Source organism: Larus michahellis, chromosome 1, assembly GCF_964199755.1.
Source record: "Larus michahellis chromosome 1, bLarMic1.1, whole genome shotgun sequence".
NCBI classification, from domain to species: domain Eukaryota; kingdom Metazoa; phylum Chordata; class Aves; order Charadriiformes; family Laridae; genus Larus; species Larus michahellis.
In genome coordinates this window covers 17905848-18194205 of record NC_133896.1, presented here as the reverse complement: position 1 = coordinate 18194205, position 288358 = coordinate 17905848, and the positions used below count along the sequence as shown (strand labels likewise).

Genomic DNA, 288358 nt, shown 5'->3' with positions numbered 1-288358 from the left:
TGCTGTAATATGCTAAAATTTCTAGTGACAGCTGGAATGTGGGTTTAGACAGCCTTTGCACTGTAAAGTTCATTTTTGCAACAGGGAATAGGAGAAATTGTTTTCCCCCACTCTGGAGCAGAAAGTTTTAAACCAGAACAGTGAAGAAAATCAGATTTGATGAAATCTAGTGGGGTGAAAAGAGGAGTTCTTTTTACAGCTTTCATCCTTCCTATCATCATAGTGAAAAGTCTGTTAATCAAGACTATACATAAGTTGATAGTCTTTGCCTGTCATTTTGGAGATCTTTGACAAATCTGAAGAACAAGAGGTCAGAATTATTTCCTATTGCATTCACAACTTCATGGTATTCTGTGGGGGAACTTTATGAAAAGCATCAGGAATACTGTGAATCGTAATTTCTCATTGTGGTATCACCACACCCTTGCAATACATGACACACAGAGATGAGATCTGGAAATAATGGTTTAATTATTAGCAATGCTGCTGGCTAGCTGTGGACCTCTGATGAACAGACAGTGGATGGTATTCAACACACCATCTGAGGTATTTCACAGAAGGTTTGTGGGTTTTTTTTCTTCTTGCCAAATACCTACTAGACTTTGTTTTTAAATGTGTTGACTGTTTCAAGTATATTTGAGTTGCAACAAATATTTCTCTAGCTCTTTCAGATCCACATCATCTCTGCCAATGCAAATCACAAGTTGTATAGTCCAATTGTTAGATCTTACTTTATGCAAGAGGGATTTTTGTTTGTTTTTTGGATTTGAGGCTCAAAGCAGTGCAAAAGGCAGGTGTCATAGACAAGTACTGTACAATTTTCTCTTCTCAGCTTTGTCAACAAATTTCATGATTAATCTGGCCTCCATGGGATCCTTGTTCAAGGCTTCCTAGGAACAAAGGCTTACCATTGAGAAATACTGATTACATTGTATTCTCTTTCCTCACTTTGTGCCTCAGAAACAAAGGTAAAGCTCCCATTTCATGTGTCATCCCTTGCCTATGTAATCCTATAGTGAGGTGGGGAGTACCAATGTGACGAAAGATGAAGGTTATCACGAAGCAGAAAGTCCATAGAAAATGGTTACAGAATTATAAAATTAAGGAATGTATATGACTTGTTTGTTTCTGCTCTCAACAGTAACTTTTATTTTCTTAAATGGAATTTAAACATACTCTTTAAAATAGGCAAGATGATTACCTTATTTAAGAACAAAGAATGGGAGAAATCAGCCAACTCATAGAGTCCAGTTTCTAAAATTTCAGGCAGCTATGAAACAGCTGCCTGGTTTGAAAGGGGTCCAAAAACATCTGTACCATGCGCTAAGGGATAAAAATATCTTCCCAACATTGTACCAGAAAGCCAAGCCTGAACCACGACCCAGGTAAAAGGAGGAAGAATCTTGCTAATATCACAGGTCCCTACGCTTTGGTTGCTAAATAAAACTCAGAGAGAGTCCTAAAAGAGTCACGTACTTATACTGCAAGACTGCTGCTAATTTAAATTCAGGAAATAATTTCCTCCTGAGCTCATACCTGGCAACTGGTTTTACACTGACTGTGTGATCAGGGCACATCAACCAGACATCTGAAGATGTAATACCATTAAAGGTACAATGTCACGCCATCTATGTCTACTTTTTCACCTCCAAGGCTTCAGAGGACAGTAAATGCAGACCCTAGAAGCCAAATTACAGACCAAGATACGAAACTGATAGCTGATTTCTAACCAGTGATGAATAGAAACTCAGCAACATGGACAAGATCGTATAATTTTCTGGCAATAGCATTTCTAAGGGACTCTTTGGGAATACTGACACCCCATGTGTCTGAAAACTGTCAGACTTATGCCCTGGGACAAAATGACTTCCCAGGATCCTATGACAAATCTCACTCTGTGAAATCTCCTACTTAATTATGTGATCTCTTTCCAAAGCATATCACATTATTTTTAAAACTGTTTAAATTACTCAATCCCCGCTCCCTTTGTCAGACCGTTCCAGAAACCTACTTCTTAGACGGTTAAGGAGCCTTCTTCCAATTTCCCCTCTAGATTTATTCATGACCAATATATAATCATTTGATCTTATGCCAATACCATCCTTTAACTTAAATAATAATTCTTCTTCCTTGATATTTACCTCCATAGTATGTCATTCATTCATTTAATTCGTTCTGTTTAAAATAATCTTAATAAATGTGAAAATGTTGTAGCTATAAAATGAAAATGCACTATGATGACCTTTACTAGAGTCTGGCACTAACCTGATTTTATTAAGTATCAGAAATGTTATAACAGATATTAAAGTGTAGTGACATTCCCACGTTATGCAAATCTATCTGGACTCATTTAAATTCTTTTTGTTGTTCCTCCTCCACCTTTTTCTATACTGTTTAATTTCACAAATGAAGAAGTGTTAATATTAAGCTCAGACTTGTAGAAAAGCATTTACATAGTTGTGTTTCCAAATAAAAGATAGGAAAAGATATGTTCAGAAAGTTCAGTGGCTTATGTGACTGATCAGCTATTTCTGTAGTCTCTCTTTCAGGTAAGTAATTATCACAGTTGTCTGTACAAATTAGTTACTTAAAGGTACACACATTTGGCACCTACGCAGAAGAAACGTGGAAATCTGCACCATGCAATTAATAAGTCTGCACAAATCTGACAATGTTATTAATATGTTCAGAAGACTAAATACTCAGCAGCAAACTACTTACTTTCGCTTTTGGTTTCCTGTGGTTAGTGCACCCACACTGAAAAATTTTGCATCACCTATACAGTGAGTTCAGTGTATCACATCTCTGACCTGTGCTTTTTGAAACATCGGTATTGTCAAGTTTGCCTATAACAGTGTATGGGAATAATACCAGTAACACAGGTTAGTGAAAAGATCTGTTCCTCTGTCTCAGAAGATAAGAAAACCTGTATTTTATGAGGGTATGAACTGATGAGAAAGATTAAGATGAAGTCCTTAAGGCCATTGTTTGGCCTTGGAGTCAGAACAGAAACATGCATTGCCAAGAAATTCTGACCATATCACAGCCTTTGACTGTAATATTGCTCCTTGTACTAAGAGCAGAATGATGTGTATATTAAGACACAAAACCTCTTTCATCAACATACATGACTTCTAGGACATCTTCAGAGTCACAGAGACATGGAATGGCTGCAGTTGGAAAGGACCTCTGGAGATGGTCTGGTCCAACCTCCACCTCAAGCAGGGCCATCTAGAGCAGGTTACCCAGGGCCAAGTCCAGACGACTTTTTAATATGTCCGAGGATGGAGACTCCACAACCTCCCTGGGAAATCTGTGCCAGTGCTTGCCCACCCTCAGAGTAAAAAAATGTTTCCTGTGTTTCGATTTGTGCCCATTGCTTCTTGTCCTGATTTTCAACTTCTTGGGCCAAAGCATCCTCTTTGCAGCCTTGTGATCTGTAGCTGGTGTGAGGAACAGAAGCTTGAAATTCTTTCGACTGCTGGTAAAAGGCATGCTGTTCTCCATATGCAAGTTTTCAACTTTCTCCATAGCCATGTTTCTCCAAGCTACAGGTGTGAGGCTGAATATGACACTGCACTACCCAGCAGCGCTGCTGAACACATACCCTTGGGGTTCTATTGAATTATGTTCATTGTGTCTAGCAAACATTTTATTTTCTTCCTATGTAGAATTATTGCTAGACCATAAACTGTACTCACAAATGGACCTTGCCACCTTTTAGTGTCAGAGAACATTCATGGAGTAAAAAATAAGGTGTGTTTTGAAATGGAAGAGTTTCACGTAAAGGACAAAAGATTAGCCCTCTAATCCATGTGATCCTCTAGCAAAGGAATTATTATTTACTCTAAGTGGCCAAATGGTTAGGCATGTAACATGGTAACGGTGACATAGGAAATTGCTCTGGCATCAGCTGAGTTTTCTGCTTATACATCCCATAGTTTCTCTTCAATAACAGAGAAGAAGCACGTAACATGCATTTCAGCACAGAGATCACCCATGTAGTACTGTACTTCCAACAAATCTTTTTATAGACAGTCTAAGCCATTACTATTACTCTATTGCAACATGATATTTTCAGCTATGAAATGTCAAACTGCAACTTCACAAACAGAAATAAGTTATTTTAATTATCAGGTTTTGTTCATAAGTGAGACTATTTACAAAAAGACAAATTATTTATAAATAAATCTGTACGTATTGAGATGGAAGAGTATTATGTGACTTAATAAAAATAACTCAACTGATTTCCACAAAAGCCTTGGAAATAAAGGCTGTTACACCCTTAACTCCCACAACAGCAAGCCCTTCTGAACTTTAGGAATGCTACAGAATAGCCTAATTACTCTTGTCTTTGTCCTCAACTGCAAACAAATAATCAGCTCACAGCCCTGAGATTTGTGCGATGTATTGTAGTTGCTGTGTGTAGACATTCATCCATCCACACTTGGTAACATTCAAAGCACTGTGCAGTATGTTAAAAATTATCTATATTGAATTCCCCTCATTACTCAAGCCATGAGGCGTTCAAGATTTCCAAGATTTCCTGCAAAACAGTGTTGTACTTGTAGCTGTACCATCCTACAGGGATTTTACCATCATTTGTCTGCATTTACAGTTTATTATTTCTGCACATAAAAATATTGTCCTCAATTGTCCTGAGAACTGATGAGATATGCAGTGTAGTTCTTTATTCTGGGTAATCCTAAAGTGTTTAATGCATTTCTGTATGTTCTCTGTAACATAATGCTTTATTTAGACATCAAATGGCATTGTGGCTTCCCGTGCTTTCCTTCAAGTGCAATAATTCACAACTTTTTCAATAATCATGACGTCCTTTCTGAAATCCCTTCTCCTCTTCTAACTTCTCAGGTTCTTATTTGCCAGGTGGGAAATGGAGGATATTTTTCAGCCCACGACACCAGCCTTGGAGGAAGCCTGGCCGCACTCTGACAGCTACTCTCTATGAATATCTCAGGACACTTTCCCAATAAGCATTTGTGTAATTGCTCCAGGAGACCATATTATTTATTATTTTCAAAAAATAAAATGTCAGTTATAATCATCCAGAATATTATCAAGCTGTCATGTTTGCAACATGTAGTGAAAATAAATATTTTCATATTACTATCCCTTGGTATTTGAGTGAAGTAATAATGCTATCATTTTCTTTGAAATCTCCACAGTATTTATTCTGTTTTGTTATGATTCAGATAAAACATATTACATATAAATTAAACACTTATGTATATTGTTTAAGGGGCTAATATTACCTTTTGGTTTATCTGGCAAACAAAATCTTTTTTGTTGTAGCTTGATAATTCCTTTCTTCAGATGATTCTCTCACATGGGAAGGATGCTTAAAACCTCACCAAGTTTTGAAAATGGACAAAGGAAATACTCTTACTGGTTTTGAGGCAGAAAGAGAAGAGGCATCATAAAACAAACTGTCTACGCTCTGGAAACATTTTCAGAGCACAGTGAGGCACTCAGAACAAAAAAAAGATCCTGATTATAGACCCTTTCCTCGCCACCAAATCTTTTATGGAGGAAAACCCAACTAAATAAAAGAGGCCCCAGTCTATCCTCTACCTATGTTAATTTTCTTTTTGCTTCCTTTAGTTTTGCTAGGTCCAAGACGTTTTTGTTCAATGTAACTATTCTGTTTATTTCCACCCTTTAACACTTTGTTCCAGGTACCCAGCAGTGCACTTACTTTGGCAGGTACTGGCTCTGCCTTTATGAGAAATCCTTCAGCTTTCACATCTGTACGGAAAAATTGAAATAACATTTGAGTTGGACATTTACAGTTTGATCTTTATATGGTAGATTTCCACTAACCAAATCTCCCTCTAACATGAGCAATCAGTGCAACTGCTGCTGTACCAGTTCATAATTTCAATTTCCTTTTGGATATCCTCATTGGTATGTACCCTTTTGGCAGGGTACACAAATTAATTCAGCTTTTAAAGTCTTTTGCATTGTAATGGAATGCTTGAGCAGGGATATGCTGGATTCTCATCAGATTGCTTTTCATAACTAATGTTATCTTGCTTGAGATGCTAGACAGCCTTTTGGTTTTTGACAGCATGTCAACAAAATGTGAAATGTCTAGTGCATTGTTGTAGTGCCTTTAGCTGTCCAAGTTTTCTCATAACAAAGTTAGTGGCAAATCTGAACAAGGAAATTATGTCTTCCTCACTTCTATGTCCACAGTCTTGATGATAATGGCTGCAGTTAATGCATTTCCAACTGTTGTCAACTGCAGTTTTGGCCCTCGAACAATGCCCAGGAGCAGCTCCATCTTTGCTTCCAAATATACCAGAACTAGCCCTAAGAATATAGCACTGATTCCTTTGCATTTCTTCAGCTGAACCTGAAAGACAAAGTCTAATACTGAAAACTGAGTGACATATGCTGTGCTATTAGAACAGTGCTTTAAAAAAAAAAAAAAAAAAAAAACAACAAAAAAACCCAACCCAACAAAAAAAACATAGAAATAAGAGCTAGGACTAAAATTGGCCATAGTATGCTATTGTCAATGTCTTTTTCTCATTAGAAATTCTCATTCTATATTTCTACATATTTTAACTCCAGGTTTCTTTATGGCATATGCAAGGTTAAAAATAATGCTACTTTGGCTTTCTCAGTGGTGCTTTAACATACTGCTGAATTTCAACTGTTATTCTGACCCTTCTATGGGGAAAAAAACCAAAAAGCAGAAATATTGTTTTGAAGAGAAAGCCTGAAATGTTTGCTCTTTGCTTTATTTTAAAATTTATTTTGTCTTAAAGCATAAGAATAACCTCATGCACCAGTATGGGTCTGACTGGGTGCAAAGCAGCTTTGCATGAAGGGACCTGGGAGTCCTCATGGAAAGGAGGTTGAACATGGACCAGTGACATGCCGTTGCGGAGAAGGCGGCCAGCAGACTCCTGGGCTGCATTAAGTAGAGCATTGCCAGCAGCTAGAGGGAGGTAATCCTTCTCCTCTACTCATCACTGGTGAGAAACACCTGGATATTATATCCAATGGTGGGCTGCTCAGTACAAGATAGACACGGATGCACAGGAGTGCATTCAACACAGGGACACGAAGGTGATTAGGGGAGTGGACCATCTCTCATACAAGACAAGGCCAAGAGAGCTGGGACAGTTCATCTGGGAGAAGGCTTAGGGGGATCTTATCAGTGTATATAAACACCTGATGGGAGGGTGTAAAGAAGACAGAGACAGGCTCTTAGTGGTGCCCAGTCACAGGACCAGGGTAATGGCCACAAATGAAAATACAGAAAAGTCCATCTAAACATATAAAAGAGCTTTTTATTGTCAGGTTGATGAAACATCAGAACAGGTTGCCTAGAGATGTTTTGGAGTCTCACCACTTGGTGAGACAGGTGTCTCACCAGGTGTCTAAGGACACCTGGACGTGGCTCTGAGAAACCCTCTGTAGCTAACCCCGCTTTGAGCACAGGGGTTGGACTAGAAGATATTCAGAGGTCCCTGCTGACTTCAGCCATCCTGTGATTCTGTAGCTTACAGCATGCTGAGTATAATACCCATTAACTCACTGACTCCTAATGAATACTGATTTGCTGTTTGCAATATGAGGGTGTGGTGGAGGGCGTGGGGGTAGCAAGAGGGGGAAACCAATTTGCCGTTTTCTTCTTGAAACTTATGAAACTATTAGTTTAAAGAAAATTCTTATTAAAGTATCTTTTGTACAACACTACATTTTTCTAATTGACAGAGAGTATATAGCGCCAAGTTTGAATAAATTAAGAGAGTAATAAATCTGAATTAAAAAGTCTGGCTTACAACCCTACACAAAGATGTGCATTGCATATATGCGCCACCACTGAACATTTTATCTTGTTTTTCTTGTGGAACCATCTTCTGTTTTCTTATGGATATCTTCACCTGGCTATTTCTTTGAAGTGGCTCTAGAATTGCCATAGTGTACCAAATACCCACAGTGCAAATTGAACAAGGACTTGCAAATAGGCACAGGGATAAAAGCAGGATACAATTTAGTATAATATAGAACTGTACTGTGAAATAAAGGATCTAATTTAGCAGAAAGGACAAATTCTAGTCTGGGTACACCAGTGTAACTCTGTGTTAACAACATACTTTCTTCAAATGTCTAGATATGTAAAAAAAAAATTCTCAAATATTTAATCCTAGTTTTCCACCTTCAACTGTGTATTCTAGTCTTCATCTCAGCTTCAGCTACATAAGTTAAGGGTTTGGGTGCAAGGGTGAGAATTATTTGACATTTTTTGTGTGAAAGAGGGCTAGAGAGCAATGAAGCTGTAAGGACAACCTAAACAGGAGAGAAAACAATGTTGGCTTGCTTTGATAAACTTGCTTTATGCACTCCCACTATAGATGTAATTACAGTGCATTAGTACACATTACCTTGATTTCTATGGGAAGTTTTATGTTAGATTAAAAGAAAGGTCAAAAAATATTCTGCTGCTAATGAGCAAACTTTTTGCCCAGCTCAGTTCCTTGGTCTTCATAAACAAAAATGGCTACTGATTTTCTCCTCCCTAATAATATATCTCTTATTAATACCTTTGTAATTTGTTCTATTCGATCTAGTTTTACAAATACATTACTTTAACAGCACATTATTCATCATGGAAATATCTTTTTATGTTATGCGTTGTAGTGGAACATATCATGACATGGCTTTAGCTCAGGGGGTTTTATTCTGATTCCTTCTACGTTCCACCAGTTTTTACCCTGTGGATGCCATTGTGGTCTGAAAGTCTGTCAGTGGCAAGGGGAATGAAACATAATAGTACCAGAGGCTGGATGGGCTACAGCAAGACCGGTACCATGACTCCAATGAAATGAAGTATCTTGAAATTTTGCTGCTTCTTTTTGTAAGGTTTCAACAGCAAACAGTGTATCCTTTTCATATCTCTCTCTTCTCATGCACTAAGAGACACCATGGTGATTTCTTCATATGTCTATATTAAGACAATGTTTTTGCGCTGTAGAGGACTATTAACTACATTTCATAATAATCTTTTCCTAAGCACCATTAATGTAATTAACAGCCTGTTAACCAAGGCATTAGACCTTCAGCATCACATAATAAATTGTAAGTCCACAGTAGGTAGGAGACCCTTTCAAGGGAAACACTGCTCAGGAATACAACAGCCAGAACTGTGAAAATCTGTTTGTTCAGTGGTGGAGAACGTCTAGTGTCCATTAGAGAAGAACAAATGTCTGATTTAAATTGCTCCAAAAAGGTACTTAAATAAATATCATGCTAAGGACCTGCACTTCCACCGGCTAGAGCTCCATCAAAATTGGTTAACTATTCTTTTAAAGACTACTTCCTTAAAAGATATAATTTTGCTACAATAGCTATATATTGGGTCATTAACTAGCCTTCAGCAACAATTATTTGATATCATGGTGAAGTATTCAGAGAAACTTTAAAGCAGAGAGCAAAGATCGTGTTGGGCACTAGGAAGCAGGTAAGGCAAAAGCTATCATGTGCATCCGTCTTGAGATACATTCTTTTGAGTAAATAAAATGCTAATAGCCAGTATCCTACAAGGCTTTTCAATATTGTTAGCGTGCAATAGCCAACAGCTATAATTCTCATGCCAGGTTTGCCTTACAAGTCTTAAGTTTATGAATTTTAATTTCCCTCCCCCTCTACCCCATTTTAAAACACTACCACGCTGCCATAACGTAGCAGCATTAAAGGAACGTAGCTCAAGACTCTTTTTCACATACACCAGTGCCTTTTCTTATTTGTCTGGGGAACCAGCTGCTGTTAGACCGAATTAACTCACATGGTGTGACATACCTCACTCAGCCTTTGCCACAAGAGCTGCCACAACTGAAAAATTTGCGGTGCCCTACTTAGGAAATCAGCACAGAAACAAGCAGCATAATGGCACCATTATGGAAACATTAATAAACTGACGATCACTTAGACCATTTTAAAAAAGTCTAGGGGCTACGTGGCTGCCAAAATGATTCCCGCTATGTTGTTACAATGCACTAGAGCAAGACAAACAATCAATGTAGCTTTGTAAATTTGAGATGAAGAACTCCACTGTCCATCCTGAGATTTCCAGTAGACTCAGATCCTAAGACTTCTCCACAAGATGTAAGTTGAAGAAATTATATGTATCAAAAAATACGTAATTTGCCTTTAACCATCCTTTACTTTCCCACTCATTAAAACAATCAATTCCTGTGTCAATCCAAAAGTGAACTGTTTTACATGAAAACTTTTTCTGTTCCTCTCCTGCGCTGTCATGTTTCCCTGTTGTATGCCTTTCATTTTTTTAGCCTGGTTAAGCAGTAAGCAAGCAAGCAAGCAAAATAACTAGATTTTCTAGGGCTTGTTTGGTGGATTTTTTTGCAGCCACTCAGTGTGTGAGGAACCAAAGGATGAATGCAGAGAAGAGCAACAAAATGAAGGTGGAAAAATATAAAATGATGCTTTGCTCTTTTAGTTGCTGATTTTTCTTAGGCAGTCACACGCTTGGTAGCTGAATGCTATCATTTTGCTAAAATGAACAAAAGGAACAAGAGCATCTTCTGCTTCTAACCTCAGCACAGGCCCCCTTACCCACATCCTGCACTCCCACTGCTGCTTCCATGGGCTATTTACACATCCACTTTGCCTCCAGAAGCTTTCACCCTTTCTTAATTGCTCAGTAAGGAACAAAGCTTTAGGTTCAAACCTGCAAGTCCCTCCTAAAGACTCCCTTCTGTAACTATTATAGGCTTTGCAGGTATGACAGCATCTGGCACAGCTGAGAAAAATCCTGATCACAGCATCCAGCACCATCACGACAGCAAACCTAACACATCCATGAACTAAGAACTACAACCCAGAAAGCACATACAGCCAAGACAATACTGTAATTTACCTCTGATTTGCTCTCCAGTATTTAAAAAAAAAAAAAAAAAAAAAAAAAGTCAAGAGAGGTACAGATAAACAGCCATCACATTTGAGATGGGGTCAGAGCACAACAAGGTTCCCAACAGGCTGCAGAGCAAGGAGCACTTCATATTGCTAGGATCGTGGAGTTGCTAACATCTTTAAGGAAATCATGCAGATCCTTGCTGTACAGCTCCCTGATGGCTGCAAGCTCATATAAACCTGCATCTTTCTGAGTTAAGCTTCTGCAGTCTCCACGCTCTTAAAAAGCAAGGAGAGATTTTAATATTTAAAGGGAATCAAGGAAGTAAAATTGTCATCCCCTGTTTCCAAGTTTCTTAGTCTGAAAGTCCCAAACATTTGCTACGCTTTCAGAAACCCTGCTTCAGGAAAGGAATAGAGGATGTGAAGGAATAAAATGTGTAAGAACAGACAATTTTTCTGCTCAAACAACCTGACACCAGATACTGAAACCCCAAGGGGCTGGACCTACTCTCAAGTTTGCTCACGTGAACACTACTCAGTTCAACACCAGATACCATAATGAGGTGATCCGAGGCACGTTTCCTGAGAATCAAGGCTATGGAGCAGAAAAGCCTAATGAAGAAGGGAAAACTTAAGATGAAACTTACATTTCGTGGGGTTTTGTGAGAATTTCTTCTTCCATCCATCTTCCTTTTATGCAATTGTAAGTGTTAGAATTAATACATGCTCCATTCTGTCTCTGTGTATAAAAGCCAAACACATTTAGCCTATATTTTTAGTACAACATAATGCACACAGAGTTCTCCAATATCTGCCTTGTAAATAACCACAAAAGCAGTCATTTTTCAGATTTTCATCACAAATATTATTGTGTCACTTCAGTCCACCCATCTTCCCTGAAGACAAATAATTTCATCTAACAGGGAAAAGAATTTGAAGATAAACCAGAGTTCATGCACACAGGGGAAATCACTACAGAAAACAAAATTATGATCACAGTATTGCAAACAAATAGCTCTTTGATACATGCTATAGAATGAAATAAATATATTGGCCAGTTTGTTAACACTTACTGCACAGGTAAATATAACATATGTTAAAAAACTCAATTACTGAGGACAAAATACGATTTGCCATTAACGCTCAGCAAATCTGTTGAAGCTACATTAAAAGATTCTTATACATCTTGACCTATAGTGATCTGTCAAAGTGGTCTATAAATCTTTATTTCTTGATCATGATACTATGGCTAGATCTTCCATTTCACTGATGTTATCAGTGGCTGAGATTGGGGTCAGCTCCAGAGCAGAAGACTCTCACTGAAAACAATTCCCAGCTGAACTGGGTAATGCACAAAGACAGTGATAGGCTTTAATGATCAAAACCAACATTCTGAGCTGCACTTTGAAGAGGCATCAGGTCATTTAGGGTCTGATATATGAAGAGTAGATGCTGACTGTGCCAAATAACGTAATCTCCGGGCAGGCCCATCCATTGAGATGACAGAGGCTGTCACTCTGTTTCGCCAGGACTGGGCTAACATGGAGAAGGATGACCAACTCACTCACCCCTGGGGACCACACAGTTCCCCAGCAGCAATGTACTGTTCCCACAGCCCTGTGCTGCCCTTCTTCGGTCTCTCTTCTGAGCAGGAAAGGAGAGAATCGATGTCAACTTTGCTCTAAGGGGAAGCCACAAGTGCTTTCTCTAGGCACCTTCAAGGCCAGTTTGGATGGGGTTTTGAGTAACCTGGAGTAGTGGAAGGTGTCCCTGCCCATGGCAGGGGAGTTGCTACTAGATCTTTAAGGTCCCTTACAACTCAAACCATTCTATGATTCGATAATTCTCTGCTGAGGGAGTGGGCAGGGGTTTAACCCCCTCCTTGTCCCCCATGGAGATCCCAAAGCAAAGCCTGGCAGCAGCACTGATTTGGGACCACAGCTTGGACATGCACTGCTCTGGCATCACCATGGACCCCCTCAAACTCTCTGGAAAGTCCTGGAAGAAGGGGTTCACTCTGTCCCTGGGAATTCATGCAGTAATGTGAAAATTCGTCTTTATCATGACAAGAAAAAAAAAAAAACAACCAACCAACAGAATGTTAACTTGGTATCCTTTATGCTTGTACGGTTCAAATATCATCGGAAGGCAAAACCGTAGAATTCAATTTTCAAGTGCTTTAACATAGAGTGACTTGGGGAGCACAGCTCAGGTTTTTCAACATTTGGGTGTGCACAAGGTAGACAACAGGGCACTGTCTTGGAGTTTGCCGCAGAGAAATTTGTGCTGATATTACTGAAACAGAAAATTCATTTGTGCGGAGGCGGTGCTGGGATGCTGTTAAAAGAAGCCGGGGGCTCTGACAGACCAGTAAGTGTGGCTGAGGGCATTATCACCCCATCTGTCCACCCTCCTTTTCTCTCCGAAGTCAGCATTCCCATAGCAGAGGCATCAGAGGCAAATGTACCTGCTGCTCAGCAGAGATCGCACTCTCAGCTCATCAGCGCTTCAAGCTGCAAAGCCACCTGACAGCTGCAGCGACGGAGCGGATCACGGTGGCTTCTGTCACCCTGCTCCAGGGTAGCAGCTCCCAGCAGCACAGGGCAGAGGAGAGCTGAGGGTGGTAACACCTTGGATCGCGGCTGCTCAGTCTGACAGAGCCCATCTGTCAAAACCCAAAGTGAGAAAGAGAGATAGATTACACAGGAACTGTGGTTGTATTAAGGGGATATGTAAAGCCACGCTTTCCTGGGAAAAATTATGTAATTAAGTCAGTTACCGTGCTTGGTATTTGTGCACAGTATCTGTAGCAGCACATTCAATTAAAATTAAATAATAGAAAATAAATCTCAGCTGGAGCACTGCCTGGATAAGTGCCCAAGCAGGAAGTAGAGTTGTATTGTCTGAACTATTTATGTTTACGAGCAATTCATGAAACAGATTTTTCTGTTGATTCTGCACTTTTCACTGATAATTATGGAACATTTTGGGGGTGAGGAGCTGCCACTCTAATTGAAACAAATTTTCCACTCCAAACAAACAGGAGGTAAAAATAACCCTGTATCTTATCAAACTTTTAAGGAGAGCAGAGTGTTTAAAAATTCATTGTCTGTTTCTCATCTATTCTGAGGTTTCTTTTGGTATTATAAATATAATTTATAATACTTTAAAGTGCACATACTTTGAAGACCCTACCCATTGTCAGAACAGATGAAAGAGACCCTTGCATAAAGCACAGCTTTGACTGCCAGTGCACAGTTTTAAACAATAGTGGTCTCTGTAACACAGAGCCTGGCACGCGCTTTCCAGTCTTTCTACCAGATTTTTACATAAACCTAGGCAAGTCACATCACCTCTCAGTGCTTTTTCTGGAAGAGTAGGGAGGTGTGGAAAGTCAATATAGTCCTACTTTACTGACAGGAGAAACTATAGAGAGTGGGCACATCTTTACATATGATTATGTCTGTAGTAGTAAATTAAAAAAGGCCAAGACACAGGCCAAGTGCTGGTCTGCAGCCCTCCATTCAGTTAAGCTGTTACTGGTGCCTAACACTAGTTTTGGCTTTGCTGCCTTAGACATTGCCCAGGAACGGCTCAGGGGTAGTAAAGGGCAGGGATCTCTCTCCACTGGCAGCTTGGGCATCGCAGTCCTGTTTTATGGGAGAAGTGGAGCAGGTTCTGGTTGGACCACACAGCCTTGACACTGGAGACCCGCCCCCTGCCTGTTTTATTTACTAGTATAGACATAGCCTGTAAAAACCTCTGATAAAGGGACACAGCTTCTGCTTACAGACAATATAAAACTAGATTAATGGCAAGAGTCAAGCACATACTGTTCTTTGTCAATTTGACCTGCAATTAGATCCACACAGACAGTTTCTTGGCTGAAGTCTTCAGGACGTGAACAATGTTTCGCAAGTACAGCCATAGCCTTTGCAGGGTCTGATTTTGTTGATATAGGCTTTTCAAATGATTTTCTGTAAAGACTAGTCTCAGGGTCAATGACCCAAATCTCAATAGCATGACTTCCATCTCTCTAGCAACGTATGTGCTGCTACAAGGACCTCTCCTATTTGTACATTGGTGTGAGTCAGGCAAGCCAGACTACCAAGAGGTCCTGCAGAGTTCCAATCCAAACACGTTGGACTGGGAAGCAGAGCGACTGGGAAACCACTTCTCTAGCAAACGCCCAAGAAACAGGCTGTTGGAAGAACTTCTGGTGAAAAATACGGTTGTGTAACAAAGCACTCCCCAAAGAGAGGAAGAGCAAAACTAGTTTAAAAAATTCCTGATGGAAAATTCTGTCCTACTTAAATCAAAGCATTTTTGCCAGAATGTTTCCATCTGTAAATTTTACAAAAATAGTCCACTCATTCCTTTTCGATATAGCTGAAACATTTCATTTTGAGAAATCCAGAGCATTCTTCTTCAATGCTAGTGATACTGTGTTTTATTGCAGAGTCTCTCAGAACTGACAGGCTGGGAGTTGCCTGAAGACAGCAACTGACTGTCCATTCCTCTGCTTTTTAGGTACAATCAACTTAAATACAGCATCCCTGGCAGAGCTTTGTCTAATCTAGCCTCACAAGGCTTTTTTTCATGAGTTTCATCCTACTTACCAGTCAAAAAGTTATTCTTAATATCTAACAAAAATTTACGTCATCATTTTTGAAATATTATAGAAAAATATCATCAGTCCCCCCCCTCCACCTGAGCACGTATAATACAGTAGGACGAATAGCATCAAATCAAAGAACCTATGTGTTATTAAAAAAAAAAAAACACAAACAAAAAAAACCAACCAAACAAGATTTTGTCATTTTTCTACTCCCTAAACAATTTTTCAGAATGTTTCCCACAAGCAGGACCATAGTCATTTGTTCCATTCAGTTTGACACTCATGGATAATCAGAATTTCCTGCAGAATGGCCGCCCTCACTTCCAGCTCTGTGTTTTCTCTTTGTGATTAAATGTGCAGGACTACCTTAGTGCACATCTGCAAATGTAAGCAGAGGCCATAGGGTGTTTCTTCAGCTTTGTCTCAGCTGAAGACATCCTTAGGTGAGTTCTCAAGTACAGCACAGGCTGAGTGAAGAAGTGAGATCAGGAGGGACCACAAGAAAAGAATGTTGCAGAAAATTATTGAAGTATTCTTAAATCATGAAGATCTTATTACCATACCAAAAGCTGGGGCAGTGAGAACAGCGGGGAGCTCTCTGCAAATAGACCTGAATCTTGGCATGGGGAGATTTACTATTTACGTGCTTGCAATATAGGACATAGCTGCCTTTTCCTTTTTGAGTATCCACTGGGAGTGCTACATTTCACAAATTAATGAAAATCAAGAGTTAAGTTAAATGACATAATAAATTCCAGACATTGATTTTTATGTTAGGAGTCATCTTTATGCAAAGCGTAATGTATCATCCCAAATGTCACTCATTCAGTAATACTATTATAATGCTATTCCTTGGTGATGGCCAGGAAAAAGTTGTCCAGGGCATTCATCAACACTGTCACTATTTCATTTTTCTGTCTACTGCGAAACTTGACTGTAAGAGATCTCAGATATTGGTTGAGAGAAAAATTGGGAGGCAGTTGCTACCAGAGCAGGTTCAGTTGTGTGTGCTCCGTTTCTCTGCTCTTCTGTGTGCACAGGTACAGTTCACCTCTCACAATCACATAACGGCAAATGGGGAGCTTTGGGGCCAGAATACTTTGGGGCCAGAGTACTTTGGGGCCAGTTTCGTAACTGGCACCTCTAAACAGCACTGATGGAGCACGGGGTGTACCGCCACTAGCTCCCAGAGGTGCCTTATGAAACAGAGCATCAAGGGTTTGCAAACGGGGCTTGCAAGGAGGCTGGTCGGGGCTGAGCTTCCCCGAGGAGCAATGTGTCTTTCCCAGCTCCGCCCCAGCTCAGCCCAGGCAGGGACCAAGCAGACTCTGGGGGAAGACTGCCATCTACTGAACCACAGCCCTTCTCTGGGCTGCCCTCCCAAACACGACTCTCAGCCGGGCAGTCCCGTGTGTTCCCACCTGCAGTCTGCCCTGCCCACGGGAGATGGCCTTGACCCTCTCCGGCCTTCCTTAAACACAATGCCAGCAGTCAAAGTCTATAGAAATACCATCAAGCCACAGAAACAGAAATCAAATCCCTCTTGTAATCCCTGTTTTATAAATTCCTTATTTATGTAGCAAGAAAAATAACAGCTAAGCATACCTGTAGTGGTTGGATTGTTCTGGGGGTGATTAACTCAAAGATATAGACGTCCACATCTCTCAGCCACGCTGCAAAGGAATCATCCTTCTTCATAAAGAATAAGAAATTGATCTATCCTCTTCTAAGACTAGAAAGCATTACATCTGCTGAGCAACGTCCCTATTCATCAGAACAGTAACCTGCTGCTACATTATCTGGACCGCAAGGGTGCTACAGTATTTTTTCATTTCATTACAATAAATTAGCTGCTTGGCTATTAACATGCTTCATGTTTAAGAAAGATAGTCACCAGCTCCTAAAGAATCAGAGCCAGGCTGTTACGTAAACTGTCCCAGAGTTCATTTAATTACTGCAGTGCCCAAGTGTTTAAATGAAACTTCCTCCTTCAGATATGCCCCATCAACACAGAGTGGAATCAATAAGGCTCATTTGAAGCAATTTACCCACCGTCATCTATATTCCAGGTAGCGCTTGCATTCATCTGGGTAGTATTAGTTTATCATATGTCTCTGAAGTATTTTCCTGTCGAACTTTCTCGTTCCGTGCTCATACAGATGAATGGACAGTGTCAAAACAATTTCAACTTGTTTTATCTTTGACGGAATTTCAGAGGTGGGGGTGGGAGGTGAGGGTGATTATCTTGGTCCGCGAGGGCCATGGAACAAGGACAGCATCCTTTCTGATTGCCGTGGACATACTTTAGTTGCTGCTCAGCCTTCAGCCAGATTACCCTAAATAAGAGAAAATGGCAATTTACTGTATCATTCCAACAGCCTCTGTGGTCCTTTGCTCAGCCAAGGCAGTTGCCTCCTCAGAGTCTTTGTGCCACCTGAATGATATACAAAAAAACATATTCCCTTTTGCCTCACTACTTCAAATAACAGTGAAGAATTTGGGAAATGTAGTTGTAACTTGCCTGGGTATCAGTTTGTTATTGTTCAGTTGCTTCAGCTCATTCCTTTATTCAGCAACTACAAAATATGCAGAGGATCGGGCAGCTGAAATCATGTTTATCAGGAGTTTTAATCTGAAAGAAAGGGGTATTGGGTAATAAAAGAGACAAACTGAAGTTTCTTAGCAGTCTGCTTGACTCACAGAGATCAGAGTGAAGGAGACATCTGTTCCCAAGTGACTATTTAAGAATTAACCTTTAAAGAGGGCATTTGCTAGATTGAAAAGAAATGAGAATCCATTACTTACAAAGATGTGGCCCAGACTTGTTCCTATTCTCCTGGCGAGGCACCGCTCCCTTGAAGAGGCTTCCTTTGACTTTCAGATGATTAGCTATCATTCAGTAATACCAATAAGCTCAAACACACATTTGCTAACAAGAGTTGTCTCCTGCCTCCAATCCCAGCATCACGGGCTGTCCTACAGACTTAATACAACTCCAGCTGAGCAAAAAGCTCATCTGAATTTCAGCAGCCTGTGGCCACATCAAGGAACGAGCAATTTCAGGTTTCCAGGAATTTCTGGACAAGAAGCATGATACAGCTGTATAATTATGGAATAGCAATATGTAAAATATGCAACTCACTGAGTATTTTAAATGGTGCTTGTAACTCAAACTGATGCATCTGCTTCATATACAGCTTGATTGTCAAGACTTGTATCAATAAGATGGAGTGGAGCAGACAAGAAGATAGCTGCTCCTGTCTATAATAAGAAAAAAAGTACAGAAGAATTATTTCAGTGCCACAGAGACATTGCCAAGTTGGTCTCTTTCCATTGCACTAATGTGCATAATAATTATAGAGAGGTTTTTCACTTGTTCCAGCTGTAGAATGCAATGGGATACTTCTGCTCACGCCGTGGTGTTCATGTCTATTGCGGAGGGTAAAGGCTTTTTGGAAAGAACCCTCAAATTCAGCTAGGAGAAAATCCTGCCTTCATATCTCAAGTAAGCATCTGCATTGTGTGGTATAAGGTTACAGTAATCTGATTTTTTTTTTTCTTTTAAATTTCAAATGAAAAATCTACAGTGTTATTTTAGACTGCTTTTCATGCCCTGCTTTTTTTTTTTTTCTTTTTACTATGAAAATAGCTTCTTGTTTCTTGAACTGCTTCATAAACCCAAACACGGAAAGGGTTGAATATTGTTTTTGATCAGAACGCAGTCAATAGTAGACCCTGGTCTTGCAAGGAGATCAGTGCAAAAACGTCCTTGTGGTTGAGGCAAAACCAGGAACCTCATTCAGGGAGAAGATTAGCTAAATCTTCTTCTCCTTTGTTTTAGAGCACTGGCTCTTTTTGGACTAGGAAACAAAAACGAATAAATCCATTTCCAGGACCTTGACTTCCTTGCAACTTTGTATGGAAGAGGGCAGTGCACCTAGTTTGTGAGATTGTCCTCAGTCCGTAACAATGAGATGTTTTGTAGGCAAAAATCTTCACCCCACAAAAGGCCTGCTTGATTGAGATATTTAGGGGTAAGAAGACGACCCTTCCAGTTCCTGTGTTGGAGCTGTGAAGCCCAGAAATTCCCACAAACCAAACAGCTATGGGCAAGACAAGCAAGGAAACCTAATTACTTGTTCCGATGACAAAAAAGCTAAAAGTGAATGAAAAGGAAGCAAAGGCAAAGTTCATCCTGTGGGATTCTGAATGCCCTTCTCTCTACTCAGTTCCCTGGGAGATAAGGACGCTCAGTTGCTCGTATGTTTCTTGGGTTTTGCTATAGTTCATGTGTGGAATATTTTAAAAAAGAACACAACCTTTGCATGCCAGTGGTATCAGCCCAGAACCTTTCCTGAGAATGAGATTCACTTTGAAAAATCACAAAACACCCACTGTTCAACAGTCCCTTTACACAGTGGGGTAGATTGAGTACAGCATGTCAGCTTTAATTTTAAATGTGTCTGATTTTCAGTTTTTGTATCATATTTTCCTGGCTATTTATGTATTTATTTTATTTTTCTTGTGCCAATGCCCTGATTTTTAATTTCTTTAATTCTCATTAGGGTACATGAGAGTTGATACAGTCACACCATAATGTCAAGCATTTGCAAATAAATAAGTATTTATGGACTTCAAAAAATTAAATTATGCAAATTTAGTTCAATAAATTGTGAAAAGATATATTACTCTTCACACTGCATTGTGTGCACCATCTTTAAAAAAATTCTTTTCAACTGATATTATGAGCTTGATGGAGGATAACACTTCCACTGGAACTGTCACAGTTTAATTAGGTGGCACCATATGTATTCCCAGTATTTCTGAAACAGGTAGAATTTGCAATGGAAATGCATATCAAAACAGCTACGTGACCTGTGAAATAGCCAGTTTTCAGACCTATATGGTAATCCCATCCAGAAAACATCAAAATATTTAAAAAAAAAAAAAACGGAGACACCATTTGTGCACGTTACTCTGAAAGAAAAGGGCCCAGCACACACAGGACCAAACGTCATCTGCCCACAGTCCCCGTTATTCTGAAAGGACTGGGTTGCCTGCAGCCTTTATTGCGTCGAGTACCATAAGAAGATCACAGTTTTTACAGGGCAAGAGGATTTTCAACCAGCAGGAATGTGGATTTTAAAAATAGGGGCATTTCAGAAAGAAGTCTGTACTGATTTCAAAACAGCTCGTCTTCAAGGTACAGGTACGTAACAGCAATGTCAACTCATATCTAGATGGAATGAATTTGGGAAACATTCTGAGTAAAGCACGCTTTTTAAATTAGAGAAACCAGTAAAACCAAGACTACAAAAGGTGGGGGTTTTTTGGCTAGAAATCTATGCACCCTGACCATCCTTCAAAAGATATGGCCACCGACATCTTTTAAACCAAGGCATGTGCCTGACTTCAACCTTAAACTGGGTCTGTTTTCAGAAGAAATCTGGACACTCAGTTTTACCAATTTCATCAAAGAAGCTGAGAATAACAAAGTAACCTATTACTCTGAAAAATGCAGGCCATTAGACATCTCCTTTAAAAATTTAATTATATAGAAAAAGATCTCAGCTAATCAAAGCCATACAGGAAGTCTGAGCAGGGTGACTCATGCCTTCCTCTGCATTGTGCTGGCAGAAAAGGGAGCTGGTGGAGGCAGTGCCTTCCCTCTCTCAGTGGCAGCTGCGATGGACTCTGGCCACTCCGAATTCTGGCAGGGGAACAGGCAGGGTGTGCCAGGACGTCACTTTGTACAAGCCAGAAAGTGACAGTAGAAGTACCACGCAGCAAGAAGCAGTTATGATTTTCTACAGGGCACGGATCCTGCTACCTACCTCTCTTCTCTTGGTACCCACTAGAGGTTTTTCCCGGCAGAAGCTGAATAACTCATATAGCCATGTCCATTCTGACACAGCTTCTAATAGGCATACATTAGACCTGAATCTATAATGGATTAAAAATAAAAAAAAAGAGACCTTCATAATCACAGTGTTCATTTATACAACCGTATATAAAATAGCTAATGCTCCAAGAAGTAACATTTTTCAACATTAAATTAAGGTTTCTAAAAATAAAGTATACTTCCTGAAACTTCATTCTATATGTCAGAAGACTAATGCTGTATTTATAGCAAAGATGATACTTCTATTAAATCTTTCAATCAAGTAGGGACTGAGAGAATTGGTAAAATTCTTTTAACTGTTATTTAGTTTTCTGGCTTTTACCCACAGTTAAATTTTATAACAGTCTTTCTCCCTCCATCCTTCTTTTATTTGATGTTATTATATCAGTTAATCTTGAAGAGAAAGATGCACGGAGAATTAAAATTTAATGTTTGTCTGATCATTCTGAACCTTGACATGGTGGCAAGTATGAAAAACTGCGGAAGGCATCTAAGAAAGAAAACATTACAGTTGTGGCAGATGGAAGACGAGGTATCTGTTAAATCGCACCATGGCAGGTTACTGACCTGTAGTGGTTTGTTACCCTCACTGCACCAAAGACTTTTCCATCTACCAGTTCGTAGAAGAAAACACATCCCCATGGCACAGGCACTCAATGTAAGGTCAGCTGTCGATGGAGGAGATGCAGAACTATGCACGGACATTACCTGGAGAAGCAGCACGTTTTGTCCCTGCCAGCTGTGCCCAGGAGCAGTGGCTGATAAAGAGGTAAAGCAGAAGGTTGAAGCTTGTGGTAGGAGGCTTACCAGGATTTTTTTGGCCCTCATGCCTTATTTGCAGTGGAACTCATAGCAGTGTTACGGCCCGTTTCTTGAGAAATACCTTGCAGAATAAAGGCTTTGGATAGGCTTTTAAAAGGGTACAAAGGTACAAAAGTGGGTGCATGAATTTTCACTGATTCTTTTTCTGGGCTATTGAACCTCCTGAAATGCAGCTGTTTGATCAGCTGTTTTATTTTGTACATTTCTGGAAATAACATGGGAAAGCATTTTACATTTGCACATAGCAATGATTGTAGGAGAAAACGTTTACCTTGTTCCTCCAAAATGATATGCAGAATGGGATTCATCTCACCTGGTTTTAGCCATCTCAAATTTAGGCATTTACTTTAAGTAAGGTATAGGTTCACCCTATAACCAACAGAAAGACCAAAGAAACTCCAGACAGAGATTCTCTCATCCTAAAATAATTGGCAAAGATGACTAGTGCAGAGTGAGGTGATTTTCCCTATTAGGAGCACAAGTGGGAGGTAGGAGGATTTATATTCTATTTTAATGTTTTCATAAGGTACAAATCTTCACCATAAGAACTATTAAGAGAGGCCAGCTGGAAGCATTCCCACTTAATATTTTAATATGGATTTCCCCAAGAGGAAATGTTTCACTGCCGCTTAAGAAATTTGAAAAAAGCTTGTTTGAAAAGAAACATCATGAGGAAAAAAATTATTTTGCAATGCATTCCAATAATACAATTGTTAAGTAATTGGCTAAAAATCTTGACTGCCACACACAGAAGAGCACAGGGGCACATCGGTACGAAAGGGACCTCAAATTACACACTGCTCCACTTCATCCCAGGTGCATCCCAGCCATCAGCCCATCAAAGGCCCATCTCCACACCCATGAAGGAGCACAGGGGCTCAAGGCAGGTGGAGGAACCCCAATAACCCCGTTAGAGAAATGTCCCCTGCCTGGCTCCTCCAGGACTGCCCCAGGAGGGGCTTGGCACCATGGGCTGGGGACACCCATCACCATGAAGCAGTGGGAGCTGCTCTCCAGGTCACCTTCCCCACAGGGGAAGGCCACTGCCTAGGTGAATGGGATGCACTGTGGGATGTGGGGGAAGATCATTTCAGGATTGTACACAACTGATTATGGGATGTTTGGGGCCAGAACCAGAGGTGTGGAAAAGGAAGGATCAAGGTAATTTGGGGAAGAACACGCATAGGGAGACAGAGGAGTAAGGGGATAAAGGGATCGGTCATGTATGAACAAGTGCTGGTCAGTACGCAGGTGTGGCCATGTCCTGCGCCTGATCAGTGCACTCTGTCCTGTCTTCCTGCCAACCATCTTTCTAACTCTTTTCCTGGGTGAGGGTCTCTCTGCGTGGGTGGGTGCGTGGGTGTCCGAATGTGTGCGTGTCTCTGGGAGTGGGGTGGGAGACATGGGAGAGGGATGATCCAGGCCAGCTCCTGCATGGACTGTGTGACTAAGCTGAATTACAGGAGGGAGGCACAGTGCGCGTGTGTGTGTGCAAGAGGGTCTGCACCAGAAGCTGGAGTGATGCGCCAGCCTTGGGGGCTCGTACGTGCAAGTGCCAGAAACTGGGGATAACTGGGACCCAGGGGTATCAGACCCCAGCTGCTGGGGAGATCCACATTGTACAAATGTATATATTTCTATCATCAGACCTCTGTCCTGCTCAGACAGAGGAGGGAGCAGGATGAGGAAACAGAATTAACATTTTCAATTTTGTTCAAACAAGATATTTCAACTGACTCAAACAAACTGTGGAATTTTGCTTTAAAAAATATCTTCACACTGTTTTAAATGGTTTTTTCCTCCTGTTTTGAAGCACAGTATTCCCTATGATACCAGAGATCTACTTCTATTTATTGCCTTTAGAAAAACTTACTGGTACAGATTCTAAAAGTATTCACATCAAGAGCAGAAAATGTCTGAATGCCTTTCTGAAACTACAAGTTTGGGGAGTAATTCAGAAATCACACAGGGGAAATTTTATGTCCTCAGTAACGCAGTAGGACAGGTTAAATGATCATGATGTTCCCTTCTGGCCTTAAAATTTATTAACTTCCTCCCATTTTTCCTGTTGATAGGTTCAGTGATACTTTCCAACTGCACAGCTCTCTGTGGATATTATATGGTAGCTGCATATAATTACTTCCATCTTAGAGCAGGAAAAACTGAGATTCAGAGGAGTTAAGTGACACAATCACCATGCAAGAGTGCACTAGAACCCACATTAGACCTTAGATTTACTGACTGGCCATCCTACGTGTAGTCCATCAGCCTCCTAGTCTCTGACAAGTTAGTTAAGTCCAGTGTTCCTTTTTCTCCCTTTTAATAAAATAAGGGCAATAACACCTTCTTATTTCAATTTACCTATAAACTGCTGGCAAAGGTGATTTCATCTCATGTGGAACTCCTTCAGCTCTTTCTAAGCAAGCTACCTTGGGCAACGTTAGCTGTGTAGCTGCAGTAGCATGGAGCTTATTCCAAAATAATCACCTTAGCATTGAAAAAACATATTTTCAACCTCTGCTGCCATACCTGGTACAATGGCATGAAAACTATACTAAGTACCTGTACCAGGGTGGCTAATTGAAAGCTAGAAGAGACATTCAGAGTGGATTTGAGCTAAGACTACACACTGTTACAATGTACAAGTACCCCAAGGGCAGCTGTGAAGATCCACTGCATGATTTATTTTTTTTTTATGTCATGTGCACCTGACATCTGTACGCAAAAGTTCATGGATTCTTCAGGAGGTGGAATCATAACTTGCATATGCACCAGTCTTATCTGATTGTCATTCTGGGTAAAAGTATTTACATTTTAAATGATGCATTTAATACACATAACAAATAATTAGGACAAACACTCTTCCTAATAAATACTACAGAGCAAAAACTCCTTAGAATTTGCAGTTTGAGATATAAATTGGATTTTAATACTTAATTAAGTTGTTAAAAATTGAAGAACACTTTTTACAGCACATTTAAAAAATATATTTCATGTGTAATCTCTCAGAAGCAACTTAAAAAAACATGGAATGGAAACACCCTGCAGTGTCCCAGGTTTCTCCTCTCCAGCTGAATTCAAGAGCTGATTACAATGAGCTGTTTTCCACATCAGCTCTGCCCTTTTCTCCATTTTACTCAGTGTCTACAGAAGTTTTAGGAAGAGATGATAGGATAATGTATGCAGAACTGACAGCACTGTGCAGGTGACAACGAGTACCGTGAGCAGTTCTTTCAATCAACTCTCCCAGCAGCAGCCTGTAAGCAATGCCTGAGCAGAGACGGGGAAATCAAAAGAACTGAGAAAATACACTAAAGAACTGGCCTCCTTCGTAGCAATACCAAATACGAAGGTATTTGGGCATCCACCCACAGAAAATGCATTCATCATACACACAGCCCCGAACTGTGTGACCAGCAGCACAGCTGTAAAAATGTCTTCCCGCCCTCCAGAGACGTGATTGCCATCACTGCTTTGTACATAAACCCGGGGTGCTTTTGGTCTGCCCCTGTCCTACCAGGCATCTTAAGTCCTGCTAAGCCCCAGACGGCAAGCCTTCCTAACAACCTTCATATTAGCTATGCGTGCTCAGCAGTGCCTTTTGAGGGGAAACAAGCATCTGTAACCTAACTGGGAACTCATCTGTAGGTGAACAGGCCCTTGGCTTCTGTCTAAATCCCCCAGAGAACCCAAATGGTTAGAGGTGGTCAGAGATGTGACTGACTTTATATCACATCCTTGTGACCACTTCCTGACTAATGATCTACACATAACAGCAACGTTTACCATATCCTTCCTCAGGTGTCTCTTTCCCAAGGTCGAAAATGCTAGCTTACTGATCTCTTCTTATATAGAAATCATTCTCTACCTCTAATTAGTTTTTCTGAGGGGTTTGGGGAATGTTTTTTTTTACATACTTCAAATTATGTATTCCGCTAATGTTTATCACGAGTTCTTTTTTACTATATACTTGTAGATTTTCTATAGACAGAAAAAGGTCCTCATCCTTTGCTTTTAGTTTTGTTCTCTTACTTTGATTTCTCTCTTTTTTTTTTTTCTAATTTGTTTTTCTTTTCGGTCCACAACCATTACCTTCTACAGAAGTGTGCTGTCTGTAAGGGGGATATGTTTTGCAGTTCTCAGATACAATTCTTATGCCAGAAGAGACAGAGTACAAAATACACCTGCCTGACTTAAGTTTCTCTGGGAAAAATACTTTCATACACATCCTGTTACATTAATCTAGTTATTGGTCTTACAAAACGTGGAAAGAAAAAGCATGAGATTTGCTATTATTTCCATTTTTAAGTATATCATGTGCTGAATTTATGGAGACATGGCATGCAGATAAATGAGAGAAGAAGGAGGAAAACCCAGGCTGGCGGAAGAGGAGGAAAGAGGATTCTGGGTTGTTAATAAAGTGTTTAAAGATCATTTATATATTGAGGTTTTTTTCCTTTCAATGAAGCAAGCTTGGGCTTTGCAAATTAATGATTCTGTGAAGGACTTCACAAGGAGAGATAATTAACGTGGAAGAATTTTGCCTTTAAACGAGGGTCTTGTTACCTGTACCAACAAATGAGTTGATGGCAAATTAGACCAAAGATCTGCATAGAAGTTATTCTGAGGAAGCGGGGAGAGGAATGGCACAAAGGATTTTGGCAAGTCCTAGTTGCTTGGGAAGACATAAAGCATACCCATCTGACAGAATTAGCACATGTATCTTAGCATAGAAACTTCAGTTGCCTTTTGTGGCCAGGATTTTTGCCAGTTGTCTCCTCCTTTACCCACAGGAGGGGAAAAAATCTTCAGTATTAACATATTTGTTGAATGAGGCACATAATTCTGTCTTCCACTGTACTCCGTCTCTCATAAGGCACATAAGCTATTCTCAGAGTTCCCAGCTGAATGCAGCTCTGAGCTTGTGGAAAGGATTACAGAATTTTATTTGAATAAAAGCTAGTAGTTGCTTTTTGTGCCTGGTACGATTACTGAAATCACAATGTGCTCCTTTTTATGTATGGAGTAGATTTATACCAGCGTGTATGGTAAAGGATTTCTCTGCCATTGGCAGCAAAGAATATCAGCTGGAGCATCTCCTAAGGCCACACAGTTAAGTACACCTGTTATTACATGCTGTAGTCTTCCTCCACAGCCATAAAACACGAGGTCTACACTTTTGCATATGCATAAACTAATGATAGATGACTCATATTCCAAATTACTGCTGTGGAAGCCAAGCCCCAGGCACCAATCCATTTTCATGCAAGCATGCCAAAATGAAATTATATCCTTGAGCCAAAATGGGATAAAAAGACCCTTAAAAACACTAATAATTCTGACTTAATCAATGATTATTGCTGTTTTAAATGGAGTTTAAAATCTGTGCAGCAACTTTGATTTTTCAGTTTTTGTTAGATAAAGCACTGTTTTTGCCAGTATGGAAAATCTGCCACTTTGCACTAACTCTTCAGGTGCATAAGTACAGTTTAAAAACTGGGCTTAAGTGTAGCTTTAACGTGGGAATGGGAACTAATTGTTCTTTTGCTGTAATACCTAGGGAAGCTGAAGGCAATTAATATTTTTGTGTGCCATCATAATAGTTTCAACCAAACCAATCATCCTTCTAGCTTTTTTTTCAAGGCTATATGAAACCCCTGAGTGTGACATCAGCCCAGCAGAATCCAGGTGAAGATGGTACTGAAAGAAGAAATTCATGGAAGAATCATTTATTTGAGAAATTATAGTTTGCTAGGCTGGATTTAACGCAACAGGACATTCCACAAGAAGGCATTTCTGTAGAAACCTCTATCTTTCTCTTGCCATGCCTTTTAATTAAGTCGAAGCCTTGGATGGCTGTAATCAATGTACGCAAAATAAGAAGCAGGCAGCTGCAAATACAGCTGAGGGAAAGAAAGGATGTCATGGGTTTCTAAACAAAGATGTGACAGATTTACTGGAGGGAGAAGAAAATAGAAAGAGCAGAAAGAAAGATTACAACCCAACAGGATTCTCTGATTTTACATTCTTCTTCTCTTCCATTTTCATTCCACTAGAACGTGGGATGGATGCCAGAGATGCATCAAACTGTCCAAGTATAATTTAAGTAGTCAGGGAACAGATGTTCACAACAGTTTCTGGTCAGTGCGGGGATTTTATTACCTGCCCACAAGCTTCTACCCACTGTGAAAACTGTATTTCTTGAAGATGTGCTATATCAGATTATATCAAATTACGTGTGTTCTATAAGGTTGAATGACCCTAATCAACTAGCAATGTAATACAATATCTCCTCCCTTCCTCTTATCCTCCCTTTCTCCAAGACTGGATAAAAGTTACTTACACTGGCCAGTATTATAACGCAGGCTTCAAATGCTCAAATACTTTAGGAATTTGACTTTGAATGTTAGCGACTTCCTACAGCGTGAACAGGTGGGAGAATGCTGGAAACTGAAGGTTAGCAACAGTTCTCCTTCCCTTCTCCCTTGTACGTGCAGCAAAGGTCACTATTCTAATCCACCTCTTACACTCTTTCAAAGGAAGAAGACAGTGTGCCAGCTCCAGAAATCTCCAAAACTTTTTTCCTTTTTTTATTTTTTCCACAAAAAGGAAAAAAATGGTAATTTCTCTAAGTTGATCATCCATGTATATTGGATCTTTTAATTTAAGAAGAAAAGGTAACCAAACGTATTGATGGGATTTGAACATATGAGAATTTACATACAGAACCCCATATAATGACATGAGTGGAACTGGTAACAGAAAAAGAAATCACTGAAACCGAGAAAAAGGTGCCTGGAAAAATGCCAGTCAGTGAATCAAGTATATGACTTCAGCAGCATAAAACGTTTACTGTGCATCAGGGATAAGCTTACACAGCAACAATTGTAGCCACATACATACACACACTTTTGCTAGCTTTACGTAGGTCAGCACCAGCGGAATAGCTGCCGCTTAGTGGAATTTTGTATCTGAAGTTTTTCCCATCTTCCCTGGAGCCCACACCACGAATGTGCTACCATGGCAGCACTGCCAGCAGATTCCAAGAAAGGCAATTTTAAGATAGCTGGTGTTCGTCTTAACGTGCTGCAGTGTAACTGTAGCTTCAGCCTTTATTGCAGATGGGAGAACTCAAGTCTCCATCACCATAACACAGTTGGGGTGTTTGGGGGTATATTTAACTTGTTTGTTTTCAACAGTTTCTTTAAGAAGGAAAGTGTTTCTGGACTAGGTCAGGCAGAACATATGGAAGAAGACAAAAGATTGCACACATCCTTGGAGAGATTTTGTGCATATTTGGGAAGAAAGGGCTCAAGACATCACACGCTATGATGCATGAAGGAATCACAGCACAGAGAAACCACAGAGCCATGGAAAGGAATTTCCTATGACCAAAGGGAACTCAGCAGCTTTTTATAAGCTAGCATTACAGTGTTAACTGCAGTAAAGCTTAGAAGCAAGAACTCATTGGCTCGGACACAATGGACAGGGTAAGAGCTGTACGGAAAAGTATCATTTTTCTTGGTTATGACTTCCAGTCTGTGTTCCCTATTTGCTTAGAGCTTTACTTTAAAAAGTGAAGTTCCGTTCAAATAAAACCAAACTTTACTGATTTTGAAAACTTCCTGGTTTCTTTGGAGAGCTGACTTGGAGCCAGTCTGAGTATACTGACCTCACAGCTGTGGCCTGTTTGTGGCACCATCTCAGCTATCCAAGAAAAAACAAACAAGTTAAGACTAATGGCCCACCCAGGCAAATAACACTTCTATGTAGAGTGGCCAGGAACATTTACTGTTTTCAAGCTATGAAAAAACAAAAAATGTATTAGAAAACTTTGCAATTTTTATATATCCTTCACTGTAGTAGAGAGACAGTTTGTACACTTGTTCCTTAAATGCTTATCAAGTTGTATATGAGTGGAAGATCTCTTTTGTAAGTCCGCTTTTTTTAACAGAAGGACAATATAATGCTGCTTTATGTCATGAGGATCCATGTGGTACATATGTTCACTGATGTCTAAGAGGTCTCTTAAAATAGTCCTGAAGCAAGTGTTCTAGTTGTGTCTCCAAGCCAAGTCATATCATGCTACACCTCTGTGAAGAAACAAAATAAGCATGGTAAACAACATTTTCTATTTTTCTGCTGTCGTAAAAGCAACAATGAGAAACTCTGTTCTTTCTTTACTTAAAACAAAGTTCCTGAAGTGTCTTGGGAATACACTAAATAGGCATTTTTTTTTTTCCTGTTCATGTTCTTCAGTTTTGCTGGCTAGGTGTTAAGAATTAAAATATTTTAAAAGGGAAAAAAAAAAAAAGAGAGAGAAAGAAACAAAACACTGAGCAGGATCCTTCTTTCCCTGCTTAAAATGCACTAACACTCAGATGTTGTGTAAATGGTTCCACACCATCTGGCAGCTATAAAAAGAAAAACAAAACATCATTTGCAGGTACTGTACTTCTCACATTTTGAATAATGTACCACAGAGTACTAATTGTCATAACATGCAGCACAATATACAAAGAATTTAAAGTACAGTATGTTCCCTCTCATTCATATTTATGCTACACAGTTCAGGAATGCACTTACATTGTGTGCAGTTATTATTCTGTGTATTGCCTGGCTGTATAGATTACATGTGATATACGAGAGAGAGAGAGAGTAGATCATACAGAAATGTCATACTTTCCACAACGCAGCCTTGCACGGCTGGAAATTTACCATGGATGATAATCACAGAAACTCTTTCTTCTTCCATGAAGACACAGGGAGCCTGTCACCACCTCCTAGATGCTCCAGCACTCTCACAGGCTGCAGTCTATCCTGCAACCATTTCCACCGAATCCCTACAGATCTGCACAGACATCGGCAAGAGCCAGCTTCTTCAGCACTTGGTCAAAACCCAAGTTTAGTAAGAATCACCAGATCAGGTTAGGATGTGCTGTTCTCTCCCTGAGAGAGTTCTGCATCCATTCACCCACTATAGTGATGCTGAACACAGCCCCAGTACACCTACACCTGTATTGTGCTCCATTTAGACACAGGGAGATGTGTTTCTCTAGTTGCCTTGAGTATGGTGGTGGCTGGAAGCACCGGTGTCTGTGGGAATGAGCCAGGAAGGAAGAAATGACAGTCTTTGTAGTAGCTCATGCAGGGTCTCAAGCTGCACCTCCCTGGGTTGCTGTTTTTGAAGCCAGCCAGAATGGTAGCATGGCCCTCTGTATCTTTGGAAATACATGCCTGATCTTACACAATTCCACTTACAAGAATTTAAAGCTGGAAAGTAAAGGACATTGATCATCATCCGTAAATGGTGATGAACAGGACCTTTCCAAGACTTGGTCCTGTCAAAGTCTTAGGACCTAGATGGTAGCAAATTATTCCTCACAAACTCTTTAAGCAGCTCTCACATTTTTGTAAATTGCAGTCTTTATCAAATGTAGTTAATTTAGGGAGAAACTCCTGAAGATTTCTGTCTTCCTGGTTGGCTTCCAGTAGACCTCCTTTTTCCTAAGGAAGGCATCATTAAAACTTACACAGCCAGACAAGTTAGCATGTGTCAGCCAGTCTGGGATAGCTTTCCATACATATTGTCTCAGCCCACACCAAGGCAAATAGTTATTTTAACCTTCTTTCTCTGAAAGTTTTACATTATGGAAATGTCTTGCTCTATCAATTGGAGAAATGCATACGGTAGCATCTTCCCCAGCAGACTCTAACACCTTCTGTCATCACAGTTTTTCTCTCATCTTTCTCTCCTCCACCACATCCAAACTTCATGCCTACTGCCGCTCTTTCCTCACCCGCTATCCATCCTACGCAGCTATGCCCCCTCCTTCAGTTCAGTAGGGTTTTTCCTTCATTAAGTGTGCATGCTACCAGGCAGACTCAGCCACAGACTGAAGCTGGCATCTTACAAGGTCCTGCCTCTGCCTTCTGTATGTCTTCATTATATTGAGAAATAAATTATCTTGTTAGCTACATTATTACATTTTAAGTTGACAAGTAAATCTTATTATAAAAGTATAATGATACAATAAGATATTTTATTCATGCATTTAGCCCTCTCTCTCTGACACTTAATTATATCTGCTGCTGCGTGGTGATCTGAAACTTTAATTTGGCAAATCAACTAAAATCCTCCATAATAGACTGATTTCCTGCCCTTCTCTTAAGGTTCTAGTTTACTATATACTGAAATTACTTTAAACATGTGTCCAGTGAACCTTTGAAGAGCAAAAGGGCTTGATGGGAGTGAAAAAAAAAAAAAAAAAGGAAAGCTGTAAAGAGAAAAAGAAAAGCTGTAAAGAGAATATTTCATTAAGAACTGTGGAGAGAATCAAATCTGAACTTGTGTATAGGATGAGAAAAGAAGTTTTGCGAAGTCAGAAATGGGATCTTCCCTACCATGAGCAACACAGTATCTGTGTATCTGCTCCACCACAGTACAGCGACCACATAACCAGAGTACTGTGCTACAGCACAGGGCAACTGAGGCTGTTCCTCAGCTTTTAATGGACCTTTGGCCCAGGGAACCTTCATTCACATGCAGACGTGAACACTACTGTGCACATGCATCCACGCGCTGGCCAGGAAAGTTGTGGTGTGAGCTACACGCTCCACACCATGGAGCCCTGAGGACCCTCAGGATCCAGCATATGACATCCAGATTTTTCCTTTCACGTAACCAGCATTTAGCCTGTGTTCAGGCTCCCTACAATTCCCTGTCACCTTAGTGTGGATAGCACCAGAGCCTTCTTGGGTCTTGAAAGGAAAAGCCATAGGTTACTCTTTCTGTTATCTAACTGTAAACCCGTCATCTCATTGTAGGAGTAGAAGGGGTAGACAGGGACTGCACAGAGAGCCAGGGCCAGATATCCTGCAGGTAATTCAGACCAATAACAGACCCATATAATGTTTCCCAAGAACTCTAGCAGGTCGACTTCAGCATAACCCTGAAGGTATTCCAGCATGCACAGGTTGATATTGTCCCTGCCCAGGGCAGGGGGTTTGGAACTGGATGATCTTTAAGGTCCCTTCCAACCTGAACCATTCTGTGATTCTGTGGTATTTTTATTGGAGCACTGGCTTAGGGGCCATTCAAAAGAGAGCAATGCCAAGGCTCTACATCTTCCAGTAGAAGCATGTAAAACATGCAAAGCCCCATCTCACAGCTCTTCTCCTACCTTTCCCTTGGCTGAACCATCCCAGTCTGTATCCTGAAAGAGCCCAGAAGTGCTTAAAGCTGTAGGAGGGCTACAGAGACAAGCCTGCATGGAGTTAGAGCTCAAAGGAGGAGAGAAGTCAATTTGATCTGCAAACCTTAATTTTAAAAAACGTCTGAAATTGAGCAAAAAGAATTATAGTTCCCAAGCTACCTATAAATTGTGTTGATGACACTGAGACGACCTCAAAGCAAATAATCTCTCACGCTGAAAACAAGCCTGACCCTGGTAATGCATACTTTAAGTAAGGAACTCACAGACAATATAACAGGGACATTTCATTTCCATAATGTGAACAAAACAAAGCACACAATTGCATCTCATAAACATGAAAGACGTCCACCTTCTTTAACTAATAAAGCTGACAAATTTTCCCACCTAGTGTAAAGGAAAGTGGACAAAAAAACAGGCCGAGCCTTTCCCTGTGGTGATAAATAAGGCTAAGGGCATTCCAGTAGAGTCACTGCACAAAATGTATAAGGGAGCTTAAGGGACCCAGCTTTTGCTGAGCATCAGCTGGAGGGGGACGACTCACTCTCCTGCACTCCTTTGAAAATCCTTCTGAAAACTATACTCACTTCATCACCTCAGTAAAATTTTGTCTTCTGCTTGCATATCACATATCCCATCAAACTTGGGACTTTTGTAGCCTGACTCCAGCATGACTCTATTCATCAGTAATAAACTCCGAGCATAAATCTTATTTACTGCTGTACTTCTCTGTGTGTTAGAAATTCACGTACAGATTTGGTGTAAGCAAGTCCAACTTCCTCTGGAAGTTTAGGAGGCAAACTCTGCAATGACAGAACATTGTAACTTATATGCGACTATAAAAACATTCAAGTGACAAAATATACCTATTTGTTATTCAGGGAGAGTATCAAGACAGAAATTCATGCTGTGCTTTTCACAACAACTAAACCTCTATAGCCGGGACAAAACATTCAAAAAGTTTTAGATCTCACTAAGACACTGAAGGAAGTGAGTAGATTTTAATAGGAAGTCAGTCCACAAGTTGTCTACTAGGAGCTCAACATTTTCTTAAAGTCCAACTCCAATTGTGACCAACTCCACTGAAAATTAAAAAAATTAGCTCACAAACTCTTTTATAGGTCTATTGCTTAAGGACAGCATGATAGGAAGACATAAAGACTTTTAATTATACCTCTATTAGCTGTTTTTCATACTTCATCTCTTTTTTCTTTCCTACTATCACTTCTGTCCTTACAAATTTAAGTCCTTTCCTGTACTCCACATGCAAAAGCATGTAAGCCACCATTTCACCCCAATTTCTGGAAAAGATGATAGAGAGAGAAAAGCAGTCCAAATTCATGACTTGACCTGTGTGTGCACACTGCTTAACCATAAGCTTGGGTGCAAGCTTACCATATGGTACTTAGGCTATCTGCAGAAGACACGTACTCTAAATCACAGCTGTTTCCTTCAGTACGTAATAGTTAGGGAAAACGCCTAAAAGTGGTGCTGCAATGCCATGGGTGGCTTAGGTTCCCCTTAAACTCAGAGGTTCTCTGAAAATCAGCCTGCTGGCCAGGAACAGGTGTAAATTTGTCTCATCATATAGGAATTAATAATTGGTTTTTAATATGGTCTTCCTCCACTGATTGTCCAGTAACTTGTCCCTTGTGGTCAAAAAGGCCAATGGCATCCTGGGGTGCATCAAGAAGAGTGTGGCCAGCAGGTCGAGGGAGGTCATCCTCCCCCTCTACTCTGCCTTGGTGAGGCCGCGCCTGGAGTACTGTGTGAAGTTCTGGGCTCCTCGGTTCAAGAAGGACAGGGAACTGCTGGAGAGGATGCAGCAGAGAGCTACCAAGATGATTAGGGGACTGGAACACCTCTCTTATGAAGAAAGGCTGAGGGATTTGGGTCTTTTCAGTCTGGAAAAAAGACGGCTGAGGGGGAACCTTATCAACACTTATAAATGCCTAAGGGGTGGGTGTCAGGAGGATGGGACCAGGATCTTTTCAGTGGTGCCTGGGGACAGGACAAGAGGTAATGAGCACAAACTTAAACATAGGAAGTTCCATCTCAACCTGAGGAGGAACTTCTTTACTTTGAGGGTGACAGAGCCCTGGCACAGGCTGCCCAGAGAGGTGGTGGAGTCTCCATCTCTGGAGACATTCAAAACCTGCCTGAACGCGTTCCTGTGCAACCTGCTCTAGGTGACCCTGCTCTGGCTGGGGGGGTTGGACTAGATGATCTCCAGAGGTCCCTTACAACCCTATGGTTCTATGATTCTATGATTCTATGAACTAGTGATTCTTTCTTCTTTAGTGTTGCTTTTAGAAGTATCTTCAATTAAGGAGTAAAGGACACCTTCTGAACTTGATATTTCAACTTGACAAAAATAACTAGTTCAGTTCCTGGTAGTCGAACTATCAACTTAAGCAATTATTAAGGACCAATTACTTGCAATACAGTTCTGAAAGAAGTCCTTAAAAACATATATATGAATAGAACGTAAATTCTACCACTAATAAGTGGAAAAAAATTATACAGTAATCATGATTCTATTTTTAGAGAATTATACAAAACAAGCTTGTTCTTGAATCTGACACGTTTAAACAACGTATGTATGAAAAACACATTTTTTGTTTAGTAAACAAGAAACATCATTCAAGAATAACGCAACAGCTCTGAAATATACACCATTATCCTCAGTAATTGGCAAAAACAATACTTTACTGCGTGAGCTACAGTGTCTGTTCCTGGGGGAACAATAAATTGAATCTACTTGGGAACAGTGGTGAACAGCACCCTAAACTTTCCTAGAACTCCATTTGTCATGTATGATTTACCACTATTTTTTCATTTCGTGATACTAGTGCCGCTTGTTGGTCTCATCTTCCTGTAGAAAGCAAATTGTTTTGATGAAGGCCGACTGTATGGGTTGAGAAAAAAAGGCAGACTGGTCATGATAGTTCAATTAAATGGAAAACCATCCTACATGAATGCCATGAACAGTATCCTTCCTGATCGCAGAGTATTGCAGAGTCCTGATGCAGTGACCCCAGAAGTGAAACACTCTCATCTCTGAGATTTACCTTAAGGATATTAAAATGTAAGTCACAGTGGAGAAAACTGAATACAAAACACATTTCAGCCCTCCTTGCACAGAGAAATAAACTCTAAAAAAGATAATTTTTTATTTGTATTGCCAATTATATTATTATGATAACACCTAGAATTTTCCCTTCCCTTTAACCCTGTCTTACCCCATTAAGAACTTGTTTTAAATACTGGAGAAATTGACAGATAGAAGCACTCAGGAACTACAGTTGAATTGAAGCAAAATGCAGTGAGAAGGAATGGCGTAAGAAGGTTGGAAAAAAATCCCCCAGTTTTTACCTTAGACTATTGAACATTGCAGAATTTGTTGTTTGTAGGTAAGATATGAGGAAAGGGCAACGGATACATGACCTAGCGTTGGGAACCTCTTCTATATAGGATCGATGACATGGAACAAGGAGCATCATTGGCTGCAGAAGTGCTCAGACAAGTAGTGGAAATTGATGCTGTTGTCAAGAATGAGGGGCATTCACAAGAGAAAGTATAAAGGATCAGGTATGACATCCCTTCAGGACAAGAACCTGTGATGTACCTTGACTGGGGTTTAAGTTTCAGTTTTCTGGATACTGAAATTACAAGCTTCTTTAAAAGAGAACAAACAATACAATCTCTCCTCCAAATTTCTAGGTTTTGTAAGTAAGGAAAGAAATGTGAATGCTTCCTAAGAAAGAAATGCAATGGAATCTGTTTGCTTTTGCAGACAGCTCAAAGAGATGTGAACCACCCTACAAGTATCACACATTTCCTCAAAATTCTGTTGCGTAGCACTAGCTTTAGGAAATACTCTGTCCTGGGTGAAGCTAGCTCAGATCCATTTTATTCACATAAATTCTCTATGTAGAGCTGCCACGTGTGATGTTAATCATTACATTTAATAAGAAGTCTAAAAAGCCCTGGTCCCTGTCAGCCCCAAAATTCTCTTGAATGGAAAAATTAGATGTTCCCCAAAATGTCAACCTGTTGAGTTAGTATAATATTAAATCAATATCTCTCTTTAATACCTCTTTAATACTCGATTTTTCTTGGTTTTGGTTTTTTTTTCCTGTTTTCCTATGTAAGTAATTGTTTTATTAAACAGATTTGATCACCATAAAGCAATCTCTGTCTGAGGTTGAACCACTATTCAACCACAGATCTTTGGACCTTTCAAGTCCTTTAAAAGTGAGCTAAGATGTCTCATCAGAACAAACAGCGTTCATGTCAAAAGAGGTAGCAGTAAAATGGAGGAGTGGTGCCTATAAAAAAGGTTGAAGCAGCTACTGTTTTATATTTTAGTTCAATACTTAAATCTCTTCTGTACTGAAAGCTGTTAAATCTTTTCCCTTGATCGTGATTTGTGAAAGTTTCACTTACCAGTTGCACAGATATTTTTCATAATTCCAGAGGAAACAGAACTGTCCATATGCTGTGGTCATGCTGCAGTCTTCCAAGCTGCAATTTATGGGTTTTTTATATCCAAGATATCCTTATGTGTAACTGCCAGGAAGCAGCGAGGGGCAGGGGACCTGGCCAGGGGGTACAGGTGGGGTCCTAGGTGAGGTCAGGGCTATGTGGGGCCCGGACACTAATAATTTGAAAGGCTTTTGTCTCCTCAGGAGCAGCATATTTACCTGCCACAAGAATGCATGTGAAACTTGCTCTGTGTACTTGAGTCATCTTTCATCCTAAAGGACATTGTTTCCTGGTCACTCTCTGGGAAAATTAAAATTCATGAAGCTGTCTAAGGCATTCTGTTAATGGTTTTGGTCTTTCTCTTTTCCTTTCTCATTTCCTTTCTCATTTCTTTTCTCTTGTTTTCCTCCCGACACACACCTCCCAGACATGGAATATTCTGATGAGCTTGGTAGAAGCTGAAATATTAAATTCACTCTGAACTATTCAAAGAAACAGGAAAGATTAAAACCACTTACGCCTTCAGGTCAACTGCTCAACCCGTGTTTGCAAAAGGGAAGAGGAGATGGTGCTGTGAGAGGCACAATGGTGCGTGGAGCCACAGTGACCCATTTCAGCCTTCAGGCAACCACTTGCGTCCGGGTTTCAGTGATGGCTGCGGTGGGAAAGAGAGGAGAGGAAGAGCACAGCATAAATCGCTAAGTGATGCGACAAGCCTGTTTGGAAACAAGCAGTTAGTGACTGGCTGGCAGAATTAGCAAGAATCAATCATGCAGTGAGTTCATCGGAAAAAGAAAATGAGAGTAACAAGGGATGAGCTAAACAGTAGCTAAATAAGATGGAGAGGCAGAGTCTCAACAGGCTGGTGAGAAGCAGTGGATGGAGGGTATTACAGCCACTGAGGCAGAATTTTAGCAAGTGTTTAAGCACAGGGGCATTGTCAGAAGATGGGTCTGAGCTGGGAAAACGCCTCCGCTTGAGTGTGGGGATGGCTCTGCTCAGTGCTCCTTCCAGCAGAGCACAACAAGGGGTTGATCATAGCCCTCTCGATGCAAGAAGAAACCTGATTAACCCCTGGATGGATAGATTTATATTTTTTAACTACTGTGTCATGTACGCACCCACTGCCTTACAGTAGAACATAGGTTAATAGAGCTTACAACCTTCAAGGGCAGAAGGACGTTCATATCCATATTTCTGTGGCTTGACATGAAAACTTATTTTTACCTGCCCAGTACAAGATAATTACATGATCTTATGTCGATGTTTAGCCCAGTTATTTCATCCATAATAGTCTCATCTGGTTTAAGAGACAGTAATCATAAAACTCTTAAAAGTACGTATCCAAAGGATAACTTAGTCCCTTTATTAGTAAGAAAAGAAAATGAAGATAGCATATATCCTAATGGCAAAAATACAGACTGAAACTTCTGTTTACTTGCATTAAAATGTTTAATTGTTTTAATAACAAGCTCACTGGCAAACTTCTAATTTGGATCTATTATCTTCCTCATTAGAATTCCAGTGGCAGGGTGAGCACACAGGCTGCTTATTATACAGGAGTTCATTATCAAAATCTACCATAGATTGATTATCAATAAATGTTTTTCATTTCCTTAGAACCCTCACCACAGAGCTCTTTTATTTATTATCCTTCCCCTCTCTTTTCTTTATCTAATCAGCCTGTGTTGAATCAGCTGCTAAGCATTCAAGAGCAAATGGCTTCTTCAGCCTTGTAACCATTAAAAGTCCGTAGGAGCTATCATTCAGACGAAACGTGTTATTGTTCCTCTAAAGATCCAGCGCTCCTTTCATTTTTAAATACCAATGCGTCAAAAGTGTAACGATACCGAATGATGACCAAACGCTTTTTCAGACAGATATAGGAAACATGCTTCAAATACAGAGAAGGGTTTATCCTTCTGATCTAGGAAGTGGGAGCGCATACAGGCACATTGGCACCCCGCTCCTCAGCAGCCCCGGAGAACAAGTACTGCCCGTGCCGAATTGCTGCTGGGAGAGAGCAGGGCCCAAGGAGCGACCCAGGCAAGCTGGAACACACTAACTAGATGGCCGAGGTTCAGTTGCATGCAGCTGGTCTCTCTGGGTGCCTCTCTGATTAACAAGGTTGTGTTAGAAAACAACACATGGCATCTGAAGTTCCTGCTCATTTGCCATCAGTGAAACCGAATTACTCAAACCTCCTCCGGGGCTGTGATTGGTAGGAAGCAAGGGAAAAACATGGGTAATGTTTAAGCACCATCTTTTGTACATGAAAGTTGTCAAAGTTCATATAAATAAATCGTTGAAAGAGGCAGCTCTGGGCACTCTTTTCAGTGGAAAAGAGGGAAAATAATTCTGGAGGTTTAAAGGAAGACCACAGAGCATCCTGTGCTACTAAACACAGCAAACGCTACATGCATCACCTATTTGGGCTGAACATACCAGAGAGAACTGAGATGACTGAAAAATTTGACTAGCTCTGACAAAGTTCATTTATATGACAAGCCAGTTACATCCTTGGAGTCTTAGTACTAGTAGGTAGAGATAAAATAATAAGAGTTATATACTTCCTGCTATAATCTAAAGGGGGAAAAATCTAATTTCTATGATTTCCATCCCAGCTATTTTTAAGAGTGACAAGAGTCACATATAAACATAAAAACAGAGAGAGAAAAGATCCTGTTTCAGAGTAGGTACATAAAATGATTATTATTTTTTTCAGTTGTTTTGTTTATATTTAGGTAAACCAGGGAGTTTTTGTATAAGCAGATGTTTTCTCAGCATTGAATAAGGCTTCTCATATAATATGCAAATAACCTACACAATATTTCTTAGACAAAATTTTGTAAAATTTAACCAGTATTAGACACACCTGCACAAAAAGACTGGTAGTTTATACTAGCTGAAATAAGAACTGTAAACTATATAATCTAAAGCCCGAGGCCTCAAACTGATCAATGCTGGAAGCCAAGGAGGATTTATATCCCCTTCCATAATACTGTATTCCTGTCTAGGTATTCTCTGAGCTTTTTCTGCCCTCTTTGACAAGCCAGTAGGCTTGAAGAATCATTGTTTGTTTTCTGATTTGGCAATTCCCATGTTCTTATAAAGAAAATAACATATGACAAGGTCAAGAACATGAACACAATTATAAAAGAAGCTTGACAGATCAGATAAAACTTCTGGAGTATAAAGGGAAAAAGTAAATAAGGAATTTGAGAATGGACATTAGTGTGGATGGTAGGAACACAAGCAGAAATAGACAGTTCCAGTCCTGGAAAGGCACAGCAGCCAGTTATTTGTCGACAACAGAAAAAAAGAGGGGAGACGTAGGCATCATTAGCTGGTAGCAATCTAAGCCATGAACAGTAAGGCATAAGATGTTTTTTTTTTTTAAAAAAAAAAAAAGCCAAATGTAAATGAAAGAAAAAAAAAGAGGAACCAAATTCTGAGCTGGCATAAATGAAAATAAATCAACATCGATGTCAGCCCACCTACAGGGCGTGCTCCCTGCAAGGATCCGGTCTGGATACACCTCAATCAGTGCTCAAAACTGTGTTCAAGCCAAGGGCACAGGGTTTGTCAGGAAGAGAAAAACTGGGACAAATATATTCAGAATGCAGAAAAATAATCAGAAACAGTGTACCAGTTTCAAGTAAGCAAAGAAAGAATAGTCTTCTTGAATGAAAAGTAGTTTACAAGTGAGAAGAAGAAAAAAATAAGATTATTTGAGGAACATCAAGTCTTTGGAACAAGAGGGGAAAAGTTCAATAAAAATTAAATGCTTTTGATATAAATTACAGAAAATATAGAAGGATTTGGTCTGACAGGGAGAGATGGACATACAGGAACAAGATGTAGAACAGAGAGAAGAGCCGAGGTGGAAAGAGATGGTATTGTAATGCAGGTACTGGGGTGGGACTGTGATGAATAACATCTGTTTAATTTGCTGTTTTGCAGCTAGTGTTTTTTATGTTCCTTTGAAAAATCAATGGCTGGGCAGCAGGTAGGAAGACTGCTTGTTTGCCTTGCCTTGACCACCGGGCTTTGGCAAAAGAGGAATATTTTACAGTCGGGGCGGTTGCTCCTTTTCTGACAGCAACTGAACTTGCTCAGCGGGAAAAAGGTGGAGGAGAGCAGAGCTGGGCAGCTGGGAAGGGACAGACTTGGCAGGCAGGGAGCCGCTAAGGTGCTGAAACAGGCGGAGGGGAGCAGAAAACAAACACGTAATCAGCCCAGAGCTAAAGAAAAGAGAATTTTAAGAGGTACCTGGTGGGATGGTGACAGCTGAGGCCGAGAACAGGGCTGGAGAGAAAATCCTGCCCAGCCCAGTATAGCAGGTAGGCGGTTTACGGTCTTTTATTTCCAGCTCTTTTTGAGCTTCTCACTTTAAAAAAATACTTTTATAATCTATTCTAATAAAAAAATAGCGTTAGAAGTTCAATGTAATCTGGTATTTTTTGCAGCAGCTGCTTTAAGAAAAGTAAGCAGGCAGCATCTTCTCTTCTTTCTGCCAGATTCTGGCCACAAAGATCACAGGGTGAGGACATTTTCAGTTCAATTTTTAGTGCCAGCACAGACTTTCTAGGTGATTTTGTGGAATGGCCTTTTCATTTTTGCTTCAGTCCCAAGTTTCTGATATATAGATGATTTGTAGCCAGTATATGACAATAAATCCTTGCTTAATTCTGGAAGTTGTACGTATCCAGATAAGTACTAAGAAACTACCCTTGCGTGTCCCTCTAGAATTTTTCCAGTTTGTCTCATTTGACACTGCTGCAAAAGCTTTTCCAGGACAAAGATGTCCTAGCATTTAGGTGTAGTATGGTGCAATCTTAGTACTACTGTAGGTATGCAAAATAGAAAAGATTAAATACATTTTAAAAAAAGGAAAGGAGGATATCAGCGGTTTAGTAAACCTAATAGTTTAGGCAGCTGTAGTTAATACGTATGTTTGTACCCCACAGTAACAACGTGAGGAACATCACATGGCTGCGACTCTTTGGTTAGAGTCACAATCCTGAATTCACTCCGAAACACGGCAATAAGCTTTTGTAACACAACACCACCAGAAATCTGGAAACCTCCAGGGAGGTTTTCAGATCAGTCAGAAGACTTCATCCTTGACCAGAACCGGGATCTAACCCTTAGCTAGGCAGTCTCTACTGAGTCTTACCTCAGCGACCGCAGAGCTGCTTTGCAGCATTGCCTTTATCTATGTTTTCTCTAAAGAATAACAGCCTATTTTTCCACAGTTTATTCAGATGAGTTGTCCCACTGATTTCATCAGGAATGCATGGGAAAATTAAGTGCCTCAGAGACTAGGATTAAATTTTAAGAAGAGGAAGGGAGCACTGGACATGGAGTGGCTGTAGCTATGTTGTTTCTGCCAGTTGGAAGCAGTGATTCCTGCAGGTAAAAGACCCTGGAAGCAGTGAAAGCAGAGGGGAAACAATATCTGTCATGAGCTTACCATGGCCTTGTGTCCTTCCCATTCTGAAATCCAAAGGAAGATCTGCTGCTTTCTTCAGACTCCTGCATAAGAATACCACTGAGCTTTGCTCTGAGCTGTCAGTTATCTGGGCATTTCATTCCCTTTAGCTGAAAGAGAGAGAAAAAAAAGGTTAATTCCTAATCCCTCTAAATGAGAGCTACCGCCAGCATTCACGTCTTATGGACCTGTTGCACCTCACACCGAGGGTGGGGGCTTGTCTGTGAGAATGACTCTCCGGACAAACACAAAGGGTACGTGACGGAATTATGATGCGGTTGTATTATTATAGACTGAACTACGAAACTTAAACTTCATTTGCGGGAGCACTGCTAAGTAATGCACTTTCTCAAAAGTCAACATATATACTCACGAGGTAGTGATCACAACAGTGATACCTACGGTTAAGCTGATGACTGGTACTGAGGCGAGCAAAACCGCAGGATGCTGAAACATCATGGTGTGACTTAGCGAACCGTGAAGGTGAAACAACTAGAGGTTGTTTTGTGTGTTGAAACACAGTGTGGAACACAGTGTGGACACCACTTAACTTATATCCTTGTAGTAGTATTCAGCCTGTTTAGTAAGAAAACCATTTGAGGAAGGAAAGCTGCTGTTTATTTCATGAGATCCTCATGTAATGCCATTGCTTGGATGCCTCCAGCTCTGTTTTGGTGTGGATGTTGTTTAGGAAAGAATTCCGGAAAGCAGGCTGAAGAAATGCAGCCGATTAGTAGGTTAAGAAAACTGGCATATTAAATTATGGGTACGTTGCATTAACAGACACTGTCTTTTTATTACCAGGCAGCGCCATGTCTGTTTTGTGATTTTTTTAGTTGAGCCGTTATAAACACAGGGAGTAAAATTTTTAAAAGGTGCACCTGTATTGCACCAATAAAACAGCAATTTTGTGCCTAACAGGCCATACAAATGCACTCTCATGCTCTTGAGGATTTCCTGAGCACAAACATTATTATGGACCTAACTGAGATTGAAGTAACAAATGGTGCAGCCTGAAGCCATGGTTATCTATTTATAATAATAATCTTTCTCCCTTGAAAGCTGTATCCAACCTGTGACATGATTTCAAGGTAAAATTAAAGAAATGTGTTCTTCAAATGGAGTTTGGGTCGATGCAGTCGGAGTCAGCTGGCTGAAGGCTAGGCTAAATCCCTTTGCTGCAGTCTAAATTTCCAGGGAAACACCGTACTTTGAACCCAAGACCTGTACAGCTGGAGAATGGAATAAAGAGGCTATAATAAATTGTGTTACTCCATTAAGAGCTCAGAATCTATCAAGAAGCTGCAGCAAATGCCTTACTTTTAATTATGTAAGATACCATCGTTAAACATAGAGAAAAACTTTGTTCATGACTTGTCCTTCTGCCATAAAAACGTGCAGTATCGCTGAATTTCCAAGGCACATTATTCTTAATGACCCATTTCAGGCCACAAGTTCACAAGTGTTTTAAGCTGGCATTTGCCAGCATTGCCACCAAGAAAAACGTCCTGCTGGCTTCCTCCATTTCTCCTGCCAGCCATTGTGCTTCTCCACCCCAGCACAAAGCTACACACAGCTGAGTGGCAGACTGGGACAAGGAACAGATACAAGCTACATCTGACCTGGGAGCGGGAGAGAGGACAAAAAGCTCACTGCACTATTGCATGAGAAATTTAAGCACAAGGGTGGAGGCAATGAACTAGCAAGGTCCGGTAGAAGCTGCTGGGAAAGGGTGTACTGCAAGGCTGCTGCTTTGAGCACCAGTGCCAGCTCATGCCATTACAGCATGCAATTATACTGTTCTCGCCAAGAGACATTCAGCATCCTCCGACATTCAGCACCCTCCTCCTTCCCTTCACACCCGAGAAATCTTCAAACGCTGAGAGAAGCAGGCTGGACATAGCCCTAACCATGTAAATGTGTGCCTCAAGCATTTCTTAAATCATTTATGGGTACTCCCAAAACCACAAAGAAACCGTAATATACGTTCTCCGGAGTTTTCTTTTGCACACTGAAAACAAGCCTGTTTGCTTTAGAGCTGCCCAAGCAAAACTTCAGTTTGGTGGTAGATTCACGTTAACTCTGTTCTACGAACTTTTTTTCTGCTCTCTTGCAACAGCAGTTGGGAAATTGTAATACAACTTTGGTCTGGTCTGAGAGCTGTGTGCAGTGTGGGCATGGCCTATGTTGTATCCTACGTTTCCATAGCAAAAGCACTTCTCTGCATGCTGAATTACAATCTGTTCACGTGAATGTATCATCACGTGAATGCTCTGTGGGCAATATTCATCAGTTTGTCTCCCATCCCAGCACATCAGAGCAACAGCTCTGCTACGGAATTGTATATCTAAGGAGGCAATGCAGGATTTCTGATTACCGTTTTGACAAAGGTTCTATTTTACATGACTTTTTAATGGAGATGAGTGCAGAAAAGAGCATCTCATTCTTCTACAAGATGAAGTAGGACTGGGAGGAAATATTCATCAAAAGCTGATAGGTGATGACATGCCTGTTTTGGAGTGGGCATTACCTAAGGAGAAAGGCCTTTGTTTCTCTAGGCGGGAAGGGGAAAAAATGTTCAGTGAAATAGAAAACCTGCATGATGATTTCATTATGTCAGGTCAGTGATCCAGTTAGATGGACTAGGACAGTTAGTGCCAGCAAATCTTCCGGCTAAACATGTAAAGGAGGAGGTTGCTCACCCTTCTGGGCCTTTTAAAAATGACTGCAGGCATTGTGGATCCTTTTAAGCACAGTTAAAGCGGGCAGATGTCCTTGCTGGTGACATATAGTTAGGCAACTTGTTGCCTGGAAACACATCCCGGTGGTTTAAGCACTATAACGAGTCAATTAAAAAGCTGTCTTTGTTCCAAATTTTAAGTATTCTCTTGTTTTCATCTTTTGCCTTCCTTAAGGCAACCGTTCTATATTTTGTAAATTAGCCATAAATAGACGTTAAACTGATGAAATCCCTTAATGCGTCTCTTAGTAAAAGTAAACAATGGTAGGAATAGGTACTTGAAACAGCCAGCTAACTCAGCAGAGATGTAAAGGAGTGAGCATCCTTTTGTTCATCCCATCTTGATTGACTGAGTAGCAGAAAGACGTGGGATAAAGGAAAGATCACTTTAAAGTGCCCAAGAGGTAAAAGCGAGGAAAATAAAAAACAGTGGAAAGCTATTAAGGGATCTGGCTGCAGGCAGCGCACTTGTGTTTGCATAAGGGCTGTCCTTCAGACAGCATTGTCAGCGTGCTTGGCCCTTTATAGAACATCAGAGACTCCGAGGCTCAATTTAAAATAAAACCTGATCAAACACTGTATGTAATCTATGCCTACCCTGAAGTGAAGGGAAGTACTCCTGAGGAATGAGCTATATGCTGCTTCTGAATTACAAACACCTCAGCCCAGATCACAAAGAGACAAGGTGCTCAGGCTCACAGTCCCGTTTTTAGGAACTTGGCTCCCTATCTGAAGACATGCCTCAGGAAAGGAACACAAAATAAACCTGCCAAAGGGGAAGATGTTTATCTAGCCAAGAGGAGACAGAACAGGTTTTTCCTTTGCTCTCCCTGTTCTCCTTCCTTTCCATCTCCCCCCATCTGGAGGATCCTGCCTGAGGTAGTCATCACCCAGGGGCAAATCTTTCTTCCCAGAAAGCAGCAGGCTTCATACAGTCCTTTCATGCAGTTGCTTAGTGTTTAGCTCACCTAGGATGCGGGCCATTTCATTCCCTTCATCTCTGCAAGGTTTGAAACACTGCAATTTCACAACTACTCCCCCCCCACCCAGCCCCAGAGGAGACTGGACTGTTGGCCAGGCTGAGGACAGTCTGTCCCACGCGTTGAAGATGGGTCATGGTGCCACCATGGTGACAAAACTAACCAAGGCACAAAGAAAGCTCACAGCAGTGAACCTGGATTGCTACCTGCCCCGCAAGGGAACGTGTCAGGGAGGGGACTGCATTTCAGATCCCACTGTAAGCATTTTATGACCCAGTGAGCATTTTACTCAGATACTGCAAAATGTATCAACGGTCCTCAGAAAAAGGATGGAACTCAGGATTTTCCTTTCCCCTGTTTCAAGGGAGGATCCCGGCTTCTGATCCGGGCACTAGGCTGAGAGCGTGTCTAACGCACCAAACACCCGCGCTGAGACAGATGGCACAGCAGCCACTTTGTGAAACCTGAAAGCACTCAGGTGTAACACAGGTGCCAAAATGCTCGATATTGTCAAATATAAGGCGTCTGTGAGCGTGCACAGAGGTGAAGTTTCCTGTTCCTACAGTACATAGGGTTATGCAGCAGCTGAGCAAAATGCTTTGGGATTTAGGCATCAAATTATAATTACGTCCTTCGGAGGGATATAGGATTTGATCTTCAAACCCGTGAGTGGGATTATTCTTTGATACTTTGTCACTGTCCCATCTGGAGCCTGCCATTATGGCTCCCTCCGGGAACTCCCACTTTTAACATGTGGAATCTGCCGCTATAAAAAAATTAAGCTCATTTAATTTGCAGGATTAGAAAACAGTCACACAGGACAGCAGTTTGTAGGGAACGGGTAGGTGTAATACAGCTTCCAAAGTAATAGAAAAGCCTACAAACTAGTTGCAATATAGGAAAAATTAATTAGTAGCTTTTAACTTATTATCTGGCTTATTACTCACTCCAGATGGATTTAGGTATTCCCTCAGTCAGTACTGCCACATTTTATGCTCCAGGCATGGACTCCTTGTGAACACAGGACAGGAGGAAATGGTTATCTCGGGCTGGAACTGCCGCAGCAGCGCTGGGAGTGGTGGGGACAGGTCAGCCAGCGAGCCAAAAAGGGATGCTGAAGTGTAACCTGTATCTGCAGTCTCTCGTGCATGGAGGTACAACTGCCAAAGGGGGCTCCAGCATCCGAAAATTTTTCTTAGGGTTAGGTACTTACATCAGTCTTGATACACTGACAATTGTTTCACCTGTGGGGGTTTCGTTTGTTTGTATTTAATAGGATAAATTCAGGTGAGAAGGGACCTCAAGAGCTCTCTAGACCAACCTCCTGCTCAAAGCAGGACCAGCTCTTAGGTCAGACCAGGTTACTCAGGGCTTTATCATGTTGGGTCTTGAAAACTCAGATGGATGAAGACTGCATAAACTGGGCAACCTACCCCACTGCTTCACTGTCCTCATGGGGAAAAACATTTCCCTCCTATCCCACCTGAACCCCTCTTGTTTCAGTTTATGCCTGTTGTCTGTTATCCTCCTTCTATAACCTCACTGTGCAGGGACTGGCTCCACCTCCTCGATGCCTCCCTGTAGGCACCTGGGGTGGCTGTTTAGCCCACCAGAATTTATCCCTGCTCCAGGCTGGACATCCCCAGCTCTCTCTGTCTCTCCTCACAGGGCAATCGCCGCAGTGGCCCTCAGCTGAATTCCCTCACAGTTTTGAGTCTCTGCCTGGGAATGGGGAACCAAAACTGCCTCCCCTCTTTTCTACAATACCCCCACCGGGTGATGCAAATACCCAGGAAATGGAAAACTCCTCTCCAGTGCCTTCTTTCCTTTGTGGAGCCAGCTCCCAAGCCACATCTCAGCGCTCCTGAAAGGGTTTCAACATACCGGCGCAGTAGGATGGGAAGGTGTGTGCTCTGCAGTGACACCTGGCCCATGCAGCTGGGCATGGGAGGTTAATTGAGCCACTGTGCCTGATTTTTATCTCCCAGACATTTGGGAAAGGGGGAAGAAGGCTGTGTTTTTTCCTGCTGTATTTCTTTGTTTTAGTTTGAACAGCTGCTTCATTCAGCTGAGCTTTATCATTTCTCATGCAGTATGATTTTGAAAGTCACAGCTTCTCCGGCTGTTTTGCATGGCTCTAAGCCTTAAGTTTCCCTGTTAAGATGAATTCCATTTTCCAACTATTGATCTTACCTTCTAAATTTTTCATTCCCTCTTTGAAGTTGCAGCCAAATAGAAATGTTCCTGCCACTGACTGTGATTTTCTCGCATGAAAATTAAGCTCAGTGTATACTGGTATGTAAAGGTAATGAAATCAGATCATCATCTGAGAAAAATCAAAGCCTTTACCAAGTAACTTTTATGAAATTATTCTCTGTTTTCCTGTACAATGGAGGGCCAAAATCTGTATTCCTGGCCTAGGGGTGGCATTACTCAGATGATAAACGTATTCTGATTCCACGTAACTTCTTAATGATTTTGTTTACTTTCATAGATTCACTTTTAGCAGATTAATGATAGTTTTCTTTCTAGAGAAGATGATTCAGTAATAATCCTTTTGGGTCAGAAAGAAAAACTTACTGGATAGAATTGCAAATGTTTAGGTGAAATATTGCACAGGACAGAATTAAAAATTAATGCCACATAGACATATCTGAAATGCCTAAAATTCAGCTGAGAGAGTTGTTTGCACATTTACTCTGCTGTGAACATAGGGAAACTATTTAGAGTCAGGTGATGGTCATTAGTCAACTATTAGATTAAGAGGTAGGAAATGTTGACTTCGTGGACCCGTAGGACTTTGTAATTAAATTTTCTCCTATTTTTAATCAGTGTAACTCTAATTATAAATTCATAAACAAGCTTACTGACCAAACTACTCCATGCAAATTGTTTCTGTGCACAGTGATTCAGTTGCAGGGAGGGTGTTTGCCATAGAATTGAAGGGATGAGCAAGAGTAAAATATTTTCTAGAAAAGATATTTTTCAGAGTTCTATTTTATTGTAGTTAGGACAACTCTAGCTTCCTTCAGAAGAGTCACGGTCAGCCAGACTTTCTAGGTGTCTAGTCTAAGCTCTGCATCCTGATCCAGCACCTCCTGGATCTATCCTGAGGTGGATGTTTCGGTGTCCCATAGTCAGTGGGAAGCCCTAGAGACCCCAAAACCCCACCCAGAGAGCAGATGAGGCCAAAAGCAGCCCAAAGGTAGTGAAGGGTCTAGGTACAATAAATGGGATGCCACCTGGTGCCTGACAATATCAGAGCATGGGCATAGTGGTGTCTGAGGAGTACCTGGCTGCAGGATACACTCAGCACGTGTAGAGGCTGGTCCACAGTTGTGTGTGGATGAGTAGTCACCTTGTGTGTCTGGAGCTCGGGAAGCAGGAGGTGGCTGCCAGACCAGCCAGATGTCAGAGGGGTGACAATTCTGTTCCCGCTCCCCTGCTGGGAGTCCCCTCCTGAGCCAGCCGCCGGGAAAGGAAGGGGCAGGCACTAGTACAGTGAGAGCCTGCAGCTGGGCTGAGCAGCTCAGGGGCCACGGAGGAGAATAAATCAGGCTCTGGTCTCCAAAGTCTGATGGGTGCATGAGCCATATGGTTGGCACCGAATAAAATTTCCCTGTGCACTCCCAACTAGCAGGACTTTGCAGCAGGAATGCTGGCTACCCTCTAGCGCCCAGCAGATTTCAGTTTTCAGATGTCGGTTTTGCATGGAAGGCACTCGGATTCCCCAGGGATGGAAAACAGTATAAAACAAACAAACAAACAATTATACATCACCTTCATCCAGTCCTAAGCACGTTAATCACTGCAACTAATACAGCTGTTAATCCTCCATTTAATAATGAAAATGCTCGTCTCAAAACCTGACTTCTTTCTGTAAGCTGTGATACTACAATGCTCTGGCCATCCTTTGATCTTAGACACAATGGGACTTTGAAAAGCAGCAGACTGTCCATTCGAGCTTTGGAAATCTCCTCTCTGATCACAGTGTTTCTGTCTGAACAACCCCACTTCTATGCTGCACTTGCAAACAAAGGTCCTGCCTTCTTTCCTCGCCTCTTCACATCTTTTGTGACCTATTTCCCAACAAAACTTTGTTCTTTTCAGAATAGTAACGAAGAAAAATTTGCAATTTTCCTTCATTTCCTTTTTTTTTTTCTTTCCCTTTTGATGCCATTGTGGAGACACGTTGAACTCGGGACTCTGCTCTCAGCACTCCCTTTCTCCCTCCGGCTCAGTTCGTGCCACCCCTCCCCACCTTCCTGCATTCCCTCCTCTTTTTGCTATTTGGTTTATGATCTCCATGAATATAACTGTTCTGTTTAGGGAAAAAAGATCACTTTTTCTTTTGATCCACTTCCAGTGCTCATTGTAGCCCCTCTTATTTCATTCCTTCTACAAAAGTCATTGTTAAGGCCCTTTTTTCCAAAGTATATGCTCTTTTTTGATTCAAAAATCACTACTTGAGTGCCTTTTCTTGAGAACTCTTTTATCAGTAACGGTATCTTTTGTCAACTCCCACTGCATTTTCAATCTCCCTTTCCCTCAGTATGATCCCTGAAGAGGCATGTTTTATTTTTCTTACCTCTCTTCTCCTCAGTGCTCATTTCAATCAGGTTCCCAAGTTACAAACAGTGCATTTGCTGTAATCCTTCATATTTTTGGACAAACTACACGTTGTGCTTTCTGAACATTAGCACATTGAAATTTGTTTCATGTCTGCCATTCCAATTCATAAATGACATGATTTTTTGCTCTGCAGAAATGAGTGATCCTGCAAGTAGCTACACTCACCCTCCACTAATCTGTGGACATAGTTTACAGTTTTCCTCTTTTTAAAAATGCCCGTGTTGAGATTTTCCTCATATTTTCAAGGTATTTCATTCCCAGACTGAAGACTCAACATCTTTTTGACCGATAACTTATTTTTGTGCCATTATCCTGAGCCATTTAGAGCTCAGCTTTGCAGGACACTAAACATAACGCAGCATCAGAGCACTTAAACTTCGACTTCCTGTTCAGCACGTGCCGTCCGCTCCAGCTGTAAGCACCTGTTCACATATTTAAATTTAAGTATGAAATTAAGTTCTCAGGTGGAGCAGCGTTCATGGGCTCAGACGCAGAGCTCAGCCTTATGTTTTCCTCTGGTGTCCAGAGGTGCTGCTCGGCACAGAACGGTGTCCGTGGGGCACTGAGCCCTCCAGAGCCGGATCTGAAGCATCTGAAGTTACGACATCTTTTGTAGCACCAGTATGTTGGGACTCCATGCCCTGAAGTGCTGACATTTAATTTCAGTAAAACCAAAGATAATACTGGCAGAAACACCCACGCAGCAATCAGCACTTTAAAAAGTAACTGTCTATAGATGTATCACGCCACTTTACTAGTCTTCTGTTGAATAATTCCCCCATGCTATTCAACCACCAACCTAGATACTCCCCAAATTAAACCAGATTTCCCACACTATTATAACAATAATTTTCACATACATCCTAGATTGCATTTCAGTACAATGGTCTGTTCCTTGTAACACAGGAGGAAATACAGTCCGAAATATAACTTTGGAAATGAATAGAGTCCAAGTAATTATAAAACCTGATATTGGAATATATTACAGTTATGAAAAGCATACCAGAGAAATTGGAATAAATTGAAAACTGGAAGGAGAGAGGATATTAATAGGACATGGAAAAGTACAGTGCAGGGATCAAATTTACTAATTTGAATATCTGAACAAACTCAAAAGTGGTATTGCTACATATACTAAATGTTTAAGAGAATTTTATGAGGAAATAAAAATAATTGTGTGTCTCCTACAAAGCTGTCTCATTTTCTGTTTACAAAAGCAGATGATTAGTGTCCCTTGAATATCAACTTTTTGCCATGCATATTTGACAAGGAGTGATTGAGTTTCAGTAAGTTATCCCTAAACCAGGCTTTCTTGCACATTTATCTTGTCTAATTGCATTTGCTATCTAGACTTTTTCTGCAAATTTCATAAGAACTTTATATTTTTACTCTGGGTCAAGATATTAATTTAAGCTTTCTAAAGCATGTTCCCTTACTGAAAATGTAAAATAAAAAAGAGAACCACACAAATTCTAAACCCACTTATTCTCTCTATCTTCTAAATAATCCACTATCTTGCAAAGACTAAGTACCAAAAGCTAAATCTAAGCTTCAGAAATATGTGCTCAGTTTTACAGCACTTCCAAAACACCAAAGCAACCGAAGATTAAATAATACATTTAAACAAAGACAGTATTCTGGAAACTGCTTAAGAGCAGGTTTTGGCTGGCATTATTTTTAATCCTTTATCATCTCCTAAAAGAAATGGAAGGTGAAGCACGTATTGCAGATTTAAATAATTAAGACACAGATAGACTAAAGGACTGGATTACTGACCATTTGTCATTGAAACACCCATGTTAAAATAACCCCTACTGCTACGCACAGTTGCCCTTGACTCTGGAGTTACTGAAGTAAGCTGTCCAAGCACCTCATGGTTTTGTAAATCAGGAATTTCGACATCTGATTTAAGCACCTAACTCCAAGACAATAAGGAAAAACTTCAGTGTTGCGAGCGTCTGTGTTGGCTCCCTCCAGAATCAGTCCCAAGCGGCAGAAAGAGCTGTGGCTGTGAGCTTTTTTAAAGGTTTCTTAAAATTACGTTGAGAGCTTGGACACAGAGCTCACTGCTGAGTTAGGAGTGAGAAGGGCCTGAAAGTCTCTTTTGTGGACTTTCCGGACATGCTCCCAATGCACGTGGCTTCAGTAAGGCTCTCAAGTTTAAAGCTAAACAGATGGTGAGAAATCCGTGGGCCCAGGGCCTGCAACAATCTTTCGGAAAGAGCTGGGGAAGTTCAATCAAACAGCAGCGGTGGCCCAGCCCACCCACCCGGCCGCAGAGACTGCAAGGCAAGCTGAAGAATCTTGTTAAGAAATGCTTCAAGCAAAACTAAACAGAGAAAATAATTGTAAAGGAGGAAAGGGGAACACTTCAAACGCAGCCTAAAATGATTATTCTGCAAATAAGCGCTGCCTTCAATCTCAGTAAAAATACCTGTTTGCATAAAGCCAGATGCCAAAAAGAGCAGTGCATACTTTAACGTGTAAAGCAAGGGGAGAGAAACCTTTGGAGTCACACGCTGGAGAAGCACAGCACAGCCTGGGAGGAAACTGCTTCTCTGCTCCATTTCCCCTGTGCCTTAGAATCACAGAATGGTTGGTGTTGGAAGGGACCTTAAAGATCCTCTAGTTCCACCCCCCTGCCATGGGCAGGGACACCTCCCACTAGACCAGGCTGCTCAAAGCCCCATCCAGCCTGGCTTTGGACACTTCCAGGGATGGGGCATCCACAAGTTCTCTGGGCAACCTGTTCCAGTGTCTCACCACCCTCACAGTAAAGAATTTCTTCCTGATATCTAATCTAAATCTACCCTCTTTCAGTTTGAAACATTTACCCCTTGTCCTATCATGACACTCCCTGATAAAGAGTCCCTCCCCATCTTTCCTGTAGGCCCTCTGTAAGTATTGGCAGGCTGCTATAAGGTCTCCCAGAGCCTTCTCTTCTCCAGGCTGAACAACCCCAACTCTCTCATCTTGTCTTCACAGGAGAGGTGCTCCAGCCCTGTGATCATCTTCACGGCCCTCTTATGGCCCATTCCAAAAGGTCCATGTCCTTCTTATATTGGGTGCCATCCTCATGAAAGCCTTCCTCTGCAGCTTCAGGCAACAGCTCAACCTCACCGGGACTAGTTTTGGAGAGAAGAGCGCTCCATCTGCCCCTGTGGGCTGGGCTTCCCCTTGCCCTCATCCCCAGGTTGCTGCCAGGGCTTTCAGCAGACCTGCCAGCCTCATGGGGCAGCCACTGTCACAGCAGGCACAGGAGCCCTGACTGACATCCCTCCCTGGCCATAGTTACCTTCCTCAGCACCCAATTTCAGCAACAAAAATGGGAACTCGGTTGTTCACAACAGAGAGCAGTTTAGGGAATATTTTGCCAAGTTTCTTTGAAAATAAAACATAGTTGAAAGAATGATGTAAATGGAGACCAGTTGGCCTGGATGATATTCCTTCTTCCCTTACAGCCACTCTCGTTCCACAGTTCACGGTGCAGCAGGACTTGAAAACAGCCAGGAGTCCTCTGAAGGGAGCAAGGCTTTGGGTTTTGCAGCGTCTTTGAACACTGCGTTGTCTCCAGCTCCTCCCTGCTGTCTCCTCTGGAAACCCAGGAGTGGAGGAGGCAATGGTCCTTCTCTACTGTGCAGGTGATGCTACCACGGGCTGCTGCAAGGCTGGAACCCACCAGGCGTGGGCTCCGTCACCCTGGCTGGTCTCGGTGACTGGTCTTGTCCAAAGGAAGGGGGCTCAGGCCTGGGAGCCTTCCCCCAGGGGCTGTGGTGCTTCAAGCCCGCCATCACAAAGCAGCTCGCTCTTCTCCTGAGTACTGACCACCGAGGAAAGAGTTTTAGCACATACTCACCACTCTATTATGAAGCTGTGATTGTATTTACTCTCCTTGGATGGTCTCATTTGTGAAACTGCCAGGAACAGAGACAGTTCATTACGAGTTGCCGAATCCTGTAGCCTGGTAGGGGCGAGGCTGACACCTCTCCCTGTTCCCAGGGCCATCCCAAAGGGACCAGGAGGCCCTCCAGGAACCATTTACACCAGACCTCCCGGTCCCTCCAGTAGCCAGCTCTCAGACCCACTGGACTGTCCAATGCCCATTCCAGACTGGGGGGGCTGTTTCCCTTACTGGGCTACTGGGACTCTCTCTCCTGCCTTCCCTTGTGCCCCCATGCTCTTTCATGCATATGTGGAGATGGGCTTTTATTTCCATAGTTTAAAAACTTAAGTTAGTATCTGCACTTTGTGCTGAAATGAGAATTTTGACTATGGAAACTATAATATTGGTGGGTATTTAAATTTAACTGGTATTCATGTAACCAGTAAAAATATGTACCTTTTAGGAATGTCTTCATATTTACGCACTGTAGTCATAACTTGCTTCAGATGGACTGAGATTTATCAGAAAGGATTAAGGAAAACATCATGCTGTTTCTACAGCTGTTGCCTTATGTCTCTGTTTTCTCCGATGCCTGGCTATGTATCCCCCAAATTAGAAAGAGCTTCTCTTTTAGACCAATTGAAAATCTTGGGAGTGAGGTATATAAAGATACAGTGCACCTAGTTTTATATTTGAGACATTTCCAGCTGATTTTTCTATTTCCATTTAGAAGGTCACTTACAAAAGAAAAGAACTTAAATTATTAATGGAAGACAATAGGTCTCTTTTTTTTTCTTTTTTTTTCCCAAATCACCCCCACTGGGCTCTGATCAGTGGAGTTACACCAGAGATGAACTGTACCCCAAGCAGGGTTTTTTACAGTCTACTTTGTACTAATCAAAATGCATAAGCAAAATGTTAATCAAATTAGTTCAGAAGTTGCATCCTAGTGTTCAGTGGTTGTTCTAGCTCATTACTGCAAGGTCAGAATCAACTTTCAGGCTCTTGTCTTTCTTGCCATTCTGAAAGTATATATAATTCTACAACACAAAGGAAAAAAATAATGTTCATGTATTCACAGTAGAGATTTTGTGTCATCAAGTGTTATCTGTTCCTCCTGACATATGCTATTGTTCTTAAATAATCATACCTTCAAATTGTATCAGAAAAAGCATTACCATGATTATTGGAAAAACATTTTTTGGAGCTAAAAATCCACTCAGAAATACAAAACTACCTACTGGTATCTCTCAACTTACTGAACTCAATGGGAGTTAACACAGGTCCAGTAAAGCCAGAAAGAAAATTTCTGGCAAATCCAGGGGAAAAAGGATCTGTCCTTTTGATATCACACGTCTCCTTTTCCTTTTCATCTAGATAGTTGAAAATACTGAGTTTGTTTCCAATTATCTTTTATTAAGCTTATATAATAAATTGGGCTTTTAATTACTGAAATAGAAATATGAAAAGCAATTTGAATGACAGAATGATTCTGTCTGCCAACAGAGGTGGAAGATAATTACTACCAGAGTAAAGTTTTATTTGTAAAAGACACCAGGAGAGAAAGAGCTTTTCAGAGTCACAAGTGGCAATTACACACTAACCTCTCCAGGAATCTCCATGGCCACTAAACACTATCGGTGCTTGTGTGAAAAATCCCCTTGTTAAGGTATTTCAGCATCTCTCGTTAGCACTAAGGTAGGTTATAACCTATTTTTCAAAATAAAACACTAGAACAACACTGGCAATCCTGCATATGCAACAGTTGACATCCAGGGCTTAGTGAAAGCCTAACGACTAAAAAAACCCACCACTGCTGTTGCCAGGTGAGCAGTGAAGGAAGCATGTCTGTAGACAAGTTTTAATTGACTGTTATGTGGCCTCTTCTATGGACTTTGTTGTGTGCCGAAGCCAATAACTGTACGTATAATCCTAAGTGTGTGCTTGGAGTCATGTCTTCCACTACTGCCTTTGGTGGAAGAAGATGATACTGGCAATGGGAAGTGGCAGTAAAAAACACCTTGCTGTAGAAACGAATTTTAGATGCTACTCAGTGGGAAGCCATGTGTGGTTCAGAACTGCAGAGATACATTAGATTACAAGAGTTAGTGCAGGCTAAGTAATGAAAAACACGCAGAAGCACATTCTGCAGTTATGAATCATTTTTCTATCCCAACTATCATTTTTATTAGCTACAATACTAATTGAGTTGCTTTGCAGTTACTTCAGTTCACCTCCTTATTAGCAGAAAACATTAAATTGTGAATCAGAGCCTGTGGTGATCTCATGAAGGTAGGTTCATAATGAAGGACTAAGGGTGCCCTTTTCTACAGCTATGTTTCATGGAGTTGCAGAGAGAATTTACTGGGCTCTGGCTAGAGATCTTCAGCTTCTGAAGCTGGCAGGTAAATGTTCACATGCTACAGGAAAATTAAGAAGGGTGGGAAGAAATACGATGTATAGGAACATGGTATGGTTCCCATACTTCCATGAGCTTTTTAGACCCTTCTTAGGCAGGAGCTGGTGGATGGCCAGGCAGGAGCAGTGCCACAGCCCACGCAGCTGCCTTCTGTGATTTAAAGCCATGCTGGCTGGTGGCATCCTCTGCCTGCAGAGTTCCCTGCAAACCTGGCGTCACCCCCCAAAGATGGTTCAGATCCTGAGCTCAGTCGGAATAACAGGTCAGCATCAGTTTTTCTTTCCCACATAGCACAGGGGAAGAGCTGCACATGAATTCTGAGCAAAACAGTCTCCAAAACAAAAATTGTCTCCAAATTATGGTTTTTTTCCACACGAAAACCGGTCCGGCAAATATGCCTTGTGCCATGTCAGAGGGTGAATTGGCAAATTGACCAGTTTGCAAATAACAACAAGTCAGGTGCATCAAAGTTCTGTAATAATGATCTGGACTCTTTACTGTAAAATATGTTGTATGCGTTTGTATATATTTAGTTATTATATTTCAAATTTTAAAAGGTTATTGGGAAGTGCTGTTAGTAATTGACTTCGGGGCTAGAAAGCAGGAGGAGACATGAAATGTTAACGCTGGAATATCCCCTGCTCTCTGGAAGGCCTTTGCATGCAGTGAGCTGCAACGTTTGGTGTGTCTGATCGCCAGCCTCAAGGTTACCTGCTTGCAGGGCTGTCCCGTGTGGACACAGCCAGGGTATTCATGAGCTTGGTTTATGCAGGTGAGGAGAAAAAAGGGATTATAAAATCCAGTAGCACAAAGTGTTGAAGGAACCAAAGAAGATGACTTAGAACCAAAGAGGTGAACTGAAGAAGGAACCAAAGAGATGGAAAACGTCATTGTTGCTACCAGGTGGGCTGAACCGCCGGGCTGACAGGGAGAGGCTGGGCACTAACAATTTTGTAAGCAGCAGGGGAGCGAGAGACTGGCAATGAGTTAGTTCAGGAACAGGATAGTCTTTGTAGGTGAAGCAAACAGCCAGAATCAATGAATCAAATGCATTCAGAAGAGGAGGAGAAAGTCCATGCACTTGCCTGTAAGCCTTTGATTTTTTACCTGTGTTTTTCTTCCTGCAGAGCCATATGCTCTGTGTTTTGTTGTAGGATATGTTCTTAGACCTCAAAGTCACAACAGACCTTACCTCCTTCAGTCTGTGAAATTTCACCTAACATCTATTTGCATGGAGCAATAACTGCTTTGGGCTAAAACTGTGTCTTCTAGGTAAGTACTACGAGCTGAAACATTCAGTGCTCTCTTTGATAGTTTGCTGTAAGAAATAATCCCACTGTTGAAGCTCTGAGCTCTGTTCCCTGTCTGAACTTCTGCAGTTTTGGTTCAAGGCAGTGGTTGCTCACCATCTTCCTCTGCTACTTCAGAGAGCTCTTAGGTACCAAGTGTATTTTTCCCGGGAGGTACTTACACACTGTAAGCAAGTCATCTCTCTGTCCTTTTTGATCAAGCTAACCATAGCAATCTCTTTAAACTTGATATTATTAGGCCTGTTTTCCAGCTTCTAATCATATTTGAAGTTCTTTTAGGCAGCCATTTCAATTTTTCAGTGTTTGTTGTTTGTTCAGCGCTTGCCCTAGGACTAGTCATATTTATTTGATGAATTTACAGAGAGAAAAACCCTTCTCAGCTTCCCTTCTGCTAGATTAAAGAAGCTGAGCTCCAGTCTTCTAAAGCAGACTTTCCACTCCTCCATCCTACTAGCTCTTTTTCTGCACCCAGTCAACATGGAAATCCCCTTTCTTGAACAGGAGTGACTAGAAATACACACACACATTTTATTCATCATCTTCCCCCATGACAATGATTTTTTTCTTATGCCTGCCTCAGAAGTCTCAGGGTTTTTTCAGGAGTTATTAAATACTAACATTTGTGCCTCTGGGCCACATAATTTTTTCCCAGGCTGAACTTTATAGTTTTTCCTCTGTCTTTGGCAGTAAATAAGTTCTGGAATATTCAAGGACTGTCATTTTCAGTCATTCCCTTGTTGTCCATATCTGCTACCTGGTATCCAGTGATAACCGGCAATCCAAGCGTGCTGCCCGTGCCAGCAAACCCTGCTGGCACTTCAGACAGATGTGCTCGAGAATGAACGGGACAGACCAGGGTTCTGTAGGGACTTCAGAAACCCCGCTTCAGTTGTCATTTGTAGCTAAATCGAAACACATCCCTACCTCCAAAAGAATACCTGATAGTCATATTTATTCTCTCCCTTAGAAACCATAAACTAATTCTTGCTGTTTAGCTCTAGTTATTCACTGAAAGAGGGATCATTTGTTCAAGGACTGAAAACCTTGAGTCACTTCAGAAGTCTAGAGATCTGAGCCTCACGCTCCTCACAGGCACAAAGAAACCCTTTAAGAAAAGGAGTCAGCAATGGCACCTAATAGTCAAAAGACTGAAAAATACACAGGAAGTTTACTCCTTCCAGTAGCTTTTTTTCCAGCCCTCTGTACTTGAAGGTGGTCAACTTGTTATTCAGGGAATTAGTGTCGTGGGATATGGCTGTTGGATAGCCAAGGTAATTTTGAAATGTGTGTGTCACCAACAGTGGCACACTCAAGCATCCATGGTGCAAAGTTGAGATTATTTAGCGTGACTTCCCAGAGTGCACACCTTAAGGAACCAATTTGGCTTTTGTCCTCCCTGCATTTAACTGACTGGTAGCTATTTACACAAACAATAAGAGCATCTGCCATCAAAACAATTGCTGGGTTCAACGATACTTCATTGGAGTGAAATTCAAAGTCCTGCCAAAAAAAGGGGAGGGACAAGAAGATCTTGTTTTACCATTTCTGTTGACCATCTTCTTCTAAACAAAGCGAATAAAATATAATTAATGTAATTAATCAGTTTTTCGAGTGAACACCCCTCTAAGTATTAAAAGTAAAAGGACTGTCAGAAGAATAAAATCTTTTTAAAGAAATGAGAAGGTGACATATGACTCAAAGTCTCAGACTCTTGTTGCAAATGAATTCCTGGAGTCATGCTCAGCAAGTAAAAGGGCACACTCCTGAACCTGTATTTTCTAATATGCTATAGTATGACTTTGAAAGAACCCCTGCTGTGTAACATCCAGAGTCAGTGCAACACCAGCCACTGAGATCAATACAGACACTCAGAACCCTGCAATACTGATAGGCCATTACAACAATTCTAAAATCAATGGACTATTTAATAAGGTGTTAATGTAACTACATTGAGACCAAGATAGTAAGCCTCTCCTGCATAACATGCTTGTGGTAGATTTTTTCAGAAGTGTTTTCAATTTCTGTGTATTTTTGAGAAAAGTAAGGATACTCCTGATGACTGATAGTGGGTTGTGCATGGCATCCTAAATAACAAACATCCCCCGTCCTCAGTCTGCCTCCACTTAGCACCTGACAAAGCAATAAACCCAGAACCCGGTGTTGTACTAATGCTGTCCTGCTAGAACCAGCCCAACTGCTACACCAGTCCTATCTAGCCGTGGTTCAGCAAGGCAGCTGTGCCTACCCCAGCATCCAAAGCTGTTGTTCTACTACACTGACATGAGCTGTACCACAGCTAAAGAAAGCAATGCTCAGAGCAACCTCATCAGCTGCAGCCAATTTTTTTCTTATTATCGTTATTATAGAATCATAGAATCTTCATGGTTGTAAGGGACCTTTGAGATCATCGAGTCCAACCATACACACACAAAAAATCCCCTACAATCTCTGCCACTAGAGCATGCCCTGAAGTGCCAAATCTACCAAATCTAGAGGTTTCTTAAATACCTCTAGGGATGGTGACTCAGCCACCTCCCTGGGCAGGCTGTTCCAGTGCCTGACCACTCTTTCAGTAAAGTAATTCTTCCTAATATCTAACCTGAACCTCCCCTGCCCCAGCTTCAGACCATTTCCTCTGGTCCTGTCATTATTCACCTGGGAGAAGAGGCCAACACCCACCTCTCAACAACCTCCTTTCAAGTAGTTGTAGAGGGCAATGAGGTCTCCCCTCAGCCTCCTCTTCTCCAAGCTAAACATGCCCAGCTCCCTCAGCCTCTCCTCATATGACCTGGTCTCCAGACCCCTCACCAGCCTGGTAGCTCTCCTCCGGACACGCTCCAGCACCTCAATGTCCCTCTTGTACAGAGGGGCCCAGAACTGAACACAGCACTCGAGGTGAGGCCTCACCAGTGCCGAGTACAGAGGCACCATCACTTCCCTGCTCCTGCTGGCCACGCTATTCCTGATACAAGCCAGAATGCTGTTGGCCTTCTTGGCCACCTGGGCATGCTGCTGGCTCATGTTAAGCTGGCCGTCCACCAGCATCCCCAGGTCCTTTTCTGCTGGGCAGCTTTCCAGCCACTCTTCCCCAAGCCTGTAGCATTGCTTGGGGTTGTTGTGACCAAAATGCAGGACCCAGCACTTGGCCTTATTAAACCTCATACAGTTGGCCTTGGCCCATCGATCCAGCCTGTCCAGGTCCCTCTGTAGAGCCTTCCTACCCTCAAGCAGATCAACACTCCCACCTAGTTTGGTGTCACCTGCAAACTTACTGAGGGTGCATTTAAACTCCCGTAGAGCGAGCTATATAAGATATTCCTCAAAGGTCACTTCTAACTTAATGTAGGCCAGTAAATTACCCCCTCTTAACATCCAGTACACAGAGCAGAGGCCATGGCAGCAACATTGATGGAAAATTCTTTCTCCACATGGAAATGTGTGACCAGAAACCGCTAGTTTTTGATCCCAAAGTGAGAAAGGGGATGAACTGGAATGACATTGCTGTAATCATTCACCTCGGTCATCCAGTCTCAGGCAGTGACTAGATGCCAGTTCTCCACAACAGAGGCAGTAGAAGAAGTTGCCATCCTGTCCATCCTCCCCCACTTGCAATTTCTTGCACCTGACACTTGTACGAGCATCTGTTGGGAAAATAATCAACTGGACCAGCAAAAGAGTCTGTGTTTTTAAAAACAACAACAACCCCCACCCCCTTCCAATAACTAGCACTCAAAAATAATTAACCTTGATTCTATTGCACAAGTGGTTTAGATCACCGCCAACAAGCAATTGCATTAGTGAGATTGAGGGTGCCCTAAGCTGCAGGGTGGGTGTGGAAAGTCTTGCACCCCAAAATAAAATCTGCATGGAAATATACCCTGAAAACACGTGTGATGATCATCCTCTTAGCTGACAGAGCCCTTGCTTCTGGAGGGCTCAGCAATGCGTCCTCCCTTCCGCCCTGGTCAGCTACTATAAGAAGTTGTTGGAGGATGCCCCTACAGTAGAAATTAAGATGCCAGCAGTATACTGATGGACTGGGGAAACCTTCGGTTCACATGCAGGAAAAGCAGGATCTTTATTAAGTTGCCTAACCTATGGAAACTGTTGCTCCAAAGTTTGTCCATGATGTGGGATTTTTACACAGGAATTAGACACTGCAGAGAGAAAAGGGAGAAGAAAGACAGATTTTTAAAAAAGCAAAATTAGGAAGTCACTCAAAAAGGTAGATGCATCTTGCAATGGTTACTTCATGCTTTTTATGTCAAGAACTGACAGTAAAGCAGACAAGTAAAAGGATAAAGGGGCTCCATATCCCCCTTCCAATCAATATCTGAAGCTGTGGAATTGCACACGGCTCGCCAAGAGGAGATGATTTCCTTCTTTTTCAGTCATCCATCTTGCTTTCCTCCTTTCCTTTCTCCCTGACCCTAGCCACTTCTATCTGTTCCCTGCATTCTGCCAGCTTTCATTTGAGATGTTTTAAATTCACCAATCCAGTAGTTTTTAAAATTTTGGGGGGGTTTACTTTTCTCCTGGGTACGTTTAATTGGATCACAGGTTGGTCTGGTGAATGCTAGATCCAGTACAAAGTAAGCAGTGCATAGCTAGGGAGCAGAGAAGTGGTGGTGGATTCCATCACATTTAAACCACTTTGTTTGGCTCATGATGCTGCATGAAACCATACGCGGGGCACCTAAACTCAGGATCTTTTCAGGTGATGTTCTCGAGCTCTTTTCAATGGGATACAATGCTGCAGTCAGTAATCATTCAAGGTAATATTGAATTGTGATCAAATTCTTTGGGTCTTGATTTCAAGAATCTGGAATTATCTGCTGCTTGGCAATAATTAGAGACGATTCTGTAAAACAAGCTTTTTTTTTGCCTGGCTGCTAGTATTAAATATCAGCATATTCTTAAAGCTTGGCATAAAGTATTTCCTTAAGACTGTTTTTAATAAAACATATCCATCTGCAATTATAAATCAAATAGCTTTATAATTAAAAGACATACTTGGCCTTTTTTATCCTGTGAAGGTTTGCGTGAAATTGGAGCCTTGCTGTGGGGTTTTTTTTACATAATTGAACCTTTTCACAAATGACTTCTTCATACCTCTTAATTAAAATGTATAACAGCTTTTTATTTAAAGAGCACAAATTCATCAAAACAAATAACAGCCCAAATTGTCTCTGTGTTTCCTTGTCACCTAGTTAGAGATCTGGGAAGTAATGCAGAGGTGTAGATGACAGTTCATTCTTCTTCACTGGCGTCACTTCAGACTCCTAGCTCTCTTCCACCTATTCTCCTCCAGGACAGCAGAAACAGCAATTCCTTTGGAGCATTAGTGCTGTTTGCAGCTCACTGGTAACATTTTTCTACTAAACTATTGTTTTACCTGCTCTTCACCGTGTCTACATTAATACACCCCTTCTCTTCTCCAGAGCCCTAAGAATCAACTCTCAAAGGCGTTTCTACTCAAATGGAAGAACACATAATCCTCTTCCTTTGACAATGTGTTAGTTTAAGTTATCTTTATCTCTCCTATCACAGTGCTACTTAATTTCAAGTTATCTTTATCTCTCCTGTCATAGTACTGCTTCATTTCAGAGAAAATTCATTTTCATTCTGTCATAGTCTCCAAGCTTCTCGTAGTATGTCTGCACCATAACATGTTGCACTAAGTCTTCAACAAAACATGAATTTATTTTTTGCGGCTGCAGGAAAAATCATGTGTTTTGTAGGCTGCAGTAATTGGGTGATCCTATTGGGACACCCTCATTGTCACTGCAGGATTTGAAGTGGCAGGTGTTTAGGCGTGATGCAGATTCATCCTTTCATGCCTGCACTGACTAACGGCATGAAGGAAAATCCAAAGCTTCCAAAAGCCTGTAAAACTCTGATAATCCTGCTAAGATTTACTGTAACTGTTCAAGAAAGAGATATGAGCAAGTCCTGTGATTAGATAAAAAAGAAACATTTTTTTTTAAAGATAAGCAAGTCCACTCGGAAGGAAGAAAGACTGTAATTCACCTTAAGTACTATCCAAGGTGAAACTAATTCCTTTCAGATGCAGGGTCAAGTTTTATGTGGAGCCATCTTGACCTGTAGTCAGTTTGGCTATGAATAAACATATGTGCTCTGAGGAACCATGGAGGGAAGATAAAATATGATCACAAACACATCTAGTCCAACTCTCTTGGAGGTCTGTCGAAAGGCTGCCATTGATTTCAGGGGGATTTGGATGTAATTCTGTCATTCAGCACAGGTGCTTTTATTCAGGACATTTCAGTTCTCTCAGTGTCAGAACAAACGCAGCCCACATTATCATCAGAAGAAATCAGAAAAGCATGGTATTTCTGAAAACTAAGCTGGCTAATCTTTTAGAAAGAAGATGTGTTACCTCCAAATGAGTCCTTCTCTACTGGTGATGAACACCAGTTCAAGTGCTAGCTCAAATGGGAAAAAGGTTTTCAGCGCAGCTGGACAAAGCAGGCAGAGATTTTGCGAAGCTGGAGACTGCTACTTTTCTCCATCCATGAGTGGCACTTTGTTTAACATACAAATTCTGGGGTACTCATTGATGACAGCCATCGCTAACCAGTGGGTCCACTTTCCTAAAGCGAAGAGAATAAAAATACACAATTCCAGTTTGTAATTGTCAGCGCATTAAGCAAGGAGTTCACTATTTCAGTGATTTCTATAGCTAAAAACATAATGTCACAAATAGCTGTTTCTCAGACACATCAGCTATAAAACTGAATTCTTTTCACAGTGCTGAGATCCATGGGCTAAGTTCTTCCTGGTGCATGACAAACAGGGTCATAAAAAATTTAAAATCATGCTTCTGTTTGCTATAGCGATAGAAAAGAAGAAAACAAAGAAGAAAATATTGTTTTCCACAACCTGAAGTATTTGAATTTCAACTTCTGACTGGACAAGAAGTTACATGAAAGTTGTAGGGCCTTTGAGGTGAGGCTAGAAGCACCTGTTCAAAGCAGATCAAATGAGACAGTCGTGCTGATCCACTCTGACCATAACATCATTGGACAGTAGATCAATGGTTGAGCATAACTTCGGCACTCTGTATAGCCCGTTGATAATTTTCCGTCACAAAAAATTTGTAGCAGAAAACATACAGAAAATGAAAGCACAATTCATTGTGGAAACAAGTCAATATCAATGACTTTTTCCACTGAGCAGAAGTAAGGACCCCACAGACACTTGTCAGTCAGACTGGATTTCCACTGCAGTATTTGTGGTTTTCAGCCAGCTTATCCTCGGCGTCCAGCAGGACGGACTCCTCAGGGCTGTACTCCATCCACTGGTCCCTACACACCATTTAAAGCTCACCACCTGAGGTGGCAGAAGTGATGGGGGGCAGCCCGGGTGTCAGATCCCACCTGGGCCTCCCAGGACAGTCTGTCAGCTCAGTGCAATGGCAGTTCCTAGTGGCACCGACACCCCTTGTTCCTTCATCCTGTTTGATTTCCCATTGCATGCCAGACATTTTTCCTGACTAGTGTTGGCCACTTTCTTCTCTCGGACCTCTGCGCTTCACTGCTGGGAATAACTGAGGGGGTTTCAGCCAGCTGGGGAGGAGCCTGCTCTCCTGTCCTTAGGATCACCACCCAAAAATGATGGAGCCCTGCAGTTTTGCCCGTTACTCTGAAACTACTCTTAATAAAGGGTAGGAAAAGCCAAAAGCAAATCCGTACACCAAATTCATGCAGAGCAACTCTGCTGTCTGTAGGAACAGTTGGACAGAACTGAAGGGAAACGAAGCATGCATCGCACGTGGCTGCTCCAACGGCATGGTCCAGCTGAGAAGTTGCCAGCCACTCCCAGCCCTTCTGCTGAGAACAATCATCCAACCTCATGTCCTCCATTTGTACTCTTGGAAGAGGTGGGGATTTAGGGAGTCCTGGTTTCTTTTACAACCCAGCTCCACCTTTGGGTGTAACTCAGATTCAGAACTCCCCCTGATTTATTACCTCAAGCAGAAATAGCTCTGCCTCCCTTACGCAAAATCATTTCCCACTACAAATACTTTGCAAAGGTAAAGCCTAGTGCGGCTCTCAGCTGGCTGTTGCTGACCAGAAGCAACCCTGCCTGGCTAAGTCTTAATAAAGTGTTAATTTATCATAATAACTTTTCCAGGGATGTTATGCAAAGGCAGGAGTAAACTTTTTCACCTGTAAACTTCAAGGTCTACGTATACATCCAACTTGTTACTCATATTTAATTGGATGTTACAACCAGACTGATACATGCAGTTCATTACATGGTCAGTTTAGAGAGACAGAATAATAACCACCTCCGAGATGACAATGAATTTGGGGATCCTCATATCATCCTCTCTCCTACAAGCTTGACTTTAAAGGTTGACTTTGAAGAGAATCAAGTGGAGCTGTTGCAGATAACCAGGAACACTTTGATTTGAAAGCCACGTGCTTTCACATTGCTGGAATGAAACACTGGAATAGTTTAGTGACACATTTTTAACATTTTCACTTGCTTTTGTCACAGTTCTAAATACAGTTTTTCAAAATATCAAAAAATGATAGCAGGATGACAGTTAAATTTCCTGGAATCTGAAAGCAGATACTCAAAGGTTGGGTTTTCTAGGAATCATCTTTCAAACCACGCATGGGTAAAAGTGATGCAGCTAACTCAAGGCATGGAAGACAATAAATCTGTAGCCAAGCCACCTGAAGTAGTTGAGAGGAGAAAAACTTTCAGTCACCCACACCAGGAAATTATAGCGTCTGGTTTTCGCAAGGTACAGAGGCACCTGCATTGTTGGCTACTGAAAAATGATATTTGCAGTCTGCTTGGGTGAAAAAAATTACTTTAATTCATGAAAATTAGAAGAAATGAAGCATTACTTTTTAAATGGCATTATCTGTTACCTGAAAGTTTTTCTTCAGAGTACAAGACACAGAAGTAAATGTAGTCTGTCTCCAGAGCCTGAAAGCTAAAGTGGCAGTGCTGACATACGAAATAGTGAATAATACAATGAAAGTAGTCTGCTCTTCTTCTAATATGAGCTCGGAGATGTCAGTGCTGGTGCTCTTCAGAGTAATAACATTGTGCATTATTAAAGACAAGATCTCAACAGCTGCTTAATGTTAATATAAGACCCCGGAACATATTCTGAGAGGCTCCATGTCAGTCCAATATAGGCATTGCAATTTTAACTTACAGCATAATTACCGCCTTCTCTTATGCTTTGAGAGTTTATTTCCTGTTTTGTCAGGCAATCATCAATCTCTTATCTTTAAAAAAAAAAATAAAATAACTGAATGTTCAGAAATAACTCCTAAAAGCTACCTGCAGTTCTCCATATCCTTATTTGAAGAAAAAGAGAGTTATTTTACAGTCAGCTGAATCTCTGTCCCTTTCATAGAGTCTGGGCATTCATGCCCCTAGTTTTCACTTTTCCTCCAGTAGAATTCCACTTTTCCAAGAGTGAGCGCTACTGGCAGCAGCTGTGGGTAGATCCATGAAGAGTCCCATGCAGGATCCGAGTTTAAATTCTAGCTGTTCACACACTGCGTGCTAGCATATGTTATAAGCAACTATAAATTGTGTGCAGATGTGTGCTGGAATTCCAGTGTAGTCAAGCTAACAACACTGAATAACATCTCGTGCGCTTTGTAATTATACGTAATGAATGTGCTGTCGTGTAACAGGGTCCATGTGTGCGGCAGGATTTATCCACTGACTTTGCAAGCAAGGACTAAGAATTCTGGTGTGAATTTTGAAACAAGGTTTTTAATACAAGATATGCAAAAAGAGGAGACTTCTGGGGAACGTTTTATGTAAGAGGCTCTGCTTAAATGAGCACACAAGCCAGGACTTGAAAAAAGATTCGTTTAGAACGTGTTTTCAAAGTCTAAAGACAGAAACATTTACATATAAGTAAAAAAGAGAAAGCATGCAAGCATTGTCCTAGTTGGAAAAGCAAAGTGCCAACAAAGAGGAAATAGAGGGAGGCACAGTAGAGGTGATGGGGGAAGCAGGCAGAGAAAGGCCACTCTAAAGACCTAAAGGGTCACTCACTCTAAAGGGCGAGGGGAGATGAGCGTCCTTAGAGTACCTTGTAAATAATCTCTGCTGTCCTCTTGTGCAGAACTGGTGATTTTCCTCAAGAGAAGATTCATATGTTGCTCTTCGTAAATTAGAGTTTGAAGAATAAATGCTGGGAATATCGACGACCTTTGTTGTCTGCTGCACGGAGAGGGCAGAGCCTCATTGCCCACGTGCCAGCTGTGCCCTTTCCATGGTCCACCAGAGCAGCAGCACGGCTTTTCTTCTCTTCTGACCAGTGGCAAACACCAAGCAGAAAAAGACAGCCTGCCTAGAAGAAATAACGCTTTTCTTTAAGCTGTGTGAACAAAGCAGCAAAGGAAAAGGCCTGAACACACCCTCAAAATGTGAGCATGGGTTAGCTAGCAGCTGGCAGAAGATCAGATGTCTGCGGTCTCTCCCACTCGGAGGCCTCAGGAGAGGGCTCTCAGCATGTGTTTAAGCTAATCTAAATCAAGGTTGCTCTGGTCCCACTATCCTGCCCATTTCCAGCTTTTTACGCCCTCCTCCTCTGCGAGCAGCACAGGCACTCATTTGATTGCAAGGTGAAATGGTTCAGGGAGCTGGAAAAACTGAAAACTTACCATGAAATAAAATAATTAGCTTTCAGCCAGGTTAGTTCCCAGAACGGGATCTGCGTGAAGTCAGAGAGATGCCAGGGCTAACGCAAGAGAGGGGACGGAGGGGTGCAGCATTGGTCCGCGGGGAAAGCGCAGGTTACAGTTTCCTAGTCCTCGATTGCCTTAGGCTGCCGTGGAAACACACCCCGATGCCTCTCTGCAGGTATCACAAGCTGCTTTGCAACCCCATAGGTACACGTTTCCCCCCCCTTAGAGCGAGAGAATTTTTTTTAAAAAAAAACTAAGATGTTTTGTATTTCCTCTTCCCCAGGTTGCCATCCTGATCGAAAGAGGACTTGTAAGCTTAATGAGAGCACTCTCCAACAGACAGTAGCAGCAAATCATTAGTGAGCAGCATCAGCTCTGACAGAGATACAGCTTTCAAGATTCATCCTGCATTTGAAGGTGATTTGCTACATCAAAGCTGAGAAAATATATTAATAAGAGAAAGGAAAAAAAAGTCCATTACAGTTTGATTATATCTTGCACTTTCTCTTATTCAGCTTACCTTTTGGTGTAGATCTTCTGCTTGTATTACACATTCCAGTGCACTTCACCCTACACATAGTATTTGCATCATTTGGCAGAGGACATGCAAACCTAAATGACGATCAGAATTTCCTGACTGTGCTGGAAAGAGTCTGTTAACAGAAAACAGCAGTTAAATCACATCATATTAAATCAGCAACATTCTTAACCCTGAAGCATGGCATCTTATTATTTATTGACTGTTTACTCTTGACTCTTTGGACTCCTCGTATCTCACAAGACTGATTAGCTCCATATCTGATGGTTATGTTTTCTTCTCTCTTAACATCCTTGGCTTAATCTGTGCAGGTCATTTTGCTTGACCCACTTTGTCCAAACTTGTGATACTGCTCGGTACCCTCAGAGTCTACCTTACAACGTTGATACGGCTTAACACTGGCTGGTCTCCAGCCTTTCTCTGCCGCTAACAAAAAGCTGAATACTCCCATCCCTTATCTGGGAGGGACAGCTGCAGCTGTACTTCCTAGCTCAATTTTAACTGTATATTTCTGAAAGATTAAGTGCTATATACAAATTCAAAGTGAATCTTTTGGAAAAAAAAATATATCTATGGAAAACATGTAAAAGCACAGAAGAACTAACAATAGGAAGGGCTGTTGCTCAAAAATCCCAGGTAACATTAGCTTGTCTGCCTACAGACTGTACCTGTCAACGAGCAACATAGTTTTCTGCTATTTTATTGTCTCACTGCCTTTTTTTTTGCATCGGATGCTACGCTATTTCTTTGAGACTTCTCATAAGGCAGGCTATATTTGACCCCGTTATGTAGCAACGTTTCCTGATTTTCTGGAAGAACTGGTCTGAATTACTTGACATTATGCCATATAATGATGGTAAGAGGCAGCAAACTCTGCTACCACTTAAGCAATTTCTAGGCCAGGATAAACTGCAGCAGAGGAAAAGGCCTCAGTGATAAGTTATGACTGGCGGAATTTTTGCCAGGGACAGTCGTTCATCTGAGTGTCTTAAACTTCACCTGAAGGGAGTGTTGTTGTGTTGGGCAGCTGAGGAGTCCAGCCGCAGTGTGGAGGAGCTCACAAAGAGCCTGTCATCATCTTTCAGACCAGCGTCATTGTAGTAGACCTGATACCAAGTACACAGCATACAGGGTAACTTGGCAAGAAAGTAAAATATGAAGATAGTGTGTCATACATACAGAATAATCCTGGCCTCAACAACAAAGAATCAGCTATTATTACTGCATTTGGACATTTTAATATTTTTTAGAGAAAAACAATGTAAGAGGAATTGCTCCGTCCCAAAGGATATGTTTTGCTACACCAAAGCACGACTAACTACATTGTTAGGACTTGAGCTGTAAGACTTACCATGCTCCACTGCGTTCCCAACCGGCATTCCCTACTTAACAGATAAGGAATTAGTTTGGTGATTAAATTACTTCCACCAAATGCTCCCCTCTTTCAGCTATGCTGGTTGTCCTTTTGTTGTTTTATTGACCTCCATTTTCCAGGCCATTGCACTTCCAAACAGTAGTCTTCAGAAGCATTATCCCGTTAAGGAAACAATTAGTTTGCAGATTTTAACATATCTGGGGCTCTACCCGTATCTGGTTGCATTTCTTCATCTGTCAGTTTGTTTCAGGAGGTTTTGCATGCCCTTGCTGCAATTTTAATTGATTGCTCTGGTTTATTAGGAGAAGTGCTGCCGTAGTCACTAGGAGCAATGGCCAAGTAGTAGACCACATTGTGCTGATACGTGATAATTCAGCTACAGAGCTCCCCAGATTTCAGAGGCTGAGAGAGAACCGCTTGGAGAGTTTTGCTACGGGACATGATTGTCTTGCCAAATGAAAAGTGAGTTCAAACTCAAAAAGGTGACATAAGCGCCACGATTGAACTTTTAGGGGCTGGTCGTGGCTCTGTAAGGACTTTGGGGTTGTCTCCCCACTGCAGCAGGGAGACAGTGTCGCCTTGTGCAAAAAATGAGGCAGGAGCGTGTCTGTGTGACTTTGCTTTTCTCCTTCACCATTGGCCAATATCTGTCTTTGTAACCAAGAAACCAGAGAAACTTTAATTGGGATTCATCCCTACACTATGCATGTGCTCTTTTTGCCTCCTTCCGTTTCAATATTTAACCAAGTTGCAGAGAGGAAATCTGGCCCTGTGGTATTACTCAAGGTGAACAGCTGAAGGATTCAGATAGTCCCTCTCTGAATGAGCTTGCAGAGGCTAAGTAGCTAGATTAGGGGAGTACAGGTGGGGAAGCGATAAATCCCACGATCAGAGGCATTTACAACAAGCCATGAGACTCTGCTTTGTGCTGTTTGTTGCTTTAGGCTGGGATTTTTAAATCCCAGTCTTTGTTGTTTTCCCAGCTTTGTTTGCTCAAGGCAAAGTGATTGTCGAATACCTCACACAGAGGCCCCTCGTTCTGACGGGGACATCCAGTAACATACAACTTAAATGAGGCACGGTACTAGTAGGCAGAATGATGTCATTCTGGTCTTGCTGCTGCTGTTATTTCGCTAATTTTACCATATGGTGGATGTTTTCAGTATGCTATTTTCCCATTCAGGGTTTCAGCCCATATGCCAAAGCGTAGCATGATGTACACTAAAGGCCACGTTTTGCCAGCTTTGCTGCCCTGCAGTTGTGTCGTGTGAGACCTGACCAGTCCCCAAACAGCAACAGAAATGATGCTGGATTTTCCTGGTTCTGAAAACAGCATCATGGCAGGTTAAGCAAATTTCTTTCTACTTTCTCCGATACTGAAGGAAAGTGAGTAATTTCTGAAGATTGGCTTGTAATGTAACTCTCCCTGTATGGCATAAGGTTTTGGACTGCGGTTATTTCTACCATCCTTATGTTATAGCTAGAGACTCGATTGCTAAAGTCTTCTTTTGTACGCTCAGAAATAAAGGGTTACTGCTCAGGAGCTGATTGCTGAGAGTGCGGCTTCTGGCTCTTTGCAATTGTAGGATAGATGCGCCCTCCCGTGTACCAGCTCCGAAGTGTTTTTACAGCCAGAGCATTTGGAGACCAGAGACACCTCTCTAGAGATTTGGAGATTTTTTTATTTTTTTTTTTTAACAAAATTTTGTCAAATAGCAACTCTGCCAAAACTCTCTTTCAATCATCCAGAATTCATTGATGAAATTTTTAATTTTGGAAGAAATAGAGAAGCTTAGGCTTGCAAAACAGATTGAAATAAAAATAGTGGGGCTGGCTCCCCCCACCTGGCTTTTCTTCTTGTGGAATGAACCCAAGTCAGAAGAAACAAATAAGTACATTTCCCAAGAGTTTTTGCTACTCCCAAGGATGGTCTGATAAGATTTTGTACACCCACCTTTCATAAAAGCAGCAAAATTCCTGTCAAATAGAGCCGGGTAAAGGAAGGAATGTTTCAAGGTAACAGTCACTTTGCATAAACTTCTTTGAAGGAGTGTAGCACCAGATGGACATTTTAATTTCAGGGAACCACTAAGAGTGTCTTTGTTGACAAGGAAAAGCTCCTGGAGATAATTCTAGTTCAAATGGCAGGAGAGTTATGCCAGCTATTTCTTTTCTATATATATTTTCCCTCAGAAACGGGCCAGGGAGGTATTCCTATGGCCCATTTTCCCGTAGCTGACCGGCCCGTCTCAGCTCTTAGCGCGTCTCTGCCCCAGAGCGACTGGGGGCAGGACATAGGTTAGAGGCTGTCAACTGCCTCCGTATCTTTGTCTCTCCGTGGTCCCTGCAAGTGACCTAAAGAGATCAGCTGAGTAATGTAGGCAGCACGCTAGCTGCTTAAAACTGGCTACTGTGAATAACACCTTTCTGGGTGACAACATATCTGCCTCAAAATACGCTTTGCCTTCCCTCTTTCTTTGTACTGCTATCCAAGGCAGTACGAATGATGCTAGAATCTTTATTTGGGCTAGAGATGTATCGGACTGCTTTCCTTTCAACGGATTATCCAGTCAGATTAATTTATGTCTTTTCTTCTTTTCCTTTTTTCTTCTTCCTCTTCAAAAAAGAGCAGCATTTTTGTCTTTGGGTGGTTTTCAGGCTATTCCTCTTCATCTCCTATTGTAGGTTGGGAAATTTCAGATGTATTTTATTTCCATTGATCTATTTTGCCCAGTCACCATAAATTTCAATCTTCTTCCTCTGCTGCATTTATTCCATCAGTTGTCTTAACTGGCAGTTTCTTTAATAGTCCTTGTTCACATATGAGATTTTCATAGCTTTGAGCTACTTCATTTCTCCAGAGAGCAAAATAATTTGCACTTTAAACATAAGCAACACTTAGTCTCCGTTCAGACACTGGCAGCTCTTATGCTGTGGGCTGCCTCAGATCTATCAGGGTTTGGTTTTTTTACCGCAATTTGTTTCTTTCCTTTAATAAAAAAGAATGTCGGTACTGGAACCTGATTTCAGATCCTGAAATTACACTTCCTTTCACTCAGGCCGACCAAGAAAGAAACCCACCAATTACTTCTGAAGTTAAAATCACTTGCTTTTCAATAAGCCAGAAGCTGATGCTGTATCACTTCTTCGTTCTGCAGCTCCTGTCAGTATGCCTTAAAAGCCAGAAGGAAAAAAAAAAGAGACTACAAAAGCAGAGATTGAAGTCTGTGCTATTACTAAATGCTCAAATATATTTACTGTATACTATATAAAATTACCATGTAACATGACAGACCAGGAAGATGCTTTTACAGTTTTAACACGTAAGGTCCAAAAATGGATTTGACAAAGAATCCAAAAGTACACAAAAATGTTTCCCAGAGGTTTTTTTTAAACTGAGTTTAAAATGTAGCTGGTAGTATTTGTTTGTCACCTAGAGATTGTCCAAGATACGTATTCTTATATATACTGGGCATCAGGATCCCAAAATTATGCTACTTGAAACCAAACTTCTATTTATTGTCGCAGTATTAGTCCATTCTGTATTGATACCTGCTAGGTACCTTGGGCGAGTTCTGTTACGGTGCCTATTCCCTCTAACCATCATCTTCCATTTCTGATATCTCCAAAGTTAGATGAACACTGGGGTTGTCCTGCCTATCAGAGTCTAACAGGGTCTACAAGAAGAGCTGAGAGCAGTCTAATGAACTGAAAGCAACAATTCAGAATGAAAAGACACATCTTCACAATACTCCTGCTCAAAAAACCTTGATGGAGTTTCCCCTAGATCTACTCGGTAATTTGAAATTGAGAGAGTACCACTGCTGTCTCCCAGAAACTTTCTACATCAATACTTCACAAGGACGTTGTATAAAATACAGTCAATACATGCAAGTAGCAAGACAACAGATTATTAATTTACGTGAGGAACAATGACTTAAAGTGAGCTAGTTGGTCTCTTTGGTACAGCGATGACTCTAGCTAACTAACTAAAGAAAGAGGGGACGACATGGAGACCTGGCCTTTCTGAAGCCTTAGGTTCCAAAGTTTGCCATTTCTCCTGACATGGAGAAACAACACAACCCTGTTCATAAAGATGAATGCAAGATTTTAAAAAACTTTGAGAACTAGTCTAACGTCTGATACGCAAACACTGCATGTCACCTCCTGTCATATGCAAATACTTTTCAGGCCACTGTTGGACTCACTCAACTTAAGCAATGGCCTCCGATTTTTCAGTTGCTAATATTGTCACTTGATACTGGTATTCTTCAACAGTTTAGTTTCACAACAATGAAGTTATTCTGTTTATCCCATGGATTGATAATATGTTACTGGTGGGTTACTAATTTCTGTGGGGTCTTTGCTGATTTTTTTTTAAAGAACACATTCAGTCAGGACACAATCAGCCATTTTGCTCCTGACATACTGTTTCTGTCTTCAAGAGAAATATGCAGGTATATGAAGTGAACCACTAATTTGTGGCTTGGGAATCTGTTCGGCTGAGCAGGATCTCCTTTGGACATTTCTCAAGTCCTCACCCCCTGTCGGATGTTGCCGTCCCAGCCAACACTTCCCAGTAGTGTTCAGCAGTTTCACCCAGGACACCGACAAATGCACCGGCCGGTCTGTGAGGTAAGATCTTTATCTTCCTCACCGTCTGGAAAACAGATTATATAGTTTGGATGCTACTTAAATAGGAAGAGTAAACCCTACCATTATATTACTTTTGGTTAGACAGAATGGGATATTGTGTCCTATACATTTTACTTAGTGGCCTATAATATTTACTGACATAACAAGTGGTGGGAAGGAGATCCTAGTGCAAAGATCCCATTTTAAAATGAAGTAATTTGTCAACATTTCTTTTTCCACTCGTTTCAATTTGCATGCAAGGATACTAAGTTTTATCTCTGGCTGTGCTACAGGGCTATAGTTTATTCACAGCAGGAAAGACAGCAAATACGAACAGCAAGCTAATGGGCTGAACCGCTCTCTAGCCCGAGCTAAAGCACGGCTAAGTAAGGTTGATGTTACAGTACAGTAGCTGCAACAAACAAGTCAATGTGTCCTTCAGATTATAGCTTATTTGGGCCATGTGTAACATAAAATTTGAACTTCAAGTGTGCATTTTAAAACCGCATCTGAGAGAATTTATGATTCTTTCTAATGTATGTACAGTAATGCTGCTTCAAATTACAATTGCTAGCAGCCACTTGAAAATATGAAAACAACAACGCTGACACCTCGCTACGGGCTCATCCCCCAGGTTCCTTTAGTGCCAGTGGAGAGACAGAGGAACTTTTCGGGTGTCAATCACTTGTCACAGTTCAGAGGTCTTCTCAGAGGCAGGGGCGATGGCACCTGGAAGGGCACGTTTCCCTCCATCGACTGCAAAAGGAGCGTGTGCCGAGCTCAGATGTAGATGTCTGCATTTCTGACATACTGTAAAACTGGGAAGATAATAACTTGCATAAATACAACAAAGTGACAACTTAGCCAATAGTAACTCTTATGTTGCCCACAGACATCCCTGTCGGGCCAACGTTTTTGTGCTTACTGCTTTTCTTTTGGAGTGCTTGTTGGATTTGGGTATCCTTTGCTGGCTACAATTGCTTTTAACTTGAATTGATCTGGCAGCATATTTGATGCTACCTTCAGAGTATTTCCATAACGAATACAAGTTTCCACATACAAACAGGTGTCCTTGGATGGGGAAAGATGGACTTTTTTCTTCTTGTGGTTTTGTGGATAACAGAAATAGTATTAGCCAGCATGACGTGACTCATCACAGTTTTACATCGCAGAGGATGACTGTGCGCATTCAACAACAGGCTGGCCCTTACCATCGAAACATTCACATGCAGTTTCCTGAGTCGCCCCTGTACTGAGAATGTAGTGGCTGTTTCACCGGAACGTGAAGATCTCCGCTGCCCAGTATTTTGATGACAGCAATGGAAAGAAATATATCCCTTTTTCAAGCTTACATAAAATTTTCCACTGATGCAATAATGGTAAAATAGCTGGGAAAGAATAAAACAACAAAACCTTTTCTTTACAGATACGCCAAGCTTATTCATTCCTGCACACAAAAGCTGAATTATTTATTTGCATGAGATAATATATTTTATAAGTTGCAGCAAATACTCGTTGATGTCTTAGGATAAATTTTTACTTGACCGGGTAGGCATAGGACTAAATTTTTTTCCCCAGATATATAGCCTATTGTTAACTACAGTCTAAAAGTGCTTCTACGAGCACTGCTTTGAGCTGGAGTTACTGACTTATTGTTAGACCAAAAGTGATGAAAAATTGCCAAGTCTGTTGAGTTGCCTTAGTTGTTAAAATGACATTTTATGAGTGAGATAGCCATCTAACTATTGATAAGCCTGGGCATCTTGTTACCTCCTGTGAGCTGTCATGACAGCTACGTATTTTGTATTTCTGCTGCTGCTAAAAGAGTGAACGGAATTGATCAAACGTGCTGGTAGCAGGAACTGCTCACTGGAAATCTCAGTTCTTTCTGTAGGAAGATGGAAATACATGAATATAAATAACCTGGATTTCAAAAATCTCTATGTCAGAGTCTGCATCCTGAGCTTGAGGATGAAGTTGTCCAAATACCCCAAGAGGTGCATTGTCTTCATCCTTTCAGGAAATTGGAAATTAACGGCAATAAAACTCTTCTATTTGGTTTGGTTTTTTTTCTTCTATTGCTCTGAAATTCAGAATGGTCTTCCCATGAGGAGGATCTCTGAGTAGGCACAGGTAAGTGACAGTTGGAGAAGAAATTTCTGGAATAAAGTGGATTTGGCCCCAAAATCCAGATCTCACAGAAATGAAATCTCTGTTGTGAAGGACACGTAACAGGAGAATCAAAGCAAATGTGCACACTAAATCTTGATTACTGCGATAACAAAGGCAGGGCAATAGACACTGCAGTAGACTTCTGCTAGAAATATTGTCCCTTTCTGACTTACGTTTCTAGATAATTCTGTATTAGGAACAAAATTAATACCTGTACTGTAGTTCAGACTTTTAAGTTTGTGCCTGGAGCATAAATTTCTCAGGATCTCCGTACGTACCGGTGGCAAATTCAGACTTTGATTTTCTGTGTTGAGGAAGCTTGATCGCAAGCGTAAATGTGGAAGTGCAGTTCAAACAACTGTGCTTTACTGCCCGTGCACGTTAATTCGCATTTGGAAGCTTGTAGGAAATTCTCATGGCCAAAAATCCTAAATTTCAGAGCACCTGTCTCCAAGACGCTTTTTGTAGTATCACACCTCTCTCAGCCTTTCATTTCTGGCACATATCTTGACTCAGACGTGGGATACATACAGAAGACTTTGAAGTGTTAAAAGGTTCTTTGATATGGTGCCATAGCAATTAAATTATTTACTCCAGTCCTGCCTCCGCTACACTAAGCTTAAGGAATTAGATGGGATGCAAGATTTTAGCTTTAACTTATAAAAATGCAAATGATCTGGAATTAAATTGCTCAGGAACTTCACTCTGCCTCTTACAGTGATTAGAAGAACTTGAGCTGGAGTTCCTTCCCATGGCACAGCACCCTGCCTGAGCGGTTGCCAGACTGGGAGCTTTTCCACCTCGCCTCCTTTTCCCACCTCCAAAGAATTTAAAGCACTACAAAGCACTTTGCTTCCTCCCCACTCTGTTTTCAAGGAGGAAGTGACCTGAAGCGCAGATCAGATTTCTGGAAAGCCCTTTCTGTTGCGCTTCACATATTTACATTTGCGGGATATCTGCCCTGGGCATAAGAGAGATACCCAGGACTGCTTTTGTACAAGAAAAATCAACAGCAGTTTTCAGCTATTCCTTGTGAGACCTCGCAACCTTTACCCCACCTCCTTGATGTCTTCTGCTTTTGAAAAAGTAATTTGAAAAATCTCCCCTTGCTGATTTTCTGCAGGATCTTCAGAAGATTATAGCAGATGAAGAAACACAAATTTCCTTCAAGGTGGGAAACCAGCGTGATTACAATTCATTGTCACTCAAGCACGTAACGGAAAGATTGCCCACTGCATCTCTTATGTTTCTTCTTTCCTGAATGCTGCGTGGAGTTCTAAACAGAAAAGTTATTAACTTTGCCTTCCGTATAACCAGGCTAGTACATTTTCTCATCAGACTCAGCTGGATTATTGGAAGTCTCCCACTAGCTTCCTTGACATAAGGGACTTGGGCTTCCTATATGCACAGGATGTCTCTCTTTGCTTGTTAATTTACTCAAATCATCTTTAAGTTTCCAGATCTTACTGACCCTTCCACTGTCTTTTACTGCTCCCCCCATGGAGCTGAAGCTTCCTCTCCTTCCTCGCCTCCAGAGACGTAGGGAATTCTGTACCTCTGTTTGCTGTGCCCCGATTTGCTCCACTTGCCCCCCCAGTTTAACTCTGCTGTGGCGTCAAATTTATCTTCATCTGCTTTTCTGAAAATGCTCAGTACCTTGTACATACACGGTATATGCAGAGACAGACCTCTGGAAGCTGACTGTCTTATTAACTTGCAAAACCCACAAGATCGAAGGGTAGCGAGTTGCAGAGACGGAACTGAGAACAGAGGTTTTGCTTCTGCATTTGCTCTTGCAATACAGGGTTTCAAGACCGTAAAACATAAACACACCAAACCCATGCTTTGATGTAGTATGCAACGTGCTTGATGAAAACAATAAAAAAAGGTTTCCGCTCTATATAGCACTTCATAAATATGCATTTATTTCCTCATCTTTCATCAGTTTTACAGTTTTAACCAGTGCCTCAGTGTTAATATTTGTCAGAAGCATACAATGGAACTTCAGATACTTCTATTTTGTAGTTCTGAAGTTAAAAACAAATTAATGGGCTTTTCCATAAGGAATTGAGCCAAAAAAAAATGAAACTAATTCCTTATAACATATTACAGAGTTACATAAGATTTCAACTTACATTTCTATCCTACTCCATGTACTGTATTTACAGTTAACTAATTTGTTTATTATTTACATTTTTCAAATACTGTTGTCATAAATCTTTTTATATTGTACATTCTTGTTTAAATTTTTATTACAGAAATTCTTTAACACACGTTTTAGAGACTACAATTTCAATATTTCACATGAGTTCTAGGAAATTACTGCCTGGTTTCACTAGTGATGTGTCAAGATGTCTCCTTCATAAGAAAATACATATTACAAAGGAATTTTATAATATTCAGAATCTTGAATTTTGAAAAAAATAAGTACATGGGATATAATAATGATAACGTTATTTCCTTCTCTATGTAATATTTTGTTTGGAATGACATTTTACCTGAGATGTAGAATTGTTAAATGTATGGTGGTTTGTTTTTTGTTTTTTTTTAAATGAAATATTTTATGTAAATCTTGAAGTATTGAAAATTTGAAATTTTACATAAATGTTGGCCTTCTATTTACTGAAGATATACAGATAGGAACTACTATTCCTATCTGTATAGATATATAACTTCAATTTATATATCTAGATCATATTTTCCAGAAAAGTCTACACCTACATAAATAAGCATTGTTATTATATTAGGAAACTTCCCACTATCCTTAAAAAGCAATGTGCTCAAGTACAATATTCAACTTCTGACACAGACACAATAGTAAATGTGACCTCTAATGGTAATATTTTCTTCCCAGGGAAGCAAGAGGTACCTGTTGAATTTGGAAGACATGGCAGACAACTTATGTGGACCCGATGAAGTACATTTTATATATCCAGTCCCATAAATGTTATGCAGGAGCATCTGACACAGCAGACAACTTTGGGTCAACTCTCCGTGTTACATGTAACTACCTAAATAACATCGTAATAGAAAAAAGTTAATTATAGAAAACCCTTACAACATTGCACATTTAATGCTGTGTGTCTTTTCTCGTTACAATAATATGCATCTCTATTAACAAATGACTGTAGATACTAAAGTTAAAGCAAATGGTCATAAATTTCAGGTTTCTTTTATTCTGTTATTGGTAGATATTCTGTTAGGCACAATATGACATTCTTTGTAAACATAAAGATAAGTTTTGATACATTAGATGACGAACTGAAGCTACAGAAAACAGTATATGGGCATTTAAGAAACACCATCCACTACACACTCTAGGCACAAACGCAGCAAACTCAGAGGCCTGAACTTGTATCCAACGCAACTGAAAACCGCAGCTGACACCAGTGGAACAGAAATGCATCCTAGTCACCAGACACTCCCGCTTCTCAACTAATTCAGTTTTGTCTCTTCTAACAAAGGTTTCATATAAATTTAAAGTACGGATCTCATAATCACACGTTGGTAAAAACGTATTTTATTCTATTTACCCTGAAACACCTCATTATTATAAAGTCCGTGTCAAGAACGAAGGCCCCTAAAACAAGTAATGTAACTGACACATCTAGAAAGCTTTCTTTAAAATATGTATCTACGTATTTTTAAGAACTTGAAAATAATCTTCCAATAACAAGTCATAAGAGAAAACCTCTCGAGGATCTTTTACTTCTCAAACTTAAAAGTGCACTGCACTTTTTGTGCAACTCAAGAACTGAACTGAGGAATAGCAATTCTGAGCTTCCGGTATATTGCTTATTGCAACTCTCACCCTTAATAACCTGTACGCGTAGGGTAGGCACAAATTAATATGAGTTATTTACATCCAATAAAGCAACAGCAGAATTCTTAGCTGAAAAGATTTCTTGAAAATAAATAGGGCACTTAAATGATGTAAGTTTTAAGAAATTATTCGGTAACCCATGATTAGATGGTGAAACATTAATTTAATTCTATAAAGTCATAGAGGATTTTTATTCTGCTAATGACGCAAGAGTGATCTGAGTATATAGTTACTGTTATTGTTATTGGGAATTATCTTCTCGCTTCCTCTGAATAATCAGGAAAAAGGTATTAATTTTTTTAACGAAAAAGCTTTGGAAAGATGTATTAATTTTCCTTTTCTAACATGCTAGAAATGGAGAATAAGGCAACAACTGAGATAAAAATATATCTTGCTTTGTAAATCAAGCTTCATAATATGTTTCTTAAAAGTGAACTTTCATGCTGAAAAATTGAAAGGTCTTGAAAGAAAAGCTTTAATTACTTTGACAAGACCATGTCTTCTATTTCATTCGATATTTTAAAGACACTCCAAAATGTATAGAGAGGGATTTATTTTAGTGCTATAAATGAGTCTTCGTCTTTAAGTAACTCATTTGTATGGCTAAAAGCTTCTACAGCTCCCTGCAAGACTGAGTAATGTTTAGAAAACGCCAGCAATTTCCATTGCAACCTTCTATATTCTTAAATTATGGAAGTATTCTAACCTAATTCCATGGAAAAACAACAGATGGTGTGCGAATATCTGTGTCTTCTGAGTTATAACCGGACCTCAAAACACAGGCCTTGCTGTCTCATATGGTCTTTACGACTATGAAGAGTCTTTTTTCCTACTCAAAGTAAATAACTTTTACTAACCAAAACTGGCTGATAAAGTCACGGCAGGTGACAACTGAAGTAATGACAAAATCGTTCCATAAGTAGTTTTAAGTCTTAGGTACATACAAAAAATTGCTTGACATAAATCAGACAGAGTGCAATGCTCTTAATTAGAGAAGCAGAAAGAAGAAGAGAATTATGCGATAGACTTCTGAACCCACTTTTCATGCTGAGCAAAAAAGTTCACTTTTAAGTTCATTCAACACTTGATATCCCGCTTTGTTCATTTCTTTGGTATTCTGTTCTCATCCTTCAAATTCTAACAGAATTTTAATGGTCATCTTAATTCAAATGAAAGAGCAGTGAGCTGAAAGCACGACCAGAACAACAGATGCCATAATACTGCAGAACACGTTGGTCGTAATGATTTCTGGCTCTTTATATTCATTTCTTGTAATGATTGGGGGCATCCGCGAATGCAAACTTCAGTCTGTAGGCCTCTGCTAGGAGAACACTAATTTCTTCATTTCCCCAGTGTACTGTGGGCAAATTTTGTAAAAATATCAGCAATTCCTAGATGGAGAGAAAAAAAATAAAGTGTTTTAAAACACCAGTGTGATAACAATGTATTACTTATACAATGATTATTTATAAGCAATAAGTCACGTAGCACCTCAGTCTCCCAAGCAAACCTGAGATCCCATTAGGTTTAGTGATTTTCCTGTAGCTTGTATAGAAATACTTGCTATTCAGTCTTTCAGTTCAGAAATCAGCTATTAATTGTAGCTGGCTTGTATTAAATGGTTATTTTCTAGTGTTCAGGAAAAGAAAATAATTTTAAAAAAGGACATGAACTCACTGTGTGTACTATGAGTGAAAGAATGCATCCCTGCCCAAATGAGAGGTGGGTAAATTCTATGTACCCGCACCTGCCCTTGTATGATTATAGCACTACTGGTGCCCCCGATCACGGATGGAGACCCCTTGTCATACTCAGACAAACAACGAGTCACATGCAATGTATCAGAACCATTCCATTAGACTTCTAAGAGGTAAATAGCGTTACCACATCCGTTTTCTAGCCGGCAATCGAGATACAACGTTCACGGGTGTTGCAGTCACTTGAAAGTATAGAAATTCAATTTTGAGCTCTGTAAGTCCAAACCAGTTTAACATAAGACCCAGTCTTCTTTTAGATTTGCCATATTTCCTACATTATTTTAGCACCCTGATACTTCTTACACCCTTGCCAATTCCAACGAAGCTCTTGAAGTTTCCACGTATCGTTTTGCATATAGTTCTTTAAAAATCCCACGGGTATCTTCCACATTTAAGATCTTCAACCTACTTTCAGTTTCTAACATCTGTTGCCCAGATCGCTTCAATATCTCTATGCTAGGTATGAACAAGAGGAATACCTACACTTCCTCTTTAAGGAGCTATAAAATATTCATTTAATTTTTAATACCTTAAATGTTTTTATAACCTCTTTACGAGGTGGGTAAGAGGCAGACACCTACAGATAAAGCAAAGTTGCTGACTACATTGCAGAAGTGCTAAAATTCTCTTCCCTAATCAGTCTTTCTACACGCAAACATGAAGAACATCTGACTACTGGTGCTGCTGCTTTCCAGGTATGCATTGTATATAGTACAGCAAACAACCGTTACATTTCTTTCAACATTAATTATGTAACAATACAGATAAAATTAATCAATAAAAGTAATTTCAAATGATAATTTGAGTTTAATTTGAAAAAGTTCTAAAATGTCAATTCCAGCTTTTGTAGGGTACATGTGTTATTGTAGCAACATGGTATCAGCAAATATGCCCAATCTCCTGTGGGCCAAAACCCCAGGACTCTAGCTCTATGCTGAACTGTGATACACAGGATCAAATCCCACTGACTGCACTTGGAAGGATCCTTCAAAAGAGTTACTTGAAAAATGTTTGCTTCCTATCCCATCACCAAACGGTCCAAAGGGCATTATATCCATCTGTGTTGTTGCCTGCCCAAAGTGCCATTCTGTTTCAGGGCACAACTGGATACAGGCTCAAAATTATGGCTGATTGCCAAGTCTGAGACTTTTGACAAAAACTTCCCAGTCACTTCAGATGTTTTCCTCTTCCTGATATTCTGGGAAGAAGTCTCTGACACTGATGCAAAAAGAAGCTACTTTTCTATTTATACACAAAAAAATTATAAACCAAGTTATTATTTCAGTCAGTTGCAGTCAAGTCCCACCTCAATTCTTAGCCCCGCTTTCCCACTCTTTTCTGGCTTCTTGTCCCAAAATATTTTTCTGCGGGTCAGTTTTTCCTCTCTCTTGTGTTAGGTTTAGGCAATACGGAGGTAATAAGGAGCTCACTGGGACAGGGCCTGTATGTTCAGTTCTGATGACAGCACCAAAATCCAACGTGACCCACAGCAGCACAAAGCTTCAAATCCTCATCTGTACCCTGAAACTTGCCAGCTGTGAGAGGACACTCCGGAAGATCAACTACCACACGTTCTCTCTCCTGAGTTCATGCAAATGACAATTTTATAAGGCTTGTAGTTTGACCAAACTCGGAAAGTTAGTTTGTTTTTTTTAAATAAATGGTGACCCAAAAGGTCACAAACCCTCCAACGTGATGCAAAAGACACCCTAGGCCAAATATGAAGTCCACGTTTTAAACTTTCCAAAGAAAAAAATCACCTGGAGATCCTCTGTCTCATGCTTTTAATTGCTTTGACAATCATGTTCCTTAAAATTTAAGCTGTGGCAAAGCAGCAGAAGGGCAGTTTTCGCATGAGTTACATCCCAACAAACTAAATGTGGAATTTTATGCTGGGAGTTACACGGCAATCTTAGGAATGAGTGCAGTTGTTAAGCCTGCTTGTATCTCCTAGGTGCTCTATTTTTGCAGAAAAAATGCAGACAATTTGTGCACACTTATATATGTGCATATATTTGTGAGCATGTGCATATGTATATTTTTGCATGAATGTGTTTGTTAAGATGTATTCTAAAGAGCAGGAATAAGTAAGCAGGAATGCAATTAAACCCACAACCATTATCCTGCTATAAATCAGAATCCTGCAATATCACGTCTAAGTACAGAGTGAAATTCTTCTTCATAAGGGTCTTATTTTCCTTGTCCCACCTTCTCCTTCCTCTGCACCTGCTTTCGTGAAAGATGGTTGTAAAAGCCCTTAGCAAGGATTCTGTGATTTCAGGAAACAGTGAGGAGCAGAAATGAACATAAAATGATTTTGTGTGTGTGTGTGTGTGTGAGAGAGAGAGAGAGAGAGAATTATTTTGGCTACATCTATTTCATGGTCTTGCTATACTGGTTCTTGTAATATGAAACAAGAAAGGACAGAAGTTGAGCAGTACTATATATTTAATTACAAATAAGTAGTAATACAACAGAGTTAGCATGAGAATGTCTCTATTACACTTGAGAGAGCACATTTTTAACAAAGTGTTATACAGCTGCCAAAATCCCACCTTTTTTTTTTAAATTTCTACATACTTATTTGACAGTTATGCTGATAAATGTGATTAATAAATTAGCAGTGCAGAGCAGGAAGGTTGTGTGGAAGGATGATAAATGCCTACCTCCATGACTTTTTTTTTTTTTCCTCCTTGTACAAAAGTAACTTTCAATCAACTCTAAGTCATAGCATTTAATTCAGTGAGTTTTGTGAAATTAGCTCTTTTACTGTTTGCAGTGCCAAGACTTTGCTGGGTCAGACTTCTGGTGCAAAGTGGTACAAACGATTCATACTGATAAAGCAGAAACCACTAGAATCCATGCACAAATAAGGCATCCATGCTAACTGCTTGAATTCATTCTCCTATCCACATTCAGAATTAAAATATGAAACACTTTGAAATATGATGAATCATGAAACTGATTTAATATTTACCAAAAAACCCACATCGGTGATAAACTGCCTAGTATATTTCAGAACAGGAGTCTGAAAATTCTGAAAACCGAGTCTGAAAAGCAGTATTTGTAAAATATTCCTGCAAGAATTTTATTTTCTGCTTAATTTAAATGGTATTGTGATGCCACCTGGCTGAGGAATCAGGGCAGCCAGTAGATCATCAGCAGAGCTGGGGTTTCCAAAATCCCAGTCCAATGTTTGTTTATATATTGGCTGCACCTACAACAAATATACTCAAAATTACACCCTTTGCATTAGGCAAACAGAGTGCCCTGGTTGCACTGGACTCTTACAGCGCTGAATAGCCATATTCATCCCTTCAACCAAGGCCTCGCGCACGGCCCAGCCTGCCAGCACAGCTTCAGGTTGGTCTATACGTGGCGTTTGCCCTCTCATGCTACCCTGTGGAAAGGCGTTTGCCAACCTCCCTCCTCCTTGCCATTCAGGCAGTGGCAGGTTTCTTCCTGCAAAGAATCACAGGTATCTGAGGGACCTACAACCAGCAGTTAATTCCTCATCTATGGAATAACTTTGTTAAATTAAAAACAAAAAACACAAAACCACAATAACCTCCCCCCCCCCGCCCCAAATTAATCCCTGCTTACTTTCACCTCTGTTTAAAATTAAAGAAGAGTATTTTCTAGAGTGGTAAACCCCTGAACATTGTAGGGAATGAAATAACAGTCTGATTTCTTTCTTGCCTCAGTCTCGACCGACGAAATCCGCTCTGAGAAATCACAAGTCTCCACGTTGAGGAGCAACAGCTGGGGGAAAGAGGTACTACCCATAGCAGAGGAGGATCAAGGTACTACTTAGATTTGCTCTTCTCCCCACCAAGTACAAGAAAAAGTGAAGACATTTTAGCACAGGGCCACTTAAATGGTATGGGGGCTGCGGCAGATGTTGTAGCAGGAGAGCGTGAGGAAACAAAGGGATTTTTTAGTTGGGAGAAGAGCAGTCTAAGGAAGGATCTCCCTTCCACACTGAAATTTTTCATTATTTTATTTTTTTAAAGGACATGGGCTTAATTAGAAAAGAAATACAAAAGATCAACAAAAAAACTGCTAAATATATTCACTCGTTTGGTCCATTTATGGAAACAATAAAGGTGTGTTTCCTAACAAGTAGAAGGATGTATTTTTTTATTTGGAATGAAAGGATATAGGGGACTGGTATAGCAGCGTTACTGGGTCATACCGTGAATAAATTAAAAATCTATATATAAAACTGATTTCTTAGTATAAAAAAGATCTAAGCATGAAGTATTTAATATCTTTGTAAGAGATTTCTAGTTTACGTTGATGTATTTAATCCACAAGTCTGAACTAATTCTTCAGGACATTTGAAATTCAACATTTTTGTTACCAAAAATTTTCTTTTATACAATTTCACTCGTGTTTCCTCTACTTTAGCTGCATTTGGATTTACATGATACTTTACATACGTGTTTTTGTGACATGTTAAAATATGCTAAAAGACTTTATATAGCACATTCAACTATGCTACAAGATATATGTTTAAACACTTAACGATCAGCCGTATAGAATGTACTTTTAAAGTACGTGTACTTTCAAAATGACATTTTCCTTAGATAAATGAACATGTATTCAAGAACTATCCTATTCACCATGTAATCAAGACAAGACAGCGGTAAACTTGCTGCTAGTGCTGTGGTATAAAAGTACCTTTAGAAGCATGCAAAGTACAAGTATGAGGTCTATCTTTTAAATGCTACAGCAATAAGATCTGGGAGTAACACTGTCTGTTAAGCAATGGCTGTTGTCAGATACGAGATTATTCTTGAGGGAAAAAAAAAATCTTATCACACAAGATCCAATACAAGTATCTAAAAGAAAATACCAGACTGCCAGATAGATATCTCAAAAAGAAGATGATTTCCAAAGCCCTTATTGTTCAGTGCATTCCCCAGTTTCCTCTAAAATCAAAACGGTCAGGGTGTGCTCCTTGTAAACTAAATCAAAACTGAATACTAACAAAACTTCACAAAACACATTTTAATAATTATTACGAAGTCGTCATTCTCTTTTTCTGCACTGAGATTGTAACCCAATGAAATCCCAGCCCATTAGAACAATCCTTAAAAAAAACCAGAACCCAGATGCAAAAGAAAGCAAATTCTATCATGTTTTGAAATCCGGTTCAGTGGCAAGTCCCCTTATAGTATGAAATCCACTATAATCCCTCTAATTAGTACAATTTTTAGCATAAGATGTGGCTATAACACTGGTTATTTGGTAATGGCTATCTATAGTTGTTATGCTATTTATTGTCACCCCAACTCTGACTCCATACATGGATCTTAAAGGAAGGAACATCAAAACCAATTGTAGAACAAATAACTTGATAGTTAATAAAACATTAAAATGTTATTCTAATGAGTAGGGCACAAAGGTCTCTTCTGTGACAATCAAATAAATTTATTTACTTTGAAAATTCAGTTCAGACTTTTTTGTCTGTGTGAATTATTGACAAAGTTCAACTGCAGGGTTTTTTTTTAACAGAAGAAACTTAACAGAACATAAAAACCAGTAATAAAATAGTGCTTTTATTTCTAGCTAACATAAAAATGGCAATAACTAAAGTTAAAATCAAACTTGAACATACTGAGGAAATTAATAGAGTTGGTTTTGAATGTCAAAACTGGCAACCGGTCTATTAATTTAACAAATAAAGGCAGTCCTAAAATACAGTGTTTTTCTACGAGAGCTGTTAATCCTTCCTGCTGCTAACTGCAATGTAATTATGGTCTGAGTACTTCTGGTCTACCACAGCTCCGTTTCGTCCTAATAGGCAGAACCTGCAATCCTACTCTACATTCAATCATGAACTTTTCAGTATTATACTTTAGGACTGCATATAACTAAATGTAAGGTATATTAACTTTATATATAATCTTTCATTATTTAACAAGGAATTGCTAACAGCTGTATTTTGAACAAGAGCTGTATCTATTACACATTATGCACACATATAAAACACTGCAAAATTTATGCCAGCAATTTGATTAAACGGCTTCTTTATGAGAGTTATTTGTACTTTCAAAAGTTGTGCTTGAAATTTTAGAACACAGCATTTACTTTTAAAGAACTAATGAAGTGCAATACTACTAAAATTTATTTAGAGGAACTACTGAGACAAGCTGAGGAGGAAACCAATTATTGCCAGAAAAATGCCCATTTATCTTTTTAGATATTATAAACCAGAAATAAACCATATGCATACATACAAAGAATTCTAAATGTTTCTATGACTTTACGGGAAATTGTATAATGTGGTGCCGGAGATAGCCAGAACTGGACAATGATTCAAAAATTTTTTTCCAAACAGATGTAATGATCATACAGGCAAAAGAAACACAGGAATCATTTAATTCCTATTTCCTTTACAACATTCTTTTTCACTTGCTTGTATTTGGGATTGTCACGTGTGAAAGGAAAGGGTGGCACGGATGGCCAGCACCGAGCGAGCAGCCCGTCCGTGGACTCGGTCCCTCTGCAGAAGCAGACAGATGATGTGCTGGAGCTCCTGCCTGGCTGAGACCCTACAATAGCTGCCGTGGTCAGGTCGGTAAAGTGCTGTACGATGCCAACTTCTAATCCTCTTCCCAGATACTTAGGATGAAGTATACCCGCTGCTTTGGGACTCAGCCAAGCTCAGTCCAAACCCTCCCCCTTCAGCCTGCTATCAAAGCAGTAACAAACGCACCAGCTGGTAACATGAAAGCCCAGGTCCAGCACACACCGGCGAGCCCAGCTGACCTTGTTCACTTGCCTTAGAGCTACTTTTCCCTTCTCTCTGCCCCTCACTGCGGGTATGTAACGCACCAAATAAGTAGGGCTCTAGCTCTGAGACAAGTTCTCTTTGCTTTCTTGCGTAGTGTTTTTCCTCTTTCAATGCACTTAGCAATATTCCCTACGCTGCTGCCACTTCTTATTTCTCCAGCTGTCCTAACCTGCTACATGGAGTTGCAAATAATGAGCTGTATTTCTGGAGTGCTGTGCATCTTATTAATTACCTATGTCTCCGAGTCAGAGAAAGCATTTCTTTCCTATTGGGCACAGCTGGAACTGAGAAAACTAAGATTTCAAAATCTAATATTAAAGAGATAGCAGGAAGAGGTCATCTATTGCAGCTTAAGAAATATTTGTTGCAGGTACAGGTTAAGAGGCATAAGAGGACCTGGCTCCTTCAGTGGTACAGCTGACCACCTGCGCTGCCTCCTGAGCATGGAAAGCTGCACACCACAGCGCACACGCAGTGCCAGCAGCGATGGCTGAGATAGCACAAAACAGGCCGGTTTGGATATTGGATGCAATAAGGCTCTCCTTGTTCTCGTCATTTCAAAGATTATGGGTGAACTTAAACTTTGATAAGCAGAAGATGGGGAAACACTGGTTCGTCTCTATGGTAGATAAGTGGTAGGAGCACGTTAGCCTGCACTAGACACAGTTTGAAGCATTTAGGAGAGATATGTTCTTGGCAAGTCATAAATCAGTGTAACTCAAGAACTCCCACTGTGAATGTGGAAGGTCACATCCTGTCCTGTGACAGTTTAGAGGAAAAAAACAAACAAACAAAAAACCCCAACCCAATATCTGCTGAAATAGTGAACATTCAATTTCACAAATTCAATGCTAAATTTGATTTTTTTTCCATGTACATTTCTTTATTGCTTGTTACCTAAATTATGCATCTAGAATTTAAGGAAAGAGTTATTAATTCTTTCCAAACAACTGCCTATTAAACAATCCTTCTTATTTATCTTAATTTTGACCTTTCTTTCAGACACCATGGCATCTTCACCAATAGACCACAGCACACAGAACAATATGAAGCTAACTACAGAAAAAAAAGGGTTATTCAGAGCTCTAACTAAACTTGTTGCATCTTAAAATGGATACTTTTAAAAAAATATCTGAATAGGTTAAAGGTTAATTTCTCCTGCTATCAGCTTACATTCAGCAACTCAGGTGCACAGTGATTCTCAACAAGTATATATTTTTTAATTCTTTGATTCAAATATATAATATATATATTCTTTAATTCAAATATACATTTTTTTATTCTTCATTTCAACTGAACAATCTCCCATTAATCTTCTGAAAACATAGAGAAGTATGCTATTCTTATAATTGATTTCATATTCCTAATAAGTACTTCATAGAAACACACCTTAACGTTCTGAAAATGAAAGCTTATGAAAAGTTGATGGTCTTATCATTTCCCTTTCATGTTTTTCTTTTCATGACTACTGAAAAGGATTCCTGGACTCAGCATATTAAAAACACTAAAACAGCAATTAAAGCCCTGTTTCATCCGGTATGGATCTCTTACACAAGTCATTAGCAACCTTAATTGCTAATCATAAAATATGTGGTTCTAAAGAACTATGTCAGAGAAGCTGTTCTCATGTAGCTGGAGAGATTTGCATCTTCATTTACACGTGTACGAAAATATATAAATTAATATGGTAAAAAAGTACATTGAAGGACCACATCATAGCTGAGCTTATAGGTAGCGTTATGTCCTTGCTATCGAATGAAAACAAAAAACAAAACCAGAAGTAACCCCCATCCCTAAATCTTGAAACAGGAAACAAATTTGCATGTTAGATCTTTTTCTTAAAGAAACTTACTATCTACATGTTGTTATCTGTAAGTTTATAAGACAAAGCTAAGGACACAGACGTAAAAACAAAGCAAGCATTGCCACAGAACCTACAAAGATGTTAAACTCTGTAAATAAACATCTTATTTTTGTAATACCTTTTTATTCTGAAGTGCCTCAAAATGCTTCAAAATTATATGCACGTGAAATATAAAGTAGTTAAGGTACTAATACAGAATATTCAATATTCAAGAAAGAAGAGGAAGTCATCTTACTCAAACACTGATGTAAATGTCAAACAAAAACAGTCTTGGCCTCTTCCTTACTTTTAGATTAGAGAAGACAGAACTTCCATTTTAAAAATCTCATATAACAATTGAGCACCACGTCCAGGAAGATTTCTCAGTGCTCCAATTGCTACAACACGGAGTAGAATGGTCCTGAACCACTCTGATTATGCTTTTTGCCATATTGTCTTATGAATTCTTGCCATATTGCTGGTATTTGGAGATATGTGTACTTCTTATGCACCAAAATAAATATCATAGCAAACAAATAAAAATAAAAAAGCTCAAGTATATCACTTGTCGCTAGCTCCATGTAAAAAGCAGTGAATAAAGGAAAACAGATACAACTATCCAGAGCACAGAGAGTCATGAAAATCAGAAGTCATTCTATTAAAAAAACAACCAAACGAACACCAACATAGAACCTGTTGCACCAATTAAGACTGCAGCAGTTATGGCAGAATTTCCTTTTTGAAACAAATTGCCAACGAGTAAGTTACTGCATTCTATCATTTTCTTCTGTAGTCAAGCAAGATCAAAATATTTGTGCAGCAGATTCCAACAGAAAACTTAAAATTCTGTCTCTCTATAAAGTCCATATGCCACCTACTCTTCTTGGTTTGAAGATCATGATTTGGCAATGCATTTTAAAGTGGAACAGTTTGTACAGCTCCAAGTTCACACATATTCCCCTCTCTACAGTGACTTAAATTTTAACACTGTAGTATGAACAGCTAAAAGCTCAGCAAAAAAGAAGAAAGAAAATCGTAACATACCAATTGAATATAATGAACCACAGGGATAAGAGTGTACCAAAATTTTATATATTTCAGACTTAAAGCAATTAGTATGTTTTGACAAAATGGTATTTCACACCGTAAATTGTTCTGAGTAAAATATCATCTTGTTCTAGAATAAAACATATATTAAGGATTGCTGATGTAAAATTTGCCTGTACATATAACTTAAGTACTACTGTCTGAGATATATAATTTTTACATCCATTAAATATGCCATAATGCAGTGGCTACTTAAACTAGTATATTTTTAGGACTGAAAAAAAATAATTTCCTAAACATAATTCAAATGGAATATTGTCAGTATCCTAGGGATGTAAGACTGAAAGAGGCAATTTCCATTACATTGTTCAATCACCCACACTACATGAAGCCACAGATAGGTGTTTCGCTCTGAATAATAAATAAACGCTCCCCACTTGCCATGTCAAAACCCACAAAGCATTTGTGCACTTCTAACAGACTTAAGGACATCAACACAGAGAATCAATGACTTGGCGGTGGAAGAGAAGAACCAAATCACCTTCATGAAGATATCGCAGTTACAGGAAACGAGAGATAAAGAATCTGGCCAAAGTTGTATGTCTCTACATTGGTAGAGAATCATGGTAACTGAAGGTTTCCAAGTTAACCTGACAAGGCTCACAAAAATCAATAGCAAATAACGCAAAAGTCCCTTCAGCTCTCAGGAGAACACCGCTGTTCACGTTAAGAAATCGTTTAAGCTTCCTTGTTGAGCAAAGCACGCAGGCACGAGACAGGAGAACATCCAAGTTGCACAGGTTCTCTCAACGTACAAAACCAACAACACCTCCCCCAAATCTCTATCATTCCTTCATGCCTTAAAAGAAACATATATGAAATGGCATTTCCTTTGTACCTCTTACAAGAAATGATGCTTCAGTTGGAGAGAAGTTCCAAAAGTCCTTCCATTGACAATCAGACTGAAGCATTAATTCAAATTAACCCAATAGAATGCAACTGTACACTATATGCTAAAAAATAAAAATATTCTAAACCGGTATAAATACTATGCAAGAAATGTGATTAACAACTGTGCTTGTCAAGACATCTTTCAGTCTGTTTGGGGACAACAAGAAACCCAAACCAGGATTAATCTTACCGTATCGCACAGTAATATAAATTTATCAAGCTTTGTCAGAAAATATATACTGCTCTTTACCTCCTGATATTTTACATAGAAGGTGCTTCACTTTATCTAATGGTTCAGAAAGCGAAGTGGAACAGGGTGATCAGGCCCAGTCAGCATGGGTTTGTGAAGGGCAGGTCATGCCTATCAAACCTCATATCCTTCTATGATAAGGTGACCCACTTAGTGGATGAGGGAAAAGCTGTGGATGTTATCTACTTGGATTTTTGCAAAGCTTTTGACCCTGTTTCCCACAGCATTCTCCTGGAGAAACTGGCTGCCCATGGCCTGGACAGGTGTACTCTTCGCTGGGTAAAAAACTGGCTGGATGGCTGTGCCCAGAGAGTGGTGGTAAATGGAGTTCAATCCAGTTGGTGTCCAGTCACAAGTGGTGTCCCCCAGGGTTCGGTGCTGGGGCCGGTTCTCTTTAATATCTTTATCAATGATCTGGATGAAGGGATCGAATGCACCCTCAGTAAGTTCGCAGATGACACTAAACTGGGCGGACGTGTTGATCTGCTTGAGGGTAGGTTGGCTCTGCAGAGGGATCTGGACAGGCTGGACCGATGGGCTGAGACCAATGGTATGAGGTTCAACAAGGCCAAGTGCCGGGTCCTGCACTTGGGTCACAACAACCCCATGCAGCGCTACAGGATTGGGGCAGAGTGGCTCGAAAGCAGCCCGGCAGAAAAGGGCCTGGGGGTGTTGGTTGACAGCCGGCTGAATATGAGCCAGCAGTGTGCCCAGGTGGCCAAGAAGGCCAACAGCATCCTAGCCTGTATCAGGAATAGTGTGGTGAGCCGGACTAGGGAAGTGATCATCCCCCTGTACTCGGCACTGGTGAGGCCCCACCTCGAGTACTGCGTTCGGTTTTGGGCCCCTCGCTACAAGAGGGACATTGAGGTGTTGGAACGTGTCCAGAGAAGGGCTACAAAGCTGGTGAGGGGTCTGGAGGACAAACCTTATGAAGAACGACTGAGGGAGCTGGGGTTGTTTAGCCTGGAGAAGAGGAGGCTGAGGGGAGACCTTATCACCCTCTACAACTACCTGAAAGGAGGTTGTAGAGAGACGGGGGCTGACCTCTTCTCCCTGGTGACAAGTGATAGGATGAGAGGAAACGGGTTCAAGTTACGTCAGGGGAGGTTTAGATTGGATATTAGGAAACATTTTTTCACTGAAAGGGTTATTAAACATTGGAATAGGCTGCCCAGGGAGGTGGTGGATTCACCATCCCTGGAGGTGTTTAAAAAAAGGGTAGATGGGGCACTTAGGGACATGGTTTAGAAGTGGCTTTTGTCAGGGTAGGTTAATGGTTGGACTTGATGATCTTAAAGGTCCCTTCCAACCTCAGCAATTCTATGATTCTAATTTATATAGTTTTGAACTTTCACCAAAATTATGTTATGACTTAATTCTTCATCCCCATTACGAAGCAATCCAAACACATTCTGGAAAATAATCATATTCCCTCTCAAGCTTTGTTTTACAAAATTAAATAAGCTACATTCTTTTAATACTCTGCTAGGGCCAGTTCTTCATTACCTAATCTATTGTTGCTGTTAAACATAATTCTGAAGAGATTACATAAAACCCAAACACACAATTCTCATGGAAGACCCAGAGAGATGCAATTTTTCAAAAGCACACAGACAGAGAATATATTATTGGGACCACAGAAAAATAATAATTCTAAATAGAGTACATGTCCCTAAGCCCTAGGGTTCTAAGAGAATTAAAATACTAGCACATTTTATTTATATAATATTTAGTTGCCTTTCTTACATATCACTATATTGATAAAAATATAAATCTGTAACTTCAGCTTTGGCCAACCAAAATTTGAGATCAAATTTCTATATAAGACAATGAACACCTCAACATCCATGGAAAATACAAGTTTGCAAACCAACAGCTGAATATAGGATTCATTCTTTTCTTATCTACAAAGGAACAGCCTCCAGACACAAACACGAGAAAACAACTGAACGTCTTTTCAGTACAGTGGGTGACAACGGGCTGGGGTTAATCTTTTCCGACTGCTGATTTTTAAGATTTCCAAGATTAAAGCCCTAAAAGCATTTAGGCCATGAGTACCTCTTCTTGTTAATTCTAGTCCACACATGTAAGGAGATAAACAAGTTTACACTCTAAAACTTCGCAAAAATCTGCACATTGAAAGCAATGGCCCCTCCCTATCATGATATCGATACCCAACAGAGCGCTTTGACAGGAGCACTCTGACAGTTGCAAAGCAGCTCCAGATCAGTCATTAAAAATCAAGTCAAAGTCCTTACATTTCCGCTATGTGAGGGCAAATCTTATTAAAATCATGGAAAATCAATATAAATAGAGAAATACTGTTTTCATAACAATTATTTTCGCATGTAACAGATGCTAGTATTACATATACTAAATATTAATAATAGCTTGCAGTATTTCTCCCAGGCTTAGTGTTCTCACACCCATGTGGTTTTGTAAAAATTCAAATTACATTAAGAAAAGGTTTGTGGCCTTGTGGCCTTCAGAGATTCAGAGAAAAGCCTTGAAAAATCTGCCTGAAGTGATTACCTAAAGATTCAAACCAACACATAAATCTAATAGGTTTCAAGGAAAACATTATACCCAAATTGATTTTCTTTGGAGAATTGGGCTTTTGACAAAATTATTTCTTTTATAAAACCATACCGTGTGAATAAAATGCCATTTTGTTTAAATAAATGAACATGACCAAAAGGTGTTTAAGGGTTTGGTGAAAAATGTAATAACATTTCTAGTGGAAAAATAATGCAGCGGTGCATTATGTGGTGTAATGTAAGTGTTTGACAGGCTGCTTTGCCCACAGTGACTACATCTCTCATCTGGTCCTTAGCAGGCAGATGAGAGGAGGAATTCCTGTATTTATCACCATAATCTCCAAGAGAGGAAACTATAGCACAGCTTGGAAGATGTGGCCTTTTCTCACAGAAGAGAATAAAGACACCAACTCCACGAAATATAACTTTCAGAGGTATATTACTGCTGGCAATTTCGGTTTGCTTTAATAGGCTTGCCTGCGAGCTGGCAATTCAGAGGCAGCTCCGTGCTACGCTCTGTCATCTTTTCTCGAGGGCAGCAATCTTTAAGAAAGGACGTGGTAGAGAACAACAGCTATTAAGCATTTCAGACCCCTGTTTAACCTGTTGTCCTATGCAGATCAGCACCAGAAACTAAGCACGTGCTTAAGAATTGGGATGAAAAAAAAAAAATTAACACAAAGCTTTAGCGAATCAGCTCCTGAGGACTGGATGCAACCACTGCTATTCACTCAGCTAACTGCAAGCAAATGCTGCTGTTCAGAAAAAGAATTAGCCTATGGGATAAATGGGAGCTCTTACTATATTTGCAAAGTGACGTATAATGCAAAAAATGCTAGAGAGAGCAAACGAGTTGTCATGTGTAAAGATCTCGATCTTTATGGCAGCTGAAAGAGCTAACTAGGAGGCTACGATGGCAATAGTAAATCTGCTATAATGGCATTTCTGGAAGAATTTTAAATCCAATTTGTTTACAAGTAGATGACAAAACAATAGGCATTTTAATTCTTGTTATTTTTACTGTCTTGCAATTGCAATGAGACAATTTTGTTGTAAGACAGCAAATTCTACATGCACCAGCATTTAGGAAACCATTGGAGAGAACAGAAGATTGAAAGAAAGAAAATTAATCCTCCTCCATCTGCTTGTCTCAAAGAAAGGCATATGTCACTTCATCCTATTATTCAGCTCATACTCCAAAAAGCTTTTAGTTTCCCTTTGTTCTCTTATCAGTAGTTTTGATTGAGTTTGGTAGTCAAGTGTACAGGCTCCTGTGATTTTAGTCTTCTCCAGGGTTACACACTGATAAGGCCAATAATTGACATTGTTATGCAGCAGTTTCTGCTGAAGAAATAAACATGGAAAGAAAACAGTTTTCTTTGTAGAGAGATGTCTCCAGTGACAGCTGAGAATTACTAACTAAATGGAAGCCCTGCCAGTGCATTTAGTTTAGCAGGTCACTTAAATTGCTCAGGAGGAGCAAGAGTTTTTTCTTTGCTCATGAAAATCCTTTTTATATTGAAATGGAGAAAACACAGAGATCCCTTTGTTGTATTTACTGAAAATAAATAAAAACATTGGTTGATGAGAGAAAAATACCTTATAGTAGTCAGAAAGTGCTTTTTCTGGAAACTTACAGGACAATAAAATCAGATTTTCATTGTGTGGAAGATTTGATTTAAAACTTGGATATTAGCAGCATCTCTGTAAAATACAAGCCATAAAGCAAGGCTTACAGGAAGTCTCTCCAGATTACACACACCCTGCATCACATCCTTCCCTTCCTTTAGCAGGAGTCAGACCAAACACAACTCTCGACAACACGTGCAGGTGAGAGGGGACCCCGATTTCGCAAGGGGTTCCTCCCAGCCTGCAAAACGCATTGCTGGACCTGTGTGGGGTCTGGTCTCAGCATCCTTAGAAGAGAAAACATACGTGTATTTCCTGTTACTTCAGGCTTCTGAGATAAGGAAGGACACAATTTACTGGCAGAACAAAATGAACCCATTTCTTGAGTTCAATTATATTATTGGACGTGGTGACAAAAATTAAAAAATAGTAATGAAAAAAAGCAGTGATTACTCAACAACTATCAAAGCCTTTTTAAACAAAATAGTGCTTTCTCTCTGCAAGTAGGCTTTACAGAGATTCACAATTTTAAGATTTGTATTTTACAATGGCAATGTGGTTCTAACACTGTGTACATCTTCGTAAGGATAAGTAAAAACTACTAGATATCAAAATGTTTAAGACGTAATTGCGTGAAGGCAGAAACATTACACATGTTTTAGAAATTACAACTGCTGTTTCAAAATTGTCCTCTAAGGCCAATTCATTGCTTAATCATTTCAACAACTGTGAGAACTTCAGATGTTTTCTGTATCTATACATGATAGCAACTGTATACACCAGTGTGAGTATTAATTATCAAATACACAACAGAAATTTTGGGCTGATTCCTATAGTTGTAGTCGTTAAAGCCACAAAAGATCATTACTTATCTTGGTCTGACCTCTTGTGTAGATAACAGGAACTAAACCCAAACCTGTTTTTCTTTTAGGAAAAACACTAATTTGCTGCAGAAATGCATTACTTATTTTGTTAGTGTCTTAGGATTTTTTTCCTATCAAATTTCTCATATATTAATCAATTCACCTATTGGTTTTCTTTCTGACAAACTAAATATGTCCAGCACTTTAGTCATCCTCTCTGACCCATATCTATGTCTTTGACTTCAGACATCAGAACTGGATGCAGCATTACCAAAAAAAAACCCCCAAGAAACAACCCACCAAAAGGCAAAACAAGCTCTTGTGTTCGTTAATTTAAGGATCCAATTACTTCCACGTGAGATAGCTGTCCGTAATGCCCCCTAGGAGCTCTTCAGAAGCCACGCATCCCAAGATACAGTCTCTCACTCCAGAGACATGACCAATTCTACTTCTCCTGTATTTGCAAAAATTTTTCATTTGACTATATCAATACAGCCTGCTTGAAGAGGTCAACTAAACCAGTGATCAGGATTGGTTTATGTAACTGCTCTGTTCTCTTTACTTTGTCAGAACAGTAAATCTGTGTCATCCACAGATTTTTATTATCCCTGTTTTATTAGTGCTGAATAGCATCACGCCAATTACTGTCTCCTCCAGAAGCTCACTACACAAACCTCCTCTTGAACATGAATATTTTTTTAGTCCTCCTGGTAGGATGTCATATTATGTTTTTGTTGATACTGTTAAATGCTACTTAAAATTTTAGAAAAAAGGAAAAAAGACCACAACATGAAATCACTATCTTGCATACTTATATCTATCAACTAAATAGATAATATAACTAAAGAATAAAATCCAGTTTCATTGTCTTGTCTATTATCTAATGTAGATTCACTTTTCAGGAATAAAGACAGAAACGAAGCTGTTAGGAATGACACAGTGGAAAAAAAAAAGTTTCCTATTTTCCTCTTAACTGATAGTAAAAATACTGGATATGTAACTACATAAATAATATCATTAGAAAAATACTGGCTAAGCAAAGCTGATAGAATTGAATACTTATAATTAAAACTATATTACCTTCACAAACATAACAATATTATTTTCTTACCACAGAGTCTTCTGAGATAGATAAAAATTATCAAAGACCAGGAAGAACTTACGTGTTACAAGTTTGTCATGAAAATCCATGAAAGAAAATAAAGCCATTTTTGCAGACAATATTAATAACTCTTATTATTATTGTTAGCTGGACACACTGTGGCCACTAGACAACTGCAGTTTCTTTACAGTATTATCCTCTGATACCTGGGAGCTTCCCTATTTAGAGTCTTCCTGAAAATTAAGAAAGGCCTTTGGATAGCACTCTCAAGTGTACAATGATGCCTACCCATGAAGAGAACAAACCCATCACTAAGAAGAGTTCTGATAAGCTTTAAGTGGTAGATACATTAACAAAAAGTAATTGAGTATTTAAAGTCTTCATGGAAGCAAAAATAAATATCTAAGACTATCCAAATAGCTAAAAATATCTAAAATCATTTTAACTGGAATGGATTTCTTTCTGAAAAGTAAACCTAAATAAAGTTAATCAAATGTCAAATTCTTTCATTATAATTCCTCATTCATGACCTACACTGCATCGCTTATTGGTAAGTGATCATGCCGCCACAAGGGAAATGATAACACGCTCAGCAAGACTGAAATAGGAGGAGACGGCATCCTTGCAGCCCCAGCGAACCATGAAGTCAGTCTACTGATGATGACTGGAACCACTCCAACCCTACTGCTACCTCATTTACTTTCTAACATTCTGTTGAGATAGCGAAGTTGCAGCACAGATTTGGAAAGCCACAACAGTCCACTGCTGATTCATGCTGTTAAATCATGCTGTTATTACATTATATTTATGCTGCTATCACACTACTTTATGATGGGAGACTTCATTACGGTCAGAGCCAGAGCAGATGATGAACTACATGTCAAGAAGAAACAACACTTGCTTGCCTGCATTAAAATATATACAGTCTATACATCAGGTGAAATTAATTCTAGTGATAAAGAAGCATTACAAGTTTCAGATATAGTCACACAGAACTCTATTTCAACGATTATACAAACATACAGGCATGTTGTGCCAAGTGAAAGATTTAGCTGTTAATCACGAGGACGGCAGTTGAGACTACCAAGAGTTCTTATTTTTCTTTGATCCAAAGAGTCTCTATTCAGCTGTGTATGCTGTTTATATCTTCAGGAATTCTGTGGTTTGGATTTTTCTAGTGCTTCTTACAGTGCATCTTCAGCAACTCAATTTAGCAACTATAATCAAATGATTCAAAAACGATTCCTAGGAAGCTGAACAGCGGGAAAAGATAATTAATCATTCCCTTCTATAATTTCACCCTCCGGATTACTGACAAGATTTTAACTAAAAAGCCAAAAGCTGGAAGCCTTTAGATTTTAATACCTGATCTGATGTCAAACGGGTGGATTGGAACATTTCTAAAGAAAATACATTCGTGGATGTCATCTACATAAGACATAGGTGATATAACGTATAACTTGAAAGACTAAAAAAAAAAATGTTAAAAGTATAAAACATTTCAAAACTGGTACATCTTAGTATAGTACCCAATTTGACTTCTAGCAAAGCATCAAAATGCTTAACTTGGGAATGATTATGCTTTTAATTCAGAGTGAATGGGCCAAAAAAGAAGACCCATTGAAGCTCATCAGAGCATCAGCTGCAAGTATGACCCATCTGCAGTTCAGATACATGGCTACAGCTACTTTTAGCTAGTAACTAACTAGCAGCTGCTCTTTCCCTGATTTTGACAATTAGTCTGTCCCTCCTCCTCTGTCCCCTCCTTGCATCCGGGGTAAAAATGCGCTTATCACACACTAAGAAAAATTACTATAAAATTTAGTATAAATTCCAGAAATATTACCAATACATACAAGTGAATATAGCAGTAATACAGAATGCTTTGTCATAGTGTCACTGCTTTTATGTAAAACAGACTGAAACATGCATCCTTTAGCTAAGTATATGTGTGAAAATCACGCAAGTAATGTAAATCTTATTTTTGCACTAAATTTTATCATTTTAGTTAAAGGACTGCACAGACAGCTAGCAGAAAACTCTCTTACACTCACAACGTAAGTGAATTTAAGTAACCAACTGTGCACTAAAACATACCCAATGAAAGCAAGCCCAAACACTATGGACTGGTTTTTTAAAAAATTTCTCATACTTTAGGTTTCACAGATATAAGCTAGTTAAGAGATGGAAGACACACTGTGTTCAGCATAGAGTCTGACTAGTATCTTTGGAATCCCTTAAACTCTTAAAGTAGGTTTTTAATGGAGTAAGTGATGTCAGTAATAAGAAAGCTCAAAATTAAATTGATTTCTTAGATATTTTGAGTCAGATGAACTTTTTATCTTCTGTGAAAATAATGATCGCCTATATGCAATCATCTGAATAAAAAGGTGTCATTAACATGTGGTCACCTTTCAAAACAGAACTGAACCTTAGAGATTTGCCCATAAAAATATTGTGAATTAGAATAAAAGCTCAGATCTCACTTTCCAGTTGGTCCTTACTCCAACCACTAAACAATACTGTGCATTGATCACCTGAAGAAACCTCCTATCAAAAACTTTATATTTGAATTTCTGATTTCGATGAAATCTTCAAATAAATTCAGTGACTTCGTTAGAGAGTATAATTTTGGATACTGAATTTCTTTTGCTGATTATCTGGACATTAGTTGCTCTGAAATAACCTGGGGTATTTTCCAATCTGTTCAATTTTGTGATGTCCATTGAATTACTTAATCTATTTTTAGATCATGTAGTTTTTCCTTAAGTTAAACCTATATTTATTCTGTGTCTAATTCTCTCCCCATTAAGTCTGTGGAAATGGGCATTACAAAATAAATGTTAAAACACCTTCCAACTTCATGTTTCCAGCATTAGTCATTTTCTCTTGGTCAACCTTCTCAATTCCATTGGTATTCACCACATCACTTTTAGCTGAATTAGTTTCAGTATAATTTGTTGACACACTGATAGTCTGGCATTGCTTTTCTACAGTAAGTGTCCTCCATTATGTAGATATTTTTATCCTAAGGCTCAAATTGTTAAGACAGGCAACTTTACTGAAGACAAAATATGATAATTCTCCAATTAAGGCAAACTCAATGTTTACTCTCAGAAAGAAATAATTATGATGAAACCATTCAAGATACAGCACAATCATAATGTAGCAAAAATGAAATGTGGACTGATAAGAACATCCAATGGAATTTGCAAGAATCAAAAATCCCCTCCAGTTCCAAGAAGTGTACTGTTCTGTTAAACAGGTGATAATTCAAATGTCACGGAAATTTAGGCACTATGTGCTGTTTCAATGCACAAATCATAGTTGGGAGGTATATAGATGAACATATTAAAAAGCACCATTGTTTTTGTTATCAAATAAGTAGCACAGACAGCCTTTTCTGCTTTGGATGTTTTTGGTGGGATTTTTTTTTTTTTTTTTGGTTGGTTAGTTTCTTAACATGAACTGGGAGATTCAATACCTTTGAAGTTTTGCTAGTCCTAAAATTTCTGGTTGTAAGTTCATTTTCTGTTGGTAGTAAATCTTATTTGGTTTTGGTACTCACTTAAGATCAGCTAAGAACAGGATATCGAGAATGAATCACCACTTTTTAAAAACAGGGATGATACCAGAATATGGATGTAAAAACCTCAGCTCAGCTTTTTCATCTCATTTTCTGTCAGGACCTTATTATGCAGTATGAACAATGATACATGCTAGTCTCAACTATAAAGTGGAAAGAGCAAAACCTTCACATTTTGGTAAAACGCTCTGCAAATTATACTTGAATTGCTCTGCATATTTGCAAAATATTTTTGGTTTTGCAGCCTGTTTATTGAACTTATATTTTATTGATTTTTAATGTGCCCATGTGAATATGCTTTGAAAACAAGCATGACTGTATTTATGTAACAGCAGCATTCCTCTGGATCCCTGAGGTCCTACTCAAATTATTCAAAAGACTATGCCTTTTTTTCTCTCTGTGTTCAATTTAACTCTTTGACAATAGCATTTACTAAAAATGCTGAGTTGAACTTGTCAAATACCTCAGCTGAAGCCAAAACTGAATTATTATTCCGGTTCGCCTAAAGCCATCTAAAGACCTGGAGGATTATCAAGAAACTACTTTATAGATAAATGAACAAAAGTCAGTCCTTATTCTTGCATCTTCCACAAAGGCTTATGAGACAAATTATATTCACATTCAATGTGATTTTTAGATGTAATCAGAACTACTTAATCATTTCAGATTCTACTTAAATGTAATTACAAAATTGTGCCAAAACATAATTTTAAAAGTCTAACAAAAGTTATTTAAATAAACTTATTGACACAATGACTAGGTTTTTTAGAGACCGTCAAGAGTCCTCTGTCCCTAAACAGCTTTTTTTTTCCTCTTCGTGTGCTTACCTCGAAGATTTGAGGGGGGGGAAAAAAAGCTTCCTACCAACTTGATTTTGATTAAGCAAGTGATTTATGAGTTCTAGGACAATATTATATTTTCATAAATTTGGATTCATTGTGCTGTTTGCACACTAGTAGCATTAATGATATGTGTTTTTCTGAACACTACAGATTTGCTAAAGCATTTCACCCTGTATGGTCTTTAGTTGAACATAATAGAACTGTGGATCCTCTGTATCTTGGAAAAACCTTTATTATTTTTTGGATTGTTTAAAAAAAAAAATAAATCTATCATCACTCTGTGTGATATCCTGGTAATGGGGAGCAACATAAAATACATATGGGTGCTGACAGTTGTAAAAATTAAAAAAAAAAAAAAACTAACCAACAATAAAACTTGTAACCCACATTGGAAACAGCACTGTAAAATTATTTTCTGACAGCAAGTTACTTGCAATGCCTATTACACTGTTATAAAATAACTATTATAGAATTTCATCTTACTTTTTGTAATCACTTGCGAGTCTTTTGTTGAGAAGTATAATTCAGTAAAGATTAAAGTTAGACATAGTGACCAAGACAGAAACTTATAGAGTTTCTCACTGTAGATACTGATAAAGTCACTGGAGAAATCACTTTATATGATTGCCAGAGGCCCAATGAGTGACACTTGGATCCTGTCTGCTTTGTAGTTTACTCCAACAACAGCAGCACAAGATGCTACAAAATCCAGCATCAGTTAACCACAGCCACATTTTGTCCTTTCTAGAGTTTCAAAATACACAGATCTGGAAAAAAAATGTCCAAGTACTGCCCTTCACCTCAGGAAAATGTTGTTATCCATCATGAAATATCTTACGTGTGAATGCTTTAGGGACTTAGGCGATATGAACCCAAAAACTAGAGTTTATATGACGAAGTTCATAAAGAAACCTCCTTTAAAACAACAATGATTACACTACATTCCAGTCAGGCCAGCCTCATTTACTCCAAAAGTTGCATTTGCTATTCATTTTTGTTGCTACATCTGGGCCTATTTATTTGGTGTCAGTTCATTCTGCAAGGATGACCTTCAACAAAACAATCAACTAAGGGACATAAAGCCGTATTAAGCATTTTCCTGCAATTAAAACAACAACATTAATGAAAACAATAGAGAAAAAAAGCACTTCATCTAGCACAAATTTCACCGAGCAATTTCCATTAAAAAAATTGAGAATTAATTCCTGGGGCAAATAGGAAAAGCTGACCAATGGCACTGTAAGGTTAATGGGATCAATCTAATCACATTCGAAATATGCAATTTTCAGGGAGTATAATGAAATAAAGATTTTGGTAAACTGCAGATATGTAACACCAGGTAGTTAGCTTTACAAAATTAAAGTGTTAGGATCCTACAGTTTTTATGGTACCCAGAGTTTGAGAAAGAAATTATTACTATGCCATTGTTACTGGAATGATTTCTAAAGTTCTACTTTCAGGTAACTCTCCACACCCTCTGTTTTTTGTAATCCTTTATATTTCCTTCTTTAAGAAACTCTGATTCTGAAGAGACTATTATGGTAGATAGTGAGGGACCAAGTGCTATGTTGGTAATACCCATTTTTAGGTTTCTCTGCTAATTAGTCACTATACGAAATGGGCAGTAATGGAAAGGTTTAAAACGTACGAATAAAATACAGGAAACCAATTATTGGCAAGAGTTTACAGAACATATAGTATGATTTTACAGAATAACTATAAGTAAAATAAAAATGCACTCTAGGGTTCACTCAGTTACAGTAAAGGGATAAAATTCATTACTAAACAAGAGTTAAAATTAGCATGTTCAGAAGTAGAAACTAGACATTTTATAGTTTGTTCCTTTGAAAATCAGCTATTACTGATCCTATTACTACCACATTGATGTGTTTTCAACGAAAACCATACTGTGTTCAGAGCTATAGTACCAAATTCCTTAAACTCAAATAACAATAATAAAAAAATAGAGCTGCACACAAAGGGGGAGGGCTTGGGACTCTCATAGTCACGTAACTGCCCCTAAGAATGAATACATGCTAAAAAAAACATATACCTTTTCTTTCCCAGAAAAATGTTCAGAATTTAAAGGTAACTTTCAAGCAATACAAATTGTATAAACACTACGCTCCACAGTTTTTCCCCACACAACAGCATGTTTTACAGGTGGAATTATATTCAGTATCTCTTTCCCTCTATTCAGCAGCCTCCACTGGATTTGCTCCTGGATGCTTAAGAGCTTCCCCCCCTCCTCCTGACGGGCATCATCTCTGGTAACAGTCAGTACAGGAAACGATATTTGGGCGTGCAAAGAGACAGTCAAATCTTCAAGGAAGTCCTCAAAGAATCTTCAATATTCATGCCACTAAACGTAGGTATTTAACATATTAATTCTAATTTCTGCCAATTCCATGATCCTTTGTAATTAATTGAGTGAAATAAACATTTGCAGAGGGTAGGGCGAGATCAAAAGTGACTGACTCATGCTCATGTCTTTCCACTGACTACAAATGTAATTTAAAGTTACTTTATTTCTAATTTAGACCTGGCTTACAGGATTGCCTTTATTTCATTAAACCTTAAGCCTAACTACATAATGTAACCCATTTTCAATCTAACTGGTCTCTGTAACATGAATCATATCTACACATAATATTTATACTGAACCATGCACCTGGTTAACATCTTTTTTTGTTACTTAAAAGATTAATATTTGAAAAATAAGGAAGACAAATATTAGCTAATGTCGCATATAATTGATTTAGCAAGTACAAAGGACTGCTAATTTTGTCATATAGTTGCTTTGTTCTTTTTGAAGAACACAGAAAAACATTACAGTTAAAACTTGGTCCTACTAGTATATGGTATTACAACCTCAGCTGTCAAATTGCACTAAATCTGTTGTCTAAGATTTTGTTCTGCATGACAGAAGGGGTAGCAGTTAATGAATTACTGTATATTGTACATGAAATGCAAGCACAAAATTGCACTTTAAGTGTTCATGTTCGAACTTTTTGATTTGATGCGTAATCTAAAATTGCAACATATTCCCTGTCTATCACAAAAGTACAGTATTGAAATAGTAACTTAATTTGGAACCAACTGAAGAAAAATATTGTCTAAATGCCATTTTTCCAATGGAAGAAAAAAAAAAGGCTATTCAGGGTTACAAATTATTATATTCTTTCTTAAGGTTTTTTTTTCATAGTAAACAAAAGCAAAAGTATTACACACTCAGAGTTGTTTGTCATGAGTCAAGATACGTCTCTAAATTGTTATGATGAGTGACGTAAGATTTCTTAAGACCCTTGCTCTTCAAGCATACTCCCCCACCCACTTGCAAGACAAGGTAGCTGGAGTCACTGGAAAACAATTCTCTGCATTCTTCTTACCTCTTATACATTTCCTCCAGAAACAGCCACTGCAGCTTTTACAGTGATGTACCTTGTCCCCTTTTAGATGTTTTCAACTAATGTGCTGGGGAAGAAGGCACTTCTTACAATGTCCCAGTACTTTAATTTTCAGATTATCAAACTCCTGAGTAATAAATGGCTTGATAAAAGCCACGAGTCTTGAAATTACACTTGAAACAGGTTAGGGTAAAAATGAAAATAAAGTTACTAAATCTCAACACTCATAATAAAGAGTACAGTTACAATTATTTATAAAAGTTGAAAAAAATTAAGAAAATATATTTATTCTACTTATATCAGTATCAAAACCTGAAGACCCTTGCCATGTTTCTTATCACCAAGGTTTCACTTCTCTGCTTTTCATGCTGCGTTCCCAAGATGAGAAGCCCTAATGATACAGTACGCTGGCCTTGTAGAACTAGCCTCCTTCAGCAGGGATTTTGAAAATTTCTTTTTGGCAATCTATTTCAGTATAAATGATATTTTTTTTTTTTTCAAAACAATATTCTCTAGAGTGGAAGACAGACCTATTAAAAACTAGACAAATCTCCCAAGGTAAGTCATGCCTGCAGCAATTAGGTATTCACCTCTTTCCTTAAGCAGCTAAATCTACTACCCAAGGACTTCTGGTTTTGCTCAATTGCTTTGGAGAGAGCAAGGCTTAGTTATCACTGACCCCTGTGATTTATCTGATATTAGACCAGTTCATAGCACAGAGTAACTTCTGAGTTTCAGCAACAAATATATATATATATTCAAGCTACTTGCAATTCAATATCATTGTACTATAACTTCCCATGTTACTATGCACAACTGTTCCAAATATCTTGAAAAGTCACTACGACTTCTGAGAGAGGGAGGTAGATGGAAAGAGGGCAACAGAAACAGATGTGCAGATTTAAAATTCAGACACAGAACCCAAAACTTATCTGTACGGCTGGAGCTAAGTTAAATATTATTTTTAAAAAGCCAGACATGAGTAATGTATTATTACTATGAACTTTTGGCCTACAAACTCAAGCAAAAGAAAGATAAAGGTGTGAATTTAGGTATAAAAATATGCACATTGCTAGCTGAATAAAATATAAATCAAAAGTGGGGGTTTTTTTGTTTCTTTGTTTGTTGGGTATTTTTATGATTTCTATTCTAAGCTTTGCACATTTAATGCCAAGCTTTTGAGGACGAACAACGCATAAAATAGGAAAAATAGGCCTGCAGTCTCATCAGAAGAAAAAGGATCACAGAAAGCCACACTGAAGTTTCAGAGATAAGAAAGGGTAGCGTAAGAAGTTTTATTCACTTTTTCATGCTGCTTACACCATTTTCAGTGGACTATATAAACTGGTTAGAACCTTCCAGTAACTTTCTAGACAAAGGGCAACTCCTCCTCCCAGTACAAGGCAAGGACCACTAGTTTCTCAAAGTTAAAAAAAGGATAACATACAGTCTATCCATTATATTTTAGTTTAATATTAAATAATTTCTGGGGGACAAAACTTGTGTTTCTACTGTATTTAGATATAACTTTTATTAAGCACTTCCTTCTCTGTTGCAAAAATGTCAGTAATTTTATTATTTTAAGTTGGCTCTTCTGAACATAAACGATTCAACAGTGCTAACTCCCAGCAGTTGGATTTTTGTACTTGGAGATTAAGGAGCAACCTCTCTAGATCACTAGCCATGATGTTCAAAGTCTAAAACAGCAGAGCTTCCAGTTTCTTGCAACACGTGACAACATATCGAATGTCTTCCAAAAGTGCTCGCATCAGGGAATAAAATCACAGCAATGTTTAAAGTTAGAAAGATTTCCACATTCCCAGTCCTTAACTTTTTACAGGTTTTGGTACATTCACAGAAAAGACCCTGTTAGTTTCCATACATGGAAGAGGGAGCGTGCAAGATCCAGAACCACAGAACCATCTAATCATAGAGCTTTCAGAGGGAGAAACACTCCTCTGTTCAGAAAACTAATCCATTCAGAAACATTACGTCTTTTTTTTTTTTTTAATTGAAAAACATTTATTTTTACTGCAGTAGCAATGGGAACTAAATTTCTAGCACAGTACTCACCAAGAAGCTAAATTAAAAATACATTTATCAGTTATGCCTCATATGATACGAAGTGAGAAGTCCTGTACTTTAACACAGAAAAAGTAACCACTTAAAAACTCACATCATAAAGTAGGAACAAGATCACAAAAGGTTAGGGAAACCCATATTACTATAGGTGAGCAAAAAAACTTGGTATAAAATCATGTTTCTGATTTTCTATAGTAGATAATCACTAGGAAGGATATTCATATTAAACTTTTTGTACTAAAGCTTGTTACTCATGCAGACAGCAGTATGAATTAAATTTATCTTCCAAGTATCTTGTTATGCAGTTGCCTCTGTAACCATCTACTAATCCCATTTTTAGGGTGCAGAGTTACATTACTTAACTTGTGTAGCTGTAGCAAATACACACTCTGACAAGTGTATAGAATCAGAGTTGTCTTTCTTTAAATCCTTCTCTTTCAAGTAATTTTAGCTCACATACAAGAATATACTTAATAGAAGTGTAAGTTCACATGACATGTGAAATAAAAAATATACCTGTAATAAACGTAACAGTCCAAATGCTAGTAAATGCAGGCTACAGACTCCTTTGTGATCGTACACAGTGTTTAATACTGTAATGAAGAAAACTGGCAGACAAGTCCAAGAATGAAAGAAGGAGACAATATGCTTATCACCTACTTGTTCTTAGAAAGCATTCCTAGGGAAGAAAACCAAGCATTTTTAATAGCTCAATATTTTTAAACTGTTATGATTATTTCAGTCTTTTGTGTTGAATATTAATATCATTTAATATAGGCGTCAAATCCTCTGCAAGAGAGATAATGTGCCCCCCCCCTTTTTTCTGTTTAATTTGACATTAGGCCTGAAGTAATACAATCCAGTAGCCTTTACTTGTCAAGGGTTCATTCATAAAAATAGAGCATTATTCCTATATTTCAGGGAATAACATGAAGCTTCAAGAACTTTGGAATCTAACAGGCAGAAAACAGACCACAGATAAAACCAATGGCTTTCACACCCCAAAACTGATGACAAATGTGAGTAAAAAGACTAAAAGGGCAAGATTATGTGCTAAATGAGACTTGAAATATCAGTAATGTATTCTTACCATAAATCAGAAGATATTAACCTGGGCCTTCTCTACTCTTACGTGAAATAAGGGAGCAAAGTATCCAAGTGAGCTGAGATTTCAGAATAGTGGTAGGTAGTAGTGAACCTTCTAACCCTGCACTGATTCTAATAGTAATTATTGAAGAGGGAAGGAAAGGCAAACCGAACCAAAGATGTTGACAGTGCTCACTCCATCCCTAAGCTAAAGATGCACTTCAAAGTCATCCTGCATCTGACTTCCATTCAAATGCGGGATCTGTGAAATGTTTCACTATCCTCTGAAACAGACATCCATCTTAAAACTAACATATACAAAACCTAAGATTTAATCTAAGGATAAACCTAACAACTCCATAAGGCATAAACATTTACACAAGTAACAACATAACCTTAATTACATTAAAATTTTATTGGTCATATGATGTAGGAAGATGGGTGGTTCACATTATCATTTGAACTAATATTAGCTTGTAATACTGTCACCATAACGAAACATCTGAAAAAAGTCAAGAGCATTTACCTAAATTTTAATAAGATAAATCATGCACACATTCGTTCTGGTCATGAGGTCAATGAGACTTTCTCCTTAGTACTTATACGAAATAATGATTAAAGAATCATTATTTTAAAGATCATCTAAATCAGAATAAAGGACAGTCACTACGCACAAGATATTATGTCTCAAATATAAAACAAGGGACAACACATTCACAGAAAAGTAAAAAAGAAGCAACACAAAGCTAGTGAATGTGACTGTAAGTGCCATGAACAGACTCAAGCCTACCTGTCAAATCTATTCCGGGTACTGCCGAAAAACAGATCTTACGTAAGGATTTAGAGGAAAGTAACTGAGGATCTGCATTAGGTGCTCCACTTAAGTAAGACGGTCAACCTGGGAGATAGCACAGATACTTTCTTGCGAGCTCAAGCGCGTGATGAGGCTGTCATCACTGGCTGATAAACTGGCAGTCAGCATCTCAACACTGAATACGAGATGACATGTAAGGTGTTGGTATTAGTCCATTAAAGGCCTTGAAAGAGAAAGTGTCTAAGTTTTCCTTGGTGCTATAAAGGAAAGGGAGCTAAAGAAGAAGCAAAGCAAGAAAAAATGATGGACTGAAAAATGATCTTTACAGCTTCTTTGCAGTCTGGGTGAATATAAATGAAGCAAAAATGCATTTGCCAAAGCCAAAGAAAAGGACATTGCAGTAATAAAGATGTGAGTTGATGACAGCATGGGAGAAAATGTCTGTTAGACAGACAGAAATGCCTGTATCTTAGAATCACAAAGAAAAAACCTGCAAGACAGATTCCTTACCACAACATATTGAACATATTTTTATAGCTCAGCTATGTCAACAAAATGATAACTTACTTAAACTGAAAATTTGGACTAAATCTGTAATATCTAACAGTTAAACCAGTATCAGTCCAACATTACTATTAGCTTATATTCAGTTTGACGCTGAATCTAGTCCCCGAAGTCCTGTTTCCTTACAAATCTTTCAGATATCCTGTACACAACACCATTAAACTCAACAGCCGTATTTTCTATTAATGTTTTAATTATAAATATACTCAAAATCATGCTTGAATATTTTATCACCTAACAGCACCAACCACTCACTTCTGTCAAGAATTCAGGAGAATTCTGGAATTATGGCTGTAGTTAGGAAAATGAATAACAAGTCCAAGTCTAAGACATGCCGATGAATAGAAAGGCTAAACTTGCGTCCTTAATTACTTAGGCTTTAGTAGAAATCAAATAAATTTCACATTTTGCATTCACATTGCAAGTCATAGTTTATCACATTAAAAAAACACTGTATTTTTATCTATATTAAACTTAATGCTTTTTTTCTTTTTTTAATCTGACACTAGTATGGAACCAGTGAATTAACACAGAACATTTATACCATCAATAGAAATATCATAAGCCATGAACGTCCCGTTCAATCCTATAAAACATCACATCTGTTACAAAGGCAAATCTGAGCCAGGACTAAAAGGTCTTCCATTTACTGTCTGCCCATTGTGCTCTCTGTTCCCCGACATGTGAAGTAAAAACTGCTAATCCGTAACACGAATAGAGCTACAGAGCTACCCAAACTAGCTTTCTCTACCTGGGTTTGTGGAGCACCCCATGTACATAAAGCGGACTCTCTCTCTGTCCAGAAGTGAGAGCCATGAGAGAATAACAAGCTCTAACTATAACTAAACTACTATCATTCTTTTCAATAATATTAATCTTTGTATTATACATGGGCGTGAAATATTTAAAATGTCTACCTGAAAACATAGCGGTATAGTTTCACTGCTATCAAACTTGTTCAAGTAGATTAAAATGAAGACAACTTCCATCATGACCTGATTATCATCTTACAGTGAGAAAATTATTTTCTTACGTTCTATCAAACATGAAAAATATGGGATTAGCATCAACCCAGTTTTATACGCTTGTGTTACAAGTTTATGTGTACATGTTCATATGCATGTATACCTACAATATATACATATAATATATACACATGATTATTTGAACATTTGGAGGCCTGCGCTGAAACATTTATTTCTTCCTCTATTTCCCTCATCAAAAATTATTTTGATTGATACCATAATATTTAATTCTACAGGTGTCAACCAAATACGAAGTAGTTTTCAGGTTGTATCACTCTGTAGCATCAGTCCAGCCAGCCTAACTCCTTTCATTGCAGAATTTCTTTCTCTGCTACACAACACCACACAAAAAAACCCCCAAAAAACAAAAACCAAAAAACAAGAACTACACACACACACGCTGTCTGTAATAAGGAAGTATTATCATGGAGGGCTGAACACTTGGTATATAAGTCTATTAACTAATCTGTTCATGTGAGGAAGAATAAACATCATACTTTTACTGACTGCTTGGGTTGCAGCAAGACATACTGAAGAGAATGGAAACAGGTATCTTAAGAGCAAAGATTATGTTCTACCATTATCCTGTCTGTAACGTTACTGATAATATTCTTCATCAAATAATAAGAAAAAAGTAATGCATAACCAAGTCCTTTAAAACTGGTCTTGGATTCAAAACCTGCTCGGTGTCTCATCTGGCATATCACCACACCTGACGCTCCGGGGAAATTATTCTGCCTGAAAATTCCTGTAAGGTTTTTAATGCTACTGAAAGAGGTCAAACAGACATGTAAAAGAGCATGAGTTTTCACAGCTAGTACTAAAGGACCAGGCCCTCTGACTGATGATTAGGAGAGACTTCCCTTAACTCTGTCACATGCGAAAAAACGAAAACAACACACACTACGTGCAGGAGAAATGACTGGATTCATGTTCTGATGATTCTTGCTACAGCTTACGGAACAAAAAAACTTCAGTACAAAATGTACTATCGCTATGACTTCTCAATAATGTGAATTCAATGCAATAAGAGTACTCCAACAGCACGTACCGAACTCCCCAATTATCCAATGTAGTTTAAATGCCTATTACTTGAGCTCCTACTTTGAAGACCAGACAATGGTCTACAGCTATTATTAACAAAGCAGAAGAATAACGGATTTTATTCTTGCCTGTGGGAGAGGAGTATCATTTGGAAAATTGATAACACTTTAGTTTAGTCATTTTAAAAGGTCATGTTACACAATAAAGAAGGCCAAGCCTCTTAGTGATAACATATGATAGTGGTAAAGCTAGCACTAGTCTACAGATCCTCAAAATTACTAATTGCTTTTCTATGTTGTAAGCAAGCTAAAGCAATTTGATAAATCTGTTCCAGTATATTCCTGATTTATGTACTTTATAGTCTAGTTTACATAGCCTATAAGTAAATTAAACCATAAAAACCACCTTAATTATTAAATATGTAAACAGATCTGCATATATAATGAGGAGAACAGAACAAATCTTCATACTACTATACCTTGGGCTTATTATTTACTTTAAACATAGTTGTAATAGATTCAGTAGAAAGGGGAAAATTATGAACTAAGGTGCAGGAAATCAACAGGAAAAATTTAATAGGAAGGATTAACAGTGACCAATTGTAGTTGTGAGGCACGGCTGCCAACATTAAAGTTGATTTTGACAAAATACCATAAACTGAGAAAACCTAACAGCGTTAGCAGGTAGTATAAATTAAAGTTGTTATGTTGTGCCCTTAGGCATTTATTTATTGCAAAGACAGGCAATGACAGTTAAAGTGCTCCAAATAAATCATTGTATGAAGAAGAATAAAATAGATTTAAGTGATACACAAATTTACACAATGGTTCATTTGTACAGGGCAACAGAGTTCAGTCAGATGGAGAGAAAATAAGCTGGTAACGGGCCATTTCCCCAGGGCAGGCAACGGCAGGGGCTTTGCAGCATGGTTTGTTTACAGTCAGCCTGTAAACAAGACTTTAAGGCCTTTCAGGCACTGCATGCGTATCATAGGGTAAAATTCAATGTAAAATGTTTCTATGAAAGTGAACTGTCACCAGTTCACAAACGTAACCAAACTTCCACAGGGGCATGCAAATGATTCACCTATTTACCATATTCAAATCCCATTCCAAACAACTCTCTGATACGCTCTTTGCTGGAAAAATGTAAAGTTTTGAAATGTAGGGACCTGAAGTAAATATTCTTGCAGGCCTTTTATTTCCTACTGAAAAACAGGGTCCTTATTTTAAAAGGCTGCTTGCCTAGCTTTTTTGAAAGAATGAACATCAACATGTTGGAGTGTGCTGTTATAGAGATAAAATTATAAATAGATAACTCCAGTGAAGCATTTAAGATTGAAAAAAAATAATCCAGTTACCTTTTCAGAAAATCTCGTTGTGAAATACCAAGGCTCTACTTGTAATAGCATCTCCAGAAATCATCTTCTCAAAGTCTGTCTCAGTTAAAACAGCATTTATTTTTCCAGCGTGGACAAAGGAGATACATCTTGTACTGCTTATAGTCCATTACTTCAGGTCTAACAGTTTTGGAGCAACTCTAACAAACAGTCGGGCACCATCAGTCTTGCTGTAACTGCTACTGTTTTGTCATAAATTCATCCCCAAGTAACACTAGGAAGCTAAATTTAATAAAGACCACCCTGTGCTTGAAAAATATCCCCTTCACTTACTTGAAAATCTTTCTCTTCCAGGATCTCTTTCCTCCACCTGACAAGGAAGGCAGCACAGACGTACAAGTGGAAGTGAGAAAAACCCTCTGGTTCAGACTAGAAAAAATAAAAATATATCATCCTTTCAATACACAAAGAATAATTTTGATCACCATATGCCCCAAGTGTATTTTTATGGCATTGATTACTAACTACAAATGCCAGCTAAATCTCTCTCTCTGCAACATGAATGTTTGCATTTCATGTACGCCAAACCTTTTCATGGCTATTATCTGTAATGGAAATTAAGATGAGGTATTTCTCATATTTAAATTCATTCTTCACAGGTGTGTTTTCCATTTCTGATGTTATCCATTACCTTATATCTGGCATGAAATACTGTACTGCTCAGTTCAACACTGTGACAAGAACATATGCTTCATCTCCATTATTAAGAACAAACTCTACTACGACTAGAAGCTTTTTCATTATAAATTCTGCTATAGGACATTATTAAGCATTTTAAAAATTTACAACTTGGTCTATATTTGACTGAATTAGAGGTGTTTACTAAAGGAAAATAAAATCTACTCATTGTAACACAAAACATTTACAACTCATATTTGTATTCAGACCTGCAGCTTTCTGTTCTAGTTCGAGTCAGCAGATTCAGTCACTTTATAAAACTCCCCCTAGAAATTAAGATTTTACAAGTATACCTTAGAGTTCAGAAAAATTTGTGATCCTACTTTTAAAAGGCTTCACTAAGTTTTCTTGTATTAGCAAATTAATCTCAGATTTTATTTTCTATACCACCGAGAACTGAAAAAATAATTATGATATTTAATTATCAATGTGATGACGGTGAACTAATGCTATGTAAAATCTCATTAAAATAACATTTAAAAATAATAATTATAAAATTAAGCTACATAATCTCACAAATGTATGGATACTTAAATGAGGATATCGAAATAATTTATAAGATCTAATTGTAGCACTTCAGAAGTATAGCAATTTTTTTTTTCATATTACAGAATCACAGAATGATAGGGGTTGGAAGGGACCTCTGGAGATCATCTAGTCCAACCCCCCTGCCAGAGCAGGGTCACCTAGAGCAGGATGCACAGGAACGCGTCCAGGCAGGTTTTGAATGTCTCCAGAGATGGAGACTCCACCACCTCTCTGGGCAGCCTGTGCCAGGGCTCTGCCACCCTCAGGGTAAAGAAGTTCCTCCTCAGGTTGAGATGGAACTTCCTATGTTCAAGTTTGTGCCCATTACCTCTGGTCCCGTCACTGGGCACCACTGAAAAGAGCCTGGCCCCTCCTGACACCCACCCCTTAAGCATTTATAAGTGCTGATAAGGTTCCCCCTGAGCCGTCTTTTTTCCAGACTGAAAAGACCCAAATCCCTCAGCCTTTCTTCATAAGAGAGGTGTTCGAGTCCCCTAATCATCTTGGTAGCCCTTTGCTGTACCCTCTCCAGCAGTTCCCTGTCCTTCTTGGACCGGGGAGCCCAGAACTGGACACAGCACTCCAGGCACGGCCTCACCAAGGCAGAGTAGAGGGGGAGGATGACCTCCCTCGACCTGCTGGCCACACTCTTCTTGATGCACCCCAGGATGCCATTGGCCTTCTTGGCCACAAGGGCACATTGCTGGCTCATGGTCGTCCTGTTGTCCACCAGGACTCCCAGGTCTCTTTCAGCTGAGCTGCTCTCCAGCAGGTCAGCCCCCAACCTGTCCTGGCGCATGGGGTTATTCCTCCCCAGGTGCAGCACCCTACACTTGCCATTATTGAATTTCGTATGGTTCCTCTCTGCCCAACTGTCCAGCCTGTCCAGGTCTCTCTGTATGGCGGCACAGCCTTCCGGTGCGCCAGCCACCCCCCCACAGCTTTGTGTCATCAGCGAACTTGCTGAGGGTGCACTCTAGCCCCTCATCCAGGTCACTGATATTGAACAGGACTGGACCCAGTACTGACCCCTGGGGAACACCACCACAGACCTCCAACTAGATTCTGTGCCCCTAATCACAACCCTCTGAGCTCTATCATTCAACCAGATTTCAGTCACCCCACTGCCCATTCATCTAACCCACTCTTCCTAAGCTTCCCTATGAGGATGCTGTGTTAGACGGTGTCGAAAGCCTTGCTGAAGTCAAGGTATACAATATCCACTGCCCTCCCCTCATCTATCCATCCAGTCATGCCATTGGAGAAGGCTATCAGATTAGTCAGATATTATTTCCCCTTGCTGAATCCATGTTTACTTCTGATAGCTTTCTTCTCCACGTGCCTTGAGATGACGCCCAGACAAAGCTCTGTTCTCTATTGGTCGTTTCAAAACTACAGTTTACTCTTTAGAAAAATACAGTGTTCTGCTCAAGCAAAGTGAACTGAAACAACTTCTTATGTAAAACATAACATGACAAACAACATCTATTTTATTGCTATATAACCTAGAAGGGCATGGTATTTAAAAAATTCCACAGAACAATTGTAAACAGTGTAATAAAATAACCTCACTGCTCTCACAACTGAAGAAGGAAAAATATTTTCCTCCTCCTACTTTTCCTTTTCCTCCCTGACTGACAGAAGTGCAGAAGGCACTACAAGGGGTTGGCACAAAGACCATGGTAGCAGCTAATCGGTAAGAGTCGAGAAAAGAAATAACTCCAATTATTTCCAGGGAAGTTTTAAGTCTGAAAGCATAGTTGGAACTGAAAATAGGAATTAGTTAATTTTGTAACCAGAAAAGGAAGATTCTGATTATAAAATCCTGTGATATTTTTCCTACTCTAGGAAAACACTCTACTTGAATAACATGACTTTACAATGAATAACATTGTGAAATCCCAGGACAGACAAAGCATATGGTAATTTTAACTAGACTTCTCTCTAGAGTTTGCCTTAATCAGAAAAATTCAAGTCCAATTTACAATATTAAAGTTACATTTTTACAGAATCATGTACTCACTACCATCCTCCTGAAAAATCCATGTCTTTTACTTTACTGTTGGCATTTCTCTTGGGATGGGAAGTTAACATATATAAAAGCATAAAATGGTATCTCAAGAAGACACTTGTAAGGAAAGTGCTGCTAACGCTTATCATATCAGATACTATTGTGGCAATATTCAAATAATCAAATGCAACTCTAAAAAATGCAGAAAGCCAATTCTAAGAAAACGACCCTCTTCCTACTTTATTGTGTAAATAAATTCACAGAACATGCAGTATTTTTTAAAATTCAGCCTTTGATAATCTTCTATAACATTTTCATCTCTAAAGTAAGAAAAATATTTTACATTTTTAAAAATTAAGTACAGAAATAGTACTTGTGGTCTATTTTTTCTCAGCACTGAACTGCAACCAATTTCTCATTTTTCATATGAATTTTAAAAATGTCCTTTCAAGTAGCAGCCCTTAATCATACTTGAGAAGATTGTATTATTTTGGAATATACAACATAACCTCATAAAAGTGACAAACATCTTCAAATTTGGAAGGCAAACAAGGTAGTAATGTCCAATGAAAACAGACTGTGTTTAAGACTAAGTCAACAGCCCATACATGAAAACATCAACATGTTTTCCAGAATCCCACTCTGAAGTATGTGCTGTCACTGGTGAAGACTTTCTGGCATAGTAAGAACCAGCTCAGTTCACCATTACCTGGTGAACTATGATCCGTGTTTCCATCTACTTCAAAGAACGGATAATCGAAGAGCACGGCCGCAGCCTGAGCATTTGCAATCAAGCGGGAAAGGAGGGAAGAAGAAAAATGATGGTTATGGGACGGAGGCAAATAAAGCTGGATTGAGATTGCAGAACGGATAAAGAAAAGAAAGATAAGAAAAAGGAAGACTCTTTTTGCCGATGAAGAAGAAGGAAGACTGAATAGTCTGTAGGCAGGAAAATTTAATTTAAAATAATATTTATTAATCAGGATATTTTATGTACTGGATTATTTGTTTCCTACCTGAGTATAATAAAAGCTTACATTTCTTTAATTGCATGACATCAGCAACAAAGGGGGCATTGAAAGAAACTAATTCTCGTCTCTCCTCCTCACTCCACCAACATTATGTTTTTCTTGAAAAGTATAGGGGAGAAGGGGGCTGGATTAAAGAAATCTGTCTGAAAGCAGCATTTTAACTTCCAAAGTCAATTTGCAGTAGCTATTGGCAAAGTTGTTTATTTTGCCCTCTCTTACATTGACTTACAAAACAATATTACCCAGGTAGTCAAATTCAACCATCACGGTATTCTTTTTTTCTGATGATAATCTAAGCTCCCGATTTTAAGCCCAAGAATTCATTCTATTATCACATAATAAAGGAAATTCTTCCTGAGCCAGAAAGTCAAGATAAGTGGCTTTAAAAAAAAATTAAAATTAAAAAAAAAAACCAAACCCAAAACCCAAGAACTGCCATACTGGAAACTGAAAATGTTTTTGAGGAATTGCAGGTAAAAATATCCAGAAGTATACACGAACCTGAACTTCTTGAGATTTTTCTGTTCAACCTTTTTTTTCCCCCCAATACAATTTTCTTCAGCTCTTTTAAATGAAACCAAATGGGTTTAAATATGCAATTCATTAGAGAAAAAAATGCATATCCCCCTATAGATTTAAAAATTCATCATGCTTCAGAGATAAGTCTAGGCTACAAAGTATTTCCAATGGATAGTTTTAGACAGTTTTGGAAATTGAGTAAAACAGCTAATGCATAATTGCCTTTTCTAACACCTGCTACCTATTATACTTTTCCATTTGTAGCTTTTGAAGTTACAAACAGTTTGATCTCTAAATGTACAAAAATGCAGACTACCAGCTAAAAGCTATTTAAAATCAAATATAAACAATGACCTTGATTTAAATATTTTAGCAAAAGATCTCAAGACAGATGTACAACCTTCCAGAAGACTTATTCTGAACATATTACAGACAACTCAGAGCACATTATCTAAGAACCATCTGTCATTATCAATAAAAATCATTTAGATTGTTAACATCACAAATATCTCATTGCCCTGCAAATGCTGGATCTCCTCTGCAGCTGAAATGAAAGGCATTCTTTATACCGCACTCCCCAAACTTCTTGAATTAGACCGTCACTGAAAGAATGCAAATTTTGTTGTACGACTACACTGATTATCGTCTAGTCAACGATTAGTCTAACCTGCCTCCCTTACCCTGGACACTTCAGCATTTAGGGAGGGTAATATCTCATGGTATTTGTTGATAGAGTAAATACAATACGTGATTACTTTTGAAGTACTCAAAATGATTAAAGCTATGAAATTGTGCCAGGGTTAGGTATTAAACCACCATATTTCACACGCAAACAATGGCTCAGACACAAGGACTTCCAAACACTTTATGATCACGGATGAATAAAGCAACTTTAAGCGTCTCCATTTTTATTACATTACAAAGAGCACATAGTTTAGCTGCAGAGAGGTTTAAGTAATTTTTCCCAAATCATCCAAGCAACCTATGGCAGAAAAAGAGAAAGAAGCCAGTGCAGGATCATCATGGAAAGGGCAATGTGTTGGCTGCTCCTCCAAGATTTGCCTTTTCCATTCGCCAGGAGCTCTGACTTCCTAGGCACAGACTCAATCCACTGTCAAAACTGAGACACAGAGTTCCAGTCTGAGAAGGAACACAGCACAAGGACACCACGGAGAGGTCCACCAGGGTATGTATCCTGCCACTAGGAACGACCGACAGCAGATAACTATAAGAATGCAAGTGTATAGAAGTACCTCCCCAGAACACTCTTCCAACTTTCAATGATCTTGTGCTCAGAGATGTCCTTATACAAGCTGTAGAATATGTCCATTTAATAGTTGTTAATGGATTTGTCTTTATTTATCTGCCCAAAGCTTTCTGCAACTGTAAGCTTTTTAGGTAATCACAAAGTCCTGTGGCAACAAATTCCAAAACCTAAGTGGATGCTGTATAGCCTGTCTGTTTTAAACCCCATACCCACTAGTTTCTTTCAAACTAGTTCAGTTATTGCATTGAAAGAGTATGAACAATCACTTCTTATTCACTTTCTTCAGTCCTTTCATCTTTCCTTCTCTTTTGCAGACTAGAATTTTTTTTCTCTTCCACTGTTCCTCATATATCAGTTCCACCATCTTTGCTCAGCCTTCTTAAGCATCCTTTCTTGTACTTTTCTCATTTTGAAATAAGGTCCGAACTGTATACAGCATATAAGATGCAGAAAGAACATAATTCTCACCACTGCACAATGGTATTTTGTTCTCTTTCCCAGCAATTCTTAGCTTTCGATTTTTTTTCCTTTTTCTTCCTTGACTGCTACGGAGCTCATCTTTTCCTCTTGTGCGTGAGTGTAGAAAGCTCACTTGAAGCCCACAGTTATACCGGTAAAGGTAGGATTGTTCCAAACAACACACACAATATCACTTTATATTTGTCCACGCAGAATTTTACCTGTTATTTACTGCCTGGTTGTTTACAGCAAGATGAAGTCCTGCAACTCCTTGCTGTCAACTTCTCACCTTTACTACTCTCAGTAACATGGTGTTTGTTGTCAGCAAACTTTGCTGTCTGGCTCCTTTATCTGTTTACCAATCACTTCAGCAGAAACAGCTAAAGCCTTATCACAAATTTAAAAGAATTACATGTGATCTCCTTTAATTTTGAAACCTGCCTGCGTATTCCTACCATCTGTTTTCTATCTTTCAAACAGTTATTATCCATACAAGGGCATTCCCTTTAATTCCACAGCTGTGTTTTTTCTTTAGTAACCTTTAGTGAAGAACCTTCTTCGCTGTCTTCAGCATTCTCAACAGGCTGCATCATGCCGGTGCCTATGTTCACGGGCTCTTAACGCTTTGCAAGGTGTAATTTCTCACTACAAAAATCATGACAACACTTTCTTAAAATGTCATATTTATTTATGGTGAAAGCATATTGTGATTAAGTTTGGAGAACACTGTATTGAAGTCACCTAAATCTTGCCATTCTAAAGGATACTGGAATACTTCAACAATTGCAACTATTTTCATTATATTTCATCACAGCAGCCTACCAACTCATGCAGGATCATAACCTTCTCCTGCCTGTCAGTCTTACAGTCAGTTATAAAATGAAATTTTGATCATTCTGGGGTGCTAAGAACTTAAATTTTCGTCATGGTACATGTTAATAACATATTATACAGTTACACATAAAAATACCTATTAAAAACTTTCATTTTTGTTGAATTAGCACATTTTGGATTGTCTTCTATCATTTTTTTTGTTTCACTGTCACTGTTCCCAAGGGGATGATCCTAAAAGCAGTAAGTGACCCAGAGTACTTGTCTAAGCTGAACCTAATCTAACAATAAACCCAGCAACAAAGTTGGATCATTTATGCCTAAAAAAAACCCAACCCAAACCAAAAAGCAACCTTATGTAAAGGTAAGGCTTGTAAGTATCTTTTTCTAAAGCAAATATCCATCCATTAACATGAAAATTCATGTTTTGGTTTGATCTTTGCATTAAAAACAAATCTGATCCAAACGCATTTCACAGCACTTTAAAATCCGTAATGGAAACTAACATTTTCAGGTCATAACAGCAAGGTAGAACTATCTAGCACAGCCAAAACACCATGCAAAAACTATCCTCTCAACCCTTAGTGGTCACTGTATGTCCCCTATAGAAGAGCTATTTTAAAAAAACTTCACAAGAACCATGTTTACATTTCCTATTTCTGCTAGGAATGCTAAAAAAAATTCTTTATCTTACAGTGTTCCATTAGATTTGGCAGATTTATGCTGAAACCTAGGTGAAGATCACCTTTATAACAATTTAGTAGCTGGCCTCTCTAATCCAGTCAACTACTTGGCAACAGTTCCCTAAAGATGACTTGATGCTGCGAAATCCCAGCCACAAGGGGAACAGACCAATTGCTGCAATTTTTTTGGATCAGCGTCTTGAATTGTTAGAATGCTCCGTATGGCCTGCAAAATTCATGGTAAGACTATTAATCAATATCAAATATAAACGGATGCTATTGATAATTACTATTTACTTGATTTATCTAGTGTCCCAGTAATCATTTAGTTTTAAGAAGCATCTTTCACGTAACTTTCCACTTTAGCTTGTGTTTTGAGAACAGAGTTTAAATTACTGCCCTCTTCACTTGCTAGTATGTTCAATTCAAATAGAATAAAAAAATAACTAACTTCAACTATATGACTTTTTTCTCCTAGCTTTTCCAGAATAAACTGTGGTGAAAAAATTCAGTGTTTCTCATTTGGTTCATTTAAAGAGTTCATCATGAAGTTCTTTTAAGAGTTCATCATGACTAGGATGTCAAGTGGATTCTCCCCCAAGGAGGTACCTTCACATCCAATACTGAAATGTGTTTCTCTTTTACAGTTATTTTTGTCCTCATGGGTTGTGGTTTATTACCTTCACATACAGGGAGGTTGCTAAATCTTAGCAAAGGATTGGAGCTTTTCATGCAATTCCCTTACAGTCCTTTCTTGCTGAACTGGGTATTTACAGAAGAAACGTGAAGTAAGAAAGTCTTCTTGGAGAATGCCTTTGACACAAATGCAAGGTAATGCTGAACTCTACACAGGGAGAACAATTACATTTTGCAACATTCATTTCCAACAAAGAACCACATCTAGGTTCTTTGAAAAGAACCTAGATATACATAGAAGAATTATGCATAGTGAAACTATCAGAGACCTTATTGATTTCTTTTCTGTAATTTCCCATGTTAATAAGCCTCTTCTCATCTGCAGTGTGAAGAGTGACCATTAGTTGTTCTTTGTACTGACTGCAGAAAATATTACTTAATTTGCTCCTTTGAATTTCTACAAAGCAGGAGGCAAACAACTTCCATTTCACCTACTAGTTATGGCTAGGCAGAACACGGCAAGAACAGTGACGTGGCAACGTGAGCGTGAATTCTACCCGTGATAATCACTGTGATTTTAGCTAACAGCGAACAATATAATGGTGAGGAATGAGATATAAAACCCCAATATAATATACATATTTATGGCTCCTCTAGTAGAAAAAAAACACCACACTTTCTACACGTTTTTCTTCCATTAAGTATTTAAGATCAAAAACTCATAACTTGTCTGGAGATGAGAACAGCAGAACCAAGAGCGAGAACTAATGGAACTTCTCCAGGCTGGTTTCAGTGCATTAACAAATAACAGCAACATAATATTATAAGTCCTCATCAGTAACAGTGGATAATTTATACTGTTTAGGTTTTAGAAAGTGATTGATTACTTATAGCTATATTTTCTTTCATTCCCCATAGTTAATGTATTAAAGAACAAAGTATTTTGGTTAGAGCCATTAATATAGTTCCTCATTATCTTACCAAGCCATGGCGCAGTGTAGTGACTTTAAAGCAGAGAATCTCTATGTAATTAACACTGAGCATCCCTATGTCCTTTACTTCCTCTAAGAGCATGAAACATAAGCACACAATGTATTTTGTTTCTTGCATGAGTATAAAGCTGAAGCCTATGCTTCCCTACACCCCTTAGTCCTGAGTATTTTCTCAAGACAAGGCTTAGGCAGTCAGATCACACAAGCTGTAAGAGGATATAAGAAGATGACACTACCAACAGTCTTCTCAAAAATGTAAGCACGCTTGAGAAGTCTAACTCTCTAGCTATTTCCCAGAAAATTAATTTTGCATCTTTAATTTACTCAGATGTGCCCTACTGTAACTTAAAATCCCTCTTGCATGAGAGAAGTTATGGAAGAGCTGAGTGAGTTGTTACGGAAAGGCTGAGGAGCAGTAAGAGGATAAACCCCAAAGCAACAGCCTAGTTGCATCCCCCCAGCACAGGTGAAGTTGAAGAAAACACCGTCTAGAAGTTGCAAGCTATTTCTTTTTTAATAGGTTACATGGCAGATTTGAGTGAAAACCTCCAGACAAAATATTTTCAAAGGCATGCACATTTGGGATACCACAATTAAATCTCTTCTTTGTTTAATCTGCATTCAAAGACAGAAAGAACATTTATTGCAAAGACTTCTTTTATTTTAAGCTAGGCTTAAAGTTGGGCTTTAACTTTTCAGACATGGTTGTCCAGCTGGAAAGAAATTTGTTTTGAAGTTTCCTTCTAATTAAGACCCTATTCATTCTATCTGAAATCACTAATTTAGTGTGAACTTAAACATAGAAGTTCCTTCTCAGTTAGTGACTTGACACCAATTAGTTGGCCAAAAATGCGGTGGAAAAAAGCAAAGCTATGTCACACCAGAACCACTTTTATTCACAGAATTCTACTTAAAGATATGATTTACCTTACAAAGCATAAACTAAATCCAGATAATTAGTAAAAATACACTGCAACTGATTTAATTCTGAAGAAATTTGCTGTAAGACAAAATACTTTTACATAAATGTTAATCTGCTTATAGCAGACTATTGATTTGAAAGCAAGGACAGGCACCATTGATTAGGAAAGAATATGGCAACTTTTCCACCCGTGAGCAGAACTTTAGCACATCATGTGAATCAAAACCAGATCATACTTCCTCAATAACCTGCTTTTAAAAGGCAAATGAGCACAAATAAGCAGTGTGACTAATATTTACTAAACAAATTCCCTACTTCACCTTTTGAATTTCTAAACTATTTATCTCATGTATGATTTTAATTATTTTTGCAGTTCATTCCCAGAGAACCTTGATGCTGGGAAATTAATTAATGGACACAATAGAAGAACTGTCAGCATTGTTTAAACACAATTTCAGCACTGGCCTCATTTACATGTATCCCTTTATTTTAAACAATGGGACTGCTGAATTTTTTGTATAAAATTGTTAGTTCATTAAAAAGAGCACAATGATATCCTTTTCTGCAGATATTCATCAGTTATCACATTTTGCTGAAATACATAACCCACGCTCAAGACACCCACTAGAGCTTTTAGCCTCCGGCTTCAAAGATACTGAAACAGTTACATAATAGTTGTATAATTGTTTGATAAATTTGCTTTAGCTTATCATATTATTAGCTTTAATAAAAGTTATTTAATTAATTATTCAAAGCAGACCTATTAAAAGTAAAATGTTAGCTTAACACTTCACAACTGAAAAAAATCATTTGAATGATTGTACATATACGTACCGCATGTATACTAAAAGACAAAACCAACATCTAAATAACAGTATTAAACGTCAGTATTTCTTATTTCATCTTCTCAGCAAGTATCAAGAATATGCTTATTGACACACTGCCAACATGTAATTCAAAGACGTCCTCTCATTGAGTATGTTTTAGGCCACATATGTCACTTCCAGATACGGAGGCCTACCTGTGTGCCTTTTTGGACAAAAGTTGGTATTTTGATTGCAATGAACACTTAAGTGAAATATTACTGGTCATTTGAGCAAAGCATATTAAGTAAGGCAACTGCCCTGGTTTGAAGACCAACGACAAATGATAATAATGTCTTTCATTACTCAATTCTTGTCCAGCGAACAGAAACTCTACGATCTTCAAATTCACACATCTGTAAAGTGAAAGGATGATTACACCAATGTAATATGCAAATGTTTTGTGAAGATTCTTATTAGATTCTGAACATAAAATGACATTTATACCAAAACCTTGTGTGGTCTAAGAAAGACCTATTTTCTTCTTAATAATGACAACTAAATTTTCAAGCCAACTATTCCAATGACTTTTTCTTTCTTTCAAGGAACATACCATAAGAACTGAGAATGAACAAATAAGTGTGTCGCATTCAGTCACATGTTTTCTAATAGGCGGTCTTGTTGACTAAGAAAAGTAGATAGGATAGCGCAAAAAGAAATACCAAAAAGGTATTTAGTAACAAGCATGAGCTATCGCCTTCCTTTCCTGTTTTCCAGGCTTAGTCATGACAGAATCAAGTCACGACACAGAATCAAGAACACCACACAACCATTATAAAGATACTCAAGATACACCACTAGCTTTTGTCATCCCCTCTCTCTTCATTAAACCACATTACATTCTACAAATTAGCAACAAAACCCTTAATTTCTGATCACCAGTATTCCTCTAGAGACTAGGAAGTAGCTGGAACCAGTATTTTCCTCCACTTGATGGCCTGCAAATCTTAACACTTATTCATGAAAATACTGCTTTCTTGCAGAACAACACTATCGGAATCAGTCTCTACCCAGGAATGGCAATTTGGCTGAATAGTCAATCTTGTCTCGTGATGATAATCCCGTGATGATGGTTAGGTAATTGCACCAAGCTTTTTTGTGACCATATGACTGCTAACAACATTCCTTGGCCTGCATGCTTTCCATTTCGTTCAGCTTCAATAAAAAATAACATACTAATAATACCACAGAAATTAAAGTGGGCAGCTGCTGAATGCAGCAGCATCTTCACTGATTAAAGAGAAGAAAAAGCACAATATCTGAAAACATTATTCAGCTGCTGCTCTGCTACGTCCAGCACACAGGCTTTATAGTCACGATTCTGCAAAACTGCAGGTTTATAAAAGGGCTGATGTCAAAAGCAACTGAAAATCCAACACCATTATTCATTCCAAGCATCTGAAAATTGCTAGTCGCTCAGTATCACAGCTGGAAATGTTAATAATACATATATTTTAATTAAATTCATTAGATACTTGATAGATATTGCCAGGAGCTTGATCTTGTCTGGATGAATAAGATAAGCTGCTTCTTACCTAAACAGTTAATACAAAAGACTTGCCAAGCTAATCCAAAAATACTCTTCAGACCATGTCTATTCCCATCCACCAGCTCTTTAGCACAGAAGTAGAATAGCAGTGATGAACAGGTGCAGCTTTGTTAACTCTGATCAGAATGAGAAACTAAATCCACAAAATATAATTTACTTTATTAGCTTTAGCAAAAATATTTCCCGTGAGCACTATTGTTCTGAAGATGCTAACGTCTCAATGGATGCCAGATCCTGCTCAGTACCTAAGTATGTCTCAGGACATTGAATCAAGGTAAGCTCTTTGCTTTGAATCTTCTCAAAATGCTGAAAAACAAAACCAGCAGAACAATCAAGTCAAAGTCTGCACTAATAATCAGTCTTCACGCCAGATGACTGATTGAAGACAGCAGCATGAAACAGAAGACTTATATGGGAACGGCAACACCTGTAGAGTAGTCACAATCTGCTTTACCAAGGTCCTCTGGAGGTTAACTCTGGCGGTACTACTCTTATCTCTGCGAAATGAAAGATCTGTCTTGACCCTGAAGAGCCCTGAGCAATTACAAGACAGTAACACTCTCATATTTCTCTCCAGCTCGGGTGTATCATACACTAACCATCAATGCTTTCCTAAGTGTATACACTGCAACTGCTTTGTTGAGAAAGCTTCTATGAGAATATGCTATAGCGGTGCAAATGAAGAAACGAGTGGCAGAAACTGAGGCAAATTTTAAGATATTATCAACGGCATACAACTTTATTAATTCTAACATTAGCAATAACACTTTTTTTTTTTCCTGGACAACCTTACTCCATAGAGCACAGCTGTGTAGCTTGAAAAGCCCTTGCTCTGCAACAGCTTCTTACTGAGGCGACCAGTGCAGCTTCATGTTTTTCCCATTTGACATGAGATCAGAGTTTGAAGTTTAAGTTATTCAAATCTCTTATTGCTGTCAATAAACATGGCTTGCTTTTTTCTTTCCACCAGCTTTTGTGAGCATCTCTCCACTAATCCACGCTGACATTTAAAGGTCTGAGTCTTCAGTCCCAGTATCTTGAGATGCTTCCAACAGATGACAAAGCTGCAAGAGTGCCCTAATTGCCACCTCCACAGCCTTAAGCAGCTCAAAATGGGAGGACAGGTTTGATCCAAATAAAAGCTTTCTGGCTGGATTTTTTGGCTGAACACAGAATCTTCAGCTGAAATTTGCAGTTACCATCTAGCACGGTACTTCTGCAATTTCCTTAATCAGGAACTATTGAGCAAATAATTTAAAAGCACAATACTAGCCCTACCAAAACCACCTGGGTGCTGCATACCGCATTAGATTCCTAAACATTGCTCCAAATTTTCAGAAGCATTTTATAATTTATTTTATTCAAGCCTTCAAGAGAGTGCCTACTGAGGTTCCATATAATTTTCTTCACATCTCTTTTATTAAGTTGTGACAAGCAACAATAAGACAATCATAAAAAAATCATGCTGCCAGGCTTCAGGATGAATTTTATCTAGAAAACAAACATGAAAGGGACAAATATTTAGCAAAATAACAATTCAGCCTCTAGAAAATTATAACAGAAACCAAACAAAATATTATCTACCCAATTTGTGAACTAAAATAATAGATATACCTATTAATAGATGTATCATCAAAATGTAATTTTTTACTGCATCTGTCCTTCAGCTTTATAAATATATTTTTCAAATTAAACAGATTTTTCCCACATGATTTTGCTTATAGCAATGAAGACTGAAGGCTCTGAACTTTTAGGCTTTAAAATCTGACCAGAATATACCCCAAAATGTTGGAAAGAAGGATGTCAAGCTGTCAGCGTCAATGTTTTAATATCTCAGATATTACTTAAGCTGAAAATACAGCTTCATTTGGTATGTAGCTACAAGATTTTTGATACAGCTTACTCATCCCCAGTTACTTTGCGTACACTGCTATTCCTCAATTCACAAACACCCAAATTAATACCAAAACAGTAAAGAATGTAGAAAAAAATTAAATAGAAAATAAAACAGATTTACTGCAATTAGATTTTCTATACCTTAAAAAAAATGTATGCAGAGATTTTATGATGGCAAATACTGATCATCTAATACCATTTTGGAAAACTGTTTTCTGTACACATGATTTTTCAGGGTAGTATTAACAACTCTACCAGTATAATTTCCCTGCTATCATGGAATGGCTCTGTGGAAAGATGAAGGTCACCATATACTGACAATGTCTGTAGCTCATTCCAGTCAAAATGGTAGCACCACAGTGCCATTAGTTGGAAGAAACATGCTCTAACCGACCAACGTGCATTGCAAAATGAGCTGCAACACAACTTCAGCTCGCACAAAGTTCTACTGAAGATTTACACACTGAAAAGACTCCCAGAGCCACGCAGAAACTGCTTGTCTAGGCACAGGGATAGAAATAGTGGTGTCAAACAACTAACCAATTCCAGGACTTTTACAAATCTCAGGACTAGCAATAAACTACTGAAGATGGATCCTGGACACCTTTCAAGAATCTGCATTTCCCACCTTGAGTGCTGTGTCCAGTTTTGGGCCCCTCACTACAAGAAAGACATGGAGGTGCTGGAGCGGGTCCAGAGAAGGGCAACGAAGCTGGTGAGGGGTCTGGAGCACAAGTCTTATGAGGAACAGCTGAGGGAGCTGGGGGTGTTTAGCCTGGAGAAAAGGAGGCTGAGGGGAGACCTTATTGCTCTCTACAACCTCCTTTCAGGTGGGGGTTGGTCTCTTCTCCCCAGTACCAAGTGATAGGACAAGAGGAAATGGCCTCAAGTTGCGCCAGGGGAGGTTTAGCTTGGATGTTAGGAAAAATTTCTTCACCGAAAGGGTTATCAAACACTGGAACAGGCTGCCCAGGGAAGTGGTGGAATTGCCATCCCTGGTGGTATTTAAAAGACGGGTAGATGTGGCACTTCGGGACATGGCTTAGTGGTGGACTTGGCAGTGTTAGGTTGATGGTTGGAGTCGATAATCTTAAAGGTCCCTTCCAACCTAAATGATTCTATGATTCTATGAACATTTCTAGGGCTGTTTATTTTTCATGTTACCTCAATAAAGCGTGGCTAGTCTTAGAAGGCTGCGAAAAGACTCTGCATCCCTGGGGTCTTAAACTATAAACCAAATTAATACTCATTTCGGAAAAACGACAAGGTGCTGCTACTATGGAAACAGGAGGGAAGCAAAGGTTGTCACGCGCTGCTCACTGAGAGCCTACAGGGATCCAGACTGCAGAGTTCTGTTTCCATAAAGGGTACAGGACCAGAGACAAACAGAATTTAAAACAAAAAGGAAAAAACAACCCAGAAGTCATAGCCTAGTTAGAATAAAAGAAACGAAGAATGCATGTGTTATGAAACAGGACTCAACACCACAAGGGAAGGGAATCTACAAGTCAGAAGACTGAACACCTCTTTACCACATCCTTAATTTACATAGCAGGTATTCAGAGATGATATTAATAAATACATTTAAAACAAAAAATAAATACCACAATCATACAAGTGTTTAGTTGGCACTTAAATATTTAACTTCAGAGAGTGATACAGTATCATGCAACAAAATGTATTTCAAACTGTATTTTATGGAAATCTCCACAAAATCAAAGTTTTTAATTATGAAAATGTTTTATCAAAAAGCAGGTATTGGATTATTTTAAAGTACAACAGCAGCACATCACCCTCTTAAAAGCCTGAAATATTAAAATGAAATTGCAACATACCTAAGAGACAACTTTATTCTACCTGCGATCTAAGCTTTAAAAAACGTATCATTAATAGAAGTTGTTTATACCTTTCAGAAAGGACAGATTGATTTGTTTTCCCACTAACACGCTACTTTTCTACAGGTTTGATAAATTACTACAAACAAACAAAGAATCTAGTTAGAAAGAAGAAAAACCTGTTTATTAACAAACAGGAAGAGTCTTAAAACTAAAGCCTCAATCACGAAAATGCTACTGTTAATTTTGTGGAAAAGTATTTGAGCACAATATATAAGCATTTTTTTCAGCTACGTGAGTATTTATTAAAGGATAATCAGAAGATACTTTTTTTGTTGAGCTGATTTATATTGAATAATTTATACAAAACTTTCAAAACTTCTGTTCTCCATTTATGGAAAGAAAAGAAAACGGTAGACTTGACATTATCTGGAAATTTTCATCCATAACTTTTTGCAAAAAGAAAAAAAAGGACTGACAGTATTTAAATGAAAGAGCAAAAAAGCACAGGTATTTCAACTGTTGTCTCTATTGCCCTATCTACTAGACCATGTTTCCCCTTCAAAATAAACTATTTCTGCCTAGGATGCAAAAAAACCCTGCTGCATAGCTTTTTATATCTATTTAGCTTATTCAAGGTATATTATTACTATTTTTGAAGTCAACACACAAAACTTGCATTTTCAATACTATTTATTGTGTTTCATAAAAGTTCCATTAGAAACAAATTCAGAGCAAATATAAGTTGGAGGCATCATTTCCATTTATTACTTTTCATAATACCTTTTTCATTCCGTGGTATCAACACAATCTACAGAATTATTGCCATTGTTCTCAAAGACAGATAAAGGACAAAAAAATCACAGCATACTGTCTAATTATCGTCATCTCTCAAAAACGATGGAATATATATTAAAACTTACACAATACAGCATACAGTAATCATATGGATATTTATGAGGATCCAACGGAAGACTATGGTGAAAGACTATCAGTTTGATACACATTTTCAGTTTCTGTGGGTTGTATTCCTTTTCACAAACCGACACCAGGAGGTCAGGGTGATGCCTCCGGAGGAAAAGTGAGATCCCTTAAGAGCTTCCCTTCAAAGCAACTGAGGACACCTCAAAAGAAAAGTTCCAGTGACCACAGTGAAGCCCAGAAGAAAAATTACAGCAAAGAATGGGGGACCTGCACCAACCACAGCTGGAGAGACGGATGAGAGGACCGGGAAGCAAACAGAGTTTGATGAAAGAAATCTTGTAGAGGCCAGAGAGGGCTCCAAGGAGCTTGCTAGGATTCAGAAAGTCATTAAGGGCACAGCTACTGCAGTGCTTTGGGTTGGATTGCAAGCGTTCTTTTGAAATACATTCTCCTGTACATTTAGGTACTGAATCACAGCTTGCATTGTAGAGGTTTTCTCTTCACAGCTCCACTCCTATTGCATTGCACTATTTCCCAATGCACACACTCAAAGCTGGAAATCAAACTTGGAAGCAAACCTGCCCCACAAAGATGTACTGAATAGATGCAGAGTTGCCTACAAGCTCCTTTTAATTCTGCTCTCTCATAAGTAGAAAGAATTTTGTGACCAGTAAAGAAAATAATCATTCTATTTAATAAAAACCAGCCTTTAAACAATTCAAAAAGCCTTTCTGGAATGCTTTCAAGAGAAAGAGGAGGAGCTGTGTTAACCTACCTCCAAGCTCAGGACAACCTGAGGTTTTACTGAGTATCCAGGGTCCTGTCAGGGGTAGTACAGGTAGTTAAGAACTATCCTCTTGCAAATGAAAGACTTCCTGCAAAGTTTTTGTATCTTCTATTTCCATCATCATTTACAAGCATAACAAAAAAAAAAAAAAAGAGTCAGACAGTGAATCTGATGTAATCTTTCCCCATATACTCTCCCTCTGCAAGAAAAGACAATCAGACCCAAAGTATTTTAGTTTCAAAAACGTTCAGCCAAACTAAACCACAGAAGAGTCTGAGATTTTATCTCAGCCATCTGCTTCATTTATAAGCAAAGAATGTTCAATATACTGCAATAAATTCAAAGCCTTCAATCTGTCTCCTGTCACAAGAAAAACGAGAATGTTGCAGTGCAAAAGATGGGAAAAAAGGTATATTTCCATTAATTCCTGAAGTGGCAAAACACCTTTTGACTCCAGGCTAAAACAGAATATCATGCCCTATTTCCTTTATTCTGATATTCAGAACTAGAGAAATAATACAACCACAGCCCCAATCACTATTTAAAATGAAGATTTCTGAGAACCTGGTAAACATTTATCACATAACTCTTAGCACTCTAAAGTCAAATGGACACCACCATCTTCCCTCTAGAAAAGGAAAGCATAGCTATTTCATAATTATTAACACACGCTCTCTTTCATTATTCACTCTCTATAAGAAAGCATGGACATGCACAATTGCTAGTCCAACCTCCAGCAGTAATGGTATTCATCAGTAATCTTCTTGTGAGCCTTTACAATGGCCCTACTACTTGACTTCAATCAGCTGTAAAGCTCCTTTATTCTGTTATCACATCAGTGCGAGGGAATGAATGCCAAGGATTGAATGCCCTCCTAAAGGAGCAGAGTCATGCTGTTAGAATAGCAATGAGCTCCATCTGACACCGCTCAGCACATTCTTTCCCACTCCCTCACTCTTGCAGAGGAATGCATGCGCGACAAAAATAAATATCTGTTGAGCGGGAATGCTAAGAAACAGATCTACAGAATAATACACTAAATAGAGCACATCGCAGTTTAATAGAAAGAGCTCGAAGTTGATATAAAGGATGCAATTAATAACCGGCAGCAGTTGTGTTCCATTTGTCAGAAGAAAGCGATGGGTGGAATAATTATGCTACTAGTGAGAAAGAAATTCAGAATTTCAGTACAGAATGTTTCATCTATTAATACTCAATTATTCTTAAGCTTTTTTCTTTTTTTTTTTTTCTGATGCAAGAACCTAGACATAGACTTGTTTTTTCTTATTATAACAAAAAGAAGAAAACAAGAGATCCAGATCCAAAAATGGATGACTGTAAATATTTTAAGTAGAATCTTTTGGTAGCTCAGCCTGTCTCCTCCCTGTACTGTTGACTCTTGTGGACATTGCTTTACACAAACCAAGGGGGTTTGGCCTGATATGAAATCTCTACTAGTAACACCCCCAGAATCTAGACTACCATAACAACAAAGTTATCAGACACCTCAGGCAGGAAACTGAATTCATAATTTAATATTGCTTTTAAGGACTGACTTAGAGGTTTTTTGCTTTTGGTTTTGTAATTTGAAATACATCAGCAGCACTCCACCATGAAAACAAGCCGTGCTTTAGCAGGAAGAACAAAAGTGTATTTTTCTAGCTCAAGTATATTGGTGGATTTTCAGTTAAAAATATACTATAAAATGCTTTACGAAGATTTATATTTCAACAGTTAGTTATGATAAACTCCACTTTCTGACCAGCTATAAACCAGTTTTTTTTCCTCTAGAAAGTTTATTTCTACTAAATATTTCATAAAGATTTCAATCAAAAGTTATTTGCATAACGATACTGAAAAATGTACACAATCTTGTGAACATAAGATAGAGTGGCTGAAAGGAGGGAGACATCAGAAAGCTTGGCAAAGAAAATGAAGAAACTATCCTATGAAAATCCATTATTTTTAGGACATTCTCTTTTAAATCAACACTAGGCTACAAGTCCATACATTCTGTAAATCCTGTACGTCGTAATCTCACCAACAATGTGTTTATGCTTCTATTTCCTTACATTCATTAAGATATTCTGATTTTTCCCCCACAATTAGCTTTTCTTAAAAAAAACCCACAATTTTCCTTGCACATGAGCTTATTTGAACTCCTCTGCTGCTCTGTTAAGGATGAAGAGAAAGGATGGTGTTGTGGACTGTGTATTATTTACTTTGTGCTATTTGACCAGAAGCAGTTTATTTCAATAGTGCAGTACACTCTACAGTCCATTTTAGAGCAAACAGGAGTACAGTAAAATCTCTCTGCCGTGAAGTATCTGTCAGGATCACTCCTGCTCGGAGAAGCAGAGAACAACCTTTGTGCCCCTTCTCCGGAATAAGGCATTGATGTGGCAAGTGAATGGGGCTTCTCAAGGCTGTTTTGAGAACATGAACTGATATGTCAGCACACTGGAGACACATTAAACCTTAACAAGTGACTCAACTGATGACATTTTCTTGAGGAGCTTCAATTAGCCAGTGATATAAACAGCAACTTTTCCAGTAGGAATGTTTTAAATATTGTCTCCTGCACCTCTCAATCATGCTTGTGAAAGGACCAAATTTCAGGATGGAGCTCTACAAAACACCTTCCCCAGTGAAAGTGCACAGCTAAAATTGCATCTTAGTGGTGCTGAAGTGCATAGTATTTTGGTGACACCCTTTCCCAGTAACGGAGGCGGAGAATTCTCAGTCAAGGAAGAGAAGGCTTTCATAGAAATCAGTAAAGGGGTTTTTTTTTCTTCAGTATAGGTGAGCAACAAAAACTTATCATAACTCTTATACTAATTATATCCTAACAAGTAGTTATTAGCACGTGCAGGCACTAAAACTGAATCACATCACATGTGGAAAGGGGCCAGAAGTGATTGCTTCTAAGGAGGCCAGACACACATCCCCTGCCTCTTCTCACAAGAGAACAATACAGAACTGCCCAGCCTTCCTTAAGCTTAAGCTTAATTATGTCTAATAAGCAATAAAGCTAAATTAGAACAGGATCCTCCTCACAGCCATGGGCTGAAGGAAGGAAGTGAATGACAGCTGAGATACCACAAGTCCAAACACCTCACTGACAGGAGAACCAGAACGCGCTCGTGTCTCACACTTGGTTTCAGTAAATACCATTATTCGAAAGAAGGCGGCTGCGCCAAAGGTAGATTGCAAGAAGACACATTCTTGATGAGCTAAAGAACTCTCGAGGTTGTTAACGTGCTGTTTTTACACAACACTAATAAACTCCTGGGCATCAGTTTCAGGATTAAGCATGAGATTGAGCTTGTAGTTAACGCCATGTGCTTTAGTAAGGACTTCTTCAAGAAGTCTTTCCACGTGTGCTCAACTTCTTACTTCCAACTACTGAACTTTCTGAATCAGGATTTATTTGTATTCCTAAAACCAATGAAGTAGAATAAGGGCAAAATGAAAATAAACAAATAAATAAAAAAATTACTGCATCAGTGAGTAAAACACTTGACAAAGATTTAACTCCACAAAGTCTACTTTTCTACTGACACTGGCAGAATTTTTGGAAATGACACTAGGAAAAAACATTTATAGCAACAATTTGATTAATCAGGAGCTTAAATCTTAAAAATATAAATTCAAACACATCTAAAAGAAAACAGATAACAATTACACATTTTGGTATTGAAATGTAATGGGTAAATTCCTCATTAAAAAGTCCTTTGCAGACATTAAAATTTACTACAATAAAAGCACCTGCAACATTACTCTGACTTTGCATAATTTTCTGTTAATGACCTAGACTTAGCAATATGATGGAAAGCCTAATAACGCGGTATTTAGTTCTTACATAAAGGAACAAACTGAAAGAAAAACAAATTTAGAATGGTTTTAAAAGACTCAAAAATATGAAAAAATTTCCTTCATTTACCTTGATTTTACAATCAGTTCTTTAAGGGATGAAAGCACGTTAACACAACTGTTTTATTTAGAAATATTAAATACAAGACAATTCATTTCTACCACACTTTGTTCTTCACGCTCCCCTGCTGAAGGATTAACATTAGTTTTTGCTAATGCTGTTAAACAATATGAATATGGAAAGCCATCACATTTAAAATTAAAGAAATATTTATTTCCAAATATACGTGCTCCTGGCATGTAAACCCATATAGAACTGATATTCATGTTTGTGAAGAATAAAATGCTTCCGAGATCTATCTTGCAACAATGTGGAACTAAATAAGACATAAGACATAAATAATGAAAACCTGGATTACTGGAAACATTGGAGGTCATATCTGATGTTTGCCTGAGACAAAGGAAGCAGTAGAGACAGAAGCAGATGAACAAAACCCAGGCCTTGTCTCTGCGAGCAATACTAACACTGAAAGGAAACCATGTTGTACTTTGAATAAAAGTTTATTCACACAAAAAGGGCTACCCATCATAAACCCATTTAAAAAAAATACAGGTTTGATGAATAATTTTGTACCTAATTAAAGGCTTTCTTGGCTTAACTGGAAAAGACATAATTTGCTTACAATACAAATCAGATTTTACATGAAATATTTATATTGATTTTTTTTTCCTTGACACTTCATAAGTTGCTCTTTTATATTTGTCTGCAAATCAAGCAACTTGCTTGAACCAGACTAAATGAAGACACCAGCTCTCCTCATGGACTTGGAGACCTACTAGGTTACACTGCCAAGTGCTAGAATAAAACGTACATGGAAAAAAGGGTAGAAAAAAAAATCTATTTGAAAAACAAAGAATGGCACAATTCAGAGTATTGTTTTTAAACCAAAACAAGATTTACATGGAAAATGCGGGTATTCATATCTAGCAAATGAACATTTTACATTTTTCTATTTAAGTACGTAAATTAGCAGAGAGCCTTCATTGTCAACATTGTAAGCTAATAAATACTGTGAAGGAAAAAGTGCTCCCTAATTTTGCATGTTCACTTCACATTTCTTGGTATGACTTTAGACACTAAATGTAACATGAAACATTCCAATCATAGAATCTTACAGTCGCTTAGGTTGGAAGGGACCTTTCAGATCATTTAGTCCAACCATCAACCTAACCCTGACAAAAACTATCCCTAACCCATATCTCTGTGTCTACCCGTCTTTTAAACGCCTCCAGGGATGGTGCCTCAACCACTTCCCTAGGTGACCTGTTCCGATGCTTGGTATTTGATGTGTGTATGAAAAAACACAATGTTTTGCAGAAGAAAGACACCTTCTATCACATGGTGTTTGTAAAAAATTGTTAAAAATATCTTTTCCAATCTTTCTAGAGTTATCCGTCTGCTCTTTAGGACAACCTATGTAACTCTTACATGATACAACTGACAAACTTTACAAGTGTCCAGTTAGTTTGGAAAAATTTAGTTAAACATCATTTATTATGCGGAAAGTATCCAAATGTTACCGACATAGCTTCAGTGTCCCAGTATTGCTACTATAAAAGTATCTCTAGGTTGAGTACCTTGTCTTTGGTAGTGGTCAGCAGTAAGGGAAAATTCAAGGAAGTGTAAGCTTTAGGTAACTTTTTCCCATCCTCTGGCACCTTGGCACAGAGATTTATTGAGCCAGTTGTTGGAATCTGTTTTAACACTTAATAGCAGATTTTTATCTCACAAGTTTGCTTAGTCGCCTTTTGAATCCTTGTAAAAGTCAGGACGCACAGAGAGCTGTGGTCATGTGCTCCACAGGTGTGCTGTGAAAAAAAGCACCTTCTCAGGTTTGAACCTGACACCTGTGACTAAACTTTTCCATATGCCACGCGTACTTTGTACACCTGTACTCAACCAACTCACTCCCCTCTCAGCCTTCTTTTACCAGGGTAAAGAGTCCTCAGAAGAAGCAATTCTTCATTTTTACTCACTCTTGAACTCCTTCAACCTTGACCCCTTGCCACAGGAACACTGTGGATTTATATAATGGCAAAATTAGGCTCTTATTCTCCATTCTAACATTGTGACAGAAGTATTAGGACCTCAAGTTCTTGTTCCTAAGTGTCAACATACAGTTTATGGTTAATGATTACATACAAAAACATAATTTCCTTTTTCTCCCCAAAATCTTTATGTGTCACTTTGCACTTACATGAATGGGAATTCCAAGTGCCATTTTGTCACTATCACTCTGTCTCAGAAGGTCTTTCTGCTTTTCTTGGTTCTTAAGTTCACTTCTATGCTTACCCTGAATGAGCTGTTATCAGCTGCAGACTTTCTTATCCTGTTATTCTCCTGATTAGTTGCGAAGATACTAAACAATGACACTTTCAAAGCTAAATATGTAACATTTACGTAATGTAAATAAAGATAGAACATATAAGAAAAATACACAGATGTCTACACTGCTTCCTGTGCATCAAGATAAAAATAGTATTTTAATCTGAAAACTTTCTATTTGTTATGCTACCAGATAATACTCTTTTGTTGAGGTATGAAATAAAGGAAAATCTGTTTTATTTCAACTCCATCTACTGTGCATTTGAAAGTAACTCAATGACTTTTTTTACATTTATAACCAACAGAGTATGCTCTTTCACAGTGAAAAAAAAGGAGAAGTACTGTTATATCAAAATGTATCTTTCCACTAATGTTTCTCAGGGGCTTGCACTGACTTCTGTGAATTGATAACTATTGAACAACTGTATTATGACAATAACAAAAAAGGTTCATCAAAGATACTTTAACTGGACACTATCTTGAATCATATTTAGCATTCTTTTTAAAACCCTGTAATCTTCTTCCCAACAATAATATTTCTGTGCAACTGTTTTCCAATTTCCTATTTTAAGAATAAATTACCACAACTCTTAATGTTTCCTCTGTGCTGTCTCTGAAGTAACGTAACTCAACAGAAAGTAATGACAAATAGAGTTAAAGGAACTAAGTATATCTAAAGTATACTAGGATAAAATGACACTCAGATGTGCCTTTTTCTTTTATCTCTTCTTTTGTTCTTCCATTGAAATTCTTAGTCCAGCTGAGAAAATACATTTTTTTTCAATTTAAATAGAGTTACCAATTAAAAATAATGTTAATTACAGTTGAGTGAATTTTAATATCAAAAAAATCTACTAAATGACACCAGACTCAAGCACTTTCAAAGAAACAAGGGTAAAAAAAGACATTTTCAAATACCCAGAGATAGTTCTGTTGTAGTTCATTTTTAAACAGAATTATCTCAAACAATGTTATAGGTGCTGTTATTATTTTCTAATTATTTCCAGATTATAACAAAGTTTTCTGGAATTCTTACCAAACTCCCTCTTAAAGAAAAAAAATTAAAAAATCTCAATTTTAGGTAGTAGGAGAAAATACAGCCTCGCAGCAAAATTAGGAAAGAACCGTTTACAATGAAGCTCTGTTTTTAAATATGACTAAATCTGCAGGCTAAAAGATCATCACACAGGAAGATAATGTGGACTTTGTATGAATCATGGCAAATCACCTGTCCTCAAAGAAAAGTATCTTTGATTGAAATGCTACATTAGAAAGTCTACAAAATATGTACCTTAGCTCTTCTTAAAGTATCAGCTATAAGCTTACGAACTATATTTTAATTATTATTGATGAGCAACTGGCATGATACTGGTTTTCCTTTTCATTTCTCACAGCTACATACCAGCTTGCCATTTAAGTCTTTCCGAATATTTTCATTTCTAAATCCTTTTCCCTTTGACTGTTATCCATGCTTACTTTCTGCTGCGGAAAAGGCATAAAAGGCTAACAAGTTCAAACATTTAATGGGTTTATGAACAAGAACGTTGTAAGAAGGATTGCTTTGACAGTTTGATTAGATTAACACAATCCATCAGTGTCAACAACATGTGCCACCCTTTAGAAATACAAGGTACTGCAACTTCCTTAGTGGATGCTACTGCATTTAAATTGAAAAGCACCAATATCACATCTTTCCAATGCAAATTTGCATGGAAAAAGAACTGGAACACACTGAATACGGATGAAGGCATTTATAAACACACTCCTCTCACAGAAGAATAAATTAGCAAAACTTAAGCATAACTACCTGTACGCTTGTCTGTGAAGATGTGTTTATATTTAAAAAACGTACGTGGAACTTGTACCTAGTTTCATGTATGGAAAATAACATGACAATTATTGGAATTGTTGAGCTGTACAGGAAAAAATTACTAAGTCACAAATTGAAAAATTTACAACATAGTTTGTAAATAAAGTATATTCTGTACTCTATAGCCACACACTATGTTGTAAATAAGAATATATAATCCTGTAGTTCTGTCTTCTATTAAAAATATCTATAAAGTTCAAAAGATGAAACAACTGACCAAGCGTGTCTGGCAATGATTAACAAGTCTGTTTCAAAGAGTTGCAGAAAATGAAACGATCTATTATAATTTTGCCTTCTTGCATTTGTTGTTCTGGCAGTCATAACCTTATCTAAACGTTGCTTGATTCCTCTCCCCACTGAGTTTTACTAAATTTTGTATTTTAAAAGTTGATTCATAACCCATTAATTAATAAAATTAACTTGCAAACAGGTACAGCTATAGCACAAACCTCGCAGATTTATAACCATCCTGTCATAACCAATCTCACCTTGGCATAGGGAGATCAGAACACGAGGTTAGTAGCAGGACAGATATTGCCTATGGTACTTAAATTGCAATGAGGATAGATCCTTATTGGCAAGTCTGGAGCTTGTGAAGAACAGCTCCTCCTTGTTCGCAACTCCATTATCAACACAACACAATTTTCTAGATTGTGACAAAACTTGAGCATTTTCTAGATAAGCCTTACTTTCCATAGTAAAGATAATAAACAATGGACTAGGTTCTGATTTATGGTTGCACAAATACATGATGAATTTTATCCTGCACAATGACACCCACCCCGTGATTCTATCGTGATACAACAATGACAACAAAACTAGATATATTTGAACTTTTATTAACCAAGCACAAATAGTCTGAAATGACTATAGGAAAAACGCGCACAACTTTCAAATCTTTTCAGCAGATGTTGAAGATGCACTGAGTGACATTAGCTACAGACTAAGAGCCATCTGATGGACTGCAGTGATGTCCATATAATAAGAAAATGCACCATTGGCCTTGATATAGCCCCTACTTAATCCAGGATGATGTGAGATGGACTAAATAGAGTTATCGGAAAGCTCATGTCTGCATTTACGTTAGCAAATAACTTAGGGCAATAGGAGATGATGAGAAGATCAGAGCAGTTCAGGAAGAGGCTTCTACAGCTACACTAAATGTAGAAAGATTTGCATCTTCACTCTCAATTTAGTCTTTGATTTTACTTCAGACTAGATTTAGCCTTAAGCCTTCAAATACAATGTTCCCACCACTCACGTGGTTCGAAGCTGTCCAAATCATTGCCTTGACACATGTATGTTCCTGTTAGGGGACATTATGTGTTGGAGCCTTTTTTGGTGCATAACTGAAAAAGAGGGTGCCGTTAAATCTCCTCAGAAAGGATTCAACACCAAAAATATCCCATGAACCAAACCAATAGAAGGCAGGGGAGGACAAAAGGGGAATTTGCTTCAGAACTGCACTGCTAATCCAAACCAAAACGCAGAGTTGCATTTGCTGCACGTGCATGCAGACTTGCATCTGAATCTTGCTTCCCAAGAGAAGAATTTGGAAAGAAGTGCGTAATAAACACAGAATCCAAACAACCTAGAAGGTGTCAGCATATCAAAATGGGAACTGAAGAATTCATGAGCCGCACGTGCTAATTCACATAAATCAAGGTCACCTCACACGACTGCAGGGATACTGCCTATAAGCATCTACAAGTACACAGCTGCAAAACCAGAAGCACGCCTATTAACACAACATGACTCAAAATAGTTGGAAGTTCTCATTTCCATGGCTGTAAAAATTATGTCTTTTAAAGAACAACTTAATGGTTCTTGACAGAGAAAAGACCTTTAATTTCGGGGCGCAGGGAGAAAAAGATAAAGGCTGCAATCAAGAGGACTTGGAAACAAAGATAGAAAGGTTGGTAAATTGTCAGTGCTGATTAAGACAATGGAGAAAAAAAAGCTAGCCAAGGTGAAATTAAAGCATTGGAACCCCTGCAACTGGAATAAAAAGATATCTCAGTAATCAACTAAATACATCTGTACTTTACTACTTTGTTAAAGTGGGCTGAGCTATCTTCGGTGTAATAACATTCAACCATTCAAAACAAAAACAACTAAATTCAGCATATAGCACGCTGTAAACAGTGTAGAAAAGGCTATTGTTCAACTTCACGAATTACCAGTTTTGGAGTGTTCAACCGGAGGCACTTAAAAAAAAAAAAGGTATGATTTTCTAAACTCATTTCATAATCTCTCTTCAAATCAAGTTCCTAAAGGCATTTTTGGCAACCTCTGTCACCATACATGAATGACAAACTTGTGCCACTCACTAGCAACACACAGTTCAGCTTATCTCTGATTGCATGAACTCTAAATTCAGTATTTCTCAAACACCACGGTTAACATGAACTGAGAAAGCTATATAAAGAAAACTATTCTTACAATAAACTTCTTTAATAAATAGAAATAAAGTCCTATTTTTTCCTCTCTCTACTGTGGAAAAATACAGTTCCAGCATTTAACCCAATACCTACAGCTTGAATTGAAATTTATCTTCCTTCAATTACCACCACAGTCGTGCCTTTCAAAAACTGCAATAGCAGATGTGGTGTCACTGTCTCCACAAGATATGTTTCCCACAACAGCTATTCTCATTTTATTTGTAAACTCTTTCATTGTTTACAAAGTCATGACAGTATGACAGCACAGTAATGACGCTCAGGTTGTGATTTAGACATTATACTTAGTCTTCAGTGAGTGCTTTAGAGAGATTTATTTTAACTTCATTGAAAGATATTACTACCCTATGGAACATTGCTGAAGAAAATTGAGTAACCTGAAATGAATCTTACCCACTGACTCCCTTGTGCAAGTTTGTTAACTGCTTTATTAAACACACAGTGAAAATGGATTAGGGTGTAGCCAAAAAAAGTTGAATAGAGACATGAATGTTCTTTCATAGGCATATCACAGAATCACAGAATGGTAGGGGTTGGAAGGGACCTCTGGAGATCATCTAGTCCAACCCCCTGCCAGAGCAGGGTCACCTAGAGCAGGGTGCACAGGAACGCGTCCAGGCGGGTTTTGAATGTCTCCAGAGATGGAGACTCCACCACGTCTCTGGTGGAGAGACCTGCACTCTAGGGTGTAGGGGTACACTGCAGGGGTAGGGCTACACTGTAGGGTATAGCACCCCACACTTGCCCTTGTTGAATTTCATAACGTTTCTCGAGTACGTGAATAGACTAGTCAAAATTTAAAAAAAATAAAAATTAAGAGATAGTAGTATGAAATCAATTCATAAATTCAAAATGTGCAGGTATAACAACTGATTTGTACATTTAATCGGAATAACCACTACAATAAGCTAATATTTCACAAACTGTGCTTTCTAGTGCACTTTCTACACTCTGTTCAGGGATCTGAGTAATCAGAAGGACAACTTACTTTCTGAACCAGTGTCAAACTGAAGATTCCTATGCTGAAGTTTTTTGTAGTTTTGAAACAAATCTTAACAGCTAAAGGCAGTAAAGATTTAATGGAACACTGCTTACTAATGACAGTCTAGAATTAGTTTGAAATTTGAATTAATTTGAAAACCACTGTCCAAAACTGATGCTACGTTAGGCATCACTTCAGAATCTCTTCATATTCACCTGCATACTGCAGCATACGTAGTATTACTTCACTTTCACACTACAAAAATATTAATCCCGATTAAGCACAGAAGAGCCAAAGTTTAGTACAGGTTCATATACACTTTGAAATAGTTGGAGTTTTTTGATCAGTAATTCCCGAACTACTGCTGGGAGAAGAAAACCTAAATTGGGATAACCACGAGAACACTTACAGAGAAAAACTGCAAGAAAATGAAGGAACTGAATAATGGAAGATCTGAGTAATGGCAGAAAAAGCAAATTACATATTCTATCTGATTTAGAGAGATTCATATTATTCATATTAAACAAAAAGTTCAAAACAAGAATAAGAATTGGGCTTTTTGAAATTCTGTGAGGGGAAAGTACAGTACAGATAGTCCGGAAAATGTAAGAGAAAAATATGTTGAACAAAAAAAAGCTATGCAGGATCTACAACAAAAAGTTACAAAATAAGAGAACCAAGAGCTTTCAGGAGGAAAAAGAATTATTCTTGGTATCAGTAATTGTCATCAGCTCTCTAGGGAGAACTGTCATACAGATGGTCGGAAATGCACATCTTAACTGAGGGAGTCAGGTCAGGGGTGAAAAAAAGAAAAGTCGATATGCAAATCATCAGCATAAGCTGACAGTGAAGTTGTATGAAAGCCTCAGATCACCCATGACTGGGATGGAAAAAGTAAAAAAGGACCAAGAAGCCCTGTGAGACTGGAAGAAAGGGCAGAATAGCTCTCAAAATAGACAGTCAAGGGCAATGCAAGCGGCAGGGCAAAGCACAAGACTGTCGTGTATCAGGGAAACAAGAAAGGCCGGAATATTAAGGAAGAAGTGACCACTACTAGGAGCTAAGGCACTGGAGAGACAAAAGGAGATAAGGTTCTTAATATTTCATGTAGTTCTAATGATGTTGTGCATTCCAGAAACAAACAGTAATTATACCGATTTCATAATCCCCCTACAAGTATCTATGCTACTACAAAGAAGCTATTTTTACTGGATTTTACTGGATTTGCTGAATAGTAGTTTGTCCTTTCTTTCCCTGCCAAGGTTGTGTGTGAATTTAGGTACTACATCTTGCACAGTGGAAAAGAGTTAAAAATTATTTTGAAAGCTTAATAGATTTTTCTGTGCAGGCTGCTGAAAAGCTTTGTCACTAAAATACTCTGCTTCGAAGCAAATCAGGTTAATCCACACACTTCCACCTACTAATCTTCAGTGCAGTGAATGTTCTGCAGTACATAGATGAATTTTGTCATGAATACGTACTAATTATTTTACATATGGTACTGAGCCTGCCCTGTTTTGTAAAGTGGTATCAACTGCAGATTTCTGAACTTCAAGTCTATTTGATGGTAAATTATTTTCTTTCTTACCTGGATGGAGTTTCTACTATTCAGAAATCTATTATGCACAATAATATAAACCATATATACAGTATTATTTCCGATTTTTTTGTTTATTTACAGAAGTAACAAAATGCTTGCATTTTTATTCAACTGTTCATCTTACATCTGTAAACACTTCTGATTTGTTTTTAGAATTTTTATTGTTCAAAGTTGGAAATATCACGCATACGCACATTAAGGTAAACTATATCAACTACGTGTCAGTTATGGATGCTTGAATAAATTTGAAACAAGGAAGCAGAGAACTGTACAACACGTAAAGATTATTTTCCATTTGTTCACGTTTTAACAACAATAAGATATCAGAAACAAAAGGGGAAAAAAATCAAATGCCAGCCACGGTTTAATTGTTAGTGTTCACTTGAACACTAATAATCAGTGTAACTAACAACGGGAGCTTGAGAAAAGAGAACTAATTAGATTCCAGTTTTAAAAGACTAAACTAAACAACCTGAACTTGTAGCATAGTCTCTTTGGCACATAAGTGAAGCTCAGTGAGGAAGGGCTCTGCGGGAAGAGGAGCAGCTCTATCCTGTGCTGCAGGGGTGCCCTGCAGAGTTCCAGCTTCTTCCCCTGGGAATCGTGAATTAAACACTGACTCCGCATCCCTGCTCACAACCTACACAAGAGAGTCCCTGCATCCATGACACAAACACAAGCATAAACAGAATGCAATAGTATTGTGTCCACCAACTCTCACGTTTAAAGGATATTAGGGATGTGCGAAGAAAACCCTGAATGAGTAAGCTCAAAGAACGTTCAGATAAGAAAGCCTGTAGTGGAGTGTTTCCCTTTCTTTCTTTTTTTTCTTTTTCCTTTTATTATTTTTAAATAGTACCTAAAGGCAGAAAAGGAGAAACGCGCAAGCGTAACTCACACTGAATCAATTTTAACTCAACACCCTGCAAAGACAGTGGCAATTATTTTGTTCTATTGCATAAAACGATGCTTACAATGGGTTTGAATTTTTTTTTCAAAATGCTTAAGATCTAATAATAACAATCTATTTTTAAAGTAGTGAAGGAAGCCTACTTTCGTAGTCTAAGTGAAATCCATGCGGTTGTAAAAACCACGCAGCTGACAGCACTCAATAGCCTGGATCTGTGCTTCACGCATCGCATCGTCAAAGGTACTCTTCATTAACAGTGAACCAGTTTGTCATGAACAAATGCCCTGAAGACAAACTTCCAGCCATCTATTACTACAGCCGGCATCTGGCTTACAGAATTTTCATTGCGTATAGCTAAAATCAAGAAGTCTCTTCGACTTTCACATACTAGTTTTAGATTGCTCTATTGGCAGTTATAAAATGAAATTTAATAACTGAAAATAAACAGGAAGTTACGTAGACATTGGAACAATTTTGTTGAGATAAACCAGGAATAACTGAACTAAAACCGGCTACAACATTTAACAATACCGAACATTTAACAATACTGTGTGTGGAGAATGACCTACTTTTCATAAACACTGATATTACTGATGTTACATCGGGATTACGTGAATCTGTGTGACTCAGACTATGAAAATAACGGAATTAAATTCCGATAGTGTCATATCCAGTAGTGATACTTTGGGAGGTGATCAGTCAGAGACTTAAGTTAGGTCTAAGCAAACTGAGAGAATATCTATTCAATCAACAGAAACTGTGGAGTACCATTTTCAGAGAACATACATTCAACAGCAGCTGAAACAATAGTCAAAAGAGATTAAAATCCGACATATTTAACTAACCTAGCCTACTTTACTGAATATCTGGGATAGTAATAAAAACCTTCAGTAAAGCAAAAGAGCACAAGGCATTTTGAACAAGATTTTATTTCTTTCTTAAGCCACGTATATTTCCCCCTTTATCCATGCCACTTTATTAAAAAAATATCCAGAGCAGAAAATCAGTTAATCTAGAAACTGTTGGCCTATTCACATAAGTAGCACTAACAAAGGAGTTTCCTCATTGAGGAACCATTAACACTTCTTTTAGAGGAACAGGAATATAAATTTGTAAGTAGAACCACATGATGACTTTAAGGAATACCTACAATAATTTATTTGCTATGTAATGGGAAGTCATTTAATGCCACGTTGAACTCAATAAAATGTCTTGTATTTGAATGGTACTTGATAATACTTCACCTCTACACAGGCATCCTTGCTCTGACAATTAGCTATTGTGTCTATTACATGAGACAGATGGGCTGAATGGTTTTGCTCGTATCTCCACATGAAGAGAAGACACGGCTATGCAAAATCCCCCCCAAAAATCCAGACTTCCTATAAAAGGAAAAGGGAACTAATCCATGTATAAAGACAGCTTTATGAAAAACTTCACAACATGGAGTTCCACAGCTGCTTTAGGACAACATAAGCATAGGCTGCTGCTGAAAAGGCAATTGCACCTAGCTCACCGCCTTGCACATACTTATGTGATTTCATTTATGCCAACATAAAGGGTTATGTAGTCATGTAAAGAGCCAGATCATTAAACTCATCTAGGTGAAAAATCACCCAACAGACAAAAGTTACATCATCTCAAAGCAACAGTGAAATCACGGTGAAGATGGACAGTTCAGTGTGCCAGGAAGCCTCTGACAGCTCACTCATCTGAAAGACGTTCACCTTTGCCATTCTAGATGATTCAGCTCATTATGGGGCAGAAAAGCACGGGATCGGTGTGAGGAAATAATGGACAATGGCATACGTGGAAGCAAAGGCAGAAGTAAGTGTTAGTGTGTCAAGTAGCAAATGTGGACACGTGTCTTCCAATCAATTGCAAGAAAACTCTTTTTTGAAAAGCATGTGATAAATTCTGTTCCTGACTTCCCAATCTGCACAGGCAAAACAGATATGAAGCAGATATTCTTAACGCATCCTCATTTAAATTATGTCTAATATAAATCACAGAATCATTTAAGTTGGAAAGAACCTCCTGAGATTATCCAATATCATCCAGTCTAATCAACCTGCTAAAGCAGGGTCACCTAGACTGGGTTGTCTAGGACCATATCCAGATGGCTTCTGAATATCTCCAAGGATGGAAACCTCATAAATTAGGCAACCTATGCCAGTGTTTGATGACTCTCACAGGATGGAAAAGTGTTCTTGTGTTAAGATAGAATTCCATGTGTTTCAATTTGTGCCCATTACCTCTTGTCCTGTCACTGGTCACTGCTGAGAACTTTTAGAAATATAAATATAAATGAGAAACTAAGGGAATATATGGGGACTGCAGACACTTTTAAAACTACCTTTGAAATTACGTAAAAATGTTATGGAAGTCTGGTGTGTACAGAATCTAAAAGATGCACAAAATTAAAGAGCATATGGATGCGAGAAAGGCAATTTTCATTTCTCTCCTTCTATAGCAACATGATTCTCTTTCAGACTTTGGTCTTTAAGAACAATATTAATTTTATTAAAGCCTTCTTCCAGAAACACTGACTACTTCAAGGTAGCTAGAAGGAAGCCAAACTGTTTTCTAGACTGTATCTAACATTCTATTATCATCCTATAGAGTCATGCATCAAGATCCTGATCAATAAAGCACTTTGGAGTACATGCTTAATTAACTAAATTCATGAGTTGTTCTATTGAAGTCAATGAGATTACTCACATTCTTTAAGTTAAGAGAAAGTACTTTATCTCATCCTCTCTGCATTCACAATCAAATTCCATTTAGCCACAGGAAAATTACCATCTATTTCAATAGTTCTGGAAGCTGCCTTAAGAACTTGAACGTAGAAAAACCTACAGGCTTCTGTGTGCACATCACTGAGTTTTGATTTGGTATTGTTTTTTGCACGTCTAAATACCTTCCTCATAAAATAGCACGGCTACACATCTTTTTCCTTCTTTTATTTTCCACATTGAATCTTCCCTGATATCAATGAAAGCTACCACAGAAAAATGGACAAATATTGGCAACACACAAACGTATTTGCAATCCACACTTACTTACATTAAAAACAGTTGATCTAGTGGCCCAGAATTTCACATGATAAAAAGGTCCCTTTGAATATTATGAAAGGAATTTTAACTCACTTTTTGCAGAAATTCAGAGAGCTTCCATTTTGAAATTAAAATTTCTAAATTTACTTGTCTGCAAGCACACTGCGTATTCTATGATTCTATCATGGAAGCTTAAATACACACACAAAAACTTACAGTAAAACACCAATATTTTTGCATTTATATCTCAAACCGAACCCCACCTCTGCTGTTCACAGTCACCCCACAGGTAGGAAGGCCAGAGATTAGTAACCTCGGAGTTTCCGATCTGACAGACCTCTAAACCCAGAAATTCCCATGTACTGGTGAGTAATATGCAAATCCATTTAAAGGCATGCATTTGTTCTTCATGATAACTTCAACTTTTATGGGGAGTCATATTTAAGCATCTCATACAAGCACCTACTGCCAGTTTTATAATTGCTAGTGTAAGTGCATATTTCTTGGAGTTAAGGTAAACACCACTATACAGGCTTTTACTCCCAAGAAGTAACCTGACACACATCTCTCATGGTCCCCAGTCTGCTCGGCTGTACCACAGGATTCGAGCAGAGATACAGAAAGCGCCGTGATTGATTCTTCCTGCAAGGCCAAGACAGAATGTGAAAATAAAGACAGGGCTAAGCAGATGAGATGTATTAAATGATATGGCTAAGATCCCAACCAGGAGAAGTAAAGGGCTGGCAAAGGTAGAAAGCTGATTTTATTTGATGGAAGGAGGAAGTTAACTTTTTTTTTTAAAATCCTTGATGAGGCAAAACATATGATACAAGATGGGGGAGGGTGAGGATATACAACTGCAGATCACAGGGATCTGAATCTGCATACTGCTCTGTGCAAGACTGTGGTCCAGCCCAAAATAAGGACCCACTTAGTCTGCTTTCACTGGGAATTTGAGAACCCTGTCTCTCAGTAAGAAACTGCAAAATAAATAGGAATAACTAACAAACTAGACCTGGATGATCAACAAAAGAGTATCAATCATATATATATATATACATATCATTATAATTCTACAAATAGCATTTGGCTTTCTTCTTTTCTAGGAGAAAACCTGAGAGCTTATACAAATGTGAATGAGTGTATTTTAAGGTCACATTGAAAAGCTGAATTATTGTTTCAGCATCTTGTTTTTTCTCCATTGTGCACATAATCCTTATGCATGTTAAAGACTGAACATGAAGTTATATATACAGTTCAAGATAAAGCAGTCCAGTTCCTTTTTTTACTAACACTCTTACCTTCTTTTCTTTGAGTTTTATGTTATTTCAGATTGCAGTTAGCACAAGATAAACAATAAGAGGTCACTGACTTCAGTGCTATACCACTGAATTATAATTGCCTGACACAATAAAGTCCTAATGAGCACAACTCTTGTCAATAGGAGGTTGCCTTGGCAACAAAGTTATCCCAGAAGATAACTATCCACATGGTAGAAGGTGATGACAGTCAGTTGCCTGACAAAGATTCAAAAAGTATAAAAACTTTTCAATTGCTTAAGTTGAAGAGAAGCTTTATGGATCAGGAGTCTACTGACATAAGGGAAAATATTGCCTTGCTGAACACAAAAGGATCTAGAAGCTTCTAAAGAAATGCACAGTTAGAATAAGGATATTTTGTTTAAACAGGAACGTGTTTAGATTGCCAGTCTTGCAAGTAAAAGTCCTTCTCTCATGTGTTCACATCCTCCTGTGGTGTCCAAGAACTAAATTTGATTTAAATCCTACTTTTAGATTTACTTTGAAAGAAAACAACATGAAAAGGTGCTCTTGAATTGTAGTGAAAGTGAGCGAGATGAAGGCTGGGTTCAGTAGACAGCAGGACAGTGAATTCCAATTCTCAGGTACGAAGCTAAAAAAAAAAAAAAAAAAAATCCCCAAGAGAAAACAAGAGGTGGCGGAATCAAAGGGGGAGGCACAACCTGAGTACAGGCTCCAGAGGCCACTGACAGTTTTGAATTCAGGAGCCAGTTTCTCTGACAGTATATGGCAGGTGGACAAGAAGAATCACTACCAAGTCACACAGTACTTTTACCTTCATTTCCTAAGAAAATTAAACTCTCACATTCACATTTTATGTCAGGGTAGGAAAGGTTATATCCCACTACGTCTATCTCCCCTATTCCAGAAGCATTTAACCCACTGGCCAGTTTCAATCAAATTGACAAATGCCTAGAAATCTTAAAGACACGATCCTACCCATATATTAGTAATTGGATATTAAATATTCAGATGTCCAGACACTTTTAACAAGGTCACTAAGCAAGACTGTAAAATTAAATTCCTGTCGAACAAGAGAGAAAGCATTCATGAATTAGAAGGACAAAAATAACAGAATAGGATCTGTGTTGCTCACTAAATTACTAAGCGGTCTTGAAAAAGACATGCAAAATTATTTAGGATAGCTTTTACTGGTAAAAAACAAAGCTGGTTGCATAAAGTTGCAGAGAGCTGTCATGTCACTGAACAATAAAATGGCAAGTGAAATTCAGTCTGGATATACACCACAGAGGGAAAAACACTGCAAAGCAGACATACCTGATGTTGTCCTTGACATTAACCACTAAGACAGACAAGTTGGACTAACTGTGAACAGATACCTGAAAGCACTCACATTCAACAGGAGAAAAGCCACGAGAAATTATAAATACAGAAATAAAAAAAAAAGAAACAGAAAACAAATTAAGCTCATTCTAAGGATTTATGGCATGCTCATCTCTTGAAGAAGTTTCGATTTAGTATATGATAGAAATAAAATTTATAGTAAAACCATAAAGGCTGCAGAGAAGAAAGACAAGCACAAAAGTACCTGAAATGGCTTCTGTAAGTACAGATATTTTCAGCTTGGAAAAAGGGTGATTGCATACAGAGATAGAAAACAGTTTTGAAACAAGTGATGGGGAAAAAGTGAATAAAGAATGATTTGACACAATTTTTCATAATCAACGAAATACGTGGAAGTGTATTCAAAAGAATCTTTTGTTAAATCAAAGGAGAATTTCTTTTCAGGCTGCAAAAAGAAATTCAAAAAAATCACTGCCACAGGATATTTTAAACAGTATATTTTAAAACAATTAGATACATATTTAATAATAATCAATAGGCATTTTTTAAAAAAAAACATAAAACAGAGATATAAAATAAAGCTTCTGAGTAGTAGAAGATGGAAGGGTATATACCTTCCCCACTCTTTTGCTCTCACTCTAAATGTTTGTTGTCGTCCATTTAACCTAACCTGGTTCAATGACCTTAATGGTCCAAACCATGCTTTGTATAAAAAACCAAAAAAGACCAGACCGCTGGGACAGTGAGAAGTCTTATGCTCCTGCTGAAGAAAAGGATGAGAACAATTGTCTACTTAATATCACGGACTCAATATGGAAAAGAGATGTTAGAACTGCCATAAAAAGGAAAATATTCAAGACCATGAAAAATTAAATCTGCTTTCAGTAGATGTATTTTGAGTCTCTTGTCTCAGGTGGCTTAAGGCTTTGATAGAGACCAGACTAGTAATAATATCTTTCTTGTATAGATTCTCTGGTGTCTTTTGAGAAATGCACTCCTGTTTCAACTTTAATTGATTTTATTTTTTTTTTAAATAAATACTAATCACAAGACAACTCTACTGAAAAACAGACTTAAATCATTCTCACGTTCAGGGAATCAAAATCTCTGATTGAGTCTATGTAAGAAAATGGAAACACAGGAAAAAATATAACTGCATTTTTGAACATTTCTTAAATTTCAATGTTTGATAGCCAGACAAATAACATTATTACATATAACTTTTTTCCCACCTCTTTTTTGATTTGTTTTGTTTTGGTTTTTTTTTGGCAGGAGGTGGTGGTGTTACAATTTCTGTGACCAAACTTTTATTTTAACATGCCCCTGGAGTTAGACCTCTACTTTTCCATTTAGATAAAGAGAAAACCTGTGCTACTGCAGCTTTTCATGAGCTTCAAGAGATTTTGGGCTCCTCAGCACTTCTGCAAAATCATGCCAATGTTGTTTCTTAAAATCTAACAGCAGATGTCTACTTTTAAACAAAATCCCCTTGATCAAGAACTAGTAATGAGATACATAAATGATACCAATAAACAAATGGGAAACAAAGATGTTTGTTACCATACTGGGCAATAGAGGATATGACGGCCAACATGAGATACATGACAATAAAAATCGAACGCTAAGTCAAAGAGAGGGAATATAAACTCCATCCCTCCTTAAAGAAGGAAAGGATACAAATGATTGGCCAAGTACATATGATAATACTTGGTCTAACGAAAACAGACTTACATCCAGAAAAATTAAATAATGTTTATTTTGAGCAAAGGAAGCATCAGCCTCCTGGATGAAGACGACACATTAATTTTCAAGGAGGAAAAAAACACACCTGGACCCACCTGCAGGACTTCAGGAAGAGACGCATAAGCCAGTAGGTTCCACTGGCAATGGCTGCTCTCTACTGATGTTTGTCTAATGGATGCAACCTGAGAAACGTACTATCTACCAAGAAATAAAATCTTACGAAAAGACGGCAAATAAGCTGGAAAAGGACAAGCAATCATTCTGATTTAACACTAGAGTTTAAAACACAGCTTCTGCTCTCTCATCCGCTCTCCGTTGCATTGGCTGTGGCACTCATCAGCCCCCTCATCGAGCTAATCTGCAGAAAACTAAGAGATACTGCCAAGGAGTAGGAGGTAACAGGAACTAGGAGAAAAACCTATTTCAGCAGTGAGACAGTAAATCAACTTACCAATGTTGTCAAATTCTATCAGTGTTATTATTTGCCTTTTCCTATACCTTCTGTAAAACTTTGTAACTGTTTTGCATTTTACATGGTAGGGTTATATGCTTTAATTTGCATTTCTTTTCCATAGTAAGCCTCAGGGTATCTTGGTAACACTAAAGTTTTCCTCACACAAGAACAGGGTAAAGCTGTAAAGTAGGACACCAGGGCACTGCAAACAGAGCCTGTCTCACCTGCCTGTTTTGCAGTGCGTATCCTGTGAGTCTGAGCGCATCACTCATTGCCACTCCATCAGCCTACTGGTGCGCCGGCATACAGCAGTCAGGCAAGTGGTACTAAACAAAAAAGCTTCCTGGCAGGACTAAATATTAGGTTGTACGCTTGAACTCTAAACATTCACACAGCACTTACCACCACGTATTTAAAATTGAAAACTAATATACATAGCTGCTACAATTGTGGGGTTTTTTTACTGAGCAAGTTTTTAGCTATGGAGCTTGTGTCAGTGTCTCTTCTGCCAATTACGTACTACTACAGAGTTACTTACACAGAGAAATCACCGCACAAAAGGCAGCACAAAAAGGTAATTCATGTAAGAACATCAGATCAGAAGGAAAACACCGTAATGAAAAATACATGCACTCCATTCTACGTGAAAAGTAAATAAAATGAAGTACTTATATGCCAACAAAAATTCTTAGGCTATTTAAAACACCAGTCAGTATAACACCATGTTATCTTGTATCAGGATGATTTGATGGCATTGTTAAAGACTTCCTTCCGGCTCCAAACCGCCCAGAAAACAAGTGTAGTTTTGAACTCAATATTTAAGGATTTTAAAAATACCGATAGTTAAAATTAAACACTGTTCTGCCCTAAGCATTGGTGTACAACCGCTGACTTTCAAGACATGTTGCCATTTCTAGTCAAGGATGAAGAGTTTAGAATGGATGCAACGTAACGGCATTGCTTTCTCCCCCCACCCAACAGAGAAATACGCAGCTACATAAACACAGCGGATCTTAAAACTGCCTCAAGGACAACACACATTTTAAGAAATAAAATAAAGCAAAATAAAAACTTGATGCAAACTTCAGTAAAGTGTCTTAAATTGAAGCAAGGATACTTTCTGAGGTTTTGATGGTAAACATTTACAATATTTATCTAGAGTAGAACAGCACAAACACCAAGCATGGAGATACCCCCAGCGTTTCTAATACAGGATGTTGAATTGTTTAAGTCAGAGTTAGAAGCCGACAGAAGTCAGTTTCAAATACACAAAGCAATCTTTAAATTAGTGTCAAAATGCCCCTCTGGCAAGGAACAAATATAAAACTAACTTGCCTTTCGTAAGTCCATAGAAATATGTTAAACACATATATCCTGAATAATTCAGCCATCACGCTATCTCATTTTACCAATCCTTTATGCCAAAAAATATGACAAAATGTAAAACAAAAAGGCAAGAGAGAATAAAAAGATAAAACAGAGGTCTTATGTTATACTATTTTGGTTTGTGGAATCTTTTCCACTTGACAAAGTCTATGAACATTCATATTAATCAGTTCTACAGATTTAAGATTTGAGTACCTTGGGCGTAACAACAACCAATTTCTATTTTGAAAGAATTTACACAGTATTTTCAGCATAAATATTAAAAAACCCACAAAAACCACAACAAAAAAACAACAATAGCAAAGGCCAAATAAGTGAAAAAGTGGAATAATCCACTCCCATTAAAATACAATTGAGGTTAAAGAATAAACCAAACTAAATATTTATGGCTAAGAAGCTCTCACAACATAACCTTTGTAAGCAAGATGCACAATGTCGTTAATTTTTCTACTTTACAAAGTTCTGCTATGGAAGACACTGATATATTTCAGTGGATTTCATAGATACAGTTACAGAATACCAGAGTATTTACTGAAGTGAGGATTTGGGAATCTTTCCAAATTTCTCTTCCTCTCAACTTTAACTAGCTCAGGTACAGGTATTTTGGATTATATGCTCATTGATTTACTTCACAGAGCCTAACAAATGACTGATGAATCCCAAATTAAACTAGACAGAAAATATGACACCAGCCAGAGCACCTTTGCTACCGTACATACCGAGACAGAGATGGACACCATTTAAGCGTGCAATCCTATTCTCACCGAAGTCAATGGAAGTGCAACAAATTTTGAGAGACCGAATGCAATTCTAACAGCTCCTGACAACAGTTACCTATTGCGCTAGGAAATACATAACAGCAGACTATTTAAGTGTGCTGTCATTGCCCTGAAAATCCCCTGTTGCAGTTCATCAGAAAATGGGGCCTGCTCCGAGAATGACCAATATGGAATTTAAGCTGGAGACAGCACAATATTTATCTTTCCACTGCAAACAGAGGAAAATGTGTAGCTCAGCGAGACAAGGTATTATTTCAGCTTTGATGGGGAGAGGGGAAGAAAAAAGAGACAAAACGCTTGTTTCTCTGAAAACATCAGCAGCAGGATCCTCTCTTTCAAGAGAAGCCGCTGTTCTCTAACCCTTGGGAGGGGAGGGAAGCCATCCACCATCAACCTGGATTTCTGCAGGAGATAGGGGAGCTAGAACGCACTCGTGGTGCAGACATGAAAGCAGCTGACAGTTCCCCCTATCTTCCCATTCCTTCCACATGAAGGAATCCGACTGTCCCACCTATCCTGACCCTCCTTCTGGCACTGCACCCATGCCCTCTGCAAATCATGCTGCGCACTGGGACTAGCGCCGCCTCTAAGCAGTGCCTTGCAAAATGCCCCATCCCTTCCTGAGAGCCATACGACAGGTAGAGGCTGAGCAAAAGCCCTCACATCAGCAGTGTAGGGATGCCTGTAGTCCATGCTGTGGCTAATACTACATTGCAACGTGGTTAGTTCATCTTCCCTCTGAACTTATGCCGCAGTTAAAGGCATTTCTGTTTACAGTAGTTCAAGAAAATCAGGACGAAAAAGTCAATACATGCACATCCCGAGTAGCCACTAAAATAGCAGAAGGAATAGGTGTGGAAATTTAAGGAAAATCCCCATGTTTTCTTACTTTCCTGCTTTAGGATAGATGAGGTAGCAAAAGCAAGCCATCATCGGTCTTTGAGTACAGTGAGAAAAGCAGTTAAGGATCTATCCAGGCCCTTACAATTATTAGCAGGATTGGTCCTTCCATCTGTATCTGGAAAGCTAAATTTCTTTCAAAAATAAGATCCTCTATTATATTTTTGCCTTTACTAATTTTACATCTGTCTTTCAAATCCAACATCACAGGTCCATCCATAGCTAGACCCTCTGAAAAACTCCTTTACCAATGTATCTCTAAATGACATTTTGGCCTGTAGCAAGTTTTACAGTTAATATGAATTGGAAGATAAAACTAACTGAACAAATTCCACCCCTAAAGTGGGTTTTCCATTTGGAAAGCATCACTGCTAATACAGTTGTAAATGACAAAGTTAGAAATCATATGCAATGGAATGGCTTGTTGACAAGTTATTTGTGTAAAAATCTATAATGTTACTGCTTAACACTTTAGCAAAAACTTTGCACAAACTTTACCAGCTCTCGTAGGTTCACTGCATTTATTGTCTACATTATCAGGTTGATAAATCCATATTATAGGTTGATAATAAATTTGGTACAAGCACAACTGAAATCTGATTAGCAACCTGTAGAATTGCTTGAGGTTGCTTCAGAAAAGGGCTGGCCATATAGGTGACTGTCTACATTAAGATACTCTCACTGGCTTTAAATACACCATTCACCAACCCAGGAACAGTCTGCTAAATAACAAAACCTAGAAAACAGCACAGACCTGCTGCACCTGCCACGTCAAAACACAGAATTACTCCTTAAGCATGTTTAATACACAAAAATAACCCCAATTAGGTATGAGAATCCCATTTAGGTATGAGAAACATTCACTTAAAAGATACACTTGGAAATCCCATGTAAATACATAAGTATTAAGCTTTTAAATATTATCGAGAACTACTGTAATGCAACAGAATTTGCTCAAAATCGGAATTAAATAATCAGAGCCACTTATTATGAATAAAGATCCTTTCCGCGTGGCAAGTTAGTGCGAGAAATAACCACACACTTGGTTGTCAAAAGAAATTTCTCAACATTTTCATAGAATCATAGCTCACAGATGAGCTGAAAGTGAAGTCTGGGCAAAAACTGCTACTCCTGGGACACGTATGGGTGGTTAGGTGAATTAAGGAAGAGCTTTTACATCATTTTAGCACATTGATGACACTAATCAAATACCAAATGCAGTGCTAGAGTTAGCATGGTAAAAAACCTTCAGGAGTTAGAAATGCTGCAGCAATAGCAACAAAAATTATTCAAAATGAGAGAAATTAGCTACAGTAAAACATTTAAATAGCTCAATCTTTCAGCTTATCAGAAACATCTTACAAAGACAAATATTTTCCACTGGAAGAAAATGCCAGGTAATAACAGATATTGAAATGAATAATGAGACAAGGGGGAGATAAAAGGACCCCAGATGGAAGCAATAGCCAAATTCTATTCTGAAATTTGTCGAAGATGAACAACCAAATAAAACCTGCAAGGATACCACCTCTTAGGACAGATTAATGGTAGAAGTGATAGATCCTTCATTTCCTAACATTTTCTTAACAGATTTGTATACCCTTCTACAAAACACACTTCACCGAAACAACGTACTGGACTGATTAAATGAATAGCAGGCAATTCTTAACCCTCTATTAGACATATGAATATATGGTCTAAGTGGACATTCCGGCATTAAAGTCTATGAAACTAACTAAACATTGCTACGTAACGAGCAGATGTAAATAGACTGGTATTTAAAAATGTTACATGAGACATTGAAATTTTTAGTTATTCCTATATTTATTAAACTAATTCAGTTGAAAATTCTTACAGAATTTATAATCTTCCCCCACCCCCAACCCCGTTAATTTCAACAACAAAGACAGCAGATAAGAGCATATTGTTCAAATATATAGTTAAAAATTGTTACCAGAAGCTACTGGAACATCAAGTAACAGAACTAAGAACAGGTAAACAATTTTTCTCTGATATCAATTTCTTCATTTGACAGTCAGGTAAGAAATGATTGAGGAAAAATAATTACCTCAACTAGAGGTCAGTGACATAAGGAGTTTTGTCCGGACAAGCAGTAAGACAGAATACACAACAGAAGGATGAATGCTGACAACTGGAGACTAGAAGCTAGTATTGGATTGAGCAGTTAAGCAGACAGGCAGTAAGAAGCCTGCAACTCAGAATTGATGGAGGGCATTGATTAAGCACAATTCAATGTTTTGCTTCTCTGAAGAGACAGAAGGGAGTATTGACACTAACCCATGCTTTGAGTGAGTGTTCATTTTACTACCATAAATTTTCATGACATCAAGTGTTTGGTTTTGAAGGGCAAGAAGACTGAAGACATTAAATGTTTCTAAACCATAATGATCACCGAAGTCTTTTTCTCTTATTACGATGACTCTCAGATGACATTAAAACCAACGGTTCAAGAAAAAGCACACACAATCATACTGGCATGTCCAAAACACACTATCAGAGTTATGGAGGTTTAAAAAAGTACTTACTTGGTATGTGTCCCACAACCTGATGGTACAGTGTAAAGGGACTTCTCTCATCAGCAGGTTATTCATCCAACGGAAAGCAAATTGCAAGTATTTCACCTCATGCTGATCCAAGTGCCTATGAACTTGCTCTGAAGACAGAATAAAGAGACATTTTACTCCAACTTTTCTGAAGTCCTTAAGCATCAAATGCACTGTTTGAAAAAATAAAACACTCCTCCAATTCCAAGCAAATAAAACGTGGTGGTGCATGCAGACTCTTACAACTAAGTGGAAGTCCCCAGACTAGAAACGACTACTTGAACATTACATTGGATTCAGTTTTCTGCCTCTAGATGGCTTAAACAACTGCTCTCAGTTGTGCTATCTTAGGGAAAGATTAAGGTCAGAGCTTTATAATATACAACAAAAAAATACAGAAAGTTATAAAGTGAAATGATTAGATACTAATTTCTTCGGCTACAAATTATTTGGGGCAAGACTACAAGAAACAAGGTCTGCAAATAACATAAGGGCTTCCAAAAATAAAGTGTCAGTAGTAAAAATAAGACAATATTAAATTAATAAGGCGAAGAAGTATAAGGAAAGAACATGTAAAGGTTGCATTCACTCAAAAGCAAAAAAAAAAGTGAGATTAATGTGTAGGAAATACAGTGAGCAAATTTAAATAACTTGCAACTTAAATAATTTCTTAATGTAACAAATAAATACAGATAAACCCCAGTACAAATCAACGGTTTCTAAAGCAGTACCCACACACACTATGTTTATTGTAGCACTTTTACTATTGGAAAGTTGTGATAATCACCTGCATGGGTTATTGCTAGAGCTAACAGAACTAACCTGCTACATGGATTTTATATATTTAGCAGAATTTCCTCCAAAAAGGCTCACAGACATTCTGTTAATGGGTTTTAGCTAACAGGCTCAAGTATGACGTTGCCATGGTGTAAATGAAAACAACTGCAGAAATGCTAATGTCTTATTATTTTGGATAAATATATGACAAGAAGTCTTTGTTAAAGCCTAAATAAGACATTCCTACTGTCTTTCTTTATAAAAACACATTCTTTGAGCCATTCCCACACGTCCTATCATTGGATACCAGGGAGAAGGGCTCAGCACCTCCGTCTGCACTTCCCCTCCTCAGGAAGCTATAGGGAGCAATGAGGTTGCTCCTCAGACTACTTTTCTCCAAACTAGCCAAACACAACTTCCTTAGTGGCTTCTCATAGGACATTCCTTCCAGCCCTTTCACCAGCTTTGTTGCCCTCCTCTGGAAGCATTCAAGACTTTACCATCCTTCTTAAATTGTGGGGCCCAGAGCTGCACACAGTGGTCAAGGTGAGGCCACACCAATGCTGAATACAGAATCACAGAATGATAGGGGTTTGAAGGGACCTGTGGAGATCATCTAGTCCAACCTCCCCTGCCAAAGCAGGTTCACCTAGAGCAGCTTGCACAGGATCGCATCCAGGTGTGTTTTGAATATCTCCAGAGAAGGAGATTCCACAACCTCTGCAGCAGGATAATCACCTCTTTTAACCAGCTGGTTATGCTGTGTTTGATGCACTCTAGGATGCGGTTTGCCCTCTTGGCTGTCAGGACACACTGCTGACTCCCGTTGAGCCTGCTGTCGACCAGCACCCCCAGATCCCTTTCTGTAGGGCTGCTCTCCAGCCACTCCTCTCCCAATTTATACTTGCGCCTGGTGTTACTCCATCTCAGGTGCAGAATCCAGCATTTCAACTTGTTACATTTTCAAATATTAAATAAATCACTAATGATTGCCCAATGCTCCAATCCATCTAGATACCTCTGCAACGCCTCTTGTCCTTCAAGAGGGTCAACAGCACCTCCCAGCTTGGTAACATCAGCAAACTTGCTAATGGTGCATTCAACTCCTGCATCCAGATCATTGATAAAAATATTGAACAGAATCAACCCTAGCACTGAACCCTGAGGAACGCCACTGGTGTCCGGTTGCCAGCCAGATGTAGCCCCATTCACCACAACCCTTTGAGCTCTGCCCTTCAGCCAGGTCTTCACCCAGAGCACCGTGATTACATTAGTTATTTGGGACAAGTACAGAATTACTACCGCGTGTCTGCCTTTGCTCTAAGCAAATTTAGCTGCAAGTTAAATATACTGAAGTGACATACTATGTTAAATTTATTTTTTAAATGTCACATGTAGCTACCTATATTGCAGACTATCACAATTATACAATCCACTACATCAAGCAGGATGCAAAGACAAGTCAGTTTTGTTTCTAATTGAAGTTCCTAACTCACAAACATTTTTGTTCCTCACACAGCAGAAAGAAATTTCATTTGCTTGCTTGCAGCCATTGAAAGGAAGTAATGAAGAACAATAAATTGTGCCCGTCGTGATATTTCAAGTACAGTTGTTAATAAACTAAACAAATTTCTTGAAAGTTGCTTTCTAGTCTAAACAAGGTGAAAAATAGACTACTAAACTCTGTGCATTGACTAAAAAAGCTAATTCTTCCTACTTTGTAAGTAATTGTGAGTAGAGGCCATTTTGCTGATAAAGGTAATTTGGACAGCCATAGTCTAAATTTAAATTTTCCATTTCAATGAAAATAAGTACATGTGCGCAATGAACATGCAAGATATATAATTACTGTCAGCTTTCAGACTTCAAGTATTTTATAAAAAATACTTCTACTTCAGTTTATGATAGTAAAATTATTTTACAGTTTAAAAAAAAAAGATAGTTCTTTTGTCAAAATTCAAAAGAAAGGAGAATTAAGTTTAAGAAGTTTCCCAATACTTCCAATAAATCTATATATGAAGTTTTGGCAAAGCAAGTCTTCTGATTAAAGAATAAAATACATTCTACAGATGCATTCCAAAGTAGCATACCGCCAAAAATATGCATTTTGTACAAAAAAAGCATTTGTAACTATTTCTAATTTAATAAATGCACTTATTGGATATATTAGCTTGAATGATCACATTTAGCCACTTTAAATAGACTCTTCTTATGGCAGAAGACCTACACATATAAAATATCTATTGTTAATGTTTAATGTCAGCTTCTCATGCTGTTTTACTGATTTCAGAATAAAAGTTGTAGGTGACTACAGAAACAAGCTAAACAAAAACAAAAATAAGAACAAAAATAATCTGTACTAAAGCGTGACTTCACTGCTGTCTTGAGTGGGGGTTACTGTCAGAATGAGTGCCTAGGAAAGTTTACACATACATAAGCAAAGTGGAATCACAAAATAATGGTAAAATTATGCATAAATTGCCATATTACAGTGGCACAGCATGGTGCCACCGCATCCATCTGTATAATTTATTACTTCAGAATATTCGCCTTTTGGTGTTGACCTTTATTTAAAGATTCCTATCAACCCTGGCAATCTTTTCTGATTTTAGACTTATTCTTGACACTTTTGGAAATTATTTAAAGTTAATTTTTTACTCGTATTTCATACCCTGGGCACTTCACTTTTAACTCCATTTTATCAATACTTTATACATATTTCATTGTTAATATAAAAAGCACTAATTGTTAAAAACTATCTGAAATGCAGTTAAACTAAGCATCTCTGATAAATAGACCTTTCAGTTCAACCAAAGGAAGAGAAATGCGTATTCCTCATGAAGAGCCACACAATTCCTCTTGAAGAGCATGCACTAGCTATAAGAGTAACTCCTCTGGTACCAATCCAAAATGAACAGTAAAATAATGAGCCAAGCTTTGCCACAGAGGCTTATTGGCACTGCCATACACACAGAGCGATGTTTGTCCATTGCCCCTTAATGTATGAAAAGATGATACAGAAATATGCCAGCGCTCCTGTTTTCCAGCGACCCTCTCGCAGGTTTATCTTCTTTCCGGCCCATGCAAATAAAGGCATTACAGACTAATCACTCAGGGACTAACATAACAGAAGACAAGCTGAAGAAAGCAAACAGCGTGAAGCACTGACACATTTCAGAAAACAACTTCCATATCCACTACCAATGAGAATCTCCACTGCCCAATTCTCTTGGGTTTTTTTCATCAGTCACCTTGTTATTTTTAAAAACAATTGACATTGCAAGGAAATAAATAAGCAGCATAATCTATAAACTTAGAGATAATAATACAGGCGCCTAATAGGAAAGCATGACACCCAGAAGAACCATTGTTTCAAAATGTAAAACCCTTTCACTTTGGAATACATAAAGTCTCTTGCAGAATTAACAAAGGAGTCTGTCTTTTTTTTAATTGTCTAATGACTCTTTTGGAAGATTCCCTGTATGAAAATGTGAACCTAACAATGACAAGAAGGTTTTTAAAACAAAAAATAAATATTTCTTTGGCAGGTAATGAACTTATGGTGGAACTTAGCAGAGACAGAACTACTATGCATAACTAAGAATTATTTCAGAGATACTCAAGGTCTTCAGTCATTATTTTATTCATGGTTTTTTTTTTCCCCCTCAGGTAACTCTTGCTATGAAATACAACTTAATGTCTTTCCAGATACCTTTTAAAAATTTGATTAATAGACCAATACGATCCGAATTTCTCCTCCTGTCTTCTCTCCATGGGTAAGAAAGACAAAAATACAGCAAGTTTTCAGCTGCAGAATTTCATAGGAACTTGACAGAATTTGTTCCTTTCCTTATGAACCAGTTTTGAAAAAAAATTAATCCGTTTAAAATCCAGACAACTTTCACCCCATGTTAGGTCAAATGCAGTAAGAACTTATTATTTATGACTTAAATCACTCAATTTGACAGTTAATGGTGACAATCAAGCTTCGTAACGTAGGCTACAGCAAATCCATAATTAAATTTTTAAAATGTTCTGTGACAAATAGCCAAAATATTACAATGCCTGGCATCTCATTACCTCATGGTTAATCAGATTTCTCTCATACAATACCGTGCAAACATTTACCTTTTACTAAAGATATCAGATTATCAGTTAAATTTTGCCACTGGTTATAAAAAGGATGAATTTTAAAAAAGAAAATCACATCATTTTACCTCAAATTCATTCACATGGGATGCGCCTGCAAGCCTGGAATCTGACCATTAGATTAAAACTAGTAAACTGCACTGCCGCAATTCGAGTGATGTTGAGTAGGCAACAACGATGTTTCTCTCCTTGTGCAACGTTGCAACTTCCAGGCTACAGAAAAGTTTTCATGGCCCAGCCCATTACAAGTATGAGCTGTTACGAGCAATGTAAGTAAACAGTGTAAAGTAATGTTTCTTTTCCGGTTTCTTCATAATGCTGTGACTTGATACTTGACCAACAGCTTCCAAGGACTAGTTCCCACCTACAAAACTTTAGTACTGTTTTCTTAACTGTGGAAGGCAACTGATCCAGTAGATTTTATTCTATTTAATACAGTACTATAGCAGGCATTTATTTCTACTTAGCTGAACTTTCTAAAACTGTGGGTAGCTATTAAAAAAGAGAGTACTGTAACACAAATGAACTACATCATCTAGAGGAACGCGGCTTACTAGAAATGGCGTTACCCGCAAGGTTTATCACTGCAAGCTTGCACTTGTGAGACCAGAACTTCCTGAAAAGCAGGTGCTTTAAGGTGCACCTCTGAGTTACCACAAATGTTTGATAAAACTGGTTTTCATAAGAATTGCCTGCAAGCTTCCAAATATCCCTAGGGAACATGCATCCCTTTGATCGCATCAGCCCCCATACAGATAGTCATCCATGCTTGTCTTCCATCGTTTTGCAGCATATCTTGCTCCAGTTTGGACTCATAGACAGGTGATTAACATGGAGCAGTTCATACAACTGCACTCATCCAGTTAGAGACTCCACAACCAACATATCCACCATCAGCTCGTCTGTACTATCCATTCAGTCAATAGAGCAACACAATGATGTGTTTTCTACTACACCTAGATTCTTCAAACAGTGCCATTTGCTTAAAATTATAGCTCCCACATACTGAACCTTGCTGTCCAAAAGAAGGAACTTTGTGATCAGTAAACGACTGCTTTCTTTTTGGGTATTCTGCCTACCAAAAGCAAATTTTGTGGTTCATTCTCTTGCTTCCTGAATCATTTCTAGATTGTTCAAAGCCAGTACGTTCATGGCGGACAAAAGCAAAAGGAGAGTTTGGAGTAAAATCTCAACACCGGATGTTGCCAGATGCAGATTAAGGCTTACAATTTCCCAACCTGACTTAATGAAAGTCTGAACAAAAGCAATTGTGTCAAGACTACAGTTTAGCTATGAGTTATTATTAGTTATGTACGTTAATTTTTATTACACAGAATCACAGAATGGTTTGGGTTGGAAGGGACCTTAAAGATCATGTAGTTCCAACCCTCCTGCCGTGCACAGGGACACCTCCCACTAGACCAGGCTGCTCAAAGCCTCATCCAGCCTGGCCTTGAACACTTAATATACATTAATAACAAAAGAAGCTCCTGATGACTGAAAAAGACATTCATCAGATCATAAATGTGCACTCGAAGACAAGATCTCATTGTGATACACAATTTTGCTACAAGTAATAGTAGGGATCTGAGTAAAAGATTTAAATGCTGATTATATCTTGTTTCACAATTAGTTTGCTTTTTACACCTGGCTAAAATCATCCATTATAAGAATTATAATAAAAGCATTTTTTAAAAAAAATTAATTGATAAGTCCCGTACAAAATGAAAAGGTGACTGGCAGAAAACCGGAAATATTACCAAATTATATTGTCCTCATGGCATACAACTTAGAGATAATGGTCTGTCTGAATCTAGCTCACTAGATGTACAGCTAGTAGCTATGGGTGAGACTGAGAAATATCTTCTTCATACACAAAAGATACGGCCGATACTCCAATACCAAAAAGCCCAAGACACTGATCCCAAAAGCAAAAGAAGAAAATACTAGAGGAGACACGGAAGCAAGACCAAGTTGCCTCAGGGAATCAAATGCAAGTAACAATTCCGTAGTATCCAGTGCAAAATGGAAGAAACTATTAGGAAAAACAGTCAGTAGTGATCAAGAAAGATCGACCATTCTAGCTGAAAGTTAAAAATACACCCTGTGTTCCCTGGTGGAACTCAAAGTTAATATTAAAAGTGCAACAAACAACAGTAAGAAATATGTTTGAGAAGACACTTCTACTTCCAGGTAGCATTAATTGGACTTCTGTAGCCTGTTCTCCCAAATCATAACTGTGTGCATTCATAACAGGCTTTATGCCTAACACTTTTTAAATTCCCCATCATGTTACACTTCTTTTTTCTTCCCTTTTTTTTTTTCATTTGGACACCAAAATAGTAAATTTTGCCTATTTAAAAATTCAAGTGCTTAGAGAGGTCAGGAATTTACAAATGATTTTACCGTCAGTCTCAACTCTTGCTAAAATCTCTGAACTCTGTAATAGCGTACAAATATAATCTCCACAGTAAAACATAAAAACATAATTTAAAAGATATATTAAATAATTATAATGCCCAGTGAGCAGCATTTAGGATTGGATTAAAATATAATACAGTAATTACAACCATAAAATCAGATAAAAAATAACTACTGGTGAGCTAAATAAGATGGCTTTGTTAAAAAGAAAAAGAGCTTTATGGCGCAAATTAACTAAAACAATTATGAAATGCTTACAAGATTTTTAATCACTTCAACACCAAACTGACATATAAATATGGACCAACAGAGAAGGTCCTTATTAATCACTAATTTTCAACAGCAGCAATAAGGTCTAAATGAATTCTATTTCCATTTCCAATGCAAAATGCTTCCGCATGGTTAAAGCCTTTTCAACTATTACAATTAGAGCTCTTTTTTCCAGATACTTCAACACAATCCTATTTCAAAATTATAGGTGTCGGTAAAATGCTTTACAATATAATTAAACATGAACATAATTTTGCACATACAATTAAGTATTTTTTAACCATACTTTTAAAAAAAAATCATTAGCATGATTGAATACACAAAAAAGATTGATCAAATGTCACCTATTACCACAGTTTCATCATCAGTTCATTGTACAAACACCCAAGATTCAAGTTAGAAAAACAGATTAGTTAATCTATATCTATCACGGTAGATTGAACAGATCACTTGTTCTGTGCGTTCCTACTAAACAACAGTAAGTTGTTTAATAAGAAAACGTATTAGTCTTAGTTGATATTTTGCCTTTTTGAGATTCAGATTATCCTAAACAAAAAAAGCAAAGCAATTTTTCTCTGCAGTTTAAAAAGTTCAATCAGAACAGAAACTGAATGTTCTTCCAGAAACTATAGAAGTATCAGAACTACTCACTAGTTATCTCTAAGTACTTTTTTGGGCTTAACTCATCATACAAAATTAAGTTCTTGGCAGAACCATGAAACATTTATGTTTGAAGCATTGGACGGTTTTACGGGAATAAGCATCTTCATCTTTTGGGACAAGAACCTGCTGAATGCCAAGCACCAATGCAACGTTCAGAGGAGAAACTGTAAGAATCTCTCAAGTAAAGTCTGGACATCTGAAACTTTAGAAGTCCAGAAAGAACACAAAGCTCTTAAATCAACTCAGACATTAGAAAGGATAATTCCACCAGCACTAATCCTATTCTAATGAAGGATGTTTTATAAACATCTTCAATTAAATAAGAAAACATAACACGATACACAAATACTAAGAATTATACCAACCAACCCTTTAGACACATCTACAGCAAATATTTCAAAGCATGAGAACTACACAGAACGGCGCAATTAGATAAGTTCTTTCACTGTGGATAAACAAAAATACATATAAAAATGAAAATTTTTTAATTGACTACGTTTCATTAAGAGCTTGACCTGCACATATATACCCACAAAACATATATAAAAATATTCAAGAGATTAATATTTTAAATTTTTCTGTGCATAAATAGCAACAATATATTCAATGTATAAATTTAAGGCCACAACATGAAAGTACTTTATTACAAGCATTTACTTGTATCATTATTTACAGAACTTCAGGCAGCTGACCAACCAAGACATTTGGAACCCAAGGCAGAAATAAGTAAAAAAAGTGTGATTAGAGAGGCCAACATTAATTTGTTCATAACGTTAAAACAAAATGCATTATCTAATATATATTCCATTCGAAGGTAACAAAACAAACACATTTAAAATATGGCAAGAATAAAAAAAAAAAAATAAGGCTTGCAAAATCCTTAATATAACATGGTTTTAAAAGGTGAAAGAACATTTCAACTCCACCTAGGCATAAGTAAAAATATTTTCCCAAACAATACTATGTACTATTTAATAAAACAATCATTCCTTAAAATAATTTGAATATAACAACTTTAATTTTGCACTAAAAATACCTTCCTTTCTCTTGAAAAATTTGCAATGTTTTTTACAATATTAAAATGGAAATAAGCCAGAAATTGTCCCAATTAAACTATCATATGTAAGAATACCTGTAGTAACTCTCCAAAACAGATGGCCAGAGGATGCATTCACAGTGGACACAGCAGAAACACTGAAATATTACTGAAACTTTGAAAAATGTAGCTGAATTCTAAATGAAATTCCTTATGGGAAAGTCAAAATGCAAAACTCTTCATGTTCTTAGGTATTTTTTCATTGCTTCCATTTTCAAAAGAAGGTGGAAAAAACTAAATACAGCAACAGTAAGAGCTTTTTTCTTTCTTTCCTTTTTTTAAATAGTTTTCTGCCTTTTTATTTTTCCATTTCTTGTTACTAAGATTCAAGGGCCAATTCTACAATAAGATTGGTGATTACTGGTGCAAGAAGCTGGAACACTAATAAAACAGAATTTATATCACTGCAAGAAAACAAGAAAACATGAGCACAGATCAGGGGGTGTAGAACACAGATGCGAATACCAGGAGCTTCTTTATAAAAGATATAGAAAAAAATCTTCCCAAACTTGCCCTCACAGAAGATGCAGAATATTTATACTAAGCTGAGTCGTCAATACTGCTTTTATAGTTTATTGTAATGCTAATGAGAAGATGACATAAATAAAAATAAATTTATAATAGGCTATTCTTTTTTTCTACAACTGCCTTCTTGCTAATTTGGAGAGAATGTCATGCAATTTTAAGATCTTTTATCAATGTTTGCAAACCGAAGGCTACTTTTATCTGCAAATGCTCAGCCTTCTCCACATGGCTACCTCAAACTCTAATGTAATTACCAGGCGTCTTACAGTAAACTGAAGCAGCTGAGACTCTCCCAAGCATGAAACCAGCCAAATGTGAAACATCTGTAAATTCTGGAAACACAAATCCTGAATTAATTTTGGCATTCCGACGCCACGTTTCTTTGCTTTCAAGCCTAAATGAAGCAAAATGGAAGACAGCATGCCACATGAGTGCGACCTTCTACAAACCATGAGAGATGGTTCATGATTTAGGGCAGAAAAGCTCTACCGACATTACAGGGAACAGAAAAAATAACTAGTTGTAACAGATTCCTTATATTATTGAGCTATCTATTGATCCTCCCTCTCAATATTTTTGTATAATTCCTAAAAAAAATCTGAATGTGATAACAAGGAGATAAATTAAATTAAATAATGTTTTATCTTCAAATTCCATCTGGTCTATAACAATGTTCTATTACAAAATTCAAAAATTCCATGAAACGCATGATTCATCATTTACAGAGTAGCTTGGCTATTTGAAGTCTACCGCAATGTTCTGCAGTCTAGGCACACGGACAGTTACTTTGAGAGGAGTTGCGATCCATAAGGCTCAGTTAATGAAGGTTGCTTGAACCACTAACATAATGCATTAACACTCTCCGAAGGGCGAGCATCATTTTTCATACACTGGTAATCCATTATTATTAGCAAACAAGCTGTACAAGCTTCATCCACTCACGCAGCTACTTATTACGTTAAGATTCTCTTCACCATGCAGTCACCTAGCATCGAGAAAATAACGTGACACAGTAGCAACAGGAACGCTGTTTTCTTCCACAATAACCTTAATTAGCACTTAGGATATTTACAGTAAATATAGATAATGAGATTTCTTTTTTAAAAGCAAAGTTACTGAATTCGTATCAACCATACATTTTCCTTTAGCTACAGTATAGTAGATCCAGTATAAAGATAAAAAGACAAAACCAAAAACAAATGGAGAAAGGTAAAGCACAATAATTTAATCAAACTATGTCACGTATCCATCAAAAAGCCAACCAAGTCAGGATCCCTTACTTGAGGCATCCAAAAGGTTATGAAATGACACCAGTACATATCCACCGTTGCCTATCTAACAACTAAAACTTTATTTTAATCTTACGTGTACTTTGGTGCATTTCTCTGGCAGAAGAAAGTAACTGAGTGGACAGTCTTCTAGACAAAAAGAAACACTCCTAAAAATATTGAAAAATGCATATCTTTTACTATCCAAAACTTTAACTGGACCACCGTAAGGATTGTGATCAGAGGTACAAAGCCCAATTGACAGCTAATTATTGATGGCATCTGTCAGGGGTCAATACTGGGGCCAATACTGTGCAACACCTTTATTAACAACCAATGATGGCATAGAATGGACTCTCTGTGTTTGTGGATGATACCAGATTGGGAGGAGTGGTTTACATACTGAAAGTCAGAGCTACTATTTGGAGGGACCTTGTCAGGCTCAAGGAATGACCGATAGGAACCTCCTGAAGTTTAGGAGAGGCAAACATCCCGTATCTGGGATGGAATAGTCTCACTCAACAGCACTGACCGGTCACTGAATGGCTGGAAAGTAGCTCTGTCAAGGAGGACCTGGGGGTCCTGGTGGCCAGTAGGCTGCACCCAAGTCAGAAGTGTGTCCTTGCAGAAAGGAAGGCCAACTGTATACTGGGCTTTCTAAGCAAGGGAGAAGCCAACAGGTCAGGAGAAGTGATTCTTCCTCTGTACTCCCAGAGGCAACAACCAAGGTAGTTAAGATGGAGCACTTACACTCCAGGAGGCTGACAGAACTGGATTTGTTCAGCCTTTAAAGGAAAAGTCTATGAACAGCTGCAACTGCCTAACGGGAGAGTGCAGAGAAGATGGAGTCAGATTCTTCTCAGAGGTACACAGAGATAAAATAAAAGGCAGTGGATATCAATTCCATAAACAAAAATTCTAATAATTTATATTTTTAAAAAAATTAGTATCGCAATGACAGTAGTCAAACCCTTGAATAATCTTACCCAATGAGGCTGCAGAATCTCCATCCCTGGAGTTGTCAAAACTCAGCAGGGCAAGACTCTACACAGCCTGATCTAAGTTGGCTCCATCCCCTTAGACAGAGGGGCAACTGTGAAAGTTTGGAACACTGACTTCCAGAGGCCCCATTCAACCCAAATAGTCCTACGTTTCCATAATGTCATTTACACCCAAATTTACTGGCTTCCTTTCCAAAGAGCAATGACACCTTTTAAAAATACTTCAGTTTCCACAATGAAAAAATGGTAATGAAATTCCCTTCACACTGAAGTGTTATGAACCCCATTATTTTTAAAAATAGTTTGCTTTAACATCTTTTCTACACATGCAACAGGTATGTCATACGGACAACACACACCATAAAATATACCTCCCATACGATGAGCAATTCCTTAAAGTTAGGGTTTTGTTTTGCTTTCTCCAACTAGACTGCTTCAAAACAAGGAAAGCATCCTCTACTACTCAACCATGTAAACCATCTAGAGTTAAGATTAATCTAAGATGTTACTTTGTAAGTATTTGGAACAGTATGAAAAATCAACATTAACTAGCAAACACTCATGATGTCTACAAAAGAACACCAGAAAAAATTTCTAGTGTAGAAAAGTTATTGTTCAGTAGCTATCTTCATTCTAAAAAAAAAATCTTGGCAGTTATCTACAGTCACAGACATTGACACAAAATCTGCCATAACATACAGCTCAAAGTAAAATATGCATTATATTGGTTGCCTCCTTCATTGAATACTATACAATTGAGATCAAAAAACATTGAAGAAAAAATTGGATCCACATTTAGAAAGACAAATAAACAATTACAGTTTTTGATGTGTGACTACTTCAACAATTTCCTATCACATACAGTCCTATAAAGACCTCACAAAATTATTTTAAATCAGATAAAAATCAGGAACCCACACTTTACATTCCATTATAAAGCTTGGTAAAAGACATTTTAAGAAAACAGTTATCTGTTACAACTGTCTGTCTTTATTTCTTTTAATTTAAGCATAAAGCCTCAAAAATAATGCTTCCCAAACCTGACCATTGAGAAAAGTTATTTAACTATACCCCCAAGGCGTTGAAGGTACAAATAAGTCCTCAGCATTTCTTTCTTAGAAACTAAACAATAATATCTTGTACTATCTTTATTATTTTTATTAAACAGAACCATAAGGTTGATTATTAGAATTTTAGAATTACTAGAATTAGTATTTTTCATTTTAAAAACTTGGTTTAAATTCTTGGTTAAGAATTTTTTCACATAAATATTCATTGATCAAGTTCAGGAAGTGTATTTATAGGCATGATAATTATGTACTTTATTTAATATACAATCATTTGCTTCTATAAATTATCGAAATATAAACACCTATATTGATATAAGCACAAAATGAGTCAATACGTAAAAAGTCACACTGCAGTCAGATTACTTTTGAAATAACAAAATACATTGCTTTAAAAATATTTTTAATATAAATATTTTGCCACCCTATATACAGAAGTACCCCCTTATATTTTTAATATTCATTTACATTTTAAACAAAAAATACATCTACAACAAAATTTCTACATACATTTACAAAGATAGTATAATACTACATAAACATTGTTCTCCTGCCCTTTAGTTTTTGATCATTAAAAATACTGTAACATCCTAAAAGGCTACAAAGAGCATTATCAAATATTGAGGATGTAAATATGTGCAGACCAAACCAAAATCTGCCATGGTAAGCACTGGGCACAAGAAAAACTCACAGTAAGTGTAATAAAAAGATGGAATTAATCTTCCCAAGAAGATTATCAAATATTAAGCTACACAAGAAATATTTTTCTATCTCGTCATTGGCAGGCTAGTGTCGCAAATATATGCCTGGTTCTGCTTGGCAACATTTTGTTAATACTCTATTCATTAATTTAACAAACTATCAAGAGAGTATGTTTAGAACGGGCAAGCATTATCTCTTGCATTTCATTTAATTAAACTCTGTTCTAGCAATATGACAGTCAGCATTTCATGAAGGGAATTATTTTAAGGATGAAGGTAGAAAATATTTCAAAGTGCCCTGCTAAAACATGAAAGCATAATCTAAAATTACCCTTGCACACACTGTAATTTATCTATAATATTAAAGATGTTATTTCCAGAGTTCATAATTAATTGGATTCCACAGAGAAATTATTCAGGCATTCCAGATAGCAAAATGATGCACAAAGGCACAAAACATAGTGCCGAAGGACAACCATAAACAACCACTGTGACTTGCCCGAATTACAACAATCATTGAGCTTAATGTGAAATGAATACTGGCTGCCTTTTGTATGTGGTCATTACTCTGCTGCAAAGAAATTGCCATTGAATTTTGATTATATTGCCTTAATAAAAAGTAATGAAAGTGGCTCACGCTCTAGTGGCTTTCTTTTAAGTGATACACGACAGTGATCTTCCAAAGGCCAGTGTGCCACAAATTGATTGAGTATGACACCTCGTCTGAGGAAGGTGACGTTACCCCACCATTGTAGGTGTAACTGCAGTGATGTTGGCTTGACTCCTTGCGAACACTTTAACGAAACAGCGTCATTGAAACACCACTTAGAAATTCAGTAAGCTTTTAAGACTTACCATCAATCCGACTAACAAGTTCTTCTAACATTTTCACTTTCTTCTGAATTCCTGGCTGGGCAAACGTGTAGTTGTCCTGAAGAAGAGATCATATACAAGTGTAAGTTTGGGTGAAAAAAGCACTTCTTTTCCTTCAATTACTTATCTCAATCCATGTGGTTTTCTACCTTTTCTTAAGCTGTTTGTGTTTTGCTTTTACGTTTCCTAGGTCTGCTTCTACAGTTAGGTAGTAACTCATCACATTGCACAGTCCTACTTCGAGTGCCCATCTCTAGCAGTACACCCTACAGCTATTACTGCATCAGTTGCTCTCTACTCGCTAATCTACTGCCCCTGAAGTTACAGCTTTATTGCAGGAGTCCAATTAGCATTAAAAGGCTTTCATCTTAAATGCCAAAATGTGCCACGCTAGAGACTTTTTCAAGGTGATTTTTTTTCTCATAATTTTACAATTTTATCACAAATAATGTAGGAAATATGAAAATTTAGCCCCTATTCAGTCACAGGATAAGAATCTGATCTTTAGAAGTTCAGAATAATACCTTCCAGCAGCATGAGAAATCAAAAGTCTATTTCAATGGAGTCATGACTGTTCTGAACCGAAGGTTACAGTTAATACCATGAACCAAAATCTAACACACAAGCTATATAGCTAAAATGGCAGGGTATTTGCCTGTGTTTGTTTGAATGTATTAACTCTGACTGTATTTTTTATTTTTGGATTGCAGCTCTATAATACAGACTAGAGTTTGAAATAATGAAAAAGAGAAAGATATCTCCACTTTAACCCCAAAGTGATCAATCTTTTTAAATAACGATATTATTTAAACACACAGCAACGTGTCTGAATATGTGAATGACAATCCTTCCACTCAACTCATTTTGTTATGGTTTTCTACACAGATTAAAGAAGAGAAAATTACCAATATATATTTTAAAAGAAAGTTGCCATGTAAAATTGTTTTCATGTAACCACTATGTACACAGAAAACCAGGGTAAAAGATTTTTCATCTCTACTGCTGTTATTTGAATAATTCCTTTACAAAAATCAATGTAAAAATATTTTCACTGATGTTGGAATATTAATTTTTCTTGGCTTAATTTCAAATTTTAAGTTGGCCTTAGAGTAAACAGGATGAATATAAGTTCATTTTTATGTATCTTGAGGCATTTTTATTTTTTTTTAAAAAAAATAGGCCATAGTGACTTTCTTGACTATATTTACACGGGGTTTTTTATTTTGATTTGTTTTATGAAACTGAATTGCAATATAATATTCAGATTCTATAAAACTGCCATAAAGTATGAAGCCTAAAAGTTCACAAGAGAACATTATACATTAGTAATTCTGATGGTTATAGTACCATCAGCCAACAAGTGATTTACAGTATGAAAAAGTCAATTATGTGCTCCGATCACTTGTAACTGACCACAGTAGTAGCTATTTAAAAAAATATAGCAAAGTTCTCTACCGGCCTAGCAGTAGCACTTTTGCAGTATTTGATATTAGAAATCATAGAATCATAGAATCATAGAATTGTTGAGGTTGGAAGGGACCTTTAAGATCATCGAGTCCAACCTTTAGCCTACCCTGACAAGAGCCACTTCTAAACCATGTCCCTCAGTGCCCCATCTACTCTTTTTTTAAACACCTCCAGAGATGGTGAATCCACCACCTCCCTGGGCAACCTATTCCAATGTTTAATAACCCTTTCAGTGAAAAAATGTCTCCTAATATCTAATCTAAACCTCCCCTGACGTAACTTGAACCCGTTTCCCCTCGTCCTATCACTTGTCACCAGGGAGAAGAGGTCAGCCCCCATCTCTCTACAACCTCCTTTCAGGTAGTTGTAGAGGGTGATAAGGTCAATGTATAAACCAGAACGATGTTGCCGAAGAAGAAAGGATAGTTCTCCGAATTCTGGAATTTTCCACAGGAATCATCAACTAAAATAGGCAAATCTTGGCATTGTGTCTCAAACAGAACACGAGCATCCTCACGAGTGCAATAAAGCATCAAAACTGAAAGAATGGAAAGTCTCACACGGAATTCAAATCTACTCTAATCTTGTTTTGGGGACAGAGAAACTATCCCACGCATTGGGACGATACCTTTTATACAAGCCTGACACACTCCTGTATTAGTCGTGTATCGGATCTTTAGGAAATAGTATATTTATTTTCTTTACAGAACCTACTCTAACAAGGAAAACCGTACTTCTTTTGTTTGTTTGTTTTCAAATATTTATATACTGTTCTCTTTATTTATTTTTAAAAAGTTAACTGTTATTTCTACTATTTCTACAGCAATACGGTACTCAATTTTTTAGTCTATAAAAGTATCTTCACATATTTAATGCTGAAAGCCGACACAGAGCTAAAACACTACTACTTCGATCATTAGTCTCTCCCCAGGTAGTGCAACTCCCAACTGTTATCTATGAATCTTTAACCGTTTTCTTTCTCAAAGCATCATTTACTCTGTACACACCTGGAAATGCAACCCAAAACTGTCATCTTGGATTTGAAAACAGGTAAGTTTGCTCTTCACTACATTTGATCTTTCGCCTATTCATTTATTTTTCTGGTCATTATTTCACTGCAAATGAACACAGCTGGGAGTCACTCTTCTACTTGTGCTGACTCATCTAACTGGAAAGATCTTTGTTGGCTCCCCCAGTCCTCTCTTCTAAATTAAACTACACTGTGCCATCTTCCCTCCTGTAACACTTTTACAATTGACTTTCTGAAACTTGTGAAACTGAGAGGACTTTGTAAACATAAAAAGTATTCGGTTATCTACGATTCTTGCTCCTTTTGTGCTTATCGGTGGAAGAAAAAGCTAGTAACACAGTTAAAGAAAAAAAACACGTCCTACTCATCAAATTCCTGAATTTCATTTTGCTATATTGCTCAGGGCAATATTTTCTACATGTATATATTTTTTTCTATATTGCTCAGGGCAATACAGAAGTAGAGTGGTTAAGATTTTAATTCCTCTATCATATAATTTAATTGGTGATACCAGCTTTGAAATTTGACTCAATTTTACTCCCAATTCTTCTACTTCCTCCCCACCAAGCAGCACAGGGAGATGTGGAATGGATGCTGTGGTCAGTTCATAACACTTCACCTCTGCCTCTGCCCATGGGCCATACACCCGGCCAGAAAGCCTGCTCCTGCGCGGGCTCCTCTCCACAGGCTGCAGCTTTCATCAAGGCACTTCCACCTGCTCTGGTGTGGGGTCCCTCCATGGGCAGCAGGTGGATCTCTGCTCCACCGTGGACCTCCATGGGCTGCAGGGAGGCAACCTGCTTCACCGTGGTTTTCACCATGGGCTGCAACGGGAATCCCTGCTCCTGGAGCAGCTCCTCTCCCTCCTTCTTCACTGACTTTCATGTCTGCAGGGTTGTTTCTCTCACTTTTTCTCACTCCTCTCTCACAGCTGCTGCACAGTGTCTTTTCCCCTTCTTAAATATATTACCACAGAGGCATCACCAGCATCACCAATGGGCTCAGCTTTGGCTACTGACAGGTCCATCTTGGAGCTGGCTGGTGCTGGCTCTGTCCAACTTGGGGCCTCCTCTCAGAGAAGACACCCCTGCAGCTCCCCTGCTACCAAAACCTTATCACGTAAACCCAACACAAGCTCTCTGATAACTTTTGCAGAAAAAAGCATTCCAGTATTCAACTCTCCTACCTATTCCCCCTGACAGTTGTGGGCCCTCAGGGGAAGATTTCATTCCTCATCCTGCGCATTTCTGTTGTATTTCCTCATTTATTCCCTGTGTAACTTTGACCATTGATACTAAGGAAAAGACAAACTGAAAAAGTCATAAGTAACTGAGAACAGGATTGTCTTGCCTGAACAGATCTTCAGCAAAGAGTTAACAGAAAATACCTTGTATTTCTAACAACTGTTCTTGACACATTCTAGTAAGTGTTCACCTATGACAAAGTATGCATGAGTACACAACAGAATCCATGATAAACATAAAAAATTCATGCATTGGTGTGCACTACCTAAATTCCTTGATGTTCTGCTCAAATAGCTTCCAACACACTTGCAGTGAACTATGCTAACCTACTTCACAGCTGAATAGTTATAATATCCAGCTCAGACTCCGACACATAATTAGTTTCACCTTACAATACAGAAGGTTAAGACTTTTTAATGTCACAAGGGCTCAAAACTTCCTTCAGTCTTTGTGTTAGTAGTCTGTACTTATTCTGTAGAGGCTAGTATAATCACCTCACTGCCCTCCAACTACAACTAGGTCTGGCAGGACGACTTCTCAAAAAATAATCATTATAATTTAAAATAAAATATTTCAATTACAGCCTTCACTAAACATGAAAGAACATATTAGGTAATTACTTTTTTTCTTTTTTAAGGTTGGAGAAATTCAAAAATGGAAGAAACTTGATTAGAAAGTGAAAATACAGAAAAAAATGCACTGAACAAATTTAACTGTGACTATCCTCCTATACTTACAAAAAGAAAGGCGGTGGAGGGGAGGAAGAGAGATGGAGATCACAGCTTCCAAAAGCATATTTAAGCACTAGGTATCAAGTGCCATCCATTTTGCTAGCTCTATTCTGAATGCTGACAGTAAGATAAAACCTACAAAGGTGTTTACTTTGAAAAGTCCTAAAGTAATCTCCTCTGTGGATACACTGAGAAAGTGACATTGAGTGAACTAAGGATGGTCCTAATTCCATTCTTAATATCCTCCAAATGTTGCAGTATCTACACCGTACAACCCTACCATTTTTTTTTGTCTATCAGGAACAAAATACCAAAGTAGATTCTAGTATTTTCAACCACATGTATCAATGAGATTCTTATTCGTCACTCTGATGCGTATTGTAACAAATATACTCCATTTCCAATCACCATATGCAGCCACAATACTGACAGCTATCTGTTCAAAATATTACTAACTTATGACAGAGTGCTAAAAAGAACGCAGATGCTTTTTAAGTGCATGTCAAATGTACTTCTAAAGCAACTGTTCAGGAAGTTCAACATATCTCCATGTTATTTTAATTTCAAACCTCTTCCAAAATGCTATGCATACTTCATAACAGTGAGTCTGTAATAAATTGAAAATCTTTCTTTCTGACTTCTTCAATTATTTCAATTACACGTGGAAAAAGGAACATAAACAGCATTTGTGAAGGCCATCTGGTGTATAAGTACAAAGGCAGCTGTAAGCACACACAGAAGGAATCAAATACATACTGAGAATTATATATAAATATAACAACATATGTATATTATGAATTTTTTATATATAATTACTAAGTAATATATTTACACTTCCGTGTGTATACATAAACAGATACATATCCTTTACGTATTTACACACAAATGAAAACACACTATATTACCCTTTCGACTTATTCCTTAGGAAATACTTTCAAGTTTCAAAATGCCACTTATCTTATCGACACATCAAAAATTTTAAAATTTCAGATCCTTTGCCCTTCTGCACTGATTTATAATATTTAAAAATACATAGAAGGAATTTCAGAGTATTAAAAGTTCCTTCCCAGGGTCAGAAAAAGAAAAAAAAGATCTTTCAACCTTTGTAATTATTAAGCCTGACTTTTGAAAACTTAAAATTTCCTAAGCAGTAGAAAAGAGATTTACAAAGCATTGCAACCCAAAATTTTCTACACAGAAAATAGTATTTTATTTATTTCTACATGACAGAATGGAAAAAGCAAAATCTTATTAAAAAGTAGGTACAGATTCTTGTGTTATAATTGCATCAATAGTCTCAGAATCAAAGACCCAATTTCTATCAGGCAATGTAATCAAACCTAAGTTTTACACAAGTGGATGTATCATAAATTACAGAAACTGTTAACGTAGCAATAAGAAGTGCTCAGGGTATATTTTTGGATTATGGCATAGGCCAGACAACAATTCAAATCTGGGTAAGAGCTAGGAATCGTAAATAAATACACTTACAATCCCAAAAGCTGATGCTGTAAATTTTAAGTAGAAGACAAAATATTTTTATTCTGAAGCATACTGATAGCACAGCATATTTCATCTAAAACACAGAAAAAAAAATGCCTTTTATATATGTATTCAGAACCGATTACAAATAGATTTGTTCTCTTCCCGAAAATTTTACTCTCGATGACAGGCTAGAAAACTGCGTTATTGGTGTCCAAAGAGACACAGGCTCCTTAAGAGCTTCTGAAGACACCTATCCTGAAGAAAAACTACAGCCCTCAGGAAAAATCCTACTGATGCCCCCATTTTCTATTACTTGAAGTCCCAACAAAGGCTTATTGTTACAAACTCAAAATTGGATACTGTGCCGAACAAAAGAACCACGTTGGCTTTTTTCCCTTTTAAGAGCAGCCAGCAGCAAATGACTACAGGAGACGATAAGAGCAAAAGAAGCCTGCGGGGATGTGTTTGCAGCATTCTTTTAGTTTCCAGTTTGCAGCACTGAGACTTCCCTAACTCAAGGTGGTATCTTGGTAATTAAAGTTGTTTAAAGATTTTTTTCTTCAACCAAACTTCAAACTGTTCAGGTCCTAAACCCATGTAAAATGCTTTTCATCCTTTGACAAGTAGCCCTGCAGCTTAGTTACTCGACCACTTTTTTTAAGCCTATCACTCAGCAGTATTAGAAGATATTATCTAGGTCTTGCATCAGAAGAGATGGAAAACAACTACTCCCTATTCACCTTCTTCATGCAGCTCATCATTTTTAAAGACTTCTATCACATTCCTCCACTTAGCTAAGTCATCCAAGCTGAAGAACTTAATCCATCACCCAGAAACTGTTCCATACCTTCGATCACAGTTATCTTGCTCCATTATTTTATTTTTTTTTAACTTTCAATCCATCATTTCAAAATGGGATGGAGAAGACGGATCGGAACAGCATGCAGCACATCGAGCACAAGCTCATTTTAGGTTTTAAAAGTAGCCAAGTGATGCTTTTTCTTTCAAGGACTACCTATGTAAACGATTCTGCTCCCTACATGGTAACAGGCAATGCTTCTACCATGGACACTTAGCTTCTTTATGAACTTCTGGTAAAGGATTTTATTAAAATCCATTTTGGAATTGCAATTAAACTGTACAGTTGTTCACAGGCTCACCGATTCCTTCCAAAAGCTGCTAGATTTGTGCTGCTTTACAGGAGTTATAAAAAAAAGTACTAAATACTATGGCTTTTATCCTTTAACCATTAATTCTGTTTACTTTTACACTTTCTACAAACTGTCCTGATGTGCATGTCTAGTTGTCTGTGCTCTCCTGAATCACCTTGAAGCCATTTTCAAAATCTGACGTCATATCCACCCCTTTCCATTCCTCTCATACCAAAGCAGTTTTGAGCATTGATCTTCTTGTTTACCCATTACCAGAGACCCTCACAGGAGACAATCACTGATATATTTCAAACCGAGCAGAGTTAGCATCTGCCTCTGAAATTCTTACTAGGCATCCAGATTCACAGTATCCTAGTGATGCATTCAGTCCTCTCCAACTGATGGGGAGGAATGTAAATCCTCCAGTGACCAAACAAGCCACTAGAAATTTCAGGAGAGTCACAGAAGATCTCTCGTGGTCAGGCAGTAGTCCAAACTCAGCAATTTTCACATAAAGCTTATTGTTGTGGCATACTGTACACTGTGGTGATATGACAAGCAATAGATTTAATTGCAATTTTTCTAAATCAATGCACGATTCATACTTTGCAAGGTAGATGTTGATGCTATATGACTCAGGCTCACTGTTAATGACAGCCTCAGTGTAGACAAGTTTGAAGGATCATTTATTCAAAAAACCTAAAGTGTTGATGTTTTTACTCTCAGTTTTTGGTACATCAAGAGTTTCAAGATCTACTTTGAAACAATCTGTCTGAGGCCAGTTCATCCACAACTATGATACAGTCCTTTGCTGCTCAGACTAAATCTACTCAGAGCCATACAGGACGACCACAGCAGATATGCTTTTTTTTTTTTTCCACATTTTAACTATTTCAAGCTTTGAATAGACAATAGCAAACTTGCCTTAATTACTGTCATATCAAAAGGACAGGACTAACGTAACAATTGTGTTAATTACATTCCAACAGCTCGTAGTTACAAATCTACTGCCTGAGTTTGTTTAATAACTTCCTAGTGTTGTTCAATAAAATATATTTTATTTCTTCGGATACTAATAAAGTCTTCAAAAAAACACTGTGAAGAGGAGCTTCAAACAAGACTTTGAAGATCTGAAGGTCCTTTTGAAAAAGAAAAGTCACACAGAATGACACCATACTGCATGTGTTTTGCCCTCAAAAAAGTCTGCCCCTAATAATATTCATTCTTATCAGTAATTTATGTGTATTCTGTGTAAGAACATTCTCTTGATTGAGAAAGGTTAAGAAACCTGCTTACAGAAAAATTTCTAGATTCTTGTTCTACTTTGAATCTTCTTTCCCTTCACTCTAAATTTAAAATGCCATAAAACAGTATTTGCGCCAACAGATTCTGTACGGAAAATAGAAGCAGACATCTGAGCATGAATACAGAAAGGATTCAGGATAGAAGCACCTGCTTGTGGCCGTGCTTATGTTTACGTCTCACATACGACATGCAGCTAGAGTAACAGAGAAATGCAATTTAGGGGTATCATTTAACAATATTGAAGTTGTCCAGTTCTCATTAGAAGAAAGGCCACTGTAGAACCCTGAAGAAGCACAAATGCCTGCCCTAATTGCAGAACCTATTTCTCATGAAATTTCTGATGTTTATGACTTTCCAATTAAGATCTAAAGTTGCAAAACTGGATATTTGAATTTAAAATTGTTCATTATTTAGAAATAGCGTTATGGAAGCCACTGATAATTAAAAGTAATCCCAAGCTATTGTTTATTCATCAGAATAGAAGTCCCTATTCATCAATAAACTCAACACAATTCTGATCAAGCAATTCATTGTTTTTCCTTGGAATAGTCATAGCTTCAAGGAAAAAAAAAACCAACATATTTTGTCATTCTCAGGATCCAACTTGGACAAGACACTAGCATAAAATGAACAATCTGGATTTCTGGAAATTACTAAACAGTTATTACCATATAGAAGTTGTACGTCACAGACGGAGTTAGAGCGATAGTAGCTGCAGGAACAGACACAGAGCATGAATATGCAAAGAGAACTACATACAGAAACAACTACTTCTAGCATTTCTGACAACAGGACTTCCACATTTCTAAAACATGCATTTCCGACTAGCAACAGGACCTGTTTATACAGAAATTGGAGCACGACTGCAGTACTGTCTTTCAGTATCAGCTACACAATGTTAGCGGAGACTCTGAAGACTGCCTGGGAGACAGTTATATCGTATAGCACATTTTCCCTGAAGGCACCACTTTTGCAGTGCCATGTTCAGCTGAGGAAAGCAGGAGGAAAGACTACTTTTGCCATTTAGCTAAGCTTACCAGAAGCGTTGGGCTGATGCACACCCAGAAATCCCAGACAACCTTCCACTGCATTTGCACAGGCAGACCCTGCGGTACCTGTGATACAGAAACTTGACCCGTGCATGAAAGCCCATAGAGACACGCGGTTCCCATGACAAGAGACAGACAAGAGAGAGATGCAGACACTCACAGTACATATCCCTTATATCTGTCTATCTTGGCTAAAGAGCCCATATTCTCAGACAACAAATCTGCAATTTATCATAACCCTAAACTAGCTACTCAAATGAACTGCAGATATAATATAAAAAAAAAAAAAAAAACCACAACCAACAAACTTTTCTTGCAAGAGTTTAATGAAAAGGTACAAAGAAAACTATCTTCAACCTATTTTTTTCCTTAAAAATAAACCTTTGGAAGGTCCTGTGAAGAATTTTCAGAAGAGCTAGCATCAGTTATTTCTGTATGTACTTCTCAACATCCAAGCTCCATATTCATGCTATTTATCTAATCCTGCAGACCTCTGAAAGGCTTTCCAGGCAGCATTCCAGCCAGCCAGCCAGCCAGCCCTCCCTCCCACCCTAATTCAGACTTGAGGAACGCGTTAGCAACAACTTTCCATAACTCAGGGGTGAGAAAGAACTTTGCAGAATTCCCTCCACAGCTCATAAATCTTGCCCTTTAATCAGCCATAGAAATAGCTGATATATACCCCAGTATGCTCCAGTCCCTGGAAATGAATTATCTCCCTTTTATTCTAAAAATTCCCAGGCCCTGATCAATAATGATATTAATATTTTATTGCTATTTTTAATACAGCTGGTTAGATCATTATACAATGAATATATTTCCCCTTTGGTTGTTTTATTACCATTATACTTGAAGTTAAAGTGAAGAGTTATACTCCATTTTATACATGAACATTACATTTTCAGGTGGCACAGATCAGCGTGAACTTTTTACTTGAATGTTAACGAGACTCTGTTGAATAAAGTGTTATAAAGGATGATTTAGTAATAAAAAAAGCTAATTACAATGGATAAATGGGAATGTCTACTTAATTAAGTGGAAAAAAATGCTTGTGGGATAAGTTCTAGTTTTCCCATATGCACAGCCATTATTCCTACAGGTGAAAATGCAAAAATGTTCATGCGTCATCTACAGTTTTCAAGTGTTCTAAAGACAACCAGCTTTATCATGAGCGTGGTGGATTTTATCATTTTACTTCCGATTGTTCAACTTCAAATGCAAGACAAAATAGTTTTGGAAATTAACTAGCTATAAAAAACCCCCAGAATATTTGATTGTTATTGACAATAGGAATGCACCAAAATACTGTTATATAGATTACAAATGTGAAATTATCAACTAACATGTTGAAAATTATCAAGAATGGTAGTCTTATTTAGACATATTTTGCACATGGCCACACACACACATTCAGAAACACGTTTTTATAAATCAGCATTAGAGCATCTTGCAGGAATACAGGCTGGAGACAAACTGTCTGGGGAGCAGTTTTGTGGAAAAGGACCTGGAAGTCTCAACAGACAGCAAGCTCAGACTGAACCAGCGGTACACCCTGGCAGCAAAGGCGGCCAGCAGCCTCCAGGGTCAGTAGAATAACAGAAGTGATTATCCCTGCTCAGCACTGATTGTGGAATCACTGAGATTGGTAGGGACCTCTGCAGACCATCTAAGTCTAAACCCTGCCCAAAGCAGGCTCACCTGGAGTAAGCTGCTCAAGGCCACGTGCACTCAGGTTTTGAACTCCAAGGATGAAGATTCTACAAGATCTATGACCTAACAGTTCCAGAGTTCCATCATCTTTACTGTAAATATTTTTTCTATGTTTAAAAGTAATTTCCTGTATTTCAAGACCACATCTAGAATACCACATCCAGTTTTAGGGACCTCAATACAAGAAAAACATGAATAAACTGGAGCAAGGGCAAAAGGTCACCAAGATGCTCAGAGGTATGGAGCACATGCCCTGTGAGAGGCTGAGGGAACTGGGGTTGTTCAGTCTCAAGAAAAGGCGGCTTCAGAGGCACCTAAGAGCAGCCTGCTAAAACTTACGTTATCCAGAAGACAGAGCTCAGCTTTTAATAGTGGTGCATAGTGGGAGGATAAGAGACTTGCAGCATAAACAAACAAGTGTTCTCTCTGGCCATAGGGACAAATTTTTTCAACGTTGAGGACGATCAAGTAACAGGTTAACCCTCAGTCTCCATCCTTGAAGGTTTCAAGACCCAATTGGACAAAGCCCTGAGCAACCAGATCTGACCTCAGAGCTGACCCTACTTTGAGCAGGACATTGGACTAGATGACCTGTAGAGGTCCCTTCCTACCAGAATTATCCTATGTTCTTATGATTTTAGAAGTTCTGATTTTTTTTTCCTGAAATAAACAAGAAAGTTGCAGGGAGGCATAATCTTTCTGGGAAAAAGATAAAGAAAAAAAATGCAGCACATAGACATGAAGCGCTGAGAAGGAAAACCATTACATAGAATCATAGAATCATTTAGGTTGGAAAAGACCCTTGGGATCATCGAGTCCAACCATCAATTTCACTCTACAAAGTTCTCCCTTACAGCCTATCATCCAAAATTGACTGCTACAAGACAGTATATACAGCTACAGATTGCAAGACTAACTGATATCTTAGAGGTAGACAAATTTATATTAAGAAAATATCCTAGTATTTCTACTTAAATCAATTTTTTTAAAAAAGTCAATCATATTGTGATGAGATACAGGTGTAGCCACTTAAGAGCCCATAGCTAGAGAGAGCAAACTGAGAAAGAAGATGCAAAGTAATTTGAGAACACAAAATAGATTACACTATTGTGCAATATCAAACATTAACTGCTGGAAAAGTTCTGCAAAAGAAAAATGAGAAATATCACCTCTACCTAGAGCCAAAGAAATACTTGCATAGAAGCCCCCAGATCACCGAAGAACAGCATGAGTGAATCTGCTAGAGCAATAGATGATTCAACCAAGTTTTTTATTTCTTCTCTAGCTTAAGAGCTGTAAGCATGTCAGGAACTGATTGTCATGCTGCTCAATGTCATCACTGTCTTTTATTCCATAGGTCCATATGGTTCAAAGATGTGCCGTTACATTAAAAATACACAGTTGTATTAGATGAAGAAGGGAAGGGGGTAAGACGAGTGAGGAAAGGATAAATAATATACTCTATGCGTAGCAACACTCAACCAAGAAATACATATTTCTTAACAACACCTTTGACCATTCTGGAATCAAGAAAATGAGACAGTCTGGATGGGCTGGAAAAATAAATGAGTTTTCTGTTAAAAATAATAAAGGGATACCAATACAATCATTTTTCCATTACACTCTTACGCACTGGAAAGACAAACACACACAAAAAAAGTCTATGTAGCTTGCATTAGTCAAACATTTCACAACAGGACCCTAATTGTTATCACAGTACACCCTTTAAACTTTTCCAATACTGGTAGGCCAACATCAGATGGAAGCCTACATTGATGAATAAATCAACGGATATTCTGCAGAGATACTTAGATTGCAGTTGTCACCACATCGCACACTCCTCTAAAATCCTTGACAGTTTATTCAGACATCTCAGACAAAGTATCAGTAGTCATACATGAGTCTCTTACGACATATTATCACAGAGAAAAGGAAACGTAATAGCACTAATCCTGTTTGTGATTCTCCTTTGGTTTTGTGGTTTTGTGGTTTTGTATTGTCTGGTTTTATGGCTTTGTAAGAGAGAAGCAGTTTTTCGTCTTCGGCTGTAAAGACACTCCATTATCTACAGCAGATCACACAGAAAATACTAAAGGGGTAGTAAGAACTAATTTAATGACTATTTCCAAGAAACAATCAGCAGCAACTTTCTTGAGAAGTAGAGAGACTTAAGCGCATCATCTAGACTACTGCATATTGCCAACAAGTTTGGTAAACTGAAAATCTACAGCCGTTAAAGTAAATCTATGTCTCAGCTGTCATGATCCTGCCTTGGCCCTATTGTGTAGTTCTACTCATTTATTTGCTATGGTACCTATTTGAGGTGTTAACCCCTTCAACCGACCGGCGCTTTTCTGTTTTGTGGTGTTGTCAGGTGGTTCAGCCCTGTGAATCAGCTCTCAGGTAGCACTCAGCAAGGGACAGACAGGAAGAAACATTCAGGTGCAGGCAGGAGCACAGGATTATTACAATTTGGTGCAAATCAGCTTACGCAATTTGGGGCATGATTTGATCTTAAGTTTAATGATTCCAGGTCCCATCTCACCCATCTCCATGTAGTTCTTGCCCTCCACCAGTGGATTTGGTGATCATGCATCCAAAATGCAAGTCAATTAGAATCGTAGGTTTAGGTTGGAAGGGACTTCGAAAGTTCATCTACTCCAACACTTCACCATGGGCAGGGACAGCTTTCAGTGGATCAGGTTGCCCAAAGCCACATCGAACCTGACATCGAACACTTCCAGGGATGGAGCATCCACTACTTCTCTGGGCTCCCTCAGCATAAAAAAAAATGCATTCCTTATGTCCAGTCTAAATCTAACCTCTTTCAGTTTAAAACCATTGCCCCTTGTCCTGTCGCTATAGGCCCTGCTGCAAAACAGTCTACCTCCATCTTTCTTATAAGCCCCCTTTAAGCACTGAAAGGTCTCAATAAGGTCTTCCTGGAGCCTTGCCTTCTCCAGGCTGAACCACCCCAATTCTCTTAGCCTTTCTTCATAGGTGTGTTTCAACTCTCTGATCATATTCATGGCCCTCCTCTAGACCTATTCTAGCAGGTCTATGTCTTTCCTGTGTGGAGGATGGCCCCCTGAAATAGATGCAGTACTCCAGGTGGGGCCTCAAAAGAGTGGAGTGGAGGGGCAGAATCACCTCCCTTGACCTGCTGGCCACGCTTCTTTTGATGTAGCCCAGGAGATGGTTGGCTTTCTGGGCTGCGAGCACACATTGCCAGCTCATATCCAATTTCTCATCCGCCAGTATCCCCAAGTCCTTCTCCGCAGGGCTGCTCTCAATCCCTTCATTACCTAGCCTATTGGAGACTGCCCTGACCCAGGTGTGGGACCTTGCATTTGGTTTTGTTGAACACCATGAGGTTCACATAGGCCCACTCCTCAAGGCTGCCAAGGTCCCTCTGGATGGCATCCCTTTACTAAAAACAATCTTCATTCTCTGGGGTTTTTTATCCCCTTCCTAACCCAAGCTAATTTCTTGTTGGGTTAGTTTTCCAAACCAACTGAACCTGCAACTACACAACCCCTCTATCTGACAAGTAAAGTGGTGTCAACACAGAAGGGAAACAAAACAGCAGAAAGGGAGGAAAATAAATGAGCAAAACCTTTCATTTCAGCAGCACTCCGCAGTTGCACTGAATTAACTGTAACATCATTAGTCACACCACTAGCATAATCTTTCAAGCCTGCTTTTGATAGATGACTGCATCCTTGAATACATCCAATTGATAACAATTCCATTTATATAAGAGCTTAAATTTTCATCGATTCAGTTTAATTCCATTACAATTAGTTTCAATATTTTGTTTATCAGTACTTGATGGTCTTGTATGAAAACAGAATTTTAAGGAGAAATTATGTAATCTCTGAACTTCCTTTTCTAGAGAAAACAAAACAAACAAAAAAAAACCGAAACAAACAAAAAACAAAGAGAGCGGCAAGCCTGTGACAGAAGATGTTCCAGAAACAGGTAAAACAGTTGGAGGGCTTGTGTTTCTTTACCTGGCTTTCTTCCTTCTGAGTAGTTCTCACTTTTTTTCTTTATAAGTTCTCACATATTTTTGATATGTGGTCAAATATTTTAAAACATAATAGTTCTGGGAGATTGAAATAAGCAAAGCAGCACTTTTTTTACAAGAATCGACACAAGAAAAAGACTATGCTTTTCAACAATGCTATACAGAAAACTGAGCTACTACTCATTTGACCTTTAACGTGGAGAAATACGCTTAAAATACCTTCAAAGAAGTTAAAAGATTTCTATTTGTTGACTCAATTTTATAACGATTTCGTCAAAAACGAACTCTGTTACAAGTTTAAATTCACAATATGCCTTAGCCAACATGCCTTAGACAATGAAACATTCGTATTAAAACACAAGTCATAGATAAGAATATGTTAAAGCACTTTTAAAAATATTAGGTACCATAAGGAAAGAAATACCTATCAAAAAAATGCAACCAAAATAAAGCAGCTGGAAAACATTACTTTCATTTTACTGAAAAGTACAGCTTCAGTTCATAGGAATTTTTATGGTTATTCACATTTTACGGTGATTTACTAGTGATTGGAGGACAGCCATTTTCCACACACATAAATTCAACACCCAAGGTCTCTGCTACATTAAAACCACTTGGAGAAACAAAACCTCTAATTTTCAAGCACTTGTCTAAAACATTTCAAAACAAATAAAGCTACATGGGACCTATCAAAAGGACTGAATCTAACAAGTACAGCAGAAACACCTGTCCATCACCTCTTCTTTGAAGAGAATGTTAGGAATAAATCAACCAAAGTTTTGCTATCTATTGTCACCAAAATAATACTGAAACAATTTCACATAAAAGATCCTCTACACTACACAAGTAGCTCCAATAATTGAAAAGTAGGGAATGATCAGAAATAGAAGGTATGAACATAAAAAAAGAAAAGAAGCACCAGCAATTTGCTAAATATTTGTAACCATAATTTACTTTCTAATCAGCTCACTGAAAGCAGCAGATGAACCCTGACTGCAAACATCTGCCTCCCAAACATCACTAAAAACAATTCTTTGTTGCCATTGCAAAATGGAAATCACCTTTCAGAAACTTCCACATTTCTAGCAAACGTGAATTTTGGTCCCATTGTAACCCAGGAATTCACAATAACTATTATTTTAATGAATACATTCTGAGTTTACAAAATCAGATTATTTGCACTTTCTAGCAAGATTCAAAGTGTTTATCTCAAATGACACAGATCTGAAAAACAGATATTAGATAGACAGTATTTGAGGCCTATTGCAACACAAGGCTTATGAAATTTAATTCAGGTAACTTCTTTGTAAACTGAAAAGCCCAAAGTTTCTACTTTACCTTTAACGTGCCTTAGCATTGCAGTATAAATTGTTTTAATATGCTAAATATCAAATACAGATGTTTGGACTCCCATGTAATCTGTGGTGGATCATATGGATTCCTCTCCCACCTAAACGCAAGATGTTCGGCCACATATTTATTATTTCTGTTATAGATTGAGGCCCAATAATTGACAGGAACCAGTCCAATTAATCAAATTAGTGATACTTCTAATCTTCATAAATTTATATGCCCATGAACGCAAACATGTACACACAAATCTACCATTCTTAGTCTGTAACTTGCTGCATTTAACAGAAAATTGTGCCCGCATTTACAGCTTCTCCACATAGAAAAAATTCAAACACTCAGTGAAGTAGCATAAGTATGAAGTTTTAAATGGACATTTTAAAAATATGAAGATAATTTCAAGTACTATTAAGACAGCACTTGTTTATAGGTTACTATATTAATGACTTAAAAATGAATAAATAAGCCAGCTTTTCATCATCTCGGTGAGACCATTTTACTTGGAGACTTGAGCAAACATTCTCCATGCTTGGTAAATGAGGTGCACAACATGCCTCCAGAACTGGAAATTTCAACTCTGCTCTAGCACATCACACAACAATGAAACATACAGACACTTTCATGAAAAGAAGTTGCACTTTTATTTTCCTTTCTTAATCCTATGCCAAACTTGTAGTAGACTGTAGTAGGGAGAACCTACTTGTAGCAGGGAAAATCTACTTCTCCCCATTTTTCATACATGTACTCTTTCTCAACAACCCTAAAGTAGTCCAAAGCCATGACATTAATCAGTTAACTCCACTACCTACAGACAGGAAAAAACAATTTACCTGAATGCCATCAAGCAACTTGCTCATGCACCAGTAACTGTCAGCTTCTATGTTCTGCAGCACTTCTTCAGGCAAACTGGAAACATCAAAATTTTCCACTTCTTCTTCTTCTGTTTCAGGAAAAGAGAGAGAAAGACAAGTCAATGAAGTGCACAGAATAAATAAAGCAAGGATGAAGAAAATAATTGAAAACAAAGACAACCACCACTTATCTTCTAGTAAGAAACTTCAACGCACATTTACTTTAACAGGGACTAAATGAATCATTTATTGCTCAACTGTGTCACCTAATGGCTTTAAATGTTAATGAATACTTAATTTCTTGCAGACTGTGAAAATCTCAAATCACGCCTGGTTAACCAGAATTAATATATAATAAATTACTTCATTCTAAACATTTCACACCTGAAAGAGGATCATCAGAAGCACTTTGAGAGCCCCCAAGCTCTGTATGAACAGTCTCTGCATAACATGCCTGTGTTTGCACCATGCACAACAAAATATGTTGCCAGCGTTGACAGAAGAAAAAGGCCTGAAAAAATACTTTTTAGAAAGCCAGTGAAATTTATTTAGAAAGCTGACTAGAGCTTTTCACGGAGGATTTGTTTTTTTCAGGAAAGCACGTGGAATCAGAAGGAAACCAGACAAAAGGAAACAGATTATTCCAGCTCACAGCGCCTTACTGTATCAACATAAGAATCAAAACAGCATCTTTCCCAGCCCTGGTTTCTGCTCAAGGGGTGGGATGTAAATAAGAGAGAGGTGTTTGATTCTACTTCAACAGAGTATGACATAACAAAGAAGGCATTTCCTCCATTACACAAATTCAAGGTAGCATAGAATAAGAGAGCATAGAAACAGTAAGAGAAAACAAAGAACATGTAATATCTTAAAACTCCTCTATTATCTGTGTCATAGCTTTGTAGTATGTCATTACTAAGGACATCTCTAGGTTGTCAAATTTGATTATGCTACCTTAAAGCACCTGTTTATCAATAGTTAATAACCATGAACATTACACCTGTTATGAAATAATTTTAACATACCAGCGATTTTACCACTACTAGTAGACACAGGTAGCAAGGTGTTACCAAAGCATTCTTGTTTGCACTGGTGTCTATATGTGGGTGTGCGTCTTCTAAGGGATCATTGGTTTTGGATTGCAAAATAGTAATAGCTGTAGGACAAGGAGATTAGGTTGTCCTAATATAACATTAGTTAAACTATTGGGAAACCTGGGAAGTAAAACAGGAGATCGCCACAGAGACTCCATAAAATAAAAGCACACAATGGTCTCAGAGGTGCCAGGACTATAAACAATGCACCAGCAGCCACTGGTTATTAAAGGAATGCCACCTTTGCGTTGGAGCGCAGTTTTAAAACTCCAGTTTCTAAAAGAAGATCAACAAACAAATATCCAACATACTTTAACACTGTCTTGTAAAACAACGAAGAAAGAGTGAGCAGCAGACTGCAACTGCAAATTTTTTAATAACGGATCCTTTGTGAGGAGGAAGAAACTCCTTAACCTCAGCAGCATCCTCCTCCCAGCAAAAAGGAGGACAGATCCCCCAGAAATCAGTATCACGCTCTTCTCCCGGCAATGGCCAGCAAATTCTCACAATGCTCTGTGGAAAACAAGAGTAACATAGGCAGTAATTGGGACACCACTTGTCACTGATCTCCATCTGGACATTGAGCCATTGACCACTACCCTCTGGATGCGACCATCCAAGCAATTCCTCACCCACCAAACAGTCCACCCATCAAATCCATCTCTCTCCAATTTAGAGAGAAGGATGTTGTGGGGGACCACGTCAAAGGCCTTACAGAAGTCCAGATGGATGACATCGGCACCTCTTCCCTAGTCCACTGGTGTAGTCACTCCATCATAGAAGGCCACGACATTGGTTATGCAGGACTTGCCCTTGGTGAAGTTTAAGTGTTCCTGCCCAGGGCAGGAGAGCTGGAACTAGATGATCTTTAAGGTCCCTCCCAACTCAAATCATTCTATGATTCTGTAATGTTTACTATATATTCATAAAACAGTGCCCCAGTGGAAAAAAAAAAAGGCTCATTAAATTGTTAATTTTAATTTTAATGTTTTAAAACCATTTTGTCTCTGCCTTACAATGTCTACAGAAAAAACAAAAACTGAACCAGAGTTCTTCATATTTATATAAAACATTGTATTGGGTCTGGCTGAGATGCTCCTTCTAGCAGCTTCTCCCAGAAGCCACCTCTGCAGCCCCGCCTCCCACTACCAAAACCCTTCCACACAAACCCAGTACAAACACAATCATATATTGAACTTCATTCCCCTTGAAAGGAGCAGTCTTCAGGCCCTCCTTTACTAAACACTTGCTGAAAGAAAGAGATTACGCCTACTTAGCTAGTGTGCTCCTTTGCAAATTTCCTGCCTTTGAGCACCTTTTCTTTTCATGATACTGCTATCACATTTCTGAACAAAAAGGAAGTTATAAACCATAGCACAACACAATAATTCTTCTACAGGTGGGTATGAAAAGATAACAAATGAAAAAGACTTTTTATCTTCTCTTTCTCTTTTGTCTTATCTTTCTTTTTTTGTCCTTCTCTTTCAAAATCTACCATTTCACACTACGTTCACATACCAGAATTTAAACCAACAAAAAACCTGAAGATACACCTAACCATCCAAGCTGGGCATCTTGTCCTCCTTTCACAGCCAACACAGAAAAACAAGTAGAGCGAACAAGGGAGTATTAGCTGTCTTGTTCTAAAGTAGAAACCTAAAATAAATCATATGAATCACATCCAAAGAAAAATCCTGTTTCTCAATATTAGGTATAACCTGAATTTTAAAAGATTGCCTCAGAATGTGGACCTCTAAACTCTGGAAGTATAAACTTAGCTGAAATAAGAGTTTAAACACCCACCAAAAGAATTCCCATCCTGTGACTGAATTACCTGAAACAAGGGAAAATGACAGGCTGCAAGAAAACAGCAGCAGTTTGAGCAACAAGGCTGAAGCAACTAAGACAGCAAAGACACCCCAGCATTAATATTTTAGAAAACAATAGATTTCAATTGTTCTAGTAAGGAAGGACTATAATATTAGAAAAACATTTTTTAATTTTTTTTACCAGAAAGTAGAATATAGCTTTTATAAAACATCTTCCAATGGTTCCAACCACTTTTCATCACAGGTATGTTCACTAAGCACAAAGAGGATGTCAGGACAGGCCCTTCTGAAATAAACATAGGTCTGACCTAAATTCACTGTTCTAAGTAGAATTCTCATTTTTCCACAGGAAAAAAAAGATAGAGTAGAGATGGAAAGGCAACTACTGTCAAGTTCTTTCTGCTCTAGTTTGGGTGATCCTATAAATCAAAAGATACAGATAGCATTTAGGAACCATCCAATTCTTTCACTAAAAGAATCCATAAACCCTAAATATAATGTCACAGAGCCATAAGCTCAACCACTGCAGAAATAAAAATCACACTTTTTGGAAGTATTTATCCAGCTTTCTTGTTCTGTCCCTCCCTTTGGAAGGGACATCCAAGAACACTGCGCTTTTCTGTAGCTTATACTGACTAATCTCTAGCATTTTCATAAGCCTCTTAAATGTAAAAAAAATATTCAGGATTTTTTATATGTTCTTTAAATACATAAGATACTTCCAGTCCAATTTTCATTCCCATTGTGCTTCTCATGCATCACTAAGTCATCCCTTCTAATGTCAGACAGTAAAGTTTTGAAATATTAAAAAAAAAAAATTAAATGTGTAACAACTCAATTGTATTTCAATTATACACCAGTCGTATTTACCCTATGTAAAATAACTGTCTCAAACTTTAGCTTAAAACTCTGCACCCAAATATTTCAAAGAGTAAATCTAATTACTTAGAGATATTTTAAAACACATTTTTCATTAGATCAGCTAAGAAGTACATTTTTTTAATACATTATATTAACTGGCACTTTTTAATTTAAATGTGGTGTACTCTGAACAAGGACCTACACTGTGGAAGCCATCCAGACAGGAAATCTAATAAAGAAGCACAACATCACAAAAGCCACCAACCAAGCGAGTGCTCAGTGATGTGCAATGGTTTCTGCTGCATCAATTCACCTTAACTTGCTGCACTTTATTGAGGAAGTTCAAAACTGACTCTGAATACCTGAATTACCCTTTTCCACACTACGGCTGAAATTTTTGACAAGCTCCAATTAAGGAACATTTGATTGGCAGAATAATATGCAAAATAACGGTTTACATATTTAATGTTTATTCATTTATTTGTGTAGGCACATAGTGCCAAGTGCTGCTTCTTCCATGAAATTTTAAAGGGGAAAGCAATCATCCAGTTGCACCTTAGTCTTTGTTTTTTGGGTTTTTTTTTTGCTTATTTGGATGAAGAAATACACACACTAGAGATGTTGAGAAAAGAAAGAGTGGAAGGGATTTCAGGACAAACACAAGAAGAAGCAAAAATACATGAGATATTATTTGAATTTAAGGCTTGTGCTTGAAAACAGAATCGCAAATTCTGGTTTGAGATAACTTTATTTCCAATGAGTGGAAATCTGAATGGACAGTAATATAAAGATTAAATAACACAAATATGAGGGAAAACTGCAGGCCAATGTGTACATGTATCAATATCCGTAGGAAAAAAAAAAAAAAAAAGATCACTGCATAAAATTTCCTGATTACAAAGTCTCACAGCAACATTTCTCATTTTCTTCAGTTTCCTGTGGAGATCATTATCATGTTATCTATGTAATTGTAGAAGACAGTAAAATAGTTGCCTGGAGGAAAAATGCTGTAGCATGGAGTCAATGACATGCTGATCTGAATATGTGCATTGCTGTAAGCATGGTATTAACTGTTCTTTACTCATTCCCAGTGTATCCTTCTGAAACTTCCCACAGTGCAAAAAGAATGAGTAACATTTTCTAAACAGCCTTAACTGGATCCGCTCCCAAAGGCAGAGACAGAAGGATAAAATGAAAAATAAAATAAAATTTAAAAAAATCACTTACAACTACTTACAGATTTCTTTTTCCAATGACAGTAGAAAATAAACATGAGAAACAGATGATAACGGCTTGCCTCCATAAAAAATAGGTTTTAATATGAGATTAAGCCTAGTTGATGATTTTGGTGGAAGTTGTTCAAAATGTTAAAATTATGACCGTATCTATCTCTGCCTTTGAGATGTATTTGATTTCTTCTAAACAATGCCTAAATTGCACCTTTTCAGTACAGATCATGGGTAAAAACATCTGCCATTACAGACAGCTGGAATCATCCGATACAAATTCTTTTCATCAAAGAACCAGAAAATTTTCATTTCAGAAATTATTTATGAAGAAATCATGTCCTGAAATAAAACTAAAATACTGAAAATGTATGAATTATTAAAATGGGATAATGATATTTTAAGGGAACAGACATTTAATTGACTTATTAATGTTTTAATTATAACTTTTTATCTTGAAATGGTGTCTCAGCACTCAGAATCAGACAAAACTCAGATGAATTGACTGGAGTGGGAAGCTGGGGATGAAATGGAGAGTGGTATAAGAAAGATCCAGTGCTGAAGTCCAATACACACTGTAAGATCATCAGTAAATTATGATTGCTCTGTACATACACCCAATATACAAAATAATACACATAAACATTAGAAAGGTTAATTCTCTGAACATCTTAAAAACGGGGGGGGGGAGGGGGGAGGGGGTACACTTACACTAATTTGTGTAAAGGTATTTCTCATGTAATGTATAAAAAGTACTACCATATACTTCAAGTCCAAATTATATAGCTCTTGCAGAGGTGCAAGGAAATAATTCTGAATGTACACGTGCAGGTATTTGCCTGTATAAAGTTTATGTTGTTGTAATCTACTTGAGATGATGTATCTTCAGATACACCTACCCTAAAAGTTACCAAATAACTATAGAAACCACAAAGTTATACACATATGATTGCATGCCGAGGTGCACAGTAATATTTAGGTAACATTTCTAGATGACCCCTTACTTATTCCACTTCAAACTCAGTTTTCAAAAAGCCTTATGAAGCAGCTATTCAGTCACTGCTGCACTGAGGCAATGTTTTTCTGAGGAGATCAGGACATAATAGAGCATTTAAATGTAAATTCTTTTAGTAACAATGACCTAATTAAATATGTACATAACAACATCAATATCTCTCATTCAAAAAATCCTAATTACATATTTATCTGATAGAAATAGCTTTTGAGCTGTTAAGGATTAATCACCAAAGCATAAACTTCCCTTTCTTTGTGATACTGCAGTCACAAAGGTAAAATTAAATAAAAAATAAAAAGAACTCAATCATCTCATCAGTTCAGGCTCAGGTAAACATGACCTTATTGTATTTCAAATATTCCCCTATTACCAGCCATGTTCTCACACACACAACGTATTGCCGACTTGGCTGTTTGAACACTAGTAACAGTTTTACACTTGTTTTCAGTTGATCTGCCATAATTTCCTTAAGATGCAATAGGAAGCAAGAATATATTTATACATCAGTACAGGAATGACGTTTTAAACCTTAATCATTTTACTTTATTAATATTAATTCTCTAAATAATTTTACTGCATACAGGGAATGTTATAATGTCCTTTGACCTGGAGAACAAGGTAAATCACCATCTCCAAAAACACTGTAAACTTGATTACTTTGACCTAATTTTTATGCTCATCAAAATTAATGTATGACCCTGCAAATACTCTCAATTTGTCCGACCACAAAAGAGTAAATACTTCATCTACTTATTCTCTAATTCCAGATTCTGCATAACAGTAATCAGTAATTACTGAGAGAATTCCTTTAGCAGGCCTACATGCTTGCCAGTAGGATCTTCTACTCAGGCTTTTTCTAGACTACTTTTTAATGGCATTTTTCCCCCCCCACACTAAGTGGTCCAGAACTTGCCCTTGATTCCTATTCATAACCCACTGCACATATCTACACAGAAATAGGGCTGTTTTTACGAACGATAAATTTATTTGAAAAATAGGGAAATTCTCAGCTCATGTTACAAATTAAACAAAAGACATCGGTTCCTCCTAGGCTGCAGACAACTTGGATTACCACTCAGCAATTCAGATATGAGAAAGATGAAAAATATCTTTACTACTTTGACAGCTCTACCACCAGAACAGGGTACGAAAGAGAACTAACTAAACCAGGTGGCATCGACAGGTCTTTGACCCACAGAACTTGCATAATGCCAAATACAAGACTGGCAACCTCTTACACACGTGAGAAATCAGGACAGTAAACGCATCTTATATTTAGGAAAAAAGGTACATCCTTGAGTATGACGTTATTGTGAAACAGAAGTCTTCAAAGCGTATAAGGTGATGTCTCTTCTTAAAAATGTATTTTAGCAACAATAAAGAAAAAAACGTTCAGCACAAATTCTTCCCAGAGCAACCACTTCAATAGGTTTGCTGCTGTCAACCAACGGAGATTGCCAGGGAGAAGTGGTGCATGTGATACCAAATTACAGGACTAGTAATTAGCATCCAACATGCACAACGAGCACAGGATGCTGATGAGTATTTTCTTAGAACGCCTGATAAGGGAGTTTCCTGAGAAATCCGAAAGGTGCTTGGAGAATAGGAAATGAAAGATTAAAGGTTGAACATGTCTCCCAAACCACATTTTTTAATCATCTAGTTTGTGCTTATCATTTAATTTTTTTTTAAGCATCAAGCCTATGCATGCACATACAAACAAACAAGCAGCGCACCAAACAGCAAGAATGAGATAAGAGTAAACCACAGCGTGGTCAAACAAGTCTAAAGCAAACAAGCCTCAGGAACACAGGCCTTGCCTGGGTTAAGGTACGGGATCGATTACAGGGCTATTTTAGAGACGGTCACTCTAGCATTGTTATTTTTTAAAATGGAAGAGCCTTCAAACAGAATCCATAAGTGAATGTAGATTTTAAAAGGAATTATTTATTGGACAGACAAAAATCAACTGCATTAAAGGCCAAAATGTATTTAAAAGATTAAAAAAACAGTCTGTGTATCTGCGTATGGAAGGGCGACTTTTTTTTAAAGTATTGTTTTTTATTAAAACTAATGTGCTTTGTTTTATTTTAATTAATAACGAAATATTTTCTGTTTCTATGAAATAAAGCAATTAAAACATATAGAAGAAAAATTGTTTTGAAAAAAAACTTTTTTTTCCTTTTTTTGGTTATTGTGCTTAAGTACTTAATTTTTCACTTCTGCTTTATAATTAGTTTTCCATAGCTTAAAGTAGAAATTTAAAATTTCAGACTTTTCAAATTAAAAACAAGCAAAAAAATCCCCACACTGATGAAAAGACCCAATTACTCTATGATTACTATGATTAAAAAAGGTTTGCATTTAAACTACAAGCAAAGTCTATACAACTTAAAAAAAAATTCAGCATACAAACTTCCGACAACTGTATCTGAACTGGTTTGAAATTTATAACTAACCATTTATCTCATTGAAAATAAGACCAAATAAAGCTGTTTACAACTACGTTTAAAGTACTGATCCACCTAATTTGAAAACCTTCTCTTAGATGTTGAGATGCTACTGATCTATACAATAGTATCTGAATATTATGTTCCTGACATTTGTAGAGCATGTTATCGTCGCTTCAGTAATTCTTTCTCTTTTAGCTTTTCTTCCTGCAAGTTACTTCACAATAAACACACAAAGTTGTGATATTTGGATGCCAAAAGCCATTAAAGTAACTTCCCGGTCTGCTGGAAAGCATACTTGGGAAGATTTGGATCTGAAAGTATAACCACCCCTGTGCTGCCTCACTACAGAAAGACGATCATTAATTTCAACTATGTGGAAACCATGGGGGAGCGTAAAATGAATGCACAAGCCAGAACTAAAATATGCAGCTCCCTTTGGAATACATGTCTCTCCCATAGCTATATTAACTGTAATTAACTTTCTCCTTCTTCACAATTCTTTCATTTTTACACCTGCAGAAATCTTTTGGTTTCTCTTCAGTTCAATTTTACTGCTTCTACCATTATTCAAGACTTTGCTTTCCATTTATTCCCATGACCCAACATTTTAGTTCGTAGTTTCAAATAAAATACCTTTCACTAACCGCTGATGAATTTCTCACAGTGCAAGTCTATTAGTTTCTTAATTGCCTTCAAAAATGAGACAACATAAGCCACAAAACGTACTTCAAGCTTAACAGAAATCTATTACTTTTTTTAAGGTAACATTCATATTTTCAAATTCATTTAATTTTTAAAATTCTGGGATTGTGCATTAAGCACCATGAAACAACATATCTTTGGACAGATGCATTTAAAAATTTAGAAATACACATACAGATGCAAAAAAACTTTAAAAATAGATAATTAAAATCCACATCAGTAATCATATTTATACACTTAAATGCATCACCTATGCAATAAAATAGGGCCTTTATTAGCAGAATATCTTTTTATATACATGGTGGGGGGGAAATCCTTTTTCCTCAACTACTCCTTAGAATACCTCAGAGTAAAAAAAAGCACAGAAGTGCTAGAAGTAAATACTTGAATAATACGAAAAGACTGATTTAACAACCAAATCTGACACTTAGCTGAAAACCTCAAATACTTCAATCAATAGAAAAGACTGGTTCTGCCCTATTTATCTGATTACTGGTGACAAAATTTTTGAGAATTTTTTTCTTATGAAAATGTAAATTAACATTTAACATAGAGTACAATTAGATACATAACTGTAAGCCAGAAGAAGATCCATATTAAGCCTCTAAACTATCTGAGGCACTTGAAGTAGAACACAAGCAAAATCATGGATCTCCATCTGAAGAACAGCATAGAATCATAGAACGGGCAGGGACACCTCCCACTAGACCAGGTTGCTCAAAGCCCCATCCAGCCTGGCCCTGGACACTTCCAGGGATGGGGCATCCACAACTTCCCTGGACAATCTGTTCCAGAGTCACACCACCCTCACAGTAAACACTGCTTTAAAAGAAAAATTAAAATAAAATAAAAATCACAAAGCCAATGGAGCAATTTTTATTACCTCATAGACTTTCTTGGAGAGAACAGAAATGCCTGGTAGTAGTAAAATGATGTGGAATAAACTTTCAGGAAGAACAGAGACAGCAGAGATAACCTGTAGTCTAAGAAGCAATTCTGCTCACAAGTCAGCAGAAACAGTATAATTATGCTACCTCAGCATTTTTATAACTCGTGTGTTTAATCACAATATAGAATTAAAATAATTAAACTTAAAGGTCTTGAAGACTTCCTCTACTAAAACACAGAAGGTAGCACGCTGAGTAACTCAAACTGGACAAATCTCTCAGTGAGCTGAAACCGTATAGCCAGAACAACAAAAAAACACAACATTACTGTGTCCAGTTCTGGGCTCCCCGGTTCAAGAGGGACAGGGAACTGCTGGAAAGGGTGCAGCAGAGGGCTACAAAGATGATTGGGGGACTGGAACACCTCTCTTATGAGGAAAGGCTGAGGGATTTGGGTCTCTTCAGTCTGGAAAAAAAGACGTCTGAGGGGTGACCTTATCAACACTTATAAATACTTAAAGGGTGGGTGTCAGGAGGATGGGGCCAGGCTCTTTTCAGTGGTGCCCGGGGACAGGACAAGAGGCAATGGGCACAAACTTGAACATAGGAAGTTCCACCTAAATATGAGGAGGAACTTCTTTACCCTGAGGGTGGCAGAGCACTGGAACAGGCTGCCCAGAGAGGTGGTGGAGTCTCCAACTCTGGAGACATTCAAAACCCGCCTGGACGTGTTCCTGTGTAACCTGCTCTAGGTGACCCTGCTCTGGCAAGGGGGTTGGACTAGATGATCTCCAGAGGTCCCTTCCAACCCTATGATTCTATGATTCTATGATTATAGTCAGAAAAGAAGCAAGGCAGGATTTGTAGAATGAACACGTATCTTGTCACACCAACTGATTTATCAGGGAGAACACAAGAAGAGTTTACCGACACAAAACCTGCTTTCGTGGTCTATAAAGATATATTATCACATTACAGAATTATTAATTTAATTTTGTTAGAAACCTTTAATTAGTCCCATTTGATCTTAGAAATTTCTTATTAAATTAGGGACTTGTTCTGTACATGTCTTAAAGCAAAAATTCAAAAGCATTCCTCTGATTCTGTCCATAAGACAGGGTCTAGAAAGTTTCTTCACTGTAAACACCTAAGCAAAGAATCCGCACAGCTCCCCTGCTATGGAGTGACATCTCAGAAGTTCCCTTCACACCTCTGTCAGGCTTTTTGACTCTTTGATAGGCTTCCTGGCACTGATATGATTGAAGAAATTTTTATTAGTAACTTTCAAGTCCCTACCTGGCTGTTCCTCTAAAATGTAAAACCATGATAGTCATCTATGAGGAGATTTAACTTCCTGGGCTTATGAGCTCCTTTCTATTTTTCACATCTTGATTCTGCTTTTCGAAAAAGTCTTCACACTACAGGTTTACTGCGAATAATAAACGGAGGCTGGCTGTAGCATACTGATCAGTATTCTCGACGTACTCTTCTTCCACATGACACAGAAGCATGTAGACAAAATTAAAAAAAAAAAAAAAAAACAACCAAAAAAACCCCACAAACCCAAAACACCTAACGCAAAACCTCAAACCCCACCTGCAGATGCCTCCACTAACAATGATGTGCAGAACAGAACAGATAACAGAAATAACAGAAGCTGTAAATTTAAGGAAATACAATCCAGTTATTTTTGCCCTAGCAGCAATAAGAAATTTTTGTACTACAACAAGGTATTATGTTAGGAAGAGTAAGACGACGAAGTTAATCTTACGCCTACGGACATAAATGATTCAAAAAATTTATATGAAATGGCAGTTGTCGTTTTTTCAGTTGCTATCTTATGCCAACAAAGAAAAAGATCAAATATTTTCATTTAATTCTCTATCTAACAAGAAAGCAAGTTACATACAGCAGCATTTTTAAGATAAAAATAATGAATTCAAATAGTGGTACCTGGAAGTAATTGCTACCAGTCAATAGAAATCGTTAAGTCTGACAAATCCTCCATCTGACACTTATTTTAATCTTTGAGATAGTAGGTGTTTGCTTCTTCAATAGTTGCTCTTACAGCTTTTCTCTCTCCATACCCAATCTTTCTTAATCCCTTTAGATGCTTTTTTTTTTTTAAACCTTGTCACCAGAACACAGATCAAAAATACAAAGACTGTTGCTTCCTACACTTTCAATGAAAATATTGCAGTATGATAATTAGATATATCACTGCTTTGAAATACTTATTTAGGTAGGTTAAAGTGACAGCACTGGGACTCGGAGCACGCCGACTTAGTATGTAGATGCCACTCTGAAAAAGGAAGAGCATTTTCCAATATGACAAGTCTGAACCACTCAGATGTTTTCTTCTTAATTACATGGAAGTTCTTTCCTTTTATTCAAAGCCCTACAAAAATGATGCTGACATTTGGGAAAAAAAAAATAAAAGCAAGAAAAAAAGAAAAGGAAGCTTGGGGATTACAGATGTTTAACCTCTCTCCTCCCAAATAAAGGAAAAGCTACATTTTAATATAACAATGTTTTCCTGTGAAGGCATATTCAGAAGACATCATTTACCTTTTTAAATTTGAAATACCTGAGTAACCTCTAGTGTACTAGTTAGACAATTTTGTCTAACTTTTCTATTCCTCGTATTACGATACTTAATTCGACTCGGAACAACAAAAGGTAAGGAATAGCTTTTAGAACAGGTGAAAGCCTATTTCCTTTTACCCTTCTTGATTTATAAAAATTGGCTCAAACTGCATCACATAAACTAATCTGGGAGATTACACTGAAGAATTGCTTTTAGACAAATATATTATTTCCCCTTTTTTCAAGACATTATGAAATTAGTATAAGCACAAAGGAATAGAGCAAATACTTTCCAAATTAAAAACCACTTAAGCAAATATGTACTTCTCTTATTTATGAAATAAAAGCTCATAAGAAAAATTCTGAACCAAGCCATCATCTTGCATAACATTTTGATAATTTACCCACAAAAGTATGTTGAATATATAACAGTTCAGAACCATAAAAATCAAAGATGGCATTATCTGAAAAATTGGTTGAATAGTCAAAAAATACCATGAATATCTACACTGTAAATAGTAATGTTACACAGCAATGCCACAATACTATTAAGATTCAGCAGAGTCTACTTTACACTTTGAAAATAGAAAACAAACTGTTTCAAATTAGATACAGTGATAGAGAACCTTCATAAAACTCTAGTAGATGAATACAACTGTGACACTTTTCTTTCTCCCTGATCATCCAAACTCGAATTTAGGCTGATTACTAGAGTACGAAAGACTATTATTACATTTAATAGTAAAAATGAAGCAGTAATACATTAATTTTCAACAGGTCATGGGTTTTGAGCTTTTCCTTCTGTATGTTTTAGGACTTAAAACATACTCGGTGCTTTGGTTTCATTAGATCAATTCTGACATCCCTGGTAACTCTACTGACATAAAAAATTGCAAATATTTTAAGTTTTACATCAACATGACAATGGACTCCCTGTTAATGATTCTCCCCATCCCAGGCATCTTTCATATACACATTTTTTTTCCATTCAGCATTAACATTCAAAAACCTGTGCTTTAGTTATATGGATTGCCCTTTCTTTGAAGACTATTTAACAGCCTAAAAAAAATCTGAAAGACTAATAACCCTTAAATTTTCAGGGTTTGGCATTTTTTTTTTCTTTTTTTTTTTTTTTTTTTTTTTTAAAAAGCAGAAACTCATAAGACACTATGAGCAATTAATACCATTACTCAAAATATTAATTTTCTGGCAGATAGAGAGCTAAGAATAACAGGCAATTAAACAGCTGGATATACGTACTAGGATAATCTTAATGTCTCTTTTTCACTTCTGACAGCAATTGCTAACCGCAGCCAGAGAAATCTAACTTTAATTAGGCTTATTCCACTTCAAATAGATAGGATCCTTTTTTAAAAGTATCCACAAAAAAGTTTTATTTCAAAGAAGTTAATTTTTCCCTGGCAGATAGTGAAGCTGAGAGTACATTCTACTTCCTCCACTAACACACCTTTATGAGTTAAATACTCAGCACTATTACTACTATACTTCTGCAATCAAACTGAAGACGACACACTATCACACAGGCCACGCTTTATTCAAACTTGCAATATGTGCCAATTCATGAGATTTATTTTGATTTTGCAATTTGTGTGGTTAAGCAAACAGATTTTCAAGAACTTAATTTTGTTTCAATGGAAGTCATGAAGATGACTGGAGTTATTTTCTCCATCCCATCAGTATGATATGACTTCGAACACTTTGGTTACAAAGATCGATGGAACTACTTTAAAAATAAATAAGATTATAGAAAACATGAGAGAAGTAACATTAAAAACAATTCTACATATGATGAGCAAAGAAAGGTGAAAAAGCCTAAGCTTTGCTGCCTTTCAGAGGAATTTTCAGGGGGACTTAAAGAAGTTTGTGTATCAATTTTTAACTTATTTATTTTTTTAAATTAGCCTTGAAGTTGGAACTAGTAACTAAAAAACTTATATTCACAGTGCTTGGTTATCACATTTATTGATAAAAACTTGTTCAGTCAGTCAAATCTTTCACCAAGAAGTCTATTGGATGCGACCATGCATCCAATGTTTCAGACAAACTGTTATAATTAGCTCGGAAATCTGACAGTATATTGAAGAGAGTGAGAACAAAACTGAACACAGAGGTAGAGAAGGATTGATTTTGTAAAGCAGTATTGTCCCATAATAAATCACAGCCATTAAAGACAGTACTCGAAAGTAAAAATATTAGGCAAGCAGGTTAGCATACCCTACATCTGTCTGTTGAGATGCTTTTATGAGTTCTTCCTACTTGCTAAGCAAAAAAATAAGTGGAATGCACAAAGACTTATCAGGAGGTTGCAGTTTAATAATACAGCTAAAGCAGTCTAAGAGCTACTGGGCAATCAACAGAGATCTTGCTTCTTTCTTCTTCCTTAATGTGCTCCTAGCCCTATATCAGTATGGATGCTCATCTCTGTTCCTTGAGGTGAGAGATGAAAAATTAAATTATTCATTTTATTATGGGGCTACTTTCCTGCCAGTTTAGCTGAACTGACCCACTGTGACAGAGAAAAGCCAATGCTGACCAAAGAGAGAAGACAGGAACACTCGTCTGGGGTTGGGAAAGACAAAGCAAAGCTACCAATTTTGACAGCAGCAAGCCCTGACTTAGCTGCGTGATCTCAGCATGTGGCAAGTAAACCCTCTTCTGTCCAACTAAACGTGATTTGGAAATACTCAAATATGCAGCTCCACTGTCAAGTTTAAAGAGCAGTGAAGTGAAGCCAGGACAGGCAGTGTACACTAACCTCTTGAAACAGCACACAGGATCTGGAAGAAGATGAATTCTACAGCACATAGTAATCCAGCTCACACAGTTCCAAGCCCTTACTGGGAATCAAATATATTAATGAGTAAAATATATGTAGCAATATACTATCACCCAACTACACCAGTCAGTCACTCGTAGATGTGTGCTCAGCTGCTCATTATTGACACCTTCTCAAGGTTACTATACTCCAAGAAGTGACAATACCACTAATTAGCTTGGTACAATTAGCTAAAAATCCACTCATTAAATAAGTAAATCACCTCATTTTGACTAAAGCAGACTAAGAGAGAGCTTGGTTGGCTCTCTCTTAGTCACTCATATATTTGATACCGAATGCCACCACTGACTTCAAGTAGGTTAAGCAACTAGGGAAAAACAGTAGGGAATAAATTCTGCCAGTAACAAGCCACACACAAAGAGCATACCTGGGTAAAGCTCAACTATAGTCATTAGGGCTTTTACTATTATAACTACATGAAAAAATAGGCCTTAATCAAAATAGTTCTGTAACCCTAAGCCAGAACAAAATGCTCACTACAGGACTAGTCAAACTGCAACTAAAGAAAATTAATATTCCAACAAGTCACGCTGAAAGATAAAGATGAATTTGTCCAGGTAAATAATTAAAATGCATATCCCAACACAAAAACAGAAGGATCAAGTTATTAAAGGCAATTTATAGTTCACTGGCCCCCTATTAATCAATTCTCTCCATTCCACAAGTCCTGCAGACATATTTGCCCTCCTTCATGCTCTCTCATTCCCTAATCCTGAATAAACCAAGCATGAGATGTCCTCTTAGTACTATCCACATTTTCCTTACAGTTCTTTTTGCAATGCCTCCAAATATACTGCTTTATTAACCAGCCCTAGACACAGCAGTATAATATGGCAAGCACTGCTAGCTGACAAACACTTCACTGCTAGTTATTTTCACGTGGATTCTCTTCCTTGATTAAAGCCAATAGAAGGATGTAAAATAGTAAGATTTCTTTGCCCAATTAGGCCTGAAAAACTATATTATATATTAATAAAGAAAATTGCTCAGACATTGTGAATGGTTCATTTTTCTTAAGTGTTCATTTTTTTAATGTATGTCTCAAATTAAAAATAAAATCTAGCTGAGTGCTAAAGGTTCTTTTAAAGCACTAAAATTTAGTTCTATATTTTTATCTCCTTTGATGTAATGTAATTTACCTGGAGAAACTTTGGGTTTTTTTTCATTACAATAACTCAAAAATATTTAAATGAATAAAAAAAACCCAACCCAAGGACCTTCTGAATTCCAGCATATGCATGTCTTTTAAAGTGACTGCAAATCCTCTGAATACACTGCTTCTTCAGAAAGATCAATCATAACAGGACTATAAACATCGGAGTCTAAAAATTGCAGTGACTTAAATATAGGGCAATTATTACTTTCTGCACAAAAAGAAATTGTTGAATTCCAACTAAGGAATTGCAAGAAATTGGCTGAATTCCAACTGAGGAATCTGACAGGTGGTATAAAACAAAAGATGTAAGGAGGAAATGAGACCTATAAAAGGGTCTCAGGAAACTCCTAAATAAAGCACAACAAGCCAAATCGCAAGAAACAAACAGGATAAAATACGATTTAGCTCCACAAAGTCTATTCAATAATGAGTTAGGAAACACCCTGTTAGGGCTCTCTTTCAGCGCCTATCATTTCTAGCTGCGTTCCCACTGCAGTCACAATCAGTGCTGCCACACAGCACAGAAGACTGGTACAGAAGTACCAAGTCCTCAGCACCGTGCACGGGCACAACAACAGGTCTCTGCTTACTTCTGGACCTTCTCCACCTTTTCCATGGTGCAAAGCAGGAATCACCAGTGTGTAAAACCAAATTCAAATGCTGTTTATCTTACTCCTCTAAGTCCTCCCTCTCCTCAGCTACTCTGCACCACTTTCAAAATATTTTCACTGGAGAATAGATTGGCACATCAACAGGGTGAGCGCGGGGGAACATACTCCTAGAAATCGAAAAAGTGAACGGCAGTTCTCTCACAGCAAGCTGAGATAATGCTGAACAATTTCTGCACCATGTTGTAGTTATATATACACGCACACATATATATGTATATGTACTCTTAAGTGTTTCGTAATATGCGAAAGCAAAGAGCACTTCAAAGAGAATTGACAGGCAAGCCAAAAGTTTCAGATGACTAAGCGGCCCTTGTGTGTTGCAAATCTTTTCCAAAGCAACGCGTATGATGTTTTCTGGACTTATGTAGAAGATGGAATCGGGTTTACAGTATTTTCAAGACTTTAATTCAAAAGAGTTTTGTGTAAGCTTTGTTCATCCTTTGCCCACCCAAATCACACAAATAATAATATCCTATTCAAGTATCAAACAATATTTCATAGAACATTGTTCAGATTTATGAGAATTTCAGTCAACTTCACTAATGTCAGGAGAGTTACTACAAAACATCATGGAAATTATTAAGAAGTAGCACTGACATATACTTTTGTATGTGGAAACTACATTACTGGAGATTTGCATTAAGGAGAGAAAATTTAATGTGATCAAATGGAACTTGTGGCATTGAATTTTCATGTGACAGAAGAGTGATTTAAGTTATTTTTAATAGTTTTTCATGCAAGTTTTACAACAGCTTTAAAAAGCGAGGAAATATTTTCTTAATACTTTGACAAGTTGCAAGAAAATGTTAAAATGTCAGTGCTTTTATGCAGATTTAATTTGTATAACTTTGATAAATCATTTCAAACAAATATGTAAATAAAAACATTGTAATACAGTATTTTTCAAAAACATGTATTTATTCCAACAAAGAAAAGCATTAAAACAACAGAAGTTTGCTACAAAGTGTAATGCCAAAATTATCAGAAAATTTCAAGCGCATATAACAATTGCAAACAAAATCTTTTCATCTCTCAAACTGAAGATGTGTCTCACATTCCTGAGCACTCTCTGCTGGGAGGTTTTCCAGCGTTTCTTTCCTGGTAAACCAGGAGACGGCAAGGATGATTGTATCAGTCTCCAACCACATGAAGAGCCTGAGAGGAAGAGAAGCACCCAATTAATCCATTTATCAAAACAATTTGTCATTCCCTCAGTTTCATTCAGTCTCTTCGAAGTAGAATTAACTACAAACATGTTACAACTTTTCCACTTTATCTCCTCAAAACCCCTATGCATGGGCCCTATTCGTAATTCTCCAAGGACTAGTGAATTGATGGAACTGAACAAGAAAGGTCTAGGTACTTAGATAGCAGGATTAATTATCTTAAATTACATTACATACTGCAGCAATCAAGATTTCAGCTTAGTCTTGTAAAGGAAATAATGCATGCTGAAAAAAATTTTACCTTCTAATTCTGTCAGTATTGGAAGAATCTTCTAGTAGCTCTCTGGAGTCAGATACTCTTTACTCTCTGGCTTACTGCCTCAGCGCTCAGAAATTCAGTTTTATGGACATTCTAAACAGATTTACTTATTGCATAAAAATTACAACTCTTTTCTTAAAAATACTCTGCCAAATTGACAACTTTTTCATATTTTATAAACACACACTGAAGAATTACCTCAGATACAGCCATGACACGATGCTCTAAAATATTACTCCAATTATACTATGAAAATAATTTTAGTTAAAGCATTCAACAAACTAGGGAAAAAAACCTGAATAGTTTTAAATTTAATTATTTTCAGCAGGTATGCTGAAAAGGAAGAAAAGAACACAATAACCAGTATGAAATCTTATTTTAAGGACAGGAATACTTCCTGTGACACATGAGAGACAATGGAAAGAAATGTAAGTGAGGGAGCTGCCTACAGACTGGCTTTTCCAGGACCAAAGAACCTTTATGTTCTCACAGTAACACTGGTCTGGGACTAAATCCCCTCCCAATCCCATTAAGATTTGAGCCTGGAATAATTAGTTATTCCGTAAAGTCATGGCAGTATCAATTTAAAAGATGCTAAGTAACAGATAGTTACAAAGGGATTTAAGATCACAAGAGAAATACTTACAAGGGTAAGAACCCTCTTTCCAAAGTTTTCAGTTCATGAGTTCTTGTGAGCGTCCTCAAATTGTCTCAAGCTCCTCTATTGCAAGAAGATTGCAGACAATATCTCAATCGCCATTCCTGTCTTCAGCAGCCTCATTTTTCTTGACATTCTTTAACCAACATAAAATGATGAAGTGCTACGATAGTGTTCGTTTTCTGCCCTTGACTTCCTACAAACTCCTAATTTCCTCTTGATCCAGCACTGCTGGGGGTCTCATAGGGATCTCACAGAGCCATCCCACTTAGCAATGGCCTGACATGCTCCTTACGATGATGGTGCTTTTCCTGCACTTTCATCTCTCTGGACGGTGAATAAATCCAGGTCCTCTCTGTAGTTCTATACAGACACACGTGGCCCAGCGAATTACTGAGATGCAGATGTAGCACTGAAATGCCAGATGGACTGAAGCGTCAGATGGACTGAAGTGTAGCTGACTCCATCAACAAGAAACCACAAGCAATCGTGCAGCACAACTTAATATTTGGAAACAATCAACAGGAACTCAGAGCAACAGGAAGGTGTATAAAGAGAGCGACACATGTGGCAACTTGCAATAGGGCTTGCAATCCAGTGCAAAAATGTGCTTCTCCACATTAAGGCAGCAAACAGTGAGCAGTCATGTAGTATATCTTATTCATTAACAAAAATGCTTCTGGAATTTCATCTACATGGACAAGATTCATTTCAACACAAACTGATATGCTACAAAGACGCAGAGTTTTCAGAAAAACTGCCGTGACAGTAATTAGCATTTGTTCTAACATATGTTGTAACAGTGCTATGTCATGCAGGAGGTTAGATGCAAGCACAAAATAGTTTTGCCCTACCACTAGTGTTTGAAATTCCAAAGAAGCTTTTATATTGTAGCGGAATAACCTTATAGATCTCTAGCATTTTTCATGGAGAGAAAAAAAAAAAAAAAATCAACAAAAAAACCCCAAAACAAACAAACAAACAAAAAAAACCACACAAAACAAAGGTCGAGATCAACATACACAATCACCTGGTATGAGAAACAAGGTTTAAATTTCTCGTCCTCCTAATTTAGACCAGAAATCCTAATCTGAATCTACTGTATTCCAGCATCAGACCATACTTACCCTCCCCTGAGCTTTTCTTTAATTGCAGTTGTACCTCTCCTGGCCTGGTTTGATAACCAAGTTTTATCTTGCTGAAAATGTTACAGTATTCTACTTTTAGTGCAGAGTGGGGAACTAATGAGACATTACCAAATTACACTTTCATCATACCTACACTGCTAGAAAGGTTGAAAGAACGTTCTCAACATTTAACATATTCAATTCCTACAATCAGTCACTCAACCTATTCAAAATGTGTGGACCCATGTGCTAAAATTAGGTACCTCAATCCATACTAAACCATCAAATCATCTATGACTTCAGTCCTTTTTATAAAGGCCCCCAAACCTACTTTTTGGTATTCAGATTTGAATGAAAAAAACGTTATTAGGCAAGGAAACTATCACTTCCATACATGTCATTTGTATCTTCAAAAGTTCTTTAACAACACTTCAAATCCTTTAGTACTTCTATCCTTTTTTTTTTTTAATTACAGAAAGAACCTAAAATAAAAGGCATTATCGCTTTAAATTACATGAATCAGGACGCAAGTGACCCAGAACTGCAACACAAAGGTTTCAGTTAAATTGAGAAAAAATACAAAAATCAATAATTAAAGCAATAAATAAAGCAATTAAATGTACAAACCAATATTCACTTAAAATCTAAAAGTAAAGAGTAAAAATCTAAGGTAAATATAGAGCTTTACTACAGTAAACATTAAATACACTAATAGCTTAAACATTTTTGCTAGGAAAACTTCTGGAACTCTGCATTTATTTCTATCTAAATTACTTAAGCACAACTCATAGTCTGAGGTTTTAACCCTTCTCTAATTTTACTACAAATCTCAGTATTTTAGAGGTACTTCATAAATTTAATGTCCCTATTTCAAGTAAAATGCACACCCTTATTCATTCTAACTTGAACACATCACTCAGTGTAACTTCAATAGAGTAGAAAGACACAAATCAAAAAGCTAAAGACAAATCTTAGTAAGTTTTTATATGCCGCTCAGGGAAATAACTGCAGTTATAACGGTGACATTTAGCCAGGACAACTACTATATTGAAGAAAATACCTTCATTTCAGTACTTTTCTTGTTATATAGATATTAGCTTTTAAACAAGCTTTTAGAATACAGGTTTCTGAGTTTCGTACATTTTCAGTGGTCAGTGGCAAAATATCTTTTACGGTGGTTAATTTCTGAGCTTTGTCTTTCTTCACTGGACACTTACTGGAAGAGCAATGCTCTCCAATACGAAAATACTGACAAACTGGCAAATACATTAACAATCACCAGGGTCTCCAAATGTAAGTTGGTAGTAAAGACAAACTTATTTACCATATTAATTAAACGGTCTATTTAACATGGAATATCAATTCTCTAATCACATCTCATTTGAACTTCTTATTTCAATTAACAACCCTAAAGTCTACTAGAGACCCTACTGTTCTAGGATCATTAAGAACATTTTCATTATCTGTCAAATGAGGGAGTAAAAGGCAGAAACTGCAAGTACTCTCAGGAGTAGGCCTCTACCCTATTTAAGAGATGATTAGGGAGAAAGCAGCAGTAGTTCTCATTAGTTGCTTAGCAATGAAATGTCCCCCTATGAAACAAGAAATGAACAAAGCAAGAGAGGTGTTGCCATGCAAATGAGTAGATGGATAGTCTATCATCCACTCAAGGATAATCTGTCCTTCATTAAATCTAATCAATCTGGATTAAGACACCAATGGGTATCTCGCATAGAGAAGACAGGAAGGATCCACTATACACAGCCTCACTGAAGTAGCCAGACGATATGTTGCTCAAGTTGACATATAAGCGCTGTGTATTTTCATTATATGTGTGTGTACAACACACATACGTGTGTACGACAAGTAGAAACAGACGTAAAACAGTTTTAATTCAAGCCATATTAAGACTGTTGGTTTTTTCTGTTTAACCTTACTTTTTATATCCATAGTTATATCCAAATTATTAATGAATTATTGTTAAGGATAAGCCATACTCTCAATGTTTATAAAGACTAACATATAAATTTAAGATATGAATGATATACTAGTAAAAGATGAGCATTTAACCAATATCAGAGTTTGCCAAAAAAAATTTTCAAAAATATATTCTTATATAAGGCCACAAAGGCAACAGAAATACAGCTGTTTACGCTACTTTTGTTAGTAATGTTGTGAGCCCCAGGAAAGCAGAGCTCTTTACCAGATAAATTTGATTACTGCTGCCTTAATTTTCAGACTGACATTCTTTCAGTCACAGATCCAGTTTAATAGGTTCCCTCTACTTTAATTTCCCCACCACTCATTTAAAAGGCCTTTTTCTTTCATGGCTTTTTCTTTCTTGGTTTTTTTTTGTGGGGGGTAGGGGGGGTGGTGGTTCTTGGCTGGCTTTGGTTTTTTAAACACCTGCTCATTTCATATGTACAATTTAGAGTTTTCACAAAAACCATGAATTAGAAGAGAGACAGAGAGAGAGAAAGGGAGAATAAAAGCACCTGTGAAGAAAAAAAAGAGCATCAGGAGTGGTGAACACTTCTTAACTAGAAATCAAGACGAAGCAAATGCTAGATCGTGCTTCTTTCTCCTGCTTTCAGATCTGACAAACGAGAACCCTGCCTACAACTTCCACAGAGGGTTTTGTTTGGTTGGTTTTTGTTGGGGGGTAGGTTCTTTGGAATCAACCTGAAAGATTCCTGAACTCCACTGACTACTTAAAGTCTGATTGCTTCTCAGTATATATTTAAATAGAACTATACAGATTTATAATTACAAAAATGTATTATAAAAATCATGTATCAAATTATGCTTTGATTAGCTAATTCAAATCATTACTCAGATTAAAACGAAGAGACTGTTCCAAAACCAGTACCAATTCACAATTCAGTATTAAGACAAATCTTACCTATATATTCACAAACGAAGACTACAAAAAAAGGAGTAACAAGATCGTTTATGCCCTGAACGTATCCACTGGCTGGATGACGTATTGCCCAGATAAACAAAATTCTTTCAAAGATCTGAAAAAGAGTTAAAGAGACTATCAGATAATTTATCAAGTGAGGAGCACATTTTAAACTTGAAAATTATACAAGGATAAATTTAATATCAAGTTACTAGTATAAAAATATGCATACAAAAGCATAAATGAAGACTGGTATTCATAATTAACTTCCCGTGCTAAGTAAGCTTTTCAGTTCTTCAAAAAGAAGCATTTTCAGGGTATTAGCACATGATAAAACCAATCTAGTATATAATTCAGTTACAGCAGTTACAACAAAGTAGCACTTATTCACTGGAGCTTTTCCAATAATATAAAATTCCTCTTTTCTCAAGAGGCAGAAATATTAAAACATCCTTCCACGATTCTTCACCTCTTTGAAACAAGTATTTCATCAATATAGTATTCTATTTATTCCTAAGTAACAGAAAGTAGTAATTCTTATAGCTTAGATTTTTTAATAACATGTCCATAAAAAGAGATTCCGTAATAGTTAAGCTTGCCTAATACTGCAGTGTGGGGTTTTAGACTTCAGAAGCATGTACACGGATTAATAAAAAAAAAAATATGAAAAAAAATCAGGAAACGTAGAAATAAGGCAACTGCCTGCCGTATCACATAACCTCACCCCCTCAATTCTGCAAACTGTACCTTGCTTAGGATCTGCCAGAGCTCTTAAGGCCACATCATATCAAATCATGGGAAGGACAACATGGAAAGAGTACAGAGCAGGGAAATCACAGAACATCTCTCTGATGCAATTTAGGTCTCTGACAAGCTATATTTCCTCTCAATTATTTGCTTCTGAACATCCTACACGTCTTTAAAATGCTGCATATAAGCAGCAGAGTGAAAGCTGCTGCTGTGTGCTTTGCCCTTTCCCTGCAAGGGCTGCCCAAGAAGCCAGGCTGCAGAGGCAGGTAAGCGGAGCAGAGGCAGAAGAGCTCAAACCAAAGGACTACGTCGCTCTTAAGAACAGACTCCAAGGAGCTTGCACAGTTTACTGCAACTCCAGAAGCCAATGAATGCCCAGGCTTCCAGAAACCCCGTAAAAGACCTGCCCTGAAAGGACGCAATAGGCAGAGGAAATTCAGTTTATGAAGCATATTTCAATTCAATTTCACTTCAAGTTTTTGCTGGATTAAGAAGTTAACTATTCCAACACTGGTTTAAGTAAAATCATATTGTTTAGTTTAAAAGCCCTCTTACAAGTAAGGAAAGGTCTAGGCATATATGACTCGCATCCAGGTGCTGAAAGTCCCATCACAGGCTTCCACATGAGCTACCTGAAGCTGAAACACATTTGCACTTTTCGCTTTGAAAACAAGTCCCAAACACCAACATCTCCCCTTCTCCCACGGGCTTTTTTGAGACTCAATTTTCCTTAATCTCCACGTTTTCTGTTTAGCTGGCATGCTGAAAATCCACAGAACAAGAGAGACAGTCAACAACAATAAATATGAAAAGCTTTGGCGGGCACTGAAACACAGGCCTTAATGGAGCTCACGCCTGATCCATTACAGCTGCAATTACAATTCAGTTTTTGCTCAGTTTTGGGGCAAAGATTAGGCAAGAAGGGAGGTATTCATTTACCAAATTCTCCATAAAAGCCTCTTGTTTTCATTAGCCAAGATGGTTTTTTTCCTTTAGCTGTAAATTCTTCTTGGTGCTAGTCCTGTCACCGCATGTTTTTTAATATGTGCTGCATATTAAACTGAGAAAACACCAACCTCTGCCCATCAAGCAATAGCCAGTGGGGTTTCATCGTCTATCAATTGTATAAAGACCTTAAGTTCTGTCATTTACAGCTTGCTTTCACATTTTACAAAATTATACCTTTATGAAATTGCAGTTGGTTTATGTCATATTTTTACTATTATTGGAAAATGCAAATCTATCCAGGTTGGGTAGCTCACAGCCGTCCTCCCCGCTTCTGCCAGTTGCCATTTCTAGTTTCAGTCACATTAGTTTTTCAGTATTATCAGTGTTATCATTCTGTGTTTCAATTCAAATAAAGGACATTTAACATACTGCAAACACAAATAACTTCCTTGAAAACAAGTATCAGAGAGGTGACTAGAAAAAAAATATTCAAAGAGCAATTGCTGAATATAGAATAGTGTTATGCAGTCAGGCACTAGGCTAAACAAAACACCCCTGGTGTGATGGAGTTACAAAATATGCAGTGAGAAACTAACAAAAAAAACCAAACAAAACCAAACCAAAACAATCAGTAATTCAGTAAGTAACAGCTATCAAAATACTCCTTGTAAAAACTATAAAAATAGTGCTTTTCATGAAGCCATACCTGAAGGCATATCTCAAGTCAAATAACCCCCAAAATTGTACCAATAACCTTTCCTCAGAACCTGATAATATACATAGTTTGCATTGGAAACTGAGATGCCTGCGGATTTCAAACCATTTTTAAAATCCAGGTATGAAAACAAAGATGTAGGGGCGGGGGGGGCTCTGATTGGGTTTTTTGTTTGCATTTTTTTAATATTATTGAGCAGGAAGGATCAACTCAGTGATTGGCACACCAGATTTAATAACCCAAATGCATCTAATCAGAAATTCAACAAATACACAGTGAAATAGTGTTTTCAATTTCCTACACATTTTCATGAAGTTTCATTTACTGCTCTGAATTGAAAAAAATGAGCACTGAATACCTGAAAGGCAGCCTGATTTAAGCTTCTATACAGCACTCATCACTGTGTTCAAACAGGACTCATTAAAAAGGTCACTTTCCCAAAAGTTTCCCGCTTCTTGATTTTCAAACCAGAAACTGGAATTCCTTTTCTACTATGAACTACTACATCTCACAACACCAATCAATTATTCTCCTTTGAATTTCTCTCTCATTCGTGGTAACAATAAGAATTACATTCAAATACATAAAGAGAAGAATCCATTAACTTAAATGCAGATTTCTAATTTCTTGTGGGTTTCGCTACTTTTTGAGAATTTGCTGCTTTTTTTTTTCCTGCTTAGAGAAACAAAGTGGGGGAAAATTTATAAGTTATTTTTAAATTGTGTTGTTTCCTTGAAATGACTTTTCCCATATAATGCAAGATTAGACAGGAAATACACAGCCATGTACTACCCATTTCAACAAAAGTCAGGTAAAGATAGAGCAGAAATTGATAATAAATTACAGACTACTCCACATCCACTTATCAAATTTATTAAACCTACGCTTACAGCCATTAGTCTTTAAAATAAACTCAACTACAGCTCCTCTCTCCTCCTCTTTAAGGGCCACTATTAATTTATTCACAGACCTTTAAGTCTTCGCTACAACCTGCCCCTCTCCCCAGATCTACCTAACTCACACAAAAAATAAACACTTAAAACTGATTTAAAAAGGAACATATAATAATGAGCTATTTCCACACATCAGACTCAAAACACCTTTTTCTAAAATGAAGCATTTTATTACAAAAACCAAATTCCAAGTTCAGGTGAGAAATTAAAACAGCTTTATTATCTCTAATGAAAAGCCCTTCAGAAGCAGACTCAGAGACCACCAAGAATAACAAAAATCCTGGAATAGTAAACATCTGGAAGTTGAAGTCAGAAGACACTGTGAGGTTTACATATGTGTTATGTTTCTGGTCTTTTGACTAGGAATTTTTTTCAGCTCTGTCGCCTACAATCTCTTCACCTCATTCTAAGTGTTGTCCTTTCTAGTAGCACCACCATTATTGCAGAACTCTGCAGCATCAAAAACAAATATGTACACAAACCCATCATAATAGCCACAATATGAGTCTTGCACACTATGCTACCTTTTGAAGCTTCTCTTTGACCCACACTCGATTCTCTTCTCTTCTTTATAGCTCTTACCATCTCACCTTAAGAAAGGGGAAGTGACGATTGCTCACCTGGGACCAGCAACTAGAACTCTCCCTCCCTAGAAGGGAATCAGCGCTGGGAGCAACTCAAGGCCCCTGTCTGCGTTGCGCTCCTGGGAGTAGGAAGGGATCCCCTGTGAGGATAAGGGATTAGGCTGTGCTATAGTAGGGCTCCAAAAACCCAGAAAGGGAGAAGTTGGTCGTTATGACCCTTCCAGCACCATTTGCACTAGTCATTGTAAAATGACACGAGCAAGCTGGGCCTGGCTCTCTTGGACCAGAGAGCAAAGGCAAGGACATATGCAAGCCCACCCTCCCGGTAGCCCACACACCTAGTCAGGAGATCAGCGGAGCTCTAAAAACATCTAACACATGAAGATCCTGCAACTCTGTAAAGTTCAGGATCAGTAAAAAGTAAATCAGATCTCTATCACTTCTTTATAACTCAAATACTTCACAAATTTCTTCTTATCCCACAAACTGCTGCTATCCGCCCTTTTCACATCCTTATTCTTCTGTACCTCAAGACCACTCACTCCCAAGTAAAAGAATATTATTAAAATACACCTCTGATTTACGCTTTTATTTTTTTTTTAAGCATTAATCAGCTGTCACATCTCATTCCTCCAAGCTTTCTATCATTTTTCCACCCCTTTTCCTACTACTCACTAGTGAAGAAAAAGGTGTTGGGGTAGGAAAGATGGATGGGATAGGGTATGGACAAGGATTTTTTTTTTTTGGGGGGGGGGGGGGGGGGGGGGATGGGGAGGAGGGGATTATTGTGTTGTGGTTTTGGGTTGGTTTTTTTGGTTTTTGTTTTTTTAAAAAAGCAAGCAGTAGCAATCTAGCTGGACAATGCCTTGATCACATTGATGAGAAGTATATCCACCTACTTTATGTGGCTCAATTACAATTGTTAACATGGCTCAACTTCCTAAACATTCAAACTAAAGAAATGTAAGTATGACCAGCAAGCAGGGATATTGGGCTCCATGCAACAGACTAAATTAATTTAAGGAGTAATTCTATGTTACTTGCAAGAGCAATCACAGTGTCTAAAAAGTATGGATTTAAAATGTGTTTATTTTAATGCAGTGTTTAAGATGCACATATCGAAGGAAGCATTAGAAAAACATACCTTTTGACAAGTTTAACAAATAACTAGAAATAAATAAAAACATATTTGCAAACAAAATCTCAGTAAATCACATGAAATGTATATGCTGCTTGAGCAATGTTGTTACCTGCCAAAAGACAATTAAAAGGGAAAAACCTAAATAATTTCACATGATTAATGATCCCACAAAATTAACCGAAATTGTGTTCTGTCCTCGAACTTTACTGAATAATATTTGCTACTGAAGTTCTATTGACATATCAGATTTTACTTAGCAAGAAGTTACCTAGACACAGTATTTCCTTTTTATTTTAATTACTCATAAGCAATAAGAGAAGTGTTTTATTCTGGGAGCATCTATGAGTTCTGAAGTTGACTGACAGCGTTTTCAGTAAACCAGCCATTTTGAGATTAATTATAATTCAGCTTTCAACTGTGACTGCTTGTAAAAAAATACTGCTCTAATATCTTTTTCACATTAATATACTCTCCAAATTCCCAAATGAACTCTTTGGCTCCAAGTTAATCCTGCAATCAAAAAGGGTTTGTACCTATCCTGTAATTAATTCTGTTCTATGTCTTATTATAGGATGCTTTCCCCAATGTACTAAACAAAAATACACATTTCAAATGTTGGAAAACCTTGACCATGTATATCTTCTTTAATTATCAATACAAGTTTACTCTAATGTTTCTAACTGTATTACGGAAAAAAGCAGATATCCATGGTAAATACAAAGCTGTCTTCCTACAAACTATTACCAAGTCTGCATCTAGTCTAAAGAAATGTATTAACCATCTCTTAAGAGCAGTCATATAAATATATCTTGTCTCACACATAACCAAATAAACAGAAGACAAAACTAGTCCAAGATCCTACAGGTTTATATTTCTATCTTACAATCTCATCACTTTATTTCAAGATATTCTCCAAAGACCATCTTTCTTAGTATCATTTTTATTAAGCTACTTGACTTCTCATTCAAGTGATTTGGTTAAAAGAAAGGGCATTCAATACATCCTCCAGAAGTTGTTTACCTGGAATTTCTATTTTAAAGCTGGTTTTAAAATTGTTCAGCTAATTTAGAAATAAATACCCTATCTAGCAGTCACTCTTGAAGAAATGATTTGTACTTTGCAATCTTCCTTTAAAAACAGGAATATATATAGACTCTTACACTAGAAAAGTTAACAGCTTCTAATTTCTCCTTCAATAAAACACAAGGAAAAAAAACCACATCATTTTGGGGTATATTCACTCAAACTAAGAACTACAAAACCACAATCATTGTACAGCTGAACCGAAGTCATGTTATTTTGAGACAGGGATGATCTTCATTGAGACCTTAAGAAAAGTTCAATCATGAAATGCAAGGAAGTAAAAAAACCCACGCCAAAAAAGCCACCACTTTCTGTTGAATGCAAATACATCTTTAGATTAATTTAAGAGACTACTGCCGATACAGTTCAAATATTTCTTTCTTCTTAGAAGTATTTGAGCGTTCTTCTTTCTCTATCCTTTTTTTCCACGAAATAATATTCACTTCCCATTTCATTTACTAGCTACAACACTGACACTGATCATATTCATTTCTCTTTAACAGTTCCTTTCTTGTCCCTTTATTTTTCTTACTTTACTCTTTGATTCATCCTTAGAAAAGCCCAAGTAAAACACCACTGTGCAGAAAGCAGATAGAAAGCAGTACTCTTGTACCATTTTCCTTCAAAAAGCTGTAATAGGCTATTTCTTCAAACCCATTTCTCCAGTACTTGTGGAGGAGCATTTACATTAAACAAATAATTGCAAGAATGGAAAGTTCTGCGTTTAATTTATGCAGATGCATTAATCATCTAATGAAGTATCAGAAGATGTTCTGCGTGGCTCTATAACAGTACTAACAGAACCCACACGGAAGTACATTTGAAGGTCTAACTGGAACCACTAGAAAGGAGAAGTAATTGACCGATTATAAGAAATAGTTGAAAGAGGATGATTCACACCATCTGTACTGTTTATGACCTATACACTTTACAATGAAAAGTCCCTGTGGGATTCAATTACCCAGTAATATAGAGCAATTTGATTAACATATTTATCATTAATTGATGTATATGTAACTATGGTAGTAAAAGAATTTAAATAGTGTAGTCAACATATAAAGCTAACAAAGAAGCAAAATCAAATAAGGAACAGAAACCAGTCACACAACAAATTCACAAAAAGAGAATTTCCCAAGTAGAAGACTATGATAAGAACTTCTAGACCCTGAATGATTTTGACAAATACATAGAACCACGGGAACTACGCTCTGGATTACTTCAAAAAACACATTATTAACAAAACATATAAAAAGCAAAAAAGGAAAACAATCTCAAAGGCACAAGACTGAAGAAAAAAACTGACAGATTTGATGCAGTAGATTAATGACGTGCCTTTCATTTTACTACTCATATTTACACTGTTATTCTTAGCCTATACTTAAATATTCTCATTTCTAGGACTTTTTTAAGCTAGTTCCAAAGTCAAAATAGCAACTGATGTCAAATTAACTAATAACCAATGCTGTGATATCAGATTCATTACTAAAATGATTTCTAAAGAAAACCAATTCTTTAGATATCATTCTTACCTCTGTTACTTTGGGCTGAAGTCTTAAAACTTCAGGACTCATGCGTGGAATATCGATATGGATCTAATTAGACAGAAAGAAGAATACTGTAAAGGGAACTAACAGCACACTTTTTAAACAACAATAGTTAAAACAATCCTATCGTTTTACAGTATTAGTTATACTGCCATTGTATCATTATTTTTGGAATAACATTGATTTACTGTATCTCAAAACATACGGCCAGATCTTTAAGTCATTGTTAATTATCAATGAGGCAAAATCAAAAATATATATATACACACTTCGGTTTCACGTTTTAGGATCCGTATATCACATTTTGGTTGTTTGCCATTACAGTCATATTGACAACACTCATTACCTCAGGATAATTATGAGTAAATACATACTACGCTTCTGTAAAGTCTAGTTCAATTGACACTATCATATATATTTCTTGGTACTAAAGATCAGTCTTGAAGCTGAAAGAAAGATTTCGGCTTCTTCTGTCCTAAGGCAGACTAAAGTAGGATTGCTTAGTCTATACTTAGCAATACAAACTATTCACTTTAATATGAAGCTGGAAGAAAAGTTATCTGCTTATCTGGGTGGGCAAAAAAGTTTGACACACCTGTTTATTGCATACCATACACATTTTCAACTTCTTAAGCAGAAATACAGACCCAGTAAGAAACAGTCACTGTTATACTTTGCCTGTACCACCCTCATCATTTGAAGGAGGATCTGTGCAGGAGATGAAAGATTTGAAAAGCCTACTATTCTTAAATGAAAAACCACGGCAGCACTAAACATCAGTGACACATGGCATGCCTAAGGCTGACAAAAAAAATTTCACTATTTTGAGTTTCAGACCAAAATATTTCATATTTTTGCTTCTGAAATGTACAAAAAAAATTATTAGAGAGCTGCCTATCAAATAATATTAAAGAAATAGAGAAAAGTAGTAGCAAACTTGAAAAATAATCTCTTTAATTTCTTTAACAGATGTCTTATAGGTAGAAGTCACTTCAACAGGTGTTCTACCTGTCTGTAGGTATCTTGGTGGTTTTCATCATTTCTGGAATCATAGTATTGTTCAACAAATGCGAAATACTCTTTGCGTTTTCTTTTTAAAGTGCTTTCTCTTCGGTCCACATTTGCAGGAAGATAGCCCTGAAAAAAAAAAAAAACAGTGAAATTAAAAGGATATTACCCTTTGCTTTACGAAAAGCACTACTGGAATTTGATTCCATGTGACAGGAAAACTAATAAACTGATGTAGTGCCATGCAGTCCTACGTGGATCTGAATAATATCTGAATAATTCTTCAGTAAATCATTTTTCTAAGCATTCCAACTGATACAAAAGCTCAGATACAAACAACTTACTAAAATCAGCTTTCTTTTTTTTTTAAGAAAAGGTTACAAGCTTTTCCACCTTTAAAAAGCCATTTCTCATCAAGAATTCTAAGATGACGATTGCCTCCCAAAGTGAACAGATCAAATAAGCTCAGATAAATGTAATGTTGTACAAGTTAATTAATTTCTGCATTCCTATGTGGCCATTATCAGAGCAATTTTATTAAATTTTTAAAGAAAAAGCACATTATCTCGGTTGCCTTCAAGTAGGAATGATATACATTAGGAAATGTGTTTAAATTACGGTTAAACTTGTAATACAACGGAGTATTAATTCAAAAGCTTTAAAAACAGTCTAGCTCCTTTATTTCACTGTTTCAGATGAGGAAAAAATAAATATTTTCAAGTTTTCATTTCACCTCAACAGATGATTAAAAGTTTCATCACAGAAAAAGACTCAACAGCACCAGTGACTGGGCTCTTAGATGTAAGAACACTAGCTAGGCATTTCCTTAGTTGTTTCCCAAAAGGAATTTATAAGTAGTGTCTTATTTTCCATAAGGTACGGACACACTAAGGAAGTCATGTTTCATATATGCAGGATTATACATTGTTGCCTTAAGTACAAAATACATCTGAATGGATCTTCACTGAACTCATTCATATATATGTGAAAATCCCAATCTTCCCCTCCAAAAAACCAATTCCATTCTCGTTTTCTTTTGTCCAGTTTGATCCCCATTTCTGGCATCTCAGCCTACTTCCCATTTAAAAAACAAGCTCGGGTTACTATTTCAGCATTTTACAACAGGAGATGTGATGAAAGTTACTAAATGTTCAGTTTATATAAAAGTTCACTTATTAGAAAGATCATTATTCATGTAACTGGCTACCAAAAAGTTTCCTGAACATTCAGAAATAGTTAACATTGTTTTGTAAGCAGCTTGATTTCAAATAATCAACACCAACATCCCGTAACACTGCAAAAAAGAAAGCTAGTTCATATTTTACATACATGGCAGTCCTGGAAAAATACTTTGCAAAAGAATAATTCTAAAGATAGATGGCTTTGAAAGAGACTGGACATACAGGACAATATAAGAAAAAACTAGTAAATGTATTACTCACTAGTCAAGTCAAATTAAAATATTTCTTGACAATATTACAAAAGCTCTCCTTACACAATAACAGCTATCGCCATACTAATGGTAATTAGTAAAACAGAGAAATCAAACTTATGTCAGATTTAAGTTTCCTTAAAAAAAAAAAAAAAAAAAGATCCTCGTAACATGAAAAAAACCAAACTATTCTAGGAGTGCAGCATATATTTGCACTTATACAGTGAGCCATAGCCACAGCAAGTAACTAATAAAATGCTGTGCATTTAACTACAAAAACAACTTTCTTATTCAGTCCTAAACACTAAAAGCAAAAACGGAATGAGTAAACTTGACATGCTAAAATTGCTAAATATACAATAAAATTAAACACACTAAAAATAGGTATATAGGTTCCATTACTCTCCTGCAACAATCCAACATCGCATCCCATTTCTATAATGTCCATTTTGCTCAACATGTAGGGAAAAATAAAAAATACTAAACATCAATAGATTTTTGAACATATCTCTATATTAAAACCATTTTAAATGTTATTCCCATGTATTTTAATGTCTTAGTTTAAGACAACAGAATAAGTACAAACCACATTACGTTCCAGCTACCTTAAGAGGTACTTGCTTCAGCAAAACTGTATCTTTTAAAATGTACTGACTTGCGTCTGATTCCAGGTACTTCAAATTGCACCAGCTTAACTTTTGCCTTGAGACTCAGTCTGACATTTAATATCCTGTCCCAGTGCTTTGTATTAAGTTAAATATTGAATTTTGCCTCCATTTATTCTCAACAGTTGGGTTTTTTTCCTGTAGGATATCTTAGTTCCATTAGAAAAGAATTCATTTGTGAGATCAAATGTGAATGTTTGAAGGATACCAGTATTTTCTCAGCAAGTCTTTTTGCCATTATTCAGTTTCAAAGACTGAAGTAATCTTTCAATTGGACGTGTCTTGTTTCCTGTTCACTTTACAAATTAGGTTTTATTTTTAAAAGTTGGAAAGGCTTGAACGTATCATCAGGGAATAAATTGGTGGAGAGTTTAATCCTTTTATTCATTAATTTCCTCCAAAGGCTTTTGCAACCATATCTTTAATTCTGTTATTCAAAAGAGAAGTGAGTCTGAATAGTTCTGCTTGCTGTTTAGGTACAGTATACCTACCCTTTTTGCTATATTTTTAAAATAAATCATGGTTTTTTTTTTATATACTGTTACAAGTAAACATGCGTAACACCAACAATCCCTGATTATATTGATTTTTCATAGGCTTTCCCTTTGAAGAACTGTATTCATCAAACACCTGTTAACATTATTAACCTACTGCCTATGTAATAACTATCTCAACTGTTCGATTTTTTAAATCATATTTTAAAAATTCCAGCTTCAACGCTGATTTTACAAACAACACAATCACCTTCTGCCTCGGATACTACCAACTGTACTCAGTTCCCCAAATAAGTTTGCGCTTTTTAAGTAAGACTTCTGAATAATTCCAAAACAAATATATCCAGGCTTAATTTAGCTCTAAATTATGCTTTGGTTTGCTCATCTTCTTTGGTTTTGCAACTGATCTTTAACGAAAACAGTTTTGCTTTTGTACATTTATTTCGCCAATAGCTCCCAGTGCACCTTATAGCACGAAAGACCTATCACATCGCACCCTCTTACCTGGGACATGCATTAGCAGCAGGTAACATGTTTTAACAACTAATGTGACTTAAAAATTAATTACAATTAGAAAAAAGCATCATGGAGTTTATGACCACAAACACTCAAAGCACTACTTCTTCACCACTTCAGAAAGAAGATGAAACAAGCTGCAGCCTTATAGCATAGAAAAACAATGTTTATCAAATGACTTGTCTTTGGGTTTCCAAAATGCGTTAATTGAGGACCACTTAGTAGATAAGAAATCATCATAAGAATTACATGAGAAAAGCTGAGAACTTTCAAAATATTGCTATTTAGTGACAGAAGGAAAAAGAAAATCAAGAAAAAAAAAAAATCAACACACCACAATTTTGGAAGTCTCTTACTCAAAAAATAAAAAAAAAAATCCACTTAATTCTTAAAGGAAAAGCAAAATAACCTGAAGAGAGTTTCTTTGCGGAGGTATGGCAAGACAGCCAAAGATAAGAATTGAACTGGAATGGATCCTGAACTGGAGTGGTTGTAACAACAGAACAAGAGAACTCTACACTTAGGAATTTCTCTAGACTGGGAATCTCAGGAATAAACTAAAATCAACTTATGGTAGGAAGCTGAAGCTCACAGGAAGTCCACGCTCTTATGTGAAAGTAAAAAAGTGACTGCAGTTAACTTTCACATAATTCCAATTCTCTAGACCTGTCAGTCCTCTGATTCAGAGCTTAACCTATCCTTATGCTTTAGCTCACTGTGTTTTACAGGCAATTTTGAGTTAGACTTTTTTTTTTTTTAACTCTGAGTGTTTTAAAACAGGCATCCTGAACTTCAAGAGAAAAAAAAAAAATAAAAAAATGCTCTTTTCACTACCAAAATTTCAGACAACAACTTTGGGAACAGAACTAAAATAAACTGTACACTGCATTTCATTTCAATTACAGTAGGATATTTGAATATCCACCATTAAGAAGCTGCATCTGCATTTAGCATTAGAAGGAACTAAGCTGCAAATTTAGTACAACTCATCAGCAAGAGACACTCTTTCAGTCACTGGAAATCAGTCTCAGTCTGAAGTAAATACTTCGCATTCCCCGCTGAATTATTCTATAAAAAGCAAAGCTATTTAAGTCTACTCTCTGAAAAATTCAATAGTGTTAAACTGTTGTGTGTATAACTCAGAATTTTAAACAGTTCTTAAATGCATGAAGATTTGCTGATAAAGTGTCTTTCACAGCCTCTGGAGAGTAGACAGAATGAGATTTTTGCTTCTTTTTAATACAAACATCTTCACAAGTTCTTCTAGCAACCACAGGCAGACAAACAACAGCTAAAATGCACAACTGTTTGCCATTGCAAGCACTATAGTTGAAAAGACTGACATGAAAAATACTCCTACAAGGAATACACTGTATTTTTGCAGAAGAACCTTTTTAAACATACTGCAAACAGAGAATAAAAAACTCCAGTTCTGTAACACCAAACCCAGTGAATCCCAGATTCCCACAAGCTTGTCTCTGATGCCCGACTGAAGCACCTCCGTGTGCTGTTCCGTGGTATTTCAGTCAACCTACTCCCAAGCTACTGCCCTTGCAAAATCCTCTAACCACCGGGCAAAGTTCAGGGAGCTCAGCCAGCCAAAAACTCACACTACAAAAAAGCGATTAGCTTTTTAATTAGCTTGTCTCCCTGAACTGACTCACAGGTCTGACATCGGGAGAGCTAATGCCACAAGGTAACTGACCACAGCAGTTCGGATTTGCTAGTCTTAAACCACTACAGAAAAATCAGCAAAAAAACCCATAAGATCCTATCACAGCTTTTCTTCAGTACAGTGCTAATCCTTTCTTGTAGTTACTTTAATGTGAAGTCAGAATGAGGACTTTCGTAAGACACCGGTAGGCTTCGTTTCCTCTTCTGTGTGCCTATTTTCCAGAAAACTGTAAGAATGCACTTGGCTTTGAACTCTCCACCATTCCATCAAAATCGGTTGAAAGAGGCCACTGTTATCACATAAGCCTTTCTTTCATAGAAAGCCAGGCTGAAAAATACAGATATACAGCTGACATGATTTACTACTACTTCTCATTCCCCTCCTTTCGGTTTGACAAATTAATCTTGAAATTGAGCAAAAGAACAGAAGTTTCATCACAATTCAGCAACAAGACACAATATTTTCAAATATCACTGATGGATTACAACTCCAGCAAAATTATTTGCAATGCTTGAAAAAACTATTACTACTAAATGCAAAGGAAGAAGAAAAAAAAAAAAATACAACTTACTGAAAGAAGCTTCCATGCAACTGGACGAACCCGTTTGGGAATGCCAGACCAGCTCAATTTCCGTAATTCTTCTGTTAAAAGAGAAGTATTTCATGAGAACTAATGAAACTATTATGAATTAATACACACATATATATTCAAATTAGCACAAAGTTGTTTACAACAATGATCCTGTCTTATTATATTCCAATGAAATCATAATTATATGGCAATTCTAAGAAATTAATAGGATACCGGCTAATTACTATCCATAGGAATACCTATGATAATAGGTACTGAGTGTGATAAGGTAACTCTGGAGTATTTCTCAGCATTACTTTTTAGGATACGTGCCTTATATTAACATGCAAGAGATACTCAGACCTATCGTACAATATGCTTACGCAGATCCTAATTAAAAATGAGATTCGCAGTTACAGAAACAGAATGATACTTTATGTCTAAATGCTGGAATTTAATCCCATGCCATATTCTCATTCTTCATGTTGTACTCCTTTCTCTTGAAAGCTGCTTGTTAGATACCATACCCAGCTAAACCAATCTGTGGGACTTCACACATTTTTTTGTGACAACTGTCTATCATGTGAAAAAAGTTATAAAAAAAATTATGAAAAATGTAAAGACAAAAGATGCTTAACAGTGTCCTAAAAAACAATGGTTTTATGAGATATTTACTTGTAGCTCTTTTTCCAAACCAACATGGGCTTACCAACAACTGTTCAAGTAAGAAAAACCTTACAGGACTGGACATACACACTCAACAAGTGATATTGTTGAGTCCTGAAAGGAGGTTGTAGAGAGGTGGGTGTTGACCTCTTCTCCCAAGTGAATAATGACAGGACCAGAGGAAATGGTCTGAAGCTGGGGCAGGGGAGGTTTAGATTAGATATTAGGACGAATTACTTTACTGAAAGAGTGGTCAGGCACTGGAACAGCCTGCCCAGGGAGGTGGTTGAGTCACCATCTTTAAGAAACACGTAGATTTGGCACTTCAGGGCATGCTCTAGTGGCAGAGATTGTAGGGGATTTTTCATGTGTGTGGTTGGACTCAATGATCTCAAAGGTCCTTTCCAACCATGAAGATTCTATGATTCTGTGTTTCCCCTCTCACTTTGGGCAGCAGGCTCAGCCAACACACCAGCGGCTGCACAGGGATCTCACTGAGAACAGTGAGGCTACATCACCAAAATCCAAGCAAAACAGTGACCAGATGCTGCACTAGGATCAAAACACAGCAGAAACTCAGAAAAGAAGAGAAAAAGAGCAGATATTAAGAAGCAAGATGCTAAAAGGCCATCATATCAAAGTGACTGCGTCTATCAAGTCTTGAATCTAGTCTAAAGAAAAAGGATGACTTTCATATAACACCAACGAAACTGTCTTTCGTCTATAAGCTTTAAAATACTATTGTATTTGACAACAATAAGTTTCCTTAATAGAATCTTTTCTTTTCTACAACACTTCAACCCCCTGAAAAAGTGAAAATGCCCTGACATAGGGGAAAAAAAATGAAAAAAATATATTTCCTAATATGTTTTTGACTTAAAGACGTGGTTTGTTCTGTAGTTTTCCTTTTAAATGAACTAATTTATATCTTTCCTGTAGAAGAAGAAATACAAGGATGTGAAGGTGACACCTTGTTAAAGCAAGAGTACATAAAAGTTTGTCAGTACAAACTATATTTAGACATATCTAACTGCATCAGTGTACCAAGACAGTATAATACCTAACCATTTAGGAAGATTATATTGAGCATGAGCAAAGACAAATTCAGTCATATACCTTGGGCAATCCAAAGAATAGAATGCCAAATACTAAAGGAAAAAGTATAAGAACACACCAAATATGAAGTGACTTATTTGATTTCCAGCAAACAAAAGATTCCTCAGTCTTGTATTTCCTTGTACTTGCAGCCTATCCATGTCTACAACAACAGTAAGATTAAATATACTATAACTGATTACATTTTATTTTCCTTCTTATTTACAGTCCATCCCTATCCAACATGCTGATCATTTACAGCAAGAATTCTTCACACAAAAATTGTAATGCCAGTTCTTCCCCTCCCTTGTTATTAATTGGCATATGCAGATCATTGCCTGCTCTTAAATATGGAAATAAAAACATACAGTATCAGGCAGAAACAAATTTAAGTTCATTTTACGGTCCAAACTCCAAACCAAACTGAGAGGTTCAGAGAAGATCTAGATACAGCAAAGCACCAAACTCTTTTTACTTCCCCTTCTATAGGCACAGAGGTACCTCAGAAGGAGCATCTACAGAGGTACACACAAAGTAGTAGTAACAATGACGAAGTTCGCTCTTATACCAAGGTTCCTTGATAATAGCATGACTACAAAACCAAAAGAAAACCTTCATCTCTTTTAACACTAATTTCCTAACCTCTACTTCCTATTTACAGATCACTCCTGAATCCCATGTATCCATTTTACCTTTATCTCTAGACTTCCTTTTTCCTTATTTCCCTCCTTTTTTAGCCCTCATCCCTATATATTTCAGCTGTACCTTTCCCCAAATCATCAACCGAAGTTCCACACCTGTCTTCATTGCTCGTCCATAGAATCCACTGTATAGTTAAGAAAACCTTAAATTATTAACCAAAAAATGGTACGACCTTTAAAACAGAACTGTACTTTAAAAAAAACAAAAGCAACAGGAAAAGAGGAAGCGGTCTCAACTTACACCAGGGGAGCTTTAGGAGGGGTATTAGGAAAAATTTCTTCACCAAAAGGTTTATTAAACATTGGAATGGGCTGCCCCAAGAAGTGGTGGAATCACCATCCCTGGAGGTATTTAAAAGACAGGCAGATGTGGTGCTTAGGGACATGGTTTAGTGGTGGTTTTGCCAGTGTTAGGTTGATGGTTGGACTTCATGATCTTAAAGGTCCCTTCCAACCTAGACGATTTTATGATTCTGTGCTTTCAAAAAATATTAGGAAGCTCACAATACTTCTGCACACTAAATATGCATGGGTGGAGGAAGCACAAAAGCACGCTTGTACACGTAACTCCAAGAAATCTGGTGGTATCCCAATAAATTCCTCCCTTATTCTGCCTCTCACATCACCCCACCAGCAAGTAGGCTGGGGGTGCACAAGAGGTTGAGAGGGGACACAGCTGGGACAGCTGACCCTAACTGACCAAAGGGATATTCCAAACCATGTGACATCATGGTCAGCAGTAAAAGCTGGGGGAAGCAGGAGGAAGAGGGGGACATTCAGAGTTACAGTGTCTGTCTTCCCAAGTTACTGTTATACATGATGGAGCCTTTCTTTCTGGGGGACGGCTGAACACCTGCCTGCCGGTGGGAAGTGACAAATGAATTCCTTGTTTTGCTTTGCTTTGCTTGTGTGCGCAGCTTTTGTTTTACTTACTAAACTGTCTTTATCTCAACCCAACTGATTTTCTCTTTTATGATTCTCTTTTCCACCCCACCTGGGAGGGGAGTGAGCGAGCAGTCGCGTGGTGCTTCGTTGTCAGCTGGGGTTAAACCACACCAAGACTTTAAACACTGATTAAGAGAGAGCATGAGGTTTAAATTGAACTACGTTATCACAGGTTGGCACAATAAATATACTTCATCATGAGTATGCTGTCACTGCAAACACAGGGGATTCAATGGGGAAGAGAGGTAGCAAGCAACTAAAATTCTCTGACATTATGTAAGTGACTCCTGAATTTCACTGACACTAAATAGGAAATGGCACCCAGGATTGTCCATTCCCAATAAAAGACGAGGCTTGGGCACAGAGGTGCATTAAGTGCAACAGCAGAGAGATAGGCTGCTCATACACTGAGGACAGCAACCAAAAAGCATTTCTAAAGTAAGAGAGCTATGGAATGCCACAAACAACGGAAAAAATACACTAATGGATTCTGAAGAAAACCCAAGAATACCTATGACACAAAAAAAACCCATGCAAACACCTCTGCCATGACACACGGCAAGGCTGGGGTACAGAACACAGCTGGACAGGAACAGCCTTCATTAAGGAGCATTTAAAAGAAGCGCAGATGGACACTACTGAAGTAAAAACCAAGAAATAGGAATTTTTTTTTAATTTTTTTTTTTTTTTTTTTTACACCAAGAAAAGATGAAAAACTGCCTGCTACTTCAAAACATAACAAATGTCTGAGTACATTGCTATTTGGAATGGGCTTCTTGGCTCTCGGGGATTGGTTCTTTATAGCAATAGCTTTGAGGGACTAGTTTTTCAGGATGGGAAGAGGGGAGATGGTCAGCAGCAGAAGGAAGGACACAGAAATTCCCGAAGCGATAAATTGTTATGTTACGGTGGTATTAAGTGATCATCTTTAGAATATCTTGATATTTGGCCTTAAACAGACGTTTATCCAAGAAGTTCAAGTTAAAACAAAATCTTTGCATTCTAAAGAACAAACAGCTTTGTAATAGATGTCTGAGATCAAGAACAGTGTTGCAACTAAAAAGCAATTTTGTAAATCCATACCATTTTAGCTCATAGCATCTTTAGCATTTTGCCCACAGCAAGCAGAAGACTGAACCATTACTCTGATTTACTAGTCTATTTTCTAGTTACTAGTCTATTTTACTAGTCCAATTTTCTAGTCTACAAAAGCAGATAAGATACAATTCTAATATTACAAGTTCCCAATGACTGCCAAAAGCAAGAACTACTACTCAGTCTAACAGTATTGGCAGTGAATGACCAGAGGCACCATAAATCAGGTATTTTGATACCCATCCTGTTACGGAGTGGTGGCTCCACAAACAGCCTGGAAGAGGCACTAAACTAGTGATAACAGGATTCTTGATCCACCCACTGAGGTGCCCCCTTGCCAGCAAAGAAAACCCTCCTCCCCTAAGTCCTCCTGGCAGCTGAAGCAGGTTTGGCTACTTCAATAGTATTTTATTGTCTTAACAGGTTTAGTCTATTGTCAGACTCCAGCAGCAATGATCAAGCACAAACTGCCCAACAGGTACCCCCAGACAGCACCTGGTCGCATACCTTACCCTTTTTCCCTTGATCTTCTTTTTTCACCACCCTTCTACCTTCTTTTCTCTGGCACAAATTAACAAACCCCTCCAATTACTTCTTCCCTTAGTGGTGCCAGTTTTGCTACAGCTATACCCAAACTTGGTACCTCTGAAATGATTACCTAGGCACTGCTGGTCTTGTAACACTGCACCTTCCAAAGTGGCCCCAGCGCCCCCCTCCATGCAACGGCACTGTTTGGTCATTTCTCACACAATTCCCCCTTTACTACTTGTGAAATGCAGGCATGCCGTAGGGTGCTATCTATAACTTCTATCAGTTTCTCACACTGCTGCTGTTTGTTATGTACAGCAATTTCTCAGGTCGCCTCCAGTCGTTCTCCACACCCTGGGGAGTGAGCTCAGCCTCCGAGCAGGGCAGTCACCAGCTTAGGTATTTGCCTGCAGCCCTAACACATCTGCAACAAGTTTCAATTCCACCCATGATTCAATGTCAAGTAAATCCCCAAGCTAGCAAGCACTAAATCATACGCAGTAGTATCAACTAGTTATATTCTTCTAAAAGCCAAAAAGGCAGGAATCAGTCAGAACAAGTGAAGGCAAAGTATGTAATAGCAAAAAAACTAGAAAAATCGTATTTTGGATAGTTTATGAATAAAAAAGAGACTATTTGCCTTAACTAAACACATTTACAAATTATATATGTATCTCTCCTCCACCCCAGAACATGATTATAAGCTCCAGTGTTGGATTAGTAACAAGGAAGGACCCAAGTCTTCAAAGGCAAGTGATGTCCAACTGTGCACCATTCTGCTCCGCTAGTCCTTGTGCGGCATTTATGAACAAGGACACTTTGCCAGGTCTGATCTATTTGTGTCACTGGTTGCCTGGCTGAAAGGAAAGAGATCTTATCCATTAGTTTATTACTTCCTTACATAATCATTTTGCTAAAGCTTCAAGTTTTGGTTACTGGTACAGACAAGCACACCATTTACAAACTATGTGATAAGCATAGTACATGCAGAAAACAGAAAATAAATTGCAACTCGGAAACTACTTTTATTACTTTCAAGTAACATCAACTGCTCATTCTCAACTCTATACTCCATTGAACTCTGTCTCATCTTTCACCTTACTGGGTTTTTTTCCTCTCTTAAGTTGATCCAGATAAGAATCTATGCACATACATGGGTACCAACCTCTAAAAACAACCCATGTAAAGAGGAAAAAAAACCACCCCCCCAAAAAACCCACCAAGCATAAAACAAGAAAAGATGCAGATCTGTCATAATCAGAAATGTGGCGCATATGACTAAATCATCCAGGACAAAAACTCCACTTACTCTTCAGTAACGCATTTAAAGCCAAAGACTGGAACTATGCAACCAAATTGGAATATAGCTTATTCTATTAAACCTTCTATCCTGTGATGCAGCTGAGCTTTCCTTCTACACTCAGGACTAGGAAAAGATAGTTTTGACAAAGAGAATTTAAATTATGGCACTATTTCAAACGAAACCTTCACTTCTAGGCTAAATATAAGCAAACACTTGTAGGACTCACTGAACTAAAGAGTCACTCTTTGCAAATTAAAGAGAAAAGAGGAATAAGTTTTTTTTCAGCAAGTTTCAAGACAAATCAGTTTTCATTCCTGACACTGTTTTGCAACAAATATACATTTCTTTTAACTGGGAATAGCTTGAGCTGTCGTGTAATCCCAAACAATAACGTACATATCCTGTGAGACTGGGTTTCAAAGGACTGCCCTTTCTGGAAGAAAATCTCAGCACTGGACACAGAAGTAGAAATACACACCAAGGACAAGACATTTTTGTTTTATAACGTAACACTTATTTGAAACAGATCCTCTGACTAATTCCCCATAATGTAGGATTTGGGAGTGAATATCTCCCTACATTCTTGAATGCTGAACACAAGTAATTATTTATGTTCCTCTGCCAGAGCCTTATCCTCTCTGGGTACTCTTTTTATGCCTGGATTTTCTGCTGGGCCTACAGAATCTTTGGCAATGTTCTTTCTCCCAATATATTTGATAAAAAGCATTTAATACTAGTTTGTTTGGTTGTTTTGCAAATCGCTTCTCAAACTCTCTTTCAGAAGTGCTTCCATGTATTTAGCCTGACAGGATTTATATTCTGTTCTACTCTCCTTATTTGACGCAGAACTTCACCTTTTGGATTGCATTTAATAACCTCCTCTACTCTGTTGACATACCATACGGGAGCCTTCTGAACTTTCTCAAGGTTTTTGTTTCTGGTTTTGCTTTCAAAAGTGGTACGGTAATTGCTTTCAGTATGGAAAAGACAGACAGATGATTGCACATCTGAGAGTTAAGTCAACTCCATCACAACCCATTAGCCCCGGGTATGTGATAATTCCATTTCTGCACCAACACTGACTGTTGTCCTATACCACAGTCCTCCAAAATTCCAGAATCTCAGACTACTCCAAAAATCATCTAAAATTCTGGTCCTAAATTTTCACTACAGTGAGCTCAACTAGCATTTTACCAGTGACAAACAGCACACATTACAACTGAAAGAGGCTATGCAAGAATTCTTTTTGGGTGCAGTAGCACGCTTTCATGATTATCACCCCAAAAGCACACAGCTTCTGACCCTTGTGCATCGCTATTGTTAAAGCATCAATTCACATTACACTTTCCTCTGACGGTTCAACACCAAAACAAGAGGAAAGAAAACCAAGAACCATGCCCTTCCCAACAACAATTATAAAAGCAGGAAAAAAGTCGCTCCTAGAAGATTTAGTTTAACACTACTAAAGCATAAAATAGAAATGCTTCTGTTGACAAGAGAAGAAAGAACAAATTGAAGCATATCATAGAGTACCACTTTAGATATACGTAAAAGATTGTCAGTGAAGCTGTTCTAATAATACCATTAAAATACATGAATTACGTATACATTTTAGTTGAAACACATGCATAAATTTTACAGCAAGTTTGTCTATTACTGGTTTTACGATGGGCTTTATTCTTACAAATGACCCAACAGATCACTTCATAAAATCAAATGATAACACATAATTGAAATACTTGCATTCAAGTTCTCAGGTTACCTTGAGACACATGAATCTTAATTTTAAAAAAAGACCTGAGGGGGTGAAATCATTCTGACTTTTACATCTCAAAATTAAAATAATAAGTTCTAGTCTGTAAGTTGCCACAGTGCCACATTTTTTTTATCCAATTTTCATTAGCTTTTATTTTAAACACCTGGTTCTCCCCATTTCCTCCTGAATATTTAGCTTTCCCACCAAGAAGTGCTAAGCACGTTCAGATGCTACAGTACCTTGTAACGGAAAATCCACTTAAGGATGAATTTTCTCCATATAACACATGATAAAAATATTTATTTTAAAAAAGTTCCATACTGGGCCAATATGTAACACACAGCACGCTCAAGGGAGCAAATAGATAGACATGAGTTTGTTGAGAATACAAGAGAGCTACAAAAAAATGACATGAAATGCCTGACAAAGGTCAGAAGTTCAACTTAAGAGCAAATAAATCCACAAAGATGTCATGCAAAGAAAAAAATATTTGATTACACCTCTAAAAACAGCACCTTTCCAAGAAACAGAAGCAAATGAGATACTTGACAAAACATTGTTAGAAAACAGGTATGATGCGCTGCTCTTACAAACAGCCTTGACACGATAAAAATCGGCTCACACATCCGACATTGAATCCTTCCTGGCATCCTAGAAAGAAGTCGTCTTCTGTTTATCTGCACACGCCTGAGCATCTGGCCTTGAAAGTTGTCACCAGCCCCAGTGGCTTCCAACAGCCACACAAGCTCCAAACCTGGAACCCATCTCACAGCTTCAAAGAGACTGAACAGTTCCTACCTACATCCACAGATGCTCCATCTTCACAAAGAGGAGGCAGAGAGAGGCTGGAAAACGAAGCGCTATTTTTCTAACTTCTGTCAGCTTTTTATACGGGGAACCTGTTATCTCTTCAACCTGTCCACCAGCAGAAGTTTTCATTTCCTTCCTTTCCTGAATTTTTTTTTGTGTTTTCCCCGCTAACGCGTGTGACTATTCCTATGAATTCACAAAATGAAAGGATGAATGCCAACTAATGGAAAGAGATGCCAAAAATAACTTGCTAAGATGAAGGAGGTAAATTGAAAGACAGAAAGCCCAATGCTGCAGCTGGAGTTGTATGCATACCAAAATACTCCAAATGTTTGACTCGGAGTTAGCCCTTGAAGCTTGAGGGTTTTTTACTTCATTTTAGTATAAAGTTTAGTATAACATCCAAAAGAAGGGAAGTTATATTATTACTATACATTATAGTACTGAGTTTAAACGCAATATATATTTACTGCTGTTAATATACAATGCACAAGCCGTCTCTGATCAATTTCCAACAAGCAACTGGGGCCTTTCTCTCACCATTAACACCTAAGCCCTCTATTCTTTTCCCAGGTCATCTTTAGTAAGGAAGATCAGTAGAACATCAAAGAACTATCAAAAAACTTTGTCTATATACTGTCAAATGCAGAAAAAGCATCCAAAGGTCAAAATAAAGAATCTAGGTGCAGGCTAAATTTAATTTCTGAAATATTTTTACTCCTCTATTATTGTTAATAATTAAAGCAAAGGTTGAACACAAAATCCAATTTACTTGATATTACTTCTTTGAGCAGAACTTTCCTAGAGCACCTATCCAAGTGCAACTATAATTGGGGAAAACAGAAGAATTTTTGTTTACTACTGATTTCCTCTACACAGACTTTTATTATTGTGTACACAGAAGTAGGAATAGCTAATATATTACACCAAAAAAAGGCTGAATTTTAGCTTTTCTTCCAAAGAAATGCTCATCTGAATGTCACAGCTTTGTTATGCCCTGCTTTCATTCACAACAGTCTTGGAGAAGCTGATACCCCTTCACAATAGTTCTGAAGAAAAGCCTTGCATTATTAAAGTGCTGGGGGCTTTTTTCTCCCGCCCCTTCCCATTTGCTGGTTTTGGTTTTGGTTTGGGATTTCTTTGGTTTTGTTTGTTTTGGTTTTTTTTAATATTCATAGCATTTCTATACCCATGATGTCATGGACACGCCCTTTTTCCCAAATTACTCCTCGACTATTAGAGTGTTCTCATTTTTATTTTTAATGAAGTCAAACAGGAAAGAATGAAATTAGGGGCAAATAAAGAACAAATCTAAAGCTACCACATTTCTGCTCTGTAGGGTACAAACAGGCTCCAATCACACAGTAAGTTTATTAATTTTTATTGCATAGAATGTAGCTATATAGAAGTACAGGCATAAAGGTTTAAAACTTGGAAATTGCTGTCTTGCAAAAGTCAATTTGATTATATACATCTACCCCATAGTCTGCAACACTTTAAATCAAGGCAGCAGAAGAAGTCTATCCTCAACCAAGACTTTGGGAGTACCAAGGAAATGTACTTGCACTTATATCTGAAACTTGTCCTTTATTTAATATCTCATTAACCATTGAACTATTTGTCATTGGTTGAAATGTTACATTCTCCTTAGTCAAAGCATAATTTCCATTTATTGTCATTATACTAACTCTTTCCCCTTGTAGATTTCCCAGGGAATTAGATGTCCTAGTTATGAGCTGGTGAACATGCCTGCCCAGCACAGGATTTCTACAAAGGAGTTTTAATGCCACCTACAAATGAGACACACATTTTTCAATCATGATAGTATTACAAAAATATCCTTGCTTCAATATAATTAACATTTTCTTAAAACTCGAGAACAATTATTTTGAAGATGAGCAGTTGTAAAACATTCTTATCACAGACAGGACCACTTCATAAAAATATGAGCACAGAATTAATTTTAGCCTACTGATTCAGAGCTGAAATTAGCCAGATCCAAGAGCAGTGTTTGTAAAACCTTGTCTATAAACTCTGCCCCAGATGGAAAGGATACTTTCTGAAGCAACACTGTGAACCCCAGTTGCTACTCTGTCTTTCAGTTGTCTCATTATTTTACATAACTCTGTGACGAATAAGTATCAAAATGTTTATAAATCGCTATAGATTTTAGACCAAAAACTATCTCCATTTGCTAGCACTAGCCAACTGTCACTTCTGCTCACAGAGACAGCATTTCTTTTTTGCAGAAACATTTTTGGGTTAGGATAGCTTATTATGAAGGAATAATATGGCATGTAAATGCTTCGTTTTGATATAGTTCATTTAGTTTTGGAAAAATTTGTTTTACCTGCTTTACTACAATACATTTGGATACACATTTCTCTCTGAAGAAGAAAAAGTTTAAAGCAATTATTCTAAAAGAAATCTTAAGACAGTATCCTTTTACTTCCATAGATTTAAAGATCCTTCATATTCCATAAATATTTCATGGGGCATTCTACAAAGAAAACATGCCATTAATTTACCAGCTTTCTAAACCCACAAGCTATTACTAGAGCTATTACCCATTACACCTAAAACACACGAGGGGAAACGACCAAGTCTACAAGTATTTTTCTTGGAACTACAAGCTCATCATTCTATCAGCTACAAATAAATAAAAAATAAGTCAAGAAATATTAAAGGAGCTCAAAATTTCTGTGTATGCATTATTCATTTTTGATACAGCTGTTATTTCATTGAGATTACTGTAAATGGCTACAAGAAGTGATGGCCTGCATGAACAATTCCATGATAGATACGATAAACTAGATTTACATGTTTTATGTTCCTATAACATGAATTCCTTGGATAATTTAACTATACAAAGCTGGAAAATTCTTTCAAGAGCACAGAATCACGGAACTGCAGCTCCCCCAACAGCACATTACAATACAGGCAGTACATATAGAAAACAGCTTTAATAGAGGGCTAGTTATTACTATGGCAACCACAGCAACTGGTTTCCAAATGAATAATAGCTCTGTTAGGCACTTCATTAAATTTTTTTCAAGCAAACACTGCCCTTAATCTTCTCAATGGAACAAAGAGTTATCCTGAATGCATGCAGAAAACAGAAAATAAAGTCCAATCCAATGTTGTAAATACAGGGTAAGACCCTTTTCAGGACCTTTGCTAGGAAAGAGCAGGAAAGTACACCTTGTCCGTTATTTCGCATAGAAAGTTGGAGAAGCAAAAGTGGATGAGGTTGGTGTTAGAAGGTATGAGAAAGCAAGTGATCAGGAAAACTATGGCAAAAGGAAGATTAATAAAACAACTAAGAAACAAATGCAACAAGTGAAGCCAACAATGTAAATTATGAAAATAAGTCATGGAGAACAACTATGCCGGCAGAAGATTTTAAATGGCATTATATTTTTTTCACAGTTTTCCTCCAACATTCAATTTCTGTGCATCATCAACTGTTTTTATTTTTACCTTAAAGCTATTCAAACAGTATCTAACAAGCTTTCCAAGCAGAACTAAGGTATCTCTCTATACAGAAATAGAGAAAATGGGAAACACCCCTTACAGTACCAGTTAATTAAAGGAGACAATTTTCCCACTTCCTTAGAAATAACAGACAGTATTCATTTCTCCTGTTTGGGGAGAAGATGGAATTTTGCAGTCTATTGACCAATCACAAGAAAAATCCAGTTGTTAAGCGAACAGCCAAGTAATAATTATTTACTTTTGGACAATGTCAGCTGTGTTCCATCCCCCCCATAACTTTGGGGTTTTTTTTAAAAAAAACATTCATATGCATTTGGAACAAATAACCAAGGCATAAATTTACTTATTATAATATTAAAGCCTCATGTTATTAAGAAAAGACTCCTACAAAACAAACTAAACAGACTTAAAAAAAGACACTGCATTAAAGACACTTGCAATATCTACATTCAAAAATGCAATCTAACTGACACTGGTCCTTCATAGAGAAGCTATAGTACAAGAAAGGTACAACTAAAATAATCAGGTTTAATAGATACATGTCTAAATTACTGAGCCACAGAATTCATGCAATTATTCACAAGAGCTAATACTAGAGATCTTCCCCATAATAAAAAAACCAAACCCAGTAAGTCTACCTACAATGCATGCTTATTTAACACATAAGAAAAGCAAAGACTTCCTTTCTTTTTATAATTTCCCTCAATATCTTTGGCTGAGGAGGAAAACTGCTGATAAACTCCATGACGTACAGAATAAAGAGCATACTGATCAGGCAAAGAATTTCACATTAAATACGCCTAACGAGCTACAGTTCTGCCCTTGGATCACCTCCTCCATGCGAATTCAAAGTTCGGCTTGGGAAAGTCAAATAAAAAAGCAGGCAATCTTGCAAAATGAATTAATTGACTTGGTCATACAAAATAGTTTAGCTTTTCAAGTACTGAATTTGGCTCTTTCTGTTCATATTAACATAGTGAATTCTGCGTCACTTCCAGGCATCTGATATCTTAGTGTTTCCTGCCTCCAAGAAGAGCTAATGTCTGCCGATGGACTCGAAGTGAGGAGACTAGTGGGACTGTACTGCATTCATCTTAAATGTTTGATGGATTTGGAAAGACAGGAAACAAGACTGAATGTCACTTTGTGGTCAAGCACTAAGGGAGGTGAAGCTGCTGAATTTAGCTCACAGTTCACAAAAAATGACAAATTGCTAGTATGTAAAATGAAAAATCCTTTTATTCTCCTTTTAATTGTCAGCTTTAACCAAGAACAAACACCCAGCTGCCAAAGAACCTCATCTGTACCTAAACTGAATATAATATTTCCAATACGATCACTGGAGTAAAGACTTATAACAATAAGAGCTACCATTTAAAAAAAAAAAAAAAAATGAGGATAGCGTTTAAAAGCTTTTCCCAAATTTCCCACCTCTTGCATCAAATTCCTGTAAAAGGCTAGCCCATAACCTCTAATCCACATAAGGTTTTCTCAGTTAACTACAAGTATGCATTATATCTCCAGAGTAGATGTCCATTATTGCTAAAACACATGTGAGGGCATATCTAACTAATAATCAGTATCAGGAAGGCAGCACAGTATATACACAGTGAAATACGTTCCACTGTGATTACCCGCCCAGGTAATAACCGCTTTATATATATATAAATATGTATATCTTCCAGTTCTGGACTTCCTTCTAAATATAAAAGCAAGACTCAAACTTCAGAAGTACATTTTCATAGAAAACATTTCTCATATTTAAGCTTTCTTCCATGTACTTCTCAAACTTAAACCACCGCAATGGTTCTAGCTTTAATTTACACCAGGCTCTGTTCCAGATTGAACTGGCAAACATAACTATCTTAAATAGGCATTAGGCTTTCATATTGAAAAAGCAGTGCAAGTAGTAAAAAATTTTAAATGCAAGACTTCATTGCAAGAAAATGTACGTATTTTTTTAAAGGAATTCTTCAGTTAAATCTTGTAATCAGGAAAATTAATATCAATTCTGTCTTTCTTCTAGGCATTTTCTAAATCTGAACTAGTAAGTTATAATTTCAAAGGAAGCTTCTTTAGAGCTATGTTTGAAGCTGACAGTATATTGCAAAACAATTTCCAGTTATAACACATTAAAAAAAAAAAAGAAATTGTAATCTGTTTGCACGTGTGAAGAATGCTATTCTGCAAAGGAGACATATTTAACAGAATGTACTGATGTTTCAGAAAATATCTGCAAGATCAGGAAATCTTACAAATCTTTTATACTGTAAATTTAGGTTCTGGTTCTTTTCACCATCAAAAGAAGCTGAAACTAGGGGGACAAAGCATCAACCCATTTTCTGGGGATGACAGTTAATTCTTACAATATGAAATTTGCAGAAAGATTAATATGCCAATTTCTCTACAAATGCACAAATTCAAGTGACTGCAAATGAAGTACCTAACTGTGAAATAAGTTTGTATTTATTTTTTTTTTTAACAGTGGAAGACATGGTGGCAAGAAAACATACAGGATGAATTATACTTCCTTGAGGCCTGGTAAACTGACTTACAGGCAGGATGTCTCACTCATTACATCATGTAAATTGCTAATCTTGATGTTCAAAAGCTTCAGGGCCCAAAGAAAGTTCAAAGTTCTCAATAGCCTTGTTGGTGACATTGCTGATAAGTTCCTCTCCTGCTGTGTCATCTGCATGATGGTGCGGGAACCAGGCAAGGCTGCTCCCTCGGAAAGTCTATGACTACCACAGGGAACACTGGACTTCTCACCCAAGTCTCTTTTACTATGATAATGCAGATTGCACATAGTGTCTGCGTGAATTCAGCTTTCATGACGCTATCAGGACAGAAAGGTAGACACCAAAGAAATTTAAAAAAAAAAAACCACCACACATAAAAACTGCAAGAATACCTCATCATATAGTACCTTTCCAACAGGTCCATGTCCTTCTTGTGCTGAGAACTCCAGAGCTGGATACAGTACTCCAGATGGGGTCTCACCAGAGCAGAGTAGAGGAGGAGAATCACTTCCCTCGACCTGCTGGCCACGCTTCTTTTGACGTGGCCCAGGATACAGTTGGCCTTCTGGGGTGCAAGCACACACTGCCAGCTGAGCTTCTCATCCACCAACACCCCCAAGTCCTTCTCCTCACGGCTGCTCTCAATCCATTCTCCGTCCAGCCTGTATTTGTGCTTGGGACTGCCCTGACCCACCCGACCTTGCACTTGGCCTGATTAAACTCCATGAGGTTGTCACAGGCCCACCTCTCGAGCCTGTGAAGGTCCCTCTGGATGGCAACAGTTCGGCCAAGTGCAAGATCCTGCACCAGTATCAATACAGGTTGGGGGATGAAGGGATTGAGAGCAGCCCTGCCAAGAAGGACTTGGGGATGTTGGTGGATGAAAAGCTGGACACAAGCCAGCAAGGTGCACTCACAGCCCAGAAGACCAACCAGAAGAAGCACGGCCAGCAGGCCAAGGGAGGTGATTCTCCCCCTCTATTCCGCTCTCATGAGACCCCACCTGGAGTACTGTGCCCAGCTCTGTGGTCCCCTGCACAAGATAAGACATGGACATGCTTGAATGAGTCCAGAGGAAGCTTGGAGAAAAGGTGGCTCTAGGAAGAACTGATTGAGGCCTTTCACTACTTAAAGGGGGCGTATAAGAAAGACTGAGATATACATTTTACTGAAGCCTGTAGCAACAGGACAACAGGCAACAGTTATAAACTGAAAGAGGGCAGGCTTAGATTGGACATAAGGAAGAAATTTTTTTATGATGTGGGTGGTGAGACACTGGAACAGGTCTTCCATAGAAGTTGTGGATGCCCCATCTCTGGAAGTGTTCAAAGTCAGATTGGATGGGGCTTTGAGCAACCTGGTCTATTGAGAGATGTCAGCTAGATGATCTTTGAAGGTCCCTTCCGACCCAAACCATTCTATGATTCTATAATACTAATTTTTGACCATCCACTTACAGAAAATATTCATCAAGTATAATCAAAACATAGAAGTTTAATATGTCCCAAAGAATACCAGAACTGTATAACAACATCATGCAATTCAGTAGTGATCTCTCTTGGGACCAGACGAAGCTTACAATTCAAATTGCATCAGTCTATATGATGCCAGAAAACTGATACCTGATACTTCATGTTCATCAGACAATGCTAAACAAAAACTAATACAGAGTCTACATTAAATTGCAGACAAGTTGGATACTGAAAAATGAATTTTTGCTTCTCTATTACCATATACTCATGTCTGGCTGAACAAAAAATAAATTTACACAATCTTTTGTCTTACTGTGAAAGCAAAAGTATAACTGTAAAGCCTTTCAGTACAATCAAGAACTGTTTAAATGTCAAGGTCTCTAGAATTTTACAACTATGTGTATGAGAGACAAATGGGTGATGAAGATACTTATTCATGTTTTCAGATCAATCAAATGGAAAAAGATGTAACTAGCACAGTTCTAAACGTTATAAGACAGAGGTATATGGCTTCTATATCTGTACCAAGTGAAAATGATAGTTATTTGCTTTTTCCTACTAGATGGAGTAAAAAAAAAAATAAATCAATGTTCATTTTAAAAGAACATGGATTTTTTTAATATGATTAAAGTGCTCTATATTTTTCTCTGGCCGTGAGTGTAAAAATTAAAGTAACTGAAAAAGCATAAGATATAAATGACTCAAACCACAAGTGTCATACTAGAAAGGGGTGTTATTCTGGCGTGTTTGTGTGGATAATCTTGAAGGTAGAGCTGAAGGAAAGGAAGGAGTTACAATTGCTGTCATACTGAGTACCTTCAATATGACTCTGTACCGTAACCAGTTTCTGACCATGGAATTCTTCTAGCTTCCCATGATTCAGTTTTGACAGACACATTTTAAGAAGAGTTTGCTAGCTATATATTCAACATCAACAGTGTAGCAAATAACTACTATAACTCTGTTGTAACTTTTGCAAACTAAGTTTTCTTTCTAAATTTAATTTAGAAAATAAAATTCATTTTATTTCTAAAAGACACCCTGGAATTCTATTATATTGCACAGAGGCAATCAGCTATTGTTATGAGATAATATGAAATTACACTTTTTGTAATTCCTGTAACTTCTGTAATAACGCTTCCTACTTTTTTCTTTGAAAATGTAAAGTTAGCAAAAAAACCAATCTTCCTCTAATAAATATGCTAACAACATTATCTGCTTTTCAAGAGTGACAGTCACAAATTACTAAATTAATTATTTTAATTGGTATTTTGAATATTAGGAACTAGGGGCATAGCAGAGGAACTAAAAAAAAAAAACACAAAAAAAAAAAAAACCACAAAAAACCCACCAAAACAAAACACTGAAAACCTGACATCAGAGAAGGTACAGAAAACAAATGAAAAACTGGAAGAAAAGAAACAGTTTACTAAAAAAGAAATACTAAATACTGGTCCAATACAGAGTAAACTAGTTAAAAATGCCAAGACTTATTATGTAATGTAATGACTACTATGTCAATCAAATATCTTTACAAAAGAAGAGAAATACATCCTCCGCAAATGGACTATGCAAAGTGTTCTCAAAATTTTTTCAAGAGCTTATTATTACCTAGTTACAACAAAAAATAACAAATTAATAACTTTAAATTGGAATATCCCACTAAAGTAGTAATCAGAATAAGTTACCTGAAACCACAAGTTATGAGACAAAGCCATAGAAAATAGGAAAACAAAATACTAATCGTGCAAAAAGCAACTAATATAAGGAATCATTTAGCACTGATTTCTTTCAGAAGATTTTTTTTTTTTTAAAAAAAGTGTTCCACAGGCTAATAGTAGAGTGTTACCATTTTTTTAATTAGTTTTATTTATTAGCTGAAAAGGCAAGCATGTTTTGCAGATAAAAAGCTAACTGGAACAGAACAGGAATCAGAGAGGATACCTTTTGGTGATAATAGTTTGAAAAGATACATATGACTAATGGCATGTCACATGAAGTAGTGGTAGGACTCATCTTGTTCACTTTATACTATACATCAATGAACTGGAAGAAGAATAAGCACTAATGTGATCAAATACAGATAACTCAAAACTGCAGGGGGCAATAAAACTCTAAATGACGTGGATGGACTAGAAGCATAGAGATAAATAGCTATGCAGTCCAGTGAAGATAAATTAATGAGGCTGGGAACAAAATTAATCAAGTTAACTTCAATTAATGAATTTTGTAAAGTTACTGAAACTTTTCTATAACATCAGTTTAAAAAACAGCTTTAAAGGACGTAACAGATTGCTGTTACCAATTAATATCCATAAATAAAAGATAATTACTATATTTAATCAGGTTTAATACACATCTAGAACATATAAACAATGGGTAAAAAAAACATTGTACAAGACTACTTGAAAACACAAGTCTAACAAATTTAATAGCATTAAACTTAAATTGGAAACTAGATAGACATAGCAGTACTATTCCTCTTAAATAAGTAAACAGTGATTTGTTGCAGGAAAGAGAAATTTCATCTCGGAGACGGTCTCCCTATGCTGCTTAGTTAAAGTCTCATCCACTGCCCCCCCCTCAAAGCAACCAATTGTTTGCAAAAGATTCTGCAAGCACAGAGCCCATCTTCATTCAGTAACACAAGGTCCATTACAAGGAAAGACAAGGCCTGAAATGAAGTAAATCTACATCAAATAGACTGCAAGTCAAGCATAAGCACAGGCTGATTGCACAAAACAATTGGTGTAAATCATTCTCTCTGAATAACCTGGCATGCAGAACCAGGAGTGGGAGGCTGCGTAGACATGCAAGCCCTACTGTCTACCCTAGAGTTATCTATGAAACACAGCTGCACAGCTGCCTCCAGTCCTACCCTGCCTCCTAAATCTGGTCCCAGTACACCTCAGCAGGATCTAATTGACAGGAGTCGTCAGTCCTCCAGTCCCTCTCCACTCAAAACTGCTTCTAATAACAGGCTCCTTCCACCACGCCACATTTCTTGCCCTAACATGGTTCAGCTTGTTTAGCAGCTTTCATTTTGTAATTTTAACTTTATGAGATTATCTCCTCATTCTCTACTTTATATTACTACTTGAAGGTATATTGACAGGACTCTTGAATACCTCTCTCCTGCAGCACAAATCGTATACCTAAAAGTAATATTTCTATAGGAACCAGTTTTTTGGGTTTTTTCACATAGCTAGCTACTCTTGACATCCAATTTACATTACACTTTTCCCATTTATATTAGAGGTAATAACAGCATAGCAATAGTCAAATAAAAAGTGTCAAATGGAAATAAGGCATATTACTTGCATCTGTTTACCATACAAACAACAAAAATAGCTGCAGGACAGACGTAAAGTGTGTTAGGAGGGCTTAAGGGAAGATTCAGAACAACTACAAGGGAGGTTACAATTTGCAAGAGTGAGTTTATTAGTTCAGCTCTACAAGATATTAAAAAAAAAAAAGAGTTAAGGGCACTTTTGAGCCATGGAAATAGGCTCTTTGTTCATAAATAAGAGTTTGGTAACCTAAAAAAATTAATTCTTCTATATTCTGAGAATTCAGGGTGGTGGTTCTTCCTTTCCTTGTTTGTGTTCTCAGATTGTGCCTTGCTCTAATAACTATTTGTATATGCAAGTGTCTGCTGAATAAAACCATACACAGAAACTTTGAGAATGGTTCCATCATTATATATTTATGTAATATTTCCTAGTGGATTTGTATCTCAATTGCAGACTATACCTAGTATATTATTTTGCTCAGTATGATAGAACCTACCTATCTCCACAATTTTCCAATATTAAAGCAATGGGCCAAACCCAACTCCAAAATCTACTAGTGGGCTTCAACAGCTAAAATAATCTTCACTTCCAAATTTACATGCATAACCCACCTTTTTGAAAGTTTTCTTGTGAAAACACACACTCTTTCACAACCTTTAGTTGCCATACAAGACTAACATTGCATTTTACACTGTCTTTATAGTATAATCATTATTCTAGTGTGACTGACAGGATTTCAAGGTCATTTGTATTATTTCGCATTCTTAGTCTACGTTGATTTCTCAAGTGATAAGAGAAAAAAGTCTTGAGTTGAAAATGTGCATGACATTGTTTCAGTTCCACAGATTAACTTATCTTTATATTGCTCTGAAAGGACTTGTCACATAATCTCTTTCAACAATATGCAAAACTATATTAAGAAAACAAAGTCAACAGAAATACTTTACTTCTGCTACTACTACTTCCAGGCAAAACCAACACTACTACACACAAAAATGAACAGAAATATTTGCTAAAACGTCTCCAAGACAACTAACCACTAATTCAATTCATCATGACAAACAAAACCCAACTATCTGTGGATCTAACACAAAACAAAGACCCACACATACCACAACATCACACTCACACAAAGAGAATGAGACAGCTGCAACAGAGTAGCTACCCGTCGCTTCATTACTCACTACAAATCTTTGCTTGGAGCCTGTTAACTAGTTCTACCTTAGTCCATTTTCAGTATTACTCTAAAGAAAAAAAAAAAAAAAAAAAGCAGGAACCCTCCAAAAACACGATAACAAAAAATCCCACCACACACAACCCACAACAGTTTTCCCAGGCTACTACTCTCATTAAATCAAGATTTTTAAATATAGTCTTCATTGTAACATGAAGCTAAACCAAACAACTCCCAAAAATGAATACACACATGCACATACCAGATTCTGATGAACTGTACATACGGTCATATGTATGTTTCTGTACAGATATATGCATGCACACATTTTCCCTGATACATACATATAATGTAGTCCGAGCACTACCTTCACATATGATCTACTCTTAATAGCGTCATGATCATCAAGAGTTGGTGTGTCGTAAATAGTTAATTTCTTTCACTAAGAAAAAACATGAGTTATTTATAGATTTATTAGGAGATACTACCGAACATATCCCAGATATAAAATGATACAAATATTTTGAATAAAAAAAAAAACCACACACACACAAAAAAAAAAAAAATCAATCTAATTCACACAACTTCAAATTCGGTACTCATTACAGTTCGTAGAGCAAGAGAAAGAATAAGTTTCCTATAAACAGACATCGAAAAAGCATTATTTAGTGGTATCTACAAGAAATAATGTTGAGAGCTTATTGGATAGAAAAGCAACATAGTCAAATTTTGTATTCCTCTGTATTTTTCCTGTGTGAGATTTATAAAGTTCAATAGGGAAAAAACAAACCCAGTTTGTTTAAACAACATTGACTAAACTCTCACCACAGTCATGGTGACTGCAGTCCTAATAAGAGTGGAAATTCTTTCACTCCCTTCCAAAATACCTTACTTGAATGCCCAAGTTTGATTTACTGGGAAAGTATTCCCATCCAATTAGACATCAAAAGTGAAACGGAGAGGTTTAAATTAAACTTTATTTTCTCTCTGACTTTGTAATCTTATGTAACAAAGATTTCTACCATTACGACATTCTTAAAAGTTATATGAGTTTTCATGTCAGTCACAACGACATAGCTCATAACATCTGTTAGATCAAAGTGAGAAAAGGTGATATTTGACTATTATTTTCAAGCTTATATAAAATATGTAATTAGTTTTAATGCCTCAGAGTTTATTCACAGTTGCATTTTATAAGAATATCCTATAACTCACTGAAGCATTAAGTCTAATCTAGTCAGTATTGTTTCCATAGTTCTACTTTACTAGCATCAACCTCATAATAAGACACAACACAGAAAGGAAAAAAAGCTACAACTTCAGCCCTATTATATTGAAGAAGTCTCACGTCAGCTACAGGGAGGGAAAGCGTCAACTCAAGAACTGCAAACATGCAGTTTCTCCTTCCTTCCATAAGAGTTTCTTGTAGATATCTTCCAGAATGGTCTAACTCAAAGTCATTTTGTTTATTAATTATTTTGACACAAGATCCTACTTTTAAGTGACTAGCCAAGTTCTCCAAAATGCAGTGTACTATTTCTACCTGCTACAGATTTTCACTTGGGATATAAAGCCATTTGATTCTGTGATACCCTCCCAGCACTTGTATTTACTATTCAGCAGTTAAAATCCAGCGCACAAAGGGAACAGTCAAGTTATCTGACAATACATTTGTTTCCACATTAACATGTTGTCAGCGTTCACAGATGAGACACAGAACTACTGTATCAGTCCGTGAACATGAAGAATGCTCACCGAGCAGACAAGCAGTAATACTTCCACGGCTCATCATTTTTCATATTCATAACTCTAAGCGTGAGAATCATTCTTATACTGCATACTGTTCCACTGTGAGGCACTAACGCTAAACACAGCTAATTATACTTTGTTTTTTCTCCAGAGATTAGTCCAGTAGGAAGAAATAATGTGAGAAAGAAAAGAACAGGAAGCCATCTAATACCCTACGTATGCAAATTGCATATTACAAGCATGAATACTACAAGCATTTGATTATATTCTGTCGTTCTTTTGCAAGATCAATTCTAAATGTTGAAAGGATTAGATCCTAACCAAACTATCAGGCAGAACAGTACATCAAAGAGGAAAATTTTATATTTGAAGAATAATTTAGATGTAATTCACAGCTCCTATAAGAAATACTCACCAAGATCTGTATTGGGGCCAGCAAGTAGCTGCTTAAATTTGTCCAATCGGGATGCTTCTCTTTCAGTCAATGCAGGAGTAATTGAGGTATTATACTCTGCCATTCCACTCACCAAGGGAGGTGTGGAAGTTTGTGGAAGGGACTGTGATCTCTGCATGGAAGAATTTTCACTAGCATTATCTGAAGGGAAAAAGAAGCATAACAGTTAGTCTCAGCTAGTGAGAAGGCTACTAATAACTTTAATTTGTAAATTTGAAATAGAATTACATTTTGGAGAAATGTAAGCTGAAGTATAGCACAAGTTTAGACTCGAAGTGACTTGGATTTAGCAAGATGAGCATTCCTCTTTCAAGCAATGTTCCACAGTTCTCCTACATCAAGTAGAGATCATCCTAACAGCTAGGCTAATTGATTTCTAAAATCTCTGTGCTACGGAAAGCTCTTTCCATCCCCCTTATTCCTCTCACCGTTTTAACAAACAAACAAAAGGCTAGGAAATCATTGCAATTACTTAAAGTTTATACATAAAACACAGACCAGATCACATGAGGATGAGCTTTCCAGTTCACACGCATGGTTTTCTCCAGTTTTTTATTACCCTTTATACAGTAGCATTTTAATAACAATTTTTCACAATAGTACAAATATGATTAATTGCATACATCTTGGTGCAGCTAGCCATTAAAATACATTCAATTAGTGCAACTTCCTTCCAAAACTGAGGAGGTATTAAGGCTGAAAACAAAAAAAGTTTAATTATTCTTCCCTCACTCATGTATTTCCCACACACATGCTTCACAGGTTAGGATGGCATGCAGTATCTCCCTCAAATAAATCAATATAGATTAATAATGTTTTCCTGTGGTATTAAGAAAAGGTTGGGAAGGGGTCAACGTTCTAAAAGGCAAATATTATAGCTCTCCTCATTTGATTTTCAACATCTTTTTCATTTTTTAAACATACCTGATGAACTCGATGTATGACCTTCACTGACTGATTTAACAAGCCTATTATCACCACATGGAACTGAACTCAGCTCTGGAGATTCTACTTGTTTTTCTTCCTGTAGATGTTCTTCCTGAAATTTATGCTGTTCTTGTAGCTTGCTGTGATTCTGAATTACTTTGTGAGCTGTTTCCATGACCACTTCTGTATTTAAGTTTTCAGCAGCTATTGCTAAGAGTTCATCATCATCATCCCCAAGATCCCAAGCATCACTTGTGTTACTTTCAAATTCTTGGAAGGTACTGACTTTCTTTAGTTTCACTGGAGTTGTAGGTGGCTTTGAACCTGGTTTTATCAAGCTGTTCAAAAACAAATAAACAACATTCAAAGAACTAGTAATGGAGTAAGCAAAACACTATGGACAGGGTCAAAAAACCAAAGTCCATGCTTGAAATCATATATGTAGCAAATATGACAACATACTGCTGAGTATGTCTGAGAACAAGGGCAGGTAAAGACTGACTCTTCTTGGCATTGAATAGAAGCTCAATAAATCCTTCCTTCCCTTTTTTTAAAAAAAATAAAAACCAACACAAAAAACAGACACCCCCTCACCGCCCGTCCCCATCTCCCCTCCCCCCCCCCCCCCCCCCCCCCCCCCAAAAAAAAGACCAACCTCAAAGTCAAATAAAACAAATACTACTGGAATAGTTTATAAGACAGAAAGGACACGTTGCACTTCTCTTGCTCCATGAACTTCTGTAGAGATTTCAGGCCTTTCAATGCAATTGCTGCATAACAACACGTGAGCAGTAATCAGCTCATCAGGTCTATTAAGTCATCATAAGCAATCACGTAATACAATCACTGCCGTAAACAAATCAAGTCTCACCTTGAAATGCATTAGATCTATCATTCCTCCTCAATCAGGCACTCCAGCACGAACTTGCTTGAAAACTTTGCTCTTCTCATAGGCAAGATACTTCCTCTAGTTCCTAGTCTAAGTGTACCCTGATCAGTTCCTAACCTTTTGTCCCTCTGCCAACATGCAGTATAAGAGAGATGAACCAAGTACCCCTCCCTAGCTTGGCACTTATTCTCACTTACACAGTAATGCAGAGCAATCATTCCTCCCTTCAGATTTCAGCTAAATAAGGCATTAAGTTGAGAGGATTTCCCAGACTGCTCGCAAAAAAAGAAAGTTACTGCAATTAACTTAACTGCCCTTTCTGACCATCCCTGTCTTTCCACCTGTGCTAGTTTAACTTTTTTTCTGTCAAGAAAAGGCAGTCAGAATTGGAAATCAGAAAAAATTCTCACACAGCCTTCATACAATGTCAGTAATGTTTCTGTTATGCGTTACAGGGAATACCTTTCCTAACAGGTGCCACAACACTAATACTTCCACACAACTTGTCATTATTGCCTACGACAGCAAAGTCTTTCTCTTCTGTCATTATTTCAAGCAATAAGCTTCAGTTTTTGTTACTGCGTCTCTCTATAACTCCATATTTTGAACCAATTCATCTCATTCCTTTTTCTTCAGTCCTCAAGGTCATACATTTCAACCGCCTTCAACTCCATATCATCTGAGAATTAACTACCATGTGCTTACTTCTTGTGCCATTTTAAACTAGCCCTTGAAAAAAATTCACTAGAAGTATGACCTCCTTCCAAGCTAATACTTTTCCTTCTAAGATTATGTCCCTACTTGTCCCTACTGCTTTGCGCCATTCATTTCATTGGTCATACAATTTTCCCAAAGTTCTCACATACATCAATGTTTTAACAGCAATGCTGGTTTCAAAGCAGCTATGAAATCCACCAACAATCCAGAAACAGCTTTGTCCTTGACAAAGCTTAAAACACCTTAAAACTGTCTTTCAAAAAACAAACCATAAAGCACAACATAAAAAGCAGAAGCTGCCAGAATGCACCATTTTGCTAGAAACCTCAGCCATAAGGAGAAGAAAACCATTCATTCACATTAGTTGTGGGTTATCAGCATGAAATTTATGTGGTTACTAATGATGTTTAACGTAACGTTGCCACTGTCGTGTACATTGTGTTCTGATATCCAATAATCACAAGGTAAGGCAACAAACTCTTTAATCGCTGTAAAATCTATTCTACCTACTGTCTTCTCACTCACGAGCAAAATGCCCAACTTTGCCTCAAAATGTTCTACACCACAACCTGACTCTTTTCTCTTACAGACAGACAAATAAAGGCAGTCCATCAACAGAAAGATACACACAAGGAAGCCACTTACACCTAAGTTGTAAGCTTTATCTGCTTAATTAAGATTAGTATTTACCATACGATTTCCAATTTATAAGTCACTGCAAACAGATACTAAAAGTTGGCAATCTATGTTTGTTAACTGAACAGCTGATTCATTACTCCCAATATGGTAAGCATCAGGAAGTCACAAAAGAGAAGTTAGAACAGAGAAGTCAAGATTATGAAAAAAATTGAGAATGGAAGATTAACAATAAGCTTTACAGCCAACCAGGAAGAACAAGAGGAGAGAAGGCAGAGGAAGTCCAAATTACCTGGAATATTTAAATATTGGGTTAACTTACGTTCCATGCAATAATGGATCAAAAGGCGGATGCTGAGCTCCATACACATGTTGAATACTAAAGGGAAAGAAAGAAAGTTATCACAAAAATAATAAAATACTTGTGGGTTTTCTGTGTATTAAATAAATAGCCAATAATAAACAGAACTGAAATGTTACAACAGTTTTCCGTTTCAAAGAATCCTGCATGCCACTAAAAATAATGGAGCTGAAATTTAAGCGTATACTAAAAAGTAACTGAATAAAAGTCATAGATTTGCCAAACAGAAGCTATTTTAAAGGCCTAGGCTAACTTAGGCCTTATTTTTCTGAGAAGGAATTAAAACAAGAAAAAAGTTAACTCCACAATAAGAATCTACACTGCTCTTAAATTCTCTCTCTCTTCTGATTCATCACTTCTTCATTTACCTCTTGCAAAAAAATAAAAATTCTCAAAGAAAAACGTGCAAAGACTGAATCTTCTACATACTCTTGTCACTCAAAAACCAATCAGTTAGCTATTAACACTAAAGTACAAGGCTGATAAAGAAAAATGCAAAAGATGGCATGTTAGAGAATAAAACCCATGGGAGTATTAAAAACAAATGCTTTGAAATAAATAAGCTTCCAAGGACAGATTTATTCACTACAACGTCTAACATTACAAAACAGCATGTTACTGTGTGACTGATAAAACTCTCTACAAACTAAAAGTTTGTTTCCTTCTAGTTTTCAGCTACAAAGTTATTGTACAGGTAAAAAGAACTCCAAAGAAAACACATCAAGATTTACATGTGGCTTCATAATGGAAATTGTTACTACAAAACTCTGATTGCAAGAGGAGCAAATCATATGCAACATTAATATCTACCTAAACCTGTATTAAAACCACATAAAAGAAGACAAACATGCCCTCCTGACAAATCAAAACCAATCTCCAGACCATAAATACAAATAAGTCTGACCTTGGAAAACCTGAGCTAGAACCAAGCCAAAAAAGACTGTAAACATAGCAAATTTTAAGAGAGGCTTAGAGTTATACTACAGGGGCAGTATTAACAGTAGCAAAATTAGCCCTAGAGGTGACTCCGGGTGGCTCCATCAATTTTTATGCAATTCTATACAAATCAAAAAGTCAGCCAACAACCAGTCATTCTACACAACTGCACACCATACACTCCACGGTCAAGTCTCTGCACTCTCCTGCTCTACGCTCATGTGAGTGTCAGGTGTCACTTTCCATTTTGGCATACAAACACAATCTGCACTCTATGAATGACCATAATGGGAATTCACACAAATATAAAGCTACAACAATCCTCTCCGCAATATTAGAGAAAAAAAAAAAAATATCAAAAGCACACTCTCGCAGTGTCCTCAGTTTTCCACACACCTGCAGTTGCCTGCAAATTAATTAACTGCAACCATTCATAGACACTGTGTAATCGAGGAGCGTCAAAAGTGTTTTTACCCCCAAAGGACTCAGCAAAGTTATGAAATAAATTCAGAAGGAGACAAGCACAGTTGGACTGAAAGAGTTAGTTTATAGCTAGAAAAACAAAACCACTATCCATTAGTGTTTATGAGCAACTGAGAACGGAAAAAGTTTAATGGTGAGTAGGATGATTTTGCTGAATTCAGGTAAATGGTATGAAATACAGAGTTACTGTTCTCTGAGAACCAAGAATATGCACCGCTCTTACAAAAAGAACATAAGAAACTGAATTGCTCAACTGTAAGAGCATTTCAGGGATGGTAGCAGAGAACATTATTGTTAAATAAACATCTGAATATGCGTTCCCAGCCTGACGTAATGGTCTAAAGAGTTAATGTGACATTGAGGATGTACTTTTGAATGGGATAATGTGTTTGTAGCTCTTGGCAATGATACATCGGCTGGGTCTGCTGTTCACGCTTCAGGAAGACAGTTGAGAAATTAATGATATTTTGAAATATCAAGCAGAAACTAAAATATGGCTATCTACCTATAAAGTACAGTTTCCTGCGTAGCGTTTCAGAATACCATACCTTGCATCAAGTCACAAAATTTCATGACCTGTATCATTGAAAGCTGGAGAGAGACTTTTTACAAGGGCATGTAGTGATAGGATGAGGGGTAATGGCTTCAGACTGGAAGAGGATAGATTTATATTAGACATCAGGAAGAAACTTTTTACTATGAGGGTGGTGAGATACAGGAACAGGTGACCCAGAGAAGTGATTGAGGCCCCATCTCTGAGGTGTTCAAGGGCAGATTGGATGTGGCTTAGAGCAACCTGCTCTAGTGGGAGGTCTCCTCGCCCATGGCAGGGGGTTGGAACTTGATGATCTTTAAGGTCCCTTCCAACTCTAACCATTCTATGATTCCACAATTGCCAAAAGCTACAAATACATTCTCCCATTCACAATTTTCCAGGGAACGCATCCCCAAAACCACATTAATTCTTCTGACCGTGACACCAGGCTGGGAACGCACATTCAGATAACTACTTAACAACATTTCTGATACAAGTTATAACTAACGCTTACTAAGCCCACCAGCAATCATCGATCAGGTAAGCGGAGGCACCCAACACCAAAACGCTCTGGGCACTGAGCTGAGGAGAACGAACCGAGCTGGGGACGGAGAGCACCTGCACCAACCTCCCACCTACCAAGAGCGAGCGACCGACAGGACACGCTCCCTGCCGAGGGCCCGTTGAACTCGGGGGCCAAGGAACACGTCGCTGGGGCCTCCCGCGGGCCCCGACCTTCCTGCCGCCCCGCTCACCTGCCCGGCACCTTCGCGCCGCTCCGCTTCCAGAACTGCTTCCTGCCCCCGTCGCTCGCCATAGCGGCCGTCACCTCATCCCCCTCCCCGCGGCCCCGACCCGACCCCACTCCCTCAGGCTTCACTCTCCCCCGTTCCCTTCCACAGGAAAGGGACTGAGCGCCGCCATCTTGGGACCAGGAAGCAACCCCGCTCCTCATTCGCCTCCCGAGGCAGCCCGGAGGTTTCAGCCAACCAGAAGTGAGAGTGCTGCCGGGTGGATCAGGTTGGGCCAATGGCAGCGAGGGAGGGGTAGCTGTGCTCGGGCCGCTCCTCCCGTCACGACGGCGGGGCTGCGTCTACCGTCGCCCGTCGGGAGGCGGCGGGGAAGCGGCTGGCAGCGGTGGTGCCCGGCGGGACGGCGCCGGGAGCCTCGGCCGGGCCCTGTCGCCGCTGTGTAAACCCAGGCGGAGGCCGCCGGCGCCAAGGAGCCTCTCTCTTCCCTTCGTTTCCCTGGCCTTGTGTGGTGCATAAGGTGCCAGCCGGCACCGTACAGAGACCCGCTCTTGGCTCCTGTGATTCACTGAAGTGTTTGTGTAAAGTCAGGTTTTACTTCATGGTACTCAGCGTGTGGTGTTTTCAGGCTTTGATCCTTTTTGATTTAACCATAAAGAGTAATTCAGAGCACTCTTCAGGAAGAAATGCAAAACTTGCTGTGTCAATGGAAGGAGATACTAATGGAAGATTAGAGGACAAATTTAAATCAAATTAGATCTAACCAGTTTTTATAATACAAGCCATCAGATTTTTTCCATTCCCCTCTGTCCCCCAATTATTTACAATTATTTACCCAGTTACCTGGGGAGAAAGGAGGGGACAACTTTAATCTTTCTCAGCTTTAAAGTGCTAAAGATAGGAGTCATCCAATTATTGTATCCACTTCATTTGTTTGCTGTGAGATGATACAAGATGGAGAGTCTTTATATGTATCTGTAGAGTTCTCGGCAATTCTGATCCAAGGATACATGACTTCTGCAAACAAAATAGGTATGGTTTTATGTTACTCTTTGGAGTATGGCTCCTGAGAAAACAGTGCTGACTTACAGACGTTTTTTCTGCATCCTAATGCAAGACTAATTTAATATGTCAAAGGTTGTTCAAGGAACATTCTGCCATAATTAACTCAAAACCTGGCATGTAGTACAATACCTGACCTGCAATGCAACATTTGTTCTTTAGTATGTATTTCATGTGTAAGTTATTTATTAAGAATAAAAAACAATGATGTTTTCTGCCTGTTTGGGGATTTACTTTAGCAGTTACCTTCTAAGAACTGAAAATTAAAATGTCACAGCCCTCAAGTGAAAGCTGCATGTCCCAGTAATTTCAATGCTTCTTATAGATAAATATGCTATGGGTAGTGTCCTCTTCTCTACTTGTGTCCTTTAAATAGGATCCCTCTTACAGGTTCTGGACCTGTAAGCTTTTTGTAATGCATCATGACCTTGAGTATTAGCAGCTTTAATAGAATACACAAGAAACATAATGTAATATGAGCTATGTCTGTTAGCTAAAGTGAAAATGGAACCTGCAAGGTCATGAGTGGAACTTTGCTTGGTCTTCGCTAGCTAAATTTAAATTAGACTTGTTGCTGTTAGAATACAAAAATGAGGTACTTTTCCATTGTGACAGTCAAAAAAGTGATAAATACATTAAAGATACATTCTACTGTTAGCATTAATACGGATGTTGAAACTATATATATGTTCTTTTTATTTGTTCATGTCAAAGGGAAACATAATTAGCTTCAGCCTAGATAGCCTAAGCCATCTGTCATCCTTGTAAAAGTTGACCTGAATCCTGAGGTAACACCGTTTAACTTTTGTGTCAGTCTGGTGCAGCCATGTGGAACTTCTGGTTCATTTTAGAAGTGGAGGTTTTATTGAATTACGTAATAAAGTCAGTACAAAGTTAACTGTATTACTTAGTTTTCATTATATTCAGTATATTTCAGGTGCTTAAATTTTTAGTGTGGTGCAGAATTTTATACTGGAAACAAATAACTGTTGCATAGATTTTTTCACATAAATAAGTCTGACCTGCAAATGGCGCTACATTTGTATCAAGAAGAACTGGAAGTACACCGTTAGAAAATCTCAGACAGTGCTACTGTGGAGAACTGCTGCTAGTTTAGATCCTTGGACTGAAGTCATCCAGAGCTGGACTGGACCCTCTTTGTTGTTGACTTTCAAGAAGGTAAGGATATTATTTTCATTCCCTTTCCATTCACTTTTATATTTTTTCCTTATTCTGTATTTTATTTTATGCCTGACACAAACCTGTGTTGACAGGGTTCTGAAGGTGGAAGGGATTTGGAAGGAGTAACCTTTCAAGACCGCATCAGGTAATTTAGGTACAATTCTTCATGCCAATTACTTAAGGTGATCTGACCACAAAGACTGTGTCCTTGAAAAGCACTTATAAAACAGTATGAATAGAGTATCGTAAAAAGCTAAATTCCCAGCTATACAGTACTTGGAAGGAGAAGGTGCTCTGAACATGTATTTTAGCAGTGTTCCTATTTAAATTTTTTGGTTACAGAAATGTAGCATGGGCAGCTGAGGGTGTACACAGATTCAGCTGTGAACCTCTTTGTTGTGTTTGAGAAGGGGAACTGCCAGTGTTCAGGTGCTGTCATTCAAGGAGTGTAACAACTCTGCAGTCACCACTGGGACTCACCTGCTGCAGCTGATTAGCATAATCTTCAAACACTCCCAAGAATCTAAATAAGTCCTCAGGAAATTGGTTAATGTTGAGTTGTGCTTAACTAGAGTTATGCTGCTTCAAACATTCAAACTAGCTCTTTCAAAGTCCGCGCAGCTATAGTAACTTAGTTCTGCTCTACTGGGATTGCATTATAAACTTGCAGTAGTATTTCAGTTACTACTTGCGTAGGAATTTTTGTTACTTCAGAGCACGAAGAAATATTGAAATACTGCAGTATTTTTTTGTTTCATGCCAAGTTGTATGCAAGAAACTATAGTTAGGAACAGGTTTGCTGCCAGCGTGGGCAAATAATGTACTGAGCTAATGAGAGGTTTGTGGGCTGTGGGCTTTTCTTTTTTCCTTTTTTCTCCGCTTTCATTTTTCTTGGGCATTTTTCAGAATTGAGTCACTGTGTATGGTTGGTAAATGTTATTGAGGATGCCCAGGAAGTTTCTGTATGTTCTGAAATGTAGCCATGTTCTTGGGTGATCAAAATTAGGAGTGTTGGAGCTTGCACTAGCAATATTTTGAACAAAGCAGACATTGAGATGTTTATTTAGTGCGGTAGCTGGTATGCATGTGTTTCAGCAGACATTCAGTTATACCGTGTTTTCAGTACATCTGTTCTAGAGAGCTTCTGCTAATATAGCTGTGGTGGTACAGTTGTTTAGGTAGACTTTTCTGTGGAGGTGCAGTGTATTTTGGAAAAAGAAGCTTTTCTGATGATGCACGGGGAAGTATAGATTGACTCTAAATAAAATTAACTAAGTTGACAACAGCACTTCCCTGCTAAGTCAGGAGGGTTTGCTGATAAAGTTGTGTGAGCTAGGGAGTGTGCTTTTTCATGCTTATCCTTACATCGCTGTGTCAGCAATGCACTGTAACATAGATGCAACTGCAAGGTGTGGTTTAAACTGACTTATTCTACAAGCTAACAAGACTATGTTTCTCTATGGTTTTGTTTGCTTTAATCAATAAGGAAAAAAAATAAATTATTCAAATGAGCTGCTTCTATGTTGAAGCATTAGTTTCTACACATGCTTTTACTGCTTTAACGAACTGGTAGAAGCGCTTCTGCATGTAGCACGCAGGGCTTTCTATGGTCGCTGGTCACTGTTTCTGTTTGGTCCATGCACGTGCCTTTCTACTGAGCCGTTGTATCCATCTACTTTATTGTAAATATCACAGAAGAAGCAGTTCTTTTTTAAAATAAAACTGGGCAAAGGGAGTGAAGTTGCCAAGGAAGCTAACTCAAAACCAGCATTCTGCACAAAAAGAAAAGGACAGTAGAAAGAGAGCAAGCCACTTATACTGGGGAAGACAACAATCCCAGAAGGTACAGTTCCTGCTGACAAAAAGATACGAGGCAAGGTAAGATAAATGGGGGAAGTAACCATGTAGAACCATGGAAGAAAGAACAGAGGGATGTTAAAGAGGGATAGCCAATAGGTAGGTGGACAGAGGTTAAACATGGTCCAGCAAATTACATAGTCACAACAGCTCTTCAGTGCAGTGCAATTTTTCTCCAGAAAACTGGAGAGGAAAAAAGGGGGAAGGAACTGACATGAAAGAGCAATGGCCAGGAGGAGTCATCATTGCAGACTGACAGTCATCATAGCATTTTGTAACTTTTTCTCTGTAAGTGGCCTCCTCTATTGCACATGAATTGAATAAAATTTTGAAAATAAGAGCAAACTTGCTAAGAACACTTAATGTTGGTAGTCACATGTACGGAATTGTGCAGTTACACTTTGTATTCAGTAACAGTGAAAGAAGACTGTGAAACAGAAAAGAGCATAAATAAATATGTGCTGTCTCCAGGTAAATGTCTTTGTCTCTTGTTTCTCCTTCTAGAAGAGTGATCGATGTGGGTAGTTTTCAAAAGCTATCATTCACTAAAATATTAGTAACAGTGTTCATGCATTTTTAGGTGAAGTTTTTAGTTTTATTTTTATTCTTGTCACAGCCTCAACTGATAGTCTGGCTCTGTCTGTTGGGCGTAGCCTGGAATAGCACTGCGTGTCAAAGGAGCGCTTGCTCACCAGGAGTTCAGTGGATGAAACTTCTCTTTCCTGAAGTCTGATGCAATATGCACTTGAGGCATAAATAACTTGGAGGAGGAAGGACGCTTTGTAAGTGGAAGTCTTGGGTCAAAGACAGGGAAGCTGGCAAAAGCAACAGGTCCTCTTTTCTCGTGCCTTGAAATTCCACCTTATGCCTCTGGTAGATATAACCAAGGCTTAACACAGCATTGTGACATGACAAAACTTCAAAGGCGGAGACATAAATCAATGCATATTTGTCTCTGAGCCATGATAGTTCTCTTCTGTTCATTGCAGATAGAAATTTCTTTTCTTTAAATTATACAATTCAAATCAGTTTCTAAACTTCACATTTAACTTGCTGTCTGAACAAGGTGCAGACAAAAATCATTGCAGCATTAGTTGATTTTTTTTTTTTTTCCTGGGGCTAAAAGATCTTCTCCAGGTATTCGGAGAGCTTGAGAAGTGCCAGAAGACCTACTTACTCACTCCTGTGGCTTGATGAGGAAGTAGGCGATACCAATTGTCGAAAGTCAGTAAGAGTAGACAAATTTCTTAGAACAGACACAGAACGACTCTTTTTCCAAAGTCATAACAAATAGCAAAACTGTTGACTATTGCTTTAATCTAAAAACTGGACATGAAATACAACAATGTAAAAGATAGGTGTCTGGAGCTTTGCTTCTGGATCTCCAACTTGGCTTTTTTTTTTTTTTTAAGTATCATCCATAGTTAACTGGAATACAAAACCAGATCTAGGCATGTAATATGAGGGTGAGTAGGGCTCTCAGGTCCCTTAGGTTTCTTTTTAGAACCGCCATACTAATCTTGCTAAGTGGCCTCACTTTTTTTTTTTCTTCTTTTCGAAGTTTGTATTACTTAATTTTTCAGAGAAAGTACCTGAAACAAAGCATCTTGTAACTCTGAGAAGGAACTGAACAGCAGATTTAGGTGCTTTGGTTCAACATCTTGGTTTTGTTCATTTCGGTTCTAACGGGCAACTTCGTCTCAAATTTCAGGAAATGTAACAGACACAGGGAGAAGTATTTCTCAGGATTATTTACTTTTTGGTTGTCCTACTGCTCCTGTGACTGCTGATACTGACCTACTCTGACCTGTGGTTTATAACAACCTCTGATTAATTTGTATGTAGATATTTGAGCCTTCTTCAGTGTTGGAAACTTCCAGACCTATAAAAGTCCATAAAAGATGTGTTCCCTTTAGTTCATTCCCTGGCCAGTCTGTGTTTGATCCATCGTTCTAAACAAAGTTTCTCAGAAGATGTATTCAGCATGGAGACATTGCATGTGGCATGCCACTGGCATCAATCATGTCCTTGGCTCCTTCCATTTTATGGTCAAAAACCTATTTAGAAGTGACTCTTTAACTCCTCCCATATGTGTTAGAAGAATGGAGACATGATACTACACCGCAATTTTGATGGATTATCTTCAGCAGATATTTTCAGCTGTTAGAAAGCATCAAGCTGTGTGTTAATTGGCATCTACAGTTTATCTTCAGAGCATACGTTTTCTTCTCTGACAATCTTCATGACTGACTGCTGCAGGGTTTGGTTGGGTTTGCTTTTTTTTTTTTTTTGCTCTAGTCTTGTCTTTGACCATCCCATCCAGCTCCATCACCAGCGCTTTTTAAAATTCCTTTTGCGGTTTCTCCTTGGATCTCTATATCTAATTTAAGTCTACCAATGACTTTTCTCTTCATGCCTCAGAGTGCCTTTTTCATGTAATTTGTGTCTGTGTGAGGGGTTAGTTTTTCTTCATATTCATTGGGGATAGCAAAGCCTTTACTATGCTATTCAACCCCATTTATCTCTCAATTAATTTCTCTGATCCAAATGTATATTAGAAGGTAATTAAGTTTCACTGTTTGCTTTTTAATCCATTTCTGAGTTTCTCTGCATAGCAGTTGAAATATACACTTAAACGGAAAACAGCCTTCTTCCCATCTATTTTAGTGTTCCACGTATTTTCAGTATTGAAATCCTATTAATACAATTTCTGTAGAAAAGGATTAGTGGTAGAGTGAGTTGAGGTAGTGTAAGGTGAATGACAAATACAGGATAGAATATAAATTCACAGTTGACCTTGCAGTGTGTTGCACAGATATCATTGCCAAAAATATCTTCAGTATAATACATTATATCACTTATTCAAGTCAAGTGAGTTGTATCAAAATAATTTTTCCTTTTTCTTAAAGAGGAATGAGATTCACGACTTTAAAGATATGTCTATATCATATCTCCTTAGCTGTTCTTTAGTACTTGAATTTTTATATTGCTGTTTCTGTGGTTTGTGTATGCTTTCATTTGAATGAGAGCAAATGTAAACAAGAGTGATGAGTATAATGAAGGTATTGCAGTTGGAGGTCTAGTAACAGGATCCTTCCAGCATGACTTTTAGCAGAAGTGAGTTACTGAGTGCTCCTGCTGTTGGCTGAGCCACCCATTTCACTAGTGAGACTGTTGGGAAGGCTTTTCATTTAGCAACAGAAGGGCTGAGAGCTTGGTGAAAGAGACATAAGCAAAATTATGTTGCAAAGAAAATGAGGGCAACTCCAGATATTTGGGCAAAAAAGACACAATAAAAATAACAAACTATTTTATTATAGATTTGCTTAAAAGCATTGCTGCTCCTTATCCAAGAGCCATACTTGGCTCTTGTTAGTGATTTGGATTTACGAAGTACTGGGTGGCTGAAGATGATAAACGTTTTCCCAAATTTAAGAATTTTGGTGGAATTGGAAAAAAATCAAAACCTGCATAGTTTTATGCTTTTTACACCTTGTTACTATTGAGAAAGGGGTAGGAATAGTACAAGTTTTTCAGCTAGGAGGAATAAAGAGAAGTCAGACTAAACGCGAGAACGAAGTATTTCGCTATTCATATCACTTTCTTGTACAACACAGCATGTAGCATCATGTTGTAAAGTAATAAAAGAAAGAACAACGTAGCTTCTTAAACCTTGACATGAAAATTTGCAATTTTGCTTGAGTGGTCTTGACAGTTGTTTCAGGACTGGCAATCTTAGTGCAAGAAATGAACTAAGAATACTGACGTAAAACCACCAGAGAGTCCCTGAGTTTTGAAGAGAAAATGATAAGGCAATCACAGGCAGCTCCTTGGAAGTTAAAGCCATTTTAAATAGAAAGAGCTCAAAGGATTAATCTCTTCTACTGAACTCGTGAAATATAGTGGTAATAATTCTAGTATGCACGGTCATTAAAATAAGATCTCACATGTAGCCAGAGGAAATAAATATGTTATGCATCATTTTTCAAAAGTCTCTCTGAAAATCAGCCATGGGCTGCAGAACAGAAACAATATCGAAATACTAACGAAGCTTGAAAACTTCTGTGTCTTCTCCTTTTTGACTTTGTTTTGTGAAAGGAAAGATTTGTACAAGGAGATAGCATTTTCTATTGGACTGGCTAACGTAGCCAAGGGAAGAACAGAGAGGTTTCTACCAGACAAATCTTTGTGAGTTTTGTGTTTTGTTTGTTGTTTTCTGTTTTTGGTTTGTTTATTGTTTTTTTTTTAAAAAAGAAGCCAATATATTCGATACTGGAAAAAGTTTTAAGTACTGCATGACAAAAACTTTAAATTCATAGTTCGTGTCATATTGTATTCTTGTTCCCACATTAATAATAGTACCAGAATTATTAATATTTTTAATATCAAGCTGATCCCATACCATATTTATTGTCTATGATTTAAATTAATTTGTATGTGGTACCCTTCTGTTTGTACCAGTTCTCAGATAATGCTAGCCAACATTCTTATTATGCTCTAAAAATTCAAAATCACTGGTGCCATGCATTTGTAGGTGGCAAAAATTAAGAGTTGCAAGTAATGATAATGGCAATCACTACCAAAGAATGAAGCAGAGTTATAACATGATTTAATGGTTGGAAATTAATACTAGAAGAAGTTAAGGGGAAATACTATCTAAAGAGTGAAGGTAAGTAATTGCATCATTGGGTAGAGGATGTAGGAGCTTCTCCATAAATCTACTTCTTTAAATCAAGACAGAATGTCTTGCTGAAAAACATGCTGTACTTCAGCTACAATTCATTGGCCTTGATTGAGGTTTTTACTGTGTTAAAAATCTGTGTTCTTTGTGCAGAAAATCAGAGGAGATGATCATAACAATCCCTTGGGCTGTACAACCTATGAATTGCTCTCAAAGCTATTCCCTTCTGAATTTCTTATTATTATTCATCTCTTTTTTGGCCTGTATTACTTAAACTCTCTACAATAGAGGTACGGTTACATTACATTGTTTTAGACATAGCATATGTTTATATGTATATATATGAATTCACATTAGATACAGATGCTTAGCCTTATATAGAAATCAAGTTAAAATGTGGTTTTGTTGGAGTATCACCAAGAATAGTGGTTATTATTTTTTTCCTTTGTGTCAAGAGAAAATTTAACGGAACAAATTTATTTAAGTTGCTGTGTTTAAAAATGAGCTTTCCTATATTTCTGTGGGTGAAGAAAGAAGGCCACCTCTGCATAGTTTTTATGCTGGCTAAGATCTAAGCTGCAGACTGGAAATGTGCGCTATCTCTCTTCACTGAGAATACGGGAGGGTTGGCTCCTTCTGTAGCATGTCTCATGAGAGGAGATCTGAATTGGGGCCTTTTCCTTAGGAAAAAGTAGCTCAGGCAATTTTTTCATAGCTCTTAAATAATTAGCCAGTTGAAGTGTGAACATATGGGAGCAGTAAAGGAATAAATCACCGCAGCAGCAGCTATATGAGTTCTTTATAGTATTCCAATTTTCTGTCTGTTACACACTGCACAATAGAAGAAAATGTCCACTTTATTTCAGTGCTAATAGTTGGCAGTATGCTTAAACCCAGTAAAATTAATGAGAAAATTATTATGGTAGAGAAATAGCAGTCAGTTTTCATCTATGCTTAGAAATGATGGACCTAGGATAAAACTGCCTTCAGTAGGCTTTGGGTTTGGCCATAATGTTTTTCATAGCACCCTTATTGTTCAGTAAGCTTTCAGTATCTAATGAGCTTAGGAAATCTTCTGTTGTGTTTTGTAAGATGGGCCGAAGCTTGACGCTTATGTGCTTTTGTTTTCACTCGTCTCAAAATGTGAAAGAAGCATTTATGTTAATAAATCCTTGTTCGCATTCAGCTTCTCCTTTCTCGAAGGCAAAGGACTATTCATCAGCACTCTGCATCTCGTTGCTCTTTTCAGTGTGCTCAAGCATGTCTGGAGAGGGGCTGAGGTGCCCTTAGCTCCACTGCAAACATTATGTCATCATCTCAACAAGATGTTGTAGTGCCAGGAAAGGATCAATACTTTGATGAGCAGCTGCTGGCTCAAACCCATGGTGTTATTTGATAAAGGACTGCTTGGAACACTTTGCAAAGCATTTCCCATGGTATGAAGCTTTAGGGACTTGATTTGTCTCTCTGCCTAGGAAACTGAGTTGATTCATCTGTAAATACGTGTCTGCCAACCTCAGATAACAAGAAAAATCGCACCTTCTGCCCACATTAGGCTTCAGCCGTTCAGCCATTTCAGTAGTATACTCTCTTTGTGAAACAAGTACTTCCCATACCAACAATTAATTCAGATGGGAAAGGAGGAAAAGATTTTTTGCCTTTTTTCTGCTGCCGACCCCAGACAAGTCTAGCATTTCGTTCGTACGACCGCACAGCCCTGGGAGAGCTGTGTTGCAGGGGGTGCAAGGGCTGGCAGCCCCACAGCAGCTTGGCTGCGAAAGGGTGTTGTGCCGCAGTCCTTCCACCCGCCCCCAGCCTGCCTCCCCTCCAGGCTGCAGTGCCAGTCCCACCAACCCTGTCTGCCTCGGGATCTCCAGCTGAGACAAACCAGGACAGCCCCATGCCTCTGGGACAATGCCTTGTGAAAGGTGGGATGGGTAGAGCTAAAGGGCTCTCTGTTGAAACAAGCTCAGCTCTCCGCTGAGAAACAAGTCTCGGAAGAGATTAGGGTTGTTCAGGGTGCTAAAACAACATTGCTTTGGATAATATCACAATAGTATACAACGATCAAGGATTATGCAACTGGTGAGTAAAATGGATTTAAAAAAAGGGCTGGCCAAACCATTTAGGCTCTTCATGCAGTCAGGGATGGCTGTAGCAGAAAGGCGGTATGGAAGTCCTGTAGCTCCGTATGAACAGCCTGTCATCTGGGGGGAAAACTCTACCTTACCAGATATTGCAGCTTCATTTAACCCCTCTGTTGGCTCAAGTCCTAAATAAACCAGCTTGGGGATGTAGGTGCCCAAAGGCAAAGAATTATTTTTGTGAATGTTTTTTCTTTTTTTCATTGAAAAGGAAAATAATGAATCAAATAATCTCAAGAAATAAGGAAGAGGAAAAAGGGAGGGCTCAACATCTTTTCATGGTATATAGATGTGCATATCACTTTTGACATTAATTTTCTGTTTATAGTTTGGTTGATAAAAACTCAGGATGTAGTGTAGTTTTGAATGACTATTAATTGTTTTAACAGAGAGAATTTGCTCATTGGTGTTAGCATAGTAAACGGATATTTGCCTTAACAGTGGGCAAGCTTAACAATGTCAAATAATTTCTATCATGCTTGTTTGGGTCTAACTTGTAAAAATGCTCCCTCGTTCTTCCTTGTGTTCTGGGGTGCTGAAAATCTTGAAGAATTCATGTCTATTGTAGCTTAATTTAACTGTTATATGCCACTACTGAAATATTGATTATAACATTTGGATTGTAAGAGCTTCAGATTTATTGGCAAAAATATTGCTTCATCTTATTTTCTTCAAACCTAAACCATGCAGAACCTGCTATTCATATGGAAATGATGGGGTTCTCTATGTCTGGAAGGCAAGAGCAGCCTGAATATTTATTTCTCCTTAAAAGAATTGCTCAGTGTTTGTTTGCTATTTCATTTCTTTCAGCGGTGAAGCCGTATGATCTTTTCCTCTGGCGGAAGAAACAGGCAAGCAACTTTGTCAGTGCTGTTGTGAAAAGCCTTTCATGGCATCCGTCAGCTCCCGCGAACTTCAGTGGGATTGTTCATCTCTTTCATACCAAGGAAAAAGGATCAATACCTGAGAGATCTTTTGTAGGCCTAGGAGTCCTGGAGAAAGCAGCCAGCAATAGGCATCTGTGGTTCTCTGAATGTTTATTCTTCCACGCAGCCTCTTTCGCTGTTGCCACCTGCTCATCTGAACTACATTGCTATAGATTTTTCCCCGGCAGGTAGGCCTCAATATACACATGTACAATGCCTTGGACAAACTGAACCTGGGTGGTAAGGTGTCACGCTGCTCTGAGAAATACTCATTTTTATAAACAGTCCAGATACAGATATTATGGTTTCTAAGGACTGTAACCTTGAACAAAGGCATTTTTTTCTTTGAAAGATTCGGAGAGCTTCTATAGCAGCCACAAGAAAGAATAGCCTTGTGTGCTTTTGAGAGATGACTGGGCTTTGTGATTTGGTCCTTTTCTGCTACAATTAATCTACTTCATTTGTCCTCTATTATGCAATAAAATGAACTCATTGTAGCATCACTATGTAAGTGGCTCTCACTACCATTTCCTACAGGATCAATGCTTTTTCTCATCTAAGCAGGCAAAAATAAAAATTCCTCTTACTATCCCTAATATAAAAATATCGTCAAAGCCCACTGTCTTGGTTTCAGTTTTCTGTTGACAAAGTATTGGACTTTCGACATGATTTTTCCTGTCGAAGGAAGCACATAGCTCAGGAGTGTCTTCCCACCTGCAGAGGAGGATCCAGGCAATGCTTTCCTTGTCACCAGTGTTTCCATCCTGTTCACTACAAAAAATGGGGTTTTGCAGTTACTGTTAATTCGCTTTTAGTGAAAAAGCGAGCAGTTTCCTCTGAGGTTGCTATTAATACCTCATTATGAGATTATGATAAGAGGTCTCCCTGAAGTCTGCCAGCAAAACAGCTGTTGGAGCAGATGAGTTGGTATTACTCAGTGCTATAATGTTCTGGTAATCTCGTTCTTGAAGATCAACTCAATTATCACTTGCAGCATGTCCAGGTGTCAGTCAACTGAAGACCAAAGAGTTATGGCATGACGTGTGAACCTGACATTTTTTCATGTCAACATGACCACCGGGCTGCTAATGTGAATCCGCACGTTTGGAACCTGCCTACTTTGACAGTAGCATTGGTGTATTAGGAGGCAAAGTCTATATATTAGAGTAACTGCAACATTGATGACATTAAAGTTATCATTGAAAAATTATAATCTGGAAAAGGAGAAAAATAGTACTTCATGAAGTTTGGAGAGCACATCCTACTCCAACCCATACTCAGAAGTATTGCCCTTATGAATAGGAGGATGACTGGAGGGGGGGATTTCTGCTTGTGACGAGTGAAAAATTCTGCATGTTTGTTTATCTATTTTTCAAGTGGGTTTTTGTCAATTCATATCTTCCCTGTACACACTTTCTGGAGATGTAGCAAAAGAATATTGACTTAAAAAGTGATTCTTCCTAATCCAGTGCTATGATAGCTGTGCCCATACAAACCATATGAAAGCTTCTTGAGCAGCAGTAGTAAAAACTGTGCCAAATATGTTCAGCTGTTTACTTTCGAGCTAAGCAGTGCTGCAGGGATCTTGGCATATGGCCCCTACTATTTGAAATCTGAGGAAATTCCCACTGGGCCTGAGACCAAACACTTTCTTGCAGCCATTTGGTGGGCTTTTACTACTGTGGTGTTTTAAAAGGCTGATGGTTAGCAGCCTCTTGCTGCTCAGGAATCCAGCTGAGCTGCTTCACAGACTGCTGTTCATCTTGCCTGGGTTGCAAACAAAATTCAGCCTCTCCCAGCTGTGTTCTGCCCACTTACAGCAATGATTAATTTCTTCCCAAGACTTCAATATAAAAGTCATCTGCACTGAGTGATGTGCAGCACTTCTCTTGCTCTTTGCTACATTTTTTAATATCAAGGTGGCGAATGATGGTTTTTTTCACAATAGAATTTTCTGAAATACCATCTCTTACATTCTCATTTTTATTTTAGTGGTCCTACAGAAGCAGACTGAAAACAAATCTGTAACTGAAAATTGTATTTTTATGTAAGATGCATCTTTTAAGCTCTTTAAACAGTGTATACTATATAGAGATTAATACATTATTAATATATATTAATAAAAAAGTGTTCATAAAGTCTAAGTAAAACCTGCTTTCCCTCCTGACTATTCATTTTTCACCAGTTTGGTATTTCTAATAAGTGTTTATTCTAGGCAGAGCTCGGGGCATTATAGGGGTTAACACATGATAAAAGCAGTAAAGGGCAGAAAAGTTGATCGTGGATTGCGAAGTTGGTAGGCCCAGAACTTTCTACATTTGTTCAAAATAATTATGGGTGCCAAAAGTAGCATCCCCCCGACTTCTTACAGCAACTACACTGCTGCGGTTCAAACTAGTGCCCCATCGTATAGAGAGGTCAACTGCACTGCAGCCCACGGAATGAAGAAGTATAATGATTAAAAAGCATTTGTGTTGAATGTCCTGCAATATTGTAATAAAGCAAGCTTCTGTAATTGAAACATGTTCCAACAAGCCATGAAACTATTCTTAAAGTTGCATCATTTTGCATCCAAGAGAAAAATCTTATAATTTGTCGAACATCCATTGATTTGATGAAAGCTTTTGGCCACTCAGAAATGAGCTGAATTTTGAAGCATGATGGAAGGATCTGGCTGTCTGAGGGACCTTCCCTCGGGCACCGTAAAGGTCAATGGAATTCCAAGCCAACCATTTCCCTGAAACAAATAGTAGCAAATGAGATTGCATCTTAGGGACTGCATTGTTCGTGCTATTTTGTGCATTTGTGCTAGACAATGCCCTAAAACGATCAACAGCGTTTACTTCTGAACTATTCCAGGCTACAAAACCCCCTGTAGGATTTGATCATTCACTAGTAGCCCGCTCTAAACAAGATGTTTAGTTTGCAGGCTGATTTTCTGCTTCTATTATTAGCTTTCAAATAATGATGACTCCAAGGAAAACAGAAGATTATGTACTGAAGAGGAAAATACATTATGTCATCCAAACGCATTGGTAGAAATAAATTTGAAATTTGATGTGCTTATGCAGTCTAGCTATTCCATCAGCATGAAAGTAGCTTCTTCACCAAATTGAAGTGACACAGCATTTCTGTGCTTACCATGCACAGAATGAGTCAGAGATTTTGCATAGAAGATGCATCCACCCATGGAAAACTGCCATGAGAGAATACTGTGTACCCGCACTTAATGAAATAATACGATACATTTTTGGTTTTAGTCGGATTGATTGAATGCTTATTGAGTCATTAATAACAATTCCCAGCAGCACTGGGTAGTAGATGTGGTTTAGATCATACCTCAGTGACCAAGCAATTCCCTTACAGTGAGCTGGAACACGTGAAAAGGCGGATGGATGGTAAGATAATACTTCAAAAATATCTTAGAAGCACAATTGACTGAACACACCCTGCCAGCTAATGCTTCTGGATTCCTAAAGCAAAAAGAGGAGTCTTCCACGCGGGGTTAAAAGTAGCTACAGGTGTTAGTGTGTTGACACCTACCTCCTTATGGCAACAGCATCTTTGACTCTGACACCATGATAATGACGAACAAGATTTTGATTTCACAGAACTGCCACTTCACTATCTGTCCATTACATCTTTCAAATAGTTGTGAAAGGAATCAGAGATGCTATACTATTTACATGAGGTGGTGTAGAAGATCATTTGTAGAAGTGGACAAATAAGCAGTATATGCTCTAGTATTGGTGAATTGGGGAAGAACAAATCACAGCCAAATACCGATGCTGTAGAGAGTGTGTCTGCAGATTCAATCCCAGATGGGCTAATAAAAGTTTTACTTAGGCATGATAATAGCTTCACTGTTGCAAAATTGTTAAAAATTGGGATATTTTAATTTGGTGGTTAACAAAATTTTCCTACAGTAGCTGCTGTCTCTTGAAGGTCTTGAGTTATCAACTTAAGGGCATTATAATTCAGCCATCATTTTCCTTGAAACCTGTTTGGGTTTTTTTGAATACTTGTACTGTAGCAGGAACTTGAAACACAGTCATGAAACTATGAAATGTCAGGTAGTGGCCATCAACTCTGAGTTGCTCCAACCCCTTTGATACAAAGGAGGTATCTTTTGCCGATTGCCCACGGAGATGTGGAGCCTGGAAATTCCTTGTGTGATGTACAAAGGCAAGTAAAGGCAGCAGAGGCTTTTGTAAAAGAGAATGCTTTCTAAACCATGGAAGCTATTTTACCGAGCAGTGGAGCTGATAAAACTATAAAAATGGTCTGGCCTAGCAGCCACAGGCCAAAGTTTTGAATGTACAGGGTAATTGGGTCTACATTAGCCTCAGGGTTCAGAGCAGTAATGGAGTTTTGAAACGAATCCCTTGATTGTCTCTATTTACTGTGTATTAATTCTGTTCTGAGGACAGTTGTGGTACCCATGAAATGGTTTCTGGTTGGGAGGAAACTAAATGAGAAAGCTTGCTCCAGAAGTGCTACAGTGCTCTTCAGGAACAATAGGTTCCTAATTTATTTGTGGACTATACCATCAAAAGGTCTTCCAGTTTGTGCATTTGAGCATTGAACCACCTATGTAGTGGAGATGTTTGGCCCAGGAAACCAGCTGACATGTAAATCCAGGTGAACCTTCTGAGCCTCATATAATGGAGATGTAAGGAGCCTCAGCACCACTCACTTTGATTGCACTTCTAGTAGGGGAGAAAATGTGTCTGAATGATTAGAAGTTCCCTTGGCCAAGACATTAATCCTGGGATTTAGGTGACAAAACTCTGAGGATTCTCTGCTAGAGAGTGTTGTCAAACATGAGAAGTGACACTCAATTGGCTAAACCTTGGCATTTAGTGCTATTTTAGATGTAGAGCAACTATAGGGTATCCACCTTAGCTACCAGCTGCTGCTTCAGAGGAGGGTCTTTTCTGAGGCCCTGTGTCATATCTGCTGGTCCTGGACAGGCACCTTGGCTATCCAAAGGCCTCTCAATTGTCTTTTGGCATTTTGTTTTCAGCAACTGGATGACAATGAGCTTCAGCACCCAGGTGTCTGCTAAACAAAAAGATCTGAAAAAAATCTAGAGCTTTGAACAACGAACTTCACAAATCAGACCAGGTTAGAAATCCAATGGCTTCTGTGGCTAGGGTCCAGACACGGCATTTTGGTGTCTGTCCACAAAGTGGGACAGGGATAGGGAGTGATGGTCAGGACTTTAAGTCTACTTTACCCACAGGTGTTTATGCCTTTCCAAAGAGCAAACGACTTATTCACACATCTGAAACTAATTTTAGGAGGCAATACTCTGACAGTCTCATTAGGCGGTAGCTCACTTTCTGTGAAGCAAGCATTATTTATTCTCATACATCATACTCTCTGTACAGCTAAATAGGTTACCAGAGAGAAGAACACAGGAAGGAGAAACTTTTAAGATTTTTTAGAATTAGTGAATTAAGTTTCAAAGGTAAAGAAGTCTAGCTGCATTATACTTAAATTACTCGGAGGTGTGGAGAAGTGGCTGAGTTGTTAACATTATTATTACCCGGTAAATCTGGAGACTCAGGCAAATGCTTTCACCTGTCTGTACATGCGTACCTGCACACATACCCATACGCTTCGCAGTCATAGTGTCTTCAGTGATAATGTCTCTCTTCAATTTTATTTTGCCGTTACCCCTGTTGCTTTTCATCTGATAGTTTTCAGAGAGCCACGCTGGCATTGATTCAGTTACGTGGGAACAGTTTGTGTGTTTTAATGCAACTTCAAGCTATGTTGCTGTCGACCCTGCTGTGCGTGTTTCTCTAATCAACCGCACACAACATTGCTTGTCTTCTGAAGCAGTGCATCGCGAGTGAGGGGTTTTGTGCTGGTAAAAAAGGGAAGATGTAGGTTTTTATCTTCTCCTGCTCTTGTCCTGTTTGTAGCTGGGGGCTGTTGGCTTCTGTAAGCCTGTAGTTGCGTTTCTGCTTTTTACTGAGACAGTCCATAGCACACTTCTCTATTTCTCTCTCCCCACTTCATGTTCTATCCCACAGTGTTTCAAAACGCTTCCTTCCAAAACCAGAACGATTTGTGATGTTGAGATTACCAACCATATGGTACAGTGAGTAAGTCACACATGTTTTCTCGGTAGCCAGTGGTTGCTGGCTGTGAAAGGCACACATAGCATCACATTAGCTTCTGTCCTAAGAATTCTAGTCACAGTCTCAAAATTTGCTTAAAAATGTAAGAGGAATGAAGTGTTGTACAAGTCCATTTTAGCCTAAATATTTATTTAAACTCAATACTGCTTCTCTGATTTCTATTATAGTTGTTGTTCCAGCCCTTCATAGTTTTATTGTACGCTCATCCTACTGTGACAGAGGAGGAAGTTTCTCACAGCTAAATCGAGTATGAATGTGTTATAAGTTCAAGTCTCATTATTGCATTTCCTTTTCTAATCAAGGCAAAGAATCTGTTGTTAACAATGTAATCTCTTTTCCTGTTGAATTGGTCTTATAGATACAGCCATAAAAACAATTGGTTTGAATAGTTCCTTTGCACTCAGGTTCTTTTTCAAAACATTGATTACTCCTAATTATCATTTCTTAGCCACAGTGATTTAGAATTGGGTCTTTCAGAGTCACGATTTTCGCAAACCCATTCACATTAAACTGTCTGGAGAGAGTTTGGAGGTGATTGATTTTTCAAAGTATTGCAGTGAAGTTTGATTCATAGTTCTGATTAAATGAGCTGGTAGACTAAAACCGTGTACAATCTTTTGAAAATGTATCACTTGCATCAAAATCTACAATTCCTACAAATCGTATTTAGAAAGACATGTAGACTAGTCAGCTCTAAATACGCATCCAATAAAATGGTGTGCTCCAAATTAGTCAGCCGTTGCCAACTGACAAGAAAAACAGATTACAAATTTTTATCAGGTTACTCATCAGTCTCTGAATTTTCTTTTCAGTATGTTTAGAACTATTCCCAGGATAACTGGCATCCCTTTGAACAACTATGAAGTCAGGTACAGCAAAGTTCTTTAAATATATTTGTTTGCTAAAATTAAATATTTAACTTCAGTTATGAAAAGATCCTCTTCGTTCACCATTGCCCTCTTTTTTGAGTAGCTGTGTCAGATTTTATATTCTGTTCTTAGCTTTCCATTTAATTTTGATACCAGAAAATGAAAAAGAGAGGATGCCAATTCAAGTCTACATGCATGCTGAGATGTCAAAAAGCATAGTGCAAAAATATCTTTGCTTTGTGGATTTTATGCAAAGTATTGGCATGTATTTGCATTCTAGTATCACTGATTCAGACAAGTTCATACCAGCTGTCATCATCTGTACTTCAGTAGTCGGCTGAAAAACAATCAAGGTTAAAATTACTCTATTCAGACAAACGGCTTCAACACATCTTTGATCTGATCATTCAGAATCTCAGTCTTTGAAAGAGAATTTCACCTGCATTTCTAAGCATTTACTTTAGGTTTATATTGTACTTTTAAAATATTGTACTAACCACAGAAAGAAACATTGTTAATTAAATGACACGAATTAATTAAACCAGTTTCAAGGAGACAGTTCACTGACATTTAAAGACAAAACCCCCTTCCTTCTACCTTCTACCACAAACGCAACTTTAAAAGAATTTACAACCAGGATCTTTGCCTTTGCAAAGGTAAATGTTATTAAAATATAAATTTACGTGCCTGTGAACTTTCCAATTATATAATGAATCAATAACAAGACTGACGAGACTGTGTCCAAAGACTGATAAGATTGAGAAAACCCATATTTTTTCTAGTTTGTATACTTTTATCTTTCCTGAATTAATTTTGTTCTGATAAAAGTGTCTGTAGGTTTGATCTTTTCTGCTGAAACTGCAATGGTGGGCTCGTTTGAATGAAAATATGACAAGTCCTGAATTTTTCAACATGGATTTTCAGAATAGTCAAGTCTGTGATCTCATGCTACTTGACTGCAAAATGACAGCATTCACAAGAAAGAGAGAGTTTAATGCATCAATTTTTTTTTAGTTTAGCCAAAAGTCTTTGCCCTTCTGAGTGTCCTTATTCCTCATATTGTAACTCTGCTATCTTGTAAATAGGGGCTGTGCCTTAGAACATCTCTTGCTCTTGTAAGATGATAGACCTCAAGATCCATCTTTAGCTGCAATTATTTGTAGTCTTGTAAAGGTACTGAAAAAACCATGAGCTTGTGAATATCAGGTCAAAAGTAGATGTCTTCCAAGAAGACTAGTGTGAATGCTTGTGTTTCAGAGTACATTTGATAGGTGATAAGTACCCAAGGGCAAAAATTGATTAAAGTGTTGAAGAACCTTCCAAATGTCAAGAAAAGTGCAGAAGTAACCGGTGGTTACTTTTTGCTAACTGGTGATTAGACATTTCACTAGCTTCTGACTGAGTTCAGTCTACCTGTGATTACAGGAATGATTACCTTTTTGGTCAGAAATAACATATCGGTGTATTTATCCAGTGAGAAGAAAAAAAATTTGAAAATTATTTAAAATATTAACATAAATTAAATTTATGTTTCATCTCATTCGGTGTATATCAGGTGTAATTTTAATCCTGTCAGCTATACAGAGTCAAAAACTTTTTTAAAGACTGCAATTTCTTCACAGATACATTCTGATTCCTGTGTCGTTTGTGGTTTTTCAAGTTATTAACATTGGGAGGCTACAGATATGTTCACTGATTCTTGGAAATGAAGACATGGTTTGAATTCCTTGGACAACATTGCTGTTCAGATAATTTCTATTTTATTTTATTTTATTTTATTTTATTTTATTTTATTTTATTTTATTTTATTTTATGTAAGAAGATAAAGACCATAGTTGGTGGTTATAGAGACGCTTCCGTGGTTGTCTAAATACTAAGTGCTTTATCTGTTTTTATGTGCTAGGTTAATTAGTCTAACTAAGCATATCTTAGGTAATAGTTGGTCTGGAGTGTCATGACAAATAATGGGGCTGTGCTTCTCATATGTGCTCATTTGCTTGTGTTGATAGACTGATTATCTGTATTTTTATTTAGTTCCTGTGTTGTTAATAATCATATCAAGAAGTGAAAGTAAATTGTATTTTCCAGTGTAATGGTATCTATATCGAAATTATTTTCTTTTCAAACTGTTTCATTAGTTGATTATTTTAAGTCTAATAAATGTAATCTCCAGATTTTTCTCTTTTGTTTCAGTGAATCTTGCTTCTGGTTGGTTTATGTTCTCTTTGGAAAGGGACTGTTTCTGCAGCCTCCATAGACTGAGATTACTTTTTCCTATGCTTTCCTATTCATTTATCTGGAGTGTTGATCAGTAGTTTTACAATGTGTTCTGCTAAAAGTAGCATAAAAATACATCTCTCCATCTTAAATGGAAGAATAATCTTACTTTATTATTTAGTTTATGAAGGCCACATTGCCTGGTATAAATTAGAAGAGCCCTGATATGGATTAGAGCCCTGCCTGCTGAAGCAGAGCATCAAAGAAGCGCTCTGGGAAGAAAAAGTCTGGGAAAAAAAGGTCCAGTAAAATGGCTCAACTTAGAGGGTTAAAAAAAAGTTGGGAGAGAAAAAACATAGAATCATAGAATGGTATGAGTTGGAAGGGACCTTAAAGATCATCTAGTTCCCACTCCCTGCCATGGGCAGGGACACCTCCCACTAGACCAGGCTGCTCAAACCCCATCCAGCCTGGCCTTGAACACTTCCAGGGATGGGGCATCCCTGGAAATGTCACTTTGGTGATGGTAGGAAGTTTTATGTTAACAATTCTTTCATCCTGAAGCGCTTTTATTGCACAGATTGGAGCCCACACTTGAAATCTGTCAATAGTGTTGTGCTGGTGGCATGCACATGCCCTGTAATTGTGTTAAAAAAAACCCCAAACCCCAAAACCAAACAACAACAACAAAACCAGGCAGAGTTATAAACCTTCAAAAAAAATCTTTACTGTTCTTACGCTAGGTTAAGTATAAGAGTTAGTATATATGATGGAGGTTACTATTGAACATGATACATAGTTTGAACCATAAAAAATTGCCTGCCTACCCAGAGTTACCATCTCTTAGACCTCCCCTTGAGAACTGGTCCATATGCATGGGTTTGCAAAAAAGTCCACAGCATGCTCCAGGCAAGGTCTGCATGGGCCTGGCAAAGAGCAATTTTTCTGCAGCTTTGAGGGACTGGAAATACCAGCAAAGAATAGCTTGCAGAGAAAAAAAATATATTCTTTTATTAGAACAACTGATGTAGTTAAGGGGTGGACAGAAGAGAGAAACTTCTGGATGTTACCTGCAGTTCTGCCTACAAGCACTGCAGGGAAAGACCGATTCAAGCATTCTCACCAGAGAGGAACAAACATTTCTTATACGCCCTCCTACACACCCTGTACCACTCAAGGCCATCAAGAAGATCTTAGATTCCTTTTGGATTGGTCTTTTTAAAAAAGAAGAAGAGTGGTTCCCGGCCTTTTCCATTAATTACAACAATTTATCAATTTACGACCAAAGCTGCACACTGCCAGAGAGCATTATCATTCTGTCAGACAGGAAAATTTAATTTCATTGTTTCTTAAAAGGATGCAGTTGGATGAGAGGGGGGGGTCTCACAGCTCCTCACAGACTCCTGAGTTAAGGCTAATAATTAAAATAGGAATAAGGATCTAAACAAAAATTACAAACCAATAGTTCTGTGTGTATCTGTAGGTGGGAGCCACAGCTATGACAGCTTGAAACGAATCCTATTTAGTATTTTTCACAATGATAGGTAGTTTATGTAGAGACTATGGAGGTAGGTTGGAGCTTTGGAAGAAAGGAAGGATTCTGTAAACTTCCATTGTCCAGGAAGTTGCATGCACCATTTCCCTTCACAAGAAAACAAAGTATCTTCTGGATCCATTCCCGCACCCTCCAGTATATCAACAACTTTCTCTCAATTACCTTTTGGCTCAAGTGAGTAAAGGGCTGCAATCATCCTTTTTGACAAGCCTTTAAAGCTGCTTTTTTCCAGATCATTTCCAATAATAACTGTAATTTAAACTTTTATGATAAAAGCATAGAAGTGCTTTAAAATAGCTGAGGTATTTTTCTAGAGAAGGTGACGTCATTCTTTCCATCAGCAGCAAGAATAGTCTGCTCATGCTTTAGTCTGTGTTTGCTGATAAGTAGAAAAGGAATTAGAACATTAGTCAGTATTTTGATATTTAAAATGAATTATTTTCCTCTGTTCCATTATCTTTGTCAGTTAGATTCTATTTTCCAAAAGTATTTCAATTGCCAAATTTGGCCTTTGGGTGTATTTACATGGTTCTAATGGGATTTGCGTGTGTCTACTCGAGAACAGAATTTGATTCGTGTGTAAATACTTCAATTTGCCTGAGATGCACCGAGATAAAAATTTTTTATAATTCCCAAGCAGCTGTCTAAAAACTTTCTTGGGGCATTTTCTCTGTGAAAGAAAAGAAATACTTCATAGCTATCAATGGGCAATAAAAAATAGGCATAAAAAAACCCCCAGCAAATGTAACAGCCTTTTCTTGGGTTTGGTTCCAGTTTTAAATGCCTGAGCAATGAGATTAAAGTTTCAGTTCTGCACTAGCTGTCATTTGGACAAGACCACAGCTGGCTCTCACATACAGGTTCAAGGGACAACATTAGGAACACCTTCACTGATACTGAACTCCCTTCTCTTCCCTCAGTGGGACTGAGCCCCGTTGCAAATGTTCCTTGGGGCATAGAGGAGTCCTCGAGCCTGGAGCCATCTCCCTGGGAGTACAGGGCATAGCAGCCGAAGGGCTCCATCTCGTCTGTGTTTTCCAGAGTTCTTGCTAAAAATCTGTGATTCCCTCTAAACTTCCAATGCAGAACTGAGTAGAGTGGCAAAAATATGGTGGAATATGATTCTTCTTTGGTCTCCGGTGCACTTATGTGGGTATTATCCAACTTTCACTTTGGTTAAGATATTTTACATGTTTCCACTTCAGACTCACTCTCTCAGATAAGGTTGGATACACAGTACTTTCTACTTCTGCCAAGGTACTACAAGGGAATGCTTGGTTTTCACTGTGGAAAAAATTAGTTGCAGGGTCCTAACAGCTCCAAAAGTTTTGGAAGCAAGATAGCTCAAGTTTGTAATGATTTAAATCAATATTTTGGTAATGCAGGTCATGCTGAAGAATATCTGTCTGCTCGTGTTGATTAAAAAGATGTACCTGCTTAGAAGTGTTCCTTAATTGATTACCTACATTTTCATGTAATGATCCTGTTCAGTACAACATAAAGTTGCCAGGAGTAAGTACTTTTTCTACAGATCATAGAATGGTTTATGTTGGAAGGGACCTTAAAGATCATCTAGTTCCAAGCCCCCTGCCATGGGCAGGGACACCTCCCACTAGACCAGGTTGCTCAAAGCCCCATCCAGCCTGGCCTTGAACACTTTGAGGGCTGGGGAATCCACAACTTCTCTGAGCAATCTGTTCCAGTGCCTCACCACCCTCATTGTAAAAAATTTCTTCCTTATGTTCAATCTGAATCTACCCTCGTTTAGTTTAAAACCATTACCCCGGTCCTATTGCAACAGGCCTTGCTAAAATGTCTGTCCCCATTTTTCTTTTAAGCCCCCTTTAAGTATTAAAAGGCTGCAATCAGGCCTCCCCAGAGCCTCTCAGTCTTTCTTCATGGGGAAGGTGTTCCAGCCCTCTGATCATCTTCGTGGCCTTCCTCTGGACCCACTTTAACAGGTCCATGTCTTTCTTGTACTGGGAGCTCCAGAGCTGGACGCAGTAATCCAGCTGGACTCTCACAAAAGCAGAGGGGGAGAATTGTCTCCCTCGACCTGCTGGCCATGCTTCTTTTGATGCAACCCAGGATATGGTCGGCCACCTGGCCTGCAAATACACATTGCCAGCTCACGTCCAAGTTTTCATCCACCAGTACCCTCAGGTTCTTCTTGGCAGGCCTGATCTCAATCCATTCATCCCCCAGCCTGTATTGATACTGGTGATTGCCCTGACCCAGGTGTGGGACCCTGCACTTGGCCTTGTTGAACTTCATGAGGTTTGTATGGGCCCACTTCTTGAGCTTGTCCAGGTCACTCTGGATGGCATCCCCGTCCCTCTAATGAATCAAGCGCACCACTCAGCTTGGTGTAATTCCAGATGAATGACCTATTATAAAATAGAAATTAAATATTATTATTAAATAGAAATAAAATTAAAACCAGAGATTGGACAATTCAGACTGGATGTTAGGAGGAAGTTCTTCACCATGAGGGTGGTGAAACACTGGAACAGGTTGCCCAGAGAGGTGGTGGAAGCCCCATCCCTGGAAGTTTTTAAGGCCAGGCTGGATGGGGCTCTGAGCAACCTGATCTAGCGGGAGGTGTCCCTGCCCATGGCAGCGGGGTTGAAACGAGATGATCTTTAAGGTCCCTTCCAACCCTAACAATTCTATGATTCTATGATTCTAAAATCAGACACTGAGGAGAGAAAGTTACCTTTAAAAGTTATGTTGTTTGCTAGATAGGTAGTAAATGGGTCATAGAGATAAACCTGGTAAGCTGTGTTACCTTCCTGCATTCTTCCCATTTGACATTGTGAATTGTACTTGTTACACAATGTATTATTGTTCCCAAGTTAACTACAATTGCAACCCTTCCTGTGGCCTCTGTGAACCTGTGCACAAAGTGAGGTGCTTTTACAACCATGCCATTTCTCAGGGCGGAGCCCTGTGATCAGCCATCTTTAGCATCAAGATTTTAGGCTATAAATCCTGGAGTTTACTGGCATTGCCGCATCTGCAGTTCTTTCCCCTCAGTGGTAATTAAAGGCTTATGTAATAAGCAGTAAAACAATAATTGACACGTGTGTGCTTTAGCCTGCTAAGTCAGTCATCCTTTAGAAATTCTTTCTTTGTTTGAGTCAGGGAAGAAAATCATGAAGTACTAAAACTAATTGGAAAAAATACTGTGTTGGCTCAAATTTGACCTATATTTTCCAGGGACAGAAGCGCATGTTGGTATTCAGGGGACTGAGAGTGCCAGAGCAAACAGACCAAACACAGCACTGGTAAGAATTCCTGCAAGACATTCCTGTAGTAGCATGGAGAATCCCAAATCATGG

General features: G+C 38.0%; 1 protein-coding gene across 2 annotated transcripts; it reads right to left on the bottom strand.

Moving 5' to 3' along the window:
• Positions 1 to 80728: 80728 nt before the first annotated feature.
• On the bottom strand, positions 80729 to 262579 carry TBC1D22A (TBC1 domain family member 22A). 2 transcript variants are annotated; one of them, XM_074586261.1, is made up of 13 exons: positions 262379 to 262579; positions 259631 to 259687; positions 257064 to 257404; positions 256101 to 256280; positions 233082 to 233152; positions 227729 to 227857; positions 226706 to 226768; positions 219003 to 219117; positions 195473 to 195582; positions 178073 to 178148; positions 163262 to 163389; positions 117556 to 117651; positions 80729 to 84040 (listed from the first exon to the last, which is right to left on the bottom strand). In XM_074586261.1, exons 1-13 carry the CDS (start codon positions 262576 to 262578, stop codon positions 83912 to 83914), a joined length of 1695 nt encoding a protein of 564 aa, XP_074442362.1. In that variant the 5' UTR covers position 262579; the 3' UTR covers positions 80729 to 83911. The 2 variants fall into 2 exon arrangements, with proteins under 2 accessions (XP_074442362.1, XP_074442458.1); XM_074586357.1 differs by lacking the exon at positions 117556 to 117651 and having other exon boundaries at positions 81983 to 84040.
• Positions 262580 to 288358: the final 25779 nt, after the last annotated feature.

Coding starts and splice junctions, on each gene's coding strand:
- TBC1D22A (XM_074586261.1), bottom strand. CDS start 262,578: ATGAGGAGCGGGGTTGCTTCCTGGTCCCAAGATGGCGGCGCTCAGTCC. Junction 256,281..257,063: donor TCATACATCGAGTTCATCAG/GTATGTTTAAAA, acceptor TTTTCCCTTCAG/ATAATGCTAGTGAAAATTCT. Junction 233,153..256,100: donor TGGCCCCAATACAGATCTTG/GTGAGTATTTCT, acceptor CTCTTTTAACAG/AAGAATTACGGAAATTGAGC.